This window comes from Macaca mulatta, chromosome 16 (assembly GCF_049350105.2).
Source record: "Macaca mulatta isolate MMU2019108-1 chromosome 16, T2T-MMU8v2.0, whole genome shotgun sequence".
Lineage (NCBI taxonomy): Eukaryota > Metazoa > Chordata > Mammalia > Primates > Cercopithecidae > Macaca > Macaca mulatta.
The window spans coordinates 58887379-59139291 of record NC_133421.1 but is presented as its reverse complement, the minus strand read 5'-3'; the positions used below and the strand labels follow the sequence as shown (position 1 = coordinate 59139291).

Below are 251913 nucleotides of genomic sequence, written 5' to 3'. Positions count from 1 at the left end.
AATCCTCCTGCCTTGGCCTCCCAAAAAGCAGTGGGATAATAGGCACGAGCTACCCTGCCTGGCCACCATGGAAGCTGCCCCCATGGAAGCTGCATGGCCTTTTATGACCCAGTCTCATAAGTAACAATGCATCACTTCCATTATACCCTAATGGTCAAAGTTACCACCAGCCAGATTCAAGGGGAGGGGACACAACCACCACCTCTCAAGGAGGAGTGCCAAAGAATTTGAGACCATTTAAAAAAATCACCACTGGGTCACTTCTCCCTTCTTCCTGCCTTGAACATGGATCTCATGGCAGGAGCTGCAGCAGCTCCTGCTGAATAAACCATGAATAAAATGCAAGTTAATCACAGGGATAGGGGTTCTCACCAATGCTAGTCACTGCCTAGGTCTGGTCTGCTTTTTAACCAACATTAAGTGTTCCATGACTTGCAGCTGAAGTATTTTCAGCAAAAACACTAATTTTACATCTTTTAAGGAAAACTGAACTTTTCAAAAAAGCCAAAATAAATTTTTTTCCTCTAGTCTAAATTATCAGGGCTTCTTTCTCATTATAAAACCTGGAAATGCTCATTATAGCAAATTTGGAACACATAGAAATAAAGAAGAAAATAGCAATCATCTTTAATCTCTCCACGCAGTGCTAACCATCTTGCTCCATTTCTTTCTGAATGAGTTTCTATCAAATATGCAATTTTCTATCCTGCAGTTCACTTAACATTGCATTTTTCCTATTTTCTCCTGACATTAAGCATTTGTCACAATCATCATTTTTAATGACTGCATATTATATTCCACTCTATGGATTTAGAATGATTTATTTAACCATTGCTGGGCATGTAAGTGGTTGAAACTGTTTCTGTATTAAAAACAAACATATTTAACAGACATTTTTATATGTAAATCTTTAACTACCGCTCTAATTATTTCCCTGGGCTAGATTCCATAAGCAAAGTTAGCCGGTGGAAGAGAAGGAACATTTTTTTTTTTTTTTTTTTTTTTGAGACGGAGTCTCGCTCTGTCACCCAGGCTGGAGTGCAGTGGCACAATCGCAGCTCATTGCAAGCTCCGCCTCCCAGGTTCACGCCATTCTCCTGCCTCAGCCTCCCGAGTAGCTGGGACTACAGGCACCTGCCACCACGCCCGGCTAATTTTTTGTATTTTTAGTAGAGACAGGGTTTCACCTTGTTAGCCAGGATGGTCTCGATCTCCTGATCTCGTGATCTGCCCACCTCCACCTCCCAAAGTGCTGTGATTACAGGCATGAGCCACCGCACCCGGCCGGATTCTAAGCTTTTTAAGAGCAGAAAGCATGTACCTTTACACGAGCTTTATAGTGCCTTGCAGTCAATCAGTATTGACTGATGGCTTTGCTAGGTCACTGCTTAATCCAGTGAAAGAACACAGAATATTTGAGGAAGGGTAAGCGGCTCAGAGTGGCTGCTGTGGATGGTTCCGAGGTGAGAATCTAGAGAGGAGGCTGGTTGGTAGGCAGAGGCCAGATTACCAAGGGTCTTGTATTAGGAAATCTGGAATTTTGCCTTTAACAGATGGGAAGATGTTGGGTGATTTTTCAGTTGGGAAATGACATTACTGGAATTCTGTTTGGAGCACATTTTATTTATCCCTAAATGCCCCAGAGCCTAGTACAGTACTTGATACTCAGGAATTGCCCTGCCAATGTGTGTTCAATTGCTAGACGTAGTTTTATCACCCAATGGAATATTCTTCAATTGTTTGCTTGTTCTGAAGAACAAATACTTACTGTCTTTTAAGGAAGACATAGACCCCACCTGAAGACCAATACTTCTATCCACTTGGGAACAAAAGGAAAAGTTTTGGCTGGGCGCGGTGGCTCACACCTGTCATCCCAACACTTTGGGAGGCTGAGGCAGATGAATCACTCGAGGCCAGGAGTTTGAGACTAGCCTGGCCAACATGGTAAAACCCCATCTCTACTAAAAATGCAAAAATTAGCCAGCTGCTATGGTGCGTACCTGTAGTTCCAGCTACTCTGGAGACTGAGACATGAGAATTGCTTGAACCCAGGAGGTGGAGGTTGCAGTGAGCCGAGATCATGCCACTGCACTACAGCCTGGGTGACAGAACGAGACTCTGTCTCAAAAAAAAAAAAAAAAAAAAAAAAGGAAAGAAAAGAAAAAAGAAAAAATTATGTGGCAAGGTATAAGTCAAAAAAGTTTTTGGTTTCTGAAAAAACTAAAACCTTTCTGTAGAAAATTCTACTGTGGTACCAGGAGGGTTGGTTTCTTCTACCTTTCCTTGTTATTAGCCTAGACAACATCTATTCCCCTTTCGTCCAGCAACAGCTGCGGTTTTTGTTTGAGAACCTATACCTCTCCCACTCTTCATCCATGAGCTTCCATTGGGACTCTTGCCAAGGCAAAAGCCAGGGAAAGCATGGCATTCTCCTAAGTACTGTGATGGGTTTAGGGATGGCTGGTCAGAGCCAATAACTCAATTCTGGGACTTCTGTCTGAGGTATTGGGATAAGGACTCTTTCCCATGAAATATGAACCTGGAGGTCTTCGTTGTTGAGGTTCCCAGGGCCATCTTAGTACTACCAGGAGAGTGCCTGTCAGAGAATGCAGCTAACCCAGTTAAAACCAAGAAACACCAAGTCCTAGAAACAGCCTTTTGAGCAGCCCCTGAATCAACTTTACCTGAACTTTCAGCTACAGGCTGTCTTAGCATTGGCTCCTAAATAAGCAGAGCCTGAGGCAAAGGGTTTTGTGCTACCACTTCATTTTTTATTTTTATTTATTTATTTATTTTCACTCTGTCACCCAGGCTGGAGTGTAATGGTGCTATCTCGGCTCACTGCAACCTCTGCCTCCTGGGTTCAAGTGATTCTCCTGCCTCAGCCTCCTGAGTAGCTGGGATTACAGTTGCGCACCCCCACTCCCAGCTAATTCTGTATTTTCAGTAGAGACAGAGTTTCGCCATGTTGGTCAGGCTGGTCTTGAACTCCTGACCTCAATGCGATCCACCTGCCTTGGCCTCCCAAAGTGCTGGGATTACATGCGAGTGCCACCGTGCCTGGCCTTATTTTATTTTATTTTTGAGACGGAGACTTACTCTGTCCTCAACCAGGCTGGAGTGCCGTGGTGTGATCTCAGCTCACTGCAACCTCCGCCTCCCAGGTTCAAGGGATTCTCCTGCCTCAGCCTCCCTAGTGGCTGGGATTACAGATGCCCACCACCACACCCAGATAATTTTTGTACTTTTAGAAGAGACAGGGTTTCACCATATTGGCCAGGTTGGTCTCAAACTCCTGACATCAGTTTGCTACCACTTTAATAGGGAGTGAAATCCCAAGAAGCAGGAGAGAGGGGCAAAGAGAGTAAAACAGCAGAGGAGGAGAACTTATTCCAGGTTGCATTATTAAACCAACTGCTGTTAACTACAATTGTTTGATTCCATGGATTAGTCCTCCAAGAAGCCCTATAAACTGTATCCCTTCATATGTGAGAAAAGAAAGGGGAGAATTCATCCATTGGTTCCCATCTCCTGCTGGTCAAAGAATTTATGCCATGTTGCATAACTGTATTTATTGCATGGGTGTGTGTCCCGTCTCTCCAAGAGGCCTGCATTGTCATGAGAGCAGGCCAGTAGCTTCTACTGCCCTGTGCCTACACCATCCACAGAATGCTTAGTAAATATTTGACTGAACTGACTTCATAAAGTTCAGCATTCTGCTATTTGATCATTTGCATCCCAATGTGCTTTCCCCAATTTGTGCTGTTTTATTAACCTGTTAAATGTTATCATTTGAGTAGTACTTATACAATCAATTGCCAGCTGATTTCACATGCTCAGTGGCATTTGGATTCTAAAGCCAAATCATTATCCTTCTATTCTCGATATGGTTAAAACGAAAAAATGTTAAATGACATGTAAACTAGCTCCAAGAGATTTGACGTTGACCAACACAGGGATTCCAGAAACTAAGAATAGAGAGACCAAGGGGAAGGAAATAACTAAAGAACTCAGAGGAGAAAAAATTGATATATCAGTTAAGTAACAAAGTTTCGGCTAACATAATTAATAAGCTTGACTTAGTAGATATCGGTGTTCTTATAGGACTTTCCACATATAGACATTCTTTTCAACAACCCATGAACTAGTTTTAAAATTGCCTGTGTAATATGTAACCAAGAAAATCTACGTAAATTCCCCCAAATAAAAACCTTATGACCCATACTGTTCATAGATCATCAAAGCTAGAAATTAACAACAAATATAGCAAAACATCTCTTTACTTGCATTTGTTTTTTCAGACAGGGTCTCACCCTATGCCCAGACTGGAGTACAATGGTGTGATCACAACACTTTGGAAGATTAAGGCAGGAGGATCGCTTGGGCCCAGGATTTCGAGACCAGCCTGGGCAACATGGTGTGACCCCACCTTTACAAAAATTTTTAAAAATTACAAAAATAAAAAATAGAAACAGAGCTTATTAAATGATTAAGAGCATACTGTGTACAACTACATTAAATTTACAATGCTTAGGGAAAATGTAAATCATCTAAATTGATTTAAGAAATAGTATCAAACCTAAATAGACCACCAATAATGGAAAAAAACTGGTTTAACATCTACCTCCGAAAAAGACACAAAGCCAAGGTGGTTCTATGGTAAGCTCTGCCAAAAAAATTCCTGTGTTTGAACTTTCAGAGCTTAGGGAAGCATGAAGGTCTTACAAACTCACTCTATGAGTTGGTATAACACTGATATCAAAGTGAACAATGATTTGAGCAACAACAACAGAAGATAAAACCAGGCGCGGTGGCTCATGCCTATAATCCTAGCACTTTGGGAGGCCGAGAGAGGCAGATGGCTTGAGCTCAGGAGTTTGAGACCAGCCTAGGCAACAGAGCAAAACCTTGTCTCTATAAAAATAAAATACAAAAATCGGTCAGGTGTGCTGGTGTGCACCTGTAGTACCAGCTACTTGGGCGGCTGAGGCAGGAGGATCACTTGAACCTGGGAGGTCAAGGCTGCAGTGAGCCAAGATCACACCACTGCACTTCAGCCTGGGTAACAAAGTAAGACCCTTTCTCAATAAATAAATAAATAAATAAATAACCAAAGGCTAAATTTGTTTATGAATACAGATTTTAAAATCCTAAATGAAATATTAGCAAATTGGATCCGTGTACTAAAAGTATAATGCAAGGATGGCTGAACATTAGGATGTCTGTTAATGCAATTCACTATATTAATAAACCAAAAGGGAGGAATGACCTTTTCAACTGATGCAACCAAAAAAGCATTTAATGAAATCTAATCCTCTTTCATGATTAAAAACAAAACAAAACTCTTTTTTTGTTTTGAAATAGAGAATTACATGCCTTTTTTTTTTTTTTTTTTTTTTTTTGAGTCGGAGTCTCACGCTGTGTCACCCAGGCTGGAGTGCAGTGGTGCGATCTCGGCTCACTGCAAGCTCCGCCTCCCAGGTTCACGCCATTCTCCTGCCTCAGCCTCCAAGTAGCTGGGACTACAGGCGCCCGCCACCACGCCCGGCTAGTTTTTTGTATTTTTAGTAGAGACGGGGTTTCACCATGTTAGCCAGGATGGTCTTGATCTCCTGACCTCGTGATCCACCCGCCTCGGCCTCCCAAAGTGCTGGGATTACAGGCTTGAGCCACCGCGCCCGGCCGACATGTCTTTAACTTGATAAAGTATCCATTAGAAACCTACAGCAAAGGTTGTACTAATGGGGGAGTGTTAGAAACTTTTTTTTTTTTTTTGAGACTGAGTCTCACTCTATCGCCCAGGCTGGAGTGCAGTGGTGTGATCTCGGCTCACTGCAGCCTCTGCCTCCCAGGTTCAGGCAATTCTCTTGCTTCAGCCTCCCAAGTAGCTGGGATTACAGGTGCCTGCCACCACGGCTGGCTAATTTTTGTATTTTAGTAGAGATGGGGTTTCACCATGTTGGCCAGGCTGGTCTCGAACTCCTAACCTCAAGTAATCTGCCCACCTCTGCCTCCCAAAGTGCTGGGATTACAGGCGTGAGCCACTGTGCCCGGCCTAGAAACATTTTAAACATATTTAAAATACTGAGACAAGCAGGGTTGATACCTTTGCCATTAGTCAGTATTGAGACAAACAGGGTTGGTACCATTGCCATTATTAAACAAGCCTAGAGTACCTAGCCATTTTAATAACACAAGAAAAGGAAATAAGAGGTATACATCATAAGAGGCTGAGGTGGGAGGATCACTTGAGCCCAAGAGGTCAAGACTACAGTGAGCTGTGATTGTGCCAGTTCCCTCAGCCTGGGTGACAGAATGAGACCCTGTCTCAAAAGAATAAGAATAAGAATATATATATGTGTGTGTGTGTGTGTGTGTGTGTGTGTGTGTGTATATATATATATTTTTTAAACAGAGTCTTGCTTTGTTGCCAGGCTGGAATGCAGTGGCACAACACAATCTCGGCTCACTGCAACCTCCATCTCCTGGGTTCAAGCAGTTCTTCTGCCTTAGCCTCCCAAGTAGCTGGGATTACAGGCACGTACCACCACGCCCACCTAATTTTTGTATTTTTAGTAGAGACGGGGTTTCACCATGTTGGCCAGGCTGGTCTCGAGCTCCTGACTTCAGGTTATCTACCCACCTCAGCCTCCCAAAGTGGTGAGATTACAGGCGTGAGCCACTGCCCTTGGCCTAGAAGAATAATACTTTTTAATATGGTTGAATAATTTTGATGCATCTTGTACTTCGTGGCTGTTGGTGAGTTGGATTCACATAGATGGAGAAAATACTATGTACCAGGCATTGTTCTTCCTGCCTTACCTTTAAATTTTCACAAAAACCCTATGAAGAAGATACCATAATTAATGCTATTTTATAGATGAGGGAACTGAGGCACAGTGGGGTATGCACTGGGCTGCATATAAAAGCACACAGCTGGTAAGTGGCAGAGCTGAGATTTGAACCTCAACCATTTTGCTGTAGAGCCTATGGCTTAGTCACATGATATGATCTCCTTGGAAGATAAGAAAGTCACAGAAAAAGAGTAATCTCACCTTTATTAAAAGTAGGCTGAGTGCAGTGGCTCATACTTGCAATCCAGCCCTTGGGGAGGATGAGAGGGAGAATCGCTTGAGGTCAGGAGTTCGAGACCAGCCTGGGCAACACAATGAAGCCGTGTCTCTACAAATATATTTTTTTAATCCATCTGGTTAGACAGATGGTAAGAATAAAAACAAGCAAACAAAAAACAGGTATGGTGGCGTCCACTTGTAGTCACAGCTACTTGGGTGGCTGAGGTAGGAGGATCTACTGAGCCTAGGAATTCAATGTTACAGCGAAGTATGATTGCACCACTGTACTCCAACCTAGGTGACAGAGCAAGACCCTGTCTCTAAAAAGAAAAAAAGTAGGCCGGGCACAGTGGCTCACGCCTGTAATCCCAACACTTTGGGAGGCTGAGGCAGGCGGATCACAAGGTCAGGATATCGAGACCATCCTGGCTAACATGGTGAAACCCTGTCTGTACTAAAAATACAGAAACAAAATTAGCCAGGTGTGGTGGCGGGCACCTGTAGTCCCAGCTAGTCGGGAGACTGGGGCGGGAGAATGGCGTGAACCCGGAAGCGGGAGCTTGCAGTGAGCCGAGATCGCACCACTGCACTCCAGCCTGGGCGACAGAGTGAGACTGTCTCAAAAAAAAAAAAAAAAAAAAAAAAGAAAAAAGTAGAAAACATGTTTTGGTGCATAGAAGAAAGTAGTTACATTTGGTGAGGGGTAGCTCTGCGAGTGAGTGAAGGGACACTTCACTTTTGACTCCTCTCTTTATATGTTGCTTGGATTTTCCACAGTGGTCAGTTACCTTTGCAATTAAAAAGAAAATTTTGTTTTGTTTTGTTTGTTTTTTGTTTTTGAGACAAGGTCTCACTCTGTCACCCAGGCTGGAGTGCAGTGGCATGATCATGGCTCAGTGCAGCCTCAGCCTCCTGGGCTCAAGTGATCCTCCTGCCTCAGCCTCCTGAGTAACTGGGACTAGAGGTATGTCTAGTCTTCCATGCCTGGCTAATTTTTTTTTTTTCTATGTTGCCCAGGCTGGTTTGAACCCTTGGGCTCAAGCAATCCTCCCGCCTTGGTCTCCTAAAGTGCTGAGATTATAGGTGTGAGCCACCATACCTGGCCTAAAATCAAATATTAAATACATTGTAACATTTATTATATTTATGTATTATATATACTTTTTGTATAATTTGAATATATACATATATCATCTTTATATTTGGGGCTGACTTCTTTGTTTATGTAGTGTTTGTTTCCAAAAGCTTCCTTTATTATCTCTCACAAAAATGAGAACAGAATGCACACACCACACCTATCTGCCCCACATTCCAAAACCATTAATTTATCACATTGGAAGAGATGTTTTGTTTTTTTCTCTAGGTCTCTTCTGTGAACAGAGATCGATTTTTGTGCATTCTGAAATACCTATTTATTATAAGAACTCTGTAAATGGTTGGCTAACATGGCTTTAATTCAATCCTAATATACTCCTTAATAGAGAGTTAGACCTTTTGTCCTGTTTCCCAGGATCTGGATTCCCATTCCATAAGCATCGCTCACAGGACTACTCTGCTTGCTGGGTGCAGGAGAATAGGAGGCTGAGTAAGCCCCAGGCTAGTGGAACAGACACTTCCCAAGCCAGAAACCCAGGAGTCTTCTGGGACACCCCCTTTTGCTCACTCTGTCCCTAATCTCAAGCTGGACCCATCCGCCTGATCTCCTACCTATTGATCTCGTCCCTTCGCCACCCTGCAGGCCATGAGCACCTCCTCCCGGGACCACCGCACCAGCCGCCTACTGGTTTCCCTGCCTTCACTCCTGCCCCCATTGCTAACACCTTCTCCACCCCACAGCCGAGGGATGGATCTTTTAAAAATGCAAGTCAAGCCTAGGCAACATAGCAGGATCCTGTCTCTACAAAAAATAAAATATAAAAAAACATTAGCCAGGCATGGTGGCATGCACCTGTAGTTCCAGGTATACGAAAGGCTGAGGCAGGAGGACCGCTTAAGCCCGGGGGTTTGAGGCTGCAGTGAGCTATGATCGCACCACCGCACTCCAGCTTGGGAGACAGAGCAAGACTGTATTAGAAAAAAAAAAAAAATGCAGTCCAGGCGTGGTGGCTCACACCTGTAATCCCAGCACTTTGGGAGGCTGAGGTGGCCGGATCACTTGAGGTCAGGAGTTTGAGACCAGCCTGGCCAACATGGTGAAACCCTGTCTCTACTAAAAATACCAAAATTAGCTGGGTGTGGTGGTGCACGCCTGTAGTCCCAGCTATTCAGGAGGCTGAGGCATGAGAATTGCTTGAACCCAGGAGGCAGAGGTTGCAGTGAGCTGAGATGGTGCCACTGCACTGCAGTCTAGGCAATAGAGCAAGACTCCTTCTCAAAAAAAAAAAAAAAAAAATTGCAAATCAGTCATGTTCCCTTCGCCCTGCCCCCATTGGGTTGAACCCATCAGTGTCTCCCATGACTCTTAGGGTGAGGACCAAAGCCCTCACTGCCGTCTACAGACCCTTGAGGATCTGCTCCCTGCCTGCCTACCCAGCAGCAGGCCAGAGCTTGCCCAACCTTCCTCCACCCTCTCTTACTTCCTCAAATACACCATGTTCCCTCCCACTTCAGGGCCTTCTGCTAGTCCTGCCTGCAGCCTCTCACTTACTCCTCTCACCTCAATCATCCCTACGGAGCTTAGCATTTGGCTTTTATTTCCCTTCTTCAGGGGAAGCTGCCCCAGTCCTATGACAGCAAACCCCCAGCTATTTGCTCCCATTTTTCCTATGCAGTTATTTATTCAGTAGCTGTCTCCACCACGGAGCATTGAAGTCCAAACGGATAGGATCTGTGTCTGCTTTGTTCCTTGCAGTATCCTGGGACCACAGCACAGAGCCTGGCTCATACAGGACTTAATGAATGAGTGAGTGAATGAATGAGTGAGTGATCTGGCTGTATTACCAGACAGATTGTGGTAGGGGCAACAGGTGCTGTGGGGGTGTGGGAGGCTGTCTTTGCCTGGGAGGTAGGGAAGGCAGGACAGAGCCTAAAGAAGCCTTGAAGGGAGAGTGTTGCTTCATGGGCAGGGAAGGGAAAATGACATTCCAGACTCAGCCCCTATACAAGTGTGAGGCAGACTCCCATGGTTGTCAGGTCAGCGTAGGGAGAGGCAGAGATAAGGCTGCGATTGTGGGTGAGCTCAGCCTGGGAGGAGCTCTGCATACCAAAATAAGGACTGAACCTTGTGTAGGTAGTGGGGGAGCCTGGGAAGGTGTTAGGCAATCTTTCACCACTCCCTCCCTCTTTCCGTCTCTCCCCCTGCTTTCCTTCCTCCTGGAGATAGGGAGCAAGGTCTCCAGGGGCCAGGCAGGTGCTTCTGGTTGGAAAGGCCATGACCAGGACTTGTTGGGTTCATTTGACTCAGCGGACCCCTTTCTTGGCCCTGTCCCCAGATGTGTAAAGTAGAGCTAGAGTCGTAGAAAAAGGGAGACACGCTCCTCAGGGCCACCACACTCACCCAGCAGGGGTCTGGGAGCCCCTGAAGCACCCAGGACCCCAGCCTCAAAGGTGGATGTTGGAGGGAGGAGTTGAGGGAGCAGGCACCCATCAGTGAGAATGACGAGTTGACGGCACGGCTGACAAGTGTCTGGGGGTGTGCCACCTCCCTGTGCTTCTTCTGAGCTGTTTGCTTTGCCTTGGTACTCTTGAGGGGTTGGAAGTCTTCAGTCTTCAGAGCTCCAGGTTTGGGGCACAGACAGGTTCCACTTTGCTCAAAGCCAGGCAAAGGCTCCTCTCTCTGAGCAGAGGTCGCTGGGTCACAGGAGCTCAGGGTGGCACTGCACTCAGCATTCGCAGCTGCCTTGACATCACCAGTGTCCCAGGTGACAGTACAAACTCCTAGCCTGAGGCGAGGCTGAGGGAGACAAGAGTCCACCAGGCTAGGCCAGCACTTCCCATGGGCTTAGACCCCTGCTCTCCTCCCTCCTCTGCTGACGTTTCAAATCTTTCAGAATTTCAAAACCATGGGACCTATTGGCTTCTAAGCTCCCCATCCTGCTCTTCGGGTTTAAATTGTGCTTTCTCTCAACAGCATTCATTGAGTGCCAGCTCTGTGCAAAGCCCTGTGCTAATGTGCTAGGCTCTAGAGTCATAAAGATGAAAAATTTTTCTTTTATTAAAATAGAGAACAGTCAGTCTTTGTTGCCCAGGCTGGTCTCGAACTCCTGGCCTCAACTGATCCTCCCACATTGGCCTCCCAGATACTGAGATTATAGGCGTGAGGCACCTTGCCCAGCCAAGGAATACTTTATGATGTTTTCAAGAGTCTTACAGTCTAGTTAGGGAAATCAACACAAACAGACCCTTTCAGAACAATGTAAAGACCTCAGAAGAGGTCAAATTCTAGGAGAACCCATATGCCTTTTTTTTTTTTTTTTGAGATGGAGTCTCACTCTGTTGCCCAGGCTGAAGTGCAGTGGCACTATCTCGGCTCACTTCAACCTCCACCTCCAGATTCAAGTGATTCTCCTGCCGCAGCCTCCTGAGTAGCTGGGACTACAGGCGCGTGCCACCATGCCCAGCAAATTTTTGTATTTTTAGTAGAGATGGGTATTTACCACATTGGCCAGGCAGGCCTCAAACTCCTGACCTCAAGTGATCTACCCGCCTCGGCCTCCCAAAGTGCTGGGATTACAGGTGTGACTTTTTACTATCTATAGGTAACTGCTATATATAATGCGTGATCTATAATGCATGACCCAACATTTTGTCATCTTTGCAATCCTTCTTGATTTTATTTTTTTCTGTAATATTTTGGGGTTTGAGATTATTTCCTTTGGTTTGGCTACAAGGAAGGCTAGATGTGCTTCAGAGTCTCCTTGAAATTTCTTCTGCATTATCAACCAGCTCAATCTCCTCTGAATTAGACCTGCCTTCTCATCTGGGAAAGGCAGATCTTTAACAGGTGGCTGGAAGCCATTGAAGGAAAAAGCCAAGATGTGGTTTCTGAAGAGTGGACAGGAGGGTTCCTGGCCATAAATATGTCCTTGATAAGGGCCTGAAATCCCACTCTTAGAATTTTATTTTTTTGAAGTTGTACAAGCACCTGGGAAGAATACCGCCTTAAATCCTGACCACTTATCAACTCTGTAAAGATTTGTTTATAGCCAAGGGTTCCCACCATGGGCCGAGGAAGAGCAGGGAGGCAGCCAGCTTTCCAGGCAGGCCCTAACATGTTATCCAGATTTTGAGGCTGTTTTAGTTATCCGCTGTCTAACAAACCACCACAAAACGTAATGGCTTAAAACAATGATTTATTGTTTCTCACAATGCTGTGTGTTGGCTATTTCAACAGTTCTATTGGTCTCACCTGGAGTCACTCCGATGGCTACAGTCATTGTAGATTAACTGAACTTCATCAAGGTGCAGTGGTCTCAAGGTTATGAGAAGGCGATCATAGAGGCAGGAAGACCTGTGGCCGGGCGTGGTGGCTCACGCCTGTAATCTCAGCACTTTGGGAGGCCGAGGTGGGCGGATCCCTTGAGGTCAGGAGTTTTCCACTTTCTTGTGCCCTTCTGCTTAAACAACCTTTGTGCTTCAGCAAATTAAGTACAAGCCCAATAAAATGCAGCATGAAAACAAGCATCAACAAATTAAGAAGATGCTTGTTTTTAAGGAAAGGTCTTGTCATTTAGGATGAATATGGAAGGAGGGTCAGGGAGAAGAGCACCTGCAGACCAAGACAAAAGGAGAATTGAAGGCAAAAAAACCCTATGAAAACAAAAGGTGCTGGCGATGCTGACTCCTCCCCCAGCTCAGAGCTGTGTTAAGGGCTGAATGGGACAAGCTGGAGTCCCGGTGGGGAGATTTCTTTTCCAGGCTGGACTGACCCACAGGGGCCATCACCCAATCGCTTGGAGGTGAAACCAGTTTAGCCCAGCCTTCAGACTTTTCTGGAAGCACGCTGTATTTTCTGAGTTCTTTCTAACTCCCTGGGTGTGTGTGACCTCTTCCTTGTCACACTGAAGCCTCCTTGAGGGAGGTGTCCGGGGGGCGGAAATGGCAGTGAACCGAAGATCGGGCTCCCTGTCGATCTGGGTGACAGAGAGACTCTGTCTCAAAATACTAAATAATAAAAAAAATTCAAAGCAACGAATATACTGTAAATGAGCTTTACTAGTTTTCTTGCAGAGGGGTGAACATGGAGAGTTGGAAGGAGGAAGGAAATTTAAAAAATGGAAAGATGATTTGAATACATCCTGCCTTAGACAGCTTCCAGGTGAGTCCAAGAGACAGACTTCAACACAGATCTGGGCTAATTGCCCATATTGCTCCCTGCCCTGGGGCCTAGTTTTCCAGATTGCGTCCTCACTTGAGACTCAGTCTTCTTCTCTCCCTCACCCCCCTGTGCAGTCATTTCAGCCCAGTTGCAGAACAGCAGAACATGAATGGAAAAAAGATTGAGTCCACACTGCAGTAGCTGCAAGAGGTGATTTAAGATCTAACATTCTGAGCAGTTTCCAGACAGTTGGGACAAAGCCCAGGCTGGGGTCCAGAGGTGGGGATTGGGCAGGAGTAGAAGCAGTCAGAAGGCAGGATCAGCCAAAGCCCTTGAAGAATGCCAAAGGGCAAACTGCAGAAAGCGAGTTCAGGTGTCAGGTCCCAAAGGCCAGAGGGAGAGGACCCAGGGGGCCCTAGAATGGAGTGGGAGCAGGTTGGGCTGGAAGTAGGAAAACCATCACCCCCACGAGTGACCGGGAGCATTCCCAGAAGGACTGCACAGGTGCCCACTGTGATGGCGTGGATGGGCTACGTCAGCACAGGTGCTCAGGCCAGGACAGACACTTCATCCCTGGCCACCCAGCCTTGGCCATGGTCCTCACAACCAAGCCCCACAAGCTAGCCCCGAGCCTAGGCAGAGGAGCCCTGGGCGTGAATGCATCCTGAACTCTGCCCATCAGCCCTGATCCATGACAAAGTTTTTGTTCATCAGCTACAAACTGGAAAAAACAAAACAAAACAAAACAAAACAAAAAAAACCATAAATGAGTGTTTAGTAATGTTAATTTTTGTTTCTAGTTTAAATTCTGATATGATGGCTGTTTTACTTTTGGTGATAAGATGGCTTTTCTTTTATGAAGGCATGCTGACGGGAGGTGATAGGGCTTTTTCTGGTTGTTTGAATTGCCTCACTAGGCCGGGAGCGGTGGCTCACGCCTGTAATCCTAGCACTTTTGGGAAGCCAAGATGGGTGGATCACCTGAGGTCAGGCGTTCGAGACCAGCCTGGCCAACATAGTGAAACCCCATCTCTACTAAAACACAAAAATTAGCCAGGCATGGTGGCACGTACCTGTAATCCCAGCTACTTGGGAGGCTAAGGTAGAAGAATTGCTTGAACCCAGGAGGCGGAGATTGCAGTGAGCTGAGATAATGCCATTGCACTCCAGCCTGGGTGACAGAGATGGTGTCTCAAGAAAAAAAAGAAAAGAAAAGAAAAAAAAGGAATTGCCTCACTTGGCTAAATTTAAAGTTGACAATATTGCTTCCCCGACTTGAGGAAATTTTTTTTTTTTCTGAGACAGAGTCTCGCTCTGTCACCCAGCCTGGAGTGCAGTAGCACAATCTCAGTTCACTGCAACCTCAGTCTCCCAGGTTCAAGAAATTCTCTGACCTCAGACTCCTGAGTAGCTGGGATTACAGGCCTGCGCCACCACGCCTGGCTAATTTTTGTATTTTTAGTAGAGACAGTGTTTCTCCATGTCTGTCAGGCTGGTTTCAAACTCCCGACCTCAGGTGATCCGCCTGCCTCGACCTCCCAAAGTGCTGGGATTACAGGCGTGAGCCACCGCATCCAGCCCGAAAAATTTTGATGAAGCATCAAATCCCAGTCTGGTTACCTCTGCTATAAGAAACTAAGAAATCCTGTCCCTGAAACCCAGATCCTGGCTGCCAAAATAACACCATTATCCTTGCCATCAGCAATCACAAGGACACTTATATGGCATGCACTTTGGGCCAAGCTCAGCCTAAGCTTTTGCATACACTAATGAACTCCTCCCCTGTTTTGACCTCTTGCCAACTTACTGTCTGCCAGATATCTTGATTCAGCTCTCTCTGCTCTGGGCTCTCACAGATCCCACTGTCACCTGAAAGCCAGTTCCAATGGCTCCCTTACTACAGGTTTCTGCAGGTCATATCCTGAGATTAGTTGCTGTCTTAAATGGAAGCAAACGAAAGTGCTTCTCCACTAAGGCAGAAGGAACCTCCATTTCGAACTCTCTTTGTCACTGCTGCAAAATGTCCCTTTTTCCCAATGCTGCTAGGAATCTGACCCACTGACTTCTGTGGACCTTCAGCAAATATGTGTTCCCTGGACTCTGGCTGCCTACTTGGAGGCTGACTTTGCCTAGAAGTTTGCAGGCCCCTCTCCTTCGGAGATCTGGTACCTACTAACACCCAGTCACATCCTTCATTCTTTCCTAGCTTTATCCAAATGACAGTCAAGCTGCCTGAGGTTAAGGAGGATGATCTCTGAGTCCTGCATATAGATGGTGTATGAGATGTAAAGAAGGTGTGATTTTAAAAAAAGAAAGTTTGTGGGACCCTATTTATTTTATGTTACATAAAAAAGAAGAACCAGGATGCTGAAAACGAGGCTATTGATTATAAATAAGAAGAAAACGCTAGTCGGTTGAAATAGCCAGTATGGTCTTGGTCATTCATAAGGAAAGAAAGGCCCCTATCCTGGGAGCTGGCTTGAGAAGAATCCACTGTGGCAGAACTGATCAAAGCCTCCACCATCTAGTACCTACAAGCTTTCGATTTCCTGCCAACAAGGCACCAAGGTCTGCCTGAGCCTTGACGTCTAAAAAGCTCATAATTGGCCAGGCGCGGTGGCTCATGCCTGTAATCCCAGCTCTTTGGCAGGCTGAGGCAGGCAGATCACTTGAGGCCAGGAGTTCAAGACCAGCCTGGCCAACACGATGAAACCCTGTCTCTACTAAAAATACAAAAATCAGCTGGGTGTGGTGGCTCGTGCCTGTACTCCCAGCTACTCAGGTGGCTGAGGCTCAAAAATCCCTTGAACCCGGGAGGCAGAGGTTGCAGTAAGCCGAGATCGAGCCTAGGTGACAGAGTGAGACTCCGTCTCAATAAATAATAAATACATAAATAGCCCACGATTAAGCCAGGCATGCTGGTCCATGCCTGTGGTCCCAGCTACTCAGGAGACTGAGGCAGAAGAATCCCTCGCACCCAGGAGTTCAAGGCTGCAGTGCACAATGATTACGCCTGTAAATAGCCCCGGCAATATAGCGAGACCTCATCTCTAAGAAATAAAAGCCAAAAGGTCCACGATCTGACTCACCAAAAGGTGTGTGTTCGAGGCATTGTCTGCAGTGCCTGGCTGGACCTACTGAAGCCTGGGGAAAAAGAAAAATCAATAATACAGGTTCTGTCTTCATTGATTATTTTGATATTTTGCTTCTCATGGATTTTTTGCCCTAATTTGGATGTTGAAAATATTGCATTAAAATATTATTTATCTGGAGTATTGGGTTTTTTAGGCACTCCCTTAAATTTTGTGCCTAAGGTGAGGGCCTCACTCTCCTTGTCACAGTCTTGGCACAGTGATGTCTACAAAGGCTAATAAGATTTACCTGTTACCAAGCTCCTACTCTAATAAACATACTTAGCTCATTAGATTAGCTAGTTGATACCAGCCCCATCAGCTCACATCATTGCTTCCCTGGCCCTTGTTTATCCAGAAAGTAGAGTCCTGCCTCAAAGTTCTTAGCCAGTGGCCATGTCTGTACTCTTCACTGCCAAACCCTTTCCAGACCCTTATACTGACTGCCTGGTTGGGCCTCCCACCGACACTGTCAGACCCTCTGAACACTGTGCACAACCCTAGGAAGGAGCACTAGGTGCCACCTAACTCTGGGTCCCCGACACTAACTCCCCGGCCCAACTGGACTCTTTCCCATTTATCGCGTCTGAGTGTCCTGGGCTTCACTCCACCCTCCCAGAAGTTCTTCCTTTACTGCTTGCCTCCTGGTCAGGTCTTCCCTGAAAAAATTCCCCACCTGTGTGTGAATCTTTCTGGTTTCTGGGTCTCATGCCTCCCCTAAGCAATGCAAACCTTGAGTCAAGTACTGCGCTCTTGTCCCAGGCCTGGGATTGTTACGTTAATAACCACTGAGAGCATACCATGTGCCACTGACCCGTGCTGTCCTTGTGTTAACACACAGGCACCTCATCATAACCCTATGAGTAGATACTATTGTCATCTCCACTTTACAAATGAGCAAACCAAAGCCCAGAGAGGCAAAGTTATCTGCCCAAGGTCACACAGCTAAGAAGTGGCAGAAATGGGCTATGAACTCAGTTTCTAGAGCCCAACTCTTAACTATCAAGTTACCCAGCTTCTCTTTACAGTCTAAGAAGCCCTGCATGGAAAGTGCGGAATCAGATGAGGCTCAAATTCAAATCCCAGATGTTCAGTTTATGAGCTCCGTGGCTGTGGGGTGTCACTTTAGTTCTCCTGGTCTCAGCTCCCTCATCTTGCATGGCTTTGTAAGAAGTGACATTAGACCCTCAGTACACAGTAGACACAACCATCACCCCCAACCTTTCCTGCATGAAAACCCTAGCAACCACAAACATGCTGTGAGCAGGGCCTAAGGCACTTAATTCCACACTCTGGAAATGTCAGTAACAGCTGAAAAAAATAAAGCCAGCTCTATTTGTAAAGCATTTTACTGCCGATGGAGGAAGTGAAGTGCATGCTGCATTTGAAGGTTTGAGGCATGAACTCTAAAGGCTGGCTACCGAAGCTGAAGCCTGGATTCCACAATTGTGTGTGACTTTGGGCAAGTTTCTTTCTCATTTTAATTCCTTCCCCCCCCCCTTTTTTTTTTTTTTTTTTTTTTTTTTTGAGATGGAGTCTTGCTCTGTCTCCCAGGCTGGAGTGCAGTGGCACAATCGTGACTCACTGCAGCCTTGACTTCCCGGGTTCAAGAGATCCTCCCACCTTAGCCTCCCAAGTAGGTGGGACTACAGGCGTGCACCACCACAGCTGGCTAATTTTTTTTTTTTTTTCCAGAGATAGAGGTCTTGCTATGTTGCCAGGGTTGGTCTTGAACTCCTGGGCTCAAGTGATCTTCACAGCTTGGCCTCCCAAAGTGCTGGGATTATAGGCATGAGCCACCATGCCCAGCCTGGGCAAGTTTCTTAAATTCCCTATAGCTTAGTTATCTCATCTTTAACGGAGGGAGAATAATAATAATAGCACTACCTTGCAGAGGGTTGTTGCTGATTATAGAGTTAATAGACGTGTAACAGCCTTAGAATAGTGCCCCGAACACGGAGTAAGCTCTTCAAAGTGTAAACTGATTGGTCTCTGAGATAAGGGGAACTGGTATGTCACCACCATTTTGCAGTCCGGGAAACAAAGACACTGAGGGGTTGAAGGATTTGCTCAATATCCCTCCGCTTTTGCAGAGTGGACCCCAAATTGAAATTCAGAACCTCTGGTTACAGGGTTGCTGGCTCCTCCATTTCATCCAGGAGTTTCTTATTTCCATTTCTGACATGACTGCAATTGGCTCTAATTCCCAAGCCACGGGTTTCCAACCTGATTAATGCGCTCCTGCAAAAGCTAGGCTCCTCCTCACAGGCTCTGCTGCTGTGCGGAGCAGGCCCGGGCTGCTGTACCTCACTGCTCCCCGACAGAGTGCTGCACAATGATGACCTTTGGTGGGCCAGACATTCGCCTCCATCAGGCGCCTAATTATGCAAACCCTGAACATTGGACTGAAGAGGAGACTGGCCTACCCAGGGACGATTGATGAGGCTGGCTGGTTTTATCTTCCCCATTGTATAGGCCAGAGGCTTCATGACGGGAGCAGCTCAGCTGCGGTATCTCGGTTGCTTTGTTGCAGGCGCTGGGGCAACGAAGGGTGAACTGGGTTAATATAATGTGCTGGTGACTCACTCCCAGGAAAGAACCTGTGATGGATCATTAAGCTGTCTTGGAACTTATTTCAGGCCCACTCCCGCAAGATGAACGCTCTCAATTTGTTTATCGCGTCTCCAACAATAGGCCACTATTCTCCTTCCGCACAACTCAGTTACACAATCTTTCCCCTCGCGTCTTTCAGCCACCTACTGAAAATCTGTCTGTGCGCTGTGCACGCGCTCCCCATCCCTCTACCAAATGCCTGGCTGGCGCGTCATCCCTGGCTCTAATGGGTACATCCACTTCCCTCGCGCTGGCTTCCTCTAACATGGAGGGACTTACTCTCCTTCTTGAGCCCTCATGCTGGCAGATTTGGTTCTTTCCCTCTCCCTCCGCGCTGAAGTCTTCTCACCCTCGCTGACCCCACACTGGATCTAGACCTCTGAATGGTCCATCCTAGTGCCTGGCCTGGCTCTGCCAGTTCCCCTGTAATCCAAAATTCTTGGGTTGATCCTTTTTAAAAAGAAATTATTTTATTCTTTAAAACTATATATAAATAAGTCATGTTTATTATAGAAAAAAGAAATCAATTATAATCTTGCCACTCAGAAATAATCTCTGTTAACGTTTTTGGGGTGGGGCATGGTGACTCATGCCTGTAATCCCAGCATTTTGGGAGGCCAAGGTGGGAGGATTGCTTGAGCCCAGGACTTCAAGACCAGCCTGGGCAACAAAATGAGACTCCAGCTCTTCAAAAAAATAAAATAAAAAATAAGCCAGGCGTGGTGGTGTGCACCTGTGGTCCCAGCTACTCAGGAGGCTGAAGTGGGAGGATTGCTTAAGCCTAGGAGGTCAAGGCTGCAGTGAGCCGTAATCGCGCCACTGCATTCCAGCTTGGGTAACAGAGCAAGACCTGCTCTCAAACAACAACAACAACAAACGCACGTTTTTAGGGTATAATCTCTTGGACCTCCCCTCATTCCAGAATTCACCTCTGTGCCCATATTTGCTGGGATACTTCTGATAGGTGTCCCCATGGTCTACTGGATGTATTCAAATGCCACGTCAGCTAGTTTTTTTCTTTTAAAGTCAGTAAGATAGGGACCCGGCAAATGCCACTTCTTAGTGAGCATGTATTGCAGGATAAGATGTATTTGCCAGCTTGCATGTGGATCTAAATTGTGGAATCACCTTCCTTGTGGCCTCCACACATCTCCAAGTGAGAATGTCTTGCCTGCATTTTTGGAATAGCCTCCTTCTAGTTATGTGGCCTCCAGAGTGAGCAGAACAAAGACGCTAATGCATAGGATCACTCCTCTGATTGCAGCCTTCCGTGGCTTTGCATCCTGATTTGGGACAGGCTTGGGACCCTCACCTGCCACCTGTGTCTCTTCAGGGTGCGAGGCTTTGCTTGCCTTTCCAGTTTCTTTACTTGCCTCCTTACCAAGGGTGTTCACGCTGTAGCCTCATCAGACAATTTGCTCTTCCTGGAATGGGATGGTTCTTTGCACCCAAGGATTGTTGTACGGGCTGCTCCCGCTGCCTGGAGTCAGTTTCCCTTCCCCATTTCTTGTCTGACTAGTATTCCTACTCTTCCTTCAAGGCTTAGTCCGAATATCATCTCCCCTAACTACCCTGCCCCATCTTGTCTCCTGTCACTTACGTGCGTCTCCTCTGTGGAGACATAACAGGCCACTATTAGACTTTGCCTCATTAAAAATCTGTCATCTGTCTCCCTCACCAGACTATGAGCTACCTGAGGGCAGATATTGTAGTTTTTCTTTTTTTAGACAGGGTCTCGCTCTGTCACCCAGGCTGGAGTGCAGTGGCGCAATCATGGCTCACTGCAGCCTTAACCTCCTGGGCTCAAGTGATCCTCCCACCTCAGCTTCCCAAGTAGCTGGGATTATAGTCATACACTATTGCACCCAGATAATTTTTTTTATTTTTTGTAGAGACAGGATTTCATCATGTTGCCCAGGCTGGCCTCAAACTCATGGGCTCAAGCGATTCACCCATCTTGACCTCCCAAAGTGCTGGGGTTATAGGCATGAGCCACCATCCCTAGCTAATTTTTGCATTTTTTGTAGAGACAGGGTCTCACCATCTTACCAGGCTGGTCTTGAACTCCTGGGCTCAAGCAATTCACCTGCCTCAGCCTCTCAAAGTGCTAGGATTACAGGTGTGAGCCACCACTAGGGATTGTATTTTTTAACTCTTTTGTTTTCCTTCAGCCAGTCACAAAAAAATCTGGCCTACAATACATATTGAGTTCAAGAAGAATTTTTTTTAACTGACTAGAATAAAAGAATAAAAACTATACCTATAGCTGCTCAATGTTATTGTTGCTTAAGAGGTGAGCATTTTTATTAGATCCAGGTACAGAATAAATTTCACAACTGACTCGGACAACAAGTTTTACACACCTATGATCTTAATGCTTTACATTATGTAAATTACCTCATGTGAATTACTTAATTTAATCCTATCTCAACCTCACAACAGCCACATGAGATGGGAGTAATTTTAAGTTATAGATTAGCCAGACTCAGGGATATATCAGGATCTTACAAATGGTAAATAACAGGACCAGAATTTGAACCAAGGTCAAAATTATGATCGTTCTCTAAATCAAAATGATTAGGATTCAATTGTCTTTAAAGTTTTCTGGGGCCAGGCACAGTGGCTCACCCTGGGAGGCCGAGGTTGGCGGATCCCTTGAGCTCAGGAGTTCGAGACCAGCCTGAGCAACATAGAGAGACCCTGTCTCTACAAAAATACACAAAAATTGGCCAGGTGGGATGGCACAGACCTGTAGTCTCAGCTACTCGGTGGTCTGAGGTGGGAGGATCACTTTGAGTCGGGGAGGCTGCGTGAGCTGAGATTGAGCCACTGTACTCCAGCCTGGGTGACGGAGTGAGGCTCTGTCTCAAAAATAAATAAATACATAAATACATAAATACATAAATAAATTAATAAATAAATATTTTTGGATGCAGAAATTTGTTTCCAAAAAGGAATATCCCTAAACTGGACCCCTTGGTCACCTGGTTCCTCATAATTTAGCAGCTGAATAATCACGGGTTCACATCCTTCTCAAAGGTTACTGGGTGTGGTGGCACATTCCTATAACCTCAGCTACTCAGGAGGCTGAGGTGGGATGATTGCTTGAGCCCAGGAGTTTGTGTCCAGCTGGGCAGCACAGTAAGACCCTGGCTCTTTAAAAAAAATGTAACTAAGGGACTTATGACGAAATCTTTTCCCGTCCTTCGTCTCAACTATGATAAACTTTCTCCCGTCATCTTTCCTCAACCGAACATTTTCTGCATAACTTGGAAAACTGGTAGATTGTTACCACAAACAAGGGACTGCTCGTCCAGGTAGTATATCGGGCGCATTGACGTTTTGAAGATCTTAACAGAGGGACTGTGATACTGGATGTTCTTTATGTGTAGAAAAGGGCCTTGTTCGACTTAAAGCTCTCATTCACTCAAAAACATTTACAGAGGACTTAACAATCACAGATAATAACAGTAGCTAATGTTTATTGAGGGCTTAGGATGTGAGAGGCACTGCTCTGCCTGCTTTATGAATAGTAACTCATTTAATCCTCAACAACCCTCAGGCAGGAACTATTGTTAAGACAGTCTATAGATGAGCAAACTGAGACAGAGAGGGCAAGTAACTTGCCCAAGGCCACGGAGCCTATAGTATGCTGCCTCTCCCCCCAAGCACAAGGCTCTCAGCCAGCTTAGGGTAGATGACACAGGTCCTGCCCTCATGGAACTTATGTGCTCGTGCAAGAGAGACATGGAACAAGGAACTTCGGTACTTGGTTCTGGGGACACATGCAAGGTGATAAGAGGTATAAGAAAGAAATGTTGGGCCGGGTATGGTGGCTCACACCTGTAATCCCAGCACTTTGGGAGGCTGAGGAGGGCAGATTGCTTGAGGTCATGAGTTCAAGACCAGCCTGGCCAACATGGTGAAACCCCCATCTCTACTAAAAATACAAAAAATTAGCTGGGTGTGGTGGCACACACCTGTAGTCCTAGCTATTCAGGAGACTGAGGCAGGAGAATCGCTTGAACCTTGGGAGGCAGAAGTTGCAGTGAGCCGGAGATTGCATCACTGCACTCCAGCCTGGGCAACAGAGCGAGACTCCATCTCAAAAACAAACAAACAAAAAAAAAACGTTGGACTGCTGGACTGCTAGCTGATGACTTTAGAGGAATCAGAGGAGGTGACATTTTAGCTGGATCCTGAAGGATAAGTAGGAGTTCAGTAGGTTGACAAGGGTGGGGTTTGTTGCAGAGAGTAACCTTTGCAAAGAGGATAAAACATGTAAAATGTGGAGGTGGAAGAAGAAGAACTTGTTGAAGAACAGCAAGAATTTCTGAGTGACTGGCTCCCAGGGTCCACAGGGGAAGCAGCAGGAAGAAGGCTGGAAAAGTAGGTTGGGCCAAATCATGGAGGGACTAAAGGAACTGTACGTTAGTTGGTGAGAAAGGAAGAGTTACTGGAGATATTTAAACAGAGGAGCAGCATGATTACATTTGTGTTATACTTATGAGCAGTGGGGCAGATGGACAGGGAGGCGAGAGTTTAAAAAGGAAACCAGAAAATCCATCAAAAGGCAGTTGGAGGATCACACCTGTAATCCCAACATTTGGAAAGGCCAAGGCAGGAGGATTGCTGGGGTGCAGGAATTTGAGACCAGACTGGGCAACATAGTGAGATCCCATCTCTTAAAAAAAAAAAAGTTAGCCTGGTATGGTGGTGCATGCCTGTGGTCCCAGCTACTCAGGAGGCTGAGACGGGAGGATTGCTTGTGCCTGGAAGGTTGAGGCTACAGTGAGCCATGATCACGCCAATGAATTCCAGCCTGGGCAACAGAGCAAGAGCCTATCAAATAAATAAATAAATAAATAAATAAATAAATAAATAAATAACTGACAGTTAGAATTAGCTAAGAAACACATAATCCCCCAAGGAAGGAATTGGTTGGCAAAGTATTTTAAGAAGCAGAATCAATAAAACTCAATGACCCCAAAGCTTCTCACCTGGGCCTGTGTGAATGGGGAGGACATTAACCTTGGCAGGGAATAAAGGAGGAGGAGCTCATTTGTTTGTCTATTTATTTGTTCAACAGACACTTGGTCAGAGCACAAGAACCTGCCTCAGGTACTGGGGCTACAGCGGCAATTCAGACACAGGCCTGCTCTTGCAGAGCTCGTAGCCTCATGGGCAAGGCAGACAAGTAAACACACTGATTACAAGGCAAAGTAGTGTGTGGGCCACCCCCTGAGTCACAGTCTGATGGTGACATCTTGACATCTTGCCCTTGCTGGCATGGCCAGCCCTAGAGGCGGCACTGGTTCCTCTGGTCACTCTGCCACCCCCTCACTGAAGAGGTCCACCCTGGCTTCCTTAGGGCACAGGGGAAGAGCCTGATGTGGACATTTGGTGATGGCAGAGCTGGAGCCAGGGCACAGCTGCTCTGAAGGCAGGGCAGAAACTCGGCCTTCCAGTGGGTGAGCCACATCAGTGCCCATCTGGGAAATCCAAGAGCCAAATGCTGGTAGAACTGTATAGAAACACCTAATCAAGGCTCTGGGGGGAACAGAGCCAAGAGTTTATTTTTAATTAATTTATTTTTTTTAGAGACAGGGTCTCACCCTGTTGCCCAGGTTTAAGTGGTGCAGTCGCAGCTCACTGCAGCCTTAAATTCCCAGGCTCAAGCAATCTTCCCACCTCAGCCTCCTAAGTAGTTGGGACTACAGGTGTGCACCACCACACTCAGCTAGTTTTTAAATTTTTTTGTAGAAACGGGGTCTCCCTATGTTGCCCAGGCTGGTCTTGAACTCCTGGGCTCAAGCGATCTTCCCAGCTCGGCTTCCCAGAGTGCTGGGATTAGAGGCGTGAGCCACTGTGCTCAGCCAAGAACCAAGAGTTTAAAGCTGGGCAGATATGAGACAAGAACAAGCCAGAACGTCTAGGGATGATTGCCCTAAACCCCGGGGAACTCGCTGTTTTCCCTCACAGCTGGTATGCACATAGTACTCGGGTTCTAGGGGCTGGCAAAGAGGATCAGAAGTAGAACCAGTGCGCTGGTTTCTACATGCTGCAGAGAAGTGGCCCAGTCATCACATCCTTTTCCATCCTCCCAGATAACCCGCATCAGTTCATCCAGGTGTGCTGTGGATTGCAAGGCATGAAGATCGACTATCTGTAATTGTTTCTGCAGGAGGCAAGCTGCAGGAGACAGAGGGAGGTAGAGCGAGAGGCCAAGTACACAGAGAGCAGGGTCTGTGAGGAGAGGATTGTCGCCCACTCTCCCTCTCCAGTTTCCTCTCTTTAGAAAGAAAAAGGAATGGACAGAGTCAGCAGAATCTGGAGGCTGCGTTGAAGCTGCCTGTGCTTCTGAACGAAGCAGCCGGTGCCACTCGACCATCTGGGACACCTGTGGAATTCAGGGCCCCTCTCAGAACATTCAGGGCATGTGGACAAGGTCAGCCGCAGGGTGAGGGAGGTGGGTAGAGAAAAAGATAACAGGAAGTGAGCAAGAAAGGGAGCTGCAAAGAGAAAAAAGAGAGCTGGAGAGGAGGAAAGAGGTGAAGGTCCTGTTTCCTGTCCCTGGATTCTTACTGCTCTGCTCACAGCAGCTTCATTTCACACAGTGGCACCACAGCTGATGTGGCCCCTTGGGGAGGCAGTAGTGGCAGGAGAAGGCTGGGTTGGGGACCAGCTGGGTGTGTCATGAGTTTCTGAACCTGGAGTACCTGAAGCCTGATGCTCCCTGATGGGAGATGACAACAGGTGGACTGAGCCACTGAAGAGAGGGAGGCAACGTAGGAAGGGAAGGGATGCTATGGCAAGCATGTGGTTGAGGACACTGGTGGCTGGAGTCCTGGGAGTTCTGCAGTCTCCTTTTGGGGTTGATCGGAGCCTTTGGCAGCTTGGGCAGCAGCCATTCATTGCTGTCTTTTCATTTTATTAACTTTAATTTGTAACTGGGTTGATCAGCAACTGTTCTTCCTGGAGGGTATAATTAGGGTTATAAATAAAGCCAAGTGGAGAGTTTGGACAACCAAGGGCTGTGTATTCTGTGCCACAATGAGCCTGGGGCCCCCCACAACACCCTCCCTGGAGGACGCCATTTTCCAACAATAGGTTTGTCACCTCATTGACTCAAAGGGAAGACTGAAGTTGCACAGAACCTCATACTTCACAATTTGGAAGGAGTCAGCTTTGGCAACCTTGATCTTCTAGAAACCAGCCATTTGGGGGTATTTCCTGGTGGAGATTTTTTAATTTAGATCCCACAGCATTTAATTCATCCCAGATGTCCCAGCTTTTCATTGGCACCCTCCAGGTATAGTGCATGTTCCTCTCCACCTACCTCGTCCAGGCTGGACCCAACGTCCCTCAGATCTGACTGCTTCTCTCCACCCCTACTGCCCAAGCTTTAGTTCAAGAACCACTCAGTTTCCCTCTGGATTATTCCTTGGTCCTCCTGGTCTCCCCATGGCCCTCTCACTGTCTCCAAAATAACCATCCTAAAGTACAAATATCTCCTTGTTTTAGCACTCCAGGACAACCCTAAACAGCCAGCCCCTCACATCTCTTGCCTTTGCACATGCAATTTCCTTCTCTTTGAATCTGTGTCTCTCTCTTGCCCTTACACGTCCGTCATTGCTGGGTCTGAAATTGGTCCTTACTGTCTTAAATCCTGTGTGTCAGTGTCATTCTGGATTTGCAGATGCATCTTGGACAGGGATCGTATCTCTGAATTTTTTTTCTCTAAGGTCTAGCCCAGATAAGGCCCATATATAGATGTCCTAGGTGATAAGGTTCTAAATGTTCTACATGATAAAGCTGCTGCTATATATGTGGCTAAGTATTGAAACCAGCACTGTCCAATACAACTTTCTGTGGTGATGGAAATATCTTATGTCTGCCATGTGCAGTATGGTAGCTACTAACAACATGTAGCGATTGAACATTTCTTTTCCTTTTTTTTTTTGAGACGGAGTCGCGCTCTGAATCCCAGACTGGAGTGCAGTGGCCGGATCTTAGCTCACTGCAAGCTCCGTCTCCCGGGTCCTGCCATTCTCCTGCCTCAGCCTCCTGAGTAGCTGGGACTACAGGCGCCCGCCACCTCGTCTGGCTAGTTTTTTTTGTATTTTTTAGTAGAGACGGGGTTTCACCGTGTTAGCCAGGATGGTCTCGATCTCCTGACCTCGTGATCCACCCGTCTCGGCCTCCCAAAGTGCTGGGATTACAGGCTTGAGCCACTGCGCCCGGCCGCGATTGAACATTTCAAATGTGACTATTGCAATGAAGGAACTAAATTAATTGTATTGAATTTTAACTTAAGTAATTTAAATTCAAATAGCCACATGTAGCTAGTGGCTACCATATTGGACAGCACAGGTTTGGCTCAAGCCAACTTGGAATAAGGGTTAGTTAACAAGACTTCCTACCTGTATCAAATTCAGTACCTCACAGCTATTTTTCAGTCTTTGAATAAAATAAATAGCAGTAATAACAATATTTAATCAGGGATTAAATACTGTTTTGATAGCTCAGACTGGGGCAATGTCAGAGGTTTATCATCCCAGGCAAACTTTTGATAGTCCAGGGCAATTTCATCTGTTTAAAACATGCTGAGACTGGTAGGATCTTGCCAGCAAGTGCCTTCTAAAGAAGGTGGAACATGACCGGGTGCGGTGACACATGCCTGTAATCCTAGCACTTTGGGAGGCTGAGGAAGATGGATCACTTGAGGTCAGGAGTTTGAGACTAGCCTGGCCAACATGGTGAAACCCCATCTTTACTAAAAATACAAAAATTACCTGGGTATGGTGGTACATGCCTGTAGTCCCAGCTACTCGGGAGGCTGAGCCGGGAGAATCACTTGAACCCGGGAGCCAGTGGTTGCAGTGCACTGAGATAGCACCACTGCACCCCAGCCTGGGCGATAGAGCGAGGCCTTGTCTCAAAAAAAGAAGAAGAAGAAAGAAGAAAGAAGGAAGAAGGAAGGAGGAAGAAGGAAGGAGGAAGAAGAAGGTGGAGCATGATGAACCCAGCTAAGTGAGCTACTGCTACTCCAGGCATGAGCAGTGGTATTCCCCAAGCAGGGGAGAATGGTTTCTTAGGTATCCTGAAGTGTTAGAGAAATTATATCCCGAGAGTCTTACAATGAAGATCTGAATTTATCCTACAAAGGTTATTTATTGGCCCCACTCTAAAAACTTTAAAACTGGTAGAAAAAGGACTAGCTCAGCAGATGTGCAGTGCCAGCCTGTTAGGTTTCCTTAACTCTTGCTCCAAGGGTAGATCCTTTCTACTGCCTGTACTTTCTTGCAATGTGTCTGAATATAAAAAGAAAGCTTAATCCTTGTCTTTGGGCAGCTACATCCCTTGAGTTAGTGAAGCCCGGAGCTCACTGGTGACTAATGGCAAGGTGGAACAATGGGTCAGACAGGGAGGTGAGAGCAGGGGTGGGACACTGACAGCAAAAATATGAAGTTCTCCCGCTCCAGTGCCTACCCCAGTTATCAGCCTGTGCTAATGAAAAGCGAAGACTCAGGAAAAGAAACTCAGCTGCCTTGGCCTCTGGAAGAAACAGTTTTGATGGGGGCTGGGGGAGCAGCAGGCAGGGGAATAGGATGAGGCTGCCAGCATGGCAGTAACTCTGTTTAAAAACACACTTGGCCAGGCGCGTGGCTCACGTCTGTAATCCCAGCACTTGGGGAGGCTGAGGTGTGTGGATCACCTGAGGAGTTCGAGACTGGCCTGACCAATGTGGTGAAACCCCGTCTCTACTAAAAATAGAAGAATTACCTGGGTGTGGTGGTGCGCACCTGTAGTCCCAGCTACTCAGGAGGCTGAGGCAGGAGAATTGCTTGAACCCAGGAGGCAGAAGTTGCAGTGAGCAGAGATCGCACCACTGCACTCCAGCCTAAGCCACAGAGTGAGACTCCATCTAAAAAATAAAACAAAAACACTCTCACAGGATGGGAAGAGCTAGCAAAAGGAAAATAATTATAGCATTTTAGCCAACACTGTATCTGCTTAAATTCACATATAAATAGATCCTTAAGCCCTTCCCTACTCAGCATAGCCGCTTTAACCTCATCCATGAGCAGGGACTTTGAGGGGGCAGGAGAATGTTTTCTGGTGAAGCAAAGAACCACCCCCAACAACCAAAGCACCATACAAACTTACCAAAAAAAAAAAAAAAAAAAAAAAAAAAAACCTTGCTCAGTCCCTGGGGAAGAGAAAAGGCCAGGATATGGAACAGGGAGGGAAGGGCTGCATTCAAAATCCCGTCCTACCCATACATTGTAAAATGGTACAACCACTTTAGGAAACACTTGGGTGGTTTCTTTAAAAGTGAAACATACGCTTACCATGTGACCCAACAATCCCTCTTCTAGTTACTAATGCGAGAGAAATGAACACATGCATCCACATGATGATTTAGATACTAATGTTCATAGCTGCTTTATTCATAATAGCTGCCAACTGGAAATAACCCAGATGTCCAAACACAGGTGAATGGACACACAAACTGTAACATGTCCATATAATGGAATGTGTTACTCTGCAATAACAAGGAAAGAACTATGATAGACACAACAATATGAACGAATCTGGAAATCATTAGGCTGAAGAGGAAAAGTCAGATGTAAGAGTAGAGTAGAAACTATATGGTAATGTATGTGAAACATGCAAATCTGATCTGTCAGGACAGAAAGCAGATTGGTGCTTGCCTGGGGCCAGGGAAGGGGCGTGACTGACTCACAGGGGGCCACAGGGAACCTTTCAGGGTGACGGAAATGTTCTCCACCTTGGTTATTGTGGTAGGTTTGCAAACATACAACAGTGCACCTACAATGGGCACATTTTATTGTGCGTAAGTTAGACCTCAACAAAGTTGACTTAAGAAATAATTCCTTCCCGAGAGCCTGGCCTACGAGGTGCGGGCAAACAGAGGGGCCTCCCTCAAGGCGCTGGTGAGATTGCCAAGCTGGAAAAACGGCTCGCTGGCAGCCTGGAAAAGGCCCTTCTCTGGCTCTTGATCCTTAAAAGGCTGGAATTTCTGGCTGAACAAGAAGGCCTGGGCCCAGTCCCCAGGGGGCAGCTTCTCCTCAGTCCTGGGCAGGGTGCCCGGCCACCCCTCACACAGGTGCTGGCTTGCTGCCCAAACACAGGACCAAGGGGCCTGGGCAGGCCCCCACAGCCCCACTGGGGGAAGAGGAGGAGACCAGCCCGTAGCCAGCCCAGCCTCGGCCCCGGCAGCCTGTGGCTGGCAGGGCCTCTGCCTACACAGCAAGCTCTCAGAGTGTGGGGATGGGAGCAGCGCCCAGGTACCCACCCAGCTCCCCCAACCCAGAGTGTCACCAGTGACCTTTACCCTGAATGGGGATGGTTTTAACAGCCCCTAGAGAGAGTCAGGGCATCTGTGACAGGACAGGGTCTGAGTCCCGGACTTTCACCTCTCAGCCCAGTGCCCTTTTCCCCACACCAGCCCAAGCTCCCAGTGATTCGCTGGGGGAGGGATTTCTAATGGGGCTGGTTCTGAAGAAAAGCTCTCTAGGGCAGGGCCTGTGAAACCCAAGGACTGACTGCTGCGGGGGCTGGGCAGCCTTTGGGGACAGTGGAGGGGAGAGGGTGGCGGAACCTAAACAGCTGCAGCCGGTGCCTTGTCCAAGGGCAACCCAGCCTCCCAGGTGTGGGCATCGCCTCTGCCTCTGACCTGAGTCTCAGACCAGAACCAGCTGAGGCCTGGGTGCTCCCTTCAGACCCTTCTGGTTCTGCAATTCAAGGTCCAGGTAACCCCCTGTGGGGTCATAGAGAAGCTTGCAGAGGGTGGAGCCTGGGACCCGATTCTGCTCACCCTGGGTTCTGGCCAGCCAGTACCTTCTGGCAGCAGGGATCCTCCGGGTCCCAGGAGCCCTGGAACCTCCTCTGCTCCCTCTGGCTCTGGCTCTGTCTCCCGCCCCACCCCCTTCCCTGTTGCCACCTGCGCCTGTTTTTCTGGCCTTGCTCAATCTCTCCAATCCACAGGCTGTTTGTTCCCAGGGGTCGCCTCCCCTTATCTCCCAGGCAGCTGCTGGCCATGGCCTGAAGGTACAGAATTCATTGTTAACTCTTCAGCTTCCCTCACACACTCCACCCCCAAAAACCATAGCAGCAAAGAGCACCAGGGAGAGTCCAGGGTTGGGGGCTTAGGCAGTCTGTGGTCTGGCCCTCCCTGCTGTGTGACCTTGCCTCATTGTGTGATCTTGAACTGGTCACTTACCCCCTGCACTTCTGTTTTCTCATTGGTAAAATGAGAGCATTTTATGTTTTTATTACCCCAGCTCTGCACCTCTTCCCCTGCCACACACACACTCACACACTCTTTCTTTCTCTCTCTCTGTCTCTCTGTTTTTAAAATGTAGGGCCATCAAATAGCACCTATCCAATAATTACTAATTCAGGAGCTGATTTTTTTTTTTAGATGGAGTCTCGCTCTTGTCCCCCAGGCTGGAGTGCAATGGTGCGATCTCGGCTCACTGCAACATCTGCCTCCCAGGTTCAAGCTATTCTCCTGCCTCAGCCTCCCAAGTAGCTGGGATTACAGGTGCCTGCCACCACGCCCGGCTAATTTTTGTATTGTTAGTAGAGATGGGGTTTCCCCATGTTAGCCAGGCTGGTCTCAAACTCCTGACCTCATGATCTGCCTACCTCGGCCTCCCAAAGTGCTGGGATTACAGGCATGAGCCACCGTGCCCGGCCAGGAGCTGATTTTGTATGAAACAAAACTAATCAGAGCTTCTGAGCAGCATGTCCTGGTTTTGTTTCATACAAAACAGAATCCTGAATTGGTAATTACTGAATAAATATACATTTATCATGTTCCTCATTATAATTCCAGCAATGAAACTTGACATTTTAGTTAAGCCCATGAACCCTTCTCACAGATAAATGTTCTATTTTCTGTTAGGGTTTTAGAAAGATAAAAAACAGCAACAGGTCTCTTTCTCCCTGCTCTTTTCTGATCTGGGGTGGGGCGTGGGGAGCCAGGAACAGGTGATCTTCCAGACCCCTTGTATTGCTGGGTTAGGAGGCCCACGTGTGTCCCATTGGTGACTACACTAGTCAATCATTAGGCCCATCATCAGTCCAACCTACCAATGCCTGGCCCCCATCAGAGACCAGTACAGAATAGAAAAGGGCCAGTAGGACCAGGGTGGAAAACCCTGCTCCCATCACAAACCCTTCTGCCTCTGCCGGCCCAGCCCGCAATGAACACCGGAATTCAGAGCTACTGTCAGTGGAAATGGGAAGGGACCACTGCTGTAGGCACCTTAGGATTTCTCCAATGGATGAGAAAGACTGGTTAAGAGTCCAGGGGGGCACGGTGGCTCACACCTGTAATTCCAGCACTTTGGGAGGCTGAGGCAGGAGGATCACCTGAGGCCAGGAGTTCGAGATCAGCCTGGCCAACATGGTGAAACCCCATCTCTACTAAAAATACAAAAAATTAGCTGGGGAAGGTGATGGGCACCTGTAACCCCAGCTACTGGGGAGGCTCAGGCAGGAGAATCGCTTAAACCTGGGAGGCAGAGGCTGCAGTGAGCCAAGATCATGCCACTGCACTCCAACCTGAACAAGAGAGTGAGACTCTGTCTCAAAAAAAAAAAAAAAAAAAAGGGCCAGGCACAGTGGCTCACACCTATTATCCCAGCACTTTGAGAGACCATGAGGTCAAGAGATCAAGACCATCCTGGCCAACCTGGTGAAATCCCATCTCTACTAAAACAGAAACAAAAACAAAATACAAAAAAGTTAGCCGGGCGTGGTGGCACGCACCTGTAGTCCCAACTACTCAGGAGGTTGAGGCAGGAGAATCACTTGAACCCAGGAGGCGGAGGTTGCAGTGAGCTGAGATCGCACCACTGCACTCTAGCCTGGGGTGAGACTCCGTCTCAAAAAAGAAAAAAAAAATCCATTCCCAACTGGACACTCCACCATGATGTCTTAGAGGTGCCAAATTCAATCTGTTTAAACCACCCCATTATTCTCCCTCTGGGGATGGAAGAGATGCCCCTCTGGCTGGACCCCCCCACCTTTACAACTGACCATCAATCACCCAGGCTCTGCCTTCTGACCCTTAACTCCCCTCAGCCCCTGTCAGGACCTCTAGGCCAAAGCTCCAGTTCCTAATGGTGTTTTCTCCTTCACCTCCCTCAGCCCAGGCCTCACTAGGGCCCTCCTGGCTCATGATGGGGGTCTCCTGTCTTCCCACCCAGCACCACACTGAAGCCAGGGGGGCTTGTTCACATGACTTGTGATTGATCATCCATAGCCTTTGTCAAAACCTTCAGTGACTTCATGCAAAGACACAGCATGTGTGCGAGACAATGGGGAGAAAAGCAGGGAGTAACTGAAGTTGTTGGGGGAAAGGTGGTGAACCATTGATCACTCCAGACCTTTAATTTCACAAATGAGAAATCTGAGACTCAGAGACACAGAGTACCCAGCTCAAGGTCACCTAGCAAGGCAGAGGCAGACGGTGTATTTGGGGGACAGTGATGCTCTGTCCCACCTGGCATGCTGTCCATCCCCCATGTCCTCACTGGGCACTGCACTCCAGCCACATGGAACTTCTGTGTGCCCTAAACTTACACCTCTTTCACCCTACTTCCTTCATGTAGGCATGTCCTTCCTCCCCTCCCCACATCCACAGTCCTAGCCACCCGCCCAGGCCCAGCTCAAGTGCTGCCTCCTCCAGGAAGGGTTCTCTGAATGCCTGTGCTGACCTCCTCTGCGTGCCTCCCCTCCCATCACTCAGCATTCTCAGGTTTGTTCAGAATCATTCCTGGGCATGTCCTCCAGGAGGGGTGGGACTTGCCTTACTCACCTTCATATCTCCAAGAGCACCCTGCATAGTGCCTGGCCTGTCACAGGTGCTCAACAGGTATTTCTGGAAGGAATTATCATTACATTTATATTGTCGCTATGCATGTCTGGCATTGACAGTTGAGTCAGCCACTGCGCTCAGTGTACGAGTCAGAACACAGGCGTCTTCAAAACAGGCCCAACGATTAGCCCCATTTCACAGATGAGGAAACTGAGGCTCAAAGGAAATTGATTGCTTGCCCTGGGTCTCACTGCAGGAAGGAGGCAGAGTTGAAAGTTGACCCTGAGTGCAGCTGATTCTAAAGCCTGTGACTCTCTCTTTTATTTTTTTTAAAGATGGAGTCTTGCTGTGTTGCCCAGGCTGGAGTGCAGTGGCACAATCTCTGTTCACTTCAACCTCTGCCTCCTGAGTTCAAGCGATTCTCCTGCCTCAGCCTCCCAAGCAGCTGGATTACAGGCACGCACCACCATGCCCGGCTAATTTTTGTAATTTTAGTAGAGACGGGGTGTCACTGTGTTAGCCAGGCTGGTCTCGAACTCCTGACCTCAGGTGATCTGCCTGCCTCTGCCTCCCAAAGTACTGGGATTACAGGTGTGAGCCATAGCGCCCGGCCCGGCCAAGCCTGTAACTGTTAATCTCTGTGTTCTCTCTGCAGCACGGATGACAGTGATCCTGGAGGCTGGCTGGGAAGCTGGCTGGGACTCTGCCACCCCCAATGGCCCTTGTAGCCTTGGGGAGTCCTGTGATCCAAGGCCGGAGGACTGAGTGCCCTCCAGGTCTCATAGCAGACGAATAGCAGGTTCGCCCAGGCCTGTTTTGTCATGGACCCTGCCGCATTCAGAGGCCGCCCTCCTCTATGGTTTAGAGCATGCCCTGGAATCCCTAGCATAGCCAGGTGATGAGAGTTCCCCGCTGGCCGCCTGCCACAGGAACACAAAGTACCTTTGCACATAACCTTTCTTTGTCCCCTGCTGGTGACGGCAAATAGGGCAGGCCCAGGGCAACGTGGTAAGGTGACAGAAGTTTGTTTTGGACAGTGTTTGCAGCTTCTCTGTTCCTTTTCCACCAGGGGTTACCTCCTGCTGGCTGACCCCTTCCTGTGCTGCAGGCTGGAATATAGGGTTTAACCCTGTTATAACCCAGAGGAACACAAAAGGAGGAACATCAGGCTTTATGGAGAGACCGGAAATGAAGTGGAGGTTTTCCTTGCTCATGAAACCTGGCTCACCCTACAGGTAGTCCCAAAGAGAGCTTGTGATTTTCTTTCCCCTTTGGTCCTCCCACCCTTTCAGAGCTCTCTGGGAAGCAGTGCTCTCACTGCTTTCCCTCCCCGATCAGAGTCCCTGTGCCAAGGTTCCTGGATACGGGGGCTGGAAAACCTCCTGTCCCTTCCACCACTCCTGTGTCCTCCAGGGAAGGGGTCTGGGATCTCGGGGCTCACCCCCACCTGTGTGCCAGCCCCTGTGCTAGGCCTGCACAGACATCAGCTCGCTGATCACTACGAGAACCTCAACACAACTCCCTGGAGCGTGAGTTGCTGGGATTTGAACTTTGGTCCATTTGGCTGCAAAGCCCATGCTGCTACGATTCTCTTTCCACTTGCTGCACCCCATGTCCCTCTGGGCAAGTCTGACAACCTAGCTGCCCTCAGCTGCCTGGCCCCGTGGTGTCCCATAGGGCGAGGGGAGCACAGGGACTGGGCACAGAGGGCAGCTGGGGTGAAGGCAAGGGGGCTGCCCAGCACAATGGTTCTGCTCTAGAGGTGCGGTCAGGCCGCCTGGGTTGGCGTATGCTTGGGTCTGTCATCGTGGGCAACGTGACCAGCCTAAACCTCAGTTTTCTCTTTTATCACCTATTCCTGTTTCTGGAGACTCTCGTGAGGATTAAATGAGATAAAGTCCAAGCCAAGTGCTTTGCATAGTGGCACAGGGTAGGTGCTCAAGAAAAGTTTGTTGTCTGCCTTGGTTTGGGTGGGGGCAGGGTGGGGCTATGACGGTGAAGAAATGACACAGAAACCCACAGGAAACTTCATCACCTAGATGGTAGATGGATGGCACATTCAAGGGACGTAACAAAACGAGAAGAAAAAACTTTTACATTTTGGCTGAGCAAAGGCAACAATATAATTACCATCATTTGTAAAAACTGCCTCCCATTAATGTCTAATTCCCACAAAGCGCAACAATGATTATCTCATTAACTATGTGTCAGATTAACTTTGTTGCAGGTTTTATTTGATTAAAACAGTGAACTCACAACACGTAGGCTCATTCTTCATAGTTTGTGGTTTCTGAAGCATAGTCTTCTGTTGGCAACTTTTTCTAAATTAGAAGGCATGTTTCTGGGTGTTTTTTTGAAATTTAGTTATCTGGAGTCCCAAAGCACCCAGGGTGGGGGGAAGGGCTCAGAGCTTCCTATTAGCTTTCACCTTTGGATTTGCTAAGGCCAGTGATGAAAGATGAATTATGTATCCATATTTTCAAGACTTTGGGGGCTGCGCTTGGGCTTGGGCTGGGTGCTGTTCCTCATGCCTGTAATCCCTGCACTTTAGGAGACTGAGACAGATGGATCACATGAAGCCAGGAGTTCAAGACCAGCTTGGCCAACACAGTGAAACCCTGTCTCTACTAAAAATACAAAAATGAGCCAGTCATGGTGGCAGCACCTATAATCCCAGCTACTCAGGAGGCTGAGCCAGGAGAATCGCTTGAACCCAGAAGGTGGAGGTTGCAGTGAGCCAAGATCATGCCACTGCACTCTAGCTTAGCCAACGGAGCAAGACTCTGTCTCAAAAAAAAGTATTATTCGAATATAATATTCAAACAGTGGAACCTGTTTTTCCAAGGCAATCTCATGCCGAACCCCCATGTATAAATCACAGGAGAGTGGAGCTGCTCAAGGCACTGTGAGCTGCTGCTTCCAGCTCCCAGCCTGGAGATCACCCAGTGGCCAGGCCCTGGAGCACAGAGGGTGAAAACCCAGCACTATCAGTCTGCAACTCACATTTTCAGACCTAATTCTTTTTCTTTCCTGTTCTCTTTTCTTTCTTTCTTCCCTCCCTGCCTCCCTCCCTCCCTCCCTCCCTCCCTCCTTCCTTCCTTCCTTCCTTCCTTCCTTCCTTCCTTCCTTCCTTCCTTCCTTCCTTCCTTCCTTCCTTCCTTCTTTCCTTCTTTCAGACAGAGTCTCACTGTGTCGCCCAGGCTGGAATGCAGTCTCAGCTCACTGCAGCCTCCACCCCCTCAGGTTCAAGCAATTCTCCTGCCTCAGTCTCCTGAGTAGCCGGGATTACAGGCGCCCACCACCATGTTGACTAGTTTTTGTATTTTTAGTAGAGACAGGGTTTCGCCATGTTGGCCAGGCTGGTCTCAAACTCCTGACCTCAGGTGATCCACCCGCCTCTGCCTCCCAACGTGCTGGGATTACAAGCGTGAGCCACCGTGCCCGGCCTCACACCTACTTTTCTAAACCTGCAAATGACACTGTAGGTTGCTTAAGGGCCCGTGTACATAGTAAAAGTATGAAAACATGCATAGGAAGTGCGCTGGTTTCAAGTCAATGGTCTCCTCTGATGAGGGAGGAAGGAGGATGGGCACTTCAGTTCTGTTGCCAAAATTCAATTTTTTGATTGAAAGAGACCTGAAGAGAATATAGTGAAACACTAACATGTGTTCAAACTTAGTGGTGGGTTAGTGGCTGAGATATTAATCTGTACTTTTCTGTATATTTGAAATCTTTTACAACTTTAATTTGAAACTTTAAGAAGGACAAATAAATATAATCTGATCTCACCTTAGGCATAGAATTTTTTTTTTTTTTTTTTTTTTTTTGAGACAGAGTCTCGCTCTGTCTCCCAGGCTGGAGTGCAGTGGCGTGATCTCGGCTTACCGCAACCTCCACGCTTCAGTCACCCAAGTAGCTGGGACTACAGGCATGTGCCACCATGCCTGGCTTTTTTTTTTTTTTTTTTTTTTTTTTTTTTTTTTTGAGAAGGAGTCTCGCTCTGTCGCCCAGGCTGGAGTGCAGTGGCCGGATCTCAGCTCACTGCAAGCTCCGCCTCCTGGGTTCACGCCATTCTCCTGCCTCAGCCTCCCGAGCAGGTGGGACTACAGGCGCCCGCCACCGCGCCCGGCTAATTTTTTTTTGTATTTTTAGTAGAGACAGGGTTTCACTATGGTCTCGATCTCCTGACCCCGTGATCCGCCCACCTCAGCCTCCCAAAGTGCTGGGATTACAGGCTTGAGCCACCGCGCCCGGCCAATGCCCGGCTAATTTTTGTATTTTTAGTAGAGATGAGGCTTCACCATGTTGGTCAGGCTGGTCTCAAACTCTTGACCTTGTGATCTGCCCGCCTCGGCCTCCCAAAGTGCTGGGATTACAGGCGTGAACCACCGCACCCGGCCAGGCATAGAATATTTTTAAATGATCAAGTAAAATGTAACTTTCCCTCCCCACAACACACTTGGTAATCCCTAAGACCGCCCCCCCGCCCCACCCCCCACTTTCTGCTCTGGTAGTTCAGGAATGTAGGTGCTCAGTTGACCAAGGGTCGGGAGTTCTGAGGAAGCGGACAGAAGCTGAGCAGTTATTCAGTAAGTATTGACTCTACCTTTGGGGTATCAGGTATGTGGGGGGCCCAGGGAATTGAGACCCAACCCTGATTCAAGAGGAGCCTGAGAGCGGTGAGACCTTTCATGGATAACCTGGCCTCAGGGATGGCTGTGATGGGCCGAGGGAGGAGGAGGGAACTGCCCCTCTCTAGCTCCCATGTCCCCAGCCTGCGGTCTCTGGGTGGACGGAGGCCCCTCCTCTCCATCGCTCACTGCTCTTCCCTATCCCTTCGCAGCTTGACTCTCCAATGCACTGCGGATGGCCTTGGACCCCTCTGGCCGAGTTTTGAGGGGCTCAGCTCACCCCTCTGAATGTGTGTGTGTTCTCCCCTGGGCCCCATCTCTGGTTCCTCCCAGTCACCCTTTCCCCCACATCCACTGATGAGGCCCCAAGCTCAGAAAGTTTAGGAGACCTGCCAGGGTCACCCTTCTGGGCTGGGCATGGCAGGGGGAGGGTTGTGGGAGGGCAGCCGTGTACCAAGTCCAGTGAGGTTATTTCACCCCAACAAACAAGTCCTGCTGGTTTGCCATTTGGAGAGAGTTTGGCCCCAATTCCCATGGGCTGGTTAAATGGTAACTTGTCTTCAGTTTTTTGTGGAAATGTGACAGGGCACAGGCCACCAGCTAGGCCAGAAAAGCCGTGCGAGGCCCAGCTAGCTCTGGGCATTGGACTGCAAGCCACGCTTTGCTTTGCCCCTTCCCTTCCCTTACCTTACCTTCCCCTTCCTTCCCTTCTTCTCCTCTCTTCTCTTTCGAGACAGAGTCTCACTCTGTCACCTAGGCTGGAGTGCAGTGGCACGATCTTGGCTCACCACAACTTCTGCCTCACAGGTTCAAGCGATTCTCCTGCCTCAGCCTCCCGAGTAGCTGGGATTATAGGCACCCGCCACCACGCCCAGCTAATTTTGTAGTTTTAGTAGAAACAGGGATTTTCTGTGTTGGCCAGGCTGGTCTCAAACTCCTGACCTCAAGTGATCCACCTGCCTCTGCCTCCCAAAGTGTTGAGATTATAGGCATGAGCCACCGCGCCTGGCTCTTTTCTTTCTTTCTTTTTCTTTTCTTTCTTCCTTTTCTTCCCCAAGGTCTCACCCTGTTGCTGAGGCTGGAGTACAATGGCATGATTATGGCTCACTATAACCTTGAACTCCCAGGCTCAAGTGATCCTCCAGCCTCAGCCTCAGCCTCCCAAGTACTAGAATTACCAGGACTATAGACACATGCCATGCCTGGCTAATTTTTTTTTTTTTTTTGAGACTGGGTCTGGCTATGCTGCCCAGGCTAAGCAATACTTATTTTCCTTATTTTTTATTCTAAAAAGATTCCAGAATCTTCCCCTTTCACATGTCTTCCTAGCCAGATGAGTAAGAGCAAGGAGTGGTGATGTTAATAACAGAGTGACACAGCCATTGAGGCAGATTTCTTAATCAAGAGCAGCTGTGCCCATTTTATAGGAGGAACAACTGACACAGAGAGGAGTGAGGTCACTATGAGTCACTGGCCTTTCTGGCCTAATTCAGACTTGGCTCAATATGGCTGAGCCAAAGAGACAGAGCTGGCTGGGGGTGGGGATGGAAAGAAACTCTGGTTCTTCAAAGAGAGTTGTCTGTCCTTGAGTTGACAACTCCAAAGAGAGTTGACCATCTCAAGTGTGAGATGGGGATAGGGGCCCACTCCTTCCCTTTATTCAGTGCCTGCCTGATTAGAGCTGGACATATAGGATCTCGTCTGCTCCCACAACCACCATCTAAAATAGGCACAGCAGGTTTTACTTGCCCTGTGTTACAGACAAGGAAACAGAGTCAGCAAGATTAGGAGCCTTGTCCAGTTCCACAGCTGGTCAGGCCCAGGGAGACCAGGCCTCTGGACACCAGCTCAAGATGCAGGCTGCGATTTTCAAGCTTATACCAGGCCTGACTCTGTTTCCAGCAAAAGAACCCCAGGACACAATGTTTCTGAGCTGAGTGTTACATAGATCAAGGGCTAAGGACTTGGGAGGACCTTTCCTGAAATTAACAGCTGCTTCGAGAGTGAGGCTTCCGACCAACCCTTTCTTTATTTCATCTGGGGCTGGTTTGGCAGACGTCCACCCCCCAGCCCACAATCCCAGGTGGACACAGGGAGTTCTCTCCAGCTTTTGGAGGCCCTGGGGAGGAGGAAGCCTCGCTCCCCCACTCCTGGACAGTGTGTGTGAGCCCTCAGGCACCCAGGGTGGGCAATGCTTCCCAGGCAGAGAGGGTATGCAATGCAAGTGAGGTGTTCATTAGACAGACCCGGGGCACTCCAAGCCCCATAGAGTGACTCACTTTCTCTCTTGGTACCCCCCAAATGACCCTACCTTCCTCAGCAGGTCTTGTGAAGGTGCAGTGACACAATGTGTGTGAAAAAGGCTTGAGCAGGGCCTGGTGCACAGTAGGTGCTCAACAGCTCCCCTCCCCAGCCCCCAGCCACGGCTTCCTGTGCCCCTGTGCTATGATTTCAGCCGCAGAGGAGCGGGAGACCCCAGGATTTCCCCAGGAGGGAGTCTGGCATCCTCGCCATCGTGGTTGGCCCCTGTGCTAACCCGTCGAGGCCACTCAGCTCTGTGCTGGGGTGGGAGATTCTTCACTGAGGAATCTGCAGAGGTCAGGGGGAAGCAGGAGCCAGGGCCACAGGGAAGGCCGGCCAAGGACAGCTGCCCACAGCAGGCCACAGCTGGGGCCCTCTCCACACTGCAGGCTGGCTTGTTTTTCATGCAAAACCATGTTATGTAAATCAGTGCTGGGTTGAGCACACTCAAGTCAGAGTCAAGAACTGGGTCCTCCACCCCCCATTCAGGGTGTCTGAAGGCCTAGGCCAGCATGCTCATTATTCAACCACAGCAGGTGGCCAAGCCAGCTGGGCTCTTCCCCAAATGCTTTCAGGGAGGGACCCTAGGCCTAAGACCTGGGGTCCACAGCCCTGAGGGGAGGGGGCAGAGGATGCAGCCTAGCAAAGCCCAGTACCTGGTGAGTAGGGAGGGGTCCTCCCAGATGGTTCCAACCTTTGACCCAAATTCCTCCGTCTTGGAGGCAAAGGGAAAGGATGTGGCTGATCCACCCAGAGCCAAGGCCAGCCACCAGCCTTTCATGGAGCCAGGCAGCTTCGAGAAGCCACTGAGGCTCCTTGTGCTCCTCGTGTGGGCACAAAGTGTGGACTCCTGGAGGGGGTCCTTGGACCTCTATCTCAGCAGGGACATTCCTCCTCCCCTCACCTTCCAGACCTCCTGCTCCAGATGCCTGGCTTCTCCAGGGCACCCCGATGGGTGGCTCTGCCACCCCAGGACACTGGACTGGGGCCACCCTTTCAGAACCGGTTTGAAGCCAAACAATGGCACATCGCAGCCCAGCTGAGCCAGAGGCCTCAGCAGGGTGATCACAAGTGAGGCTGTGGCCAAGAGGGGCATAGGTGCCAGGGACTCAGAGGCAGGCAAGGCGCGAGTGCCAGCAAGCCCCTACTGCCTAGCATGGCGGCCCCATGGCTTCCTCTCTTCCCCATGACCTGACCGCAGCTTTGAGGACAGCACTTGCCCTCCCCTCCCAAGCAGCAGGCCCCTTCCCTGGCCCAGAGGTGAAGCAGGGTGACTTCCCCAGGGAGAGGAAGCAGAATGATGGCCTGCAGCCTTCCTGCCGCAGGAGGGGCACTTCAGGTCAGAATGGCCGTCTCAACCTCATGGAAGCCTCCCTCTGGATTGATAAATGACCGCTGTTGTGGCAGGAGGTCCACCTTCCCATAAAGGGAGCCAAGAGCCCAGAGGGGTCCCTGGGGCCCAGGGAGGGCGGGACACAGGCGTCTGGGTGGAAGTTGGACAAAGTCTGGCGGAATGGGGCATGAGGGCACAGGAAGACCCTGGCTGGGACACTGAGTGGGGACAATCCCCAGCAATTCCCTTGGAGATAAAGAGCCTGTGGCAGGTCCCAGACCCTGACAGGAGACAGACAAGAGGGGACAAGCTGGTGGTGGCGGTGAGCTGGCTAGGCAGAAAGCTCTGTGGACACCTGAGGCCTCCTCCTGGAATTGCCCCAAGCCGTGTGGCTAAGGCCTAGGGAGACCCTCACCATGTGGGGTGGGGGCCCCTAGCCAAAGTTGGGAAAGGGCGGGGCCTGCAGAGAGCCTCCTGAGGACCGCAGCAGAGAGGAAGCCCTTGAGGCCTTTCTGAGCTCCCCGCTGCCTGGCTTCCCTCCTGCCCAGCACACCGTGGGTGGACTCCAACCTACGGCTTCACTGATCTCAGAAGGCCCCACCCTCTCCCTCCTTGTGCTTCTGACTGTTTATTTCCTGCAGAGGAGTCGGCGTTACTGCCACTGAGAACAGAGATGGCTCACCGAGAGGGCCTGCCCGCAGGGCACAGGGGACCCTTGCCTGTACCCCCCGCACCCTAGCTCCATCCTAATCCTGGGATATAAGCTTGGGCCTGTGTCACAGCTGCTTCCTGGGCCTCCAAATCCTCATCCTTGAGCTGAGGGTGTGAGACCAGAAAATCCAAGCCAGCCCCAAATGTCTCCCCATCCCATGACTCTCTTCCCCAAATAACACGTCTCCCCAAATACCTCTCCTTCCCAGTGAGAGGAGGTGCAGTCCGGGGTGGGCAGAGGAGGTTTTTGGATAACTGTGCCTTCTCCTCCCCGAATCCCAGCCTCTCCTTCTGGATCCCACACCCAGGGACCCGGCAGTCATGGGGCTCAGGGTGCTCCCCAGCCTTTACAGTTTACCCATCCCTGCACAGTAGCTATGATTTCATTTCCTCCTCACTGCAAGGTAAAGATCGTTAGTTCTCTTTTATAGGTGAGGAGACTTAGTCTCAGACAGACCCTGAATCTTGCTCAAAGTCACCTGGCCAGTCAGGGGCAGGACTGGGTTTCGAACCCAGGGGCAGGCTCTCTCTGCACCCCCCGCATCGGTGCAGAGCCCTGGGTCGCCCTCCTCCAATGTCGTTGTGGTGTGAACAGCCAGGCGCTTTCATTCAGGGCCTGACTCTGCAGCCGCCAGAGCCTGGTGATGTCAGCGTTGCCATGGAAACCCTTCCCCGGGCGTCAGGCAGGACCAGCCTCCCCAGCGCAGTTTCCCTTTGTGTGGACTTTGCAATGCGTTGCCAAGGCAGTGGGGCCTGCTGGGCGGGTTGGCATGGGGTGGGGAAGGCAGACAAAAACCCACACTGCATCCCAGCAACTGGCAGCTCACAACAGGGCCCACGGTGCTTGTGGGAGGGAGGGGCCGCAGGCTGGTGGCCTAAGGCGTGAGCGTCAGTGGGCGGTGGGGGGGGCCCACACCCCTGCTCAGGACCCCAGTCTGGCAACAGCCTTTTGGCGTCTTTAGTGCTCTTTTGGGGTCCTGCTGCACCTGGGCCTGGGTGTTGTGAAAAAGGCAGACCTGCTGGGCTGGGGTGGAGAGGAGTCAGTAGTGTAAACAAATCCCCAAGGCAATTTGGATATGCCACCAATTCCGAGGATACCTTCGGGGAAGAATGACATTTACTGAGCACCTAGCTATGCCAGGCAGTCCCTTCTGCCTATTTTCTTTCTTTCTTTCTTTTTTCTTTTTTTTTTTTTTTAGACAGAGTCTCACTCTGTTCCCCAGGTTGGAGTGCAGAGGTGCAATCTTAGCTCACTGCAACCACCTCCTGGGTTCAAGCAATTCTCCTACCTCAGCCTCCTGAGTAGCTGGGACTACAGGCGCCTGCCACCACGCCCGGCTAATTTTTGTATTTTCAGTAGAGATGGGGTTTCACCATGTTATCCAGACTGGTCTCTAACTCCTGACCTCAAATGATCCGCCTGCCTCAGCCTCCCAAAGTGCTGGGATTACAGGCATGAGCCACCACGCTCAGTCCCCTTCTGCTTATTTTCTCTTGCATTATAATCCTCACAGCAACCCTGAGTGGCAGAAGGGGACAGAAGAAAAAATTTTTGTGTGGTTTTTTAAAAAAATCCTCTTTTCCAGAGGAAGACGCTGAAACTCAGAGAGGTTAAATCTCTGCTTGCCCACGGTCACTTGGCTTAGACGTGGCGGAGTCCGGATTCTAACGCTGTAGCCTCCTTGCCATCCAAGCTGGGCCTGCGGCCTGGCAGTGTTCGCTTCCTCCTACTGCTGGTTTTCCAGGAAGAATCCTAAAGTACCTTTGGAGAGTGGGCCAGCTCTGTCCGAAGCCTCCCACAAGCTCCCGGATCTAAGAGGGGATTGAGCCAAGTGAGAATCTCCAAGCCCAGGCCCCTCCCCGCATTGGCTGCCTGCAGAGGCTTAGAAAGCCTGCCCAACCTAGTAAGGAAAACCAGTGCCCTGGCCAGAGTCTCTGCTGTCCTCCAGCCACCTCGGCCCTCCAGTCACACCCTCCTCTGTCCTGCAGGCTGCCCCGGCCTCCGTACTCCTTGAAAGGGCTCCTGAAGCCTCTGCTTCCTCCCCCCCGCCCAGGGATAGGTGGCCTCTGACCCAGTCCATGGAGATGCCCCCTTCTTGGAATTTTCCAGGAAGAGAAATTCAGTGACCTTTGCTGGCGATGTTGCAGAGCCTCCATTTACAACCGACAGCCTTCCTGTGTCCACCCTCCACACTTCTACTTTCTCTGAAACCTGGTTCCTTAAGAACTCTTCCTTTTCTTTCTTTCTTTCCTTTCTTTCTTTCTTTCTTTCCTTCTTTCTTTCTTTCTTTCTCTATTTCTCTCTTTCTTTCTCTCTCTTTCTCTTCTTTCCTTCTTTCTTTATCTTTCTTTTTCTTCTTTCTCTCTTTCTTTCTTTTTCTTTTTATTCCTTTCTTTTTTCTTTCTCTTTCTCTCTCTCTTTCTTCTTTCCTTTTTTTCTTTATCTTTCTTTTTCTTCTTTCTCTCTTTCTTTCTTTCTCTCTCTCTCTCTCTCTCTCTCTTTCTTCTTTCTTTTCTTTTCTTTTTTTTTTTTGAGATGGAGTCTTGCTCTGTCGCCCAGGCTGGAGTGCAGTGGCACGATCTCTGCTCACTGCAACTTCTGCCTCCCAGGTTCAAGTGATTCTCCTGCCTCGGCCTCCCTGGTAGTTGGAGTTACAGGCGTGCACCACCACACCCAGATAATTTTTGTATTTTTAGTAGCGATGGGGTTTCACCATGTTGGCCAGGCTGGTCTCAAATTCCTGACCTCAGGTGATCTGCCCACCTCAGCCTCCCAATGTGCTGGGATTACAGGTGTGAGCCACTGTGCCCAGCCTCTCTCTTTCTTAACAACCTCTCTGAGGGATCAAGGGGAAGGAACCCTGCCCTTCAGCCCCGGGGCCCTATTTTGCCTGCTGACTCTGAAGCTGAGACTCTGCCTGATGCCACAGCCCCAGGATCCAGGCCCCTCCCTCTCCACCTGCATCTCCTTTATTTCTCATTTATTTATTCATTTTTTTTTTTTGAGACAGGGTCTTGTTCAGTCATTTGGGCTGGAGTGCTGTGGCACCATCACAGCTCATTGCAGCCTCAACCTCCTGTGCTCAAGCAATCCTCCTGCCTCAGCCTCCCAAGCAGCTGGGACCATAAGCGCCCATCACCAGGTCCAGCTAATTTGTAAATTTTTTTTGTAGAGAGAGGGTCTCCCTCTGTTGTCCAGGCTGGTCTCCAACCCTTAGGCTTGAGTGATCCTCCTGCCTTGCTCTCCCAGAGTGTTGGGGTTGCAGGCACCATGCCTAGCTGTGAATCTCCCTTATTAAAGGCCAGCAAACACTAGTGACCTCCATTGAGAGCTGGTGAGAACTGACCTCATACCAGGGATGCCAGGAATGGTTGGATGGTGAATGGTGTTGGGGTTCAGCTTGTGCTGGGCACAGCTAAAGCCAGCCAGGGTTCCAGTCCCAATCATGACCGGCCCTGCCTGTCCCTTCATTAAACCAGTATTTCCTGAAGTCTGTGCTATGTATTAGGAAGCATTTTTTTAAAGTCCCCAAATAAGCCAATGATGGAGAATTAATAAAAGCCAAACAACTGAATAACTGTGACCCCTGTGTCCCCATCATAGAAGAATACAACCTAGTCATAGTTCATATTTGACTTTGGGATGAAGAGGAGGCATACTCCCGAATGCTGACAATGGTCATCCCTAGCTGGTGGCATTTTGGGTGACTTTTATATACATTTGCCGTGCTTTCCAAACTTTCTTTGCTGTAAGATGAAATTTTTATAAGCAGAGGAGCCCCAGCAAGCCTGAGTATTTGTTGAGAGCCTCTTAAGGAAAGCTCGTCGTCTACAACCTCTGGGTCTGGAGGATGGGGCAGAGATCAGCTGGTCCATGCCTTCTCCTCCCTACAGGGGCACACCCAGACCAGTTGATAAGTTCCCCGGCCCCACTTGTGCAGGCTGGGTGAGGCTACCTGGGTGGAGAGCCCGGGCCCAGGCAGCTCCTGGAGACTCTGACCCCAGCCAGAGTTCATAACAACCAAAGGACCAGAAGGCAATGAATGGGCAACATCCAAGATGGGCCTTATAACCTCCTCCCTGGCCCAGCCAGGCTGGGAAGCAGAGGAGAAGAGATGGGGGTGGTGGTTGTCTCAAGGAGAGGGACACCAGTGTGGAGCCATAATGCCTCTTGCACAGGCCGTTGGGGGAATTAAATGTGATGGCTGGCCCACAGGCCACAGAGGAGGAGGCACTCAGTCAACATTGCTGGGCACGTGGATAAATGCACAAGTTGGCCGTGCTCCCTTATGGGGCTGGAAATCCTCTCCACACTGCCGAGTTGTAAAATATCCTCTCCTTTATGATCTCGGTGGGAAGCACTCCCTGCTCCTGAATTCTCCCACACAGGCTGCAGCAGGATGCCCATGGCTGAGGCAGCCAGAGCCACTCTTGATATCTGGCTCCTGAAGGTCTCTCAGTGCCCTGGGGCCCAGGCAGCCCCTGTTGGAACTGCCACGTCCAGTCCTACCAGAGCCCAAGCTGTGGCCACAGAAATGAAAAGGGTGATAGCTTTGTGGGAAACTCAAACATTAAAAAGAATAAAAAATAAAAAACCTGTGAAGGCCAAAAGAAGTCCACCTGTGGGCTGCAATCTCTGTTCTAAATTTTAGCATTGATCTTACTAAAACAACACCTTTGCATTTTTATCGAGGCCTTTCTGGGGAATGATTTCCTCCAAAGAGAGAGACCCCAGTGGTGGGAATCTCAGGCCCTTTGGCCGTGCCCAGGTGGCACTAAGCATCTGTGTGTCCTGTGCTGACTGGCCAGCCGTGCTCCCCAGAATCCATCCGCAGGCACCAGTGGATTTGAGATTTTGGCAACAGCCCAAGGCATTGAGGTTTTGCCAGAAAATAAGGTAGAGGCCTCTCTGGAAGCAGAGGGTGTCAGCTATGCCCTGTGTTTGCAGAGATCATGTGCTGCAAGGCTGTGGGTTTGGGATTCTGGGGCAGGTGGAGTCCCAGAAACATCCCCTCCCCAGGCTAAGCAGATTAAGGTTTCCACCTGTTCTTCCCTTCAATAATCCCTGCATTTGATTCTCCAACCAAACAGGAACCAGGCCAGGGAGAGATGATCATGATTTCCATTTTGCAAATGAAGAAACTGAGGCTCAGCAAGTGACTTACCCGAGGTTGTATGGAGACTAAGTTCAAGCCCTAAGAATGAGGACCGTTTTATAGCAGATCTCCCAAAGGCCACAGGTATCTTATGATATTCTCCCCCAGGAGACTTTGTGGCTCTTGTGGCTAATGAAATTTCTTTCTCTTTGTAAATTTTATTTCTCAATCATTACGCAAACTTCATGTTAATATCTATTACAAGAACCCCCAAAGACCAAAAGATAATCCATAACCCATGAATGTCATTATATTGTATTTTCACATTCTACCCTCCAATCATCGTTCAGAGGAAAATCCTTTTCTTTGCCTCTGAGATGCACAGTTTTCAAATTTCTAAACTACAAATGTGCATTTGTTTGTTTTGAGACAGGGTCTCACTCCGTAGCCCAGGCTGGAGTTCAATGGCACCACCATGGTTCACTGAAGCCTCAACCCTCTGCGTTGAAGCGATCCTCCCACTCAGCCTCCCGAGTAGCTGGGACTACAGGCACGCACCACCATGTCTGGCATTTAAAAAACCTGTTTTTGGCCGGGCGCGGTGGCTCAAGCCTGTAATCCCAGCACTTTGGGAGGCCGAGACGGGCGGATCACGAGGTCAGGAGATCGAGACCATCCTGGCTAACACGGTGAAACCCCGTCTCTACTAAAAATACAAAAAACTAGCCGGGCGAGGTGGCGGGCGCCTGTAGTCCCAGCTACTCAGGAGGCTGAGGCAGGAGAATGGCGCAAACCCGGGAGGCGGAGCTTGCAGTGAGCTGAGATCCGGCCACTGCACTCCAGCCCGGGCTACAGAGCAAGACTCCGTCTCAAAAAAAAAAAATAAATAAAAAATAAAAAAAAATAAAAAAATAAAAAACCTGTTTTTGCGGGGAAGAGACGGGGGTCTCACTATGTTGCCCAGCTGATCTCAGACTCCTGGATTCAAGTGATCCTCCAACCCAGGCCTCCCAAATTGCTGGGATTACAAGCATGAGCCACTGCACCCAGCACAAACATGTCTCATAGTTGATGTATACACACAATGTGCCTGCAAATGTGTGTGCATTTTCTTTCCACCAAAAAAAAACCTGTCTTTGTAAATCAATTATGTGTCATATAATTAAGGAAATAGGATAGGTCATTTTGTGGAGAAGTAAGAAAATCATCAATATGATTTGCTTCCCACTTCATTCACTTCCCTTTATATCCCCTGGCACTGGCCAAGGTTTTAAAATAAAGACAATTCAGTATTTCCTAATCCCTGGCCAGCTGGCCACCTGGCCACCCCCACACCAGGCACTTGGGCACTGGAGCTAACTTTAATATAAATCAAAACAGCAAGAGGGTGTGTATAAGCCTCTGCTCTAGAAATTCCAAGGGGAAATGGGAAGGAGAGAAACTAATGTTTAATGAGCATCTGCTATGTGCCAGCCTTGTGTGGTGGCATTGGAGGAGTGAGGAGGGCTTCTGTCTCCAGATTGTAAAGGAGAGGATGTTTCACAATTCTGAAGTCGGAGGGAGAAACGTTTCCAACTGAATTAAGACAGAAGAGCCCTGGCCCTTGGTAATTAATCAAAGTAAGGTTTTCTTTTTTCTTTTTTTTCTTTTTTGAGACGGAGTCTCGCTCTGTCCCCCAGGCTGGAGTGCAGTGGTGCGATCTCGGTTCACTGCAAGCTCCGCCTCCCGGGTTCACGCCATTCTCCTGCCTCAGCCTCCCGGTAGCTGGGACTACAGGCGCCCGCCACCACACCCGGCTAATTTTTTTGTATCCTTAGTAGAGATGGGGTTTCACAGTGTTAGTCAGGACGGTCTCAATCTCCTGACCTCATGATCCGCCCGCCTTGGCCTCCCAAAGTGCTGGGATTACAGGCATGAGCCACCATGCCCGGCCCAAAGTAAGGTTTTCTTTTCAAAAAGTGTCTTTAAACTATCTCTTGTAAAGCTGGTGATTTTCAGATGTGCCCTGTTCCCGTAGGCACCAGCTTCGCCTCACAGCGCCTGGGTCTGAGATGGTGCCCCTCAAATTGTGCTGAGTCAGAATCACCTGGTGGGCTTGTTAAGCTGCGGCTGGCAGGCCCCACCCCCAGAATCACCTGGTGGGCTTGTTAAGCTGCGGCTGGCGGGCCCACCCCTAGAGATTCTGATTCAGCAGGCCTAAGGCGGGGCCTGAGATTCCGCATTTCTAACAAGCTCCCAGTGATGCCGACGCCACTGGTGCAGTTTCGGATCACCCGAGGAGCTTTTGAAAAAAGGCTGGTGCCCAGCTCCCACCCCCAGGATCTGATTTCGTTGGCCTGGGTGCAGCCTGGCGTGAGGCGTGCCATGGCTCCACAGGTGATTCTTACGTGCTGCCCAGCCTAAGGGCCACTGGGTTTACCAAAAGAAGCCAGTAGACATGATGAGCGTTTCCTGAGCCTCTGAGATTCCTTGGATTTCAGGGACAACCTCCTCAGTCTTCCCAGATCAAGGCCTGCCAGGCAGAGAGTCTCTGAGGGATGGAGGGAAGCTGTCCTATGCGAGCCGTACTTCCACCCCTGTGTCTTCCATACCAAGTCAACTGTTTGCTAACGCTAGCGGGGAAAACCGTGTGAACTGATTACTAAGATTTCTGGCTTCTCTGGCCAAGCTTCTGGACCACATGGCTGTTGCCAGTGCTCCCTTAGATGGCACACACTTGCCAGCTTGCCACAGTCCCCATCACCCCCTCGTGTGTTACCCTCCTTGGCCTGAGACTCACTGATTTGAGCTACCTGGCACCACTGATTGTCCATCTTCCTGTTTGTGGTTGGGTGTGAATGGACAGGTGCTTTAGGAATGGGAACTCAGATCAGTACTTTCAAAGAAAGACAGGAGACACGGGGAAAGGACCCTGTGGGTGCTTTGAGGATGATGGTGAGCTCAGGCCCTGCTCTTAGCCTAGAAGTGGTGGGGGATGTTAGACTGAAACCCAAGAGACCTGTAATCTCACCCCAGTTGTGTCGCTAATTTGCAGAGTGACTTTAGGTCACTAACACCATCTCTCTATGCCTCAGTTTCCTCATCTGCAAAGTGATTGAGGGTAAGACATGCTGAGCATCCGTGTCCTTCCTATTCTAGGAGTTGGAGAGAAAAGAGTCCAAGTCTTATAACTAAGAGTTGGGAGGAGGGGGACCCTGAAGCCTAGGGAGGGAGACAGCTGGGCCCCAGGATGTGGGCTGGGAAGGAGGCACGGCTCGTATCCAGTTTAACCGCAGGCCCGTGCCATCCCCAGCTCCTCAAAGCTGGACTCTGCTCCCTGCATCCATGTGTGCAGGTGAAGCCTAATTCTTATACCGACTCTGATGCGAGGTGCTGTGGGTCGTGGCTGAACCCTGGACTCTGGAGCCAATGGGGCCCAGTCCTGTGGCTCTGCCACTTCCTGGCTGTGTGGTCTCAGGCAGGTTACCAACCCCCCTGGAGTCTCAACATCTCACATGTAGCATGGGCTAGTAATGGGTTGCTGTGGGAATCAAATGAGCTGCACCTGGAAAGCATTTAGCTCTGTGTGTGGCAGATGCTCAGGGGTCACAATCACCAGCATTAAGAGGAGGCACTCAAGTTGTACCTGGGGCCTCGTTTATGCCCCAAAAATCTCAGCCCCAACCCCAAGATGTGTCTCTCTCTCTCTCTCTCTCTCTTTTTTTTTTTTTTTTTTGAGACAGAGTCTGGCTCTGTTGCCCAGGCTGAAGTGCAGTGGCATGATCTCACTGTAACCTCCACCTTCTGGGTTCACAGAATTCTCCTGTCTCAGCCTCCCAAGTAGCTGGGATTACAGGTGTGTGCCACCACTCCTGGCTAATTTTTGTATTTTTAGTGGAGACAGGGTTTCAACATGTTGGCCAGGCTGGTCTCGAACTTCTGACCTCAGGTGATCCACCAGCCTCGCCCTCCCAAAGTGGTAGGATTACAGGCGTGAGCCACTGCACCCAGCCCCAAGATGTGTGTCTTGATAATAGGGATCCCACTGCCCTCCTTAATTCCTATGATTGAGCCCAGCTTCCCCGAAATGGGGGTCTGGCCCAGCCCAAGTTCACCGAATGGCTGTCAGACTCCCTACAGACCTGAGCTCTTGCAATCAGGTCTCCCTCTGCCCCTGCCCTAGTTTCCTCTGCCACCTGCCATACTCAGGTGCCCTGAAGCATCCTGGACATGGAGTCAGACAGTATAATCTCCCCTAGCTGTGTGACCTTGGGCAGGTTACTTAATCTCTCTGTGCTTTTGTAAAAGGGGAATAATAACTTCCACTAGATCCTAAGCTCCTCGAGGGAAGGGATGGCGTTTGCTTTATCCACCAGTGTATACCCAGCATCTAGTCCAGTGCCTGGCACATAGTAGGTACTCCAAAAGTATTTGTTGGATCAATGAATGGGTGACCTAAGGACTAAATTGAATAATATATGTGAAGCACAGTGCCAGGCACACAGTAGCCCCTAAATTAATGTTTCTTGGAACTGAACCTATCTGACTCCCTGAAAGTCTGTATTTTCCTTTGTGCTTTCTTGTGGCCTACATGTTGGGATACATTCCAGGAACTTGGACCATGGATCATTAAGACCTTGGTCATCACACTTGGCCCCTACCAATACCTCTCAATTTCAGCAACAGAGCCATCCCCAGGGCCTGCTCCACAACCCTGGCCCACCTTATCTATCCTAACGAACTCAACAACCACATGTGTGTGTATCCATCCATCCATCCATCCATCCATCCATCCATCCATCCATCCATCCGTCCATTCACTCATTCATTCATTCAACACATTTTAAGGAGTGTCTACTATCTCAATACTTCCTCCCCAGGCTCCCCCACAAACTATGGATTCCTACACATCATGGGTTACTGGATAGTTCCACCTGGGCCTGCCATGATGTTGTAAAAGGCCAAACCAGACCCTCCTTTTCTCATACTCACGTTTCCTCCAGGGCTCTCTAAGCTGATGGTGCCACTGCCAGCCTGGTCACCCAAAAGGGGAGCCCAAGAGTTACCCATGATACCCCCAGATGGGCACCCAGGCCTGACTATTTATTTCCTATGTTCTTCTCAGATATTATCCCTCCCAAATTTTCTGCCCCATTAGCCTGGGGATCTCCAAGCTTTTTTCCTGAGTTTCTCTCTCCTCACTGCTCTATCCCCCTTTCTCTCTCCCTCCTATCTATCCTCTCAATGCTGCTCCCAGGAGGCTTCATTTCCTGGCCCCACCTTCAAGCCTCCCAATTGCTTTCTGTCCAACCTGTTGGCCTGTCCTGAAGCCTCCCACAGTCTGGGGGCCCTGTGACCTGCTTAGCCTCATCTCCTGCTCTGTCTCGTATGTCATAAAGAGTCCCCTGACCAGTATCATTCTGTGTCACCTCCAGGGCTTACTCCTTCTGCCTGGAATGCCTTTCTTTCCTCAGTTCACCCCTTTGTTTGGCCAACCCTTACTCACCTTTCAAAGCCAGTTCAATGTCACCTGCTCCGAGAAAACTTTTCAGACCGCACCCAGCCTAGATTATAGACTCTTCAGCTCTGCTCCCATCTGACCCATGCCTGACTCCATCGTTGTAGTTACCACATTATTTCATAATTATCTGCTTATGTGTCTGGCTTTTGCAGGCTTATTCATTGTTCTACCCCTCTGTGCACAGTGCGAGTAACCCCCTTTGCAGATACTGTTGCTCGGTAACAAATCACCCCATAATTTAGTGGCTTAAAAGTGCTATTTAATTTTGCTCATGGTTTTGTGGGTCTAGAATTTGGGAAGGTCTTAGCCAGGCAGTTCTCACTTGAGTCCTGCCATGGGCTGGAGTTACCCAAAGTCTCAAGGGGGTGCATGAAAATGGGCTTGGGTTCTACCAGGGCTGCATTGGATGCTGGCGATTGGCTGGGATTTTGCCAGGCTTTCCACTGAGGTGTTACATGTGGCCTCTCGAGTACAGTAGTCTCAGGGTAGTCAGACTTCCCCTGGAACCGGTGTGCCAAGAAAACCAGAAGGAAGATGCATAGGCTTATCTAATCTAACCTTGAAAGTCAAGCAGTATCGCTTCCATCACATTCTATGTGTTACAAGTGAGTGGCTAAGGTTAGCCCAGATTCAAGAAGAGGGGACAGAAGCCCTGCCTTTCAATGGGAAGAGTGTTGAAAAAATTTGCAGACATGCTTTAAAACCACCAGAACCCTCAACACATGTTTGTTGCATGGATGGTTGAAGAGATGGATGCCAAATCGCTTTCCATCTATCCCTATCCTGCCCCATGAATACCTAGTTTTCTTTTCTCTTCTTTTCTTTTTTTTTTTTTGAGACAGAGTTTCGCTCTATTGCCCAGGCTGGAGTGCAGTGGCGCCTTCTTGGCTCACTGCAATCTCCACCTCCCAGGCTCAAGACGAGGTCTCATTATATTGCCTAGGCTGGTCTGGAACTCCTGGGCTCAAGCAATTCTCCCACCTTGGCCTACCAAATTGCTGCGATTACAGATGTGAGCCACTGCACCCAGCTAGTACTTAGTTCTTTTCTTCCTGCCTCTTTCTCCTGCACCACTGTGACACCAGCACATTTGAGGGTAGGCAGAGTGGCCTGGTGGTAGAAGAACACAGGCTAGCAACCTATAGCTTCTGCCTTCATGTGCCTGCTGCCAGCTGGTGTGAGATGCTTAGACAAGTCCCTCTCCTGTCCTAGGCTTCAGTTTCCCTACCCAGAGAACAAAGTGCTGGGCCAGATATTCTCTAACATCCTCCCCACCTCCCACCTTCTACTCTAACTTTAGGCATCTCCATAATTCCTGCTTGCTTTTCTGAAAAGGCAGCTGGAAGCACAGGCCAGCTCCATTCTGCAAAGCTGCCCTCCCCGCGTCATGTCTTTGGGAGTTAGCATCTTAATGACAAGCACACACAGTACATTCTGGTGTGAGAAACTCAAATACTACGGAAGTATGCAGAGTAAAACGTGAAATTCCCCCACGACCTTCCTTTACGCCCTGCCTCCCTCCAAAGGTGGCTGCCTCCACAGTTCAGCGATTGCCCCGGCAGCCTTTTATACACCTACTGTCCGGCAACTTGAAGCTTTCTCAGAAGGAGAAAGCTTTGCTTGGGGTATGTGGTTCGTTTTCTCTTTTAACACATAAAATCATACTGTCCATATTTCTGCAACTTTCTCTTTTTCATGTAATTATGTGTCTAGGACATCTTTCCACCACATACCCAGGCTTTTTTTTTTTTTCTTTTTTTTTTTGAGATAGAGTCTCACTCTGTCCCCCAGGCTGGAGTGCAGGGTCACAATCGCAGCTCACTGCAACCTCTGCCTCCCGGGTTCAAGTGATTCTCCTGCCTCAGCTTCCAGAATAGCTGCGATTACAGGCGTCCGCCACCATGCCCGGCTAATTTTTGTATTTTTAGTAGAGACGGGGTTTTGCCATATTGGCCAGGCTGGTCTCGAACTCCTGAGCTCAGGTGATCTGCCTGCCTCGGCCTCCCGACGTGCTGGGATTACAGGCGTGAGCCACCGCGCCCAGCCTTTTTAAAAAGATGCTCTATAATTTGAGATGGTATGGATGCTGCAAAGTTCATGTGACCATTCTCCACATTGTCAAATATTTTGGTAACTTCCAGTTTTAATTATTTTACACAGTCTTGCAAAGGGCATCCTCAGGCCGTGTTCAGCACTCCCCGGAATTGCAGGGCTGGGGGACACTCCATTCTTGCGTCCTAGAGAGCCTCTTTCAAGCAAGCTCTTTCAAGCAAGCAAGGAGTGCAAATCCTCCTGCCTGCAGATTGCGGGCTGTGTGGCCTGGGCCAACTCACTGGAGCTCTCTGAGAACCTCTGTGACGAGCCGAGCTAACAATAGCCCTGCTTAGCAGCCCCGCGGCGACTGACATGGTGAGGCCGGCAGGCCCGCCCCAGCCCGCCCTCCCTCCACGGTTCGGGCAGGGGGGCAGGGGGTGCAGGGGCAGCAGGGCCCGGCTGGCTCGCTGCGGCCGCTTATCAGAGCCGGCTCTGGCGCCGGTTACGTAACCGGGCGGCTAATGCTGTTTTACTTGTCGATGGAACCCAAATTAAAAGAGGAAATTATTGTCCTGATGCTCAACTCGCCTAATCCCCATCTGTCTCTCCTCTGGTCCCCCGCGCTGCTGAGAGCTCGCATCTAAAGGTCTTGAACGCGTTCCAGATTTCTAATTTCGTTTGCTTATGCAACCAAAAATATTATGGCCGCGTTTCCTGGGGGTGATGAAGTCTATATTCTGGGCTACAGGCACACTAAAAACGGCAGCGCCAGGGCCCAGCGTCGCTCGCGCGTGCACCACGCGCCGGCTTTTTTTGGTTCCTCCGAGGCGCGGGCAGCTCTGCCGCCGCGGGGGCCGCAGGAGGTGGGGGCTGGACCCGCCCGGAGCTCGGGAGGGTCCGGGATGGCCCCGGGGAGCTCAGGCCCCAGAGCCGGGAGGCAGGGGCTGAGCGAACAAAGGCCGGCGTGGGGCGTCCGGAGACGCGGGGGCAGTTCTGGTCGCAGCTGCCTGGGTGACCTCTTGGAACCTCAGCCTCCTCCTTGTTTTTGATTCGACTCCGATCCCTGTGTGCTGAATCGAGGCTGTAGTGAGCTGTGATCGCACCACTGCATTCCAGCCTGGGTGGCAAAGGGAAGATCTTGGAGAGAGAGAGAGAGAGAGAGAGAGAGAGAGAGAGAGAGAGAGAGAGAAATGAGGGAGACATTAACCACCCTGGAATATTGTGTAGATAATTTTTTAAAAAACAGGGTAGATCAAGATGTATTAACATGTATCAGATTGTTAACTTTCTTTCAGAAATAAAGTCATAGCAAAATAGAAAAATACAGAATATGGTTCAACTTGAGTTTTTTAAAATCCATGGGGTGGGGAGAAGCAAAACAGACTTCAGTGTTTTTACCCCACTTCTGTATTGTCTGAATCATCTGAAGAGACACCGTTCATGTATTTCTTGCATAATTTTAAGTATCTGATTTTAATGATATGAGGAACGGGGGAGCAGGGGCCTTCCTGATCCTATAATTCTCTGGAAGCAGTGGTCAGATCAGGAGTGAGACTGGCTGCAAGGTTTCTCCCCCAACCCCCGACCCCTGGCTGGGGCTTCAGGACGTCTGACCACAGTGTTCTGAGGGCCTCTGACCATCAGGAGGCCACTGGAAGTCTTACGGCTGAGGGAGGCATGGGTACCCAGCCTGGGAGGCCCGAGGCGGGCCCTTGCTGAGGGCAGAGCAAGGGCCCTGGAGTCAGAACCCTGGCTTCTAGTCCCTAGAGCATTGGCTCAAATGGCAGATTCTCCCTTGTTCCTGCGGCCACTCTGGGTCTTGAGACCGGTGGCATCCTCTGCCCTGACAGCCAGGCCAGGGCCAGGGCGAGGAGGAGCCAATGGACCTGGCCGGCTCCGAGGCTGCGGGGCTGGGTCTGAGGCCTCACCTCAGCCAGTTCTGGAGACGTGCCCCTTAACTTGGCTTCTCTGAGTGAGGCCAGGCTCCCTGTGGGCCCCAGACGCAGAGAGCCAGAATATGTTTCCCAAGCCACGAGGTACCCCCCACCCCTGAGATGGGCCCAGCCTGTGTGCGTGGCACTCATCAACCAGATGCTTGGAAACATCCGCACGGTTGCTGGAGAAGCAGCAAAGAGGCCGCTTGAATACAGGGAGCCATCTCCCACAGCACACCAGACTTCTGCAGGTGGACGCCGAGGAGCATGGATTCCGACAAGGCGTGATACCTTCAAATCAGGTTCTAATAGCCAAGAATTGCAGGAACCCGTGATGAACTAACTTAAGCAGGTTTCTTTACTTTGGGACTTCTCAGGACCTTACCTACGCTTGGGTACATGATGACTCTCCATGAAGGTGTAATGAGTGCAACTGTTACTAGAAAGCCACGGACTCAGGAGCCCTTTTCTTCCAGAGCATCTCACAGGGCTACAGGGCTCCAGAACACTGAGCCAGTGAAGGCGGGGAAAAGGCACGGAGGGTGCAGGACTATTGCAGATAGAGTTTGGGAAAACTTAAGAGGAGGATAAGGCCTGGCACAGTGGCTCACACCTGTAATCCCAGCACTTTGGGAGGCCGAGGTGGGAGGATCGCGAGGTCAGAAGTTCAAGACCAGCATGGCCAAGATGGTGAAACCCCGTCTCTACTAAAAATACAAAAATTAGCCGGATGTGGTGGGGGGCACCTGTAATCCTAGCTACTCGGGAGGTTGAGGCAGGAGAATCACTTGAACCCGGGAGGCAGAGGTGGCAGTGAGCGGAGATTGCACCACTGCAGTCTAGCCTGGGAGACAGAGCAAGACTCCATCTCGAAAAAAAAAAGAAAAAAAGAAAAAAAAAAGATAAGGATGAGTAAGCACTGTCCTGCATCACTCAACAAGGGGGATACGTCCTGAGAAATGCATCCTCAGGCAATTTCATCATTGTATGAACATCATAGAGTGCACTTACGCAAACCCAGATGGTGGTATGGCCTACCACACACCCAGGCTACTGCGCCTAGGCTACACCCTCAGAGAGCTTGTTACTCTACTGAATACTATAGGCAATTGTGGCACAAAATAGTATTTGTGTATCTAAACATATCCATACATAGAAAAGGTAGAGTAAAAACACAGTATTATAATCTTATGAGGCGGGGCCCAGTGGCTCATGACTGTAATGCCAGCACTTTGGGAGGCTGAGGCAGGTGGATCACTTGAGGTCAGGAGTTCAAGACCAGCCTGGATAACATGGTGAAACCCCGTCTCTACTAAAAATACAAAAAAAAAAAAAAAAAAAAAAAAAAGCTGGGCATGGTTGCGGGTGCCTGTAATCCCAGCTACTCAGAAGGCTGAGGCAGGAGAATTGCTTGAACCTGGGAGGCAGAGGTTGCAGTAAGCCGAGGTTGTGCCCGGCACTCCAGCCTGGGCAACAAGAGCAAGATTCTGTTTCAATAATAATAATAATAAAGAAGAAGAAGAAGAAGAATCATCGTATGGGCCCACTGCTTTAGCTGCAGTCTGTAGTTGACTGAAGCGTTACGTGGTGAGATTGGTTTAAAAATCACTCCTGTCAATAGAATGCAGGTGGGTGGGTGGGAGGAAGCCCAACTGAGCAGGTGTGGGACTAACATTCATCTCTTTTCTCAGAGTTTGACGCCTGGGCTCATGCACATCCGTGCACCTACCGAGGCACATACCCAAAGGTACACACACACAAAGCTCACATACAAGCATGTGCTCACATGAAACACACACAAACACACAGGGAAGAACATACATCTCCTCATGGGCACTCTCGCATACAGCAAAGCACACACCCATGCACACCCCCAGGGGTGTGCCCACGCAGACCCACCTGCCCAGGCAAACCCATACAAAACTCACGGAAACACAGATGGAGGCACGCACATCCGCACACATGAGCCGGAGCACGCACAGACATGCACGCAGCACACTACACAGGGACACTCGCGTACACGCACTGGGGTGTGCGTGCGGAAGACAGGTGCAGGCGCATGCTCAGAGCACACACCTGCATCCACACACTACGCCCTCACAAGCACAGCGTGTCTAAGGCCACAACAGCTTCCCTGCCTCTTTGTGGAAGTGGGGCCAGTGGGGGTGGGAGTGACACTGTGTTTTAGAGGGAAGCTGAAGGACTCCCAAGCACGTTGAGTAAAGCAGTTCACAGAAGGCATATGTCCTTTGAGTATTTTTATCTTTAGCACTCATATGTCTAGCAGAGTCTGGGTGGCTCCATATTGCTACCAGGAAGGAGGACAAGTGGCTGGATTTGAAAGCAGATGGCCCCTGGGTGCAGAGGAAGGACACCCCTTGCTCCCTCCCCCGCCACACCACGGCGTTTCCTACCCCAACATATGGGGTCCCCCAAAGGCCTGTGCAGGCCACCTGCTTCCCACCAGGAAAACAGCTGGCAGAGCAGACTCCCCAGCCCCTACCTGGGTGCCTGAAGAGAGGTTCCGACAGCCCGCAGCCCCTAACCTACCCCCTGTCTTGGGAGCTCAGATCTCCAGAGCACTTTGGGCCAGGACCATCGGTCTTGGGTCTGGGCTGTGACCCACTGTGGGGGGCTCTCTGCAACTCCCTCGAATGTGTACATGGGTGGTGTTTTCCACTATCCCTGAGCTGGCAGGAGGTCTGGGCATGTGCCTTGGCCCTCTGTTTTGCTCAAGGACAAGCTGATGGATTTCCAAAGCTATTTAATCCCTGGGTTCTGACGCACCCGGTTCACCACCAAGCGGGATCTAGTGCCCACAATCTGATGTCAGAGGGCGGGAGTGGCCTTGGCCAGGCTTTGGCATGACTCCATCCCCCTGCCCACATGGCAGCGTGGTGGAGCCAGCAGGGAGCAAGAGGCGCCCAGAGCCTTCGCCTCTTGAATCACAACCATTTGTTAGGCCTGCAAACATCAGCATGGCCTAGAAAATGAGGTAAAACAATAACAAGGAAAAATAATCAGGTGCTATTAAGTGAAAAGAGCAGATAAGCAAAACATTATAATCGTGTTTATTTGAGAACAGTAATATTTAGGCAGAGGGAAAAAACTGGAAAAACCAACAGGGACTATCTTTAGAAATTTACCATTCAACAAATATTTACGGAGTACCTGCTGTTAGTCAGACTGTTTTAGGTCCTGGGAATATAGTAGTGAAGAGACAAAACCCTTTAAGAAGCTTATATTCTAGAGAGTTAACAGGCAATAAACAAAATATACAAGTTCAATATATAGTCAACTGCCCAGGCTCAGTGGCTCAGACCTGTAATCCCAGCACTTTGAGAGGCCGAGATGGGCAGATTGCTTGAGTCCAGGAGTTGGAGACCAGCCTGGGCAACATGATGAAATGCCATTTCTACTAAAAATACAAAAACTAGCCGGGTATGGTGGCTCATGCTTGTAGTCCCAGCTACTTGGGGGGCTGAGGTGAGACAGTTACTTGATCCTGGGAGCTCAAGGCTGCCGTGAGCTGAGATGGAGCCACTGCACTCCAGCCTGGGTGACAGAGTGAGACCTTGTCTCAAAAAAAAAAAAAGTAAGTTAAATCGTGTAAATGGTGTTAAGTACAATGGGAAAAGGCTGGTGGGTTTGGGAATTGTGGGTTGGGGACTGTAATTTTTAATAGATTCAATTTTTTAAGATCAGTTCCAGTTTTACAGAAAAATTAAGAAGACAATATAGAGTGTTACCCCCAAACCCTCCCTCTTGCTGCACCCAGTTTCTCCCGTCAGTGACAACTTACATTAGTATGGTACATTTGTTGCAATGAATGAACCAATATTGATACATTATTATTATTATTATTATCATTATTATTATTATTAGAGACAGAGTCTTGCTCTGTCACCCAGACTGGAGTGTGGTGGTGCGGTAATGGCTCACTGCAGCCTCGACCTCCTGGGCTCAAGCCATCCTCCTTCCTCAGCCTCCAGAGTAGCTGGGACCACAGGTATGCACCACCACATCTGGCTAATTTTTGTCTTTTTTGTAGAGATAGGGTTTTGCACGTTGCCCAGCCTGGCCTAGAATTCCTGGGCTCAAGCAATCCTCTCGCCTTGGCCTCCCAGAGTGCTGGGATTATAGACATGAGCCACTGCACCAGGCCTTGATACACTATTCACCAAACTCTATAGTTTATTTAGATTTTCTGGGTTTACCTAATGTCCTTTTTCTGTTCCAGGATCCCATCCAGGATCTCACATTCTATGTCATTGCCTTGCCTCCTGAGGCTCCTCTTGGCTGTGACCATTTCTCGGACTTTATTTTTGATGACCCTGACAGTTTTGGGAAGTCCTGGTTTGGTGTCTTGGAGGATGCTGCTATATTGGAATTTGTGTCGCATTTTTCTCATGTTTAGACAGGGATTATGGATTTTTGGGCGTCTGATCACATAGCCGAGGTGCCATTTTCCTCATGTATCCTATCAGAGGTCCTATGAACTGGAGTCACGTAGATGCTGACTTTATCGCAGGTATCTGTCGGGTTTCCGCACCGCAGAATGACCCCCTTTCTCCCTTTCCACACTGTACTCTTTGGAAGGAAGTCACTGTGTGCAGCCACACGTAAGGCCTGGGATGTATGCTTTCAGCCCCAACTCATTTAGGGTGAAATAGCGACATAAATTGGCCAGGCGCGATGGCTCATGCCTGTAATCCCAGCACTTTGGGAGGCCGAGGCGAGCGGATCTCCTGAGGTCAAGAGATGGAGACTCTCCTGGCCAACATGGTGAAACCTCGTCTCTACTAAAAATACAAAAATTAGCTGGGCGTGGTGGCGCACGCCTGTAGTCCCAGCTACTTGGGAGACTGAGGCAGAAGAATCGCTTGAACCCGGGAGATGGAGGTTGCAGTGAGCTGAGATCACACCAATGCGCTCCAGCCTGGGCAACAGAGTGAGACTCCATCTCAAAAAAAAAAAAAAAAAAAATCGACATAAATTATTTGAAATTCTTCTGCATGGGTTTTTTCTGTGTATCTTCTTCCCCATTTATTAATTAATCCAATCGCTTATTTATAATGGACTCATGGATATTTATTTATTATAACCCACTTGGGTTATAATACTACTTCATTTTGCTGCCCAATTGTTCCAGGGTTTGGCTGTTGGGAGCTCTTTCAGTCGGCTCCTTCATCCCTTTGTTACCCCCATTCCCAGCACCAATGCGGTTCTTTTCTTTTTGAGCCCTGCCTTACTCTCTGGCACTACACGATGCTCCAGGTTCATCTTGTGCATTTTCTGTCCCAGTCCTGGAATCAGCCATCTCTCCCAGGAGCCCCAGATCCTTTCATTGAAGAAGGGTATTAGAAAACCAAGGTACTAGGTGTGATCTTTTTGTTGTTATTGTTTTGAGACAGAGTTTTTCTCTTGTCGCCCAGGCTGGAGTCCAATGGTGCGATCTCAGCTGGGTGTGATCTCAGCTCTCTGCAATTTCAGCCTCCGGGGTTCAAGTGATTCTCCTACCTCAGCCTCCTGAGTAACTGGGATTATAGGCACCTGCCCCCACGCCCGGCTAATTTTTTTGCATTTTGTATTTTTAGTAGAGACAGGGTTTTGCCATGTTGGCCAGGCTGGTCTCGAACTCCTGACATCAGGTGATCTGCCCACCTTGGCCTCCCAAAGTGCCGGGATTACAAGCGTGAGCCACTGTACCCAGCCTGATCTTTACTTTTTAACATGGTGGTTAGTGAAGGCTCCTCTGAGAAGATGACACGTGAATTAAGATGTAAAGAAGTTGAGGGGCAAACCATGGGAGCTTTAAGCAGGGGACTTCAGGAAGAGGAGATACCCCTTGCTCCCTCCCCTGCCACCCCACAGCCTTCCCTCCCACAACATACTGGGTCCCCCAGAGGCCTGCCCAGGCCACCTGCTTCCCACCAGAAAAATAGCCAGCAGGGCAGCAGGTGCAAAGGCCCCGGGGCCGACATGTGCATTGCGTAGTCAAGGAACACAGGCCAGTGAGGCTGGAGCCAAATGGGCCGTGGAAAGAGATGGTGTTGGAGAGGTGGGGCAGGAGCAGATGATAGAGGGGCCGCCCGACAGAACTGCAGCGTTTCCTTAGACTGCAGGGGAAGCAGACAAGTGACACCATCAACTCACTTTTTAACAAAACCACTCTGGCTACCATGCTGGGGATAGCATGAAGGGGCAAGGGCCGATGCTATTTTAAGAATCCAGTGAGTGATGATATTGGCTTGGATTGGATGGTAGCAATGGAGGTTGGGTGAGGGGCTGTTTCTGAAGGCAGAGCCAACAACATTTTCTGACAGATTGGATGCTGGGTGAGAGAGAGAGAGGGATGGTGCTAAGGTTGTGCCTGATCATCTGGAAGGAGGCAGTTGTGATTAGTCACACTGGGGGAAGACTGGAGGAGCTCACATGTTGGACACATTAAGTTTGAGACTCCCATCATCCATCCAAACAGAGATGCTGAGTTTGTGTTTAAGTCTGGAGTTCAGGGGAGAGGGTGGCTGGAGGGATGACATGAGAACGGGCTCCCAGCCCAGCCCACCAGGTGGTCTCTAGGCAACGGATTTATACCCGTTGGCTTAGGCTGAATCCCACACAGGACCTGGACCAAGGAGCCAGCCCATAACCACACGGGGAGGGAGGCAGCTTTGAAAAAACCTGGCCCCAAGTCCCGGCAGGTGGAGCAGATGCTACATGCGGCTCTTGGTCAGCTTCCCAAGGACCCCCCGCCTTGCTCTGCATGGGGGTGCACTGCAAGCACCCAGGGCTTAGGGCGTGGAGAGGCCCCAGGATGAGGACTGGGCTTTCTCTCCATCTGAGCTGCTCCCCAGGGCAGAACTTGGGGGCCACATCTACTTTTTCCTCAGCTCCCAGCCTCTGGCTCCTTGCCACAGTCATCAGAACTGCTGAGTGGAAAAAGGCACAAGGCCATATCCAGAGGGCAGCCTCTCTGACCTTTGGGAGGTGACAGCACCAGGTCACTGGACTCCCGAAACAGGAGGAATGGACAGGAGAAGGGAGCGAGGGAGGAGAGGTCAGGGGACAGGACAGGAGAGAAGGAGAGGGAGGAGGAGGGGAGGGTCCAGAGGCGAGGGGAGGTAGGAAGAGGCTGGTGTCCCGGGCTGTGTCCTGGCCCCACAGCCTGGTGAAGGGGCAGCTGACATCAGGGGTCCTTCTTGCCACCTGCCCGTCTCTCACATGCTACGTCTAGTCCACCAGTCCATGCTGTGTCCACCAGCTGTGCCGTGGGCTCCCTCTCTTCCCTCGATGATGCCTCCACCCTGGTCCAGGCCACCCCTCTCTCTGACCTATGGCTCTGGAAGAGCCTCCTCCCACTTCTGTCCTCTACAGTCTGTTCTCAGAGCAGCCAGAATGACCCTTCTCAAACAAAACCGAGATGAGGCCATCGCTTCAGAAACCCTCTCCCTCTCCCAGAGTGAAAGGCCCCTCTCAGGCCGCCGAGTCTGCCCTCTGGTCTGCAGTTCCCCCTCCAGTCCTCCCACAGCAGCCTCCCTGCCGCTCCTCCAGCAGCCCAAGCAGGCTCACAGCTGCCGCAGGACCTCTGCACTTGCTGTGCCCTCCAACCGGCCTGCTCTGCCCAGCAGGTGCCTTGCTCCTTCACTTCCTTCAGGTCAGCACCGAAGTCTCCTCCTCAGAGAGGCCGCCCTGCCCACCCAGTCTGAAATAGACCCCTCCCACCACCACCACTGTTCCCTTCCCCAGCTTACTTTTCTTAAGACTTACACCACTTTATATATATATATATAAAGTGTATATATATATACACAGTTTTTATATATATATACACTTTATATATATAAGAAAAAATATATATACTTTATATATATATAAGAATATATATATATAAAGTGTGTATATATATATATATATATATATATATATATATATTTTTTTTTTTTTTTTTTTTTTAGACAAGGTCTCCCTCTGTTGCCCAGGCTGGAGTGCAGTGGCACGATCTCAGCTCACTGCAACTTCCACCTCCCAGGTTCAAGCGATTCTCATGCCTCAGCCTCCTGAGTAGCTGGGATTACAGGTGTTTGCCACCACGCCTGGCTAATTTTTGTATTTTTAGTACAGATGGGGCTTTGCCATGTCGGCCAGGCTTATATAAGTATTAACACTTCCCCACTGGAGTAGAAGCTCCCTGAGGACCAGACATTTGTTTTGTCCACCAACGCATCCCGGCACCTGGAACAAGCTCCAGCAGGTGTGGGCTCCATGGATACCTGTTGAATGAATGCATGGCCATGCCTCACCTTCTATGGTTCCCTAGGGCTGGCTCAGGGAAGTTGGTTGGGCCTGGCTGTCCTCCTCAGGCCCAATCAATTTGGCTCTCAGAAGTTCTTAGACCAAAGTGGAACCTATCACACAAAAGATGGGAAGGACACTGGGCGCGGTAGCTCACGCCTGTAATCTCAGCACTTTGGGAGGCCAAGGTGGGCTGATCACTTGAGGCCAGGAGTTCGAGACCAGTCTGGCCAACATGATGAAACCCTGTCCATACTTAAAATACAAAAAATTAGCTAAGCGTGGTGATGCACACCTGCAATCCCAGCTACTTGGGAGGCTGAGGCGGGAGAATCACTTGAACCTGGAAGGCAGAGGTAGCAGTGAGCCGAGATCACACCATTGCACTCCAGCCTTGGTGACGGAGTGAGACTCTGTCTCAAAAAAAAGAAAAAAAAAAAAAAAAAAAGAAAAAGAAAAAAGAAAAAAAGAAACATGGGAAGGAAATTCACCAAAACCTCTGCAAGCGAATGACTCCTTTCTCCCAAATCTGTAATTCCACCATGTCTTCCCCAATCCATTCCTCACACCTTCCTGATGCCTCCTCTTCCCCCATTCCACAAAGCCTACTATGCCCCAGGTCTTTCCAGGACACCTCTTTTATTTTTATTTATTTTTATTTTTTGAGACAGAGTGTTGTTCTGTTGCCAGGCTGGAGTGCAATGGTGTGATCTCAGCTCACTGCAACCTTCATCTCCCTGGTTCAAGCGATTCTCATGCCTCAGCCTCCCAAGTAGCTGGGATTACAGGTGCCCACCACCACACTCAGCTAATTTTTGTATTTTAGTAGAGACAAGGTTTTGCCATATTGGCCAGGCTGGTCTCGAACTCCTGGCCTCAAACGATCCACCTGCCTCAGCCTCCCTAAGTGCTGGGATTACAGGCGTGAGCCACCGCTCCCAACCCAGGACACCTCTTAAACATCTCTATAGTACCCCTTCTCTCTCCGGCCCACTGCCTCAGTGCGTATCAGCTCAGGGACCCCAGTGGTCTCCAGGGTTTGCTTTCATCACCACAAGGCAGTTTCCACGGAGATCCAGAATGATCTTGCTAAAAAAGCACGTCTGATCTGCTCACTCCCAGGCTTAACCCCCTTCACTGGCCCTCAGGATTAGGTCCAGAGTCCAGAGCCATCTGCCCCTGCCCTGTCTCCACGCTCCTGCTCCCTCCTGGGCTCTTCCTGCTGAAGCTCCTGTCTGACTCAGCCGCATACCTGCCGCCAGCCCCTCGTGCCCACAGCACCTGCTCCTCCTCTCTCAGCCCTCTTCTTGCTTGGTTGCGATTCATTGTGTTACTGCCATCCAGACGGCCCATTTTGAGTTCCTGCGTGCAGCCTGCCTGGATGGAGGCCTTAGCCTCTGCCCTGAGTCCTGGTTGCATGGGAAGTTCTCTGGCCTCAGCTTGGATGTTTGTGGGTGGGGAGCAGCTGCGGTGGGTAAAGGGTGGCTGATGAGGATCATGGGGTGTGTGAGGCTCCCTGGTCCTTCCCTCAAGGATACCACTGCTGACGCCACTTGTCCCCAGGCTCTGGAAGAACTGGGTCTCTCTCTTGTCCAGGACCTGCCAGGGAAGAGGCTCTTAGGCTCTCATCTGTTGAATGGTTGAATGGATCACTCTAAATAGTAACTATAGGTGATTTTTGTTTTATACATCACTGTATTTTCCATAAATAAATAATGTCCATCTTTTTTCTTTTTTGAGACAGGGGGCTCACTTTGTCACCCAGACCGGAGGGCAGTGGTGCAATTATGGCTGACTTCAGCCTCAACCTCCCAGGTTCAAGTGATCCTCCCGACTCAGCCTGAAAGTAGCTGAGACCACAGGTGTGCATCACCACACCTGACTAATTTTTCTCTCCTTCCTTCCTTCCTTCCTTCCTTCCTTCCTTCCTTCCTTCCTTCCTTCCTTCCTTCCTCCCTCCCTCCCTCCCTCCCTCCCTCCCTCCCTCTCTCTCTTTCTCTCTTTCTTCTGTCTTTTCTTTCTCTTTCTTTTTTGAAACAGAGTCTCGCTCTATCCCCCAGGCTGGAGTGCAATGGTATGATCTTGGCTTACTGCAACCTCTACCTCCTGGGTTCAAGTGATTCTCATGCCTCAGCCTCCCAAGTAGCTGGGATTACAGGTGCCCACCACATCCGGCCAATTTTTGTATTTTTGTAGAGACAGGGTTTCACCATGTTGGCCAGGCTGGTCTCGAACTTCTGGCTTCAAGTGATCCACCCACTTCGGCCTCCCAAAGTGCTGGGATTATAGGCATGAGCCACTGCCTATCTTTTTTTTTTTTTTTTAATAGAATGGGAAACAAAAACTTACCTTGGAAAATCATTTTTACTGAAATGTTGATTAAAAAGTAACACTTCCTGTATCTTCCAAAGCTGACCAGACACACACCCGGGCCCTGCCATCCCTGCCCTAGGTATTCACCCAACAGAAACGCATTCATATGTTCACAAAACACAGGAACTAGAATGTTCATAGTGGCACTATTCACCATAGCCAGGAACTGGAACCTCCCCAAATGTCCATCAGCAGTAACATGGGTGAATACATTTTAACAGAGTCACACAATGGCAAGCTACCAGCAATGGGGACGAACAGCCCTTGACTGCCTGTGAGAGTACGGACAAACCTCACAAACATAATACTGAACAAAAGAAACCAGACACAAAACGGCACCCACTGTATCCTCATACAGTTCACAGAGCACTACTGTGCTCCATCTACACACAGTTCAGAAGCAGGCCAGAGTGCCTGTGGGCTGAGTAAGGAGAGAGGCTGGACTCGGGGATAGTAGGCGGAAGGGGTCTTGGGTGCCGGTGAGGTGCTGTTTTTCAATTTGGGTGCTGGTTGTATGGGTATGCAAAGCATGTGCAAATTCTTTCAGTGGTACACTTTGATTTGTGCAATGTTCTGTGTGTGTGCTTAACTTCCATTTTAAAAAGTGTTTAAAATAAAAGTCATGTCTCTTGGAGCAGGTTAAATCCACCTCCCTTTTCTGTCCAAGGGCAGGTGGAGAGCAGGTGGCTGGCCTCCCTGGGGCACAACCACGTGTCCCCTCGTGGGTGCTACCAGAGTCCCTCCCCAGCTTGAGACTCCTGAAGCCCCAGACTCAGGGATTTTCTTTTCACTGAGCTCTGGTAAGTCCCACCATCACAGACCAGGCCTGTGTGGGCCCCAGAAGCAGGACCAGTGTTAGCTGCAGCCTGGCCCTCACTGGCTGAGTTACTCCGGGCCTCCCTTGCCATTGGCCACCACAGGCTTGGTGCGGAGGCGAGAGTGCAGGGGCGCAAGCCGCCTGGGTCCCCGGGTTGTGACCGTTGGCCTCCCTCCACCTTCTTGCCCCTGGTCGGGGGTGGCAGTGGGGCTGCCGGTGCTCCAGGGTCCCCAGCCTCTCCCCACCCTCCGCAGAGGGCAGGGAAGCCCTGGACCTAGTCTGACCTTGCGCGCCAGCCCCAGAGGTCGCCGCGCTCTGCTGTCGGGGTTCAGGTGCCCGCGGTCGGGCAGGGGAGGGCGGTAATTAAGCCGGCCCGGCGGCCGGCGAGGGGCGCGGGTCCAGCGCGCTGCCCTCCGCCGCCGCCCGGAGCGGTTATTTATAACCGCGGGTCGCGTTACCTCCTGACCTTAAGCTGGGGCCGGCGATCTGCAGCGATTAGCATCTATCTCCTCCCCGCCGCCCGCTGCGAACAAACACCCCTCTGTGCGCCCTCCCCGGCCCGCCCCGCGGGAGGCCCTGCAGGAAGCAGGATGTTGACCCGGAGCCTCCCTGCGCTCCTGCGGCGGCCCCGCCACGTGTGAGTGGCGGGCGGTGGAGTGCGGGTGGTGGGGAGAGGGGGAGCAGGAGCTTCCCGAGTGACCAATGTCCTGGTCTATTCTGAGTGACTCCCTTATTTACAATATAGGGCTCCCCAGCCCGGGTCTGCCCAAAGGGGTGCCGTCTCCTAAGCCAGTGGGGACCAGCCAACCCTGGTTGCGGCAGCACCTGCACAGGTGGTCCCAGAATCACAGGCTGCAGACGGCATCCTCCATCAGCCAGGCCGTCGTTGCTCGATGGTAGCTAAAGGCCAGCGGGAAAGGTGGCTGCATCGGGGTCCCACAGCCATCCACGGCGGACCCCGACTCCTGCCTGGTTTTCCCCGTTGGCTCCCAGAACTCCTGATTCTGGTCTGGAGAAGCCTCGTGAAAGGAGGCTGGGGTTGGAAGATTGGCCCATTCATTCAACACATTTTTATGATATGTATTTATTTTTGAGACAGGGTCTTGCTCTGTCAACCCAGGCTGGAGTGCAGTGGTGGGATCAAAGCTCACTGCAGCCTCAAACTCCCAGGCTCAAGTGAGCCTCTTGCCTCAGTCTCTGAGTAGCTGACTACAGGTATGCGCCACCATGCCCAGCTAATTGTAAAATTTTTTGTAGAGAAGGTTTTGCTATGTTCCCCAAGCTGGTCTCGAACTTCTGGCCTCAAGTGATCCTCCTGCTTTGGCCTCCCAAAATGTTGGGATTACAGGCATGAGCCACTGAGCGCCTGGACCATTCAAAACTTTTTTTTTTTTTTGAGTCGGAGTCTCACTCCGTCGCCCAGGCTGGAGTGCAGTCGTATGATCTCAGCTCACAGCAACCTCTACCTCCTGAGTTCAAGCAATTCCCCTGCCTCAGTCTCCTGAGTAGCTGGGACTACAGGTGCCTGCCACCACGCCTGGCTAATTTTTGTATTTTTAGTAGAGATGGGGTTTCACCATATTGGCCAGGCTGGTCTCGAACTCCTGACCTTGTGATCCGCCCGCCTTGGCCTCCCAAAGTGCTGGGATTACAGGCGTGAGCCACTGTGCCCAGCCTCAACACCTCTTTTTAAAGGTACCTGCTAGGTGCCAGGCACCTTGCCAGGCAAAAATCCTTATCCTGTGGAGTTGACAGTCCAAGAGAAAAAGTCCTTCCCTGGAGCCTGGGGCTCTGTGATGGAGGCAGTTGCTGAGGGCCTTGATGTGTGAGTCCTGGGGAGGGAGACTGAGGCAGGGAGTGGGAGGGCTGGGCTGATGATGCATTGTAGAACTGCAGCCTGCGCTGGGTATTTGCTGAGCAAGGCCAAGGCTATGTGAGACACTAACATCCTGGGCCTGTGAAGGCGTAGGCCCAACAGCGTGTGTACCCCCTGCCTAGCTTAAATGACCTTGCACCCAGGGCAGAGGGTGAAAATCTCACCCAGTCTTGGGAGTCATCCTGGAAGAACTCATGGAAGAGGACCCACTGAGTCAGGACATTTGAGGAGCACATTGAGGGCAGAGGGAGCCTGGGCTGCCCGCCTTTCTGCCATGCTCTCAGGCACTTGGGGGCACTTGGGAGGAGTTTGCCTGTGTGACGTGACCAGCCCTTGACCACTCCTTGCCCTCTCTGGGCCTCAGTTTCCACAAATGAGCAGTGAAGGGGTCAGCTGAGATGAGGCATTTCAACTCTGGTCGCCTGCGCTTCTGGTCTAGGGACATCCGCTAGGCCAGAGACTCTCCCACCGGAGCCTGGCTCAGGCCGGGTGCATCTGTCTGATGAAGCCCAAGAGGCTGGGCCGGGTGGACCAGGAGTAGCTGTGGCCGTGGGTAGCTGGTGGTGCCAGAGTGGCCGCCGCTTCCTGGCCATGGGATCTAAGACGAGTCCCAGAACCTCCTTCCTTGAACTTCAGCATATGAGGGAGTGGCACATGCACATACGTGTGGGAGTCTGGTGTGCTGGGTGTGCCTCAGTGGGTAGGTGGCTGCGCAGGGGCGTGTGTGCTTGGCGTGTGTTTATGTGGGGGTGTAAGGAGTGTCTGCAGCAAGTGTGTAGGGGGTGGGCCTCACACGTATAGGTCAGATATGTATAGTGGGGGTGTGGGCAGATATCGGAGGAATGTCTTAGTGGTCAGGGGGAGGCTTGAGGCAGGGTAGGAAGGCCTGGAGGGGCCCCTCCCTCACTCTGCAAACCCCCCTCTGGCCACATGGTCAGCCTGTGGCTGGTGTGCCCTGACCAGTCAATGAACTCAGGGTCTGGAAGAGTCAGCGGCTTTTCCAACCTCTTTGCCAAATGGGATGTCAGCATGGGGGCAGGGGTGGTGGGGGTGCGGGCTGGGGAAGGTGGCAATGACTTCATGACCAGACTGCTGAGCAGCTGGGGAGAGGGGGCAGGGCGCCGGAGGCCGGCTAGGTGGGGGATCCATTCTGGGTGGGGAGGCAGCCCAGGCTCATGTTCCTCAGGACCCCTGGATTCCCTTTGTGGGGAGAACCTCCTGGAGGGTCGGCAGGGGGCTCCCTTGGACTGAGAGCCCTCCAGGGGCTGTTACATGGGGTCCCAATAAGCTAACAACAGCTCTGGAAGGCAAGGCCTCTTGTCCCTATTTGACAGATGAGGAAACTGAGGCTGGGAGAGGCAGCCACACAGCTGGAGTGAATGGTGAACTGGACTAGGAACAGGGGTGGGCGCGTTTCCCATGCTGTCCCACAGTGACACAGCAGGGGCAGGGACAGGCCTTAAAATCCAATCCTCTGAACACCTTGAGTCCTCAAACCTCAATCCATCCAAAAGAGGCTCCATCTTGGGGAGGCCCTCCACACACTTCTCTACAATTCGGGGGACCGTCGGCCTCAATAACCACATAGTGGGGCCACTACAAGTCAACAGAAGCCTTTATATCACCCAGCAGACACTCTCTCCAAAAACACAGGAGACCCTGTCTCCAACACAGACTAGGCCTGGTTCCTACTTTCAGAACGCCGTGCTCCAGCCCCAGCATTGCTGACTCACGGGGTCAGGCTGGCGTTGCTCCTCTGTGGGGCTGGAGGGGCCCCAGATCACAGACCTGGGGGTGGGTGTGAGCACGGCTTTCGTACGCAGAAGCTGAGGTCAGCTTTTGGGCTGCTCTTTCTTCAGCCATTTACTAGTTTCCCATCGTAATAATAACTACCCCTATCTAAGCTTTATAGCTCAGCAAGGACTTTCACAAACATTCTGTCACTCACACCATCCTTGCACCAGCCCTGTGATGAGGAGTTAATATGCCCATTTTATAGAACAAGAAGCTGAAGCTCAAGGAAGGAGGTTCTGGGACTCGTCTCAGATCCCATGGCCAGGAAGCGGCGGCCACTGGCATTCCTGACCCTGCCCAGACCAGCACCTTTCACAGCAGAGACCCCCTCCGGGGAGCAGGCGACGTGTGACTTCCCCCATGGGTGAACTCTGGGCTGCAGCGTCGGCTAGCGGTGCCATCTTTAGTCTGGGAGCCGTGTAAAGCCTGCTCCCCACCTTCCCCTCCTGCAAATATTGGGGGAGGGGCACGGAGGAGCGGAAGATAGAAGCAAAAGTGGCAGTGACGGGTGCATGAGAGATTGGGAGATACGTGCTGGGGAGGGGGTCCCCCGGAGCAGAGCTGGCTGCCCTTGGCACTGGGCCCAAGCGGAGGAGTGGCAGGACCAACAGTTCCTGGAGCACAAGTCCATCAACAGGTGACCAGTGCCAGCCATTGCCATGTTCTTATCTGCCCGCAGCAAAATGAGAAAAACAAGGACGATATAGTAAGGTTTTACTAAAGCTAGGTTTACTCAATCCAAAAGACTGTCCTTTTATCTGAGCTTTGTATTTTCAATCGTGTGTGTGTCTGTGTGTGTCTGCGTGTGTGTCCGTGTGTATGTCTCTCTGTGTGTGTGTGTGTGTGTGAGCGCAAAAGGACCTTTCCTTTGACATTTCCTTTTAATGACCCCAAACTCAGCAAAATAAAAAAAAAAAAAAACTGGTGACTAGCGGGTGCGGTGGCTCACGCCTGCAATCCCAGCACTTTGGGAGGCCAAGGTGGACAGATCGCTTGAGGCCAGGAGTCTGAGACCAGCCTGGTCAACATGGTGAAACCCCATCTCTACTAAAAATACAGAAATTAGCTGGGTATGGTGGTGGATGCCTGTAATTCCAGCTACTCGAGAGGCTAAGGGGTGGGGGTTGCAGTGAGCTGAGATGGCGCCACTGCACTCCAGCCTGGGTGACAGGCTCTGTCTCAAAAACAAACAAAACTGGGGACTATGTCAGATCCTAAACTTTTTTATTTTTTTGAAATGTTAGTGATCTGAGAGATCCGAAAGGCTGGGACCCACTGAGCTAGCTCGTACATGGCTCTCGGTGAAAGCTGGCACGGGGCGGGGGGGGGGGCGATGTTTTTTAAATGAGGGATGAATCTGAACAGCTGGAAGCTTCTCCCAGGTTGGAGGAGGGGCTGGGTTATTGCCCAGACTTGGCCCCTGAGGCCCCAGCCTAGGCATCCCCAGGAAACCTGAGCAGAAGGAACATTCACGTAACTGTACTGGGAATTCTGAGAAGGGCCTAGGAGCCAGTTCCCCATGCCACACACCCTCTGCTCATCCCTGACCGGGAGCCAGGAGGAAATGTTCCCTTAAACCCCACCCTGGCCTCCCCCAGCGCCCCCAAGGCCGGTTCCAAAATAGTCCAGGCCCTTGGAAGAGACATCATGGGTTGAGCTGGCTGCCTGTCCCCTGAGAGGACATGGCAATAACGCTGTGGCCGAATATAGAGGGACAGTAGACACTGACATGGACCCTGCGGCCTGGGGAGGCTCGCAGGCTCCACGGTGCCTGCTCCACCCCCATCCCTTCTGAGCCTGGACAGCTGGGAGGCTGGCGCCCCTCTCCTGGCCCAGCCCAGCCCACCTGGGGACAGGTCCTAACAAGCCCAGGCAGAACAGGAGGCCGGCCTAGGAGGGCCCAGGGCCTGGGCTGGGTATGAGCGTGGGGACACCTCTCTCTGGGGACTCAAAGCATTTTATAAGCTTAACTTCCCACAGGACACCCCGAGATCAGGAGACCAAGCGGAACCAGGGTGTCTGTTGCAGAGCCACTCCCGCTCTCTGTTCTCAGCTTCCGAAGGAGAACAGGGCCATAAAGCTGGGGTGTGGGAGGCTGAGAGGAGGGCAGGAAGCCAGGCCAAACCCCAATAAACTGCTGGTTGAATCGAATCACAAATAATTAGTCCTGATGGCCAAGGTTGCCTCCACCCTCCTCTCCTGGGAATTAAAAGTCAAAGGGCAGAGCTGCTGACGCAGATGTCAGGGGAGACATGAGGTTTGGAACAGCTGGGACTCAGCTCCCAGGCTCCGCTGCCCCAGGTCGCAGGCCACAGTCGCCTTGGACACGGTGTCCCCCAGGTGGGCCCCTAGAGCTGCATTCCCAACTCAGGGAAGGGGGCTCTGCTCCCTCACGCTTCCCCTGGCGCTACGTCACCACAGCTTGACTCCAGGTTGATCAGGCTGCCCTGAAAACTGTTGCCAGATGACAGCCTGGAAGAAGCAGTTCCCAGCCTCTCTCCCTCCCACCCCTATAAGAGGAGGAAGAGATCTCTGCCTCCCTGTCAGAGGCAGGGGGAGCCTGGCTCCCTGAAACCCGCTGCGTCCCTTCCCCTAGGTCGGCCTTGCCGCAGGCACACCCTGGGCGGCTGCACGAGGTCTGCGCACCAGCGGTGACCCCCAGTGGTCAGTGCAGGACTTGAACCTGAGCCGTGGGCATGGCTGCTGCAGACTCATCACTGCAGCCTCAGCCCACAGCCAGTGACTTGGGAAGCCCTGCCGTGCGAGTGGTTTGGGGATTTGATCTTGGTAAAGCTATTGCTGGCGTTTAGAGGTACTTCGTAGGTGCTGATTTTTCCTAATTGAACGGTGGCTGGATCTGGGCCTAAAGGTCCTACTGTCAGCAAATCCGTGTCCACATGCCTAAGAATGAATTCATCATCTAGCCCTAAACCAGCTCCTCCTCCTGACTTCCCTATTTCTATTAATAGCACTGCCACCCTCCAAACCTCCGAGTCATCTTCAGCCACTCCCCACACTGGGCGGGGTGCCTGATCCTGCCCCTCCTCCCTCCGCAGGTCACCCTTGCATCCCTCTCCTGGACGCTCGTGGCCTCTCACCTGTGTCACTGCCATCCTCAACGATGCTGCTGGCTCAGACGTGGGCAGGGGACCCACCCCTCCTCCACTTACTGGCTTCGCGACCCCGGGCAAGTTACTTAAACTCTCTGAGTCTCAGCTTCCTCAGCTGTAATGTGAGGCTAACAATCACAGTCCCTCTCTCACAGGGCATTGCATGAATTAAATGATAGGCCGGGTGTGGTGGTTCACACCTGTAATCCCAGCACTTTGGGAGGCCCGGATGGGAGGATCACCTGAGGTCAAGAGTTCCAGACCAGCCTGGCCAACATAGTGAAACCCTGTCTCTACTAAAAATACAAAAATTAGCCATGCCTATAGTCCCAGCTACTCCGGAGACTAAGGCATGAGAATCTCTTGAACCCAGGAGGCAGAGGTTGCAGCGAGCTGAGATCGTGCCACTGCACTCCAGCCTGGGCGACAGAGCCAGACTCCATCTCAAAAAATTAAAAAAAACAAAACAAAACAAAAAATAAATTTAAAGAAAAAGAATTAAATGATAGAATGGACATGAAGACCCTATCATGTAAGAAATGCACAATGGGTGTGGATTATTAGAAATCATCCAGTCCAATGCTCCCATTTTATAAGCAGGGAAACTGAGGCCCAGGTAGTCTTTACAACATGCTCCATAGCCAGGGACTTGGAAGTTCCTGAAATCTTGAAGCTCTTCCACTCCCCTCTTCCACCATCATGGCATTCTAGAACCCAGAACAAAAGGCCAGCTCTTGAGTCCTGTGGGCCCCTTCCTCTGCTCTCAGGGGCAGGTATGCTTGGGTAAGTGTGGTAGTCACCCAGTCACACGAAGTATGTTCTGGAATGGGACAACCACAGCTGGTATCCAGCCGGCTGAGTCAGGGCCACCCATCTGCAAGGTGATGAGTGAGGCTCAGCACGTGGGCTGGCACAGCTGCCCGCCTCAGGGCACACAGAGGCGTGCTCACATGGCAGCTGTCCAAAAAGGGCAGACGTCTCTGCCTTTGGCAATCCTGCCCTCACCTCCCTCTCCCCACACACACCGCACCCCAGTCCCAGGGTGATCACACCGGGGTCAGAGGAAGGAGGGCAGGCTGATTCAGCCTCTTCCCATCTGGGTCTGCTTCCCTGTGGGCAGGTGTCCTCAATATTCTATCCATGAATGAGCACCCGGCACCCACAAACCCCTTGAAATTGAAGGCAGGAGCCTTGTTCCAGGATGAGGGTCATAGCTGTCATCAGATTTGGGGTTTTACTCCCAAAAAGGCAATAGGAAGAAAAGCAAGTGGGCTGGGCGTGGTGGCTCACGCCTGTAATCCCAGCACCTTAGGAGGCCTAGGCGGGTGGATCACCCGAGGTCAGGAGTTCGACACCAGCCTGGCCAACATGGTGAAACCCCACCTCTACTAAAAATACAAAAATTAGCCAAGCATGGTGGCACGAGCCTGTAATCCCAACTGTTTGGGAGGCTGAGGCAGGAGAATCACTTGAACCTGGGAGGCAGAGGTTGCAGTGAGCCGAGATCGCGTGCCACTGAACACCAGCCTGGGCAACAGAGTGAGACTCTGTCTCAAAAAGAAAAAAGAAAAGAAAAGCAAGTGGACAGGCTTTAGAATCAGATGATCCAGGTTCAAACAAGGGCCCATCCTAGAGTTGGCACCTATTGTCTACGACAATGGTTCTCAAGTAGGGATGATTTTGCCTCCTAGGAACATGTCTGAAGACACTGGGTATGCTACTGGCATTTAGTGGGCAGAGGCCAAGGATGCTGCTATATGTATCCTGTAATGCACAGGGCAGACCACACCGCAAAGAATCACCCAGCCTCACATGTCAGTACTGATGAGGTTGAGAACTGCTGGTTGAGGTGTCCTGTCAAATGAGGAAATCTGTGCCCCACAGCCACCCTGGGGACTAAAGGAGGGAATGGATGAGGAATCCAGGACTGGGCCCAGCACACGCTCCACAGTTGCAAGGGATCTTCCTCTCCTAAGGACTTTTTGGCCTGGGACATGGTAGCTAGTGGGCAGAGGTGGAGTAGGCACATATTTTGGCTTTCACGAGAGAACTTTCTGAAATGATCTTGATGCTCCTGCCTCACCCAGCTCATGGCAGAGTTTCTCTAGAACAGTCCCATGCTCATTTATCAACAAGGAAAACCTGGGCATGGTAGCTCACACCTGTAATCCCAGCACTTTGGGAAGCTGAGATTGGAGGATCGCTTGAGCTCAGGAGTTTGAGACCAGCCTGGGCAACATGGCGAAACACTGATTCTGCAAAAACTAAAAAAAACTAGCTGGGTGTGCTGGTGCGTGCCTGTAGTCCCAGCTGCCTGGGGGCCTGATGTGGGTGGATAGCTCGAGCCTGGGAGGTTGAGGCTGCAGTGAACTAGGATTGTGTCGCTGCACTCCAGCCTGGGTGACAGAGGGCAGACCCTGTCTCAAGAAAAAAAAAAAAAAAAGGAAAAAGCGGGCTCTGGAAGGAGCCAGCCACCGTTGCCCTCTGGGCACTCACCCTCTCACCCCTCAGGCTCCAACAGGGTTCCATGTGACCCGTCCCCGAGGGGAGAGGAGACTGCGGAGAGGATGGGAGGCAAAGCACCTCCTTCAAGCTCCAGAGAGGCAGGAGGATTTGTTTAGGAGCGGCCCTGTGCAGAGGCAGGGGCATGGCTGAGAACACCTTGGGAGGTGGTGTGAAGCTGAGTCTAGGAGCTGTCAGCCCTCCCTGCCACTCAGCTCAGCGGTCACTTGGGTAGCTTCAGCCTCAACAGCCGTGGGGTCAAGTGTCTCCTCTACAAAAATAATTCCCATATAAGTCACTGCCTTCACTCCTGGGACTGGCGGGTGCACCCAAATCGAAGTCACCACCCGGCCCCCTTGAGCATCGCCTTGCTGGCTTATCCATCACAGGCGCAAGAGCTGACGAGGCTACCACAGCGGGAGGGAACTGACCTGAAGCCGCCGGGAGAGATGGGACCCTGAGGGCCCTTTCTGGCACTACTCACTTGTTGGGTCTGGGGGATTAAAACACACTGTCCCTCTCTGGGTCTCAGTTTAACAGGGAGGAGACCACCACCTTCCAAACCTCAGTGACGGTGTCAGGCTGCGGGTAGCGCTGGGGCTCTTGCGTCTGTGTCTGGAGACGCAGCTGACTCCCTGACAAGCCCAGACATGCAGCTGTTCCTGCAGAGGAAGCAGCAGGAACGGGGGAAGGGCAGAGCGCTGAGGGAGGGGGAGAGGGACCGAAGGACACCAGAGTGACTGTGTGCAGCGAAGCGAGTATGAGCAGAGTCCCAATCTCCAGCTCCCTTCTCTGGGGAAGCATTTTTGTCTTTATTGGAAATTTCCTCCCATGTGACATCCGACCTCTACCTTCTCTTCTACAGATGAGCTCTGCTAATCCCAGCGGGCTGAGACACTGCGACTGCCCACCTGTCCCCAGGTGCCCCTTCTACACAGTCCCATCCCTTCCCAGGGATGCTCAGTGGCTGCAGCCAGCCTTGCTTTCTGCCACTCAGCCCTTGCAGGGGCTCCAAACCCCAAGAGGGGCAGTCTGGGCTGGGGCTCCTAAGGCATTATCCCATCACGCACGTTCCGGGCCGGACCCTGAAGGAAAGGGGCCCTGGACCCAAAGGCTCCTGCTCACCAGAGGCTCCACCCAGAGACTCCTCTCACCTCTCCCGCCACTCCAGCTCCTCTCCGGCTTTCCTGTCATCTCCCGATGCCACAAACCTTCTGACTTCCTCCCTCTTCCCCACTGAATTTCTTCTCCAGGCTCTTCCCTTCCTCAACTGGCTTCACACTGGACATCCCCAGCTGGTAGGATCTGCCTGTGGCTCTGCACAGGAGGCTGAGCAAGGGTGGAGAAGGCTGGGGGAGCTGTCTGCATGACCCCCGTAGGGGCGAGAGACGGAAGCTGCATCTGGGACCTGTCGGCTGCAGTTTGGGGCATTCATACCCACGTGAACGTCCTGGAGCAGCCCTGAATCTGGACATCAAACTCCAAGCTTGAGAATGGCGAGCACTACTATTAGGCGCCCCTTCCTCTAGGCCTATGCCCACTCCCCTGTGCCCACGGAAGCCGTGTAGTCCATGCTGGCTCTGACTCATGTGGGTGTCCTGACCGAGTGAGGCGGAGGCAGCAAGGGCCCTTTACTCTGTGCACTCCCAGCTCCCCATCCCGGCCAGGGCAGCCTCGACCCTCCTGCCCGCTCGCTGTGCCATGTGTCAGGTGGCTGGGATCATGCTCTTCTCCTTTCTCCATCAAGAGGATCCAACAGCATCTTGCAGCTAACACTGGGGCGTGGGAGTGAGGGAAACAAACATGGTACACACTCTTCTGCCCTAATGTTTAGAATCATGGGGCAGAAAATCATCCTAGAACTCATCTAGCCCAACTGTCATTTTACGAAAAACAAGACAGAGAGAAAATGACCAGCCTAAAGCTCATGGCTACTCAGGGCAGCTGGGACAGGGGTCTGGTTTCCTGGCATGGAGCCCACAGTGTCTGGATGTGCTGGAACTCGGCATGTCCCCCTGAGAGTTAGCTGCAGAGGTGGCATGTGGGAAAGGAGGCTAGAGAATAGGCTTGGAGGTTTCGTCCAGGCACACAGATTCTCTCCCCCTAATCCTCAGCCCCTCCTTTTCTCCCTTTCAGCAGCAGTTATAAAATCCAGGAAATAAATGTGGATTGATGGCCTACAAAGGGCTTAGTTAGCGCTGTGACCTGCTGAGTTATGTAACTGCTATTTATTATTGGCCTTGGATGAAGTTTCCATTGAAGCAACTCACTAAGCTGATTCCGTGACATTTCTTTTAGCCTTGTTCAGAAGCAGCAGCCGCAGAAATTCTTCTGAAACTTCAAAGACTAGAAATTGGTGGCGTGGTTGCTTTTAAAGATTCCCTTCTTTCATCCTTTTTCTTCTTTTTCTTTTTTTTTTTTGAGATGGAGTCTCGCTCTGTCACCCAGGCTGGAGTGTGGTGGCGTGATCTCGGCTCACTGCAAGCTCTGCCTTCCAGGTTCAAGTGATTCTCCTGCCTCAACCTCCTAGAATAGCTGGGATTACAGGGTGCACCACCACGCCGATTTTTGTATTTTTAGTAGAGATGGGGTTTCACAATGTTGGCCAGGCTGGTCTCGAACTGCTGACCTCAGGTGATCCGCCTGCCTCGGAGTCCCAAAGTGCTAGGATTACAGGCATGAGCCACTGCGCCCAGCCCCTTCTTTCATTCGGGTCAATGTTTGTCTCATTCATATCAACCCTGTTCTTCTTTCATTTGGGTCAATGTTTGTCTCATTCATATCAACCCTGTTCACCTCAGCAATGGTGCCAGGCTTTAGGTCTTTGGGTCCCTGGGCTATGGGCTGCATGGTGGGGGCTGAGAGAAGCTGTTTTCCCTGCCCCTGGCAAAGGAAAGGGGTTGAGAAGAACCCAGGGCAATGAGAATCTGGAGCAGCCAGTGGAAAATGCACAGAATGAAGTCAAGATTCTAGTCCAACCACTCTGGGGCTCAGGTTGATTATCAGTAAAGTGAACTGCTTCCCTCAGCTCTACAGCTTGACCCTCTGTAGTGCAGCACCCTCCTTGGTCTGGCTTGCTGTCATGCAGGGGTCGCCAGCCCAGTGAGGATGAAGAGGAGGGCCGAGGGGCTGGTAGGCTCTGGGTGCTGGCAAGTGGAAGAGAGGAAGGTTAACACCAACATGGCGCCACCGTGTGTTCAAAAGGGAGCAGAGCTGGGTCTCTCCCCAGCAAGGCGGCTTTCCTCTCTCCAACCCCTTTCCTGCTCTGGGAGTGGGTGGTGGTGGAAAGCCGAGGATGCTCCTAATTCATCTTCACCTCTCAGCCATTTACCTTAGTTGCCAAAGGGGCCCTTGGGAGAAGCTCCCTGAAGGCTCTAATGCCATCCTAAAGTAGACTTTTGGAGACTTCCAAAAGGTTCAAGAAAGAAAAGACCCAAAGTAAGCCCAGGACCCAGATGACTCAACAGTGTCTCTCTTCCTAATTAAGACAGATACCTCCCATTCATGGAAGGGTTCATCCCGATGCCTCGGGATGAACGGGTGTGTCAAACAAAGCAGCTTGTACCAAGTGGTGCAGGCTACATGATTCCCTCCATTAAGGATCTGGGCACGTTTGTGAATATTGGGATCTGGCTGGGCATGAAGGCTGCTAGTCCACACAACCTAAGTTGCACTGGAAGAGACGGCCCACCCTCAAAGGATGTCACCTTCAACATAGCCTTACAGGCATCCAAGTCTGTGCTTGTCCCCAAGGACAACTGGGGACCCAGAGAGATGAGATGACTTTTGATAGAGCAGTGGTAGGGAGGGACTCGAATCTACAGTTCTTTTTCTTCTTTTTAAAATAGGTTTTGCTATGTCGCCCAGGCAGGTCTCAAACTCCTGGGTTTAAACAATCTTCCTGCCTTGGCCTCCCAAAGTGCTGGGATTACAGGCGTGAGGCACCATGCCTGGCCTTACTTTTTACTTATTTTATTATTTTATTTTTTCGAGATGGGATCTTGCTCTGTCACCCAGGCTGGAGTACAATGGCATGATTTTGGTTCACTGCAGCCTCAACCTCCTGGGCTCAAACAATCCTCCCACCTCAGCCTCCTGAGTAGCTGAAATTACAGGTGTGTGACACTACGCCCGGCACATTTTTTAATTTATTTTTTGTAGAGATGGGGGTCTCACTTTGTTGCCCAGGTTGGTCTTGAACTCCTGAGCTCAGGCGATCCTCCTGCCTCAGCCTCCCAAAGTGCTGGGATTATAAGCATGAGTCAGCCACTAAGCCTGGCCCCAAAACCTACAGTGATCTTTACTGTGACTTGGTTTTTGAGATGCTAACTTCCAGCTCACATCTTAACACACCAGAGGGGTCTCTGGGAAGAAACAGCTGTCACCCTGTGGTCCCAGAAACATGGCTTTAATATGGGTGGGAAGGTCTGATAAATCCTCAATTGAGTGAAGCCCAGGACTGGGTCTTTAAATCAGCCAAGGCCTGCCTAGAGGCATCTGCCCAGTTTCTGCTCTTCTCCAGCTAGGCTTCTTTAGGAAGGATCAATGTTTGAGATGTCTGTAAGAATCACATGCCACATTTCTGCTCCTAGTTCCTTACAAACAGCCTCAGGTAAACTCTCCAAGACAGAAATGTAGACGGCCTACACAGTAAAAGCCTGCTTGCTCAGAAGCATACCAGGCCAAAACGCACCAACAGGCAAACAGCTGAAAATGCTCTCCTGGATTTGGAACTCAAACCCACTGTCACTGGTCTGGGGCTGGCCAAAGGCAGGGGAAAGTCAGCTTGATGAGAAAGAACAGCAGGAAAATAAATGGAGGCCTCTGTGGGGGAAGGATACAAGTATCTGTTAACTGTTGAGTAATACTTCTTTACATGATCTCATTGGTTCTTTCCAACAATCCTGTGAATGAGAGACCATCATGACAACAGAACTGATGCGGAAATTCAAGCTTCTGAAACACCATTCCACTCTCTTTGGGTATCTCTGTACCTGAGACGTGCTGCAAAAAATCTTAATCCCACTTCATATTAAAGCCATGTTTCAGGAATCCCAAGGTGACAGCCCTTTCTCCCAAAGACCCCTCTGGTGTGATATGTGAGCCAGAATTTTGCATGCTTGCTTAGGAGGAGCGATGCCAAGCTTTTTAATCATGTAGAAAAGCATACGACCATCCTTGCCACTGTTCCACACTGTTGTCCATCTGATGACGCTGATATCTTATTTGGTCCTTTTTATCTGCTCCACCCACTTATATGCAGTGACTGTGAGTTTAATTATTGTCATAAAGCATTATGAGCAACAGATACTGAATAAATGCTTTGATGGCATCTGACAATGTGAAATTCACCACTCTTTCATGCTTCAATATGCCCCTCAATGTGCCCGCATAGGAATGAAATGTCCTCTTAGATGTAAAAGAGAATATGAATTATCTTGTGTTTAATTTGCATGGAATACTCCTTTTCCTTAAAATGGGGTGGGGTGGGGCAACAGAGAACAGTATTCCCCCAAAAGGTCCAATAGGCCCAAGCGACCCCTGCTTCCTAACACAGTTCTGTTAGGAGAGACATGGCCTGGAACACCGGTAAATAGAATAGAGATAAGAATATTCTGCATTCAACAGGACTTGCAGGCAGTTTTTCTTTTTATCGCATTACAAAGTAGATACCACACCTACATCATTCGTTCACCTACTGCTTCTAATACGCAGCCACAATACTTGACCATGTCATCACTTCTGCGTCTGCTTTCCTTGACTAGCCCAGTCTCCTTGAGAGTGTCATGGTCATCTTCAGACACCTGGCATCTAGGAACCTCAAAAGTCTGCTACTGAGAGCCTAGCAGGGCCAGGTGGCAAGAACCCTTGGGGGTGTCACTCTTCTGACAGTAAGGAAACTATGAGTGAAGGGTCACAAAACTGGGAAACAGGAGACCCAGGTTCAAACCCATCTCCTGATTTGAGATGTAGCACTTGCCCCAACACACCTGCAGTAGCCTCCAGTGTTCAGTTGTTATTGTACCGCCGGATGAGGCACCTGAGCCTTTACTTGTCTCAGTTGGACCTCTTTACCAATGGGCAAGGCCACACCTGTGGTTAGGCCTCTGGATCATCTAAAAGCCGTAACACTCTAAAAAGGGGGTTTCTATGAAGATCAACTGAATTTATGGGCTAAATACTTGGAAAACACTATCAGATGTTATGCAAATGCAAGCTAGGCATGATAACAACTAAATGGTTATGAATTTTTCTAGAAAAAAAAAATCAGGAAATAGCCCTGCCACATGAATACAGACTAATGGGAGATAAAATTGTTTCCTTTAAGCTTTTAATGTAGCAATTAAGTTCAAAATACCCTATACTTCAATTGCACATGAATCAGGAAGGAAAGACTACTGGGGTGAGCCATGCTGGCAGGCTGTGATGTGCAGGTTTATTACAACTGGCTAAGAACAAAGGAAGCTCTGTGCTCCTGGAAAACAGATGTTTGTGAAGCCACCAGGGCTGTTGTGAGGTTTTTTGAGACCGGGTCTCACTCTGTCACCCAGGATGGAGCGCAGTTGTGCAATCACAACTCAGTGCAGCCTCGACCCCCTGGGCTCAGGTGATCCTCCCACATCAGCCTCCCAAGTAGCTGCTAGGACTACAGGTCCATGCCACCTGCATGGCTAATTTTTTATTTCTCACTTTTGTACGGACAGGGTCTTGCTATGTTGCCCAGGCTGCTCTTAAACTTCTGGACTCAAGTGATCTTCCCACCTCCTTTCCCAAAGCACTGGGATGACAGGCATGAGCCAGCGTGCCCAGCCTGAGTTCCTCTTGGGCAGATGTTCCTCCCAAATGGAAGGATCAGAATCACCTGGTAATTTTCTCCCCATGTTCCCTGATAGAGTCTGATATTCTTCAGAGGAGAGAAAAAGAAAAAAAATGTTTATTCTGTGAAAAGCTCCCAGGGGGATTCTGGCCATGCCTCTCTCTCCTGGCTTAGCTGAGAACTACAGCTTCTAAGTTAAGTCGCTGTTCCCACGGAGTCAGGGCTTATTTGTTCCACTTCTCCTTTGGTGCCTCAAATCAAATTATAACTTTTTAAAATTTTTTTGGAGACTGGCTCAATCTCCCCTGGGCTCAGGGGATCTTCCCACTTCGGCCTCCCAAGTAGCTAGGACTGCAGGTGCACACCACTATACTCAGCTAATTTTTAAAAAATTTTTTGTAGAGATGGGGTCTCCCCATGTTGCCCAGGCTGGTCTTGAACTCCTGGCCTCAAGTGATCTGCCTGTGTCAGCCTCCCAAAGTGCTGAAATTACAGGTGTGAGCCACTGCGCCTGGCTCCACAACTCCTTTATGTCTGTGGGTGGGAGTGAACGTTCTGTGGTTACAAGCAAGGAGCTAAACTATCTGGCTTCTTTTGTACAGTGTCATTCTGATAAATTGGAAATTCTAATTAATCTGATCCCACCCACCAGCTCTCTGCGCCTCATGAGGAACTAGGCAACCATGGACTCGCAAGCAGGAGTGGTCCTTACCTGTATAGACAACAACCAGGCAAATCAGAGCAAGAGCCACAGAACTAGGGAGGGTCAGAGCTAGGATTCTTTTAGATTACCTGACTAAGCCACCCTACCTTTTAACACATAAGAAAACAAAGGTCCAAATACATTAGAGTAGCATCCTTCAATCTCAGCTACATATCACACTTACCTATGACACTTTACAGATGTGTGGGCCCAGACCCCACAGGAGGGTCCGATTCCACAGCCCTGTGTGGGGGACTCCGGGATACTATGTTAAAGTGATTTGCTAGGGTCACAGCCTGGCTTATACAGCCTTCTTTCACACCATACCACTGTGTCTTTCTAAAGAAAACGAGTTTAAAGCAAAACTGTATCAATTACCCTATAATATGTAAGGCATTCTGAGAAGTCCCCTAACTATAAATCCTTTCCTAATACATCGGCTGCTGCTGAAGATTAAGTCCAGGCCCCTTGTGATCTCCAGGCTTTCATGCCTGCACCGAGTCTGAGGGATCAGGTGCTGGTTAAGGAAGAGCCCGAGGGCTGAAGCAGCCTCTCTCCACTAGTCTGAAGGATCGTTCTTCCGCAAGGGTGACACTGCAGACTACTGTTCCAGTGATGAGGCTGCTGCGCCTGCCCTGTTCCCCAGGGACTAAAGGGCAGGCAGGGTAAGGTCCTATAAAGACCAGGAATGAGCTGAGCTAGTTATTATATTCTAGGGCATCCAACCTCACTGAACAGATGACTATGCCTTCATCTAGTGAACGGTCCTATTAACATGCCAACTGGGGCAACTTCTACTATCACGTTAGAGCCCCACGTTTCTCGAAGGCACAAACAAAACACTGGATGAGACTAAATCTCACCGCACTGAATCTGGATTCACATTGTGCTGCCGCATGATCAGTTTTATAATCATTCTTCCTTCCCGAGTCTTGCCCAAGCAAGTGGATCACAAATAAGCACACTGCGTTGTTAAAATTACATTACAACCTGCCACTTATTCTTGAATAATCTGGCAAATAGTATGCCTTAGTATCATGTGTGGGCTGTTACTCAGGGATCCCACATTTCTCCAAAGCCCTCTTGTCTATTCTTGAATCTCATCTGAACACGTGAGCCAAGCCGACCAGCATGAGTGTTCCCCACTGCTCACCTTCAGCTGGTGCCAAATGGCAACAGTCCTGGACCTCAGGAATGACATGTGTGATGGGGAAGATTATTGGACTTGCAAATAAAAACCAAGTTCAGATCCCCAGGAACGGTAAAAACAAAACAAAACAAAACACACTAGACCTCATACATGTTCATATACATATTTATATATATTTCATGTACAAAGTTACATTCCGAACCCCAGGGATTCCATAATAGAAATAAATACTGAAATAACTACATTGCTAAATGAGCTTTTTGCTCATAGAAATGAAGCTCAGCCTCTAAGAGACAGCAAGTGGGACATTCTAGAACCCATTTTTCAGATTATAGAGGCAAGTAAAATTCTGATAGAATGTCTTGGACAAAAAAATGAATTTGGAACATAAAATGGTTAAGATATATTCAAATATTGAGAAATGTATGACAAATTAATAAAACCTAATCTTTTAAGAGAAAAGACAGACATTTAGTGTTACAGAATAGCATAACCCTGTTAGAAAAGCATTTATGATTTCCACATTTAATTTTCTCTTCTACTCTTCCCATGTTACAAAGTGGGACCAAATGAGTCCCTTTCTGAACATGATCAATTAAGAAGAGCCCCAAATCTGGTTGAGTCCTTTGGTAACGGTCGTAATACTCACAAGGAAATAAATATTCAGTTCCATGGCATTTGCAAGACACATGTTCTTTAGGACAGTTAATCTTATGAGACATCTGTTTTATTTTGTTACTAAGGCAGCCTATGTTAAAGGGTCTAGTCTCAAATGTAGGAAGACCTTTACAATAAATGAACAATACAGTAACTGAAAGAATTGATTTTAGCCTTTTCTATGCAAACACAATCTGAAAAGTTATGTGCTGCATGTTGTGCTCAAAATGTTTTACACTCTCCACAAGCTGCAATTAAGAGATTCATTCCTATTTTTAAAATTTAGATCCACATGAGTTAGAGAAAAATACTCTCAAAAGTGAGTTCCTAGAGAACATTATCCCTTTGCCTCACAGAGATTTTAACCCACATTTAAAAGTAAGTATTAGGTTGAGGCATATGATATTGTCGCTTTTGCAGATCAGCAATGGTTGAACACTGGCAGTTTCATATGGTTCAACCTTGCACATGAACCAAGTGTAACAAAATGAGAAACCTTCAAGTATCCCTTATTTCTTCCAATAGGGGTACACTCTTTTTTTGTACGGTGAGACCAACCCAAAGTACGGAAGCCTCTTCTTTCCCTTGATGTGGTAGCTACAGGCAGTTAGTTACATTCCTTTGCTGCTTGTGAGAAGCTTACATTTTGGCATTTTCTTCCAAAAGTTACCACGTTGACCAAAGTAAACATTACAAGAATATGAACTTGTTATTGGGGGAAAGGGGAAGTGAAGCAATCTGTAGAAAATATTTAACCAAAATTACAAACATAAGGACAAGCCTTTAAAGCAAATTATACAGGCATTATTGTCCTCTCTCTGGTCCCTGCAGTTAATTAACAGGGCCACAGATAATCTGACATCTTTAGATAAAATAACTACACAGTTATATTACTTAAGTTAAAGCCAGTAAGTTCAAAAAAAGCAATTACAACCATTTTACATGTTTGTATTTTTCATCTTTAACTCCTGATTTCCTAAATTACATTCAGTCATACAAACATGGCTGAACAACAGCAAATGGGATCTGACTCTGGGATGTTTACTTCTTGGGATTAAAATCCCCAAACACTTTGGTGTCTCTTTCTTGTGAATCTATACAACATTTCCAATAAATGTTTAATAATGATTTTTAAAAAGATATTGCCAAAAATGGCTCAGATTTAAGATGAAATAAAAACATAGCAAACAAGCTATGGAAAAGTAGCCTACGTTCTGGTGCCCTGAAAAAAAGTGACTAAGTAGCTCAAGCAAAAGATTATTCTTTTAATACAGCTTTTACCAAACAGTTCTAATACATGAGTGGCTACAATTTTATTGTATACACAATGTGCTTATAGTCACATGTGGCCCAATGGATCCAAATGCCTCCTCTGGCTCATGAAATCCCATATATTTCATCATCTAATCATGTATATGCATAAAAGCCACTGGTATACTTTTTACAGACATCTTTGTATAACAGTTCAGAAAAAAAAAATCAGTGGTACTTAAGAATAATTAGACAATTTGACATCTACGTTTGCTTTTTCTTTTCAGTAGTCCTTCTGATGATTAGGGGGCCTTTATTCCATAGGTTTATACTGTTAAAACAGTACATAAAATTACATTTAGCTTTGTTTCGGCTGGGCGTGGGGGCTCACACCTGTAATCCAAGCACTTTGGGAGGCCAAGGCGAGTGGATCATCTGAAGGCAGGAGTTTGAGACCAGCCTGGCCAATGTGGTGAAACCCTGTCTCTACTAAAAATACAAAAATTCGCTGGACATGGTGGCACACACCTGTAATCCCAGCTACTTGGGAGACTGAGGCAGGAGAACCACTTGAACCCGGGAGGTGGAGGTTGCAGTGAGCTAAGATCACGCCACTGCACTCCAGCCTGGGCAACACAGCCAGACTCCGTCTCAAAAAAAAAAAAAATTATATTTAGCTTTGCTTAGAGTAATAGATAAAAAAGGGTAAATCACACATTTTCAAGAAGCTTGAGAGAGAAAAAATTGCAGCATTGTGGTTTTAAAAAACTTATTAAGCAAGAAAATCAGTGAAATCCAGACTTTAATCTATTTTTTGCTTGTTTGTCTGTTTTGAGACAGGGTCTTGCTCCATCACCCAGGCTGGAGTGCAATGGTGCTATCAAGGCTCACTGCAACCTCCACCTCCTGGACCCAGGTGATCCTCCCACCTTAGCCTCCCAAGTAGCTGGGACTACAGGCATGTACCACTACACCCAGCTAATTTATTTTGTTTTGTTTTGTTTTGTTTTTTTGGTAGAGACAGGGTTTTGCCATGTTGCCCAGGCTGGTCTTGAACTCCTGGGCTCAAGCAATCCACTCGCCTCAGCCTCCTAAAGTGTTGGGATTACAGGCATGAGCCACCATGCCCAACCTATTTTTTTTTAATGGGCATTGTGAATGAAAATAAGTAATGTCAACTTTTACTTTATGTGGTATCTTAGCTTTGTCTTCTTCCCCTTCATAGTTTTGAAGGTAACCCTTTAAGCTCAAAAGGGCACAAAAGCTAAAATGTTATTCATGTACAAAATACCAAGCATATAGCTGTTCTGCAGTTTGATACAGAACAAAAGAAAATAACTTTTCTAATTAAATCTCTCATTCTGTACTTAGGCCAGACTCCATCCCACTAAAGTTTTACTTGTATTAACAGGCTAAGAGCAGTCTAGGAACATTTGGCAAACAGGTACATTTTTCACATGGAAAAAACTCAATCAACATCACCATTCTCTGGTACAAGAAATACAAAACACATTTCCTTTAAAAAATCCTCCCATGATGAAGTATCTTCTAAGCTTCCCAGAGTATGTTTTAAGCTTTATAAGTAATACACCTTTCAGACATGTCAGTATGAAAATGAGACTGGTCTCAAAAAAAACCCATCAGAATATTCAGAGTAGTAGGCCTCATAAACTTTAGAGCTCTAATAAGTCAGAAACAGGAAACGTTTATTTAAATAGTGTAGTCTTAATTTCTTTAATATAAAACCCCCCCAAATCTGATGAAAACAAAGTTTTATATACCATATAAACAAGATTTGTCAGATTTGAAAGTGAAAGTTAAAGTAATTTACAGTTAGCTTTTAACCCTCTTGGAACATTTAGATAAATCCTGATAATCCATCTTCTATTAGTGTGTGTCAATTTTACAATATACTGGGGAAAACTCGGCTATTGTATTTAATGGCACAGTTTCATTTATCAAGTGTTTCCCATTAATTCCATTATTAGTGACAGCTAACAAGTGACCCTATCAAATGAAGTGAATGATATTAGACTGTGGCAGAGTAAACCACATCTAGATTGCTTTCTATAATTCACCAGTTTGCAAGAAGTAAACATTCTTTGATTTGTTCATAATACACTGAAGTTCCCTATAACACTGGTGCAGTAAACAGCTAGCTCCTCTGTATTGTTATGGTAGAACGGATTTTGTAATATAAAGTTAACAGGAAAAAATGCTCACACATTATGTGGCGAAACTTATCTCACAAAAGAGCATTAAATAAAAGGATAGAGGGAAAATAAACCATGCAGAAGACACGGCTTCCCCATCTCCACCTGTTTCCTGTGGGCTCACTCACTGCCATACATCACTTGCCACACTATCAAGTGACTCCTTTCTGCTTTGGTGACAGAAGGTTCAAGTGGAAGATCCTCTCCAAGAAGTTCTGATTCTCCACCTTCATCACCTGGTGAATGATAAGAAGACTCAAGTTAGGCTGAGCATAGAAAATACAGAACGATGTGAGTCAGATGTAATGCTCGTGGTTAGTCCATGAACAAGATGCCCAAAACTTGTCTGGCTTTCACAGGAGAGTGAACAGTAAAAGAAATACTATGAGTCAGAATCCTCACCCTTATTCACCCAAGCCACTGCTTGACTTCAGAAAAGGTTAATTCATTTTTCAGACTGTATTTATAAAATCGAGTTCACTATACTATGTTGAAAAGCCATCCCAATATGTCTGCATACTGATGGTACCAGATATGGGAAGCTAAGAAGGCAATTCTGTGTTCGTCCAAAATGAAGAGTCTACTCTCATTTATTTCAAACTAAGAACTGAGAATAAATAGTGTTATAAAATGCGTGAGCACAGGTACAGAGCAAACTAACTAAACCCAAATAACTCACACTTATTATCAATGACAGGTGTAACATTCTCCAATTGAAGATAATTGATACAAGCATATGGAAATTAAAATAATCAGCCTGCAGCACTGCAGATGGCAGATTCATCAGCTACTGGGTTTTTCTTCCAATGATTTTCAAGTTTAGGATAGGTTATGAATTAACAGTGCATAATGGAAAAGAAGAAACAGAGGTTGGAGTAGCAGCCAAGATACGGGTTCTTCCGCATGGCAGTTGAATGAATGTGATCCATGGTGTCCTGATCAGACACTGGCTTCCAAGGCCCAGTGTGGGGTACACCACACTCCTCTCCACAAGACCCAGTGCAGGGCATACGATACTTCTCGATACAAGCTTGCATCAATTGTATCTGTTGTCACAGAGCAGGGTTATTTTGGCACAACCCAGTGAAAAGTTGTCTAGTGGAATGGATTCTTCAGCAGAATCCTAAAAACATGTACACCACACGATCTAAAGATATATTCCACTGATCTAACAATTTTGTAATGTGCCCCATGTGAATTTCAGCTGGATAAAAGAAAATATTGATAGCGTTGACTAGAAACAGCAGAAGAGAAAAAACACTAAATATCTGCATTTTTCTCTGCGGGCCAAACTTTCCCTTACCCAGTTCTGTAATGGCCTTTTCAAAGCAATATCAAACTAGAGAGAGGAGAACACTCAGGACAAAATCTCATCTCTGAATTGAAACATAACCAGGTGGTTAGAAGGTAAAAAAATTAAGTTTGGCTCTTAAATTTTAAAAAATTTCAATGATAACAAATTAACTGGCTGAGACAAAAGGCTGTTGGCATTTCTTTTCTGAGTTGTTTTGAAGATTTTACTTGTAAGAAAATTATCGCCGGGCGCGGTGGCTCACGCCTGTAATCCCAGCACTTTGGGAGGCCGAGATGGGCGGATCACGAGGTCAGGAGATCGAGACCATCCTGGCTAACACGGTGAAACCCCGTCTCTACTAAAAAATACAAAAAACTAGCCGGGCGAGGTGGCGGGCGCCTATAGTCCCAGCTACTCGGGAGGCTGAGGCAGGAGAATGGCGTGAACCCGGGAGGCGGAGCTTGCAGTGAGCTGAGATCCGGCCACCGCACTCCAGCCTGGGTGACAGAGCGAGACTCCGTCTCAAAAACAAAAAAAAAAAAAAAAGAAAAAGAAAATTATCCTGTCTGCTAGGGTCTCTACAGCTTAAGTTTTAAATTTAAATCATGAAAAATATGGGACTGTTAGAATCAATTTCTCACTGTTAAAATATTACAGGAAATGGAAAAGGAAATGGACCCCCCAAAAAGATCAAATTCAATTTTTTTTAAAACAGTATATTCACTATTAAAATTAGCCTATGCTAAAGACAAGTTCTGTTTTTCGGGCTGGAAATAACTAGAGATATTGCCAAACCTGGTTAAGCAATTTTTGTTCTATTTTCAGGATCCACAAATGGAAGGAATTTTTAGTGGAAATGGAAAAACCACATAGAGGTTTTTATTAACAAACTCCTCAGTATGGTTCCAACTGCCATACTGCACTCCAAGACAAAGTTACAAAAATCACCCCAGCCAAGTGGAGTCCCTAACAATTCCTCTCATAAAAGGGAATTCAACAATAGTCAATTACTCAAAACACTTTGAAATGACTCCATTCTTGATGACATCCCTGGAATCAATTTCTAAAGTTAACACTAACAGACTTCCCCCCTTAAAAGTGTCAACAAACTTTTTGCATCAGATATTAGTGACACTAATCACATTTGTCACACTGTCATTTAAATGACCCTAATTTTTTGTATTCCTTTACAGAATTCATATCTAAAGTATTTGTTACTGATCTACAACATTATTATCTTCTCTCAAACCACCTAGTGCCTTATGTCTGGGAACTTTTTGAAGCACTGAGATTCTAGGTGAGTCCAAGGGATCAGTTTACGTATAGCAAATAAGCTGGGTATGGTGGCTCACGCATGTAATCCCAGCACTTTGGGAGGCTGAGGCAGGTGGACTGTTTGAGGCCAGGAGTTTGAGACCAGCTTGGCCAACATGGTGAAACTCTATCTCTACTAAAAATACAAAAATTAACCAGGCATGGTGGCACATGCCTGAAATCCCAGCTACTTGGGAGGCTGAGGTACGAGAATTGCTTGAACCCGGAAGGTGGAGGTTGCAGTGAGCCAAGATCTTGCCACTGCACTCCAGCCTGGGTGACAGAGTGTGAGACTCTGTCTCAAAAAAGAAAAATTATAGCAAATAAATAAACATATTGGTACAGTGTCTTACAATTTACAAAGCACTACTCTTTCATGAGCATCAATTCTCCATGTTTTCTTTGTATATCTCTGGCCATTCCTTCTCAGATCCCTCCATAAGCTCTAATAATCTTTAAATGGAGTATGAATTCAGGGTTCTATCCTGGAACCTTTCCTTTTCTTTCTTATCTTTTTTTGAGATGGAGTCTCACTCTGTCACCCAGGCTGGAGTGCAGTGACACCACATCTCGGCTTACTGCAACCTCCACCTCCCAGGTTCAAGCGATTCTCCTGTCTTAGCCTCCTGAATAGCTGGGATTACAGGTACACGGCATCACGCTCGGCTAATTTTTGTATTTTTATTAGAGACTGGGTTTCGCCACTGGAAACTTTTCTTTAACTCCCTGGGTGAACTCACCAACCCTCATGGCTTTTAGTACCACTACACATGGACAGCTCCCAAATCCCTCCCTCCTAAGATAGAGGACCTGTATATTCAGAAGCCCAGTGGAAATTTCCCACCTAAATCACCACTACGCTCTTCAAGATCAACATGACTAGCACTGGACTCCTCTTTCCGTCCCTCCAGACCTGCTTCTCCTGTTGACAGTCCTGAGCTCTATGGCCCATTCCCTGTTTCCCCACATTCCCATCATGCTTCTTATCGGTTCCCACTGTTACTACCTTTCTTGGATATTCACTTGTTCCCAACTCATTTCCCAATGTCTAGTCTTAAACCTCCTTCACACAACTCTAATCACATTACTCCTATAGTTCTCTTTTGCTTGAAAGATAAAGTACAATCTTCTTAATCTGGTATGTAAAGGCCTCCCATACTCCGGTCCCTCCCTCCCTTTTGACAAGAAATTCATACTTTCTTCTACTCCACGCTCTTGTCATTTTAAAATAGTTTTTCTTCCATTAAGATGGTTTCATATCTCTAAACCTTTGGCCAAGCTACTCTCCTACCTCGGAGTGCCAATCCCTGGTCCTCCCCACCCCATTCCCCAACCTGACCCTCTGGGCTAAGACTGTGCAGCACTGAGTCACTTCAAGCATCATTTCTTGACTTCCTTCTCTCCCTCCCCTTGGAAAGAACTGACTACTCACCACCAGAGCATCAGTAACATTTTCATTTATTAACATGTCTCTATCTCTGCACTGTTCTATAATCTATTAGATGAAGGCTTTGTCTGATTTGTTTCTGCATCTCCAGTTTAAGACTGACAGGTACACAGTAGGTGCTCAATTGAGCACTATGTGTTTAATATAATATATAATAATATAATAACATATTTGTTGTTAAGAAAATGAACAAATTAAATTGTTCTGACACAAACAACACTTTAAGAAATATTTTTATTTCTCCATTTTGCCAGTTAGAAAACCGAGGCTCTAGGAGGTTGAATGACTTGTCCAAGGCCTTCTGACCCTAAATCTTACGCTTTTCACATAAAACTTAACATTGACCACATCCTGCTATTTCTAATGCTCCTTTCAAACAATACATTTTGGTATGAAAAGAAATACCAAGGGCCGGGTGCGGTGGCTTAGGCTTGTAATCCCAGCTGGGAGGCCAAGGAGGGTGGATTACTTGAAGTCAGGAGTTTGAGACTGGCCTGGCCAACATGGTGAAACCTCATCTCTACTAAAAATACAAAAACTATCCGGGTGTGGTGGTGCACGTCTGTAATTCCGGCTACCTGGGAAGCTGAGGCAGGAGAATCACTTGAACCTCGAGGCAGCGATTGCAGTGAGCTGAGATCACGCCACTGCACTCCAGCCTGGGTGAAAGCGTGAGACTTCATCTCAAAAAAAAAAAAAAAAAAAGAAGAAATACCAAAAAGAAAAAAACAAAAAACGCAAAATTCTTTCATATGTAAAGAGCTAGAAGAGAACCTTTTTTTTTTTTTTTTTTTTTTGAGACGGAGTCTCGCTCTGCCGCCCAGAAGAGAACCTTTTATGAATTATTATCAGAGTGGTTTCTTATTTACTTTGGGAGTAAACCCAAGTCATAGCACACAGCGCACACTGAGCTCCCAGAACCAATGACGTACCCATTCGGAAGTCGATGTAGCCCTCTCCTCCACTGATGACAAGCATAGACTTCAAGGGCGTCTGACTACCAGGCTCCTGTGCAGATGGCCCTGCTTTGTCACCTGTCAGATCCGTGCCACTACTGCTACTTTGTGGGCTGATGACTTGACCTGTTTTATACAGAAACAAAAGTGAATATTACTTATCACAGAAGGGAGGCTGGTTTTTTTTCTTTTTAATATTTTTAGAGTTAAACAAAAAGGTAAATATATTCTAATAACCAAATACTGGGGAAGCTAGAAGGCTATCCATGATCAGAAAACATTTATATGAAGATTTTAAGAACCCAATTTGAGGCTGGGCATGGTGGCTCATGCCTTTGAGAGGCCAAAGTGGGAGAATCACTTCAGGCCAGGAGATTGGGACCAGCCTGGCAAATATAGTAAGGCCTCATCTCTACAAAAAGAGTTAGCCAGGTATGGTGGTGTGCGCCTGTAGTCCTGGCTTCTTGGGAGGTTAAGGCAGAAAGATCACTTGAGCCCAGGAGTTCAATGTTGCAGTGAGCTGTGACGCGCCACTGTACTCCAGCCTGGGCGACAGAGCAAGACCCTTGTCTCTAAAAAATAAACAAACAAACAAACAAAAAACCAATTTGAAAATCTAAGTAAAGCAATTTTGTAACAAAGCAGGAATAGGCCCCAAAACCAGTATGAGATATATGCATGGCAAGGTGGGTCTTAGCTGCCTGCTTCAAACTACTTTTTTTTTTTTTTTGAGATGGAGTCTCGCTTTGTTGCTCAGGCTGGAGTGCGGTGGCATGATCTTGGCTCACTGCAACCTCTGCCTCCCGGGTTCAAGTGATTCTCCTGCCTCAAATCCTGAGTGGCTGGGACTACAAGCGCGTGCCACCACACCTGGCTAATTTTTTGTATTTTCAGTAAAGACAGAGTTTCACTGTGTTAGCCAGGATGGTCTAGACCTCCGGACCTCATGATCTGCCTGCCTCGGCCTCCCAAAGTGCTGGAATTACAGACGTGAGCCACCGCACCAGCCCAAACTATTCTATTATTATTATTTTTTTGAGACAGAGTTTTGCTCTTGTTGCCCAGGTTGGAGTGCAACGGCGCAATCTCGCCTCACTGCAACCTGTGCCTCTGGGGTTCAAGCGATTAGTTGCGATTACAGGTGCCTGCCACCACACCTGGTTAATTTTTGTATTTTAGTAGAGATGGGGTTTCACCATGTTGGTCAGGCTGGTCTCGAAATCGTGACCTCAAGTGATCCACCCACCTAGGCCTCCCAAAGTACTGGGATTACAGGCATGAGTTACCATGCCTGGTCTCTTAAAAATTTTTAATGAAGTCTTGCTATGTTTGCCCAGGCTGGTCTCAAACTCCTGGGCTCAAGTGATCCTCTTGCCTTGACTTCCAAGTTGTGGAATTACAGGTGTGAGCCACCACACGCAGCCTACCTGCTGCAAACAAACTATTATAGTCTATATCTTTTGATCTGAAAGACAGTGGAAAAAGTCTCTCCCTTGAAAAGGAATGTGCTTATTTGTGTAAGAGACTGAGAAAAGTCTTCAACTTAAGCCCTATGAGTTTGCATTGTCATCATTAACATTTAAATTTATTTCAAATCTATGGCTTTCCTCTCATATTTAAGGAAAGTACAGGTTATTTTTAATTTAGATTATGCAAACACAATTACTAGTAAATGTGCTGTTTCTTTTAAAGTTTAAGTTCTAAGGTAGAATCCTTGAGTGTGAAATAGTAGAAGGAGAGAAACCTTTACTATTCACACTATGAACAAATGAGCAATCTCTAAGCCATTCCTCTTAGCAAGATTTAATTGTGGGATTTTTTTCCTTGTCAGAATCTGCTGTCCTTTGGTCAAACTACACAGACAGTGCCTCCAGGAGCTAGGTGGACAGTCATTAATGCGACACACTGTAACAAAATTAATGTATGTTGAAAGTGGATAGGATAGTCTGATGTATCCCCACAGGGATTCATTCATGCATTACTCAATTATACTTTGGAAGAAATCAAGCACTACAGAAATGACTTCTGTTGGTAGACGAGTTAGCTCTGCCACAGAAGCAAGAGCACAGTGGTATTACTGATAAGGCCAACCAGAATGGTTTAATTTTTAGGGCCAACTGGCCTCACAACAACCATGTTGCTAATTCCACTTTTGGATTTATATCCAACAGAAAATTCTTGCACATGCACACAAGAAGGTCCGCTTCAGTACTGTTTTTAATAGTGAAAAAAGAAAGGGAAGAAGCCTAGAGGTCCACCAACAGAAGAATGAATAAAATGTAGCACTTTTATGCAGATATAAGAATATCAGTTAAATGAATAAACTAGACTTCTATGTATGAACATTGATAAATCTCAAAAAATGAGAAGAAAGTTGTAGAAGCATACATATGAAGCACAACATTTAACATGTAAAGTCCAAAACCACAAAACAATCATACTTTGTTTACAAATACATTCAAACATAATAAAAATACAAAAACATGGGCAAGAGGATATGCATCAACTTCAAGATAGTGGTTACCAATGGAGAGGAAAAGGAGAGGAGAATGGGATTAGAGTGGGATACAAAGGAGATTTAAAGGGGACTCTGTGATATTTCTTTTTTTTTTTTAAGCAAGAGAAACACTGTTACCAGCAATCCCATTTCTAGGAAGCAAATGACTACACAAATATATAAAATGTACAAATGAGGTTTCAGAAAGCTCATTATCACTGTTGTTAAGAATAACTGAATAATTGCTTAGGGTAGCCCTTGCCCCATGTACATATAATCATTTACTCTTTGGAAGACCCTTGGGAAAATAAGTATGATGAGTAATTTGACTTGTTAGCTCGGTACCCAGATATTTGGTCAAACACCAGTCTAGATATCATTGTGAGTCTTCTTTAGATATGATTAACATTTAAAACAATAGACTTTGAGTAAAGCTGATTATGCACCACAGTGTGGGTGGGCCTCATCTAACCAGCTGAAAGCCTTAGGAGAAAAAGACTGAGGAATCCCAAGGAAAGAGAAATGTTGCCTCCAGACTGCTTTCAGATTTGGACTGCAATATCCACTCTTCCCGGGGTCTCCAGCCTACCAGTCTGCCCTGCAGATTTCAGACCTGCGAGTCCCCACAATTGTGTGATCCAGTTTCTTAGGATGTCTCTCTCCTCACACGCACATACGCACGCATCCTACTGGTTCTGCTTCTCTGGAGAACCCTGACTAATATACTAAGACACTGCTATTTCTACATCACACAGTTAGTTGGTGGGGCAAAGTCAGATTTGAACTTTGCCTAGCTCCTAAACTTGCCTCTTATGGGAAAAAAAAAGAATTCAAAACATGGGTCCTGCTTAGAGATGGTCAGTAACATCACTTTAGTATTGTCAATGGATAATTTTTCATTTTTCACTGGACATCATCACTACCACCTTTTGTCTGGGTGGTGCTTTGTAGCTCCCAGTAGCATTTTCATTAATTTACATAACAAATGAAGTAGGCAGAGCAGATATTAATCACATCCACCTAGGAGTGAGGAAATTAGTCTCTGAGGTTAAGTGACTTGCTCGAGGTTAGTGACAGAGACACAAGGCCCAGACCCCCAGGCCTCCTAGTCCACTGCTTTTTACTGTTAAGCTGCTAAAGGTACCAGAGTGCATTCTCTCTTCCTCCATGCAGCCTTGATGATAGAAGCTTCTTTCTAGTGATTTCTCTTATTAGGTCAAGACCATTTTTGGCAATCCACGATGATAAAATAATACTACTGCTTTTCAAAAGTAAGCAAGTCTCCTAAAGAAAAATCAACAAATTTGTCTTTAGGGGTGGGAGAGATATTCCAGAATAACTTCATTCAAGTATCCCTATACCACCTTACTCACACCTCCATTGCAGAACTTCCTTCGTATATATTGAAATTACCTGCAATTCGAGTACTTAGCCTTAGACTATTAGGTAGTGGAACCAAGAGATGACAGAAGAGAGACAATTACATGGAACATCTCAACAGAATAATCTAACATACCTGGGACTGCCACAAAGAATTTCACAGCATCCCGGTGCCCATGGAAGCAAAGCTGAGCATGTGCCATTGAACAATAGGGTATAAATGTCCCTGGAGTCACTTTATCACTGTTTTCATCACCATATACGCGGATTACACTTCCAGGACGATTTCCCGGTACACCTGAGGTTTTATTTGCTGCAACAGAAAAACCAAATACCAAATATTTTCCCCTAGAAAATAGTAATGGATGTAAGAGGTTACTGGTTAATCCTTATGATATTATCTAAAAACTACAGCCAGTTGAGATAAAACAAGGATGGCAATGCCAATTCAAGACAAAGCTGGGAAAAAAAGAGATACAGCATGCTAGTTATTTTTAAGTACCTCAGTAAATGGAGTAGGGGATTTTGCCAGTCTAGCAGTAAGTAAGCTTATTTTTTAAACACATCTATTCATTTAAAAGGTAATTTTAGTTAAAAACAAGAAAACAAATTTGAATCTTAGTTGTTTCTTGTTTTGTTTTTAATGCCCATGTTAGAAAACTAAACATTATACAGTTTAAAGTAAATGGGTATATTTTCAAATAAAGTCTTTCTTTATAGTTTATGTTCTGATTTTTCTCCCTCGCAGTAAGAATATTTCCCTTGAGGGGGGTGGTAAAAAGCTGTGCTTACAAGATTCCAGCCACTACAATAGAGCAGCTTTTATTGATATCAGACTGATGGTGTGCTGCGTTACTGTAAAAGACCAGACTCACAAAACATCCCCATTCCATGGGCGAGTAAGTAAATGAAAGAAATATGATCGGTAACAAGAGTAAACGATGTAAATTAATGACAGCTTTAAGAGATGTTTCATGTTTATACTGGAAGGAAAACAAAGTCTGAAAGAAAGTTCAGCTGCAACAAAAGATGATAAATAGACTAAGCTGCTGAGCAGTTTGGTGGCCATGTAACAAACATTAAAAAAAAAAAAAAAAGACACCTGCTGCAATGCAGTGACTGCAAGTGGATGACATTTAGGAACATTCAAGAGGGTATTCTAGAGGAGTGGTAACAGCCTTACAGTGGCTATTAGAAGCCAGGAAGAAGAGCTTGGTTCAGGATCTGCACTTACCCCTCAGCCCCAGTAAACGTCCCTGGTGGAGGATTACAGCTAAAGTGAGAAAGGAGGAAAGGGGACATGGAGAGGTGCACGACAGGGAGGAGAGAATTACTGTGAGCCACCACTCTCAGCGTCTTCTATCTGGCAAAACTGGCACTCAAAGCCTCTAACGAAAATAACAAGATCCCACTTGGCATAATACCAAGTAATACATAAAGTTCTTCCCAAGCCTTCTATAGAATCTCTGCTCAAAAAGGAAATTCTGATTTATGGTAGTTTTTTTTTTTTTTTTTTTTTTAAATAATAAAGCAACTTTAGCGAATCTAAATCAAAACACTAAGAACTCAATGTGCAGCATTTCCTAAATGCTAAAATTTCTCCTTTATTCCTCTCTCTCTCTGTTTTTAAAAAGAAATCCTGTTCCAGTAACTATGCTAAAATGAAACTCTTACAAAGAACTGAAATGAACTCTAGGGGATCCTGGAATCTCTTAGGATATAAGGAGAAGTCTAAATATGATTTATAAGTAACTGCAGAAAAGACAGCTGGGATTGAAACCTTGGGTTCTTTTAAAGACTTCTGAAATACCTTCTAGTCTTTCTCCCTCCTCTGGCCTGAAAAAAGGGTGACTCTGAAGTGTATATTTATTAATGTATTTTATAGACTTACAGTATTTGCTTTTAAACCATTCCCTGCCATGAATTTTGCAACACAAAAACATTTACTTAATGGATGATTAATGTAATGGAACATTGTATGAGAAACACACAAGGTATATTTTACTCATAAAAACAATAAATCACATTCTTTTAAAATAGTAGATGGAAAGGCTTGTTGAACTCCTGAGAAACTTCTTCCACAACTTTTTTTAAACTTCAAATGGAATATACTAAACTACCTGCTAAGGAGATATGAAAAACTAGAATGGATGCTAGGTAGTATTTTTGGACAATGGTATAATAAGGCTTAAGAGAAACGGACTTTAACTTCTATTTCAAAGATGAAATAGGACCGTGATTCCTGAACTGTGAAAACGTTTTCACAAGGAAAAACCTTTAATTATGACTACTAGTCTTGATACATGAAAACTTATTTTCCTAGAATTTATAAGTTTCATTGAGTGAAGTAACAATAGCTAGATCTTTGCCATCACTGATTTTCTGAGCTAACACAGATTTGAATTCCAGACATAACTATTTCCTATAATTCTCCTATTTGACCCATGGCAGTTATCTAAAAATATACTTACTTTCTGTCAATGGGATGGAGATAATGACACCATTTCCTGTCCCCACCCACAAACGATTACAAGACACCATAAGAGCTGTGATTCTCACAAAAGAGAAGCCCAGTTTTCCAGTACCTGTAAAGAAAGGAGAGAACACTTTATTGAGAAACTAAAGCAGACAGCGTGTTACATTCCAAGTTCCTTAGAAGTAGCAGGATTACAAAAAAAAAAAAAAGGAAGAAGTAGTAGCAGGATGACACAACACAGAGGAAATGTGACTAGAGTGAGATGGATGTTTCCTGAAGGCTCGTATCAAAGTAAGCTCTTATTGGGGCTTATTGTCTGACAATTCAGGGTTAATGGAAAAAGAAAAGCGTAAAAGTGGGTAATGTAACATTATTAGTTAGAAGAAAAGTACATAGGAAATAGGGTACATCAGGAACTGTGACACAGGATTTCCTCAGGGAACTGTAAAAGCAAACCGACACATAGAACAAAAAACCCCAACAGAAAACAGTGAAACTGGCAGGCCATGGTGGCTCACGTCTGTAAATCCTAGCATTTCAGAGGTCAAGGTGGGATGACTGCTTGATCCCAGGAGTTTGAAACCAACCTGAGCAACATACTGAGACCTAAACTCTACAAAAAGTACAAAAATTAGCCAGGCATGGTGGCACATGCCTGTAGTCCCAGCTATGTGGGAGGCTGAGGTGGGAGGGTCACTGAAGCCCAGGCATTTGAGGCTCTGTGAACTGTGATCCCACCACTGCACTCCAGCCTGTGCAACAGAGCAAGACTTTGTCTCTAAAAACAAACAAACCCAGAGAAATAAAGTGTCCTTTGATCTTATAAACTGAAAAAGTTCTGGTTTCCCTTAAGTTTATTTGCATAGATAAAAATCTTTGTAAACAAAATCTACACTTTTCCCCTCATTTATATATTTAGGCTCTAAAGCAGTTAAAAAATTTTAAGTATTATACACAAATAATTTAGGGAGAACAAATGCATTTTTGTATTTCAAGTTAATTTTTACAGCTGATCTTAGGATCTTATTTTCAGTGACTTAAAAGGTAAATTTACTGAACAGGTAATACATTTAAGAAAGACAACATTAGTACTCATAAGTTCTACTTACAAGAACTGAGGGCATGATCGCTGAACTACAGAATTAGAAGGAGGCTTAATTACCATTCAGCCTAACCTAGGAACCTTTAACCTCCAGTCAAAGTATGTCCCTGAAATTAGCTGGTGTTTGCATATGTGTATACATTTTAGGGAGAAGGTACATAGCTAGAAATAAGGTTTCTGAGGGCAGTAACTAATGGTTGAAAACCGCTGGTCCAGTTCAATCATTTTTCATGAAAGGAATCCTTTATGACATTCCTAATAATCATTATAGCACTGGGTCCGGTGCTCAAGATAGAGCAGGGAACAAGACAATGATGGCCCCTGATCTTCATGGGGCTTAGGGTCTATAGGGGAGAGATTATAAACAAGAATCACATAACACAGGTGCAATCATAATAATGACAAGCCCATGAAGACAAAGTATGACAGGTAGGCTATGACCTGAAAGCTAAGCAAGTAAAAAGGGACCAAGAAGAACTTCCCAGGTAGATGATACAGCAGCACATGTGAGGACCCTGAAATGGGAAGGAGCTTGTTGAGCTGTGGTTCGGTGTGAGCAAGGAGAGTGTTTGAGAACATGTAAGGTCTCCTGGTCGTGTCACTTCATCTCAAGGCAACAGTGGAGGTGTGTCAAGGTAATATCTGCACCTTGGTTACTAGGCAGAGAACAGACTGGAGTGGCAACAGGGAGCCCAGTTAGGAGGCTGGGGGTAAAAGGATAGTGGTAGAGACAAAGAAGTAACCGATCTAACATAGTTTTAGAGGCAGACTTGAGAGTTCCCAGTGACAGATTTAGATGTGGGAAATAAGAGAGGAGGAGTCCAAAATGATCCCAACTTTCCGTCAAGAACAAAAAGCGGCCAGGTGCACTGGCTCATGCCTGTAACGCACTTTGGGAGGCTGAGGTGGGCCAATTACTTGAGCCCTGGAGTTTAAGGCCAGCCTGGGCAACATAGTGAAACCTCATTTCTACAGGAAAAAAAAAAAAAAAGTAGCCTGGCATGATGGTGCAGGCCTGTCCAGCTACTGGGGAGGCTGAGGTGGGAGGATCACTTGAGCCCAGGAAGCCAAGGCTGCAGCGAGCCGTGATGGTGCCACTGCACTCCAGACTAGGCGACAGAGTGAGATCCCGTCTTGAAAAAAAGAAAAGAAAAAAACAAAAAACAGAAAACAAAAAAACAAGGCAGACTGAAACATCTGTCTGATACTTTCAGTGATAAAAGTTCACTATTCCTGACGTAACTTAATTCATTGGTTCTACCCAGCATTTTAGACTATTTAAAAATAAAAACAAGGACTGGGTCAGGTGGCATGTGCCTACCTACAGTCCCAGCTACTACGGAGGCTGAGGTGAGAGGGTCACTTGAGTCCAGGAGTCCAAGGCTATAGTGTGCTATGACTGCACCTGTGCATAGCCACTGCACTCCATCCTGGGCAACAACGCAAGACCCCATTTCAATAAAGAGATTAGATAGATAGATAGATAGATAGATAGATAGATAGATAGATAAATAGACAGATAAAATAAAACACCCTCTTTGGTAAAGATAAAACATGTTGGAAGCTTACCTAACATTTTGCTTACATAAGGCTCAATGTCCACATCCTGTAGATGTTGATAAGTGTGTGCATGATAGAGACGAAGCGTAGAATCCAAGCGAATGGAGACCCACACGCCATCCCCCACCCACGCAAGCTGTCGTACTTGGCTCTCCTTCCTGGGATGTGCATCAAAAGATTTCTAGGAGAGATTGTCCAATCACAAAGTTACTTTTGCTACATAGGATTTCATATTTAAAACTGTGCTAATTTGCACAAGTTAGCAGACTATTGAAAGAGAAGTCCAAATACTATATATTAAACATGATTACTCATATACACAATTGTTTTCATCCTAGAATGCAAAACAAAATAAAGAACTAAGAACAGGATATTGGACTTGAGCACTATATAGGATATCACACAGCAATACTAGCATATCCACACTATGTAACAGTGTTCAACAGAAAGATTTTCTTAATTTTTTAAATTTTGAGACAGAGTCTTTGCTCTTGTCGCCCAGGCTGGAGTGCAATGGCGCAATCTCGGCTCACTGCAACCTCCCCTTCCTGGGTTCAGGCAATTCTCCTTCCTCAGCCTCCTGAGTAGTGGGATTACAGGCACACACCACCATGCCGGGCTGACTTTTACATTTTTAGTAGAGCAGGCTTTCACTATATTGGCCAGGCTGGTCTCAAACTCCTGACCTTAACTGATCTGCCCGCCTCAGCCTTCCAAAGTCCTGGGATTACAAGCATGAGCCACCGCACCTGGCCTAACAGAAAGATTTTATCTCCAGATTTTGTGTTGTTGCAGAGCCCCTGTGTTGAAGTAAGATGACAATTATAATTAATCGGGCTGGGTGCTGGTGGCTCACACCCGTAATCCCAGCACTTTGGGAGGCCGAGGTGGGAGGATCTTTTGAGTCCAGGAGTTTGAGATCAGTCTGGGCAACATGGTGACACCCCAACTCTACTATAAATACAAAAATTAGCTGGGCATAGTGGTGCACACCTGTATTCCCGGCTACTTGGGAGGCTGAGGTGGGAGGACTGCTTGAGCCCAGTAGTTTGAGGTCAGTCTGGGCAACATAGCAAGACCCCGTCTCTACAAAAAAATTAAAGAAAAATTAGCCAGGTGTAATGGTGTGCCTGTGATCTCGGCTACCTGGGAGGCTGAGGCAGGAGGCTTGCTAGAGCCCAGGAGTTTGAGGCTGCAGCGAGTTATGATTGCACCCCTGTACTCCATCCTGGGTGACAGAGTGAGACCTTGTTTCAAAACAAACAAACAAAAATACCAAAATATAATCAAACTGAAAGGAACCCACACTGCTGTATATGTGTGTGAGGAACAGGCTGAGCATTCCCAATCCAAAAATCTGAAATCTGAAATGCTTTCGAAGTGTTTAAGTGCTGATATGATACATAAGCCACCCTGAACACAGTATTTTTTCTACTGCACTAATGGTATATCATATTTTTCACTGTTATAAAGTATACAGGAAACATAAATAAATTTTATGTTTAGACTTCGGGTTCCATGCCCAAGATATTTCATTATTTATGTATATGCAAATATTCCAAAATCTGAAAATAATCCAAAATGTGAAACACTTTTGGTCTCAAGCATTTTGAATAAGGGATACTTAACTTGTGTGTGGATGGATGGATGGATGGATGGATGGATGGATGGATGGATGGATGAATGGACAGATGGATAGACAGCCAGATAGCTAGCTAACTAGATATATATAAACAGATATATAGATAGATAAATATAGAGAGAATTGATATTAAAAAAACAAACACCAAATGGTTAACTTTGAGACTTCCAGGGAAAGAAATGTGATTTGGGGGAGGGTGAAGGAGAGCTTTCACCTTACAATTTCCTGTATGCTTTTTTTTTTTTTCCCTAAACAATTAGAATGCATTTATGTATTGTGGCAAAAAAACCCACAAAACTGTAAGAAAACAATGCTAGGCTGGATGCGGTGGCTCACGCCTGTAATCCCAACACTTTGGGAGGCGAAGGCAGGCCGATCACGAGGCTGGGAGTTCGAGACCAGCCTGGCCAACATGGTGAAACCCCATCTCTACTAAAAATATTTTAAAAATTAGCCGGGTGTGGTGGTGGGCACCTGTAATCCCAGCTACTTTGGAGGCTGAGGCAGGAGAATTGCTTGAACCTGGGAAGTGGGGATTGCAGTGAGCCAAGAACGTGCCACTGCACTCCAGCCTGGGTGACAGAGCAAGACTCTGTCTCAGGGGAAAAAAAAAAAAAAACTAAAAAAGAAATCAATGCTAGGAGGTTAGGAGGTTTTCATTTTTACAACAAATTCCCAGTGCAATGTTATTTCTGCCTGGGACACATATATGGATGTGCCTGGATTACACATGGGGAAGACAGGGAGGAATCCTCTTCTCAAACAATCCTCATATAACTAAACATATCAAGAATCATGTATTCAAACAAAAACACATACATATCTCTGGATACATACACTGACACACATTTAAACATTCATGTATAAATCCTCTTTCCTTTTTAAAAAAGCCACTTCCTACCCTCACAGTCAAAAGTGGCAAGAGAGTTAAGTAACACAGAAAGCTTAAAATATTCAAATACATTACTCAAGTGCCCTAAAACACACAGATCCAGAAACAATTTCTAAAGAAGCTGAAAATAATTATAGTCTAATAGTCTTCGGATAATACAGATTCAATAAATATAGAAAACATAGGCTAATAACTTGCCTCTATTTTCATGGCCTTTGGCTGCACCACATAGATTTTGTTCCTATAGCCACACCAGACTTTGTCATGTACCACAGTCATGCAACGGATGGAATGATGAGGCCGTCCAAGGTCTAAGAGGTGATAGTTTGACAAATCCCACTGCCCATCTTTAAAAGAAATAAAAGGTTATAGTAAATGCATACCAACTGTTACTCAATTTCAACACAAGAAACATTGTATTTGTTGTATAATTAAAGTTATTGAAGAAACACCCAAAGTCCCATGTACTAAGTATACCTTTTATTTGCAGCCTGGGTTCTTTTATTCCATAAGCTGCAAAGTTGGAAGAGACCCTCAAAGATCATCTGCTTCAAACTGCCACCCAGTACTCAGACCCCCTTTAAAACATGCTCACAAAAGCAGGGATGTGATGATAAATCAGTTACAAGTTATCTGTTTATCATAATATATTTAGAATTAGAATGGACTTAAGGTTATTTTGGGAATAATGTCTCTCACGTACATTTTGATATATTTTCTTGGGTAGAAGTTGAGGGCAACTCATCGCTAACACTTTAGGAATTATGCATACTACATTTTCAGTGATAATAGAAATATGAAGGAGAACCAGTCACCAGAACCTTGCTTTGTGTTGTTAGCTTTTGTGAGCACACTGCCTCACAAAGCAGCCATTCCATTTTCAGACAGCTTTAATTGAAAAATACTACCCACACCTAGCTAAAGTCTGTCTTTTTGCATGTAATCACCCATTCGTCTGCAGTTTTGCAGAGTGGAAACAAAAGAATAAATCCAGTCCAAACTTCTTCTTTACAGCCCTATGTCTTCTCTTTTCAAAACCAAGTATCTTTGGCACATGCTCTGTACCTACCACAGTTTTATAGACCCTTCGTCCTAACTCTGTTTTGTTGATATCCATTGAATATGCTGTCTTTATCTAGCCTAGTAGAGCAAGATTATCACCAGCCTTGTCCTGAATACTTTTTTTTCTTTGAGGCTTAAAGGCATTAAACTCATATTACCTAAAGTCAACCTTTAGGTAATTCTCACTCTTTAGACATGTCTCCCCATCTTGCTCTTCTGAACTCAAATGCAGGACTTTACATTGACACTTACTAAATGTATTTTACTTGTCTTATTCTGTCAATATTATTTTGAATTCAATTTGCCAAAACATTCATTGTTTCACTTTTTTTCTAGGCTTTCCCACTTATTAGCTGAGTGGCCATGAAAAAGTGACCAAAATGCTCTGTGTTTCAGTTTCCTCATCTATAAAATGAGGATGGCCATGGAACTTTCTTAATAATTTAACGTAAAGATTAAATATAGATAAAGGGTTGAAAAAGGTAAAATGCATCCCTCTCGCTCTTTGATGATACGGAGTCATTAATCAGCAATTTTCAGGTACCAATCAATTACAAAAGCACCTGTCATCTACTCCACATTTCCCCAAGCCCAGAAAGATAGGAGATTTTGGGAAAAGTTTTTCTAAAATCCAAATTCAAGGTATCTATGTTTCATAACACTTCCCAGATATACCAATCAAGTGGGTAGAAAATGATGTGTCATTTTTGGTTGACACAAGTACCAAGGAGTTATGGAGGAACACATACTAAATTCCCTCAACTTAATTCATACAAGGTAGGGTTTCTGATACCACCACCCCTCTATAGATGAAACAATGGTTTTAAAGGGGGAAAATATAAATAAGGTGACATGAAAATGATTAAACCTTACCCAATTAAAATTCTTTAAAACAAAGTCCAAATGTTAAGTGGACACAAATTATTTTTAAAACATAGGACATTAAAATAATACCAAGTTTCTCTGAATTGCATAAGCATATGAATAAAAAACAAATGCCTCCCTATCACATTTATTTAAAAGTACCATAAAATGCCCATTGTAGTAAACATATTTTCCCTAAGGCATCTGTTAATGTATACCTCCATGCAGGCACTAATATATTTACTGATGTTGTGTATTGTTATTTATTCTTTATCCTACTGAGTATCATTTCTTTAAAACATAAGCCAATCTACTTAAAAATGCTTTGCAAAGCAACAAATTAGCGTCCATGTTATATACACATCACCACTCACCCACTCCTCTGTGAAAGATTGCAAGGGTGCCATCAGCCAGGGCTACTAACACGATTCCCTTCACGTGTCTGCAAACAGGAAAGGGGAGTTCAGAACTCTCCATTCAGGAATACAGAGGGGACCACATGGTACTGAACTAGTTCAGGGCCTCACAAAGGACCAATCTGTGATGAGTTAAGGAGCTGACACCAGAACATCAATGAACACACCGCTTTCTTCATTGTGCATGTACTGCTGTGAAAAATGTCAGCTGAACTAAATAAACAGCATGAGTGGTATCTCAGTTGTTTCACTTTCTGGCCCAAGCTTCTCCTCTCATCACAGACAATCAACACAAACTCCAAAGACCAGAGACACGCACCTTGAGTGGAACCAACAGAGTCAGCTCTGTGGGCTCAGAGATAAACTGTCTGATTTTTGATAGGGAACACATAGAAAAGAACTAGTAAATCAATGCCCCAATCAACATATTCACAAGCCATAAAGAACATTCTAAAATAAACATAAATTAATAGGTATTGGTTCTTTCCTGTAGTACTAAAGAACTCCCAGTATGGTGAGGACTCAATCAAGCAAGTTTTCCTTTCTACTTGGTTTTCTATTATACAGTTTCATTCTCACTTAACTTCTCTAATTCCATAAAAAGGGTGAAAAAAAACAAACAAATCTGGATACTAATTTAGTCGTGAAACATGTATTAGCTTTCAAAGTCTTAAATTCTAGTTTATACCAAAATGCATAGTTTTAACAAGAAGAATTTCCAAAATAAAACTTACACAATACTGAGAATCGAATCTTTAAGTTTAATGGAATGGAGACATTTCCTCCACTGGGCTACAGATGAATGGACATACAAACTGCAAGAACAAAGTCAACACTGGTAAGGCATAGAGAACATCAAGACATTGCATATATCTAATAATGATTGCGAAGTTCATTCAGAAGGAAAGAAGAGTAACATACATTTTAGGAAAAGGTGCTGCTGCTTTTGTGCAATGGTCAGAAAAGAAAAATGAGAGTGAGGGTAGGCCTAAGGTAGAGAAATAGGCTGCTGAGCAAAGAGAAACATATGAAGACTGAAAAGCAGGAACTAGTGCAATGCACAGTCAGTTTCACACACTTAGTCCTTGGGCAAAACTCTTTTTTTTGAATTACCTTACCTCTCTACTAGACTGACCTATAACTTTTGGATGACAGAGTGGCCCACATAGGGAGTGGCAAACTATTGCCTACAGGCCAGATCCAGTCTGCCACCTGTTTTAATCCAGCCTGCAAGCTAAGAATAGTTTTTATATTTTTAAAGGTGTGTGTGTGTGGGGGGAAATCAGGGGTATTTTGTGACAGGGGAGATTTATATGAAATTCAAATTTCAGTGCCCATAATGCTCTACTGGAAGACAGTTACGCTAAGTTTGCCAACTCCTCACTTTACAGTATTGGACTCATATGAAAAAGACGTACTACAGGTTGAGTAACCTTTATTTGAAATGCTTGGGACCAGAGGTGTTCGGATTTCTGACTTTTTCAGATTTTAGAATGTTTACATTATACATAACAGTTGAGTATTCCCAATTCAAAAATCCAAAATGCTCCAATGAGCATTACCTTCCGGCGTCATATCAGTGGTCAAAAAGTTTCAAATTTTGGATTAGAGATGCTCAACAGTAATCCTGCCTAACCTTTGGAAATGCACAATTTTGTAAAACTCTCCACATGACTGAAAAGTGAACAAACCATATAATATTAGTTATCATCATCTGACTTTTCAGATTGTGATTTGTTTTGCCTATCTTAGTAAAAAATTTATTAAAAGTTGGGATTGGGCCTTCCTACAGCCAAAATGTTGGTTTAATCCCAGTTTTCCTGCCCACATTCTAGCCTACATAAATTAAATATTCTCTGTCTTTGTGCTGTTCAGGATCTTCTATTTCTGTATCAGCTCGATTTTAAAATTTTACGTACCTCTTCTTCCAAGAATATTATAGAAAGGGAACATTCTGTGACAAAGAAACATATGGCTTACCATTCAGAACCAGTGCAAGTCCAGTTTATGTGGTAGTTACAACATAACATCAAATTGTGTGTATATATAAAATTCTTTCCATTAATCCACACTTTTTGTATTTGTGTTTAGCATATTTTACTTATCTTCCAATTTCAAAAGCAAAAGTAAAACAATAAACATATTCTAATGTTAAAAGTGTTGGCACCTACCAGCCATTTTGAGCTCCAAGCCACATAGTTGGTAAAAGACTACTCATTTTCTGGGCTTCTTCTCTCACCAGGTCTTGTTCATTTGGCAGTACTGATATTTGATCTTTATATGCATCTGAGTCATTGCTGGAAAGGTAGGGCAAAAGGCAAGAAATCTGAGGATACTTAACTATAGTTTTCAGGGACTGAATACTTCTATATTTAAGTTTGTTCATTTGTTTATTATTTATTTATTTTTTTAGAGATAGAGTATCACTCTGTCACCCAGGCTGGAGTACACTGGCACAAACAGGGCTCACTGCAGCCTTAACCTCCCAGGCTCAAGTGATCTTTCCACCTCAGCCTCCTGAATAACAGGGACTAGAGGCACACACACTATCACACCTGGCTGAAACTTCTAGTTAAAAAAAAAAGAAACCACCAAAATTCCAGAGAAGCCAAAGTCAAAAGCTTACATCACATATTTCAACAATTGTATCAGAAATAACATTAACAAACTAGGAAGCCCAAGGAGCAGATAACATAGTAAGACATTGTAATGAAATACAGCAGTTAATATTCAGACTATTATTATGACTGTCTCTTATTTTGGGTTTTGTCATAGTTTCTTCTCAGGTGAGAGAGAAGGGAGGGATACACACATGCAAAAAGAAGGGAGATATATAAAGAGTTAACCAAAATAAATTAATAAACTGAAATATGTTTAATGTTCTATCACAAAACTTTTCTTTTGAATTGTCAGGGCATAATAGCCAGGCTATCAAATTCAAACATGACTTATTCTTAAATTAGTAATTCAGGCCAGGTGTGGTGGTTCATGCCTGTAATCCCGGCACTTTGGGAGGGCAAGGTGGGCAGATTTCTTGAGGCCAGGAGTTCAAGACCAGCCTGGCCAACATGGTGAAACCCCCATCTCTACTAAAAATACAAAAATTAGCTGGGCGTGGCAGCACATGCCTGTAATCTCAGCTGCTTGGGAGGCTGAGGCAGGAGAATTGCTTGAACCCGGAAGGCGGAGGTTGCAGTGAGCTAAGATTGCACCACTGCACTCCAGCTTGGGTGACAGGGTGAGATGCCATCTCAAAAAAAAAAAAAAAAAAAAAAAAAAAAGAATTAAATGTTAACCCATTTATGCCAGAGATTGCAATTTTTTTTTGTAAAAAATCAGGCCTTAGCAATGACCTTGAGCAGTAGGATATGAGTAACTCCCACAATCTTAGCATTCCAATAATGGACCACTAGGCATAAATGGGTTATTAATTAATCTTACTTACTTTATACACTATGAGGAAGAATATTAAACTTTAAAAAGGATCTAGTTTAAAGAGACTCTCATCTAGAGGGGATCTAGAAAAGGCAGGAAAGAAAATGAAATAATTCACTAAATGGGCCTAGATTAACCAACCCTTTAAAGGAAGAGTCTAAAACAAATTGTTTTGTTTGTTTGTTTTCTGAGACAGAGTCTTGTTCTGCTTCCCAGGCGGCAGTGCAGTGGTGAGATCATGGCTCTCTGTAGCCCCCAGCTCCCAGGGCTCAAGCAATCCTCCCGCCTCAGCCTCCTGAGTAACTGGGACCACAGGTACGTGCTACCACGCCCAGCTAATCATTAAGTTTTTTGTAGAGATGAGGGTCTCACTATGTTGTTCAGGATGGTCTTGAATTCCTGGACTCAAGCAATCCTCCTGCTCTGGCCTCCCAAAATGCTGGGATTATAGGCATGAGCCACTGGAACCATCTGAATTGTTTTTAATAAAATATTTGCACAAAAACTAAATTCAAAAAGGTCATTCACACCCATGTGGGAAACTTGAACAATGGCAGATTTAAACAATGGACAATTTTGCTGATAACTGGAGTAAAAATTAGAGTAGGGATGGGATTAAAATGACAAAGAATTACTAATAGAATGGAAGACAGTAAGTACAAAAAAAAAGAAAGAAAGAAAAAAAAAAACAAAACAGACCAGAGGAGAAAATGAACAGGAAGATTTTGACTAATATATAGTCATACACCTGGTAAAACCATTTTGGAAAATGATGTACAGCATATATGGTGGTGGTTACACAAGATTATACTACTATATTTTTACAGTACCTTGTGCATGTTTACATACACAAATACTTATCATTATGTATCTACAGTATTCAGTACAGTAACATGCTGTACAGGTTTCTAGCCTAGGAGCAATGGGCTACACCATATCGCCTAGGTGTGTGATAGGCCATACCATCTAGATTTGTGTAAATGCACTCTATGATGTTCACACAATGATGAAATCACCTGACGCATTTCTTAGAACATATCCCCATTGTTGAGTGATGCATGATTATATTTTTATAGATACCATTTTTTTTTTAAGTTGGAAGGTGTATGGAAGAAATGGGAGGGAATATCCAGCGAGAATGATGGAGAGGGAATACATGAAGATATCATAAGAATAGGTATCTTTTAGTCCACCACAGTGACACTAATTAGTGGAAATCTTTTGACTGTTTGAGATTATTTTGGTTCCTTTTATCTGTGCACTTCACCCAGTTTCCTAAGTTGATGACCTATTATTATACCTCGACTGATACACTGGGGAGAGGTCTTCTGGGATTTGAACTCCCAAAGGATCTGTAAAGACATGCTCTGTGTAGACGCCAGTTTGGGAGATGTCCACTGTGTCTTCAGCTGATCCCGCATTCCCTTCTGTAGCTTCAGTTGCTTCTTCTGCTGTTGGAACATTTTCATCAACCTCACTATTTTCTGCTTCCATTTCTACAAAGTAAATAAAACACTATTCCGAGTCTGGGCTTTTCTCCTCCAATTATTTCCCCACACAAACCCCTGTTATAGAATTCCATTCCATCTACCCACTCCTTCACACTGTATCATTAAATTAAGAATTCTTGATTCCATTTAACAGTCATTACAGCATCTTTCTTTTTTTTTTTGAGATGGAGTCTTGCTCTGTCACCCAGGCTGGAGTGCAGTGGCGCAATCTCAGCTCACTGCAAGCTCCACCTCCCGTGTTCACGCCATTCTCCTTCCTCAGCCTCCCCAGTAGCTGGGACTACAGGCACCCGCCACCATGCCCGGCTAATTTTTTGTCTTTTTTAGTAGAGATCAGGTTTCACTGTGTTAGCTAGGATGGTCTTGATCTCCTGACCTTGTGATCCGCCTGCCTTGGCCTCCCAAAGTGCTGGGATTACAGGCATGAGTGACCGCGCCCGGCCTACAGCAAGTTCTTTCAACCTTGTTACTTAAGATCTAAATTAAGTCCATAATGAGGCATCTGAGGGTAGCCTTAGACTCTATACAGATGGCAGGTAAAGAGAATGGATATACCTGGTGGTTTATCCATCACTGGAGAAGCACCATTGGTACTAGGTGAAGTTGCAGCTCCTGTCACACCTTCTGCAGAACAACCAACCACCGTGATGCCTCCTAACAGGCTGTCTGTCTCTGCTGAGCTGTTGCTTGTCATGCTTCCACATAAAGATGCTTTGTCTACCTGACCAGATTCTGAAAGATCTTCTCCTGCAGGGTAGTCTGTTTCTCGTGCACCTGAAAAATAAATCTTCTTGTAACAGCAAAGTAAACTTCTATAAATAACATTTTTTTCACTAAAACAATTACAGGTTTGTAATGTGAGGTGTACAGCTAGTTGAATACAGGTAACATTAAATTTACATAAACAAATCTTCAAAATATGGGAAGGCAACTTTAAAAAATTAAGATAATACTTCTATTAACACAAGTGCGAATAAACATAAAAATGTCAGAAAAGAAACTTTTGTTCTTTTTCTTTTTCTTTTTTTTTTTGAGACACAGTCTTACTCTGTCGCCCAGTCTGGAGTACAGTGGCATGATTTCAGCTCACCGCAACCTCCGCCTCCGGGGCTTAAGTGATTCTCCTGCCTCAGCCTCCTGAGTAGCTGGGACTACTGGTGTAAGCCACCACGCCCAGCTAATTTTTGTATTTTTGGAAGAGACAAGGTTTCAGTATGTTGGTCAGGCTGGTCTTGAACTCTTGGCCTCAAGGGATCCACCAATCTCAGCCAAGTCCTGGGATTACAAGCACGAGCCACCATGCCTAGCCAACTTCTGTTCTTAGTGAGCTCCTCAGCAGCCACAGGTTAAAAACAATCTATTATACATGACAACGTCAGTCAAAAAAAAATTTCTTTTAAATCATCAAGACGAATACTACTGCTACTTGAAGTATAAGCTTCTATCCATTACTGTTAAAAATTAAATACCCCAAGTATATAGGGTGACTTAGTTATTAGTAAAACATTAAAAACTAGGCATTTATAATATAAAAAATATTTACAATATAAAAATAAATCTCATTTTTTAATTTAGAAAATTGTTTTATTTATATCACACTAAAAACTTTTATTGCAGTAAAAAAATATATAAACAAAATTTGCCACTTTAACCATTAAAAGTATACAATTCAGTGGCATTAATATTTACAATATTGGCATTAATATTTACAACACTGTGTAGCCATCATCACTATTTTTTTTTGGAGACAGAGTTTTGCTCTTGTTGCCCAGGCTGGTGTGCAATGGTTCAGTCTCAGCTCACTGTAACCTCCGCCTCCCAGGATCAAGCGATTCTCTTGCCTCAGCCTCCCAAGTAGCTGCGATTACAGGTGCCTGCCACTGCACCTGGCTAATTTTTGTATTTTTAGTAGAGATGGGGTTTTACCATGTTGGCCAGGCTGGTCTCGAACTCCTGACCTCAGGTGATCCGCCAACCTCAGCCTCCCAAAGTATTGAGATTACAGGCGTAAGCCACAATGCCAGGCCTTTTTTTTTTTTTTTTTAAAAAAAAAAAAAAAACACAGGGTCTTACTCCCGTTGCCCAGCAGGGAGTATAGTGGTGCAATCACAGCTCATTGCAGCCTCGACCTCCCAGGCTCAAGTTATCCTCCCACCTCATTTTTTGATTTTTTGTGGAAATGAGGTCTCACTATATTGCCCAAACTGGTCTCGAACTTCTGGGCTCAAGTGATCATCCCACCTCTGCCTCTGAAAGTGCTGGGATTATGAGGTGAACCTCCATGCCCGGCCTATTTCTAAAGCTTTTCCATCACCTCACACAGAAACTCTATGTTTTTATGAATTTACCTCTTCTAGGTATCTCATATAAGTGGAATCATATATTTGTCCTTTTGTGTCTCGCTTATTTCCTTTGGCATAGTGTTTCCAAGGTTCATCTGTGTTAGAGCATGTGTCAGAACTTCTACCTAGAGGATAATGCATTGTACTCTTAAACATCTGTTAAGAGGGCTGGGCATCCCAGTACTTTGGGAGGCCAAGGCAGGCAGATCACTTGAGCCCAGGAGTTCCAGACCAGCCTGGGCAACATGGTAAAACCCTGTCTACAGAAAGTACAAAAAACTTAGCCAGGTGTGGTGGTGTGCGCCTGTGGTCCCAGCTACTCAGGAGGCTGAGTTGGGAGGATCATTTGAGCCCGGGAGTCACGGCTGCAATTGAGTTGTGAATGCACCACTGCAATCTGGCCTGGGCAACAAAGTGAGACCCTGTCTCAAAAAACAAAAATAAAAATTTGTTAAGAGGGTAGATCTCAGGCTGGGTTCAGTGGCTCATGCCTGTAATCCCAGCACTTTGGGAGGCCGAAGTGGGTGGATCACTTGAGGTCAAAAGTTCAAGACTAACCTGACTGCCAGGCGTGGTGGGTCACGCCTGTAATCTCAGCACTTTGGGAGGCCGAGGCGGGTGGATCATGAGGTCTAGGGGTTTGAGACCAGCCTGGCCAATATGGTGACACCCTGTCTCTACCAAAAATACAAAAATTAGCTGGGTGTAGTGGCTCGTGCCTGTAGTCCCAGCTACTTGGGAGGCTAAGGCAGAAGAACTGCTTGAACCCAGGAGGTAGAGTTGAAGTGAGCTGAGATGGTGCCACTGCACTCCAGCATGGGTAACAGAGTGAGACTCCATCTCAAAAAAAAATTAAAATAAAATAAAAAGACTAGCCTGACCAACACGGCAAAACCCCGTCTCTAGTGAAAATGCAAAAAAGCAGCCAGGCGTGGTGGCAGGCGCCTGTAATTCCAGCTACTCGGGAGGCTGAGGCAGGAGAATCACTTGAACCCGGGAGGTGGAGGTTGCAGTGAGCCAAGATTGTGCCATTGCACTCCAGCCTGGGTAACAGAGTAAGACTCTGTCTCAAAAAAAAAAAAAAAAAACAAGTATCTCATATTAAGTGTTCCACAATAAAATATAAAATATAGAAAAGAACTTCATTCCTTTTCATGACTGAATAATATTCCAACATATGGATATATCACATACACATCTTTAATTTTTAAACTAATGTTTTAACATCACATAATGTTTAATCCAAAACTTTAGAAGACCTTTCCTTATTAATTAATCCAAACAGTCCTCCGGCTCCCAGTTATCTTCTCATATTTGCATTGTTTTATTTTCTTCACAGTTATTTTCACTACCTGAAAATATCTTCTTTATTCAATGGTTTCCAGTTTGTTTTTTAATCCTCCCCAACTAGAAAGAACATAAGCTTCATGACAGCAAGGTAAAGAACTGCATCTTCAGCTGCCACATCAATGTCCAGCAGGTAGGTGGTGTGGATGGAGGGGAGGGCAGAGAAACGCATGACTCACTCTTACCTGGTACACTTGCAATGCACAGAACATGAGAGTTGCAAACAGTGAAACTGTCTAGGATGTTGCCAGGTTGAATAGCATCAATAATAAGAACTTTTGTAGCCGAATGAGTGCTGGTACAGATCCAGACTAGACTGGATAATTCTTCTTGATTTTTTAACTCCTTCTGCTGTTCCTGTATAGACAAAGGACGAAAAATGTTTCAAACAATAAGTATGTGCAAATATTCATAAGGTGGTGCTGTTACAGTAAAAGGCAATACTATTTCAAATTTATCTCCAGATTATTTGGAAGGATAAAAATACAACCACTGATGTGGTTTGGCTGCATCCCTACCCAAATCTCAACTTGAATCGTATCTCCCCGAATTCCCACGTGTTGTGAGAGGGACCCAGCGGGAGGTAACTGAATCACAGGGCCAGTCTTTCCTGTGCTATTCTCGTGACAGTGAATAAGTCTCACGAGATCTGATGGGTTTATTAGAGGTTTTCACTCTTGCTCATTTCCACTTTTGCTCGTTTTCACTCTTCCTCATTTTCTCTTGCTGCCACCATGTAAGAAGTGCCTTTCATCTCCTGCCATGATTCTGAGGCCTCCCCAGAGGTTACCTATGTAATCCCAACTAAACTTCTTTTTCCTTCCCAGTCTCGGGTATGTGTTTATCAGCAGTGTGAATACAGACTAATACAACCACCCATCAATATTAATTAGTAGATGAAAAACTAGCAGTTAGGCTGGCACAGTGGCTCACGTCTGTAATCCCAGCACTTTGGGAGGCTGAGGTGGGAGGATTGCTTGAGACCAGGAGTTTGAGACTCGCCTGGTCAACACAGTGAAACCCTCATCTCTACAAAAAAAATAAAAGAATTAGCCAGGTGTGGTGGTGTGGGTGTGTAGTCCCAGTTACTCGGGTGGCTGAGGTGGACGGATCACTTGAGTCCAGGAGGTTAACACTGCAGTGAGCCATGATCATGCCACTGCACTCCAGTCTATGTGATAGAGCGAGACTCTGTCTATAAATAGCAACAACAAAACTAACAGGTAAAGCAGAACAATGATAAAACGTTCTATTATCTTGATCACTGTAGTGATTACATAGGTGTACACATGTGTCAAAACTCTGCCCTATACCCATTTCAAGTGCACACTTTATTGCATGTAAATTATACCTCGATAAAATTTATTTTAAAAGGGTGCTGAGGGACAGTAAGCCAGGGCATAATAATTCCAGTTAGAAGCTGGACCCAGAGGTGAATTTTGGATGAAAGAGTTAAACTCATAGTCTCATAAACCAGGTCAAATGTTACACACTTACCTTAAGTTCCTGATCTAACTTATCTAAACTACTCTGAGAGGCACTTCGCTGTTTACTGCCTTCTGTATCCAAACCAGCAACATCCTTGTAAAATACACTTGCTCCAACAACAGAACCACCATCTCTGGTCTTCCCACCAGATAAATTGACTCCAACAGCACACCACAGCTTCTCAGGTGAAAAAGAAAACAATATTAAGTCTAGAAATGTTTAGAATTTTCCTTTTTTCTTAAAATAACTAATGGTTGTAAATACAGGTCTTTAATATAACCTAAAATTATAAAATGAACAATAACCTCACCATAGAAGTAATACTTATGCTTTTTTGGTTTTAGAAAAAAAACTACCCAGAGTTTAGAAAATATCTCCTTTAAATTCACAATGAACTTACTTTCATTGATGTATCTTTTTCATCTAGAGGTCTGAGATAGACAGGCACAGGTAAATTTTTCATCTTATTTTCACCTTGACCATTGGTTACCTAATAATCGTGGAAGGAGGAGCGAAAAAGGCACATCAAAAGTGAAATTCTTATAGATCCACTGAGACATGAGCAAGCACTGCTGTTATTTACTCCTTGAAATCAAGCTCAGGTTTTTTTGTTTTTGTTTTTGTTTTTGTTTTTTTTGAGACAGGGTTGTTCTGCTGCCCAGGCTAGAGTACAGTGGCTCGATCACGGCTCACTGCAGCCTCAATCTGCCGGGCTTACGCGGTCCCCTCCCACCTCAGTCTCCCAGGTAGCTGGGACTACAGGCACAGGCCACCACACCCAGCTAATTTTTTAAATTTTTTGTAGAGATGAGGTCATGCTGTGTTGCCTAGGCTGGTCTCAAACTCCCTGAGCTCAAGCCATTCTCCACCTTGGCCTCCCAAAGTGTTAGGATTATAGGCATGAGCCAATAACAGGCATCATGAGCCAATGACAGGCATCAGCCAATTTTGCCATTCTTATTTGAGCAATTCAATAAACATGATACAATGGGAGCTCAAAAAGAGGCTCTAATTCACACATATGCGCACACATGCACACGCATATGTGTTTGTACATGAACATGTGAGTCTTTTGGGGTAGGAATTACGGAGTAGACAGATAAAGTTCCTGAAGACCTGAACTTAATTTTAAATGAACAGTTTGAAAAGTTCCATGCCAATGATTTTTTTCAATAATGACACTGGTTTTTCAAAAAACGAAATCTTCAAATATTAAACCAGAATTGCTCTGGCGACAGCAGAGCGGGTACCTCAAACTCCGCGCACTTAGCCACCCTTCACTGACTCCTCCCCTCCTCACACACTCAGAGCATTTCATTTGAGTTCTACAGCTCCAGAAAACAGCCTGAAAGCCACCACCCTCCATGCTTAAATGTGTGCCCAGTCCATGTGGCTGAGATGAGCAGGGCTGAGATGAGCAGGGCTGGGATGAGGATGGTGAATCCTTCATGCCCAGGCACACTCAACTCGCCCTCTTCTTTCCTGCTGGATGCTCTTACCACATGTGCATATTACCTGTTTGTACTTCTGAGGCAGACTCCAGCCAAAAGCCTGCACTCTACCATCTTCCTTCTGAACATGTGCTTTTACCTGACGATACTGCTCTCTCTTTTGTTCTCTGCGTGAGGCTAAACTAGCTTCAGTTCTAAAAGGAAAAAAGATTTTCCTTTTTAATTATGTGAATACATTTAATTACGTTTATCCCCAGTTTTATCTCTCCTCTGTCACTAAAACAGCAAAAACAACAAAAATTTACATGATTTCAAATTAGTTTATTCCAACTGTAACAGCTCCTTAAAAAGTGTTGTAACAGGCTGGGCGCGTTGGCTTATGCCAGTAATCCCAGCACTTTGGGAGGCCAAGGAGGGCAGATAGCCTGACGTCAGGAATTCAAGAGCAGCCTGGCCAACATGGTAAAACCCCGTCTCTGCTAAAAATACAAAAATTAGCCAGGCATGGTGGTGCGGACCTATAATTCCAGCTACTCGGGAGGCTGAGGCAGGAAAATCATTTGAACCTGGGTGGTGGAGGTTGTAGTGAGCCAAGATGGCACCACTGCACTCCAGCCTAGGGGACAAGAACAAAACACCATCTCAAAAAAAAAAAAAAAGTGTTATACTAAAGCTGGTCTTTTTAAGTTTGTGTAGTTAATTCAGTGCCTAAGCTTTAACAGGTTAGCAAGCAGCTTTGTTACATTAAATTGAATCATCAGCCACCAAATTTATTTATTTTATTTATTTTTTTGAGACAGAGTCTCCCTCTGAAACCTAGGCTGGAGTGCAATGGCGCGATCTCGGCTCACTGCAAGCTCCGCCTCCCAGGTTCACACCATTCTCCTGCCTCAGCCTCCCGAGTAGCTGGGACTACAGGCGCCCACGACCACACCCGGCTGATTTTTTTGTATTTTTAGTAGAGACGGGGTTTCACCATGTTAGCTAGGATGGTCTCAATTCCTGACTTTGTGATCTGCCCGCCTTGGCCTCCCAAAGTGCTGGGATTACAGGCCTGAGCCACTGTGTTCGGCCCCAGCCACCAATTTTCTATCAGGTTTCAGATGCTGGCCATATGAAACGGGAAAATTCTTAAGTATTTTTGGCTTTTTTGTTGTTGTCGTTCATTAAACAAATATTTACTGAGAATATCCTAATGCCAGAAAATGTGCTGGAAGTGATTTAAAAATTGAATAAATCAATATCTGCTTAGGAAGATTGATATAGGTTAGATTTTAGATCCCATTAACTTGTTTCAGAAGATAAAAATGCAAACTGATTTGGTAAACTTTGTACTTATAAGGTAAAATATTATTAAAATGATTTTGAAAATAATTTGCCATTCTTTTGGCCATTTAAATTTTCATAAGATGAGTTGCTATGTATATATACCACAGTTAACGTATCTACCTATATGTCAGATACTTTACAGATAATAATTGGATCCAATCACCTTTGAGATAGGGTATCAGATTAATTTTACAGACAGAGAAACTGAGGGCTCTGAAAGGTTAATTTGCCCAAGCATTTGTACCTAATGGGTAGTCAAATCAGGACAGAAAACCAGGTCCTTTGACACCAACAGAAATGTTCAGACATTTAGGATAAAGGCTCATTTATCTCTGAAAACCATTAACATTTCTATTAATAGGTATTTATCAATGTTATCATACCAGCAAAAATGAGGCATTTTTAAAAAATCCTTCTCTTTTATAAAAACTAAAATGCAATTTTCATAAAAACTGTTGACTATAAGTAATTTACTTAAAGATAGCCAAGTTACAGAAATGATTTTATTTATTTATTTTTTATTTATTTATTTATTTTTTGAGACGGAGTCTCACTCTGTCGCCCAGGCTAGAGCAGTGGCATGATCTCAGCTCGCTGCAACCCCACCTCCTGGGTTCAAGCGATTCTTCTGCCTCAGCCTCCCAAGTAGCTGGGATTACAGCCACACACCACCATGCCCAGCTAATTTTTGTATTTTTAGTAGAGACAGGGTTTCACCGTATTGGCTAAGCTTGTCTCCAACTCCTGACCTCATGATCCGCCCACCTTGGCCTCCCAAAGTGCTGGGATTACAGGCGTGAGCCACTGCGCCCAGCCCAGAAATGATTTTTTTATAGATTTACCTGAATCCTTATAGCTGATAAAAGGCCAAGAATATTCTGAACCATTAACTTAATTTAGAGTATAACGATTAATTTGAAGAGACTTACTCTTCACTAAGGAAATCAAAGGCTTTGGACTTATCCCCAGGGAGCTGAGATAAGGTGCTGCTTCTTTTCTTGACAGAGGGAGTAACATGAGATGTGGGTGCATTGTACTTCAGATTAACAGGTGGTTCAGGCTTCTTAGTCGTGTTACTTGAGGAGCTGAAAAGTCGGCTGAAACTAAAAGAAGAAAGTATGTCTGCATGTCACATGTACTGTGAGAAACAACCCTTGATTTTCCACAAACTTTTATGCTGAAGAAAATTTCAGAGCACTTTTACAAGGCAATGAATTAGAAATTGGCAAAAACAGTTTCTGTAGTTACACGCTGCAGCCTTAGCAATAACTCATAGCCAAACTCAGACATTCAGCGAAGAGAAACTATTGCTTAGATTGGCGGGTGCCTGTTCTTTAACCAGCAATTTCCATAATGAAAGCAAGAAGCTCTTAAGTAGAGGAAACTTCTCCTACTAAATAAATATATACTTTTTTGGTTTTTTTGCTAGCTCCTACTTGGTGCAAGGTAAGAGCGATTGTTAAACAGCAAGGTTATGGCTGTGTGATGTGAATAGAAGCTTAGTATGCCAGTTCTAAAAATAGCTTATTATAATCAAGTACTAGCACACATATTACCGTGTTAACACACATCTTATACATTTTCTGATTAAGCTCAATTTAAATAACTACTTTCAGGTCTATTTTTTTTTAAACTGACACTTCCATTAAATAGCAGATTCACCAAAAATGGGTAAGTTTTAATCACAGTAAACACAGAGTACTTCTAGCACAAACATAACCCAAGCCCAATACATACACAATACTACTCAAACCCTACAAGCACTAAATTCCTCATCTTCACTTTGTAAGGTTTCTTACAATTACAAAACCAGCCAATCAGAAGCCTATTTAATGGGGATCCAGGTCACTTTCAAGTCTATAAATAATTCCCATTATTTAAATTTGGCAGAGGATTGCAACAAATGCACAATCAACACGATGCAGCTTACAATATCATTTTTTTTGTCCTTGAGAACAGCCTTACCGAGTTGGCATACTATAGATTAAAAAAAAAAAAAAAAAGGTCAGTTTAGCTACTTACCCATTACCCTAGTTTAAAAAAAAAAAATGAAGGAAAGAAAATGGACATAAAATCATTCTTGGAAATAAATTTTGACTGCAATTTTCTTGTCTCATGTGCTGTCTAACATCTTTATTTGTTTTTCAATACTTACAACTGCCAAATGCTTGACCTTTTTTTTTCCTGCATGGCTGGATTTTCTCGTGATGCCCTACATTCAAAAAGAAAAGAAAATAAATATGTTATCAGTGAGGTAGTCTACCTTTCTTTCTGAAGAACAAGAGACCCAAGAAGTTCATGGGATACTCAGAGAAGAGTCAACAATTAAATTCAATAAATACAGTAGTTACTTTGACCTACCATGTGTCAGTCAATCTGCTAAAGCTAATTCTACCAAGAAAAATAAAATTATCATCCCTCCCTCAAAGAGCTTAGTCTACCGACAGAGGATTATAATACGTGCTAGACAGATAGCCAACATGCCTGAATGGTATTTAACATTTTTTATTGAAAAGATACCCTCTAACTTTCCCTTTTATTAAAATATTGCCTTGTAAATTCCCATCTTTACATGAAAGTCTCTATCACCTGTATTTGCAGCTCTCACAAAATAGCTTGAAACTTTGGCGTTCTGAGGGGTCATTTTTCATAAGACTAAAACTTCTCCGTCACTGGAAAGATGACCACAGCAGGGAAGAGGATAAACTGGATTGACAGGTAATTCAACAAAATTTCAGAAAATAGGATATTCCAAATTGATTTATAAGGTGGTAGAGATTCTGCCATCATAATCAGAGCTCCCTTTTCATTACTTTTTTGTTACGAACTAAATTAAAAGCATTCTTTAATTCAGTGAATAAGTTAAAAGTAAGCTACCATTTCCTTTAATCTGTTGACTACCACTTGGCTGCTAGAGTTAAAAACAGCAATGGAAAGTGAAGTCCGGCTGGGCACAGTGGCTCACGCCTGTAATCCCAGCACTTTGAGAAGCCGAAGCGGGTGGATCACTTGAGATCAAAAGTTCGAGACCAGCCTGACCAACATGACAAAACCCTGTCTCTACTAAAAAAATACAAAAAGTAGCTGGGCATGGTAGTGCACACCTGGAAACCCAGCTACCAGGGAGCCAAGGCAGGAGAATTGCTTGAACCCAGTGAGTGGAGGATGCAGTGAGCTGAGATTGCACCTCTGCACTCCAGTATGGGCAACAGAGCAAGACTCCATCTCAATAAATAAATAAAGTCCACTTTCAGTTTTTTGAATATTTACTTACTATTTATTCGATATCCACTAAATACTGCAGTTAAGAACACACTTCTTAGTGGGTTAGTTTCATTGTCTAGTAAATATAGATTAGAATACTGATCTTCCTTATGGGCAGTTATAAGCAATTACAATTACAGCAAATTGTAAAATGATGTGTTAAAACACTTGATTCTAGTATAACATTGGTAAAGGGTACATAAACTGAAATAAATGATGTAATACTAAGGAAGTAAAAGTTGGCAATTAAGGAATATGCTCATAAACTTAAAAACAACATGTGAATGTATACTATTATTGGTAAATCTGATGGGGGCAGCTCATTTATAAACTTTTCGGGAGCTCTTTCTAAATTAAAGAAACACTGTTACTGAGACCATGACCATTAGATGGCAGCATTGGGTGAGATTTAAGAGCCACCTGACTGAAAGATACCAATGGAAGGGTGTACTTGGCACAAACAGTTAGAAAAGAGGGAAAGATCTCATTGTTCAGTTCCCACCTATGAGTGAGAACATGCGGTGTTTGGTTTTCTGTTCTTGTGATAGTTTGCTAAGAATGATGGTTTCCAACTGCATCCATGTCCCTACAAAGGACACAAACTCATCCTTTTTTATGGCGGCATAGTATTCCATGGTGTATATGTGCCACATTTTCTTAATCCAGTCTGTCACTGATGGACATTTGGGTTGATTCCAAGTCTTTGCTATTGTGGATAGTGCCGCAGTAAACATACGTGTGCATGTGTCTTTATAGCAGCATGATTTATAATCTTTTGGGTATATCCCCAGTAATGGGATGGCTGGGTCATATGGTACATCTAGTTCTAGATCCTTGAGGAATTGCCATACTGTTTTCCATAATGGTTGAACTAGTTTACAATCCCACCAACAGTGTAAAAGTGTTCCTATTTCTCCACATCCTCTCCAGCACCTGTTGTTTCCTGACTTTTTAATGATCGCCATTCTAACTGGTGTGAGATGGTATCTCATGGGGAGGGACTGCATTGGGAGTTATACCTGATGTAAATGACGAGTTGATGGGTGCTGACGAGTTGATGGGTGCAGCACACCAACATGGCACAAGTATACATATGTAACAAACCTGCACGTTATGCACATGTACCCTAAAACTTAAAGTATAATAATAAATAAATAAATAAATAAATAAAATAAAAAAATTAAAAAAAAGAAAAGAGGGAAAGAAATCAAGCAAGAGTATTTGACAGAAAGACACTGAGTCAAAATAATTGATTTTCCTGTGTTGCATATGAAATTGTGATCTTTTCCGGACATTACCGGGAAAGTAGTATTGATTTCTACACATGAAAAATGACCATCATTCCTAAGTAATAATAATTGCCTTTTAGAGGTCATCGTAACATCCTCCAAGATCGCTTACTGGCCCAAAAAGCACCTCCTTTGATCACATTCTGTTGCTAATTCTGAGTGTTACTTTAGAAAGTCTCTCCTAGTAAACAGAGAAAGGGACTTGGATCTCACAGGGCAGGACTTTAGTTCCAAATGAAGGAATATTCAAACCTACAAAATAATAGTAGGAAAATAATGGAATGCTTGTTATACACACCGAATCATCTCTGTCCATCGAACAGCTTCTTGAAGCTCCATCAATCTCTCTTTATACTGGTTTCTCTCCATGAGAACACGGGCCATTTCTACTCTAGTAAACCGTTTCCTCTGGGCTGTGGGAATATCACTCTATAATGACAAGAAAATGAGAGATCATTCTGGAAGCTTATATATGTCTTGGTGTTCATCTCAGAGTTATGCAAAATCTTCCAGTTTTTAAGCATTCCTTAATTTCTAATCTAGTAGATCATTTAAAGAAAAATGGCCTTATAACAAAATCAACAGAGATTTTTTAAAATTATTTTTTTAAATATATTTTTTGAGACAGGGTCTTGATCTGTTGCCCACCCTGAAGCACAGTGGTGAAATCACAGCTCACTGCAGCCTCAAACTTCTGCGTTAAAGCAATCTGCCCACCTCAGCCTCCTGAGTAGCTTGGACTACAGGTACATGCTAACATGCCCGATTAATTTTTAAATTTTTTTGTAGAGACAGGGTCTCGTTATGTTGCCCAGGCTGGTCTTGAAATACTGGACTCCAGTGGTCCTCCTGCCTCAGCTTCCCAAAGTGTTGGGACTATAGGTGTAAGCCACTGTGTCCAGCCAACAAAGAGATTTAAATAATCACTCATGACTACAAAGATAAAAGGTGGCAATTTAATTTCTGAATATATACATACATATTTGAACACATTACAAAGAAATCATAAAGAGTACTGGGGGTCTATTCTCGTAGTTCTTAAAAATATATAAAAAATAAGGCTAAAAAATAGAATAGTAGGGGGCAGGACACATTGGCTCACGCCTGTAGTAGTGGCACTTTGGGAGTCTGAGGCAGGTAGATTGCTCAAGCTTAGTTTGAGACCAGCCTAGGCAACATAGTAAAACCCTGTAGCCAGGAGTGGTGGCACACATCTGTAGTTCCAGCTACTTGGGAAGCTGAGGTAGGAGGATGGCTTGAGCTGGGAGATCGAGGCTGCAGTGAGCCATGATCATACCACTGCAGTTCAACTTGGGCAAGAGAGTGCAATCCTGTCTTTAAAAAACAAAACTACAACAACAACAAAAAAAACCAGTAGGGCCTGGCACGATGGTCCATGCCTATAATCCTAGCACTTTGGGAGTATCACCTGAGCCCAGGAATTTGAGACCAGCCTTGGCAATGTGGTGTGAGATCCCATCTCTACAGAAAATAAAAAATTAGCCAGGTATGGGGTGGCACACAACTTTGGTCGCAGCTACTCAGGAGGCTGAGGTTAAAAAAATAAAAATTGCATAGAATTGCTCGAGGCCAAGAGTTCAAGACCAGCCTAGGCAACACAGTGAGACCCTGGCTCTACAAAAAATTAAATTAAATAGCCAGGTGGGGTGGCATGCACCTGTAGTCCCAGCTACTTGGGAGGTTGAGGTAGGAGGATCACTTGAGCCCAGGAGTTCAAGGCTGTAGTGAGCTGATTGTCACTGTACTCCTCCAGCCTGGGTAACAGAGCGAGACTCTGTCTTTAAAAAATAGTAATAATACTAAAATAAAAATAAAGAATAGTGCAGATTTTAAACTAAAACCAAAATTGTTATCTACATAGATTTAATATGCTATTGTAAGTTTCACCTAAAAATGTTGCTCTAACATTATTTTAATTCATGCTCTGTAACAACTGTCACTCAGAAAATAGTTATAAGTTAGTTCCATTTATCTCAAATTACCAAACCACATACTCACCTGAGACCAGCATGAAGGGTAAACTTACTGCCTAGTTACCAAGGTATTCAACTATAAGAGTCGCTAAAATACCAACATAAATGCAAACAGATGGAGACAATTGTATTAGTCAGAATTACTCTTAGAGAGTAATGTGAATATAGAGTAAGCATAGGGGTAAGACCTCAAAGGAGCACGGCTCAAGTCAATGTCCTATAGGCTTTCATTATCCACATTTTGCATCAAAGCTGAAAGGTTTGGGACAGTAAGAAAGACGCTAAGCTTAGCCCTTAGCAGTCCTCCTCCTTTGTTGTTCTGTTACAGAACCTGGGCCTCTCCTTTCAATAAAGTTAAACAACAAGTGATAAAGATCTTAAGTTTATAACACAGCAAGCCCACTAGTAGGTATGTACTCTGGAAAGGCTACTTACTGCTCCTGCCCACCTGGAGACTTGTACTGTAATGTTTGTAACAACAGCATTGTAAAAAGCTGAGACAAACTAAATATTCCTTAACAGAAAAATAAAAACATAAATTGTAGACTATTCATTCAATGGGGTATCATAAAGTAGTAAACATGAATGATAACTACAGCACTATATTAAAACGTGGATGAATCTCAAAAACATGCCACTGAGGAAAAGAAGCTGGTCCCCAAGACTAAATATAGTGTGAAACACAAAAAAGTAAAAATTAAAACATATATACATATGTGATATGATAAAATTACTTTTTAAAGTTAAGCAAATGATAAATATAGGATAGCAGCTTTCTCTGCAGGGGAGGAACGCAGAATAGTTCAATGTTTAGCAATGTTCTAATGATCAGATTGGGTGGTAAGTTCAAAATGTTAATTTATTATGATTCATAACCTGCAGGCCTTACATGTTTTTGTGTGTATCATTAAATAAGATATTAAAAAACAGAGACTGAAGGGGCACCAAGTGATCATTCTGTCCAAAACAACCATATATCTTTGGTCTGACCTTTGACCTGCAAATATCTGTTACAAGAATGATTATGACGCTGGGCTGGGTGGCTCACACCTGTAATCCCAGCACTGTGGGAGGCTGACTGGGGTGGATTACCTAAAGCCAGGAGTTAAGAGACCAGCCTGGCCAACATGGCAAAATCCCACCTCTACCAAAAATACAAAAAATTAGCCAAATTAGACCTGTAGTCCCAGCTCCTCGGGAGGCTGAGGCACAAGAATGGCTTGAACCTGGAAGGTGGAAGTTGTAGTGAGCTGAGATCGCACCACTGCACTCCAGCCTCGTCGGTGACAGACTGAGACTCTGCCTCAAAAAAAAAAAAAGAAGACTAGAAGTATGCTAAGCATATTAGCAAGAAGCTCATGTTTATTCTTTTGTACTTATGTTCACAACAATATGAACTAATTGGCTAGTACTAAAGTTCTAGACTTCATCTTTTGTTTAATGCTATTAAATAATTATTATTGTTAAGCTTTCATATTTCTAAATCAAAAATTGAAACCAAACAACAATAACAACAACCAAAAACCCCAAAATGTCCCAGTTGGTCCTTGAACTTGAACATGCAAATACAGGTGCACAGAGGCACAGAGGGAAAATGAACACACTGCATGGAGCCAGAAAGCTCAGCATCTGGATACCATGTAAAAGCATGAGCTATCCTATTCATGACCATTAACATGCTTCCTGACTTTTAAAAATCTTTATAGTATTATATCCAAAGCTTACTTAGAAAGAGCTTCCCAAAATACCAAAACATGGTAAGGTAAGAAAAAAAGTCCAGAACTGTAAACCTACATCATCATCATCTTTTGCTTTTTGCCTTGCATCTTCAGCTTCTGCTCGAGCTCTAGTGGGGAAAAAACAAAACAAAACATGTTATTTGAATTGAGCTCATCTTTTCAAAAAAAAAAAAAAAAAAGAGAGAGAGTAGGTCAACAATTTTAACTACCACTAAAGGATTATTTTTCTTTTCCCAAACAGGGTATTTAGCCACCTTCATTTGGTGGAGTATCATCATATCATAGCATTGTTTTCAGAAATAAACAGGTATTAAAGAAAGCGGGATTTAAAAAAATAATGTTTTAAATTTCCTTATTATCAAAACAAAGATGTTTGAACAGTCTCCAACTTTTTTTGCATCATTATAGACATAAAAAATGACAGTATTTAGGCTGGGCGCAGTGGCTTATGCCTGTAATCCCAGCACTTTGGGAGGCCAAGGCAGGTGGATCACCTGAGGTCAGGAGTTCAAGACCAGCCTGGCCAACATGGCGAAACCCTGTCTCCAATAAAAGTACAAAAATTAGCCGTGTGTGGTGGCAGGTGCCCGTAATCCCAGCTACTCAGAAGGCTGAGGCAAGAGAATCGCTTGAACTCAGGAGGCAGAGGTTGCAGTGAGCCACAGCCTTGCCACTTCACCCCAGCCTGGGTGACAGGAGTCAATATTTAGATAATAGGCTAGCAACTGGAGAGGCCTGCTCACAGCAGAGGCAATGGGCTGGGGCACTTTGCCCTCTCCCAGGCAGCTCTTGGCCTTCCAGGCTTAAGTGGACAGAAGGTCTCAGTCTCAGGGTTACACCTGTAACCCTTTGTGGCATAACTGGCAAAGAGTTTGGTTTAGAACAACACAGTTAAAACTTACTTCCTAAGCTCTTCCTCCAATTCTTTGTTCTTTTCCTCTAGCTTCAGTTTGGCTTGCTTCACAGCCTCCAATTCCCCTTGCAGCACATCTTTCTCACAGGTCAGTTCATCCACTTTTGCTATCAAATCATTCTTCACTATGTTCAAAGCATTTCTAAGAAACACATATTTCAAGTGCATCATTACAAATAAATATTCTTTCCATCTTTCAGCTATTCCTTTGTAGACTAAAGTAACTGTACAACCATAAAGATGAATAATTTAATACTTTAAGACATTCTACCTGATGTTGTTTGTAGATAAATGCAAAAAGAACACAAAGCAACAGTCTAAGGTTTTACTCATTTATCAAATGAATAAAACAAGACAGACCATCAATTACTAAAAAGTGAGAATATTAAATTTTAAAAATAGCATTCATGAGGTTACTATTGTTAATAATTCCTGAGAATATATTACCCAATCAATAAAGTAAAATTATTCCTTGATGTTACCTTTAATAAATAACGAGAAAAGTCTAAACTGGAAAGTTAAGACAGTCTAAGCTGAAGAAAAAAAATGGAGATCCAGTTCCTTTGGGCATAGTGGGCATAGGACCTCATTATAACTGTAGTCTGTCTTGGATATACACAGATGTTCCAAAGTTGCTCTGATACAGCAAACTGATAAAGGAACCCAGTCAGCTTTTCCACATGACTGGGGATCTGTCCCACTAAATGTGTCTGAGGGCTTAAGACTCCACAAATTGCACCCAAGGATGCACAGCTAAGGAAGGCAGCTCTGAAGAGGAAGGCTGAGTATACTTCAAAATATTTGTCTGGAAATAAAAGAAACCCCAGGAGAAGAGATAAGAAAACAGACAAATGTCAGGGGAGGGAATAAAAAAACTGTAAAACCAGGACAAATCCAGAAGATTAAGAAAAAGGCATGGATACTTATAGAGTGAAAAGGAGATGACAATTTGTTTCTACAAAAAAACAGGGCAAGGAAACATATCCATCAGGGCAATGTAGGTCCCAACATTACGCACGCGCGCGCGCGCGTGTGTGTGTGTGTGTGTACACTCAGAGGAGGGGAACGAGATGGGACAGGGAGATTCCATTAGTATTACGTTAAAATGATGAAGTGTCATTGACTTGGACAAGAATAAAATTATTTATCTTCTGTTGTTAAAATTTCACATATACTTACTTGGTTTCCAACAGTTGTGTATTTTCTAATATAAGATTCTCAACTTCCCGACCCATTCCTATCAAAAGAAAAAAGATAAAGACTTTGAAAATAAATACATCAATAATCATATACATTTAAAATATAAGCTACAGTCACAAGTTTTATTTTAGAAATGTTATCTGTCCTTTATTAATCTTATTTTGTCTATTTCATTTGATGGATCTACTTTAATAGATTATAAAATTATAAATAATTATTCATTACAAACAAGGCTAAAGATTTTGTTGGCCAATTTCTTTCTTAAATCTGGATTGGCTTGCTAGGGAATAAGGCCAATTTTCAATATCTGTTAGTCTATATTTTATTTCTCATAGATAGTATTTCAAAAGGATCAAGACGTTTCTGCCAAATATTCTAATATTCCAACATTATTTAGGGGAAAAAAGAACAGCTTTAATATGGATCTAAATTGTTTCTAAATCACATCCGACCTTGGAGGCTTTTGCCTAAAAATTAGACCTTATTAATAGAGAACAGGCAAAACCAAGGCCAAAGAAAGACAGAACCCCAAGGCAGATGAAACCTTACCAAAGAAATTATGGTCTTAAAGCCCATGCATTCCATGTAAAGCAAAAACAAAGAACAAGAAATGTTTTACGTAAGAAACAGCATGAAAACAGATTATTAATCTATAAAGTTTTATACATGATATGAAAACATCTGGAATCACAATGTTATGATTTAATGCATAATGATGTGTAAAAGACAGAAATAAAGATGATTTCCTTCATTCATAAGGATGCTGATATAGCTAAAAAATGCTTTACCAATTCTTTCTCACAATAAAAATGACTATAATTAGATTGAAAATCTTCAATCAACAATACAAACTTTCCTTCAAAGTGCCACCTATAAAATAATAATGTTCAGTTATCACTTGAGTGGCTATCTTTGACAGTGTTTGGCATTTTAATGACTACTGTGAGACAGGCACATACAGCATCCAATGCAAGATCCAACGGACTGGTCTTTAGGGAGAAGAAAGCTAGTAATTTGATTCTCCTGAGAAACTGAAGAAATGAAACAACACACTAGGGAATATCACTCAAAAAACAAAAAGTCAAAGCAAAACAAAAAAAACCCAAAAAAACAAAAAAACCCACCAGTCACTCATCTCAAGGAATTGTGAGCTAATAATGTTGGAAAATCACATACAATGGAAGAAGTAATAATCATAACCCAAGTAAACAGGAAAGAAATCTTTCTAAAGAAAACTACACAAGACAAAGGAGTTAACATGTTCCTTTATTTTAAAAAAGGTAATTTTCCAAATGATTTTAAAATTACTTAAAACAAATACAGCCAACCTAGGAATGCTACATATTCTGTGCACCTGGACTCATATTTTGTCTATATTCTAATTTTCTCAAAGATCAAGGTACTTACACCAGAATGAATTAAATATCAGAAATAGATTACTTAATCATCTACCTATGTATTATCCACAAACTGAAACCAAAGCAAACAAAATAAAAATCCCAAAAATGTTTCCAAATTCTTAACTCCAAAACAATCTTCGGCAAGATATTTGCTTAAAACACTAATGCTAACTTTTTCTTCCTTTGTAGATACAATGGCTGGGAAAGTTAACTTTTTAATAAAGTTATAGAGACAGAAGAAATAAGAGTGTAGACTGGTTGAAAAAAGTTTATATAGTAACTATGTTTGCTATAAACTCTCAAGCACTTAGATAAGCATGAAAGCTGAAAATATATGAAAGGCAAAAAAATAGTTGAGCAGAAAAAAATGATGAGAAAGCATTAGATGAGAACAGCAGCCAAGAACACCTAGCTTAAAAAGCAGTAATATTAAAATATTCAAAAATCATACACACCAGAATATTCCCCTAGGTAAGCAGCCCAAGAAAAAAATGAGTGAGAATCTCAATTAGATTGTTTTCAGAAAGCAAGAACTAAACTCATTTACTTTGAAAGAGAGGAAACAAAGAAATTGACAAGATGTAGAGAAACCATTAACTAAACACAATGAAGTGTAAATATTTATAAAAAGGAAAAAAATTGAAATGTGTTCTACAGGAAAAACAAATCCTATAATATAGTTTCTAAAGTTTACATTAGCCATGAAGCCAGTAGACAAGACAGATATTCTGCAAACTGGAGGGTATACAGGACATTTTTGAAAAGACACAAAGTCCTCAGTGGGCTTAGAAAATTCACTGTATAATCCATATATTATCCTACTCGGCTTGCATGTCTTCAGGTGCATGAATATACTGCTACTGGGTCCTCGCCATCACCTAAATGTGACTCAGGCTGTTCCACTATAATATGTTGTGAATTTCCCTGTACTGTACTTTTATTGGTCTTCTTGCATCAATGACACAACAGCAACAACATTTTAAAATTATAGTTAAAAGATTAACTGGCAATGTACAGAGTCTAGTCTTAAGGGAAAAGACTACAAAAAGTCACGAGGATACCAAATGGAAACACATGATGGTGCCTCTGAGTATGTATGAGACCCGGATGAAGTAGAAATAAAGCCTTTCTGAGATGGCAAAAATAAATAAAGTTTACATTAAATGTACACATTCCCAATGAAGAGTTACCTTAATATATGGTGTATAAATTGAATATATAACCAATAGGATTAGCTAAAATTTCATTTTGAAATGATCAATAAAAATTCTTTATAAGAAAAACGTAACTTAAAGTGGCCTCATTTCTATTCAAGACTTAAATGAAGCACAAATTTAGGTCCAATAAATTTGATAACTTTACTTATTAAAAACAAGCAAAAAAAACCAAACTGCCTGGCCGTTTTTAAAATCATAGAAGTTTTATTTGGATTTTAACACTGATTCTCAAGCTAGGTCCACAGATGAGCTTCAGAGTTATATGGTAATTCCTTGAGAAAATGCACAATTTTACCTAGTTCTATACATGTATTTTTCCAAAGGTGCATTGCTCTCTTACAAATTCTCCTGTAAAGAATTTTTAATCCCAAAAGGAGAAGAATCACCGATTTTGAGGTGAAACAAAACCGTCAGAACTATTTAGCAATCCATTCACTCAGTTGCTATGTGCTAAAGACGCAACCGTGAACAAAAACACAGTTGTCTCAGCCACATTGAACTCATAGTCTGTCCAGGGAGACAGGTAACTAAAAAATAACAGTAAAGTATGAAAAGTGGTATAATAAAATGCAGTGCCATGGGAATACATTTCAGGGAAAACTAAGGGGATCAAGGCAGAATTTCTGGAGGATGTATCACTTAAGCAAGGCAAGAAAAAAAAATATATATATACACATATATATATGTATGTATGTATGTATACACACACACATTTAGGAGAGGGAACAAACAAGCCTTGGTGATGCGCTGTGAGGGAAACTGAGAGGTGCAGGATAGAGAGCTATTCATTCACTGAAACAGTGCCTGTTGGTCCAAGAACAGCCTTGGGGGACAGAACAATAAAGATGACAAACTGAGCTTTATACATGTCAAATGTAAAGCCCTCCAGGTCATCTTAGGGGTGTCTAGTATGCAATTAGGAAATAATAGTCTTGGGCTCTAGAAAAAGATTTGGGATGGAGATAAAAACTTGGGAATAATTAGCCATGAAAACCAAGAAACAATGAGAGCAAATATGATTTCTCAAAGTATCAGACCTAGGACAGGAGCGCTGATATCTGAAAGATGAGGAAAGGAAGCAGATCCTGTTAAGATGACTGAAAAGGTAGAGTCAGAGACTGGAAAGGACATGGGCAAGCTGATATCACAGAAACCCAGCAAAGAGAGTTTTAAATAAGAAAGTTGAGGGATGAGACACCAATCAAGATAAAGGACAAATTGTTGAGATTCTTTTAAATTAGTAAAATTAGAAAAAGGTTATGCTGGCATGATGGTGCATGCCTGTAGTCCCAGCTACTTGGGAGGCTAAAGGCAAGAGGATTCCTTGAGCCTAGGAGTTCCAGGACAGTCTATACAACATAGTGAGATCTCGCCTCAAAAAAAAAGGGTAATCTTAAGTACTGAGTCCATATATAATGATTGAAATTTGTTATCACTGAATTACACAGAAGAGAAGCCAAGGACTTTTTTTTTTTTTTTTTTTTTTTTTTGAGACAGAGTTTTGCTCTGTCACTCAGGCTGGAGTGCAGTGGTACAATCTCAGTTCTCCGCAACCTCCACCTCCCAGGTTCAAGCAATTCTCCTGCCTCAGCCTCCCAAGTAGCTGGGATTACAGGTGCACACCACGATGCCCGGCTAATTTTTGTAGTTTTAGTAGAGCTGGGGTTTCACCATGTTGGCCAGGCTGGTCTCGAACTCCTGACCTCAGGTGATCTGCCCACCTCAGTCTCCCAAAGAGCTGGGATTATAGGCATGAGCCACTGTGCCCAGCCAGGAACATTTTTATTTACCATCTTTGACCAAAAGTATTCATAAGTAACTAAACTTACAGTAATATATTAAAATATTCTAATCTGGACTATTCTAGAGGTAAATGTATCAACATCTACAAAATGGAAAAGATAGTTGGTAGTCTGTTTCTTATCTTTAAAGTGGCAAAGAAACCAAAGCATCAGGATATTACTTTTATTTGATTTAAAAGACCACAGATATTTCTAAGCATTATGGGGCTTCTAAATGCTTCATAAGAAAAGAAAGTTTGGGGCCACCAACCTTAAAAATTTTGTCACTCATTACTGCATTATGAGGTAACACAGTGTACAAATTATATTCAGAAGTACTTCATTCTTGTTAATACAAACAGGCAGCATAAAGGAATTTTGTGGGGTGATGTATATCGATTCTGGTGAATTTTACTGCACTGAATATACATTTTTAAGTTCTTCTAACATTTTTTTCATCTGCTTCTCAATTTTGCCAGGGAGTTAGTTTTTTAAACCAATTATGTCTTAAAAGAAACTTTTCAGGTATAATTTGATGTTAACTAAAATTAAAACATAAAAGTAAATATAAAAATGGAGTATTCCTTAAGAATTAAACTTTCAAGCTGGACACGGTGGTTCATGCCTGTAATCCCAGCACTTTGGGAGGCCGAGACAGGCGAATCACGAGGTCAGGAGTTTGAGACCAGCCTGGCCAATACAGTGAAACCCCGTCTCTACTAAAAAGACAAAAATTAGTCAGGCATGGTGGTGTTGAGCCAAGATCGCGCCACTGCACTCCAGCCTGCACAACAGAATGAGAGTCTGTCTTTAAAAAAAAAAAAGAATTAAAACTTTCTTAGCCCTCCATAAGAAACGCAATTCCTTCAATTTCTCCCAAAGTTTTACTTAAACTTTAATGGTGACAGTCCCTTTCTGTCTAACTGTATGTACTTAAAATACTTTCAATCTCTCTTACTAGATATTTATTTTTATGAGACAGGGTCTGGCTCTGTCACCCACGCTGGAACGCAGTGGTGCAACCCATGTTCACTGCAACCTCTGCCTCCCGGGTTCAAGTCATCCTCACACCTCAGCTTCCCAGGTAGCTGGAACTACTGGCATACTCCACCATGTCTGGCTAATTTTGGTATTTTTTGCCATGTTGCCCAGGCTGGTCTCGAACTCCTGAGCTCAAGCGATCCACTTGCCTTGGCCTCCCAAAGTGTTGGGATTACAGGCATGAGCCACTGCAACCGGCCTAGATAGACATTTAGATAGAACTTGTGTTTTCCTTCAAAAACACTTTACAATGTCAAGGACATAACTGGGAATCAATAAATTTAACATAAAATAATGCAAGCAATGTCACTCCACTCCAAAGTCATAACAATTAACAAACGAAACCTTTTGAGAACAGTGTAGTCTGCACTATAATTATACCAATAGATACAAATTTTTTTTAGCTTAGTATCTCCAAAGGCATATATTTTTAATTCCATATAGTTTTAAATTTCTATAGGGTCTTAAGTTATAAGGAAGGTACACCAAAACTGATTCATATGAGCCAGAATCCTGCACTGAAAGGAACTTTAGAGATCATCCAGGGCAGGGGTTGGCAAACTCTTTCTATAAAGGGCCAGACAGTAAATATTTTAGGCTTTAGGTTTCGGTTGCCTACTCAACACTGCTGTTGGTAGGCAAAGGCAACCACAGACAATAAGTAAATGGTGGTGGCTGTGTTCCAATAAAACTTCATTTAAACACGCACACAAGAGATCAGCTGGATTTGGTTGGAGGTAAGCTGCAGTTTGCCAGACTCCTGAACTAGGGTCCAGCTCCTTCATTTTACACACAAGGAAATTAAGGTCCAAAAAGGTTAAGCCACTTGGCAAAGGTCAGCAGGCAAATAGTCTAAGAGCCAAATGCAATATTCTTTTCAAACCATGTATTCTTCTAGAACACAAACTTTAAAATGATTATATTTACCATAGAGCTACAACATAATATACTCTGTGAAAGCTTAGAAAAATCAAGTGTTATAATTTCTTATTTAATTAAAGTCAACAGCATATAATGAAATTTAGGTAAGCCAGGAAATAACTAGCCATCAATCCATACATACACACACACACACGCACGCAAACACACACACACACACACACACGCATACACACCATGTTTCTTATGTGTAGCAGGAGTTCAATAAATTGTGTTGTATGAATTCAAAATATGAGTTTAAATGCAATTCAGTTTTAAGCATATCCATAAGCAAAGGTGCTTTCATTTAAAACTTTCATGATCACAAAGAATATGTTCCCAATAACTACCTAAAAGGGCAATAACCCTGTGCCACTGAGCAGTTGGGGACATTTTAAAGGACTTTTCAATTAAATCATTTAAAAAATCAATTTTAAAAACAGTATGATACTTCTTCAGATGAGCTATCATACCTAGTAAATCTGCTCCTTCATCCACATCTCCTATTAGGCCTGAGCCAGCTGAAGACAGTTCTTCAAAGAGAGATTCTGTATTGCGATCAAAAGCTTTGTTCTCTATGCCTTTGGTGGGAGTGCTATGCAACAAGAACAACAAAACCAAATCAACAAATGACAAAGACTTTTTAGACGCTGTAAAATGAATACAATAGGCTAAGCTACATAGGACTTTCTTACCTATAATTTATGTTTACTAGAAAATATAATTTAAAAAGATTTCTCAAAGGCTTCCTAAGAAATTCTCACTAAGCTCCATGGAAATAAGCTGGTGAAGAAATTATAGAATGTTTTTCTTGTATGATCCCAGCAAACACAAGCAGTAATGGCAGCTCCTCTGCTCTATACCAAGTTCTGGTCTAAGTGCTTCCCAAAGATTACCTATGTCACAAGAAGGCAATTATGTGTGTAAAAGATGGTTAGAGTAGCATTTCTCATAGTGGCAAAAATTGAAATGAGCTAAATGACCGTTAACAGGGGACAGACGAGGTAAGTTATACACATATAAAGTTAAAATTTTTACCTTTAAGGTTAAAAACATAAATAGAGCTTTATAAACTAAAGAAACCCATTATACAAAGGTTTTCTTTTTTAATCAAGTTGCAAAACAGTGTATATACTATATGCCCTATTTTGCAGGGGTATATAGGGGAATAGGGAAGTGTATATGTTTGTGCCTGAATACTATTATTAATAGAAAAAACTCTGTAGACCATTTCCAGTTAAACATGGTAGAGAGAACACAGTCATTTATCATCTAATAACTCAGAAACTCAACCAAAATGAAAGTTAAGAAATTAAAAAGGTATACACCCAAAAGGACAAAGAGAATAGAAAAAGAAACTATAGCAGATGAAATGTGAACAAAATTCTGTAAGATGGAAAACAGATGGGCAAACAGTAGAAAGTGATTCACTAGACCCGAGAAGGCTGAAACCTAAGCCACTGGGGTTTAGGGAGGAGGTCAATATGCTGCCAGAACCCCTGAAAGGCCTAGGACTTGAAGGTACCAGCAACCACAGGGAGGGCATGTAGGGAGGAACATGAAACAGAAGGACAGGATAAAAAAAACTGTACAGAGGCAGTACTGGACCTAGATACAATCCTCCAGAACAGTGAGACCTCCCTTCTCTTGGCACAGCTCAGTAACAATGGAAGCCAAGTTTAAATGTTATAGGCAGGAAAGTGAAGAATCAGCATTATTTACTTAAGTATGAATAAAACAGCCACAGAGTACCAGATGTTTAAAGAAGGCCTCTATTATAAAAGAAAGGGCCCAAAACAAAGAGGATGTGACAGAGACACTAAGAGCAAAAAAAGACAATGCAGGCAGCAGCGACAACAAAAAAACAAAGCACTTAATTTTCTTCAGAATAAATGTTGCATTCGTAAAATAGCAAGATGGTGTAAGAAGTACCAACCCAGAAAAAAAACTTAGAAAAAAAAAGAAAGAGGGTTTAAAAGAAAATCTGCCAGCAATTAGTACAAAATAAAAGAGACAGGAAAGAGGGGAGAAAATAAATTATGACAGTCATTCCAGGATGTTCAAAACATAGCTAACAGGTGTTCCAGAATGAGAGCAGAAGAAACAGTAAGAAGAAAGAGAATTTCTCAGAACTGGAAGATAGGAATGTTCAGATGAAAACAGTTAATTCATATAAGAAGATACAAAAAAGACCCCTACACCAAGCACAGCATCATTAATTTTTTAAAAATCAAGAAAGTAACATTCTTAAAAGATTTCAGAGAGTATATAAAAATGAGCAAGAACTCAAATAACAACACCCTGAACTCAACATGAAAATGAAGTAATGTCTTTGCAATTCTGATGGAAAAAAAACTCCCAACCTATAGTTCTTTATCTAGCCAAACTATCAAGTATGTCTTCTTATGAAATTTGTAATTCAAGTTCATAGTGCTCAAAAAAAAAAATTTACTTGTCATGCACCCTTTGCCTGGAAACCTAGTAAGGATACGTTCTGTCAAAACAAAGGCATAAATCAACAAGCAGGATGATGTGGCATCCAGGAAACAAAAGATACAACAGAAGAAAAAGGTGAAAAGAATTCCAGGGATGATAGTGAGGGCATATTCCAGAACCAGAGCAACTATGACAGTAGTCTCAATTGGAGAATGGGAATAGAAGACTGCAGGAGAGTGAGCCCTAAAAAACAGACAGATTTTGTGTTTGGTCATATTAGGGACTTTTACATTTATGAATTTCATAGTGTCTGCCAATGATTTAGTAACAGGAACACAGAAACATAAGGAAAAGAAACAAAATAACCCAAGGCTTTATTAATTTCAGAAGAACAAAAAGTTGTAAAGGAAATTATATGGGCCGGGTGCGGTGGCTCACGCCTGTAATCCCAGCACTGGGAGGCCAAGGCTGGTAGATCATGAGGTCCGGAGTTCGAGACCAGCCTTACCAACATGGTGAAACCCCATCTCTACTCAAAATACAAAAATTAGCCGGGTGTGGTGGCGCCTGCCTGTAATCCCAGTTAGGGGGCTGAGGCAGGAGAATTGCTTGAACCTGACAGGCAGAGGTTGCAGGGAGCCGAGATCGCACCACTGCACTTCAGCCTGGGCAACAGAGCAAGACGCCATCTCGGAGGAGGGAGAAAAAAAAGAAATGAAATGTAATTATACTATATTCTGTGGCTAAGTAGAATTACAGATTAATTTTATGTAGTCATACTGATATAAATAATGAACATTAACGGAATTTGAAATATAATAATATTAGGAGGATGAAAATATGGTGCTTTAGGCATTATATCCTCATCTACTATAGAAAGCCAATAGTTAACATCACAGCCTTTTTCAATCAGGGTTCCTTATTTGATCTACAGAATACAGAAAACGATTTAAGTATTTTCTCTATTCTCCCAAGGAAAGTACATGCCTAGAGTCCTATTCTAGACGCACAGGAGCATAGCTAATTCATTATATACAAGAGATGCCTTAGGACATTAGGACTGCATTTTCTCACAGAATCTCAGCTGAAAAAGGGAGGGATGAAGGAGGGGCAGGATGAGCATGTCATTTTAGATACCTGAAGACAAACAGCATAAGAGAGAGCTATGAAGTGATAGAGTCATGCACCCTTTACCGAGAAAGCTAGTAAGGATAAGCTCTGTCAAAACAAAGGCATAAATCAAGAAGCAGGGTGATGCAGGATCCAGGAAAAAGAGTGGCGACAGAATGAGAACCTGTCTGAGAGAGAGAGAGAGAGAGAGAGAGAGAGAGAGAGAGAGAGAGAGAGACAGAGGGTTCTGGTTTTGAATCCCAGGTCCACCTCTTGCTAGCACCTCTGGTAATCTGGGACAAGCTACTTGAACAAGTTCTAAGTCTCTTTATTTATAAAATAAGCATAAAAAGTCTACCTCATAAGGTTGTAATTAGGATCAAATTATATAAAATCATGATGAAAACAGTACTAGTTAACATTTACTGAATGGGGCATTTTGCAATGATTTATCATAATTGATTCATTTAATCTTCACAACCATCTGAGGCATTAACACAACACCGTTTTATAGATGAGAAAACATACCTAGGATTCAAATCCAAGACAGGATTTGAACCCACACAATTTTACTCTAGAGTCTGTGCTTTTAACCACTATAGCGTACTGCACAATGCTTAACAGAGATCAATAAATGGCTTTATTTTTATAGACATTAATTAATTAAAGGATAAACTTTATGGAAGAAATGAAAAGAAAGGCAGTAGCTCCTGTCTGACATTCTTGAGCATCAATGAATTTTGGATAATCCTGATTAAGATGACATCTAATCTCCCAGCTTTGGGAGGCTGAGGCAGGCAGATCACTTGTGCTCAGGAGTTCAAGACCAGCCTGGCCAACGTGGTAAAACCCTGTCTCTACTAAAAATACAAAAAGTAGCCCAGTGGGGTGTTGCACGCCTGTGGTCTCAGCTACCTGGGAGGCTGAGATGGGAGAGTTGCTTGAACTCTGGGGAGGGGGTGGGGGGAGGGCAGTGAAAGTTGCAGTGAGCCAAGATAGCACCATTGCATCCAGCCTAAGTGACAGAGCGAGATTCCATCTCAAAAACAAACAAACAAAAAAGATGATATCTAACCATTTTCTTCCTACCACTAAACAGCCTTCCCATGTAAAATGATACTAAAATGAGACTAATTTCTTCCAATAATGAGATCATTACAGTTCTCAAGATGGAAGTACATTCTCTCTTCCTGATCTGGGGGAAGGTACAAAAGTTTATTCAAACATTTTTGTTTGATTTTTTAAATTACATTTATTTAGCATATGTACACATAAAAAAGAAATCATCTTCTGAACCCACCCAGCAGGAAACGTGCACAAACTCAAAGTAAGTGCTAGGGGGAGGGGCCCTGGCCCCAAGTTAGTGGCTGGGACAATGCAATCCTGTGAGTAAGCCCCAGTCAGGAGGGGGCTGGACTGAAGTGTCCGGCAGGCTGGAGTCCCCTGCTGCTGGCCCTAAAATAAGCATGCTCCATAGCCAAAGGTCTGTTTCATGCCCTCCAAGTAGCACTGCTGCCAGCCCTGCCATGTCCACTCTGTTACTTCCTTCACTCCTGCTTCTTGGTTTCCTCAAGTTACAGAAAGTATGGGATATGTCTTGGCTGTCTTTTTTCCCCTAGTTTGAATGCGTCCCCTATAAAATTCAGCTGTTGCCAATGTGATAGTATTAAGATGGGGCCTTCAAGAGGTGATTAGGCCATAAGGGCTTCTCCCTTATAAATAGGATTGGGGTCCTTATAAAATAATGAGGCTTTATCCAGTGTTCAGGGCTCACTTGTCCTCCTGCTATGTGAGGACATAGAGGTCCTCCCCTCCAGAGGATGCAGCAACAAGGCACCAACTTGAAAGCAAAGAGCAGCCCTCACCAGACACCTGACCCTGCCAGCACCTTGATCTTGGCCTTCCTAGCCTCCAGAACTGTGAGAAAATTAATTTCTGTTCTTTATAAATTGTCCAGGTGCAGTGGCTCACGTCTGTAATCCCAGCACTTTGGGAGGCTGAGGCAGGCTGATCACCTCAGGAGTTCGAGACCAGCCTGGGCAACATGACAAAACCCCGTTTCTACTAAAAATACAAAAAAAAAAAAAAAAATTAGCTGGGCGTGGTGGTGGGTGCCTATAATCCCAGCTACTTGGGAGACTGAGGCAGAAGAATCCCTTGAACCTGGGAGACAGAGGTTGCAGTGAGCTGAGATCACACCACTGCATTCCAGCCTGGGCAACAGAACAAGCCTCCGTCTCAAAAAAAATAAACAAGGATGGGCATGGTAGCTCACGCCTGTAATCCCAGCACTTTGGAAGGCCGAGGCGGGCAGATCACCTGAGGTCGGGAGTTCGAGACCAGCCTGACCAACATGGAGAAACCCCATCTCTACTAAAAATACAAAATAAGCCAGGCGTGGTGGCACATGCCTGTAATCCCAGCTACTAGAGAGGCTGAGGCAGGAGAATCACTTGAACCTGAGAGGCGGAGGTTGCAGTGAGCTGAGATCACGCCATTGCACTCCAGCCTGGGCAACAGGCTCAAAATAAACAAACAAACAAACAAATAAATAAATATATAAATTACCCACTCTGGTATTTTGCTATAGTAGTACAAAACAGACTAAGACACCATCCTTCCTGCTCATATACCTAATTCGTGATCCTACAAAGATAACATTTAACAAAAAATTTAAACCATGTACAGTGTCCAGTTTCAAGAATAGGAATTAGAATATAACACTAACATTTATTCAACAAAATATCTGAATCCATTTTGTCCAGTCAGAGACTGGAGAACAGCGTTCATGGGAGTTGGGGGTGGGGAGGTGGAATATGTCTTCATCTGACATTTATGTTACCTTGAACCTTTATATCCACTGAGATCTTTGTCCATATCCAGCTCAGGAGTAGATTCAATGATTGCTTGAACTTCTGACTTCTCTTCATTTTCAGCAGAGCCTTAAAAAAGGACATGATGAAATAAACAATACATATATTACATAGTACCCCAATATAAAAATCCTGTTGTTTTTACAGTTGTAAAGGTATCATTTGAACATTTTTAAAAAATGTACAGGCCGGGTGCGGTGGCTCAAGCCTGTAATCCCAGCACTTTGGGAGGCTGAGGCAGGTGGATCACGAGGTCAGGAGATCGAGACTATCCTGGCTAACATGGTGAAACCCCGTCTCTACTAAAAATACAAAAAACTAGCCGGGCGTGGTGGCGGGCGCCTATAGTCTCAGCTACTTGGGAGGCTGAGGCCGGAGAATGGCGTGAACCCAGGAGGCGGAGCTTGCAGTGAGCCGAGATCACGCCACTGCACTCCAGCCTGGGAGACACAGCGAGACTCCGTCTCAAAAAAAAAAAAAAAAAAAAAAGTACAAGACTAGGTTTTAGGAAATACAGCATTATACAATATATCATATATTCAGTTAACAGTTCATATAAAAAACTAATAAGCAACCAGAGACAGTTTTCCTTTGTGTATTGTGGAACACAGAGTGCAAGGTATCTAAGGCCCTGCTTTCATTCTTATTTAAAAGATGGAAGTTAAAGAAACTAAAGACAAAGACTAAACTAAGACAGGGGACAGAAAAGAACTGTCCTCCTGTCTTTTAGGCTCTGTGACCTCCTGGCCCCCAACTCCTGGCCCCAATAGTTTCTCTCCAAGACTAATCAAACATTACCTCTTTTAAGCACTGAATACAATTAAGTACAGTCTTATCTCAGTATCCATGGGGGATTGGTTCCAGAACCCACCACAATACCAAAATCTATGGATGTTCAGGTCCCTTATATAAAATGGCATTTATTTGCATATAACTTATCAATATCCTCCCATATACTTTAAATCATCTCTAGATTACTTACAATACCTAATACAATGTAAATGCTATGTAAATAATTGTCATACTGTACTGTTTAGGTGATAGTAAGAAGAAAGTATGTACATGTTTAGTACAGGCACAGCTATCATTTTTTTTTTTCCAAATATTTTCAATCTACAGACGCAGAATCACAGATACAGAGGGCCAACTATATCCGCCTATTTTATAAATACAAAGCAGGCAACACCCGCAAAGATATATTTTCTCATACCCACATTATCTGGGTTTACTGAATACTTTCCTAGTAAGTAAAGAACTAGGGTCACTCACCAGTAGATACATTTCTAGTTTCTTGGGCTACCTGTACTTCAATGTGTTTGCTTATCTCTGATTTATTTGGCGCATCTGTAACCTTCACAAATCCTTCATTTTCTTCCTTTAAGGGAGTATCAGTAGGAATTGTTGCCACATCTGAATTAGCTGTTGATGCTGGAGTGGTAGCTTTAGATCCGCCTTGGCTAACATCAGAAAGCTCATCCTACAAATAAAAATAATTTAAAATAAAATTTTAAATGATGAATTTACTCTAAACCACATTAAATGGGTTAAGAAATAAATCTACCAAAGAAAGTTCTATTGTTTTGTGTTTTTTTTCTTCCAAAATAAAGGCAATAAAGAGCCACTGATTACCAATAAGTACTCTCTCTAGACCCTCCGCAAATAATTGGGAAATATTTAAGTAAATTGTATTTTTTTCAGATGAGATTTTTCTAAACAGAAAATTTGAAAATAGAAGAATTATTAGCAATAAAACTATACATTAATGTCAACATCATTCTTAATGGCAATTGCAATATTGTACAATCACTTGGTAATAAAGACCTACTTTAGAACATTTAGAACATATGGTCTGTAATAGCTGCTCTAAAACAGAAGTAGAATAAGCAAATTCCTAATCTCAGGGTATCTTTGTAAAGTGTGGTATTAAAATATCCTGCATCTAAAGCATGTGAAGTGCTTAAAGTGCCTGTTAAAATGCAGTGGCTCACACCTGTAATACCAGCACTGCGGGAGGCTGAGGGGGGCGGATCACGAGGTCAGGAGTTTGAGACAGCCTGGCCAACACAGGTGAAACCCCGTCTCTACTAAAAATACAAAAATTAGCCGGGCGTGGTGGCAGGCACCTGTAATCCCAGCTACTTGGGAGGCTGAGGCAGGAGAATCGCTTGAATCCGGGAGGCAGAGGTTGCAGTGAGCCAAGATCACGCCACTGCACTCCTGTCTCAGTGACAGAGCTAGACTCCATCTCAAAAAAAAAAAAAAAAAAAAAAGCAGGGAGAGGGGGCAGATTCCAGCCATGCACATGCCTGTAATTCCAGCTGAGGTGGGAGGTTGCCTTAAGCCCAACAAGACCCTATCTTTTTGAAAAAAAAGAAAAGAGGAGGGAGTAGAGAGGAGTAGACAGAGTCTAAGTCCAACTCCAGACTTAATGCACCAAACTTTGGGCAGTGAGAATAGGTCATCTATATTTTAACAAGCAATCCAGGTGAGTTACATACTCACTGAAATTTGATTACTATTATAGGATCTACAGATAGGTTTCAAGAGGTATATGCAAATTGAAATTGTATGCAAAAATTTGTGTACAATGTATTTTTCTGGGAAAAGAATTATAGCTTTTATCAGATATTCAAAGGGGTTTGCAGCTCCAAAATAATTATAAACAACTGTCCAGTGGCTATCAAGAATGAAGCAGTTCTTTTGGAGCACCCAGGTTTTAAGAAAAGAGAAACTGACAAAAAGTTTACAGCCACCACCACTAATTATGATAATAATAATAATAATAATAGGCTGGGTGCAGTGGCTCATATCTGTAATCCCAGCACTTTGGAAGGCCGAGGCAGGCGGATCTCCTGAGGTCAGGAGTTCAAGACCAGCCTCACCAACATGGAGAAACCCTGTCTCTACTAAAAATACAAAAAATTAGTCAGGCGTGGCAGCACAGGCCTGCAATTTCAGCTACTCGGGAGACTGAGGTGGGAGAACTGCCTGAACCCAGGAGGTAGAGGTTGTGGTGAGCCCAGATCGCACCATTGCACTCCAGCCTGGGCAACAAGAGCAAAACTCTGTCTCAAAAAAAAAAAAAAAATGATAATAATAATAATGATTAGGGTAAATTAAGTGAATTTATCATTCACTAAATGTATGACCTTCGGTAAGTTATGTATCCTTTCTAAACCTTTGTTTTATAATCTGTACAATAGAGATAATAGTATCTACTTCTTAAGATTCTTATTAAGTTATTCTACATTATGGCTTAGCAATGTATTTCACACATACTAAGAATTTAAAATATTAACTATTATAATAGTAACTATTCGTACAATTATAAATACATAATTATATATATATATATATATATATATTTTTTTTTTTTTGAGATGGAGTCTCGCTCTGTAGCCCAGGCTGGAGTGCAGTGGCCGGATCTCAGCTCACTGCAAGCTCCGCCTCCCGGGTTCACGCCATTCTCCGGCCTCAGCCTCCCGAGTAGCTGCGACTACAGGCGCCTGCCACCTCGCCCGGCTAGTTTTTTGTATTTCTTAGTAGAGACGGGGTTTCACCGTGTTAGCCAGGATGGTCTCGATCTATTGACCTCGTGATCCGCCCGTCTCGGCCTCCCAAAGTGCTGGGATTACAGGCTTGAGCCACCGCGCCTGGCCTAATTATATTTTTTATAATTTATATTTATAATATTTTAATTATAAATTATATATTATATATATATAATTCCCTTAAGGGAGTATCAGTAGGAATTATTGCCACATCAATTTAGCTATTGATGCTGAAGTGGTAGCTTTAGATCCACCCTGGCTAACATCAGAAAGTTCAACCTACAAATAAAAGCAATTTAGAAGAAATTTTAATTGAATAATTTATTCTAAAGTACTTTAAAAATGGGTTAAGAAATAAACTTGTCTGGAGAAAGTTATAATTTTTTTTAAAAGGTAATAAAGAGTCACCGATTATCAATAAATAATCTCTCTAGCTCCTCTGCAAATAACTGGGAAATATTTAAGTAAATCGTATTTTTCCAGACATACAAGAGATTTTTCTCTTTTTTTCTAAGACAGAGCCTCACTCTGTCACCCAGGCTGGAGTGCAGTGGCATAATCTCAGCTCACTGCAACCTCCACCTCCCAGGCTCAAGCCATTCTCATGCCTCAGTCCCCTGAGCACCTATGATTATAGGCGTGTGTCACCATGCCCCACTAATTTTTTGTATTTTTGGTAGAGATGGGGTTTTGCCACACTGCCTAGGCTGGTCTCAAACACCTGGCCTCAAGTGATCCACTGGTCTCGGCCTCCCAAAGTGCTTGGATTACAGGCGTGAGCCATTGTGCCCGGCCGATTTTTCTAAATGGCAAATTTGAAAATAAGATATGAAAGGCATTAGCAGCCAGGCTTGGTGGCTCATGCCTAAAATCCCAACACTTTGGGAGGCCCAGGCAGGCAGATCACCTGAGGTCAGCAGTTCGAGACCAGCCTGGCCAACATGGAGAAACCCCTTCTCTACTAAACATACAAAAATTAGCTGGGCCTGGTGGCACACGTCTGTAATCCCAGCTATTGGGGAGGCTGAGGCAGGAGAATCACTTGAACCCAGGAGGCAGAGATCGCAGTGAGCCAAGATTGCACCATTGCACTCCAGCCTGGGTGACAAGAGTAAGACTCCGTCTCAAAAAAAAAAAAAAAAAAAAAAAGAGTACTTCTTACTTGCATACTTCAGGCATGCCTGTAATCCCAGCTACTTTGGAGGCTGAGGCACAAGAAGTGCTTGAATGGCCTGGGCAACACAGCAAGATCCCACCACATAAAACAGTAATAATGTATTGTACATTTAAAATTTTTAGAAGGTAGATCTCATATTAAATGTTCTTACTACAACACAATAAAAAGGGCTGAGGCAGGAGAATCGCTTGAACCCGTGAGGCAGAGGTTTCAGTGAGCTGAGATTGCACCACTGAACTCCGGTTTGGGCGACAGAGCGAGACTTCATCTCAAAAAAAAAAAAAAAAATTAGCCAGGTGCAGTGGCTCACGCCTGTAATCCCAGCACTTTGGGAGGCCAAGACGGGTGGATTAGTTGAGGTCAGGAGTTCCAGACCAGCTTGGCCAACACGTGGAAGCCCTGTCTCTACTAAAAATAAAAAAATTAGCCAGGCATGGTGACACATGCCAGTAATCCCAGGTACTCGGGAGGCTGAGAGGCAGAAGAATCACTTGAACCCAGGAGGCGGAGGTTGCAGTGAGTCAAGATTGCGCCACTGTACTCCAGCCTGATGAAAGGGCAAGACTCCGTCTCAAAAAAAAAAAAAAAAAAAAAAAATTGCTAACTATTTTCTTTAACTGGTAACTGGCACCCAATATAAAAGTATCTGATAGAAACCTACTAATTCCAGCAAATTCATTTGTTTGCAGTTGAGTCAAAAAGACTGACAGTATTAAAAAAAAAAACAAAAAAAACCTGACAGTATTTAATACCTCTGGAGCCAAAGAGGCTGATAGTGCAAACAACTACAAGTCCCTCTGAGCACCATTTGCATTGTCTTTGCTTTGATATATACTCTATTAAAACATAAGTAGTATTTGGCTGTGCATGGTCGGCTCATGCCCGTAATCCCAGCACTTTGAGAGATTGAGGTGGGCATATCACCTGAGCCCACGAGTTTGAGAACAGCCTGGGAAACCTGGTGAAACACTGTCTCTACTAAAAATGCCAAAAATCAGCCCAGCATGGTGGTGCACGCCTGTAGTCCCAGCTACGAGGAAGGCTAAGGCATAAGAATTGCTTGAATCCAGGAGACAGAGGCTGCAGTGAACTGAGATTGAGCCCATGTTATCATGTACATGAATTCCCATTCTTTAAAGGTTTCAAACGTAACACACATTTAAAAATATAAAATAAACAGTTTGTATTTCTGATAAACAGTGTTGATGAAAACACTTAAAACCGATTAAGACCACGGATTCAGAAAGCCCTAGAGAATACTGAGTTCATCTATACGAGCAAGTGATATGCCTTTGAAACTATGTCAAAAATAAATAATTTGAGGTCAATCTTGGAATTGTCATTTACCTCTTAAATACAGAGAAATTATTTCTTCTTCCTCCTTATTATTGCAGTCTCCCACTCCCCACAAAAGGCAGGTTATTTTCACCTTAGAAAAAATTGTACTTAGTAACTTAAAAGTTCACAACATAAAAAGTATAGCAAAGGCCCACTTTCCAAATTCACTTGTGGATCTGGGGTCATGCAATAAAATAACCAGGAGACAGTCTAGATATCATGGGGTGAAAAGAAAAAAACAAAAAGAAAGAAAATAACCAGGAGAGAGCTGAACCTAAAACAGGAAACGGACCTGATACCTCAGCAATCCCAAGGTTTCAGGCTACAAGGAAGTGGTTAATCAGGATCTACTTAGAAGAAAATTATGTTTTAAATTTATCCTAGGCTATCCAAATAACATGAAATTTGCTTCTACGTAACTTACTTCCCTTTTATATTTACCATATAAAAATATTTTACACTCTTTAAAATAGCTCACTGTGTGGGCCATACTTCTGACAACTAGATCCCAGAGATACAGCATGAGAGCTGAGAAGGGAAAAGCTCTGATTTTAGGGGGTGAGCCATTTTCTTTTTCTTTTCTTTTCTTTTTTTTTTTGAGATGGAGTTTCGCTCGTTGCCCAGGCTGTAGTGCAATGGCGCAATCTCGACTCACCACAACCTCTGCCTTCTGGGTTCAAGTGAGCTTCAGCCTCCCGAGTAGCTGGGATTACAGGCACGCACCACCACGCCCAGCTAATTTTGTATTTTTAATAGAGACAGGGTTTCTCCATGTTGGTCAGGCTGGTCTCGAACTCCCGACCTCAGGTGATCCACCTGCCTCAGCCTCCCAAAGTGCTGGGTTTACAGATGTGAGCCACTGTGCCCAGCCGGGAAACCATTTTTGAAAGAGGCCTTTCTTCTTGGTATCCCAGGCAGTGGTGACATCAACTTTCTAAGATTAGCAGAAAAGCACTTAGATGGGAAATCGGACACAGCATTTGGCCAGTGGTACAATATTCTTGTATTATACCTCACTAACTGCCTCCAACTAAAGATAGAATGAGGCTAAGCACAGTGGCTCATGTGTGTAATCACAGCCCTTTGGTAGGCCAAGGGATCACTTGAGGCCAGAGGTTCGAGATCAGCCTGGCCAACATGGTGAATCCTCGTCTCTACTAAAAATACAAAAATTAGCTGGGCATAGTGGCATATGCCCATAGTCCCAGCTACCTGGGCAGCTGAGGCACGAGAATCACTTGAATCCAGAAGGGGGTGGAGGTTGCAGTGAGCCAAGATCATACCACTGCACCCAGCCTGGGCAACAGAGCAAAACCTTTTTTCCAAAAAAAAAAAAAAAAATCATCAACGTGTTAAAAATTAAAATATACTTTTGGTCAACAGTACGCTCACAAGATAATGCAATCATGTACCATATCTGCATAATGACGTTTTGGTCAATAATAGACAGCATACAGCATATATGGTGGTGGTCCCATGAGATTAAAATGAAGCTGAAAAATTCATGTTGCCCAGTGATGTTGCAACTGCCATAATATCCCAGGGTGTTAACAAAACTACTACACTGCCAGGTGTATAAAAGTATAGTATATACAATTCTATACCATACATAATACTTGATAAACAATTATGTTACTGGTTTATGTATGTACTACAATTTTCATTGTTATTTTAAAGTATACTTCTCCTTCTACTTAAAAATAATAATAAAGTTAACTATAAAACAGCCTCAGGTGGGTGCTGCAGAAGTAACCTAGAAGAAGGCATCGTCATCACAGGAGGTGACAGCTCCGTGTGTGTCACTGCCCCTGAAAATTTTCCAGTGGGACAAGATGTGGAGGTGGAAGATACTGACATTGATGATCCTGACCTCGTGTAGGCCAAGGCTAATAATATGTGTGTGTTTTGGTTTTTGACAGAAAAGTTTAAAAAGCAAAAAATAAATAAATAGACAAAAGCTTACAGAATAAAGACATAAATAAAATATTTTCATAGAGCTATACAATGTGTTTGTGTTTTAAGCTAAACATTATTACAAAAAAGTCAAAATGGTAAAAAGAATTTTTAAAGTTTATAAAGTAAATAAGTTATAGTAAGCTAAGGTTAATTTATTATTGAAGAAAAAAATTAATGTAGTATAGTTTAAGTGGACAGCATTTTATAAAGTCTGCAATAATGTCCAGTAATGCTCTAGGCTTTCATATTCACTCACTGCTCACTCACTGACTCACCAAGAGCAATTTGCAGTCCTGCAAACTCCATCCATAGTAAGTGCCCTATAGAGGTAAACCATTTTAAATATTTCATATTTTTTTTTATTGTATGTTTTCTATGTTTAGGTACACAAAATACTTACCATTGTGTTACAACTGCCTACAGTATTCAGTACGTGCTGTACAGGTTGCAGCCTAAGAGCAACAGGCCATACAATATAGTTTAGGTGTGTAGTAAGCTATACCGTCTAGGTTTGTGTAAATTCACTCTGTGATGTTCCTACAACAAAATCACCTAACTACACATTTCTCAGAATGTATCTCTGTTGTTAAGTGACACATGACTATGCATGCAAACAAGGGAAAATTCTTAAGAGGTCCTAACTGAAAAGCATTTATTACGAATCATTCAACATAAAGTTCCAGGGGAGTTGCATGCTATTATTTCACACTCAATCTGGCTTCTTGAGACTGCAAATTCCTATTTTACATTAGACTTTACAGGTCACATGCCAGGTTGTGCTGTTTTGGCTAATACTCTTGACTGCATATGACCACTGGCCTATCAAATCCTATTGTCTGACATCATTAAGATATCTTTTTCAATGGCATGAGTGGTGTCAAACATGGAGACTTACACAGTTGTCAAGTCTCTTTCTAACATACTTATTTTATAGCCCCATTTCCCCCTTTAGAGCCTTTAGGGAACTGCCACATCGTAGGTGTACATGTCACTAGAGAATGTTCACAAAAAGCTAGTACAAGATTTGGAAGTACATATAAAACAATGGCATGTCCGTGCATATTTAAATTGTGCTTTGAAAAACAAAAGATGTAACACAAATGGCCAAGAAGCATATACAATGATGATCAACACCACTAATTATTGGAGAAATGCAAATCAAAACCACAATAAGTTATCATCACCTGGCCCCCATCAGGATGACTACTATCAAGAAAAAGAGGATATGAATACATTAGACATTTGTGCATAGTGGGTAGGATTGTAAAATGATGCAACCACTCTGGAAAACAGTAAGAAAGTAGCTAAAAACATTAAAAATAGAACTACCATATTGTCCAGCAATCTCACTTCCGGGTATATATTCATAAAAGAATTATTCATAACAGCCATAAGGTGAAACCAACCCAAATGTCTATTAACAAATAAACAAACAAAACGTGGTGTACACATACAATCAAATACTACTCAGCCTTAAAAAGGAAGGGAATTCTGTCACATGCTATAACATGAATGAACCTTGAGGACATTACGCTAAATGAAATAAGCCAGCCTCAAAAAGACAAATACTACATGATTCTATTATGTGCAGTATTTAATATGTGACATAGAATTAATAGAAACAGAAAGTAAAATGGTAGTTTCCAGGGGCCAGAGGAGTTGGAAAGGAAGTTATTATTTAATAAGTGTAGAGTTTTAGATTTGCAAGATGAAAAAGCTCTGGTGCTGTTTTACAATAATATGAATATACATAACACTATTGAACTGTATACTTACACTATCGAACTATATACTTAAAAATGGTTAAAATGGTCATTTTTTTTTCTCCCTGTAGAGACCACATCAGAGCTCATAAGATGGTAATTTTTACGTGTTTTTACCACACACACAAAATAAATGTCATTACTTTTAGTTTTACTTGAGATACTGCAGTAAAAGTAATCTAGTCTTTGTGCCCTTTTCTTATGGGTTTTAGATATAAGGCTAAAAATCTATAAGCTCTTCAAAATATTTTCATTTGTTCCATTTACCAAATGCACCATGTGTTTAGTGCTATATAGAATATATATATCATGTATTATCTGGCTTTGCAGCATAACTATTTTCTAACAGACTATAAATGATGTTTACAACTAGAAAAAACAAATTATCCCATTCGGTTCAACTTATAGACACTACATGCCAATGTAGTGTTTTCCTGAGTAGCCTAACTTCTGAAATAAGCTATATAAAGGCAAGCAACTCTGCTATGTAAGTCTGTCTCTTATATTTGAGGATTTTAAGCAAAATGAAAATAAAGACAAAATTACAAACAAGCAACTAGCCCCACATAGGATCCCTCACTATCAACACAATTATAATTTTAGACCTACATTTCTTTCTCCCCAAGTAAAAGTAAGTCTCTAAAGCATTGGTTCTTAAAATTCTTTTTATTTACAGCTATGTGACATAAAAAAGTTACAAAATGGTGCGTACATGCATTCTTCTGGAGAGTTTCAAATAATTTGGTTCCTAAGAGTCTGTGACCCAAAGGAAACACTAAAAACCTTAACTCTAGATACTCACATTTCGGTCAAATCCATCTAAGTGTAAATAGAATGGTAGCTTCAAGAGAATTCAAATTATTAAAGGAAAGGTATGAATGTCCTAACACTGAGTATATTTCGAAGTAACAGGATACTTTTGCACTGTTGATGCTAGAGGGCTTCCATGAACCCAGGTCAACCCCTGACCTAGCACGTAAGAGAAAGTCACAGATATCTTGTTATCCCCAGTGCCCAGCATATCAAGCCTGACACGTAGCAGGCTATTTTTCTTTCTTTTTTTTTTTTGAGATGGAGTCTCGCTGTGTTGCCCAGGCTGGAGGGCAGTGGCACCACCTTAGCTCACTGCAACCTCCACCTCCTTGGTTCAAGCAATTCTCTTGCCTCAGCCTCCTGAGTAGCTGGGATTACAGGTGTCTGCCACCACGCTCGGCTAATTTTTGTATTTTTAGTAGAGACAAGGTTTCATCATATTGGCCAGGCTGGTCTTGAACTCCTGATCAAGTGATCCACCTGCCTCGGTCTCCCAGAGTGTTTGGGATTTCAGGCATGAGCCACCGCGCCTGGTCTGTAGTAGGCTCCTTAACAGATGTTTGATGAATAAAGCTGGATGGTGCCCTGACTGGAGATGAAGAACTCTATCAAACTAAGGAAGCAGTCCACGGTAAGATGACACACTAGGCCACATCCAGGACACATACAAGTTATAAACATTATGCCCTGAGGAAGGTATTTCTGGAAAGTATACCATTACATAGAGCTGGATAAATGGAAACAGGTTGAATTTCACAGAATTTACTTATATTTTCTTTCCTTTATTTAAAAATGCTTACTTTGGGGAAGGAATAAATTACAGATTACAGTAAAGCCCTGACAACCACTATAGTGGAAATAGTTTTATACTTCAGTGAATTACAACAATAGTCTTCCAAACTGAGCATCTGATGTATTGAGAATAGCAGTTGAGGAAGTAATCAATAGTTAATCACTTTAGTGTACTTTTTGCAAAATGTTAAGAAGCACCATTCTCACCTCCTGTTCTACAGCCTTCTGAGGTTCAGGACTATTGCTGACCTAGGAAGAGGGAAGATTATAAAAGAGAAAAAAATTACGTGTTTACTAGGTTTTAACATAGCTGTATCTTTGGCTTGTACTATCTCCCAGGATACAAGATTCATCTATTATCTACTGTGTTTAAAATGAGGGCTTGGAGGCTTTGTTTTCTTTTGACTTAAGCTGACTTTAACACTCTAGTTGAAGTAATATCATGGTTCAGAAGCCACCACTTGGATCAATGTCTTATCGACATGCAGCTCATTATTTAACCTTTTTTTTCTACTTCCACTACCTTATGAAATCTTCTTGATGTTTATTCCAGTCCAGTCCCTTTGACTATTTAACATACCAATATTCCAGTGCAGCATACTCAGAAATGTTTATCACACCTCCTTCGATCATTTCTGAATTAGTTAGATAACACTAATGATCAAAAGATCACCAAAATCCAAATCCTTTTTCTTTTTTTTTGAGATAGGGTCTCACTCCTGTCGTCCAGGCTGGAGTGCAGGGACACGATCACGGCTCACTGCAGCCTCAACTTCGCAGGGTTCAGGTGATTCTCCCACCTCAGCCTCCCAAGTAGCTGGGACTACAGGTGTACCCCACCATGCCTAGATAAATTGTTGTATTTTTAGTAGAGATTTGGTCACGCCTTGTTGCCCAGGCCGGTCTCGAAATCCTGAGCTCAAGTGATCCACCTTCCTTGGCCTCCCAAAGTGCTAGGATTACAGGCATGAGCCACGTGCCCAGTCCCAAATCCTTTTTCATAAAAATCTATTTATTCATATTCTTTATTTCCGTCTATACATTTTCCCTCTATGAGATGGATGTGTTTCTCTTAAATACAAAGCAACAGTTTTAAATACTCTTGGTCTGGAAATTCATCAAAGTCTTCTTGAAATGCTGCTAGCTCTCAGTTATGCCCTTAAAAATACACAGACTAGGCTGGCCGCAGTGGCTCACACCTGTAATCCCAGCACTTTGGAAAGCCAAGGCAGGTGGATCACCTGAGGTCGGGAGTCCGAGACCAGCCTGACCAGCATGGAGAAAACTCGTCTCTACTAAAAATACAAAACTAGCCAGGCGTGGTAGTGGGCGCCTGTAATCCCAGCTGCTCTGGAGGCTGAGGCAGGAGAATCGCTTGAACCCAGGAGGTGGAGGTTGCAGTGAGCCAAGATCACACCGTTGCACTACAGCCTGGGCAACAAGAGCAAAACTCCATCTCAACAAGATAAAAAATAAAAAATACACAGATTAGCAAGGCATGATTCACTTTATAGGAAACCAGACTGCCTCTTCTTTAATAGACGTGGTTTTATTCCCCCTAGCTTTATTAAGATATAACTGACAAATACAGTATGCAGTTAAGGTGATTTTTAAAATACATATTGTGAAACAATCACCACATTCAAGCCAATAAACACATCTAGCACGTCATACTTGTTTTTGGTGGTAAGAGCACTTAATGTTTATTTATATGATCTCTGATTCTGGATTCTCATAATCTTTAATCATTCCCTTCATCAAAAACCAGGTAAAAACTTGGGTAGCTCTCTCTATATAAAATAGAAAGATCATCAAGATATGTCATTAAATGAAAAAAAAAAAATCAAGCAGCAGGAAAATACTTATAAACCCACTTATCTTAAAAAGACATTATATCTATGTGCACCTGTAAAGGAAAAGGCCAAGGATTCATCAACTATTTACAATGATGGGGGAAAAATGAAATTTAGGGTTGAAGAAATTTCCCATTCCTACTCTATATTATTCAGTATTACTAAAAATTGTGAAACTGAATTAATATAAATTTTTTAGACACAGGATCTTGCTATATTGCCCAGGCTGGAATGCCATGGCTATTCACAGGCACCATTATAGTGCACTGCAACCTGGAACTCCTGGCTTCAAGCAGTTTTCTCACCTCAGCCTCCTGAGTAGTAAAATAACTATTTTCTTTTTTTCTCTTTTGTTGAGACAGAGTCTCGCTCTGTCGCCCAGGCTGGATAATCTCGGCCTACTGCAACTTCCACCTCCCGGGTTCACACCATTCTCCTGCCTCAGCCTCCTGAGTAGCTGGGACTACAGGCGCCCGCGGCCATGCCCGGCTAATTTTTGTATTTTTAGTGGAGACGGGGTTTCACCATGTTAGCCAGGATGGTCTCAATCTCCTGACCTCATGATCCGCACGCCTCGGCCTCCCAAAGTGCAGGGACTACAGGCGTGAGCCACCGCGCCTGGCCTAAAATAACTTTTTAAAAGAAATATAAAGGCCTGTTTTAGAAAATATTTGGACCTCTGAGCACCTTAACAACATTTCTAGTACATGGCATTGTGCCTAATGCAGTGAGCATCAATAAATTTTTTTAAGTGAAAAAGGTAATTTTTTCAGTAGAAAATATGTTAAACAACTTCTTCTATTCTAAAAGTTTGTTTAAACAGTAAACATAAGTTTTTTTTTTTTTTTTTTTTTGGAGATGGAATCTCGCTCTGTCACCCAGGCTGGAGTGCAGTGGCACGATCTTGGCTCACTGCAACCTCTGCCTCCTGGGTTCAAGTGATTCTTCTTCCTCAGCCTCCTGAGTAGCTGGGACTAGAGGCGTGTGCCACCATGCCCAGCTAATTTTTGTATTTTTATTAGAGACAGGGTTTCGCCATGTTGGCCAGGCTGGTCTCGAACTCCTGACCTCAGATGATCCACCTGCCTTGGCCTCCCAGAGTGCTGGGATTACAGGCGTGAGCCACCACACCCAGCCTAAACATAAGTATTAATAAATACCTAAGTGCCAATTACCTCAGATGAAGTCACATTTAAAATACAATATTTAAACACCATCATTTTGAAAGCACTGCTTATTTACATTTTTACCAGTTTCCAGTCTCAACATACATAATAGGCATCTTGGTCAACAAACAACACAATAAAATCTTTACCCTTCTTTTCCTTCGAATCCTAACAGTCACCTATGGGTGGTTCCTAAAGTTATCACGTGAAGATATATGTGAGGGAAAAAAGCTTATAAGCAAAAATTGAGTTTATAGAACAAATTCCTTATCCACTGTCAAAAGCAAAAACAATATGAAATATTATAACACATAATCCATTTTTTCTTAAAACTCTACTTTTATTTTACCCTAGTATGTACACTAATACAAAATTCTATAAAGGAGGTATAAACTAATGGAAAAGCCCAAACCAGAAATAAAAGAATGAATAGTGCCTAGATCTTGGTTCCTAAATACCTTTCTCCCAAAAAATGTGCCAGAGTTCCTCTGAGAAGTAGTCTAATTTTTAAGAGTGGGGCAGGGAAAATAAAACAGCTTGGAACATCTTATGGTGCCAATAAGGAAGAAAACACTCAAAAAGGATGGGGTATGCCAAAAGAGCACAGAAGCCATCCTGCAAGAGCTCTCAATGTCCAAAGCTAGAATAATTTGAGAACCCAAAGAAATGATAGGTTTGCATAGCTCACAGAATAAAATATATACATATATGTGTGTATATGTATGTATGTGTGTGTGTGTGTATATACACACATATATACAATCTCCATTGAATCCAAACTGGAATGGAGGGAAGGGGGGAAGAAGACAACTCTCCCTGATAGAAGAATTCCAATTAATAAATGTAGAATGAAGAAAACAGAAAATAACTATTAGCAATATTTTACTAATAATTGTTGTAGGCAAAATCCACTGTGGATGCTAAAATCAGTGAATGAAAGTTTGAACAGAAACAGGATATCTACATAGTCTCAAAGTATATCTACACCAAGACGCTAGATTCTGTTGTATTCTCACCAAAAATACATAACCTCAATCTAATAATGAGAAATCAGAGAAGCCCAAATGGAGAGACACTCTACAAAACAACTAACCAGTACTCTTCAAAAATCTCAAGGTCCTGAAAGACAAGACAAGACTGAGGAACTGTTACACGCTGGGAAGACTGGGGAGACATAATGTGTAAACGCAATGTGGAAGCCAGGTGTGGTAGCTTATGCCTATAAGCCCTGCACTTTGGCAGGCTGAGACAGCAGGATCACCTCAGGCCAGGAGTTCGAGACCAATCTGGGCAACCTAGTGAGGCACTGTCTGTAATAAAAATTTTCTTTAAAAAAAGCAATGTAGGATCCTGGGCTGGATTCTGGAAGGGAAAAAGGATATTAGTGGAAAAACTGGTAAAACTCGAATACAGGTTTACCTAACAGTATTGTACCAATGTTAATTTCATAGCTTCAATGACTGTATTATGGTTAATGTCAGGGGATGCTGGGTGAAGGGTATATGGAACGCTGTACTATTTTTGCAACTTTTCTGTAAGTCTAAAACTACTTCAAAGAAGTTACTTAAAACTGTGAGCTTTAACTTTTTAAATTACACATGCATTTTATAATAGGAATTGTAAATAACAATAGATATGATTTAACTACTATAGAGATTAAAGCTTGTGGAAACTAAACAAATAGGAATAATTTCAGAACTTAACCACAAATGGAGGAGGATGGAAAATTCTCTCAACAAGAATGCTGGCTCTGTTTAGACATTTCCTGTTCTGCATGCTAAGCACATCCCCTGAAGAATGCAGCACACATTGACTGGCTTTACATACCAAACTCTGCTAACAAGAGCTTCTCACAGCAGTTTACTAAAGTATTACAAGTCATGTGATTTTATGAGAACTCTCTGAAATTTTCACAAGTAGGTGTCCATCCAATTGGTTTAGTTAGTTAAAATTGCTTTTCTCAGATCTAAAGGTCACATTCTACTAATAATCAACAACCAAGGATGCTCTTCAAAGAAAAAAATACTTTTTTGGAGCACATATGTATACACATGCATATGTGTGTGTGCATGCTGTATGCCAGCCATATAATTTTCATGCTGCTTTGTAGGCCTTGGTTGGTTATTTACCACACTATGATTTGTAACTGCAAATAATACAGCAAAAGTCTAGGAAAAACTGAAGCTGTCCCAGCAACGAGGGAGATCTGAGTTGTAGCTGGGATATGTGATCCCTTCCCCTCTGCCCTTCTAGGATTCTGATGTATCAATTATCTTTCTTCACTCCCTTGTCTTTCACTTTTCTTTCTGTTGAACCCTTCTTGTAAGCATACCAACAACCCAGTCTCTCCCATTCTATACTTTTCCCTCTGCTCTGCTAATCTCTACCTCAAGTTATCCTTTTTCTCTCCTCCCACCACAATCACCATTTTGGTAGTCTATACATGTTATTTCCTCTTTTTATGATTTACAGTTACTCCTGTTACTGGCCCTACAACTTAAACTGCTCAAATCTACACCTATACATTTACAAATTCAGTCCTCATTCTATGTGACTTCCCCACACCCGCTGACCCTGCTGACATCTTCTTCCATTCTAAAACTCCCTTGTGCCTTGTCTTTCAGGGCTCATGTCTCTTACGGTCTCTCTTCTCTGCCACTACAGCCCTCCACTAATGCCCTTCTTTCCCCATGCATCTTCTTTCTTCTCCACTCCAGCCCCGTCTCCCCCTACCACACACAGATGCTGCCTTCCTCACCTGCTCAGGGTCTGACACCCTATACCTGGCACTTCTCCTTGGGGAGGCTCTCATCATCCTGCTTAGGGTCTTGTACCCCCAAGCCTGGCTGCCATCCTGCAGGGATGTCCTTAATGCTGCTGGGGCCCTGACTCTTTACAGCAGGCTACCCCATATGGATTACCCTCCTAACTTTGCTTAGGTTATAACAACCCCACCCCTGCTCCTAAGCACCATGGAAAGCCTTACCTTCCTCTGCCCTGCCTGGTGGCTTTAGAACTGAATTGTGCAGAAAGGAAAGAGAAAGGGAAGATGAAGCAATACTATACCACCTTAATAATTAAGCTTTATAGTAAATCTTAATACCCGGTAGCTCAAGTTCTTGTACTTATCGTTCTTCAGGATTGTCTTGGTTATACTTGGCCTTTTCTTCTCCAATTCCTTCTTTATTTGTAGCTTCTTTGTGAACATAATTCAGTAAGATTAACTGTCTCACCTTAACATTTTGTCCACTCTCAGCCTTAGCCCATCATTATTATTATTAATTATTTTTCTTGAGACAAGGACTTACTCTGTCACCCAGGCTGGAGTGCAGTAGCATGATCATGGCTCTCTATAGCCTCAGCCTCCCAGGTTCAAGTTGATCTTCCTGCCTGTTCCTCCTGAGTAGCAGGGACTAAAGGTGCACACCACCATGCCTAGCTAATTTTTAAATATTTTGTAGAGACAGAGTCACTTGACACCGGAGGAATAAATGTTTAAAATACATAAAACACAGGCCGGGCGCGGAGGCTCACACCTGTAATCCCAGGACTTTGGGAGGCTAAGGCAGGCAGATCACTTGAGGTCAAGAGTTCGAGACCAGCCTGGCCAACATGGCAAAACCCCACGTCTACTAAAAATACAAAAATTAGCCAGGCATGGTGGTGCCCATCTGTAATCCCAGCTACTTGGGAGGCTGAAGCAGGAGAATCACTTGAACCCAGGAGGCAGAGGTTGCATAAGCCAAGATTGCACCACTGCACTCCAGCCTGGGGGATGAAGCTAGACTCCATCTCAAAACAAACAAACAAACTATAGATATATATAGTGTGTGTGTGTGTATATATAAACATTTTTTTTAAAAAAAGGAAAAGAGATGGAGTCCCACTATGTTGCCCAGGCTGGTTTTGTACTCCTGGACTCAAGTGATCCTCCTGCCTTGGCCTCCCAAAGTACTCAGACTACAGGCATGAGTCACCATGTCCAGCCTGTAGCACTTTTATAATACGCTTTTTAACAGAACAGCTTTGATCATTTAACATAAGGAGTTTCTTTTTATCAATTTCACTAGAAGTCTCCAGGTATGAAATTCCTGTTAATAAAGCAATACATAACTTCTCTGCTTTCTTCTTCAACTGATCTCTAAATTCGATTTGAGGACAATCAATAGGGTGTTAGTCTCTAGTGTGTTAGTGAGACTACATGTAAACTGTGATATTTGGACTGGCCTTGAATGAGGGTATTTCTACTGGTGGTAATCTAGGCAAGGTAAAGCATATATATGTGAGGAAACTATAAAGAAAAGCGATTAGATGCAGAGGTCTAGAGTCCATGGAAGGGATATGAGTTGGAGATTCAAATCTGTGAACACTGATGCACAGATGACATTTACAGACATGGAATCTGATCTACCCAGATTAAGTAGAGAAGGGCTGAGGAGTACCTCAACATTTAGAGGTCCAAAAGCAGAAGAGAAACCAGCAATGGAGAAGGAATGGTGAAGAAAATCTGTGTGTGTTTGCCAGGGGGAATCCTGGAAGCAAACTGAAGGAAGTATTTCAAGAAGCTGAATATATTCAAATATATAAATGCTGCTAAAAGGTAAGATGAGGACTGAGAATTTTCCATTAGATTTGGAAAGATGGATTCTTTTGGCACCCTTGACAGAAGGCACGTTGGGGCAGTAAGTAGGACTGAAAGTCTGAGTGCAATGAAGAGAAAACCACCATATAAACATAATGAAGTTCTTCCCCACGTCAGGGCCTTCGCATTTGCCATCTCATCTTCCTCAACACGTACTCCTCCAGACCTTCCCATGCACCTGCACATCCCCATGCCAGGATGCAAGTCATCTTCCAGAGGCTTTCTCTCACACCCTAAAATAAGTGCCCTTCCTTACTAATTACTCTTTAGCTTTCCTTGCTTTAACAATACTTGAAGTTCTATTATTTCATTTATTTGTCGATCTCCATGAGATTGTGATAAATCAAGAATATGTACAAATATTTCTTTTTAAGAACTTGTACATTTTTCTAGGTGCATCATTCCTAGAAAATCCATTAGATTATTTATAACCTCACTCACCACAGGTCTCTCACAGTGAGAAATGTGTAACACACCAACAAAGAAGGGCCATAACTTTACAATCACTGGCAAATCCCCTTATCTGCTCCTCTTCTGTCACAAAGTTTTCTGTCATTCTCTCACAGGACATTTTCACCTTAACCTTACTTCACAGAAAAACTGTGGTAGTAAAACTAGTGTTAATCATAATTTACACCTTCAATTTTTTCATAATGAAGTCAAAACATGCCCTAAGATGGCTAGGTCATCCCCAATCTCAGGGGAAATGATATTTTAGAGTCTAGTCCAATTCCTGTTATACACAGAAACCAAAATGACAGGGCATGTGACATACCTGTGGCATAGCCCACAAGTGAATCCTAAACCCCTGACTTCCAGCCCTGGTGAAGTAGAAAGTTATCTAGTGAACGACAAGGGCTTAGGTGAAAAATAAAATACTGTACATCCCAACTAGTAACATGATTTACAAACTAGACTTTGCCATTTTGTAAGCACCACCCCATTCATGGAAATCCTTATTCATTGAGTCTTTATCCCATTTAGTGACTCCATGTCCAGACCAAGTAGCGAGAGATAGGGTTTCGTTTTAGAAACTCTCTGGGAAGGACACAAGAAACTCCTCTGCTTAAGTCTATACTAATAATTTGTTAATAATTTGTTAATTGGTTTATAACTTGTCAGTAAAGTTCTGGCACAGCCTATCAGTGGATTAAAAAATAAAGAGAATTATAATAATCTCTTAAGGCACACTTTTGGGTAGTAATTAAAATATAGTTACCATATGGGATTTTTTTGTACTAAAAGTATCCCTCCTACCTACTTTTGTTTTGGGAAAGTGGACATGGCAAGTAGGCGATTGAGACATGAGTGTTTTGGAAAATCTATTAAACCTACAAGAAGGCTAAAAGACCCACTGTGGTACAGGAGTAAAGAAGGAGAGAGTTGCAGCCAGGCATGGTGGCTCACGCCTGTAATTCCAGCACTTTGGGAGGCTGAGGCGGGGGGATCACCTGAGGTCAGGAGTTCGAGGCCAGCCTGACCAACATGGTGAAACTCCATCTGTATTAAAAATACAAAAATTAGCCAGGCGTGGTGGTGGGTGCTGTAATTCCAGCTACTTGGGAGGCTAAGACAGAAGAATTGCTTGAACCCGGGAGGAGGAGGCTGCAGTGAGCCAAGGTTGCAGTGAGTGGAGATCGCACCACTGCACTCCAGCGTGAGCGACACAGCAAGATTCCGTTTCAAAACAAAAGAGAGAGAGTTACCCAGTAACATCACTGTGGGCTAATACTGAGCACTATTAGCTTCTAACAAATTGAGCAAGAAGGGGGAAAAGGTAACCCTTATTGTTAAAAATGCTTTTCAGTGGGAGAAAAGCTATCAAATATTTACCAACTGCTTACTGTTTTGAGCACATTTCAAAGGTCAATAGAATGATTCTGAATGCCTCTACATTCTAGAGTTGAGAAAAAGACCACTTATATTGTCCTCAAAGATTCTTTCTAACATCTAAAACAAATCATTCACTCAACAAACATGTTCTGAGTACCTATAATGTGCCAGGCACTTTTCCAAGTGCTAGGGGGATACAGCAGTAAATAAACCTCATGGAATTCATGTTCTTAGGGAGGAGTCTAGAGACAAATAAATACAGTAAATGACAGTATTTTAGAAGCATTGTTAAGAACTATCTTTACATGCTTAGACCATGACAAGTATTATGGAGAAAAACAAAGCAGGAAAAGGAAATAAGATACATGTAATTCATTTCTATTCATTGCAGGTGGCCTGTTTCATGATGAGTAGATTTTATAAGGTAACAAAAAATCTTTAATAATCAGTATTATCTTTGTGAATATTTCATTTTAAAAGATATACAACATAACTTGAAATATTCTTAAAAGTTAATTATTAGTTCATATCCACTCTTAGCATATATTATTGTTTATATTTATCACTTATTTGATGACAAGTTCTTGGTCAAGAACATATCTATAATTAATTTACATCAGGCCTTTTTAGCTAAACAGAATGCATTTTTGTAGATTGTTCTATGAAGTGGTTTTAAAGAAGGAACAGTGTATTTGTTCTGTTTTGTTTTTCTGTAAGTGAAACCCTGCTAAACTGGAAAGCCTCTAACATGAACCAAGACTTTCTGGTAACAGCGATTTTCAGTTCTAATATAATTAGGCTCACTAGTCACCCTACCCTAAACTCATATAGCCTAAATCAAATAGAAATTAATTTTTGTCATTAGTATACTAAATCAAGATGATATAATGCTTCACTTTTTTTCCTATATAATTTGAAATAAAATAGTAAAAAATACACTCTTTGGGAAGAGCTCGTTTTCAATTTTAAAAATCAATTTTACAAACTAAATGTATACAAACAATTACATTTTATTATACTGTGGTTGTCTAGCACTTCAATTAGGATAAGAAAGTTTATGAAATGTAAACTGACAATTTCAGCAGCTTAAAGCTTACCTTCAGGCTGGTATGAGAACGTGGTTGACTTAATTCCTGAAATTTCCATTGCTCAGATCCAGGGGTCTCTCCTCCTTTCTGAGCATCAGGTGTAAGCAATCCATCTCCAGCAGGTAATGGGAAAATTCCTAATGATATAGGACGTTCTTTTCTATTTGAAGAGGGGAGAAAAAATTCGGCATTCATTTATTTTGACTTTTTTTATTTGCCATGACTGTAAGTAAGCCTGGACTGTCACTGTTTTACAACCATCACTCGAAAATGACACTGTCTGCCCATCTGAATAAAACAGACTTACCAAAGAGGAAGGACAGTCTCAGTTTAGTTTAGCCTCAAGAAATCAACTAAGAAAAGTGGTAAGAAGGGTTAAGGAAAGTTTGTAAGTTACTGATGAGTTCCTTGCCCAAGAAGCAGTCAGTGGTCTAGTGTGGACTGGAGAAGAGCTGCTGCTGAGTTTTTCATCATACGTAGCTTAGCCCTAGGGGAACTTGCAACCTCCTTCTTTGGAAGTGAGCCCAACTCATTTCTAGACTTCCCAAGTCCTCTCGCTAATCCCTGGATGTTTACTGAAGCCTCTTCAGGGTATGCCTTTCCTGCCTAGAGGAAAATCAATATATTATCTAAATCAGGGTTACCTATTAAATGATGAAAAGAACTCAAAATATCTTTCTCCCCACCACCCAGGTAGGAAAGCTCTGTTTTTCTACAGAACCATTATATGAGTTCCTTCCAAGCATAGTACATATGAGAAAACCACTGTCAGTTTTTTCCAAATAAGAAGGCCAAATAATTCTATAAAAGATTACTGAATTTCCAGTGCTTTGTGGGAAGTTTCAATGAACAAGAGTTACAATTTTAATACTAACAGAATTTCAATGAGAAACACATCGTTTGTTGATGCACAGAAGATTCCAAATCGAAGAGCTTTTAGAGGGTGGAAACAAGCCTACTAACCGGTCATCCTGGGTCATTAACTCAAAAGTGTAGAAGCTAGAAAGAAATGAGACATTAAAGGATTGTTGCCTCCTGGAATTCATACCTCTACTGGTAAGAATGTAAGTTAGAATAGAAACAATGAGGTTATTAATAAAAGTGGGAAATTTTCCGTTTTGTTAAGTAAGTCTTTTATTCTGTAGTTCATTTTTATTCCAAGAAACTTCAGCCACTTTTGAAATGTGCCTTCACTTAATACAAAGGGTGTGTTCTTCCATTCCTAACAATCTAAAAGGACTAGTAAAACTGTCTCAATGCCTTCTTAAAAATGAGGTGAAGCAAAGGGTTTGAGAGATTACATTTAATCAAACTTGTATGCACAAGGAAATAAAATTTAAAAACAGAACTTTGATTTAGGGGGAAAATTCAAAAGCAGGAAGGCAGTACAAAAAGAGGGTAGTTTTTTGTTTGTTTCTTTGAGACAGAGTCTTGCTGTGTCGCCCAGACTGGAGTGCAGTGGGACGATCGCGGCTCACTGCAACCTCTGCCTCCTGGGTTCAAGCAATTCTCCTGCCTCAGCCTCCCGCGTAGCTGGGACTACAGGCATGTAACACCACGTCTGGCTAATTTTTATATTTTTAGTAGAGACGAGGTTTCACCATGTTGGCCAGGCTGGTCTTGAACTCCTGACCTCATGTGATCCACCTGCTTCAGCCTCCCAAAGTACTGGGATTACAGGTGTGAGCCACCGCACCTGGCCAAGAGGGTAAATTTTAATACCAAATCTAAGTTTGTGACTATGAGCTGCCAGGACAACCAAATGACAAAAATTAAAGTGACTAGTCAGCTATCATGTTTACACCAGTTATTCCCAAATGCTGTTCAGCAACAAAGTTTTTATAATAAGTCCATGAAAAAAGAGGCATTATTATTTCCTTAGTGCATAGATAATGTAGTACATATTGTACACATATACATTCCCATATACTATAGAACCCTGTTCTTTCTTGAAGATGACTGACCCTTATTTTAAATTACATATTTTCTTCTTTGAGTTTAAAATGCCCTTTCCTTCATTAAAATGATAGTGACAGTGATAAGTAGCTAGATTTCCTTTTCATATCCATTCTGGACAAAATAAAAAGTTGTCAATCTGATGTTTTCCCCCCATATTTTGTGAACTGAAAATCCAAGGATTTTCTTAGTAGACAGTAGTAGCTCTCTACTAAGAGCTACTAGCTGACTTTTATTTATTTTCTAACACACCTTAGTAAGTTAAGCAAAAGGTGACTGGGAATTTAATGACTGAATACAATGGAAAGCTCTCTAACTCAAAATGCAAAGACAACCAGGAAGATGATATATAGACTTCATAAGATGCCATCACACTAACAGAAATCAAAATATAAACCAGTCGTTAGAATTATTTCCTATATGAATGACAACACATTCATTTTCACACATATCAAATGTTGAAAAAGTTTAAAACTATTGGGCGAAGAAGTCTTCTATGAATCCAAATTTTACTTTCCAAAAAGTAAACAAAATCAGTCAACAAAATCTACAATCCACACTCAACAAAATCTACAACCCAAATTATAAGCAGAATTCCCACCTTTTTAGTTTGCTTGTATCAAACATTCAGACACTACTCTACAGGGAGGGGACATCTTCAGAGACTGACAGCTATCTGTCAAGTGGGTCAATGATGCTCTAGGTTACAATGTTCCAACTCTGAAAAAATAATCACTACATACTCCTCCCCTTACTTTACTTACAAATTACATATAGTTGGGCTAAGGGAGAGAAGGGTGCATAATTAGGCCAAGTTCACGAGAATCCTACTTTTGAAAAGAAACCCTGAAAGGTAAACATTAGTCCGGTACTAGGTTGGTATATATTCAACGCTTCAGTTAAACTCACAGAAGAAGAAATAAAATGAGATACGCATGGAAAACTATCAAGTGGCAGACTGACACCCGCAGACTGAAACATCTGCTATTACTTGTCTAGAAAACAAAGCTATCACCAAGTATCAGAATTCTTTTTTCTTAATTGCCCTACTTCCATATATCCATTTTTGAGCTGGTTATTAAATGTTAGCTTATGTGTATAAATAATTTTACAACTACATTTTTGAAACAGCTTTTTGGCTATATTCACATTTGATACAACTAATTAGTAAAATCTACTTTATATATGAAGGCAGATAAAAGAAAAAATACATTTGTTGAACACTCACCACATGGTGGGTACTGAGCTAGATGGTTTATTTACATTATCTCATTTAATCCTTATCAAGAAATGGGGATTATTTTCCCAATTTTCAGAGTAGAAAAAGTGATGCTCAGAGATTTTAGGAACTAGTAACTGGCAGAGTTTGGATTCAAAGCCAGTACTGTTCAACTCCAAGCCCTTTGCTTTCCTTGGAACTTCCTACTTGGAACTACCAACTTTTTGACAATTTAATCTTAATATCGAAGACTTTGATATCTTTATTTAATCAGATCAGTAGCAATTTTTGTGGTAAAGTAATTTAATTATAAGGTATTTTATCAATAAAAGCTGTAGTTAAAACTATTTCCGCTAAAAATGGGCACATACAAGTAACTATGAAAATTATTTGAGTAATTTACCATATATCTTACAACTATAATTAAATACAAAATAATAAAATCATTTGATTTTTTAAAACGACCCAAAGGGGTATCTCCCGTCAGAAGAGAAAACTCAGGCAGAGAGATTAAGCAACTTGCCAAAGCTCCTACGGCCACGTGCAATAGAGCATTTGCACCCAGGCACTTCAACTCAAAAGCTTTGTCGTACCCACTTGCAGGCGCCACACAGCAGCTCATGGCACTGCCCTCTCAAATGAAGTCTAAACCCAAGACAGCCCCTTAACATTAGTCTTATTTTAATATTCTACATATTAAGTTTGCTTTTAATTTCTTCAAAGCTTAAATATACAGATACACATATACAAATATTTTATGTACTAACATATATACAAGTAGTAAGATTATTCCCAATTTTTATAAATCAGGAAAGAAAATAAAAGACCAAGTATCTAGTTTTAAATCACAGATGAAATTTAATTTCTGGGCTTTCAACTAATATTAAACTTGAACTAACCTATAAAAAAAAGAAACACATTGAGGGAATTTACTACTTTAATTCTTCTTAATTTATCTAAATCTACAATTAGGGCTTAAATATTTTATAAACATTTAAATAATAAATAAAAATTATATACTATCAATTTTCATTTAAAACCATGCACAAAGCAGAAATCTGAACAAATCAGACAGTGTTAGTCTGATGGTTTAGAAAACAAAAGAAACCACAACCTTAAGTCTCTAAAATACAGAAGATGGCTCTTAAAGGGTGTAAGTAGAGTGAGCAACAGTAAAGCTACAGAGATTAATGACTACCCCCACAAGCAGGCATGGATATTTGTCACCCAAGACTACAAAGAAAAGAAAGGGCAACATCTGACAAAACAATAGTGAATAGGCTTTGTAAAGCTTTCACAACTTTGATGTGTAAATAATGGGGAAAAATGCATTCCTTAACCTAAAAGTCTTAAATTTTTTCACTTTAAAACATATTTTGTTTTAGGAGGAAAATATTTATAAACTGTCAGTTCCCATGAGCTATTATCAAAAATTACAAAAATGATACCTGAACCTCTATCATTCAAAGGATAATTAAAACAAAATAAACTATGGCCTGTATCTAACTGACTGCAAGTTCAAGCATAAAAGATATTTGTCCCTAAATGCTCAGAAGCTAAATGCAGAGGTTGTATAAACTTGGACCCGGTGCTCTACTCTTGCTCTCCTTTACTTTGAACATTCTGCTTAAAACAAGACCACACTGACCTTGTACTGTGTGTAAGTACAATATGAAAATCCTTTTCTTTAGTCGGTGGTTTCCAAACATAAAGCTATAATCCTAACTGATGGTCTATAAATTACTATAAATAACAATCAAAATCCTAGCTTCAGGCCATTTTCCATTGTTTCAATCTGCAACGGAAATGGTTACAAAGCAGACCCGTGGAGCTAAAAATTTAAGAAAAACCAGCTAAGCAGGGGCTTCTAAAAGAGACGGGAGTACCTGAGTATCCTTGGTAGGTTCTGCGTCAGAGCTGGCACACCGGTAGAAATAGAAAAGTGCACAAGCAGCAAAACAGAGAGAGATACTAAGATAGCAGAATTAATGACCACCGCCCCGCCAACAAAGCCAAACACAAACAGCAGCATGCATCCAGGACTCATGGCGCTGTGCTGGCATGGTGAAACACCCGAACCAGGAGGCCTACACGGGGGCCAAACGGGTATCTTTGTAGTGAGGATCTGTCATTCAGCTTGCTGCCACAAAAACAATGCCATCAGCAGCAGCTTTCCACTCCATCCTGCAGCAGCTCTCAAGCGATGACGTCATTCCGTTCTCCCCACCTCATAACCATAGAGCTGCTGCTCCTAGCATTTATGCTGCAACCCCGAGCGACAGCCAGCCTATTAACTATTTTCCCCTCCACTAAGAGTCCTGGCTTAGCTCATTGGCTACAATGCCTGAAGATCTACATAATTTATTCACACTCCTACATCAAACAGATGGCTAGCTAACCCTTTCAAACATGCCTCTCTGTAACAAAAAGGACTTCAAACCAATTACACAGGAGAAATAAAAAATTTCAGCATTCCCACAAATTACAAAATTTTAAACCTAGTATAATCTCCATTAAGTATCAGAAAACAATCTAAATACTCAAATGTGCTGCTTATATGGATGGCTCATAATTTATTTTTTTAATGGTAAAAACGGTTTCTACTTTTCTGTGCTATTCTCTCCTGTAGCATTCCAATCACAGTGGAGAGCTTTTTGAATCAGCCTAACTATTGTTCCAGGATTAAAGAATAGAGAAAAACAGAAACAAACATATTATTTATTTTACTTTTTCTCAAGGCAAAATATATAACAAAGCTTACCTAATTCTGCTATGAGCTGTGGATTCTAGTTGATCACTCCCTGAGAGCTGATGAAGTTTTGTTCTTTCTAAGTGTTCCATATAATTATGGATCATCTATTTTAAAGAAAGAAAAAAATACACAACATTTAAGGCTAATACCTGGAATAAAATCATAGTGTTAAAACAAGGAAAACATTTTTGTACAATTTTCTTATTTATCAGACTACTCAATTCCATGTAAGAGAATATTAAGGAATGAAAAAAATTTTAATGGAAAGTAATATGCAAATACTTTCATTTAAGGATGCTGGTGTCCACAAAAGTAGCTAATATCTTGCTTAGCATGGAAAAAAAAACCCCACTTTTTTTTACAATATGTGATGCTATTAAAATAATATTGACATAAAGAACACAAATTAGTAAACAGACACTGGGAAAGAAGTGATAAAAGACCATGGGTTAAAAATAATAGATGGCATTTGAAAAACCCATTCACTAAGATGAGACACAACAAAGAAATTAATGTGAAACTTCTGAAGAAACCATATCCTTATGTGCTGATCTTTTCCATTTTAAAAGAAATTAACAGAATAAAGATCACTTTCAATTTAATTAATTTAATACCAAGAAAGGTTTCTTCTTTCTGTACATTTAGTTGAAAGAATGTTAAAATACTTTCTCCTTTGACTGTTACTGGTATCATGACTTAGTATAATCATCTATTATAACAGCAGCAAATTAATACAAATGAAAAAAATTAGAACACTTTTTGAGTCTTAGATAAGGAATCATATGATAGACAAGCTGAATATGAAAGTAAAAACTTCAAGAATATAAAGTGCATAAACTGCCAAGCACTTCTAATGTCCTATTTGATTCTTGATAATATATAGTTTCACTTTTAAAAAGCCTAAATTTCGATTTAAGACATAAAATCAAAAGGCCTTTGCTAGAGATACTAACATGACATGAATAAGAAAACAATGAATTTTAAAAAACAAGAAATAGTGTGTTAGTATTTAAAGGGTGTAAATATTAAGAGGCAAGCAAAGGTTGGTATCTTTCTTGGGAATATTACTTGAATTCTCTTTTTTTTTTTTAATGTCCCTTCTCACCATTCCTAAGGAGTATTACTTGAATTCTTAACACTGTAGATAGAATAGCTTTGGAAGTCACTAAACTTTAGCTGTATTAAGATGTATTTCAATCTCTCTATAACTTAAAATACGCACTGTAGCATATTAAGTAACAAAATAATTTTTTTTAAAAGTTTAAATTCACTTTACAAAGCATGCTTTTCTTGTAGAAATTTTATTTGGCGTGTACAAAAATTACAAAATATAAGTTAATTTTAAGATGTTATTTATCATCAAATAAACAAAAAGCTGAACTCTGATGCATGAAATAAAACAAATTAACCAGACTGTTCTCCAATGAAGACTAGTCCAAACAACTAATGTTAGCCACAAAGAATGAAAACAGAATCACATGAATATAGTATCTTAAGATTTTTTAATTGACATACTTTTTATTTTAAATTTATAGATTTTACCACCATTTACAAAACAGTTTTGAAGAAATACACTTTTCATCCATCAGCAAGTCAGAAATAATGAACTTCCTTGTGTCAGGAAGAATTTTCAGGAACAAAAATCAAACTGAAACTAATATAACAAAGTGACTGTCAGGTTTAATCAATCTCAATTTAAACTTTCAAAAGGTTTTAGAACGCCTAAATTAAGGCTTTGCAGTGGCTCATGCCTGTAATCCCAGCACTTTGGGACGTAGGAGGATTGCTTGAGGCCAGGAATTTGAGATCAGCCTGGGCTATAGCAAGACACCTGCTCTAGAAAAAAAATACAACAACTAGCAGGCACTCGCCTGTAGTCCCTACTGCTCAGGAGGTAGAAGTGGGAGAACTGCTTGGACCCAGGAGTTCAAGGCTGCAGTGGGCTATGATCATGCCACTGGACTCCAGCCTGGGCAACAGAATGAGACCCCTTTAAAAAAAAAAAAAAAAAAAAACCTTACAAATAAAAGAGGTCAGGTACAAAGGCTAATGCCTATAATCCCAGCACTTTGGGAGGCTGAGGTGAGCCCAGGAGTTTGAGACCAACCTGAGCAGCATAGGGACACCCTGTCTCTACAAAGTTTTTTTTAAAAAATTAGCTGGGTATTGTGGGATGCGCCTGTAGTATCAGCTACTTGGGAGGCTGAGGCGGGAGGATCATTTGAGCCAGGGAGGTCAAAGCTGCAGTGAGCCATGATCATGCCACTGCACTCCAGCCTGGGCAACAAGAGTGAGACTGGCTGGAGTGCAGTGGCGCAATCTCGGCTTATTGCAATCTCTGCCTCCCACATTCAAGCGATTCTCCTGCCTCAGCCTCCAGGGTAGCTGGGTACTATAGGTGCCTGCCACCAAGCCCAGCTAATTTCTGTATTTTTAGTAGAGACGGGGTTTCACCATGTTGGCCAGGCTGGTCTCGAACTCCTGACCCCAAGTGATCCACCCGCCTTGGCCTCCCAAAGTGTTGGGATTACAGGTGTGAGCCACAGCACCCAGCTATGAATTCTTATATATACTGGATAGTAAAGTAATTGTATGTAAGGAATTGATTTGTTCAAATGGAGGACCTAAATTTCTTTAAGCATTCAGATGAAGAAAACAAACTTACCCCAGATTGCTTTATAGTATTCTATGAACTCAATATAGAAAAAGAATGACAAGCAAAATGCAAAGATAGTTCTCCCCCAAACAGCCATTCTACAGATTGATTCTCTATTACCTTATTCTAAACTTTCTTTTAATGACTAGTTCAATGTAATAACAGATATAGTATTCTTTTTTCCTCAGAAATCAAGATTTTATTTAATCGATATTTATTTAGTTTTATGATCCATGTCTACAAATCCTACAGATATCAGCTATTACTTTTTTGTTGTTTTTATTAATAGACTTGCTTTCATTAAGATGCTATTTGTGGCCGGGCGCGGTGGCTCACGCCTGTAATCCCAGCACTTTGGGAGGCCGAGGCGGGCGGATCACAAGGTCAGGAGATCGAGACCATGGTGAAACCCCGTCTCTACTAAAAATACAAAAAATGAGCCGGGCGCGGTGGCGGGCGCCTGTAGTTCCAGCTACTCGGGAGGCTGAGGCAGGAGAATGGCGTGAACCCAGGAGGCGGAGCTTGCAGTGAGCCAGGATCGCGCCACTGCACTCCAGCTTGGGCGACAGAGCGAGACTCCATCTCAAAAAAAAAAAAAAAAAAAAAAAGATGCTATTTGTATAAAGCTGTTCAGTGCAGCATTTTTTTTTCTGCTTTTTTATTACACTTCAAGTTCTAGGGTACATGTGCACAATGTGCACGTTTGTTACATATGTATACAAGTGCCATGTTGGTGTGCTAGACCCATTAACTCATCATTTACATTAGGTATATCTACTAATGCTATCCCTCCTCGCTCCCCCCACCCCCCAACAGGCCCCAGTGTGTGATGTTCCCGTTCCTGCATCCAAGTGTTCTCACTGTTCAATTCCCACCTATGAGCAAGAACATGCGGTGTTTGGTTTTCTGTTCTTGCGATAGCCTGCTGAGAATGATGGTTTCCAGCTGCATCCATGTGCCTACAAAGGACATGAACTCATCCTTTTTTATGGCTGCATAGTATTCCATAGTGTATATGTGCCACATTTTCTTAATCCAGTCTGTCACTGATGGACATCTGGGTTGGTTCCAAGTCTTTGCTATTGTGAATAGTGCCACAATAAACATATGTGTGCATATGTCTTTATAGCAGCATGATTTATAATCCTTTGGGTATATACCCAGTAATGCGATGGCTGGGTCATACAGTATTTCTAGTTCTAGATCCTTGAGGAATCGCCACACTGCCTTCTACAATGGTTGAACTAGTTTACAGTCCCACCAACAGTGTAAAAGTGTTCCTATTTCTCCACATCCTCTCCAGCACCTGTTGTTTCCTGACTTTTTAATGATCGCCATTCTAACTGATGTGAGATGGTATCTCACTGTGGTTTTGATTTGCATTTCTCTGATGGCCAGTGATGATGAGCATTTTTCATGTGTCTGTTGGCTGCATAAATGTCTTCTTTTGAGAAGTGTCTGTTCATATCCTTTGCCCACTTTTTGATGGGGTTGTTTTTTTCTTGTAAATTTGTTTGAGTTCTTTGTAGGTTCTAGATATTAGTCCTTTGTCAGATGAGTAGATTGCAAAAATATTCTCCCATTGTGTGGGTTGTCTGTTCACTCTGATGGTAGTTTCTTTCGCTGTGCAGAAGCTCTTTAGTTTAATTAGATCCCGTTTGTCAGTTTTGGCTTTTCTGACATTCCAAAATCATCTATATAATGAAATCGATTCTAACTCAACCAAACTAGCACTTAAAGGAAAGAACTGACAATCAAAAATGACTGAGGGGGAAAAGAAAAGAGAGAACAATAACAACAAAATGGCAGCTATTATTTATTGAGCACTAATTCTATGTCAGTCAGTGCATTTACAGCCATTTTTTCTCCATTTAATCCTCACCGTATCATGATTTCATAGGTAAACTCTATCCAAGTTAATTGTCTGGTCAATGACTAACTTTTCAAGTTGTCACTAGCTTTGGGGCCAGAACTCTGGCCTGCCTGACTCAGTCATTTGAGCTATTAAGAATTGCAGGAGTCAGGCCTTATCTGCCTTTGTACTTAATTCTCTGAGCAGGCAATGAGTCCACTGTCCTTTCTTCCTCTTACCCACAAGAAAATCTCATACACTAAAGCATTTCCTGATGTCTAGAATAAACTGTTATGCACTATAGTCTATAAACACAAAAAAAAGTATTTAAAAAAAATACATAAAAATTTAAATATTAATAAGGCCTCACAGTATCCACTCAGGTTAAAAAAAAAAAAAAAAGTGAGTGGGAGGGAGCACCAGTGTTGTTAGATAGAAAAGTGAAGTGACAAAATAAAATAGGACATGCTTCAGATAATCTATTCCTGGGTCCACCAGGCCCATTGCTTCTGGTCTCAGAACTGCAATTCTCAATTTTCTCAGGTATGCATATTAATTCACACATTCAGGAGTCAATTCAGCAATAAACAAAGCCACTAATCTTAAAGTTGTGGAGAGACGTCATAAAGCAAAGAGTCATAGAAAAATGTCAGGTTGAGGCTGGGTGTGGTGGTTCACGCCTGTAATCCCAGCACGTTGGGAGGCCGAGGCAGGAGGATCACTTGAGGTCAGGAGTTCAAGACCAACCTAGCCAAAGTGGGGAAACCTCGTCACTACTAAAAGGACAAACAAAATAAGCCAAGCGTGGTGGTGTGTGCCTGTAATCCCAGCTACTTGGAAGGCTGAGGCAGGAGAATCGCTTGAACCCAAGAGGCAGAGGTTGTAGTGAGCCAAGGCCGTGCCACTGCACTCCAGCCTGGCAACAGAGCAAGACTTGGTCTCAAAAAAAAAAAAGAAAAAAGAAAAATGTCAGGCTGACATGATGGCTGATACCTCTAATCCCAGTACTCTGGGAGGCTGAGGCAGGAGGATCTCTTGAGCCCACGAGTTTGAGATCAGCCTGGGCAAGATGGTAAGACCCCACCTCCAAAGAAAGAAAGAATAAGAGAAAATAAGAAAAAGAGAGGAAGGAAGGAAAGAAGAAAGGAAGGGAGGGAGGAAAGGAAAGGAATAGAAAGGGAAGGAAAGAAAGAAAGAAAAGGAAGAAAGAGAATTTAAAAATTTTAAAAAAAAGAAAAAGAAAAAGAAAGGGGGGGGAGGGAGGGAGGGAAAAGGAAAATGTCTAGTGGAACCTAAAGGTGTTAGTGTGTTTTTGTTTTTGTTTTGAGATGGAGTTTTGCTGTGTCACCCAGGCTGGAGTGCAGTGGCAAGATCTCAGCTCACTGCAAACTCCGCCTCCTGGGTTCAAGCGATTCTCCTGACTCAGCCTCCCAAGTAGCTGGGATTACAGGTGCCTGCCACCATGCCCAGCTAATTTTTGTATTTTTAGTAGAGATGGGGTTTCACCATGTTGACCAGGCTGGTCTCAAACTCCTGACCTCAGATAATCCACCTGCCTCGGCCTCCCAAAGTGCTGGGAAAACAGGCGTGAGCCACCGCACCCGGCCAAGGTGTTAGTGTTATTAAAAGTTCAGGTAGACTGGGTGCTGTGGCTCACGCATGTAATCCCAGCACTTTGGGAGGCCAGGACGGACAGATCACTTGAGGCCAGGAGTTTAAGACCAGCCTGGACAACATGGTGAAACCCAGTCTCTACTAAAAGTGCAAAAAGTAGCCGAGTGTGGTGGTATGCGCCTATAGTCCCAGGTATTTGGGAGCTGAGTTGGGAGAATCACACGAACCCAGGAGGCGGAGGTTGCAGTGGGCCGAGATCAGGACACTGCACTCCAGCCTGGGCAACAGAACGAGACTTCGTCTTAAAAAAAACCTCAGGCAATGGAATCTGACAAACCTGGCTTCAAATCTAATCACCAGTACAATTTGGGGCAAATCATTTCATAGACTCTTTCTAAACCTCAATCTGTAAAATAGGAATGGATGAGAATTTGGTCAGAGGATAAAATGAGAATGCATTCAAACACTCCCTGATTTGAGGCTCTCCCAAGATTCCAAAGGGCTAAAGTTTTTGGTGATTAGCATACACACGTGGGCCCGAGTGCTTCAAAATTGTCCTTTATATTTCTTCCACTGCCCTCTTTAAGGCATGTCTTCTTTTAAGCAAATTCAGTAATGTATACAAAACTTTGATTTAAAAATAGTTGACTACTTATTCTTAAATTTAAGAATAGTTATTCTTAAATCAAATCAGAAAAAGCCACGGCAGGTTTCCCTTAAGCAACAACGAATGTGTTTCATAAAAGTGCTAAACAACTATTAAAAGACATTACCTTCTTTGGAAGTAATAGTGAAAAGGTTAAGGTTAAACCCCTTCAGGCTTCCTTTCCCTGAATGTTTTCAGAGTTTATGTTTTAAGGGCGCCTAGTTCTTTGGTTTTAGATAGCTATTTATAATTGCTAATTGAATGACATCTCTAGAACAGATGTATAAACAGAAAAAATTGTGGGTTAGAGCAGAATAGATCCACATTTCAAAGCAGCCCTATCCATGTTACATAAACCTTCCTTCCTTGAGGCAAAACAAAATATAGGGAGGAGCCTATCAGGTCAGAGGATAGAAGCTGCTCATAACTGAGGGAAGAGATCTATGTAAAGAGCTTTTGGGCAGCATGGGAAACCTGCCTTGGTTGCTGGACAGACCTAGCTCTCTGACTTGGTAATTAAAATTTTTCCTGAGATCTTGTTTTCTTCCTAGACTATCTTTTCCTCAAGGAATAGAAATAGACCAAAAAAAAATTATATGTTTTCATTTAAAATTAGTATGTCAGGCTTTTTTATAGATGCATTATCTTCACCTTTATTAAATATATGGAAAAAATATGAAATTTCACTTTACAGTTATTTTTCAAGAATGTATATATTTCAGCCCAGGCATGGTGGCTCACGCCTATAATCCCAGCACTTTGGGAGGCCAAGGTGGGTGGATGACCTGAGGTCAGGAGTTTGAGATCGGGCTGGCCAACATGGTGAAATCCCATCTCTACAAAAAATGCAAAAATTAGCCGGGCGTGGTGGTGGTGCACTCCTGTAATCCCAGCTACTTGGGAGGTTGAGGTGGGAGAATTACTTGAACTCAGAGGGCGGAGGCTTCAGTGAGCCAAGATCACTCCAGCCTGGATGACAGAGCAAGACCCAGCCTCAAAAAAGAAAAAAAAAAAGTATATATTTTATATTTTATACTTCAATACATCATAATTTAACAATCATGAGGTCAGAAGTTCAAGACCAGCCTGACTAACATGGGAAAACCCCACCTCTACTACAAATACGAGAATTAGCCAGGCGTGGTGGCACGCTCCTATAATCCTAGCTACTCAGGAGGCTGAGGCAGGAGAATTGCTTGAACCCAGGAGGCAGAGGTTGCAGCAAGCTGAGATCACACCACTACACTCCAGCCTGGGCGACAGAACGAGACTCCATCTCAAAAAAAAAAAAAAAAAAAGGCATGCATATTGTGGTCCCAGCTACTTAGGAAGCTGAGGTGGGAGGATTGCTTGAGCCTGGGAGGTTGAGGCTGCAGTGTGCTATGACTGGGCCAATGCACTCCAGCCTGGGGAACAGAGTGAGGCCCTGTCTAATTAAAGAAAAAAAGACTCTCTCTATATATATATATAAAAAACATATATGTATTTATTATTATCAGCTTTAATAAGTACTACTTAAGTGAACAGTACACAGAGCACATTGTTTAGGCATTGAAATGAATGGTGTAAAAATCAATGATAGGCTTAGCAACCTTAATATCCACCAAATGTCATTAAATTTTAATATCCACCAAAATTAAACCTTAATATCTAACAAATGTCATTCATCTGTGAGGGCTTTTTTTTTTTTTTTTGAAACAGGGTCTGTTGCCCAGGCTGGAGTGCAATGGCACAATATTGGCTCACTGTAGCCCCTACCTCCTGTGCTGAAGTGATCCTCCCACTTCAGCCCCCTGAACAGCTGGGACTACAGGCGCAGGCCACCATGCCTGACTAATTTTTGTATATATTTTTTTTGGTAGAGTCGGGGTTTCACCATGCTGCCCAGGCTGGTCTCAAACTCCTGGGCTCAAGTGATCCGCTCACCTTGGCCTCCCAAAGTGCTGGGATTACAGGATGAGCCACTGCTCCAAGCCAAAATGTGGGTATTTTTTACACACTGAAACAGCTGCTGTATAACCTGCTCTTGTCTTCCCTGAGTTCTATGGTTCCAGCCCTTCACGGACCATCCTTTCCATCTACTACTGGATATCAATTCTGTGACATTTCATGCTTTGGGTATGGTTATTAAGCGAGGATTGTAATAATCAAATCTCACGTGTCAAGGCTAACAGGGAAAAATTCTACACCATACCCCAAGCAAGTGCTAACTACATTATTCAAACGCAAACGCAACTGAGTGTGGTGGGGTTTTCTGTTCCTTAAAAGCAATGGCCAGTATTAAAACATTTTTTAAAATAAATAAACAAACAAACAAACAGCAACATCTGGGCACACCGGCTCACACCTGTAATGCCAGCACTTTGGGAGGCTGAGGCAGGTGGATTGCCTGAGGTCAGGAGCTCAAGACCAGCCTGGCCAACATGGAGAAACCTCATCTCTACTGCATTAAAAATACAAAAGTTAGCCAGGTATGGTGGCACACACCTGTAATCCCAGCTACTCGAGAGGCTGAGGGACAAGAATCGCTGGAACCCAGGAGGTGATGGTTGCAGTGAGATGAGATCGTGCCACTGCACTCCAGCTTGGACAACAGAGCAAGACTCTGACACACTCACACACACACACACACACACACACACACACACACACAAGCAACAGAATATAGCTACAATACAATAATGTAAATACAATCTTTGTAGCATTAATATGCTTACTGTACACAAAATACAATCTGTGTGGATATTCTCCAAAACATGATTTTAAATTGTTTTATGATTATGAAGGTTTTTATGCTCTTCTAAAGAAAAACAACAACATAGTTTCTACCAGACGCAGAGTTAAGAGATCACACAAACTAGGGAAAAGAAAAAAAAAAAAAAACGGGCTAAGACTGGAACCATATGTATTATAAGAAATACAGGACTAGTGAGGGGAAAAAAAAGAGGAATTTTTTTTTCATGTAACAAATATTGCATAAAACTATAAAAATTCTACTTATTTGGGTATGTGAACCCCAGACTGACCATGATATACAAAAATAATTTTCACATTAAGATAATAGAAACAAAAGCAACATGAGAGGCTGACAGGGAATCATGAAAAGGTTTAAAAACCCTCAAGTACATTTTCTTTTATTTATTTATTTGTTTTATTATTATACTTTATGTTTTAGGGTATGTGTGCACAACGTGCAGGTTTGTTACATATGCATACATGTGCCATGTTGGTGTGCTAGACCCATTAACTCATCATTTACATTAGGTATATCTACTAATGCTATCCCTCCTTCCAACACCCACCCCCCAACCCCCAACAGGCCCCAGTGTGTGATGTTCCCTTTCCTGTGTCCAAGTGTTCTCATTGTTCATTCACCTATGAGTGAGAACATGTGGTGTTTGGTTTTCTGTTCTTGCGATAGCTTGCTGAGAATGATGGTTTCCAGCTGCATCCATGTGCCTACAAAGGACATGAACTCATCTTTTTATGGCTGCATAGTATTCCATAGTGTATATGTGCCACATTTTCTTAATCCAGTCTGTCATTGATGGACATTTGGGTTGGTTCCAAGTCTTTGCTATTGTGAATAGTGCCACAATAAACATATGTGTGCATGTGTCCTTATAGCAGCATGATTTAAAATCCTTTGGGTATATACCCAGTAATGCGATGGCTGGGTCATATGGTATTTCTAGTTCTAGATCCTTGAGGAATCACCACACTGCCTTCCACAATGGTTGAACTAGTTTACAGTCCCACCAACAGTGTAAAAGTGTTCCTACTTTTCCACATCCTCTCTAGCACCTGCTGTCTCCTGACTTTTTAATGATCGCCATTCTAACTGGTATGAGATGGTATCTCATTGTGGTTTTGATTTGCATTTCTCTGATGGCCAGTGATGATGAGCATTTTTCATGTGTCTGTTGGCTGCATAAATGTCTTCTTTTGAGAAGTGTCTGTTCATATCCTTTGCCCACTTTTTGATGGGGTTGTTCATTTTTTTCTTGTAAATTTGTTTGAGTTCTTTGTAGGTTCTGGATATTAGCCCTTTGTCAGATGACTAGATTGCAAAAATTTTCTCCCATTCTGTAGGTTGCCTGTTCACTCCTCAAGTACATTTTCTAATTTCCTTTGAGGAGAGTGTGTGCTGAAACCGTTAATTTAAAATACTGAAAACTCATGCAAAAAACCTACTTTTGAGTTATTTTGATTTAACACATTATAATTTGTGCTTATATTATTTGTTATGAGCTTAATGCAAATAAGTCCTTTACACTGGAAAACAAACGTAGAGACCCTTTACCAATAACTTACCAATCCATAATTTCCAAGCTGGTAACAAAACAAATCAGTTCTCTCATCTTAGCATCACAGAAACTTCATTATGTACACATAGGTTTTTGCTTAGCCAGCCAAGGAAACAAGTACTATAGCTGCCTCAAATAACTAAATTATTCCGCAGCATACTAATTCACCACATGAAAAGCTAATTCCAGAAAAAAACAAGAAAAGTTGACATTTGGTAACTAGGTAAATGTCACATGAAACTTAATGTTTGCTTGAAAGAATCCCCAAGAATTATTCTTTTTTTAAAAATTCTGATTTTCAAAGAAAAATTAAGACATGTTTTCTAAGGTTCATTTCTTTGTCTCAATAATAGCATTGTAATGAAAAACCTAGGAACCCACCTCAGTGTGTCTTTGATGTAATGCATTATATTCCTTCTTCAGTTCTGCTTCTCTTTCTTCAAGTCTGCTAACTGAAATTAAATACATACACTTGATCAAAACAAAATAAGAAATTTACTTGAAATAGTACATGTTTAAACTTAGAATGGGCTATCCATAATCCTTAGCAACTTTCAGACTCAGTGTTCCATATGCAAGTCTTCACAAAGTAGTGACCTCATTTCATCATCCTTAATAATTAAAACTTTCAGACGAGGGGAATACATTAGATTGGTTCTCTAATATTCCTATATTTATCAGGTCGTCCCCCTAAACAGTTTTTTTTTTTAACATGATACAGAATTAACTCTTTCAAAAACACAAATCACCTCATCAAAGTTTTAAACTGGGATTAGGGCCCAAATCATTTATTTCCTACACTACTCAAGCTCTTTTTTTTAGCACTGGCAGTTTGTGAAAGTTGATTGTTTATAAGTACTTTTTTGGCTTCAGGTCTTCTCAATTTCAGGGACTCATCTTCTTTTATTTAGCTCCCTCTGCTGATGGGTTTTGTGAGTGGCACTGACTTGAGGTAGTGCTCACAGAGTACAACTTTAGGATATTTAAAAAAAAAAAAAAAGTTTTATTAATAGATCCTGAGGTACAGAATGTCAGGACAGGATTCCACAGGAAAGAATAACTGATAGCAAAGAGGAATGATTCAGGGAGGAGGTGGTATCCACACAGAACCACAAAGGATGAAATTACAGTACTCAAGACAGAAGGTAATGAGAGCATTCCTGACACTGTTACTACAGAGAAGAGAACACAAAACCATGCCAGTGGTGAGGCAGAGGGTGGTGGTGAGGCAGAGGGGATACTGGCCAGTCTGGAGGAGCCCATACTTGGCTAAGGAGCAGTGGGAGACAGTCTGGGGAGAAATAAAGCTAGTGCTAGAGGAGTTTGTCAAGGTACTCATATATGTCTGTTGGAAAGCCTTAGCATAGTTGAAAATGTCCCCTGGGTTTAAGGGTCAGCTGGCTGCAAAGAGGCAAGGCTGTGTGTAATCTACAACTGGTGACTGTGGAGGACAGCTGTAGAAGGAACTAGTATGAACTAATACTCCGACGGCAGATATATGAATGTTCTATATGCCTCCTAATATTAACACACCAGACACCAAACAAAACATAGCTTGTGCTGCCCAGAAAATTCATTTTGGGTTTGTGTACCTTTACTTACCATAATTTGTTTAAATATCTTGAAAATATGTGATTAGGAAAACTGTAGCTCTCTTTGTTTTGATTTGTTTCTAATTCAAGCCTATGTGTCGTTGGCTTATTACATTTGCACCATAGAGTAAACACACACTACAGTACCCACGGAGCACATTTTATCATGCCACGCAAATGTTGAGTACATCTGCTGCTCATCTTGTCCTTTGGCTGAAAGCGATAATAAGCAAATTTATTATGCAGATGTGTTGTGATAAAATAATAGATGACAAAACCATAAATTAATTTTTAAAATAAATTTAATTCTACGATTTTTATTTAACAACAGGAAATCCAAGCAAATTATGGATATTTAATAATTTCAAAATAAACACTTTCTATTACTTCTTGTCATTTAAGCTGATTAAAAGCTTAAAGGAATTCTGAGACTACTGGACAAACCATACCTATTTTCAACTGTTCATCTTTTTGAATCATTCTTTTATTGATAATGTGCAACAAAAACAAAAATTGGATGCTGAGGCTAAAATAAAATCCAACTATCATTCATAACCCTCAATTTCAAATTTGTGCTCAATAGTAGAGACTTATTATTCTTGTCAGCTAATGATATAAATTCATAAATAAATTTATATTACCAACACCGCCACTATTAACAGCAGCCAACAATATCAAGTGCTTATTATGTACCATACAGTCCTAAGAACTGCATATAAACTAATTTATTTGAGCCTAACATTAACCTTATGATAAAAAGTATTATTATTACATCCATGGTAGAGATGAGGAAACCGAAGCAAATAGGAGCTAAGTAACTTGCCCAAAGTCACACAGATAGGAAATGGCAAAGCAAGGATTCCTATCAGAATCTGGCTCCAGAATCTGTGTTCTCAATTCCCATGCTATACTGCTTCTCAGCAAATACGCCTTTTAATCTGTTTTGTATATTGGAGTTTACTTTAAGATTTCACTTTGGGCAGAGGGGAGTATGCTTCAAACAAAAACTTCCTCTGTTCTTACGGAAACAACCCATTCACAGATACTTTGACACAAAGGCATCAAACTGCCAAGCAAAATGTGTACCCAAGTCAGGGAGATGCACATTAAAACCAACATGCAACACCACCATGCTTCTGAATGGCTACAATGAAAAACCCAATACACCAAGTGCTAGTACGGATGTGGAACTCCTGGAACTTTCATAAACTGTGGTATATGGTTTCATACGCCGGAACTTGGTATGCCCAATTTGAAAACTGTTTGACAAGATTTAATTAAGTTGAATGTTTGCCAACCCTATGATAAAACAATGTCATTGCTAGAAAGCCTATATATTTGTTCACCGAAAGGCATTTAAAACAATGTTCAAAGAAGCACAGTCTGAAAACAACCCAACTGTCCATCAAGAGTAGAATGGATAAATATTCTTGTACTGGAATACTGTATAATGTGAATAAACAAATTATTGCCACACACAACATCACAGACCAATAGCACAAATATGATGTTGAAGGAAAGAAGCAGAAACAAACGAATACAAAATTCAAAGACATAACACAAAACTAATCTGAAATGTTAGAAGTCAGGATAGTAGTTACCTCTGGGGAGGAGTTAGTGATCTGATGTATTTATGTCTGTACAGCCCCAGCCCACCTCGGTTCAAACACAATGGGCATCCATTCACACAGGCACTTTCCTCTGCTTGAATACTCATTCTTTCTTATGTTATCCAACAACGGGTATGAATTCAAGTAGAATGGGATTTAAACAAACTATTCGGAACCATAACAAACAACCTTTGTTGCTCTGACTTTAGCATTCTCAGAGAGAGAACAAAAATGTTATCGAACAGACTGGATAAAGAAAATGTGGTGGCTCACGCCTGTAATCCCAGCACTTTGGGAGGCCGAGGTGGGCGGATCACAAGGTCAGAAGTTCGAGAACAGCCTGGTCAACATGGTGAAACCCCATCTCTACTAAAAATACAAAACTTAGCTGGGCATGCGGGGGGGATGCACCTGTAATCCCAACCACTCAGGACGCTGAGGTAGGAGAACTGCTTGAACCTGGGAGGCGGAGATTGCAGTGAGCTGAGATTGCACCGCTGCACTCCAGCCTGGGTAACAGAGCCAGACTCCATCTTGAAAAGAAAGAAAAAAAAAAGAGAAGAACAAGGCTGGGTACAGTGGCTCATGGTCTGTAATCCCAGCACTTTGGGAGGCCGAGGTGGGCATATCACTTGAGGCCAGGAGTTTGAGACTAGTCTGGCAAATGTGGCAAAACCCCATCTCTACCAAAAATACAAAAATTAGCCAGGCGTGATGGCATGCACCTGTAATCCCAGCTACTCAGGAGGCTGAGGCATGAGAATCGCTTGAGCCCGGGAGGCAGGGGTTGTAGTGAGCCATGATTGCATCATCACAGCACTCCAGCATGGGCGACAGAGGGGAAACACTGTCTCAAAGGAAAAAAGAACGAGATAATGTCCTTGAAGCTTTGATACAGTATTTTTTTTTTTTATAAAAAGACAAAGTCTCACTCCATGGCCCAGGCTGGAGTACCCAGCTCACTGCAACCTCTGCCTCCTGGGATCAAGCAATTCTCGTGCCTCAGCCTCTCAAGTACCTGGGACTACAGACAAGCACACACCACCACGCTCAGCTAATTTTTTCTATTTTTAATAGAGATGGGGTTTCACTATGTTGTCCAGGCCGGTCTCGAACTCCTGACCTCAAGTGATCCACCCACCTCAGCCTCCCAAAGTGCTAGGATTACAGGTGTGAGCCACCATGCCCAGCCCAGAATAACTATTCTTATTTGTTCAACAGACACTTGCACCAATGCCTGAAGATATTAAAATGGGTGTCCTATGCAACATATCTTATAACCTCCAAATTGGAACCACTCTCAAATTTGTGATTAGGAGATTGGATAAGCGAACTGTGACAAGAAAACAGTGATAGAGTACAATGCAGTGGCTTTGCTACTTCTTTGTTATGCAACTTTGGGAAAGTTAACTTCTCTGGGCCTAAGTGTCCTTACTTGTAAATAAGGAATAGTAACAGTACATCAAAGTTGATTATTAGGATTAAGCGAGTTAATATTTGTAAAGTATTTCCTTTACAGTGTTTGTAAACATGACACTGTAAAGTCATGTCTTACAAACATGTGTTTTTTTGTTTGTTTGAGATGGAGTCTTGCTCTGTCACTCAGGCTGGGATGCAGTGGCATGATCTTGGCTCACTGCAACCTCTGCCTCCTGGGTTCAAGTGATTCTCATACCTCAGCCTCCCAAGTAGCTGGGATTCCAGGCACGTGCCACCATGCCTGACTAATTTTTGTATTTTTAGTAGAGATGGGGTTTCACCATGTTGGCCAGGCTAGTCTCAAACTCCTGACCTCAGGTGACCCACCCGCCTCAGCTTCCCAAAGTGCTGGGATTACAGGCGTGAGCCACAGCGCCCGGCCAAAACTGTGTTTTTCAAGTAAAAAACATTAATTAGAGATACCTGTCAAAAGAAATGCAGTATATATCTGTACGTACTGACACAAAACAGTGCCTAGAACTGAATTGGAAGGATGTTGAATATATATTGCTGAAAGTAAAAAATACAAAACAATATGATGCCACAAAACAATAAGATGTCTACAAAGCCACAAAACTGGACTGTCTCCCCCAAAGCTGCTCTTTCACACAGTCTTCTTAATCAGGCAAAAATCTTGCAGTCATCCTTTTGCTTTTCTCTTTCCCTCGTATCACTTATCCAGTCTATCAGCAAATTCTGTTTATTCTATGTTTCAAAATAAGTCAGAATCGCCAGGCACGGTGGCTCACGCCTGTAATCCCAGCACTTTAGGAGGCCAAGGCGAGCGGATCGCGAGGTCAAGAGATCGAGACTATCCTGGCCACCATGGTGAAACTCTATCTCTACTAAAAACACAAAAACGAGCTGGGCGTGGTGGCGCACGCCTGTAATCCCAGCTGCTTGGGAGGCTGAAGCAGGAGAATTGCTTGAACCCAGGAGGCAGAGGTTGCAGTGAGCCAAGACTGTGCCACTGCAACTCCAGCCTGGTGACAGAGTGAGACTCCGTCTCAAAACACAAACAAACAAACAGAATCTCACCACTTTTTACCACCTTCATCACTCTCACCTTGACCCAAGACATCATCTCTTGCTTAGGTTATTACAATAATAATCCTGGTTTCCTGACTAGTTTCTCTACTTAGTCTTTGTTTCCTATATTCTCAAAATAGAGATGGAATCAAATAGTGACCAACCACTCAAAACTTCAATGCTTCTGATCTCATTCTAAAAAGGAAAAAAAAAATTCTTACAATGGTCTATAAGACTTTTCTGGATCTGACTGTCAAGTCACAACACTCTTTGCTCCCCATCCCCACGGAGAACTCTTATTTCCTGACCTAACTGTTACGGACTGAATTGTCCTCCCTCACCCCCCAAATTCATAGGTTGAAGCTCTAGCTCCCAATATGACTGCATCTGGGGAATAGAGCCTTTAAGAAGATAATTAAGGGCCGGGCGCGGTGGCTCACACCTGTAATCCCAGCACTTTGGGAGGCTGAGGCAGGTGGATTACCAGAGCAGGAGTTCGAGACCAGCCTGGCCAACATGGTGAAACCCCATCTCTACTAAAAATACAAAAATTAGCCAGGCATCATGGCAAATAGCAGTAATCCCAGCTACTCGGGAGGTTGAGGCAGGAGGATCGCTTGAATCTGGGAGACAGAGGTTGCTGTGAGCTGAGATTGCACCAATGCACTCCAGCCTGAGCGACAGAGTGGGACTCTGTCCTTTTTTTTTTTTTTTTTTAAGGCAGAAGAAGGTAGGTAATTAAGGTTGAATGAGGTCATTAGGGTGGGCCCTGATCCAACAGGGCTGGTATCCTTATAACAGCAAGAGATAGGGAAAAGGCCATGTTAGGACACAGAGATAAGGCAGCCACCTGCAAGCTAAGGAGAAAGGCCTCAGGAGAAACCAAATCTGCTTGTACCATGGATCTCAGATTTCCAGCCTCCAGACTGTGAGAAATAAATTTCTGCTATTGAAGCCACCCAGTCTGTAATATTTTGTTATGGCAGCCCTAGCTGACTAATACCATTAAGTAAACCTCAGAGAGAAGCTTTTTTTTTTCTCCTTGAGACAGAGTCTCGCTCTGTCCCAGGCTGGAGTGCAATGGCGCGATCTCGGCTCACTGCAACCTCTGCCTCCCTGGTTGAAGCGATTCTCCTGCCTCAGCCTCCCTGAGTAGCTCGGACTATAGGTGCGCACCACCACACCCAGCTAATTTTTGTATTTTTAGTAGAGATGGGGTTTTACCATGTTGGTCAGGATGGTCTCAATCTCCTGACCTCATGATTCGCCCACCTCGGCCTCCCAAAGTGCTGGGATTACAGGCGTGAGCCACCGCGCCCAGCTGAGAGAAGTTTTTATACAAGGCGTTTGTCAACTGACTTGGTCAGAAAGCTGGGTGTATACCTTACAGAACAAAACATTATAATGCCACAAAACAAAATCAGGTCCTGACTGATTCTATGCCAGCTTCCTAATCAATGTCTGTTTGCATTGCTTTGTCGTCAAATGTACACCACTTAATAGTGAGATTAGGCCAGGAGCAGTGGCTCAAACCTGTAATCCCAGCACTTTGGGAGGCCAAGGCAGGCAGATCACCTGAGGTCAGAAGTTCGAGACCAGCCTGGCCAATGTGGTGAAACTCCGTCTCTACTAATAATACAAAAATTAGCTGGGCATGGTGGTGCAAGCCTGTAATCCTAGCTACTCGGAAGCCTGAGGCAGGAGAATCACTTGAACCTGGGAGGTGGAGGTTGCAGTGAGCCGAGATGGCAACACTGCACTCCAGCCTGGGCAACAAGAGCAAAACTCTGTCTCCAAAAAAAAAAAGGCTTGTGGGACGGAGACACATACCACAATATACCACTAATTTTGGGAGATTTCCAATATTTAGCTAAAGAATATGACCATTGTTCACATTAGCTTAGGTTCATCCATAAAAATTCCTTAAAGTTCTAGTAATCATTTTGTTCTCCTTAAGCATTTTGAATTATTTCTATCATTAATTCCTTCAGCCTCCATTCACAGCTTTCTAACCCATCAGGGTTACTTTTTGTTAAATTTACTTCCATTTGGCATCACAGTCTTACTTTTGCCTCAAAATAATATTTGATAAACTATCAATCCATTCTCTAACCATCTCTTTCAAAAGGTGAAATGGTTATATTTACTAACCTCATATAAATAATATACATACATATCTGTATTTTTTTATTTAATAGCAACCATTTATCACAGAAAAAGGGCATTAAGCACATGCAAACTACCTGGAGTTACAGATGACTTGTCCCTTCTGTTAATTTTTTTTAATAGACTTCATGTTTAGAGCAGTTTTAGGGTCACAGCAAAATTGAATGAAAGTACAGAAAATTTCCACATATTTGCAGACCCCCCACACAGGCAACCTCCCCTACCATCAACATCTAGAATCAGAGTGGTATACTTGTTACAATCGATGACCCTACACTGACACATGCTTATCACCCAAAGTATATCAGTTACATTAGGGTACACTCTTGGTGTTGTATACTCTATAGCTTTTGATGAAAATATGACATGTAACCACCATTACAGTATCAAACAAAATAGGTTCACTGCCTTAAAAATCCTCTGTGCTCCACCTATTCATCCTCCCTACCATCTCCCAAACCTTGACAATCAATTATCTTTTCACTATCTCCATAGTTTTGCCTTTTCCAGAATGTCATATAGTTGGAATCATATAGTACCTAGCCTTTTCAGATTGGCTTCTTTCACTTAGTAATATGCATTTGAGGTTCCTCCATATCTTTTTGTTTTTGTTTTTGAGACACAGTCTTGCTCTTTCTCCCAGGCTGGAGTGTAGTGGCATGATCTCAGCTCACTGCAACCTCCGCCTGCCAGGTTCAAGCAATTCTTGTGCCTCAGCCTTCCGAGTAGCTGGGACTACAGGCACCCACCACCATGTCCGACTAATTTTTGTATTTTAGTAGACACAGGGTTTTGCCATGTTTGCCAGGCTAGTCTCGAACTCCTGACCTCAGGAGATCCACCCGCCTCCGCCTCTCGAAGTGCTGGGATTACAGGCGTGAGCCACTACACACAACCTACTCCACGTCTTTTCCTGGACTAATAGTTTAATTCTTTTTAGCACTGACTAATATTCCATTGTCTAGATTACCATAGTTTATGCCTGTTATTTTCATAAGAGCTAAAGGTCTTAAAAGTACAGGCCTTAAACATTTACCATCTCTCTCACACACAAAATTTCATGTTTTTAATGCACAAAAAGTGGTATGTTAAGATATTTTCAACCTACTGTTGCATACTAGAAACTTGTATGCTGGTCGGGCGCAGTGGCTCATGCCTGTAATCCCAGCACTTTGGGAAGCCGAGGAGGGCGTATCTCCTGAGGTCAGGAGTTCAAGACCAGCCTGGCCAAAATGGCGAAACCCCATCTCTACTAAAAATACAGAAAAATTTAGCTGGGCATGGTGGTGCATGCCTGTAATCTCAGCTACTTGGGAGGCTGAGGCAGGAGGATCGTTTGAACCTGGGAGGTGGAGGCTGCAGTGAGCCAAGACTGTGCCACTGCACTCCAGCCTGGGCCACAGGATGAGACTCCATCTCAAAAAAAAAAAAAAAAAAAAAAAATGGTGTACTGATGACGTCTATCTTTTCGCTAAGTTTTTTATACAAAATAAATCACAAAGTATACTTAAATTAACCTCTGTCTCAGCTTTTTATATAAATGTATTTTGTCTGTAACCTGTTACATAACAGGCAAAATACTGAATTTTGCAACATCTAAAATAAAAGTAGGCCAGGCATGGTGGCTCACAACTGTAATCCCAGCACTTTGGGAGGCCAAGGTGGGTGGATCACCTGAGGTCAGGAGTTTGAGACCAGCCTGGCCAACATGGGGAAATCCTGTCTCTACTAAAAACAAAAATCAACCGGACGTGGTGGCACATGCCTGTAATCCCAGCTACTTGGGAGGCTGAGACATGAGAACTGCTTAAACCTGGGAGGCGGAGGTTGCAGTGAGCCAAGATTGTGCCATTGCACTCCAGCCTGGGTGACAGAGCCGGACTCCATCTCAAAAATAAACAAACAAACAAACAAATAAATAAAATAATAATAATAAAATGGAATTTTAAAAAATAAAAGCAGACAAATTATCTCAGGGTAAAAATATCTACATAAATTAGACGTAAATATTATCCTCTAGCATAAGTATTATCCACTTCCATCTTTCTCTCCACTCCAGTAGATGAGTAAATTAGAGCCTGTTCATCTCAGTCTACTTACTCAAGGCCCTTAACTAATTCATTTATCTTTCCCATTAAAATCAAACAGGTTTATCATTCTGCTTAGTTATATTCAGATGTGTCACTGATAGCTAATTATACAAATAAAACAAGATGACTAATATACTATTGACTCCTAGTAGGCAACCACAGCACTGTAAAGATGGTTCAAACATTAAGTTATCTACTTACCCATTTATGAACTAGGAACTAAACAAGTCAACATGCCAAGAGGAAACCCAAGGAATATCTTCCCAAAGTGGTTGTTCATTATACTCAACTCTTCAAAACTATATTACTACAGACTTTCAGATAGCAAAGTTAGAGTTTTGATTGTTTCTAGCTCTGGTAGGATATACAGGCAATTGAAACAGGAGTGGAGGGTATCCCATAAAAGAATATTACTCAGTTATGAAAAGGAAGGAAGTACTTGACACATGCTACAACATTAATGAACCTTTATGCTAGGTGAAAGAAGCCAGTCACAAAAGACCATATATTGTATGAGTCTATTATTATGAAATGTCCCAGCTGGGCACAGTGGCTCACGCCTGTAATCTCAGGACTTTGGAAGACCAAGGCGGGCGGATCACGAGGTCAGGAGATTGAGATCATCCTGGCTAACACAGTGAAACCTCATCTCTACTAAAAATACAAAAAAAAAAATTAGCTGGGCGTTGTGGCGGGTGCCTGTAGTCCCAGCTACTTAGGAGGCTGAAGCACAAGGAATCCCTTGAACCCGGGAGGGGGAGCTTGCAGTGAGCCAAGGATTGCGCCACTGCACTCCAGTCTGGGTGACAGAGCAAGACTCCGGCTCAAAAAAAAAAAAAAAAAGAAAGAAATGTCCAGAACAGGCAAATCTATAGAGACAAAAATTAGATTAGTGGTTTTCAGGGACTAGGGGGAAGCAGAAAAGCAGGAGTAAGTGTAACAGGTATGAGGGGGTGGTTCTTTTTGGGGTCATAGAAATGTTCTGGAATTAGTGGTGGTGGTTGTACAACCTTGAAAATTGTACTAAAAACTGCTGAATTGTACACTTCAAAATGGTGAATTTTGGCCGGGTGCGGTGGTTCACACCTGTAATCCCAACACTTTGGGAGGCCGAGGCGGACGGATCACCTGAGATCAGGAGTTCGAGACCAGCCTGGCCAACATGCTGAAACTCCATCTCTACTAAAAACACAAAAAAATTTGCTGGGCATGGTGGCAGGCACCTGTAATCCCAGCTACTCAGGAGGCTGAGGCAGGAGAATTGCTTGAATCTGGGAGGCGGAGGTTGCAGTGAGCCAAGTTCACACCATTGTACTCCAGCCTGGGCAACTAGAACAAAATTCCATCTCAAAAAATATATATATATAAATAAATAAAATAAAATGGTGGATTTTATGATATGTGAATTAGATTTCAATTTTCAATTTTATTTTTAAAAAGAGAGAGTGTCTTGCTATTTTTGCCCAGCCTGGTTATGAACTCCTGGGCTCAAGCGATCCTCCTGGCTCCCAAAGTGCTAGAATTACAGGCACGAACCACCATGCCCAGCCTGGATTTCAATTTTTAAAAGGGTCATTTGAAACCTATCCCTTAACGCAAGCATGAGGAAATTACTTAATTTAATAACCTATTTTTTAAAGAAAAAAGTCAAATGGTAAGGGATCAAAAAGAAAATCTCAACATTTATGCTATAAGAGAAGGACATTTAATGAAATAAGTATCTTCCTCAGATAATTCACAGGAGAAAGAATAGGCAGATGGTTGCTAAGCCTTAGGTACAATCATTCCTTTGCCTCAACACTTGGGCAAAATAACACACTAATGGCCCCTACTAAGGCTGTTAAGCTGAGGCAAAGACTGGCCAGACGTTAACCAAAACAGTTTTCTTCTTTTGCTTGGACAAATAGCTAGGCTATCCATCCCAGCCCCTGCAGGTAGCCTCTGACTGAGTTATAGCCTATCAAGTAGTAGTAAAAGTGATGTGTGCTACTCCTAGACCTGGTCCAGTAAAAACCCTCCACACACCATGCTCTATGCCCTTTACCCTTCCTCCAACTTAATGCAGGTAAGACAAACTTAGAAGCTATAAAGTGGAAAATGCCCATGTCTCCACAAAAGCCACCCACTTATCTGAAACATCCACTTTTTAAACTTTACATAAGCAAGAAATAACATTTGAGTCATTATATATAATTTTTGTGGCTAGTTCGCTATAGCAACTACAGTTAGCTTAACATATATCAGCTTATAAACATGTACTGAAATCCTCTTAAAAGTTAGCAATCCAAATTCTCAAAGGTATGCTACCCCATTATGCTTTTTTTTTTTTCCCCTCAAGACAGGGTCTCGTTCTGTTTCCCAGGCTGGAGTGCAATGGCACAATCACAGCTCACTGCAGCCTTCACTTCCTGGGCTGAAGCAATCCTCCAGGCTCAAGTGATCCTTCCAAGAAGTTGGCACTATAGGCGTGTGCCACCAGGCCAAGATAATTTTTTTATTTTCTGTAGAGACAAGGTCTCACTATGTTGCCCAGGCTGGTCTTGAAATCCTGGTCTCAAGCACTCCTCCCTCCTCGGCTTTCCAAAGTACTGAGATTATAGGCGTGAGCCATTGCCTCCAGTCCCCATTATGTTTTAAGAATAGTTTACTTTGGCTCCTCAGGAGGCTGAGACAGGAGAATTGCTTGAACCCAGGAAGCAGAGGCTGCAGTGAGCCGAGAGCATGCCATTGCACTCCAGGCTGGGTGATGGAGTGAGACTCTATCTTAAAAAAAAAAAAAAGACCAGGTGCCATGGCTCAAGCCTGTAATCCCAGCACTTTGGGAGGCCAAGGCAGGCGGATCATGAGGTCAGGAGATCAAGACCATCCTAGTCAACATGGTGAAACCCCGAGATTAAGATCATCCTGGCCAACACGGTGAAACCCCCTCCCTACTAAAATACAAAAAATTAGCCGGGCATGGTGGCACACGCCTGTAGTTCTAGCTACTAGGGAGGCTGAGGCAGGGGAATCGCTAGAACCCGGGATGTGGGGGCTTCAGTGAGCCAAGATTGCGCCACTGCACTCCAGCCTGGTGACACAGCAAGAGTCCGTCTCAAAAAAAAAAAAAAAAAAAAAGGATAGTTTACGTCTGTTATTATAAATGATTTTCTGAATGCTATTCTGGTGGTATATTCTCTCCTGCCTAACACCTATAGCAAGAACCTGTTTTATGACTTTCTGTATTTCATGTTTTCTTTACCTATACTGCGATTCTAAATTTTAGTATTATCTTTGTAGGTACTTATAATATAAATCATATAATACAAAGATCATATATAATTGATCATATAATACATAGAAAATATACACACATACACCGAGATCAAATAATACAAATTCAGAACCTCTCTTTTCTGAAAATACTTACAATAACTCAGTACAACAACATATCCAATGAACTCAGCTTACTCAAGGCCTAAGTCCCATAAGGTAGTATAAACATTTTTGAGAAGTCATTTTAACACGTGGAAGAGCCATTTCTTTAAAGTCCCGAATGTCACTAAGGAATCAGATAAAGGGAAAAGTAAAGGAAGCAGAAGGGAAGGAGAAAGCAGGAAAGAAAAGTCCACCTGGGCAAGGACTATAGACATCCTCAAAAGCCTCAAGTACCATGAAGTTAACCTATACCTATATTGTTGCATTCCATTTGAAGTATATTAAAAGATCATTTCATGTTTAATAGTTCCACGTAAACCTAAACTTCAAAACGATCTCAGGGAAAATTCTAAATCCTTGTCATGTTACTCATCAAAACTAGCTCCAAGCCAAGATTAACTGGAAATAAACAAGATTCTGTTCATCCTACCTATCCCAAAACAACTGACAAGTAACTGTCATTTTAAAAATTGCTAATTTTCTGGGGAGTTAAAAAAAAAAAAAAAGGCAAATCATGTTACCTAAAAAGAAAAAAAGGTGAGGGGGCAAGAAAAAAGAACTATCAAAAGACAAATCCTAAATTTCCCCTTTATAATAATGAATGGAGATACTTCAGCCTCATTTTGAGCGCTCTTTCTATCCATCTTTCCAAAAAGCAAGAGGATAAGATTAAGGCAGGAAGAGCCACCTGCTCTGCCGGCTCAAAATCAGAGCTTACCTCCTGAGATTGATGGCCTTTGCCAAGTTTGGAACACCTTCCATCTCTGTTGTCTTCTGCCCCATCAGACTGCTGATAGGCCTACGGGGGGAAGAAAGAGAAACAAACCTGCTAGAATGCCATATCCAACTCATTATTTGCCTTCTCAAAAGGAATCATCAGTTTTTACTGTTCCTGGAAGGCAGATAGTCCAACTGTTGCTGGGCCTCAGAAGACTGACATGTGGTCTTTCAGAAACTTCTCCTTGAACAATTTAGCATCGGAAGTCCCACCAGGTAAGCAAGGCCGACTTAAGAGCAAAGAAATCTCAGACAACCACATCAAAACAGTAATAACCTCTCCTCACCAACTAAGTCCTTTACCATGTCTCTCAACTTCGAAACATTTTCAGGTATTATATGTTATTAATCAATGACACAATGTGAAATAATACATATTTTAAAACTACCATGAATCAATGATTATATTCTCAAAACAGAGTAGGATAACTTCAAAGAATTCCAGCGGTAGAAACTTCTAGTGATCCGACAGATCCCTGTCTTGAAGATGTTATCTAAGCCATCCACAACAAAGTTGATGCTTCTCCTCCGTGAAGACTTCCTACCTGAAGTCTCTATGTAGGGACAGTCCACGCTTTACCTCTGCACATATTCCTGTGTATCACCCTCATGGCCAAGAAATACTTCCTCATGACCAACCAAAGCCAAAAAATTCATTTTCTCTCACTTTATCTTCCAAAATAACAGACAAACAGCTTGCTATACTCCTTACCCATCTCTTTATATGTTTGAAGGAATAATCAAATTATTCTTATTTTCCCTGTTCTCTAAGCAAATCACCAAACATCGTTTAACTCTTACTCATAAACTTAATTTTCTGATACCTTTAGTTCTAGATATTAATTATAAATTACAACTTTAAGGTTCTCAATAGACAACACTAGACTACAAAAATCAAAGAGCCCAAATACAGATAATAAAACATAAAACAGCTAAAGACCACAAGTATTACCTAATGAAGCAGAAGTAATGTTAGTGTTTGCAAAAACTATCTTGTGCCTAATTTTCTAATTTCCCACTCATATGGAGACTCTAAATAAGAAAGAGCTGCTATATATTGTTTATTAAACATATATTCTTAATATTGCAAAAAACTAGATTCTGATTAAACAGACTAAAAGTAGCTTTCTAAGTAATTAACTTCCTAGTCATTCTTTTTTTTTTTTTTTTTTTTTTTTTTTTGAGACGGAGTCTGGCTCGGTCGCCCAGGCTGGAGTGCAGTGGCCAGATCTCAGCTCACTGCAAGCTCCGCCTCCCGGGTTCCCGCCATTCTCCTGCCTCAGCCTCCCGAGTAGCTGGGACCACAGGCGCCGCCACCTCGCCCGGCTAATTTTTTGTGTTTTTAGTAGAGACGGGGTTTCGCCGTGTTAGCCAGGATGGTCTCGATCTCCTGACCTTGTGATCCGCCCGTCTCGGCCTCCCAAAGTGCTGGGATTACAGGCTTGAGCCACCGCGCCCGGCCCCTAGTCATTCTTTTAAAACCAAAAGATAGGCCGGGCGCGGTGGCTCACGCCTGTAATCCCAACACTTTGGGAGGCCGAGGCGGGCGGATCACAAGGTCAGGAGATCGAGACCACAGTGAAACCCCGTCTCTACTAAAAATACAAAAAATTAGCCGGGCGCGGTGGCGGGCGCCTGTAGTCCCAGCTACTCAGGAGGCTGAGGCAGGAGAATGGCGTAAACCCAGGAGGCGGAGCTTGCAGTGAGCCGAGATCGCGCGACTGCACTCCAGCCTGGGCGACAGAGCGAGACTCCGTCTCAAAAAACAAAACAAAACAAAAAAAATAAAAATAAAACCAAAAGATATAATTCAAACTCCTAAAGCTGCCTCATTAAAAAAATACTTTCAACAAAAATACATATGATCATTAAAATATATATATATATATAATCATTGTAATCTACTTTTATCCTTCTTAAAATTATGTAGAAGGAATTGCCTATTGAGATAGAACTAAAGTGGAAAAAGTGTCCCATTACAGTATTATTCAATTTTTCCAAAATACTAACATTCATTGCTAATCATGAAGCACAGTAAAGGATCTGATAAAGTTTTGTACAAGCCTGAACGTATTTTTTTAGGTGATTTGAAAAACAGTGACAGAAAATATTTAGGCTCTCTCAAATATTAACTTTGACATGAAATGACACCTGGCAACTTTAAAATGGTTTATGTGCTGTGAAAACTCTTAATCTGTCAACCACCTTGTGTTGAAGGTCTGTTTTAAGCCATTTATTCCTTTAAAATAAAAATTACATTATTGTTTATGTTAATATCTCCCCCAACTTTCTACCTAGTGGAGTGTTTATTCTTATGACCAAGAAATAAGAAGTGTTTTCCTTCCCATACTAATGTTTCAAAGTGAAGGCCTGAAGGTATTTTATTAGACTAAGATCTTGATACAAGATGTAAAAAGCAAAGGAATCTTACATGGGGGACGAAAAGGGTAGAAACATCAGAGTATAAGGATCTAATACATTTGACTTCAGTGCCAACAACATTTTTCCATTTAATTCAAAAAAATGAATTTTCATTTAAAAGAAGGAAGGGCAGAATTAAAGAAGAGTCTAAATATAATAGCCATGGGTGTAGTGGCATGCGCCTGTAATCTCAGCTACTCAGGAGGGCTGAGGTGGGAGGATCGCTTAAACACAGGAATTAGACCCCCATCTCTTAAAAAAAAAAAAAAAAAAAAAAACACTGTACTCCCCCCAAAAACATAGCCACCAAATTAAGAAGTACCCACTCAAAAAAAAAAAAAAAAAAAAAAAATTACTGTCATCTAAATCTTTTCATCTTCTCCACAAAAGGCAATGGCTCTATACTCAGGGAAAAATAACTTGTAAATTCAAGAAGCCTGAGGGTAACACAAGCTTCCTAAGAGAGAATCAAATAATAGATGATTCTATTATCAGCTGTGTGTGCTAATATGTTGTAAATAATGGTTCAAATTCATACGTTACGACAAGCAAAATGGAATTTGCTACTAACCCTTACTTCTCCAATTCTATTCATAATAGAAATGGCCAAACTATTATATGCCAAGAACCACTCAAGTTCCTTGACCTACTTCCTTAAATATATTCTAAGAAAACTACCAACAGAAGGGAAAACTTATAGATGTAAAAAAATATTTACTGCAATATGATTCAGTATACCAGGAAAAATGACCAACCAACCAACAGAAGTTTTTGGTTTTTGTATTTTAAGTTTCTTACATTTATTTTACCCTGAGTCACCTCTTCATTCCACAAAGGATTTGAGATAGCTTACAATAGAGCATAATATATTCATTATACATGTATAAAACGTGGATCAAGAAAAAAAAACAATTTAAATATGCCAACCAGGTAAGGTTCAAACTAGTTGTTATGGTTGCATTTCAACGTTTGTTCTGTTTCTAGGTTGCCATGGTAAAAAATGCAGTGGCCATTAAATAATTCTCATTAGAGGAAAAACTAAAGCATAGTCCTCAGGGAAAACAAAAATTGTTAATAGATGGCATAGCTTCTGGATGGTGAATTTATGTGGACATAAAAAATAATAATAAAGATTATACAACAAGGAAAAATATGATAATGTTAAAGAAAAGATACGAATTAAATATACATTCTAACTGCAATGATATAAAAACATAATATATAGGGAAAAAAGACTAGTAGGCCATATACATAATCTTCCCCTTCCTCCCCACACCAAACTACGATTTCTTTGACCACAAGGACCATATTATACTCTTGTGTACCACAACCATACCTAGGCAGAATGCTAGGCATACTGGACTAGTTTAATATTTTCAACTGTATTAAAATATCTATACTTGCTTGACTCAAATTTTAGATAATATTTGGCATACAAGATAGAAATACACAACACACAACAGAGACAATGAATATAAAAAGTACTTTCTGACAAAGACCTATTACTGTCACACTATGAACGGCAAAGTTTTTTTGTTTTTTTTTTTTTTTTTTTTTGAGACGGAGTCTGGCTCTGTCATCCAGGCGGGAGTGCAGTGGCCGGATTTCAGCTCACTGCAAGCTCCGCCTCCCGGGTTTACGCCATTCTCCTGCCTCAGCCTCCCGAGTAGCTGGGACTACAGGCGACCACCACCACCAAAAAACTCGCCCGGCTAGTTTTTTGTATTTTTTTAGTAGAGACGGGGTTTCACCATGTTAGCCAGGATGGTCTCGATCTCCTGACCTCGTGATTCGCCCGTCTCGGCCTCCCAAAGTGCTGGGATTACAGGCTTGAGCCACCGCGCCCGGCCGAACGGCAAAGTTGATTACACTCCTTACACACTTGAAAAGCGCAAACAAGGCTTTCTCAATTCACAACTTCCTTATTCCACACAATATCGATTACAGACTCTTCCTTAAGGTTCATATTAATTAACAGAAAGTATTATTGCTACTCCTAGATAAGGAATAATATACAGCATTTTAAAAAATCCTTTATTCATGTTGGAAAAAGTAAAAAATATTTCTTATATTGGTTTAGATTTTGAAAAGTAATCAGAAATCTCCAAAATCAAACATGATCAAAAATTGTTTAAAAATGTATTATAGACTCAACTTCTCAACATTGTTAAATCATGCAACATGATAGATTCCACACTATCAAAAGCTGTAAAGTGTATCTTTTAATTCAATTCCTATTTCTTTACCTTTTCTTGCTTCTCAAATAGCAAATAACTTTAACCAAAATTTCCCCTTTTAACAAAGGAAGTAGTCTTTAGAGCAGAACTTGAATTTTCATTGTGGCTATTTTTTAAAAGGGATATGTGCCCTAAAATACGTTCATGAGAATTGACAAACTCAGTCTTTTAAAATTAAAGACACTAACACACTGTACAAATATAAACACAAAAACTAGAAAAGGTACAGTTAGTTATCATCCAGCACTCAAACAAATGGCACTCTGCAAAAAAACTGTATCCACCTCTCCTCCCACTACAGATACTGCCAACAGTCATCTCAGTGGCCCTAAATAAATGTTTATTTTAAAATAAATGTTGGGTTCCATTTACTTTATCACAAAATTCATATTTTCTTTTTTTGTTTTAGATGGAGTCTTGCTTTGTTGCCCAGGCTGGAGGGCAGTGGCTCAATTTTGGCTCACTGCAACCTCCGCCTCCCAGGTTCAAGCATTTTCCTGCCTCAGTCTTCCAAGTAGCTGGTATTACAGGCAAGCGCCACCATGCCCAGCTAATTTTTGTATTTTTAGTAGAGATGGGTTTCCCCATGTTGGCCAGACAGATCTTGAACTCCTGACCTCAAGTGATCCACCCACCTCGGCCTCCCAAAGTGTTGGGATTACAGCTGTGAGCCACTGGGCCTAGTCTCATATTTTATTTAAAAAACAAAAAATCAGGCCGGGTGTGCTGCTTCACGCCTGTAATCCCAGCACTTTGGGAGGCCAAGGCGGGCGTATCACCTGAGGTCAGGAGTTCAAGACCAGCCTGGTCAATAGGGGTGAAACCCCATCTCTACTAAAATACAAAAATTAGCCAGGTGTGGTGGCACACACCTGAAGTCCCAGCTACTCAACAGGCTGAGGCAGAAAGAATCGCTTGAACCTGGGAGGCAGAAGTTGCAGCGAGCTGAGATTGCGCCACTGCACTCCAGCCTGGGTGACAGAGCAAGACTCTGTCTCAAAAAAAAAAAAAAAAAAAATTCAGTTATATTAAGATTAGATAGCCCAGATCATCTGTTTTCTATTATACCAAACAAGAATTAATGAATTCCTGACATAACATTTATTTAAATTTGTTTTCGTCTTTTAAAAAGCACTCATGGCCGGGCGCGGTGGCTCACGCCTGTAATCCCAGCACTTTGGGAGGCCGAGGCGGGCAGATCACAAGGTCAGGAGATCGAGACCACGGTGAAACCCCGTCTCTACTAAAAATACAAAAAATTAGCCGGGCGCGGTTGTGGGCGCCTGTAGTCCCAGCTACTCGGGAGGCTGAGGCAGGAGAATGGTGTGAACCCGGGAGGCGGAGCTTGCAGTGAGCCGAGATCGCGCCACTGCACTCCAGCCTGGGCGACAGAGCGAGACTCCGTCTCAAAAAAATAAATAAATAAAAATAAAAATAAAAAGCACTCATTCCCAATCTTGGTTTTCCAATAGTATAGGGAACTAATGACACTTAAAGATGACTTCCTACATCACCTTTTTAAAAACTAAGAAGTTTTTAGACTATGCGCAGTGGTTAAAGCCTATAATCCCAACATGTGGGAGATCAAAGTGGGCAGATTGTTGAGTCTATGAGTTTGAGACCAGCCTGGGCAACATGGCAAAACCTTGGCTCTCCAAAAAATACAAAAATTCGGCCGGGCACAGTGGCTCATGCATATAATCCCAGCACTTTGGGAGGCCAAGGTGGGCAGATCACCTGAGGTCAGGAGTTCGAGACCAGCCTGGCTAACATGGTGAAACCCCATCTCTACTTTAAAAAAATGCAAAAATTAGCCAGGCGTGGTGGCGGGCGCCTGTAGTTCCAGCTACTCGGGAGACTGAAGCAGGAGAATGGCGTGAACCCGGGAGGCGGAGCTTGCAGTGAGCCAAGATAGCACCACTGCACTCCAGCCAGCACGACAGAGCAAGACTCCGTCTCAAAAAAAAAAAAAAAAATTTGGCCACGTGTGGTGGCATGTGCTTGTAGTCACAGCTACTCAGGGATGAGGTGAGAGTACTGCTTGAGCCTGGGAGGTGGCTGAGGCTACAGTGAGCCATGATCCTACCACTGCATGCTAGCCTGGGCAATAGAGCTGGAATGTCTCAAAAGAATTAAGAAATAAGTAATTTTTTAAATTAAAAATAAGAAGTTTTGATTCATATTGGAGATTAAAAAAAAAAAAAAAAAACGCTATGGTGGTAAAGTGAAAACACAGTCAAATAATTTAAAACAGTCAAATAATTTCCCCCCAGAAAAACTGGGGGAATGTTTAAGTGTGGTAAAATAAAAACTACGAAGAAAATTTAAGATATACTTAGAATTCATATTACACCAGTTAAGGCTTAGAAAAAAAAAAAAACAGAAGAAGAGAAAGGAAAACAATTTGCTAGAAAAGAGAAAAAGACTGCAAGATCTCAAAAACAGGAGAAGTGAGTAAGTTCCAAAGCATTAATTAATAAAAGATGACTCCGGCCAGGCGCGGTGGCTCACGCATGAAATCCCAACACTTTGGGAGGCCAAGGTGGGCGGATCACAAGGTCAGGAGCTCGAGACCAGCCTGGCCAATATGGTGAAACCCCATCTCTACTAAAAATACAAAAATTAGCAGAGTGTGGTAGTACATGCCTGTAATCCCAGCTACTCAGGAGGCTGAGGCAGGAGAATTGCTTGAACCCGGGAGGCAGAGGTTGCAGTGAGCCGAGATGGTGCCATTGCGCTCCAGTCTGGGCAACAGAACAAGAGTCTAGCTCAAAAAATGACTCAGTTCATGGAAAAAGATTTTGTGTTATCAACTTTGTGCATCTGAATGGTCAATTTTGATTAACCACAGTTTGTAAGTTCCTTAATTGTTCTTTATACAGTAAGCTTTATTTCGGAATGGAACAGCAGACTCCCAGGAGGAGAAATTCTTTGGAGGATAATATATTCATAACAAAAATAAAGTTTTTAGATCAAATTAAGCTCAAGACCACATCTAATACTTGATAAAGAATTTCTTCCTCCCTTCCCTAGAGTATTGTCAATTATTTTTAAATGATCTAATTTTTATAAAGTCTTCGAATTAAAATGGAAAACATAATTAATGCTTTTGGAGAGAGGAATGAGAAGACGGATACCACAGAATATGACAATTCCAAAAAAGGTATGACTCTTTGGACTGGATAACAAATCTGGGGCAATGAAAAAAAAAAAAACTGACATACTCAAATAGTCTCCTAAATTGATTACCTCCCTTAATTAAGAAACCACTAGGCCGGTCACAGTGGTTCATGCCTATAATCCCAGCACTTTGGGTGTCCAGGGCAGGTGGATCAACTGAGGTCAGGAGTTCAAGACCAGCCTGGCCAACATGGTGAAACCCTGTCTCTACAAATACACAAAAATTAGCCAGGCATAATGACAGGTGCCTGTAATTCCAGATACTCGGGAGGCTGAGGCAGGAAAATCGCTTGAACCTGGGAGGTGGAGGTTGCAGTGAGTCAAGATCATGCCATTGCACTCCAGCCTGGGCAAAAAAGCCAGACTCCATCTCAAAAAAAAAAAAAGAAAAAGAAAAGAAAAGAAACCACTATATTTTGTTTACATTTACTAGAAAGGATCAGGAAACAGATTTTTTTAATTGAGTAATAAAAGGGCTAATATATGTGAAATAGTCATTCACTCCACTTAGATACTTTTGTGAAAAAAAGCACTATCTTCTGCTTTTTTGAGTGTGAGACATTTTAAAGGTACTTTGATATCAAAAATGCAATTTCAAGTACAAGGTAATTCTTCCTCTGATCACAGAAGACAAGTACTTAACGCATAAAAGGATTTTAGACAAGGAATTCCTTTCTAAGTCAAAAAAGCAATTCTGGTCGAGCACAGTAGCTTACACCTGTAATCCCAGCACTTTGGGGGGCCAAGTAGCTGTAATCCCAGCTACTCGGGAGGCTGAGGCAGGAGAATCACTTGAACCTGGAAGGCAGAGGTTGCAGTGAGCCGAGATCGCACCACTGCACTCCAGCCTGGGCGACAGAGCAAGACTCCATTTCGAAAAGGAAAAAAGAAAAAGAAAAAGAAAAAAAAATTTTTTTTCGGGCTGGGCAAGGTGGCTTATGCCTATAATGCCAGCACTTTGGGAGGCTGAGGCTGGTGGACTGCTTTGAGCTCAGGAGTTCAAGACCAGCCTGGGCAACATAGTGAAACCCTATCTCTACAAAAAATACAAAAATGAGCCAGGCATGGTGGCTTATGACCGTAGTCCCAGCTACTCAGGAGGCTGAGGCTAGAGGATCGACTGAGCCCAGGAAGCATAAGTCACAGTGAGCGGAGATCCTGCCACTGCACATGTTAGACAGATTGACAGACTGAGATCCAGTTTCAATAAATAATAATAATTTCTTATTGAAAACTTGGTACCCAGGCTGGGCACGGTGGCTCATGCCTGTAATCCCAGTACTTTGGGAGGCTGAGGCAGGTGGATCACCTGAGGTTGGGAGTTTGAGACAAGCCTGGCCAACATGGTGAAATGCCATCGCTACTAAAAATACAAAAATTAGCCAGGCATAGTGGCGCATGCCTGTAGTCCCAGCTACTTGGGAGGCTGAGGCAGGAGAATCGCTTGACCCCGGGGGGTGGAGGTTGCAGTGAGCCAAGATCACACCACTGCACTCCAGCCTGGGTGATAGAACAAGACTCCGTCTCAAAAAAAACAAAAAAAAAAAACAGAAAGAAAACTTGGTACCCTACACATATCAACAAGAAAACTTAATACGTAAAACAATGAAAGGTAGGCTGAGTCTGTCAACTGTGCCTTTAGTGTTTGGTTCTAAAATATTATCTAATCCCTTCAGGCCAGGCATAGTGGTTCATGTCTGAAATCCCAGCACCTTGGAGCCCAGAAGTGTAAGACCAGCCTGGGCAACATAATGAGATCTTGTCTCTGTCTGTCTGTCTGTCTGTCTGTCTATCTATCTATCTATCTATCTGTCTGTCTGTCTGTCTGTCTGTCTAAGACAGAGCTTCGCTCTTGTCGCCCAGGCCGAGTGCAATGGTGTGATCTCGGCTCACCGCAACCTCCTCCTCCCGGGGTCAAGTGATTCTCCAGCCTCAGCCTCCGGAGTAGCCGGGATTACAGGCATGTGCCACCATGCCCAGCTAATTTTGTATTTTCAGTAGAGACAGGGTTTCTCCACGTTGGTAAGGCTGGTCTCAAACTCCTAACCTCAGGTGATTCGCCCGCCTCGGCCTCCCAAAGTGCTGAGATTATAGGCGTGAGCCACCATGCCTGGCCTTGTCTCTATCTTTAAAAAAGTACGATCAAATTAGGATTTAAATATTACATTCAATAGTTAAATTTTCTTTCTTGAACAGAAAAGGCTCAACTCTTGAAATGTACCAAAAGCTTGCAATTGCCACAAGACCATTTCTCCAGATGAGTGGTACTTATAGTAATGCGACTCCAGTGCTATATCTATTAGTGGATGCCCTGTGGAGTCACATCATGCAGTGCTCTAAGACTTCAAATTTTTTTCTTCTTTTGAGACAGGGTCTCACTCAGCCTGGAGTGTAGTGGCGCAATCTCAGCTCACTGCAACCTCCACCTCCCAAGCTCAAGCAATCCTCCCACCTCAGCCTCTCAAATAGCTGGGACTACAAGTGTGCACCACCACACCCAGCTAATTTTTGTATTTTTGGTAGAGATGGGGTTTCACCATGTTGCCCAGGCTGGTCTCGAACCCCTGAGCTCAAGCAATCTGCACGCCTCAGCCTCCCAAAGTGCTGGGATTACAAGTGTGAATCATCGCGCCTGGCCTCGTTTTAATTTTTTTTTTTATCATAAAGACACGATCTCGCTATCCTGCTCAGGCTGGTCTCAAACTCCAAGGCTCAAGCAATCCTCCCACCTTCACCTCCCAAAGTGTTGGGATTACAGCTGTGAGCCACCACACCCAGGCAACCTCAAATTTCTGTGGAAGAAATCACAGAAGTCACTCAATGTATTCAATGTTAACAAAGGTATCCAACAACTCTGGGTATCCACAAGTCTAAAAACACAAAGCATGACACATGGCTCATTTTGTCTCGCTAAAGTTGGCTTCTGTTACCAAACATCCATTGGCCCTCTTCTAGGGCATCTGCTTAATAGCCACTTGAGCTCTCCTTGAATTCTAGAAAACTTGAACTCCAGTTTTCTTTTTTTTTTTTTTTTTTTTTGAGACGGAGTCTCGCTCTGTCACCCAGGCTGGAGTGCAGTGGCCGGATCTCAGCTCACTGCAAGCTCCGCCTCCCGGGTTTACGCCATTCTCCTGCCTCAGCCTCCCAAGTAGCTGGGACTACAGGCGCCTGCCACCTCGCCCGGCTAAGTTTTTGTATTTTTAGTAGAGACGGGGTTTCACTGTGTTAGCCAGGATGGTCTCGATCTCCTGACCTCGTGATCCGCCCATCTCGGCCTCCCAAAGTGCTGGGATTACAGGCTTGAGCCACCGCGCCCGGCCTGAACTCCAGATTTCTAGTGGTTTTAATTTAGCTCTATTCCGTCTTTCCAGAGTACTAGAGAGAGAACAGTCAGTTCTCACACATGCTCCAAGACTGCTGGCAAAGGCTTTCAATCATGAATGGCTGTACCTTTATAGCTGGTGTCACTATGTAGTCTTAATGAGTAATGTGGATAGAGTAGCTACCTGGCCATCCTTTGCTCCCTAGGATTCTGAAAGTTTACAGTGCTGGGAGAGAAAGGCAGAGAACTGTCTGCTTACCTACATCAGACATGAAAATAGGCCATAAAGTTTCTCACCTTTTTTTTTTTCTAATTTTGACTTAATTAGGTCTGTTTTTATTAGCCAAAAGGGGAAAATCATCCTTGAGGTTTGAAACAATAATTTTAAAAACCAAGAAAACATGAAATTATATTAAAAATAAAATGATTCTGAAAAATGAAGTTCTGTTCCCCCAAATGGCCCCACTTTTCCATTAAAAAGGAGCAAAACAGAGGATTCAGTACTTTTTCTCTAGTATCTAATTACATGCTTAGGTCATTTTTAAATACATACTTCAAAGCTGTAAGTTTATCTTACATTTTTACATTTCAAAGCAAAACAGAAAAAATGGAACTTCGTGTACTTGCTCAAAATAAGAGGAAATGATCCACACGCACACACTTGCATAATGGTTACAGCATAACGTTACCTGCAAACAAAGGCTGAGAGCTAAACTGAAGAAGTTGAGTCTGATAGGTTTAGTCACTTCTGCATACATGGGCACCATGTGAAAATGTGAATAAAGAAGAACTAACCCTAGTTCCTAGGTCTCACTCCAGTCTGGGATGACAATTCCAAGTTTGTATTTAGAATCTTAGTCAAATTTCAGGATGAGTCATTGCACCATTAGAGCCCACGCTTTTTTTTTGGCGGGGGTGGGGAGGGGGAACACAGTTTCATTCTGTTGCTCAGGCTGGAGTCCAGTGGCACCATCTTGGCTCACTGCAGCCTCTGCCTCCCAGGTTCAAATGGTTCTCATGCCTCAGCCTCCCAAGTAGCTGGGATTACAGGTGCGCACAACCATGCCCAGCTAATTTTTGTATTTTTAGTAGAGACGGGGTTTCACCATGTTGACCAGGCTGGTCTTGAACTCCTGACCTCAAGTGATCCTCCCACCTTGGCCTCCCAAAGCGCTGGGATTACAGGCATGAGCCACCACGCCTGGCCGAGCCCAGTCTTTAGTGTACTTATGAGAAGAAATGTTTTACTTACTCTGGTCAGCATAGTTTTTTGCTTTGAGCTCAAGTTGTCTTGTTTGAGATTCTAAAGATTCCACTCGGGTCTGTAAGTCCTTTTTTTCCTGTTCTTGAGAGTCTTCAAATTCAATGAATTTCTAATAAAGAAGAACAATATAAATTTCATCAGAGAAATTAAATGTTACATTTTCAACTCCTGTATTTCTTGGAATCAATAATCACAATTAGGTATTAACTACTTAGATCTCAGAATTATGAACTTGGGTTGATTTTTAGTTTTTCTATAAAAATTAAGTTTTAAAAAGCTCCCAAATATAGAAGAAAAAAATAAATTAAGGTGTTTCCACTTCATATTATAGGCATTCATATGATATACATATCTTCCTACAAATATATAAACTCTTTCGTATACTTGCATATGCATCTTGATTTGCAGACAATTTAAAAATCTATAACATGTACAACAGAGAACAAAAGAATGATGGAATACTCAATAAATATTTGTTAAATGGTTGTGTGATTAACAGTCATAGGTTCACCTGAACCATGGAGTTTAAATTCCTAAGAAAAGGACGTGTTCTAGGAATAACTCCACCACTCAAATCTAACTTACCAAACCTGTTCTCATCAACTACAGTAACACTAAGTGCAATCATTAAATCTCCGTCTTCATCTTGATTGTTGTATCAGCAACATCTGACAAGTAAGTGATTGCTCGCTCCTTAAAACTTTTTTTCTATCTCTAGCCCAGACCTGAATTCCAGATTTGTATGTCCAACTGCCTACTAGACAACTTCAATTGGATGTCTAAAAAGCATCTTAAGGCTGGGCATGGTGGCTCACGCCTGTAATCCTAGCACTTTGGGAGGCCAAGGTGAGCAGATCACGAGGTCAGGAGTTCAAGACCAGTCTGGCCAACATGCTGAAACACTGTCTCCACTAAAAATACAAAAATTAGCTGAGCATGGTGGTGTGTTCCTGTAATCCCAGCTACTTGGGAGGCTGAGGCAGGAGAACTGCTTGAACCGAGACCCGGGAGGTAGAGGTTGCAGTGAGTTGAGATTGTGCCACTGCACTCCAGCCTGGGCTACAGAGCAAGACTCTATCTCAAAAAAAAAAAAGTATCTTAAATTGAGCATGTGAAAACTTGCTCCTCTCCTGGTCTTCTCTAGCTCATTAAATTATTGTGGTCAATAAATTATTGTTGTCAGTTGCTCAGGACCAAAACACTGGAGTCAGCTTTGACTCTTCTGTTTCTCTAGTACCTCACATACCCAATCCATCAGCAAATCTACCTACAGATCTGACCGCTTTTCATCATTTCCACCACCATCCTGGTGTGTGCCACCATCATCTAATACCTGGATTACTGCAACAGTGAAAGTCTCCTAATTAGTCTCCTTACTTCCACCCTACCCTCTACAATATATTCTAGAGGATCTAGGAAGATTCTTTTTTTTTTTTTTTTTTTTTTTTTGAGACGGAGTCTCGCTCTGTCGCCCAGGCTGGAGTGCAGTGGCGCGATCTTGGCTCACTGCAAGCTCCGCCTCCCGGGTTTACGCCATTCTGCTGCCTCAGCCTCCCGAGTAGCTGGGACTACAGGCGCCCGCCACCTCGCCCGGCTAGTTTTTTGTATTTTTTAGTAGAGACGGGGTTTCACCGTGTTCGCCAGGATGGCCTCGATCTCCTGCCCTCATGATCCGCCCGTCTCGGCCTCCCAAAGTGCTGGGATTACAGGCTTGAGCCACCGCGCCCGGCCAGGAAGATTCTCTAAAAAGAAAGTCAGCCAGCCTGGCCAACATGGTGAAATTCGGTCTCTACTAAAAATAGAAAAATTAGCTAGGTGAGGCCGGGCGTGGTGGCTCACGCCTGTAATCCCAGCACTCTGGGAGGCCGAGGTGGGCAGATCAAGAGGTCAGGAGATCGAGACCATCCTGGCTAACATGGTGAAATCCCCGTCTCTACTAAAAATACAAAAACATTAGCCAGGCGTGGTGGCAGGTGCCCAGTCCCAGCTACTCAGGAGGCTGAGGCAGGAGAATGGTAGGAACCCCGGAGGCGGAGCTTGCAGTGAGCCTAGATCTGCACTGCACTCCAGCCTGGGTGACAGAGCGAGACTCCGTCTCAATAAAAATAAATAAAATAATAAAAATTAGCTGGGCGTGGTGGCAGGCTCCTGTAATCCCAGTTACTGGGGAGGCTGAGGCAGGAGAATCGCTCGAACCCAGAAGACAGAGGTTACAGTAAGCTGAGATCGCGCCACTGCACTCCAGCCTGGGCGACAGAACAAGACCCCCTCTCAAAAAAAAAAAAAAAAAAAAAAAAAAAAAGGAAAGAAAGTAGGCCAGGAGTGGTGGCTCATGCTTAGCTTATAATCCCAGCACTCTGGGAGGCCGAGGCAGGCTGATCACCTAGGTCAGGAGTTCGAGACCAGCCTGAACAACATGGAGAAACCCCATCTCTACTAAAAATACAAAATTAGCCGGGCCTGGTGGTGCATGCCTGTAATCCCAGCTACTTGGGAGGCTGAGGCAGGAGAATTGCTTGAACTCGGGAGGCGGAGGTTGCGGTGAGCCGAGATCATGCCATTGCACTCCAGCCTGGGCAAAAAGAGCAAAACTCTGTCTCAAAAAAAAAAAAAAAAAAATGTAAAAACAATTTACTCCTCTGCTCAAAACGCTCTAGTGGTTTACATTCTTTACCATAGCTTCTAAGGATCTACACAATATGCTTCCACCATTCTCTTACTTCTTTGACATCATCTCCTATTTCTCTTCCTACCCTCCTCTCCTTCCCATTCTGATACCAGTCTCCATGCAGTTCCTCCAACACTTCAAGCCTTAGCACTTGCTTCCCACTACCTAGAATTTTCTTCTTCCAGATATCCAAACGGCTTGCTCTTTACTTACTTCCTTCACATCTTTGTTCAAATGTCACCTTCTTGGTGAAGTCTTCCTTGGCCATCCTATTTAAAACTGCGATACCGGCCGGGCGCGGTGGCTCAAGCCTGTAATCCCAGCACTTTGGGAGGCCGAGACGGGCGGATCACGAGGTCAGGAGATCGAGACCATCCTGGCGAACACGGTGAAACCCCGTCTCTACTAAAAAAATACAAAAAACTAGCCGGGCGAGGTGGCGGGCGCCTGTAGTCCCAGCTACACAGGAGGCTGAGGCAGGAGAATGGCGTAAACCCGGGAGGCAGAGCTTGCAGTGAGCTGAGATCCGGCCACTGCGCTCCAGCCCCGACAGAGCGAGACTCCGTCTCAAAAAAAAAAAAAAAAAAAAAAAAAAAAACTGCGATACCAGGCCAGGCACAGTGGCTCATGCCTGTAATCCTAGCACTTTGGGAGGCCAAGGCAGGTGGATCACTTAAGGTCAGGAGTTTGAGACCAGCCTGACCAACACTGAAACCCCATTTCTACTAAAAATACAAAAATTAGCCAGGCATGGTGGTACACGCCTGTAATTCCAGCTACTCAGGAGGCTGAGACAGGAGAATTGCTTGAACCCAGGAGGTGGAGGTTGCAGTGAGCCTAGATCGTGCCACTGCATTGCGTTCTAGCCTGGGCAACAGAGCGAGACTCTGTCTCAAAAAAAAAAAAAAAAAAACTGTGATACCTACTCCCTATCTCTCCTCCCTGTTTATTTTCTTTAGAGTACTTAACCTCATCCGACATGCTATTTTAGTAATTGATGTTACTTATTACTTGTCTGTCCTCACTAGAATGTGGGTTCCATGAAGTCAGGAATTTTTGTTTTGTTCACTGCTGTATACCCAGTGCAAAGAATGATGATAGCGGGTTCTCAAATATTTGTTAAACAAATGAGTAAATGAAGAAAATTTTCCAAGTTAAAAAAACTGAAACACTTATAGAAAAATTTATAATTCACCAAAAACTTCGGTATCACTACAATATATCCTAGTTTTAATGTGAAATTGTCAGTCTATTACCTATTTTAACTGTCCTCAAACTTTTCAATCACTGCAGAGGACACTGGGTTGTTGTTGTTTTGTTTTGTTTTGTTTTTTTGTCTACACACATTACATTCCTTTGGGGAACTTTCTCTCTCCAGTTTCATACTAATTATATTCAGTCCATGTAATTTGATTGGTGATGACTCCATCTCCCTAGAGGTGGGCACAGCACTTGAACCAGACTGATCAGAGTCCTCTCTAAAAACCTAGCAGGCCTAGGCTGCAGACTGACATCTTTTTCCAGCATAGAGAAGAGCAGGCCTGAGACTAAAGCCAATATAGAGAAAAAGAGCAAGGGGGAGAAAAACTTTAATTCAAGATACTATTTGTACCCAGGATTCCTGGAGCCAGAATTTTCCCAGTATTTTTTGTTTTTTTCAGTTACAAAATCCAATAAATTCCTTTTTTACATAAGCTTGAGTTGGTTTTCTTTTTTTTGAGACTGAGTTTCACTGTGTCCCCCAGGCCGGAATGCACTGGTACCATCTCAGCTCACTATAATCTCTGCCTCCCGGGTTCAAGTGATTCTCCTGCCTCAGCTTCCCGCACAGCTGGGACTACAAGAGCCCACCACCGACCCAGTTAATTTTTGTATATTTTTAGTAGAGACGGAGTTTCACCATGTTGGCCAGGTGCCAGTCTCAAACTCCTGACCTCAGTGATCCACCCACCTCGGCCTCCCAAAGTGCTGGGATTACAAGCATGAGCCACCACACTCAGCCTCTTTTTTTTTTTTTTTAAGACGTAGGTCTCACTGTGTTGCCAGGCTGGTCTACAACTGCTGAACTGCTGGCCTCAGACTCCTGGGCTTAAGCAACCCTCCTGCCTCAGCCTCCAGAGTAGCTGGGACTACACGTGTGAGCCACCATGTTTAACTTTCCTGATCTTTGAAGCTTGGAACCCACAAACTCTGTAACGTTGGTTCTTAATCATTAGGGGGTCCAAAGACCAATTTGGAAATTTGATCCATCTATGCACCATATTTCCCTAGAAAAAATGCCCCCACCCATGTCAAATGCCACCTATTTTTCTCAGGGGGCTTAGAGACACTGTAGTTCCTTCCACAAACCCCAAGTTTAGCACCTCTACGCTATACATTTCTATGAAAACATTTCATATTTGTGGGACTTCTGGGGAAATCAAGCTATTGTTTATTTTTCAGAATATTCAAGATGACCATATATAAGAAAAGTAAAGGTTACAGTAAATATAGGAAAAGGGGCAAACTAATAAATCATTCATTCATTCATTCAAGAAACATCTACTGACTACTTACTATGTACCAGGCACAGGGAACATGACTATGAGTATCCAACTAGCCCTGCCTTCCAAGTGTTCACTGGCTACAACTGAATGCAAGCAGATGATATAAGGTTACATTAAACAGAAAAGCAGAAACTATGAAGTCTGAGTAAGTTATTTCAACATTTTACCTGGATATATAAGCAAAGACTAACAATTAATAGGAAAACGTAATTATTATTTTTTGGCCTGCTTTGAAAATGATGCTCCCTTGGCTAACTTAACTACTATATCTGGGAAAGTAACAAAAAAGAAACAATTTTTTTTTTTAGATGGAGTCTTCCTCTGTCACCCAGGTTGGAGTGCAGTGATGCCATCTCAGCTAACTGCAACTTTCATCTCCTGGCTTTAAGCAATACTCCTGCCTCAGCCTCTGAGTGGCTGGGATCACAGACATGGGCTACCATGCCTGGCTAATTTTTTTTTTGTATTTTTGGTAAAGACAGGGTTTCACCATGTTGACCAGGATGGTCTCGAACTCCTGACATCAAGTGATCTGCCTGTCTTGGCCTCCCAAAGTGCTGGGATTACAGGCACGAGTCACTGCACCCAGTCCAGAAATTCTTATATTAGGCACCTCTTGTGTTATGGATAAAATGCTGTTTTAAAGAACATACAGCATTATGTTTACCAAGAAACACTTCAGATGCTGTGCTATTAAACTGCTAACAAAAAATTTTACCACTATTTTGCTTTCTTGTTTGTTTGGTTTTCTTTGGGATGCAGTCTGGCTCTGTTGTCCAGGCTGGAGTACAGTGGCATGATCTCAGCTCACTGCAGCCTCCACCTCCCAGGTTCAAGCAATTCTCGTGCCTCAGCCTCCCAAGAAGCTGGGATTACAGGCATAAGCCACCATGCCTGGCTAATTTTGGTATTTTTAGTAGAGATGTGGTTTCACCAAGTTGGTGAGACTGGTCTCGAACCCTTGACCTCAGGTGATTCTAGCACTTTGGGAGGCCGAGCTGGGATCACAGGCATGAGCCACCGCACCCAGCCCAGAAATTCTTATCTTAGGCACTTTTTGTGCTATGGATAAAATGCTATTTTAAAAAGCATACAGCATTATGAAGATGCTGTGCTACTAAACTGCTACCAAACAATTTTACCACTATTTTGCTTATTTACAACTTCTTTCTGCCTAATAGGAGACACCTCATAAGGGACACACAATTTCACATCTGCTTTGTTGCTTAGCGACAAAGTTCAGCTTCAGAAGATGGATACCACAGAATATGACAATTCCAAAAAGACCTACCTAGATGATTCAAGCTTCAGAATTTTTCACGTTTTATTATGATTACTGAGGCTTTTTATCTATATCACTTTAAATAAATATGGCAGAGAGAAAAGAGATTTTCTTTAAGTGATATGATAGGTCTTGGATTGGCAACGCTATTATCTCCAAAGAGAAATCTCGTTTCTTTAGTTTCCTTACATAGGAAAGTACGAGCAATAATAAAAATATTCCAAAGCAAATACATACTTCGAGTCCTTTCCTTCAAACAAATTAAAACAGATAAACTTAGAGATTACAAAATGGAATGCTGTCTTTCACAAACGTATGTACATTTTCTCCTTTCTTGTTCCAAGCAGATCTTAAACTTCTTGGAATCATAAACTCTTCTGAGTATATTGTGAAAACAGATCTTATACCTACAAAGATAAATATTTAAAACTCAAAGCTATATACATTCATCAGTGCATCTTCAAATTCTAAAAGAAATCAAGCAGGATTTTTCCCCATTTATAAACATTGTTGATGTTGATTTTGTAGAAATAATTTTTTATTGTCTTGAAAATCCCAATTTTATTTTATTTTATTATTATTATTTTTTTTTGAGACAGAGAGTCTCACTCTGTTGCCCAGGATGGAGTGCAGTGGTGCAATCTCAGCTCACTGCAACCTCCACCCCTTGGGTTCAAGCAGTTCTCGTGCTTCAGGCTCTGGAGTAGCTGTAATTACAGGCATGTGCCACCACACTCAGCTAATTTTTTTATTTTTGGTAGAGACAGGGTTTCACCATATTGGCCGGGCTGGTCTCAAACTCCTGACCTCAGGTGATCTGCTTGCCTCGGCCTCCCAAAGTGCTGGGATTACAGGTGTGAGCCACCACACCCGGCTGAAAATCCCAATTTTAAATGTGTATTGAGTTTTGGTTTGGAAACATACAGCTGCCATCCTCATTTAAAATGCTAATCACAGCCATGTGCAGTGGCTCATTCCTGTACTCCTAGCACTTTGGGACGCTGAGGTGGACAGATTGCCTGAGCTTAGGAGTTTGAGACCAGCCTGAGCAACATGGTGAAACCCCATCTCTACTAAAAACATGATTAAAAAAAAAAATAGCTAGGCGTGGTGGCATGTGCCTGTAGTCCTAGCTACTCAGGAGGCTGAGGCACAAGGATATCTTGAACCCAGGAGGTGGAGGCTGCAATGAGCCGACATCCCACCACTTCACTTCAGCCTGGGCGATGGAGCAAGACTCTGTCTCCAAAAATAAAATAAAATAAAATGGCCAGCACGGTGGCTCACGCTTGTAATCCCAGCACTTTGGGAGGCCAAGGTGGGTGGTCAGGAGTTCAAGACCAACCTGGCCAAGATGAAACTCAGTCTCTACTAAAAATACAAAAATTAGCTGGGCATGGTGGCAGGTGTGTGTAATCCCAGCTACTCGGGAGGCTGACACAGGAGAATCGCTTGAACCTGGGTGGCAGAGGTTGCAGTGAGCCAAGATGGAGCCACTGCACTCCAGCCTGGGTGACAGTGAGACTCCATCTCAAAAAATAAATAAATAAAATAATAAAAAATAAAATGCTAATCATTAATATGCATCTAAAATAAATATTCCTCAGTTCTGATAAGACATCCTTAATAGCTTACACAGGGCATTGAAAGCCTAGTAGGATAAATGTAATGCTAACTTTCAAAGAATAATCAAGAATCAAGAAAAAGTAACAAGTCACTGGAAGTTGCTAAATTGCTATCCAAGAAAAATATCCATTAAATAGTCTAGTTTTGGGCCATTGTTTTGAGAAATATCACTGACAATATAGGTAACCTCATGAACAAAAGTTGCTGTAAGGTGGAATAGCTCAGAAAGCGGAACACTCATAATTACAAAAATACTTCAGAAATGGCGTAGCTCTATATAGCAATTAGCAACCATGTGAAAGTGGGAAATACTGATATAAGAATTTAAGAATGAGAAAACTGGAATAGAAACAGAGACGGTGTCATGAAATTCAAACAGATGCCAAAACACAGCTCTTGGCAGAAAAAGGTTTGGATTCATGGTCCTAATAAGAGTCCTCTTTTTTCCTGGATGAGGGTTGGAAATATAGCGTAAGGGAAGTAATGAGAATAGTTTCTTTCTCTCTATACCTAACCTTTTCATACTATCAATAAAATACTTAGGCAATAAGTGGCATGGGTTACACTAAAAAGAAAGTTCTCCAACAGGGCTTTCTGCTTCCCTTCTACATTCAGAGATCTTAGTTGGGCTGGTAGCACGTGAGTTCTGCTGAACCTCATTACTCGATTTGTATAGTACAAGCATTGCTGACCTTCTTTATTTTTTAATTTAATTTTTAATTTTTATTTATTTTTTAGAGATGAAGTGTTGTTCTGTCATCCAGGCTGGAAGTGAAGTGGTGCAATCATGGCTCACTGCAGCCTCAAGTTCCTGGGCTCAAGTGATCCTCCCACCTCAGCCTTCTGAGTAGCTGGGACTACAGGCACATGCCACTATACCCAGCTAAATTTTTTTTATCTCTTATTTTTAGTAGAGACAAGGTCTCACCATGTTGCCCAGCCTGGTCTCGAACTCCTGAGCTCAAGCGATCCTCCTGCCTCAGCCTCCCAAATTGCTGGGATTATAGGCATGAGCAACCATGCCCGGCCCTGATCCTCTTTTTAAAGCTTTCTTGATTTACTTCAAAGAAACATATCTGCTTTCTACTTCTATAATTTTCACTTAACACACAAACTAACTGAGATAACATAAAAATAAGAAACATCCCAGTCCGTCACTTTGTAGTCAAAGAAAAAATTGTCGTAGTCACAGAAAAAATTGTCATAGTTAAGAGACTAGGAAAAAGTTGTTGTAATAGTTAAGCCACACACCTATTCACAATGCCTATTCTCCATATGTTAGGCAGTTAGGCAGTATGACGACATTTACTATAAACTAGGTCATGTCATTCATAAGATTTATTCTTAGATAAAATAACATGTTAAATATAAAACTAAAACTCTTTGTCCACCCATCCAATAGGAGTACTCACTGTATGAGAGCCATCAAAGACGTACCATAAACATTGACAATGTAACATGCTAAGTGCTATAATGAAAGCAGAGAGGAAGAAGTGACTAAATCTACTTTAAAAAAGGGAAGTCGGGGCCAGGTGCGGTGGCTCATGCCTGTAATCTCAGCACTTTGGGAGGCCGAGGGCGGATCATGACGTCAGGAGGTCAAGACCATCCTGGCTAACACGGTGAAACCCTGTTTCTACTAAAAATACAAAAAAATTATCCGGACGTGGTGGTGGGAGCCTGTAGTCCCAGCTACTTGGGAGGCTGAGGCAGGAGAATGGTGTGAACCTGGTCAGTGGAGCTTGCAGTGAGCCGAGATCACACCACTGCACTCCAGCCTGGGCAACAGAGTGAGACTCCGTCTCAAAAAGGAAAAAAAAAGGTGGAGGGGCCACAGTGGCTCACACTTGTAATCCCAGCACTTTGGGAGGCCGAGGCGGGTGGGTCACAAGGTTAAGAGATGGAGACCACTCTGACCAACATGGTGCAACCCTGTATCTATTAAAAATACTAAAATTAGCCAGGTGTGGTGGCATGTGTCTGTAGTCCCAGCTACTCAGGAGGTTGAGGCAGGAAAATCGCTTGAACCCGGGAGGCAGAGGTTGCAGTGAGCCGAGATCGTGCCACTGCACTCCAGCGTGAGCAAGAGGGAGATTCTGTCTCAAAAACAACAACAAAACACACACACACACACACAGAGAGAGAGAGAGAGAGAGAGAGAGAGAGAGAGAAATCGGGGACGCGGTGGCTCCTACCTATAATCCCAGCACTTTGGGAGGCCGAGGCAGGCGGATTACTTGAGGTCAGGAGTTCGAGACCAGCCTAGCCAACATGGTGAAGCCCTGTCTCTACTAAAAATACAAAAATTAGCTGGGCCTGGTGGTGGGCGCCTGTAATTCCAGCTACTCAGGAGAATGAGGCAAGAGAATCACTTGAACCCAAGAGGTAGAGGTTGCAGTGAGCTGAGATTGTGCCATTGCACTCCAGCCTAGGCAACAAGAGCGAAACTCTGTCTCACAAAAAGAAAAAAAAAAAGGAAGTCAACAGGTGCACCTAAATCTTGGAAATCATCACTAAAGAACTTATCCATGTAACCAAAAACTACCTGTTACCCAAAAACTATTGAAATAAAATAAAATTATATACATAATTACAATATATATAAGTATATATGTATACATATACTTTTTCATTATATATATATACACACACACTTTTTTTTTTTTTGATACGGAGTCTCACTCTCTGACCCAGGCTGGAATGTAGTGGCATGATCTCAACTCACTGCAATCTGCCTACCGGATTCAAGCAATTCTCCCTGCCTCAGCCTCCCGAGTGGCTGGGACTACAGGTGCCCACCACCACACCCAGCTGTTTTTTTGTATTTTTAGTAGAAGACAGGATTTCGCCATGTTGGCCAGGCTGGTCTCGAACTCCTGACCTCAGGTGATCCACCTGCTTCAGCCTCCCAAAGTGCTGGATTACAGGTGTGAGCCACCGCGCCCGGCCATATATACTATTTTTTTAAAAAGAGAGAAGTAATTTTAGCTTACTCTAAAAGGAATGGCTTGTATAAAACTTTTACTGAGATAAAGACATTCCAGGCAGAGGTTACACAGCACATGCAAAGGTCTAAAGATCATGGCATGCCCAGGTAACTACAATTCACTATTAAAATTTGAGTCGATGTAAAGGTAAACTATAAACCAAAGAATAAGTTGAAAATCTCTCTGATTCACAAAGGGAGTAAAAAGACAAATAAGGTTCCGTGGTGGCTCAAGCCTGTAATCCCAGCACTTTTGGGAGGCAGAGGCGGGCAGATCATGAGGTAAGGAGTTCAAGACCAGCCTGGCCAACACAGTGAAACCCCATCTCTACTAAAAATACAAAAATTAGCCAGGCATGGTGGCAAGTGCCTGTAATCCCAGATACTGGGGAGGCTGAAGCAGGAGAATTGCTTGAACTTGGGAGGCGGAGATTGCAGTGAGCCGAGATCCCGCCACTACACTCCAGCCTGGGCAACAGAGCAAGACTCCATCTCAAAAAAAAAAAAAAAAAAAAAGATTACATTCATCCATCCATCTTTTCAAAACACAACTTGAGCCCCTCCTGTTTTAAATATTCCATGGTACTGGGAAATGTAATAGGTTATAAGAGAGCCCTGTGTTCTATTGATTGAAATTTAACAGAAGATGAAAGGTCTTAATCATGGGTAATTGCATTTTATAAAAAAGATGGATTTGCAAAAGATCTTGCATAATTCAACAGTCACCTAATTTGAGGTTAAGGCTGATAAGAGACAACTGATATTTCTGTTACTGCCTAGGTAATACCAACATAGGATAACAGCACAACACTGGTTTACAGCTCAGTCAGGTTTGCATATAACAGGATTTCTGAAGACCTTCTGAAATGAAAAGGTAACATTTCAAACTCTGAATATGAAATGAAACTTTTAACAATCACATAGTTCAAGTCTGTATATAATGTAACCACATTGAAATTATATATGTGAACAAGAAAAAGCACAGGCCAGGCATGGTGGCTCAAGCTTGTATAATCCCAGCACTTTGGGAGGCCAAGGAGGGCTGATCACTCAAGCTCAGGAGTTCGATGCCAGCTGGAGCAACATAATGAAACCTTGTCTCCACGAAAAACATGAAAATTAGCCTGGTGTAGTGGTGTGCACCTGTAGTCCCAGCTACTCAGAGGCTGAGGTGGGAAGGGATCACCAAGCCCAGGAGGCAGAGATTGCAGTGAGCTGAGAATGAGCCACTGCACTCGAGCCTGGGCGACAGATCAAGACCTGGTATCCAAAAAAAGAAAAAAGGAAATGAATGCTCATAAAAAGTCTAGGATACTCATTACTGATTTAATGTGACTTAATTGATTGCCAGCGGCATGACTTTATAAAGTTGGTCACCCTCTGCTACACTTGGCAAACCTTAGAATAATCATGATAGAGTTAGGCCAACAGCAAAATCGTGGCAGGAGAGGGGCAGGGTTTTTTTTATTTGTTTGTTTTTGGGTTTTTTTGTTTTTGTTTTTGTTTTTTTGCAAATTATAAAACCATATTACTCCTGGAAATTCCAGCGAGCCTTCTCAGCACAAGAATTTGTCAGATCACAGGCCGGGCGCGGTGGCTCAAGCCTGTAATCCCAGCACTTTGGGAGGCCGAGACGGGCGGATCACGAGGTCAGGAGTTCGAGACCATCCTGGCTAACACGGTGAAACCCCGTCTCTACTAAAAAATACAAAAAACTAGCCGGGCGAGGTGGCGGGCGCCTGTAGTCCCGGCTACTCGGGAGGCTGAGGCAGGAGAATGGCGTAAAAACCCGGGAGGCAGAGCTTGCAGTGAGCTGAGATCCGGCCACTGCACTCCAGCCTGGGCGACACAGCGAGACTCCGTCTCAAAAAAAAAAAAAAAAAGAATTTGTCAGATCACTCAGGTATGTTGGTATAAAATACACATACTCTTCCCCTTTTCTCTGTTCTTCTCACACACATAAATACTTTTCTTTTTAAAGGCTAGGGGCATTAAGGGCCTGTGAATGAGCTTTTTCAGCATGTATAATAACACATCTTCACTAAATACCCCTCTCCCCTTTCAATAACTAACAGGCCAGCAACAACATTGAAGTGACTTCAGACAACTCTCCTGGGAGCAACTAGACATTGTTTAAAAAAAAAAAATCAGTGGACAATACAGACTTATGTCAGGATCTAAAAAGAGTAAGCTTTGTGATGAAGCAAAATGCTTTCAAGTCCAGATGGCTTATAGGGACTGTTTCGCCCCACTGTTCTGGAGAAAAACAAATGAATACTTTGAAAAGACAAGCTCCCAAAGTTAAAAAAAAAAAAATTTCCCTAGAGGTTGTTGCTTGTTGGAATAAAGATGCAGAAGAAAAAAGAAAAGAAAAAGAATACCCATTTAAATATTTTTGACTACAGAACTTGTCTAAAAAATAATATCAAATAAAAGGCTGACTTATTAAGTGTCCATCAAGATATTATATTAGTTAAATGTAATTGTTTTTAAATGTAATTTCTTTTAAGAAATAAGACAGGATTGAAGACCATATTAAATAACACTCAAGGGATGTAATCCTCCCAAGTCCAAAATGTGAAAAAATTTTAACACAAATAATTTGGTTTCTTCTACAATAAACGTCAAGTGGGGAAAAAAGAAAAAAAGAACCATTATATATAAAGAGAAACTTGAGACATATTGAATCCAGTATAAATGTGTAGACTCTCTTGTTTAGATACTGATTGAAAACAACCAACTACAAAACTACATTTGTGAGACAATTAGGGAAATGTGAACACTTATTAAGTATTAAATATTATTAAAGAGCAATTGTTTATAAATTTTAGATGTGATACTGATGTTGTGGTTTCTATATTTGTTAAACAGCCCTATCTCCTAAGGATACAATGATATAGTCTTGTCTGCCTTAATATTATGGTGAAAATGCTGAAGGGAGGTAGGGAAGCACAGGTGAAAAAAACATTGGCTTGGCCAGGCACAGTGGCTCATGCCTGTAATCTCAGTGCTATGGGAGGCCAAGGTGGGAAGATCACTTGAGGCCAAGAGTTTGAGAACAGCCTGAGGAACACAAAGAGACCCTCGTCTCCACAAAAAAGAAAAAGAAAAATTTAGCTGGACGTGGTGGCAGACACCTGTAGTTCTAGCTACTCAGGAAGCTAAACTGGGAGGACTGCTTTAGCCCAGGAGTTCTAAGCTGCAGTGAGCTATGATCATACCACTGCACGACAGCCTGGGCTACAGAGCGAGCAAATGTCTCTTTAATTTTTTTTTTTCTAAAGAAAAAATACTGGCATATTGTTGGTAACTGTTGAAGTTGAATGATGGGTATATGGGAGTTCATATATATTCTACTATTCTCTCTAATCTTCAATGTTTGGATATTTCTGTAAAAAAAAAAAAGTTGGCCAGGCAAAGTGGCTCATGCCTGTAATCCCAGCACTTTGGGAGGCTGAGGTGGGCAGACTGCTTGAGCTCAGGAAGTTGAGAGCAGCCTGGGCAAAACAGCAAAACCCCTTTTCTTTTTAAAAAACAAAAAATAAAAATAAATTTTAAAAAAGTTTAAAACAAACTGGAATAAAAGTATCAGTGGTGTTTAATATGAAAAGTTTGTCCTGCCATTAAAAAGCAAATATGCAGAAAGGGGCATGTACAAAGACATTCACTGAAGGGCTATATGTAACAGTTCAAAACTGGAAGATAATTTAAATGTCTATCAACAGACAGTAGATAAGAAAATTATAATAGATTCATACTATGGAAAATATGTAATAGAAAACTGGTGTGGTATGTGATGATGGGAATGAAAACAAGAGAGTTCAGTGGAAGTCTAAAATCACTAGTTAGTAATATTTCTAGTAAGTAAACACTCCCATAGCAGAGTGGCCAGGTGGCCTTCCTTGCTCAACTACATAGGAAATAAGAGGTTTGTCTTCTGAATAAACTGAACCAGAGATTTTAGACTAGGAACATTCTAGGCACAGCCAGGCAGGTGCCAAATGACAAGTGGAAACTACATGAAAGTCTGAAGTCTACATACTAAAAACAGTAATAGGGCCTCCTTCCTGCCTTCACCCAGGTTGCAATAATGTAGATAACTAGGCTTACCTACCACTCCACCAGCCACACCTCAAAGAGATTATCCTTCTCTGGAAAAACTCAAATGTCTCTATGAAAGGACCATGGGATACTGAAATCTGGGTTCCCAAGAGGCAGTAAACTGTATCCAGGCACACAAAGCTTCCAACCCTCCTTTTTTAGTGCCTCACTTTTAAAACATGAAGAGATAATTAAGAATTATAAGGCACTTTAAGTTCTAGCCTGAAAGAGAGAAACCAAAACTATAAGAAATGAAAATGGGACTCTGAAGAAACAGACAAAACAGGAAACAAATGAAAACTATAATTAATATACTCAGGGACCACAGAAAAGTCATTGCTCCCATGAAACCAGAATAGTATGCTATTTTTAAAAGTAGTGAGGAGAGAAGCAAAACAAGAAAGAACACTTGGAAATTATTAAAGTATGAATTGATGAATCCAGCACTTTTTGTCTTTCTTATATACAAACTATACCTTAGGGTAACCAAACAGTTGATGAGGGGAAGTTTCCTTTACAAGAAAATGTAGCTGATAAATGTTGAAGGAATAAATGGATTGAAATAGCATCATTTCCCAACCTCTAATGATATAATAAGGAATATCCAGTTTTCCAGGATGTCTCATAAGTGTTTTTACACTCATGATCCAAACAAGGTTCATACATTACATTTGGATAATATATCTCTTAAGTCTCTTTTAAACTCCAGATCCCCAAATAATGATCCTTTTCACCTAAGTGATGATCCTATAATGGAATACTATAAAATCATTAAAAATATATAGCTATATACTTCCAGACATAGTTTGTTGCCAGTTATCAGTGAATAAAACTGAATAGGCAATTCGCAGAGAAGTAGAATCACCAGTAAATGTAAAACATGCTCAAGCACACTAGTGATCTGACAAAAGCAAATAAAAATAAGAAGTGGCAGCCAGGTGAGGCGCAGTGGCTCACACCTGTAATCCCAGCACTTTGGGAGGCCGAGGTGGGCAGATCACGAGGTCAGGAGATCGAGACCATCCTGGCTAACACTGTGAAACCCCGTCTCTATTAAAAATACAAAAAAAGGCCGGGCGCGGTGGCTCAAGCCTGTAATCCCAGCACTTTGGGAGGCCGAGACGGGCGGATCACGAGGTCAGGAGATCGAGACCATCCTGGCGAACACAGTGAAACCCCGTCTCTACTAAAAAATACAAAAAAATAGCCGGGCGAGGTGGCGGGCGCCTGTAGTCCCAGCTACTCGGGAGGCTGAGGCAGGAGAATGGCGCAAACCCGGGAGGCGGAGCTTGCAGTGAGCTGAGATCCAGCCACTGCACTCCAGCCTGGGCGATGGAGCCAGACTCCGTCTCAAAAAAAAAAAAAAATACAAAAAAAAATTAGCCAGGCGTGGTTGGCGGGCGCCTGTACTCACAGCTACCAGGAGGCTGAGGCAGGAGAATGGCATGAACACAGGAGGCAGTGATATATATGTATACACATGTATAGTTATGTGTGTGTGTGTGTGTGTGTGTGTATACATATATATAAGGTGGTTTCACATCTGTAATCCCAGAACTTTGGGAGGCTGAGGTGGGTGGATCACTTGAGGTCAGGAGTTCAAGACCAGCCTGGAGAACATGGTAAAATCCGGACTCTACTAAAAACACAAAAACTAGCCAGACATGGAGGAGGCGTGTGCTTGTAATCCCAGCTACTTGGGAGGCTGAGGCAGCAGAATTGCTTGAACCCAGGAGGCAGAGGTTGCAGTGAGCCAAGATTGCTCCACTGCACTCCGGTCTGGGTGACAGAGCGATACTCTGTCTCAAAAAAAGAGAAGAGAAGAGAAGAGAGAAAAGAAAAGTGTTGGCAAAGATATAGGAAAATAAGAAGTCTTTTCTCCTACTGATAGGAATATAAATCACTGCACTCCTTTGACAAGCAATGTTACCATATCCAGTTAATTTTACAAATATATAACCTAAAACCTGGCATCCTATTTCTAAAATATATACCTTTGAGAAGATCTTACACATGCACTGAATGTTACTGCAACAACGTTTGTAATATATAATGTGGTAATGAAGATGGATAGTGGTATAGTCATGTGATAGAATACACAGCAGTTAAAAGGAAAGAATTAGATGCATATGTATATCAACATGGACAGATCAACAGATAAAAAAATAAAATGCAAGATTATATAAGAATGTAACAGTGTCATATTGTGAAATACATATGTGGTCTCCGACCCAGTTTCCTAACATATAATTCCTAAAATCCTTAGAATTTCCAGAGAGATGTCTTTTTGTATGTTAATAAGTAGACATGGCTGGCAGCCCCTATGTAGTAGCTTAAGGATGGGAGCTGGTCATTGGAAAGACCAAAAGCATAATTAGAGGGTTAGGACTTTCAGCCCACCCCACACAACCTCCCGGGAGGGGAAAAGGGCTGAGGGGAAAGGGGCTGAAGGTGAAGTTGATCACCAATGGCCAATGGTTTCATACCTACGTAGTGACGCCTCCATAAAAACTCAAAAGAACAAGGTTGAGAGATCTTCCAAATAGCTGAACACATGGAGGTTCCTGCAGGGTGACATGCACAGGGAGGGCATGGAAGCTCAGTACCACTAACCCCATACCTTGCTTTATGGATCTTTTCATCTACATCCTTTGTAACAGTAAACATAAGTGTTTCCCCAGGTTCTGTGAACCACTCAGTAAATCAACTGAACCTGAGGAGGGGGGTTGTGGGAACCCCGATTTATAGCCAGTTGGAGACTGTACTGGACACAGAGATTCATCAGAAATAAAAGACAGTAGCTGGGCAAGGTGGTACATAACTGTAATCCCAGTGATTCAGAGGCTGAGGCAGGAAGACAGCTTGCACCCAGGAATTCAAGATCAGCCTGGGCAACACAGCAAGACCCTCATCTCATGAAGAAAACAAATATAGTATCTATATTATAGTATCTATATTATACACACACACACATATATATGTACATATATATATATATATATATATATATATATATATATATATATGGCAGGTTGGTCAGAAGCACAGGTAAAATAACCTGAGTCTTGAGATTGGCATAAGTGTTGGCAGTGGTCTTGGGGACTGAGCCCTCAAACTGTGGGATGTGACACTATCTCCAAGTAGACAGTGTCAGAATTAAGGTAGATGACACCTAGCTGGTACCTGATGCAGAACTGATTGCTTGCTGGTAGGGAAAACCACTCCCATATTTTTTATTTGTTTGCTTTTTAAGATAGGGTCTCATTCTGTTGCCTGGGCTGGAGTGCAGGTGACACAATCCCTGCTCACCGCAACCTTGACCTTCAGGGCTCAAGCAATCCTCCTGCCTCAGCCTTCCAAGCAGCTGGGACTACAGGCACATGCCAACACGCTCAGTTAATTTTTGTATTTTTTATAGAGATGGGATTTCATCATGTTGCTCAGGCTGGTTTCAAACTCCTGGGCTCAAGCAATCCACCTGCCTCAGCCTCCCAAAGTGTTGGGATTATAGGCATGAGCCACCGCACCTGCCCTCCCCCACACATTTGGTCACACAAGTCTTCTATGTTTTTTTTTTTCAGGTCTGATGGGTAATGTGCCAATGTTGTAACAAGGTTCAAGGGTGGCGTATCTCACACACCTGCATGAACACCCAATCATCATGCTCATGAACTACAAAAAGAGCAAGCTGATTGTTTTTGGTGTGACAGCAGAAGAAAGACAATTAATGGGTTTTTTTTTTTTCCACTCTTAAGCAATGGTTTCTGAATTAGAGGGAAGAGTGAGGCAGTTACAATCACAAACGCTCTGAGAGATTGTTTTCCAAACACACAGGCCCTGTCTAGCAGCACTTCTTCCACCCAGAGTCTCACAAGCCTATGGGGGTAGATGGGTTTTCTTTATTTTTTTTTTTTTTTGAGACGGAGTTTTGCTCTTGTTGCCCAGGTTGGAGTGCAGTGGTATGATCTCGGCTTACTGCAACCTCCGCCTCCAGGGTTCAACCAATTCTCTTGCCTCAGCCTCCCCAGTAGCTGAGATTACAGGCATCCACCACCACGCCAGACTAATTTTCTATATTTTTAGTAGAGACGGGGTTTCTCTGTGTTGGCCAGGCTGGCCTCAAACTTCTGACCTCAGGTGATCCTCCTACCTCGGCCTCCCAAAGTGCTGGGATTACAGTCATGAGCCACTGTGCCCGGCCAGATGGGTTTAAAGAATTGGCTACCTTGGGCCAGGCACGGTGGCTCACACCAGTAATCCCAGCGACTTGGGAAGCCAAGGCGGGCGGATCACAAGCTCAGGAGATCAAGACCATCCTGGCCAAAATGGTGAAACCTGGTCTCCACTAAAAATACAAAAATTACCCGAGTGTGGTGGCGTGTGCCTGTAGTCCCAGCTACTAGGGAGGCTGAGGCAGGAGAATTGCTTGAACTCAGGAGGCGGAGGCTGCAGTGAGCTGCGATCACGCCACTGCACTCCAGGCTGGGTGACAGTGAGACTCCATTTCAAAAAAAAAAAGAATATGATGTACCATTAATACAGTGAAAAAGTGGCCAGGTGTGGTGGCTCACGCCTGTAATCCCAACACTTTGGGAGACCAAGGTAGGCAGATCACCTGAAATTGGGAGTTTGAGCCCAGCCTGAACAACATGGAGAAACCCTCTCTCCACTAAAAATACAAAATCAGCCAGGCGTGGTGGCGCAAGCCTGTAATCCCAGCTACTTGGGAGGCTGAGGCAGGAGAATTGCTTGAACCTAGGAGGTGGAGGTTGCGGTGAGCAGAGATAGCGCCATTGCACTCCAGCCTGGGCAATAAGAGCAAAACTCTTGTCTCAAAAATAAAAAAAAAAAAGGAAAAAAAAAAAAAACAGTGAAAAAGTAGTATGTTCAAAGTAACTTGTGACATCATCTCAGCACTCAAAAAGTTTCAGATTTTGAAGCATTTCAGATTTCAGATTTTCAGATTAGGAATGCTCTACCTGTGCTATGTTTGCTACATCAGTCAAGTGATGCCTTACTTTGTTATGCAGTTTTGTGCTTCTGTAGGTATATGGCCAACATCTTATATTTCTGACTTTAATTTACAGATCTTTAATCCTGACACTGTGGTTTTTGCTTCAACACTTGACTCTGTTATGAAAATATTCTTCTATTAATAATAAAAAAAAAATTCACTAGAAATTGTTACCTTAAAAAAGAACCGGCCGGGTGTGGTGGCTCATGCCTGTAATCCCAGCACTTTGGTAGGCCAAGGAAGGTGGATCACCTGAGGTCAGGAGTTTGAGACCAGCCTGGGCAAAAAGGCAAAACCCTGTCTCTACTAAAAATAAAAAAAATTAGCCAGGCATTGTGGAAGGTGCCTGTAATTCCAGCTACTCAGGAGCCTGAGGCAAGAGAATCACTTGAACCTGGGAGGCAGGAGTTGCAATGAGCTGAGATTGTGCCACTGCACTCCAGCCCGAGCAACGGAGCAAGACTCTGTCTCCAAAAAGAAAAATAAAAAATTAAATAAAATAAGGGTAAATAAGCACTTCGCCCTTAAATGCTTCTTCAGTATGTCAAGATAACAAACTTTAATGCCTGAGACATTTAATTTGGCTGTTTAGAAGTCTGTTTAATTCCTGGCCCTTGGCTAGGTTAAGGATGGTTAAAACTGAGCCAATTACAGACTGAATTCCTAACTCAAGATAAAAGTATTTTTTAAAGAGTTAAAACTAGGGTCGGGCACAGTGGCTCACGCCTATAATCCCAGCACTTTGGGAGGCCAAGGTGGGCAGACCGCTTGAGCCCAAAAGTTTCAGACCAGCTTGGGCAACATGGTGAGACTCTGTCTCTACAAAAAATACAAAAATTAGCTGGACATGGTGGTGTCTGGCCTGATGCCTATAATACTTGTGACAGTGCCTGTAGTACCTGCTACTTGGGAGGCTGAGGTGGAAGGATCACACGAGACTGGAAGTCAAGGCTGCAGTGAGCCATAATCATGCCACTGTACTCCAGTCTAGGACAGAGAGACCCTGTCTTCAAAAAAAAAAAAAAAAAAAAAAGGCTAGGTGCAGTGCTCACACCTATAATCGGGCACTTTAGGAGGCCAAGGCGGGGAGGATCACCTGAGGTCAGGAGTTCAAGACCAGCATGACCAACATGGAGAAATCCTGTCTCTACTAAAAATACAAAATTAGCCAGGCATGGTGGCACATTCCTGTAATCCTAGCTAATTGGGAGGCTGAGGCAAGAGAATCACTTGAACCCGGGGGGCAGAGGTTGCAGTAAGCCGAGATCGTGCCATTGTACTTCAGCCTGGGTAACAAGAGCCAAACTCCATCTAAAAAAAAAAAAGTTAAAACTAAACAAAGCCAAAAATGAGTGTATAATTTCTGCCAAATGTGTCCCAAATCACATCAAACAAGTTCAAATAGACTATTTTCATACAGAAACCATAGGCAATCATTTTTTTTAAAAGTTACCCTTACGGGCTGGGCACGATGGCTCATGCCTATAATCCCAGCACTTTGGGAGGCCAAGGCAGGCAGATCACGAGGTCAAGAGATCGAGACCATCCTGGCCAACATGGTGAACCATCATCTCTACTAAAAATACAAAAATTAGCTGGGCTTAGTGGCGCGCAACTGTAGTACCAGCTACTCGGGAGGCTGAGGCAGAAGAATCGCTGAATCTGGGAGGCAGAGGTTACAGTGAGCCGAGATCACGCCACTGCACTTCAGCCTGAGCGACACAGTAAAATTCTGTCTCAAAAAAAAAAAAAAAAAATTACCCTTCTGGTTTTACAAAAGTCTGGTTTGATCCTACACTTTGAAAAACCCGCTTAACCTTTAAAAAGGTATTTGTTTTGCCATTATCTGATGCCTGGCAAAAAATAAAAATAGAAAACAAACAAAAAAGGTATGTGTTTCTGACAGGTAGCAGTAACAAAACGTGGCTAGGCTAGAACAGGTAACTGAAAGAAAATTCAAATTGAGAAGCTCATAATTAAAAACAGAAATTTGATTTATACCATAATAGTCTTTTTTTGGGGGGGGGTGCGGGGGGGGTGGAGTTTCAATATTGCTGCCCAGGCTGGAGTGCAATGGCTCAACCTCAGCTCACTGCAACCTCCGCCTCCCAGGTTCAAGTGATTCTCCTGTCTCAGCCTCCAGAGTAGCTGGGATTACAGGCGCCTACCACCATGCCTGGCTAATTTTTTGTATTTTTAGTAGAGATAGGGTTTCACCATGTTGGCCAGGCTGGTCTCAAACTCCTGACCTCAGGTGATCCGCCATCCCTGGCCTCCCAAAGTGCTGAGATTATAGGCATAAGCCACTGCGCCTGGCCTATACCATAATAGTCTAGCAGAGGCTTTTAACCAATATGGATTTCCATGCCCCAAAAAATAATTGTTTATTTTTCTTTAGAACAAATGTTTTCTTCAGAAATAAATGTTATTTTACTAACCATTTTATCTGTTACTCTAAGGTACTGCTGAATCCTGATTAGAAAGGTCTAACGTGGGCCATGCACGGTGGTTCACATTTGTAATCCTAGCACCTTGAGAGGCCAAGGTGGGCGAACTGCCCGAGCTCAGGAATTTGATACCAGAGTGGGTAACATGGTGAAACCCTGTCTCTAAAACACAAAAAATACAAAATACTAAAATACAAAAAATTAGCCAGGCATGGTGGCACATGTCGGTAGTCCCAGCTACTTGGAAGTCTGAGGCACGAGAATCGCTTGAACCTAAGGGCCAGAGGTTACAGTGAGGTGAGATCACGACACTTCCAGCCTGTTATCCAGCCTGGGTGACAGCGTGAGACTTTGTCTGCCAAAAAAAAAAAAAAGAAAGAAAAAAAATAGAAATGTCTAACATAAGAGACTAAACAAAGAGTTAAAATTAAGTTTTGGCACTCAATCTTCGTTTGTATGGAAATTTTTTTTTTTTTGAGGTGGAGTCTCACTCTGTCACCCAGGCTGCAGTGCAGTGGTATGACCTTCGTTCACTGCAACCTCCACCGCCTAGGTTCGAGTGATTCTCACGCCTCAGCCTCCCCAGTAGCTGGGATTACAGGTGTACATCACCACACCTGGCTAATTTTTTGTATTTTTAGTACAGATGGGTTTTACCACGTTGGCCAGGCTGGTCTCGAACTCCTGACCTCAGATGTACTGCCCGTCTTGGCCTCCCAAAGTGCTGGGATTACAAGCATGAGCCACTGTACCCGGCATTATTAATATTATCACTATTATTTTTAGAGATGGGGTCTTGCTATGTTGCCCAGCTGGCCTTGAATTCCTGGGCTCAATCTCTTTTGAGTAGCTGGGACTTCAGGCGTGTGTCGCTATACCCGCCTTGAATTCCTACAATACTTCTGAAAGTAATTCCAATGATCTTAACATTTAGATTTTTTAAATGCATAAATATTTATAGAATAGTATGTGTATAACAATGTAAGTAAAGTGTCTGAAATAAGTCTGAAATAATTATATCCAGGAGAAGTCATAGTTTTTCTGTATATGCAAAAGTGAAAGGACTTATTGAAAAACTTTTTGGAAGTTTTAGCATAACTTGGCACCAGAAGTAAGAACAATAATTTGAATGCACAAAGAGAACTTGAAATGGTTAGTCTTAGCAATCTGACCTTTAGCATAGTCATCCATCCAACCAACAAATTTCTGTTAATTATCTACTGCATCCTAGTTGGTGGGAGAATAAAAGCAATAGGTTACTTTGACATAGCATTGAAAGTGCTATAAGAAGGCAAGAGGACTGTAAGCTGTGGAAGGATACAAAATGTGCCCAATCCACACTCGATTGTTAAGGCTTTCCAGAATTGAAACCTGAAAGATAAATAAAATTAGGCAACAGAAAAGAAGAGAAAGTGAGTGCAAAGCAAAGGGACAGCTTTTAGGAAGGCCTGGAGAGAGAATACTTTTTGCAAACCAAACTCAAAATGTTCAGTATGGCTCAAAAAGAAACAGATGAAACTGACAAGATTGGGGCAGCCAGATCACAAGGTCTTGTATGTTAGGAACTTAAGTCATTTTCAAGAGCTTTAGAAAGAGCAACTGGCTAGGCACGTGTGCCTCACATCTGTATTCTCAGCATTTTGAGAAGCTGAAGTGAGAGGACCACTTGAGCCCAGGAATTCGAGAAAAAGCCATTAAGGGCTTGTGGAATGATCTGATCAGATTTCCATTTTGGAGAGATGGGCGGTTTATAGGTTGGCCATACTGGAAGCAGAAAAATCAGTTATGGACTAGTTTTAGTTGTCCATTCATCTATCCAGAAAAATTTCCCTGGCACTTTCTATGTGCTAGGTACTGGTATATAGTGGTGAATGACAAACTTCCAGGTCTATGGAGTTTGCATTCAGGGTGAGAGATATTGGTGGCCTGTACCAGAGTAGTATAAATGGATTTAGAAAGTAATGAGATTGCAGCAATATTTAAAAGTTGAAAACAAAAGAAAGTAGCAATGGGAATGAGGAAGAGTTAGGGATGGTAACCTGATTTCTGGCCAGGTAGATGGTAGTATCATTCAAGAAGACAGGGAACAAAAGAGAACCAGATTTGGGAGATAAGTTCAGTTTTGGACACGTTGGGAGATATTCATGCCTGGTAAACCATCATAAGATGAATGTGAAACTCCAGAGAGAGATCTGGCCTTAAAGTTCTTAGCAGGCTATCAGTTCCATGAGTAAACAATCATAAGACGAATCTGAAACTCCAGAGACAGATCTGGCCTTAAAGTTCTTAGCAGGCTATCAGTTCCATGAGAGAAGGACCTTGTCTGTTTTACTCACCACTGTATGCCTAATGGGCACAGTATCAGGCACATAGTTGGCACTCAATGAAAGTATCTGTAAGGCCAGGCGTGGTGGCTCACACCTGTAATTCTAGCACTTTGGGAGTCTGAGGCGGATGGATCACACAAGGTCAGCAAGTTCAAGACCAGCCTGACCAAAATGGAGAAACCCCATCTCCACTAAAAATACAAAATTAGCCAGGTGTGGTGGCACATGCCTGTAATCCCAGCTACTCAGAGCTGAGACAGGAGAATCGCTTGAACCCAGGAGGTGGAGGTGATGGTGAGGTGAGATCATGCCATTGCACTTCAGCCTGGGCAACAAGAGTGAAACCCCATCTCAAAAATAAATAAATAAGTAAATAAATAGTATCTGTTAGATGAGTGGGTTAAACATTTTGGAATAATCAACAAACGGTAAATTGAACCCCTGGGAATAGAGGACCTTAGAAAAAATGCCCAGGAGTACAACATTCATCTGAGTAAGAGGAATCCACAGAATGGTCAAGTAGGTAAGAGGAAAGCCAAGGAATTTCAAAGTCAAAAAACCTAAATATAATGTTTCTCAGAGGAAGAAGTAGCCAAAAAACACTGCTGAGACATCAAGTATGAGAAGGAATAAGATAGAAAACAAGAAAGGCATTTATGAGAACTTTTCTGAATGTTCAAGAATGAGTAGGAGTTAAAGTATAATAATAATAAATAAATTTAAAAAAAAAAAAGAATGAGTAGGAGACAATCTGAATATGTATCTAAAGTTTCAGATCTAAATAATTACAAGATGAAATGAATTATTTGCTGCAAGAGCAGCTTAACCTTTTTTTCTTCCCTTTTATTCCCCAGTAGCTTGAAAAAACGCTTAAAGCTTAACCTTTATTAACTTGTTTATTCCATCTAAAGTGCCTACCTCTTCACTGCTGCTTGCTTGGTTAAAAAAACTAAAATTATGGCCGGGGCGCAGTGGTTCATGTCTGTAATACCAGCACTTTGGGAAGCAGAGGCAGGAGGATCACTTGAGGCCAGGAGTTCGAGGCCATCCTGGGCAACACAGCAAGATCCCCCCGACTCTACAAAGGTGCGTGCGCGCGCGCGCACACACACACACACACACACACTAGCTGGGCATGATGGCATACACCTGTAGTCCCAGCTACTTAGGAGGTTGAGGTGAGAGAATCATTAGAGCCCAGGAATTTGAGGCTGCAGTGAGCTATGATCACTCACTCCACTGCACACCAGCCTGGGTGACAGAGCAAGACCGTGTCTCAAAATAAGTAGATAAGAAAAATAAAATTTAAAAAAAATTTTAAGTAAAATAAAGTGCCTGCCACTCTAGTCTTTATCCCATCACCCTGTTTATTTCCTGCATGGCATCTATCACCATCTGTAATTAACTGGTTTGCTTATTGTTTATTGCAATGTGAACTCCAAGAAAACATGGGCTACCTTCCCTGTCTGTTTCATTAGTGGCTACATCCCCAGGGCTTAGAACAGTGCCTTGCTCTGCCAGGCACGGTGGCTCACGCCTGTAATCCCAGCACTTCGCGAGGCCAAGGCAGGTGGATCACCTGAGGTCAGGAATTCGAGACCAGCCTGCCAACATGGTGAAACCTTGTCTCTATCAAAAATACAAAAATTAGCCAGGTGTGGTGGTGGGTGCCTGTAATCCCAGCTACTCAGGAAGCTGAGGTGGGAAAATCACCTGAAACTGGGAGGCGGAGGTTGCAGTGATCCGAGATCAAGCCACTGCACTCCAGTCTGGGCAACAGAGCAAGACTTCATCTTAATTAAAAAAAAAAAAAAAAAAAAAGGCCGGGTGCAGTGATTCATGCCTGTAATCCCAGCACTTTGGGAGGCTGAGGCTGGCGGATCACAAGGTCAGGAGTTCAAGACCAGCCTAGCCGATATGCTGAAACCCCGTCTCTATTAAAAATACAAAAAGTAGCCAGGCATGGTGGTGTGCACCTGTAGTCCCAGATACTTGGGAGGCTGAGGCAGAAGAATCGCTTGAACCCGGGAGGCGGAGGTTACAGTGAGCCAAGATCCCACCACTGCACTCCAGCCTGGGCAAAAGTGAGATTCTTTCCATCTCAGAAAAAAAAAAAAAGGAAAAGAACAGAGCCTGGCTCAATAAATAAATAAATATTTGTTCTTTCTAACCATCTAACTATTTTATCCTTCCACCTACTTGGGGAAATGGGGTAAGATAGAACTAGAAAATCATAAAGTTCCCATCCAGCTCTTTAAAAGAAACTGAAGGAAGGCCGTTCGCAGTGGCTCACGCCTGCAATCCCAGAACCTTGGGAGGCCAAGGCAGCAGATCACTTGAGACCAGGAGTTCGAGACCAGCCTGGGCAACATAGTTCGATCCCCATCTCTACTAAAAAATAATAATAATTAATTAAATTAAAACTGCAGGAAGAACAAGAGTAAACACACTTTAAAGGGCAATAATAGCCGGACACAGTGGCTCACTCCTGTAATCCCAGCACTTTGGGAGGCCAAGGTGGGCAGATTGCAAGGTTAGGAGTTCGAGACCAGCTTGGCCAATATGGTGACACCCCATCTCTACTAAAACTACAAAAATTAGCTGGGCATAGTGGCACGCGCCTGTACTCCCAGCTACTCAGGAGGCTGAAGCAGGAGAATTGCTTGAACCCAGGAGGTGGAGGTTGCAGTGAGCCGAGATCGTGCCACTGCACTCCAGCCTGGGCAACAGAGCAAGACTCCATCTCAAAAAAAAGCTTAAAAAAAAAAAGGCAATAATAGACAGGGCATGGTGGCTCACACCTGTAATCTCAGTTACTTGGGAGGCTGAGGTAGGAGGATAGCTTGAGCCCAGGAGGTTGAGGCTACAGTGAGCTGTGATTGCAACACTGCCTTCCAGCCTGGGCAATAGCATGAGACTCTGTCTCAAAAAAAAAAAAGGGGGGGGGGGCAATAATAGAATCCAGAATCACAAAAATTCTAGGCCTGTACCCCAAAGGAAATCTTATCAGCAGGTAAAAGAATTTCTCAGGCTCTATAATCCTGGCAGAACAGGTAAACAAGTCAGAAACAAGATATCCTGGAAATGATAAAAGTAAAAAAAAAAAAAAAAAAAAAAGATGGCTGTGGGGCAGTGGCTGGCACTGGTTATCCCAGCATTTTGGGAGGCTGAGGCAAGCAGGTCACCTGAGGTCGTAAGTTCAAGCCCAGCATGGTCAACATGGCGAAACCCCGTCTCTACTAAAAATACAAAAATTAGTTGGGTGTGGTGGCGGGCACCTGTAGTCCCAGCTACTCAGAGGCTGAGGCACGAGAATCACTTGAACCCAGGAGGTGGAGGATGTGGTGAGATGAAATTGCACCACTACACTCCAGCCTGGGTGACAAAGTGAGACTCTGTCTCAAAAAAAAAAAAAAAAGTTACTAGCAAAAATATTAAATGTAGGGTCAGTTTCCGTATTTCTATATCTCAAAGTTTCAAAAAGGGGAAAAAATTATTTTCTTTTTGAGACAGGGTCTTGCTCTGTCATCCAGAGCAAGTGGTACAGTGTGCCAGAGTGCAGTGGCACAATCGGGGCTCACTGCAACCTCGAACTCCTGGGCTCAAGGGATCCTCCCACCTCAGCATCTGGAGTAGCTGGAGCCACAGGTGTATACCACCACACCTGGCTAATTTTTCTATTTTTTGTAAAGATATGGTCTCACTATGTTGCCCAGGCCGATCTGGAACTCTGGGGCTCAAGCTATCCTCCTTCCTTGGTCTCCTAAACTGCTAAGATTATAAGCATGAGCCACTGTGCCTGGTCCATAACAGTTTTTATCTAATAATTTTATTTATTTATTTATTTATCTTGAGACAGAGTTTCACTCTTGTTTCCCAGGCTGGAGTGCAATGGCACGATCTCGGCTCACTGCAACCTCCACCTCCCGGGTTCAAGCGATTCTCCTGTCTCAGTCCCCTGAGTAGCTGGGATTACAGGCATGCACCACCATGCCTGGCTAATTTTACATTTTTAGTAGAGACAGGGTTTCTCCATGTTGGTCAGGCTGCTCTCGAACTCCTGACCCCAGGTGATCCGACCGCCTCGGACTCCCAAAGTGCTGGGATTACAGACATGAGCCACCACACCTGGCCAATGTGATAATTTTAAAACAAAACTAGCCAATTTTAACTCCGTTTTATAGATTTTAAATTTTTTTCTTTTCTTTTTTTTTTTGTTTTTTTTTTTTGAGACAGAGTCTCGCTCAGTCTCCCAGGCTGGAGTGCAGTGGCCGGATCTCAGCTCACTGCAAGCTCTGCCACCCGGGTTTACGCCATTCTCCTGCCTCAGCCTCCCGAGTAGCTGGGACTACAGGCGCCACCTCACCCGGCTAGTTTTTTTGTATTTTTTAGTAGAGACGGGGTTTCACCGTGTTAGCCAGGATGGTCTCGATCTCCTGACCTTGGGATCCGTCTCGGCCTCCCAAAGTGCTGGGATTATAGGCCTGAGCCACCGCGCCTGGACTTTTTTTTTTTTTTTTTTTTTTTTTTTTTTTTAGATGGAGTCTCGCTCTGTTGCCTAGGCTGGAGTGCAGTGGCACAATCTCGGCTCACCACAACCTCCACCTCCCAGGTTCAAGCGATTCTCCTGCCTCAGCCTCCGGAGTAGTTGGGATTACAGGCACATGCCACCATGCCCGGCTAATTTTTGTATTTTTAGTAGAGATGGGGTTTCACCATGTTGGTCAGGCTGGTCTCGAACTCCTGACCTCATGATCTGCCCACCTCGGCCTCCCAAAGTGCTAGGATTACAGGCATGAGCCACCGCGCCCAGCCTCAAATTTAAATTTCGTATAGAAAAGTAACTAAAATGTAATCACTTCCTCTCAGATGAGTTTCATTAATTCATTATAAACATATTAAGAAGCTAGTCAGCTCTATAATAACTGACATATACCGTGCTCTTAAAAATTAATTCAAATTAATATAAGATGATATTACAAAGATTCTCTTTTTTTTTTGACAGAGTCTTACTGTGTTGCCCAGGCTAGAGCACAGTGGCATGAACACATCTTACCTCAGCCTTGACTTCCTAGGCTCATGCGATCCTCCTGCCCTGGCCACCCAAGTAGCTGGGACTATAGGCACGCACCACCACACCAGGCTAATTTTTATATTTTTTGTAGAGACAAGGTTTTGCCATGTTACCCAGGCAGATCTTCAACTCATGAGCTCAAGTGTTCCGCCCACCTCAGCCTCCCAAAGTGCTGGGATTACAGGCGTTAGTTACCACACCTGGTCCTGGAAATGTTCTCAAACATAAATAATATGGTGGTTATATGGCAGAATATTCTCATTTTTTAGGAGATACATATGTTAAGTCCCAAGGCAAAGTATCATAATGTCTGTAATTTAAATAAGTTAAATACTGAGGGGCAAAGAATCATAATGTCTGCAATTTAAAATGGTTCAGCAATTAAATATGTGTATATGTGTGTACGTGTATCTACACCCACACATCCACATATACAGACAAATAAAACAATTACTGAATCTATACAGTGGGTATACAAATGACAAATATACTTTCCATTTTTCTATATGTTTGAAAGTTTTCCTAATAAAAAGTTGGGGGGTTGGCGGAATTACTGAAAAAGTATGCTAATTTTTTTTAAAAAAGCCCTAGCTGGACGCGGTGGCTCACGCCTGTAATCCCAGCACTTTGGGAGGCAGAGGCAGGCAGATCACTTGAGCTCACAAATTCGAGACCAGCCTGGGCAACATGGTGAAACCCCATCTCTACAAAATATCAAAAATTAGCTGGGCATGGTGGTGCACACCTGTAGTCCCATCTACTTGGAAGGCTGAGACGGAACGATGGCTTGAGCCCAAGAGGCAATGGCTGCAGTGAGCCAAGATCATACCACTGCACTCCAACCTGGGCCAGACTTTGTCTAAAAAAAAAAACATAAAATTCTATACCCTCAACTCAGCACTTCTCTATTACATTAATATATAAATTCCCATGGTTCAGTTCAAACATTTTTGGGTGTGCCTATTATGCCAAACTACTGAACGCTGTAATTCTTAAGAAAATAAAACACAGCATGGCCGGGTGCGGTGGCCCATGCCTGTAATCCCAGCACTTTGGGAGGCTGAGATGTGAGGATCATCTGAGCCCAAATGTTCAAGATCAGCCTGGGCAACATGGGAAACCCATTTTTTCAAAAAATACAAAAATTAGCCAGGCATGGCAGCATGATTCTATAGTCCCAGCTACTCGGGAGGTTGAGATGGGAGGATCATTGAGCCCCAGAGGCAGAGGGTGCAGTGAGCTGGGATCACACCACTGCACTCTGGCCTGGGCAACAGAGTGAGATCTCATCTCAATCAATCAATCAAAAAATCTATAAAAATATAAAAATATGTGTTTTTTAGGCCAGGTGCGGGGGGGCTTACGCTTATAATCCCAGCACTTTGGGAGGCCGAGGCAGGGGGATCACCTGAGGTCAAGAGTTTGAGATCAGCCTGGACAACACGGTGAAACCCCGTCTCTATTAAGAATACAAAAATTAGCTGGGCATGCTGGCGCATGCCTATAATCCCAGATACTCGGGAGGCTGAAGCACGAGAATCGCTAGAACCTGGGAAGTGGAAGTTACAGTGATCTGAGATCATGCCACTGCACTCCAGCCTGGGCGACAGCACAAGACTCTGTCTCAAAAATAAATTTTTTAAAAAATGGGCTGGGCACTGTGGCTCATGCCTGTAATCTCAGCATTGTGGGAGGCCAAGGTGGGCGGATCACAAGGTCAGGAGTTCAAGACCAGCCTGGCTAACATGGTGAAACCCCATTTCTACTAAAAGTACAAAAAGTAGCTGGGCATGATGACGCACGCCTATAATCCCAGCTACTCAGGAGGCTGAGGCAGGAGAATTGCTTGAACCCAGGAGGCAGAGGTTGCAGTAAGCCAAGATTGTGCCTCTGCACCCCAGCCTAGGCGACAGAGCGTGAGACTCAGTATCAAAAATAAATAAAATTAAAAACTAAAATATCAAGTGTGGGCCAAGTGTGGTGGCTCACATCTGTAATCCCAGCACTTTGGGAGGTTGAGGCAGATGGATCACTTGAGGTCAGGAGTTTGAGACCACCCTGGCCAACATGGTGAAACCTGTCTCTACTGAAAATACAAAAATTAGCTGAGTGTAGTGGTGCACACCTGTAATCCCAGCCACTCAGGCAGCTGAGGCAGGAGAATTGCTTGAACCTGGGAGGTGGAGGTTGCAATGAGCTGGGATCATGCCACTGCCCTCTAGTCTGGGCGACAGAGTGAGACTCTGTCTCGGAAAAAAAAAAAAAAAAAATGAATGAGAACACTAAAACAAGAACAATGAATGTCAATACCTATTTTCCTGCCCATGAGTCTTATGGGTTCCATGTTCATACACTTCCAAAGACAAGAAGTGTCAAAAGTCGGCTGGGCGCGGTGGCTCACACCTGTAATCCCAGCACTGTGGGAGGCCGAGGCAGGCGGATCACGAGGTCAGGAGATCAAGACCATCCTGGCTAACACGGTGAAACCCTGTCTCTACTAAAAAATAAAAACTAGCCGGGCATGGTGAGGGGCACCTGTAGTCCCAGCTGCTCGGGAGGCTGAGGCAGGAGAAAGGCGTGAACCCAGGAGGCGGAGCTTGCAGTGAGCCAAGATCACGCCACTGCACTCCAGCCTGGGCGACAGAGTGAGACTCTGTCTCAAAAAAAAAAAAAGAAGTGTCAAAAGTCTCCATTTAAACAAAAATCATTTTGTTACTGCTTTAAGTGCTGATTCCGTGGGAACAAGTTAGAAAATTCTCAAGTTAGAAAATTTTTTGAGACTCCATCTCAAAAAAAAAAAAATAGTGTCAAAAGTTTCCATTTAAACAAAAATCATTTTGTTACTGCTTTAAGTGCTAATTCCGTGGGAACAAGTTAGAAAATTCTCAGCAGTGTCTCTCACCTCTGCATTCAATCATCCTATTGTTTTGGTTTTTGGTAAGAAACAGGGTCTTGCTCTGTTGTCAAGACTGGAGTGCCATGGCCCTGATAGCTCACTGCAGTCTCAAACTCCTGGGCTCAAGTGATCCTCCTGCCTTAGCCTCCTGAGTAGCTAGGACTGCAGGCTCGCACCATCACACCCAGCTATTTTTTTTATGGTTTTGGGGGGAAAGGTGTCTCACTACGTTGCCCAGGCTTGAACTCATCCTTTTTTTTTTTTTTTTAAGCAAAAGGCCACAAAAAAGCAGTCACAAAATCACACAATCCATTCCCAGTAAAGACATTCTCTCTTTAGCCCATTCTCTCCATGTATGAGTCTATCTCAAAAAGGAGGGAAGATGGCCGGGTGCGGTGGCTCACGCCTGTAATCCCAGCAGTTTGGGAGGCCGAGGCAGGCAGATCACGAGGTCAGGAGATCGAGACCATCCTGGCTAACACGGTGAAACCCCGTCTCTACTAAAAATACAAAAAATTAGCCGGGCGTGGTGGCGGGCGCCTGTAGTCCCAGCTAATCGGGAGGCTGAGGCAGCGGAATGGTGCGAACCTGGGAGGCGGAGCTTGCAGTGAGCTGAGATGGCGCCACAGCACTCCAGCCTGGGCGACAGAGCGAGACTCCACCTCAAAAAAAAAAAAAGTGGGCCGGGCGCAGTGGCTCACGTCTGTAATCCCAGCACTTTGGGAGGCTGAGGCAGGTGGATCACAAGGTCAGGAGATCGAGACCATCCTGGCTAAAACGGTGAAACCCCATCTCTACTAAAAATACAAAAAATTAGCCGGGCGCGGAGGCGGGCGCCTGTGGTCCCAGCTACTCGGGAGGCTGAGGCAGGAGAATGGCGTCGGCCCGGGAGGCGGAGCTTGCAGTAAGCCGAGATCGCGCCACTGCACTCCAGCCTGGGCGACAGATGGAGACTCCCTCTCAAAAAAAAAAAAAAAAAAAGTGTGGGGGGGAAGGAGCTAGGCATGGTGGCTCACACCAGCAATCCCAGCACTTTAGGAGGCTTAGGCAGGCAGATTACCTGAGGTCAGGAGTTCGAGACCAGCCTGACCAACATGGAGAAACCCCATCTCCATTAAAAATACAAAATTAGCCGGACATGGTGGCGCATGCCTATAATCCCAGCTACTTGAGAGGCTGAGGCAGGAGAATCGTTTGAACCCAGAAGGCAGAGGTTGCAGTGAGCCACGATCGTACCATTGCACTCTAGCCTGGGCAACAAGAGCGAAACTCCACCTCAAAAAAAAAAAAAAAAAAAGAAAAGGAAAGAAGATGGTGCATCTTCGTTTTTATGTGCAGTCTCCCTCTACCAAATGATGTTAAATGAGCTCTCACTTTGAGAATAACGGTGATAACATAAAAGACCCACAGAATCACTAGGAACTAAATTCCGAAGGAAAAGGTTCTTTAAACTTGTATGTCTACTTTTCAGAAGTTTCTTTTTTTTTTTTTTTTTTTTGAGAGGGAGTCTCACTCTATTGCCCAGGCTGGAGTATAGTGGCACGATCCCAGCTCACTGCAACCTCCACCTCCCAGGTTCAAGCAATTCTTCTGCCTCAGTCTCCCCAGTAGCTGGGATTATAGGCATCTGCTGCCACACCCGGGTAATTTTTGTATTTCTAGTAGAGACAGGGTTTCACCATGTTGGCGAGGCTGGTCTCACACTCCTGACCTCAAGTGATCCGTCTGCCTTGGCCTCCCAAAGTGCTGGGATTATAGATGTGAGCCACCACACCTGGCCCTCTTTTTAAAATTAAAGCAAATCATGCCTGTTTTAAAAGAATCAGAAGTTGCAGAAAACCCCTAACATACCCAGTTATAATCTCTCTCTCCAGATCATTTTGTATCCAGATTTTTATTTTAAAAAGTCACTGGGCTGGGCACAGTGGCTGACCCCTGTAAGTCCCAACACTTTGGCAGGATCCACAAGGCAGGAGGATCACTTGAGCCCAAGAGTTCCAGACTAGACTGGGCAACATAGTGAGACCTTGTCTCTATAAAAAATTTAATTAGCCCAGTGTGGTGATGCATGCCTGTGGTCCTAGCTACTCAGGAGGCTGAGGCCAGAGGATAACTTGAGCCCAAGAGATTGAGGCTGCAGTCAGCAGTGACTGTGCCACTACACCCTAGCCTAGGTGATTGCGTGAGACTCTGTCTCCAAAAAGAATTTAAATGTAAAAGTCACTGATTTAAAAATAAATTATTCAATAGGTTCACAGGGCTTATTCTGGACAGTCAACAGCATGTTCTGGCTGAAAAAGTCAAATTTAAACAGAGTAGAAAGTGAGGAGCTAGCTATGTAAAACTCTAAGGAGAGCATTCTAGAGCATGGGCAAAGGCATCCGACGGGTCTTGGTTAAAGAACGGAGAGGTGTGTCGCAGGCAGCCCAAAGGAGAGAGTGACGGGCATAAGATGACAGATTTCTTGATTAGCATCTGAAACAGGTCCAAATCTATCTAAAATTAGCCCTTCTTTAGGTCGTTTTTAAAGAATCCCTAAAACAGCAGACTAGCTCCACACTAAAAATTCAAATAAAAGCAAAGAAAAAAGTCAGAAGGTATTCAAAATATGTCCTATCAATATAAAGATTAAATTTCTGATGCCTTGCTGAGAATTCCTGCAAGCAAGAGATTATAGCACCTCACACACTCCTAAAACATTCTCACTATTTACATACCCACCTAAGTTTCCACAAAGGTGCTCAGAATTTACTCTCTCTGGTGATGGATAATTTCCTTGTTTTCAAATCATTTTTGCTGTAAATATGCTGAGGCACTTACTTTTGCTATAATAGACTCTTGGTCTCCACATTAAATACACAAACAGGCCAGCACAGTGGCTCATGCCTATTATCCTAGCACTTTGGGACGCCGAGGCAGGCAGATCATGAGGTCAGGAGACTGAGCCCATCCTGGCTAAAATGGTGAAACCCCGTCTCTACCAAAAATACAAAAAAAATTAGCCGGGCATGGTGGCACAGGCCTGTAATCCCAGCTACTCGGGAGGCTGAGGCAGGAGAATCACTTGAACCTAGGAGGCGGAGGTTGCAGTGAGCCAAGATTGTGCCACTGCACTCCAGCCTGGGCGACAGAGCGAGACTCCATCTTTTTTTTTTTTTTTTTTTTTTTTTTTTTGAGGCGGAGTCTCGCTCTGTCGCCCAGGCTGGAGTGCAGTGGCCGGATCTCAGCTCACTGCAAGCTCCGCCTCCCGGGTTTATGCCGTTCTCCTGCCTCAGCCTCCGGAGTAGCTGGGACTACAGGCACCCGCCACCTCACCCGGCTAGTTTTTTGTATTTCTTAGTAGAGATGGGGTTTCACAGTATTAGCCAGGATGGTCTCGATCTCCTGACCTCGTAATCCGCCTGTCTCGGCCTCCCAAAGTGCTGGGATTACAGGCTTGAGCCACCGCGCCCGGCCGAGACTCCATCTTTAAAAAAAAAAAAAAAAAAAGCCTGTAATCCCAGCACTTTGGGAGGCCGAGGCGGGCGGATCACAAGGTCAGGAGATCGAGACCACAGTGAAACCCCGTCTCTACTAAAAATACAAAAAATTAGCCGGGCGCGGTGGCGGGCGCCTGTAGTCCCAGCTACTCAGGAGGCTGAGGCAGGAGAATGGCGGGAACCCGGGAGGCGGAGCTTGCAGTGAGCCGAGATTGCGCCACTGCACTCCAGCCTGGGCAACAGCGTGAGACTCCGTCTCAAAAAAAAAAAAAAAAAAAAAAAAATAGCCGGGCGTGGTGGCGGGCGCCTGTAGTCTCAGCTACTTGGGAGGCTGAGGCGGGAGAATGGCGTGAACCCAAGAGGCGGAGCTTGCAGTGAGCCGAGATCACGCCACTGCACTCCAGCCTGGGAGACACAGCGAGACTCCGTCTCAAAAAAAAAAAAAAAAAAAAAAAAGGCACAAAGCACTCACAGAAAACTAAACACAGAATTCACTCTACATATTGGCCAAAGGGAGACAATTTCTGGATACTGAGCAACACACGATTTATGATCTTTCACGAAAACCGATGGATGGGCCCGCGGTGGCTCACACCTGCAAGCCCAGCACTTTGGACAGCTGAGGTGGGCAGATTGCCTAAGCTCAGGAGTTCAAGACCAGCCTGGGCAATATGGTGAAATCCCATCTCTATTAAAATACAAAAATATATATATATATTAGCCAGGTGGGGAGGCACGTGCCTGTAGTCCCAGCTACTCGGGAGGCTGAGGCAGGAGAACTGCTTGAACCCGGGAGGCAGTGAGCCGAGATCGTGCCACTGCACTCCAGCCTGGCGACAGAGAGAGACTGTCTGATAACAAGATGTGTTTATGTTTGTGGCCTGCGAGTTGGCTTATTTAGCTTTTCATAAATGTTCTCTGTTCTCAGGTCATGACCCTTTGCCCAATGGTTTCACTGCGGAGAATTTATAGATGTGACTGAAAAAATATAAACTACAAATAAATTCACTGGATAACCTATTTTTTTAAAGTCATTTACTTAAGAAATTAATATGGAACCCAGAGTCTAGCAGTCGGTCAGTTTTGTTTTCTGCTTCTGCAACCTGTGGCATATGGTTTTCTTGGCACGTGTGACCTTGGCATTTTGCCTATATTTACACAGACTGACAGGAGTTTAAGGCTGGAAGGAGCATTTATTTTATGTGAGGTAAAAGGTCATGTCAGGCTTGCTTGAACCTGTGTGTACATGTGGTTAATTCCCAGTCACTTCCACGTATATCCACACACTGGCAAGGGCCAGTGAGCATGAAGCAGCAGCAAGCCCTCTCAGAAGTAGCACTTGACCTCTGTTCTACAAAGAGTGCTAACAAACAAGTGGAAATTGTGATCCTATCATTATCTAGTTTTTCATCCCATCCTTCCCTATATGAAAGGAAAAGCTCTTGAAATAGTCCATTCTGGCGGGGTGCAGTGGCTCACGCCTGTAATCCCAGCACTGGCATGGTCAGCCCCAGGCCAAAGTGGGCAGATCACTTGAGGTCAGGAGTTCAAGACCATCCTAGGCACCATGGAGAAATCCCCTCTCTACCAAAAACAAAAATTAGCGGGGAGTGTTGTCCCAGCTATTTAGGAAGCTGAGGCACAAGAATCGCTTGAACAGGGGAGGCAGAGGCTCACCGGGAGGCAGAGGTTGCAGTGAGCCAAGATCACTCCACTGCACTCCAGCCTGGGTGACAGAGTGAGACTATGTCTCAAAAAAAAAAAGAATCAATTTTGTTTGGCAAATTCAATACCATTCCCTTGAGAAAACTGGATCCCACAATCAGAACTAAAAATCATCACTACAGTCAAGCTTTTAAAAAAGGAAAAGAACTACTTAACCAGATGCAAAGGTATACATGACAAAACAAAACAAAAATTTTTAATGGTGTTACTATTCAGTGTTAGGAAATGAGCTACAAATCTCACATCCTAAAAACTCTTCAAGTCTTTCTGAAAAATACCATGTCATTCCTTCAATAATTAGTTATTTCGCCTCCTTTGATCACCATGTATTTAACTAGGTGTACTAGGTGCTTGAGAAACAAAAATAGGACACTTCACCTGTCTTTGATAAGGTCCACAGAAATAACGCCAATGCAGGCTGAAAGCTAAAATCCTTGTCACTCTCAAAAGCCAAGGACCTATCACTTGCACCCTAGAACTCCAAAAGGTTCAGAGAGTCGAGGTGAGGGCGCCCAGGTCACTGCTCAGGTGCTAGAGTTAACAGGCGACTAAATGCACGTATAAACAGCAGTCTGAGAAGGAAACTCAGACGGAAAAAGTGTTGTCAACTGTCACCTACATCTTCCCAACCCCGCCCCCCAATCCTTTTTATAAATAAATGGAGGGTTTCTGAAGGGAACTGTCCAAGGTTACCTCCTGATACTGTGGAATGCTCTGGTTTGGGATACCCATGAAATTGTTTATCTATTCATTGAATACTGCCACACAACATCTAAAAGTTGACAAAGTGTCAACCAAGGCACATAGAATATAAAATAAGACCTCTTTCTCAACAAGATTAAAACGCCAAGAAGAAACTGACCGAAAGAGGGAGATCTCTAACTTCCCAAAGCAAGGCAACCCCCTGGAAAGGTACTGGAACTAGCGGAAGTTACATATCCAGGACAGAAGTGTCCCCCTCCCCAGGGGTAAAACTTTGAACCGCCATCTGACTATCCCACGGTGGTCGGAAACTTCCCTCAACAACAAGAAGCAACCAGACACCCAACAATCTCCGCCCTTGGCTAACCCCATGTGTCCTCAGGCCAGGCTGTCGCTTCCTCCCCGGGCCCTGCCTCCTCCATCTCGCTCCCTTCCCAGGACACTCAGTAGCCGGCCTCGGCTTCCAACGCCGGCCTGGGTCCCGGGGTACCTGGAGGCCGCCGGGCTCGGTCCCGGGGGGGCATCGGCCTCAGGCCAGCTCTCCAGGAGGCCCGTCGCGCCTCTAGTCCCCGACCGGGCCGCGACCCCCGCCCCGACCGCCCCCGGGGACGGATCCCGCGGCCCCCGCCCTGCCGCCGGCCTCACCTCCTCGGCGTGCTTGCGCAGCGCCTTCTCCCGCTCGTACTGGGTGATGAGCTGCTCGTTGTCGTCCCGCAGCAGCTCCAGCTCCACCTGGTGCTCCTGGTCCTGCGCGAACACCGAGTCCAGGTTCTCCAGTACAGCCACCACCAGCGGCATCAGCTCCTTGACCACCTCCTCGTCGTAACGCCCGATGAGCCGCTCGAACTCGCGGTAGATGGAGCCGGCCAGGCCGGACACCCGCTCCGACATCACGGCCCCGGAGCCGCCGGGTTCCTCCTGATACACCACACCGTCCTCCAGCTCCATGGTGGCAAGCGGGCGGGCGGGCGGGCGGCCCGGGGCGTCGCCGGCTGAGGGGCGGCACCGGCCCGCACGGGACTGGCCCGGCTTGGGCTGGGACGGGGACTAGGGCTGGAGCCCGGGCCGGGGCTGGGGCTGGGCCCGGCGGGGTGGGGGTCGGGGCCGGAGGAGGGGAGGGGTGGCGTGTGCGCTCTCACCCCAACCGCCGCTGCACCAACTGCCGGGGCGGCCGGGCCGCGCGCGCCACACGTCATCCGCGGGGCGGGGCTGGCGACGCGTCGGCCCGATGGGCGGGGCGCCGCGGGAGGCCAGGCGCGGCCGGGGGCGGGGCCATGCGTCTTCGGGCGCCGGCGGAGGAAGCCGTGGCGTCAACACCCGGCGCCGCGAGGATGATGCGGGCGCCAATGGGAAAGACTGCGGTCGGAGGGTGGGAAAAGTGTCCATCACGGCGGGATTCGCGGGGCGGGTCCCAGGGGAAAGGGAGGGGTTCGGGAAGAGTGACGAGTTAACGTAGCTGGCATTTCTATGGATT

At 43.9% G+C, this 251913-nt stretch overlaps 1 protein-coding gene, 10 long non-coding RNA genes and 1 other non-coding gene across 48 annotated transcripts; 7 read left to right on the top strand and 5 right to left on the bottom strand.

Annotated features, from left to right (window-relative positions):
• The first annotated feature begins 31125 nt into the window (after positions 1-31125).
• Positions 31126-36188, top strand: LOC144335574 (uncharacterized). The gene is made up of 4 exons (XR_013406498.1): positions 31126-31151; positions 34266-34386; positions 34586-34729; positions 35000-36188. It is a non-coding gene; the product is annotated as an uncharacterized LOC144335574 (long non-coding RNA).
• Positions 36189-38470: 2282 nt separating this feature from the next.
• LOC144335577 (uncharacterized) lies at positions 38471-62466 on the top strand. The gene is made up of 3 exons (XR_013406501.1): positions 38471-38519; positions 61356-61479; positions 61711-62466. It is a non-coding gene; the product is annotated as an uncharacterized LOC144335577 (long non-coding RNA).
• Positions 51700-56851, top strand: LOC144335590 (uncharacterized). Its single transcript, XR_013406515.1, has 2 exons — positions 51700-51755; positions 54377-56851. It is a non-coding gene; the product is annotated as an uncharacterized LOC144335590 (long non-coding RNA).
• Positions 55176-60250, bottom strand: LOC144335581 (uncharacterized). The gene is made up of 2 exons (XR_013406506.1): positions 60021-60250; positions 55176-56673 (listed from the first exon to the last, which is right to left on the bottom strand). It is a non-coding gene; the product is annotated as an uncharacterized LOC144335581 (long non-coding RNA).
• Positions 62467-87057: 24591 nt separating the features above from the next.
• On the top strand, positions 87058-90759 carry LOC144335573 (uncharacterized). Its single transcript, XR_013406497.1, has 2 exons — positions 87058-89237; positions 89927-90759. It is a non-coding gene; the product is annotated as an uncharacterized LOC144335573 (long non-coding RNA).
• Positions 90521-251603, bottom strand: SPAG9 (sperm associated antigen 9). 37 transcript variants are annotated; one of them, XM_077971066.1, is made up of 32 exons: positions 251085-251603; positions 211555-211675; positions 185364-185434; positions 173917-174011; positions 167990-168140; positions 157606-157647; positions 147278-147485; positions 145978-146077; positions 140063-140184; positions 135088-135099; positions 133212-133269; positions 132022-132174; positions 131175-131226; positions 127685-127815; positions 124989-125045; positions 123763-123936; positions 121569-121698; positions 120454-120543; positions 120063-120233; positions 118751-118922; positions 115432-115650; positions 114666-114861; positions 112102-112227; positions 110665-110745; positions 109889-109956; positions 107787-107935; positions 105064-105235; positions 102388-102501; positions 101151-101189; positions 100053-100229; positions 96016-96165; positions 90521-91264 (listed from the first exon to the last, which is right to left on the bottom strand). In XM_077971066.1, exons 1-32 carry the CDS (start codon positions 251385-251387, stop codon positions 91149-91151), a joined length of 4020 nt encoding a protein of 1339 aa, XP_077827192.1. In that variant the 5' UTR covers positions 251388-251603; the 3' UTR covers positions 90521-91148. The 37 variants fall into 37 exon arrangements, with proteins under 37 accessions (XP_077827192.1, XP_077827191.1, XP_077827189.1 ...); XM_077971065.1 differs by lacking the exon at positions 135088-135099 and adding an exon at positions 133782-133796 and having other exon boundaries at positions 120063-120230; XM_077971063.1 differs by lacking the exon at positions 135088-135099 and having other exon boundaries at positions 133212-133293.
• Positions 152645-156297, top strand: LOC144335585 (uncharacterized). Its single transcript, XR_013406510.1, has 2 exons — positions 152645-152701; positions 153590-156297. It is a non-coding gene; the product is annotated as an uncharacterized LOC144335585 (long non-coding RNA).
• On the bottom strand, positions 163600-166562 carry LOC144335580 (uncharacterized). Its single transcript, XR_013406505.1, has 2 exons — positions 164395-166562; positions 163600-163852 (listed from the first exon to the last, which is right to left on the bottom strand). It is a non-coding gene; the product is annotated as an uncharacterized LOC144335580 (long non-coding RNA).
• On the top strand, positions 191374-194301 carry LOC144335578 (uncharacterized). The gene is made up of 3 exons (XR_013406502.1): positions 191374-191767; positions 192471-193735; positions 194123-194301. It is a non-coding gene; the product is annotated as an uncharacterized LOC144335578 (long non-coding RNA).
• On the top strand, positions 195889-197319 carry LOC144335583 (uncharacterized). Its single transcript, XR_013406508.1, has 2 exons — positions 195889-196160; positions 196856-197319. It is a non-coding gene; the product is annotated as an uncharacterized LOC144335583 (long non-coding RNA).
• Positions 224174-228486, bottom strand: LOC144335587 (uncharacterized). Its single transcript, XR_013406512.1, has 2 exons — positions 226120-228486; positions 224174-224292 (listed from the first exon to the last, which is right to left on the bottom strand). It is a non-coding gene; the product is annotated as an uncharacterized LOC144335587 (long non-coding RNA).
• LOC114673325 (small nucleolar RNA U13) lies at positions 230356-230459 on the bottom strand. The gene has a single exon (XR_003724042.1). It is a non-coding gene; the product is annotated as a small nucleolar RNA U13 (small nucleolar RNA).
• Positions 251604-251913: the final 310 nt, after the last annotated feature.

Bases quoted from the DNA above. Each gene is read 5' to 3' on its own strand.
- SPAG9 (XM_077971063.1), bottom strand. From the start codon at position 251,387: ATGGAGCTGGAGGACGGTGTGGTGTATCAGGAGGAACCCGGCGGCTCC. The intron at 125,046-127,684 runs GTGTGTATAACA...TTTTGAATGTAG, and splicing joins CGATGGACAGAGATGATTCG to GGCATCACGAGAAAATCCAG. The intron at 91,265-96,015 runs GTACGTCATTGG...ATCATTCACCAG, and splicing joins CTACATCGACTTCCGAATGG to GTGATGAAGGTGGAGAATCA.